The sequence below is a fragment of the Netta rufina genome (assembly GCF_964035555.1).
Source record: "Netta rufina genome assembly, chromosome: 24".
Classification (NCBI taxonomy): domain Eukaryota; kingdom Metazoa; phylum Chordata; class Aves; order Anseriformes; family Anatidae; genus Netta; species Netta rufina.
The window spans coordinates 2,941,012-3,206,267 of NC_140148.1; the positions used below are offsets into that span (position 1 = coordinate 2,941,012).

General features: G+C 52.1%; 12 protein-coding genes across 31 annotated transcripts in view; 5 read left to right on the forward strand and 7 right to left on the reverse strand.

Annotated features, from left to right (window-relative positions):
• SLC4A1 (solute carrier family 4 member 1 (Diego blood group)) overlaps positions 1–3,464 on the reverse strand; it is a 12,690-nt gene extending 9,226 nt beyond the window's left edge. Inside the window, 3 exon segments of the mRNA XM_084301211.1 lie at positions 806–899; positions 983–1,060; positions 3,385–3,464. Of these exon segments, the coding sequence (XP_084157337.1) occupies positions 806–899; positions 983–1,000 (112 nt within the window). The 5' untranslated portion in view covers positions 1,001–1,060; positions 3,385–3,464.
• A 2,140-nt stretch (positions 3,465–5,604) lies between these two features.
• Positions 5,605–11,752, forward strand: RUNDC3A (RUN domain containing 3A; the record flags this gene model as incomplete). The annotated part of the gene is made up of 11 exons (XM_084301194.1): positions 5,605–5,729; positions 7,420–7,535; positions 7,701–7,834; positions 8,482–8,567; positions 8,669–8,758; positions 8,866–8,946; positions 9,038–9,203; positions 9,666–9,823; positions 11,024–11,161; positions 11,276–11,382; positions 11,610–11,752. Exons 1-11 carry the CDS (start codon positions 5,623–5,625, stop codon positions 11,750–11,752), a joined length of 1,326 nt encoding a protein of 441 aa, XP_084157320.1. The 5' UTR covers positions 5,605–5,622.
• Positions 11,753–12,640: 888 nt separating this feature from the next.
• Positions 12,641–17,665, reverse strand: SLC25A39 (solute carrier family 25 member 39). 3 transcript variants are annotated; one of them, XM_084301193.1, is made up of 12 exons: positions 17,567–17,665; positions 15,882–15,990; positions 15,742–15,801; positions 15,259–15,303; positions 14,681–14,796; positions 14,497–14,564; positions 14,280–14,404; positions 14,014–14,187; positions 13,830–13,939; positions 13,627–13,708; positions 13,468–13,548; positions 12,641–13,376 (listed from the first exon to the last, which is right to left on the reverse strand). In XM_084301193.1, the coding sequence occupies exons 2-12, from the start codon at positions 15,976–15,978 to the stop codon at positions 13,258–13,260; spliced, it is 1,077 nt and encodes a 358-aa protein (XP_084157319.1). In that variant the 5' UTR covers positions 15,979–15,990; positions 17,567–17,665; the 3' UTR covers positions 12,641–13,257. The 3 variants fall into 3 exon arrangements, with proteins under 3 accessions (XP_084157319.1, XP_084157317.1, XP_084157318.1); XM_084301191.1 differs by lacking the exon at positions 17,567–17,665 and having other exon boundaries at positions 15,882–17,012; XM_084301192.1 differs by lacking the exons at positions 15,259–15,303; positions 17,567–17,665 and having other exon boundaries at positions 15,882–17,008.
• A 5,866-nt stretch (positions 17,666–23,531) lies between these two features.
• Positions 23,532–67,366, forward strand: MAPT (microtubule associated protein tau). 5 transcript variants are annotated; one of them, XM_084301212.1, is made up of 16 exons: positions 23,532–23,588; positions 39,895–39,983; positions 41,345–41,431; positions 42,672–42,758; positions 44,345–44,410; positions 47,326–48,234; positions 50,489–50,544; positions 51,668–51,847; positions 52,879–53,002; positions 53,605–53,655; positions 53,966–54,231; positions 57,206–57,298; positions 57,445–57,537; positions 61,073–61,154; positions 61,651–61,763; positions 64,312–67,366. In XM_084301212.1, the coding sequence occupies exons 2-16, from the start codon at positions 39,911–39,913 to the stop codon at positions 64,525–64,527; spliced, it is 2,496 nt and encodes an 831-aa protein (XP_084157338.1). In that variant the 5' UTR covers positions 23,532–23,588; positions 39,895–39,910; the 3' UTR covers positions 64,528–67,366. The 5 variants fall into 5 exon arrangements, with proteins under 5 accessions (XP_084157338.1, XP_084157341.1, XP_084157340.1 ...); XM_084301215.1 differs by having other exon boundaries at positions 54,068–54,231; XM_084301213.1 differs by lacking the exon at positions 23,532–23,588 and adding an exon at positions 37,749–37,880.
• Positions 67,367–68,329: 963 nt separating this feature from the next.
• On the reverse strand, positions 68,330–160,300 carry KANSL1 (KAT8 regulatory NSL complex subunit 1). Of its 4 annotated transcripts, none has more exons than XM_084301332.1 (15): positions 151,852–151,998; positions 140,400–141,786; positions 97,917–98,058; positions 93,429–93,533; positions 88,324–88,439; positions 86,704–86,896; positions 84,036–84,201; positions 79,949–80,134; positions 79,393–79,554; positions 78,912–79,063; positions 75,641–75,756; positions 74,611–74,668; positions 73,884–73,996; positions 71,136–71,382; positions 68,330–70,692 (listed from the first exon to the last, which is right to left on the reverse strand). In XM_084301332.1, the coding sequence occupies exons 2-15, from the start codon at positions 141,701–141,703 to the stop codon at positions 70,447–70,449; spliced, it is 3,306 nt and encodes a 1,101-aa protein (XP_084157458.1). In that variant the 5' UTR covers positions 141,704–141,786; positions 151,852–151,998; the 3' UTR covers positions 68,330–70,446. The 4 variants fall into 4 exon arrangements, with proteins under 4 accessions (XP_084157458.1, XP_084157457.1, XP_084157456.1 ...); XM_084301331.1 differs by lacking the exon at positions 151,852–151,998 and adding an exon at positions 160,198–160,300 and having other exon boundaries at positions 68,332–70,692; positions 75,641–75,759; XM_084301330.1 differs by having other exon boundaries at positions 68,332–70,692; positions 75,641–75,759.
• A 4,991-nt stretch (positions 160,301–165,291) lies between these two features.
• On the reverse strand, positions 165,292–197,769 carry CDC27 (cell division cycle 27; the record flags this gene model as incomplete). 5 transcript variants are annotated; one of them, XM_084301375.1, is made up of 19 exons in its annotated part: positions 197,597–197,769; positions 191,829–191,904; positions 188,436–188,583; positions 186,516–186,641; positions 185,400–185,497; positions 184,747–184,901; positions 184,424–184,635; positions 183,683–183,797; positions 180,378–180,493; positions 179,843–179,942; positions 179,018–179,225; positions 178,079–178,248; positions 176,575–176,727; positions 175,126–175,334; positions 174,352–174,469; positions 173,388–173,516; positions 172,321–172,395; positions 170,462–170,642; positions 165,292–168,238 (listed from the first exon to the last, which is right to left on the reverse strand). In XM_084301375.1, the coding sequence occupies exons 1-19, from the start codon at positions 197,621–197,623 to the stop codon at positions 168,156–168,158; spliced, it is 2,499 nt and encodes an 832-aa protein (XP_084157501.1). In that variant the 5' UTR covers positions 197,624–197,769. The 5 variants fall into 5 exon arrangements, with proteins under 5 accessions (XP_084157501.1, XP_084157500.1, XP_084157502.1 ...); XM_084301374.1 differs by having other exon boundaries at positions 178,079–178,251; XM_084301376.1 differs by lacking the exon at positions 165,292–168,238 and adding an exon at positions 169,264–169,544 and having other exon boundaries at positions 178,079–178,251.
• Positions 197,770–202,316: 4,547 nt separating this feature from the next.
• LOC311218346 (myosin light chain, embryonic) lies at positions 202,317–207,030 on the reverse strand (the record flags this gene model as incomplete). Its single annotated transcript, XM_084301006.1, has 6 exons — positions 202,317–202,345; positions 203,018–203,095; positions 203,457–203,630; positions 204,156–204,305; positions 206,104–206,131; positions 206,932–207,030. 6 exons carry the CDS (start codon positions 207,028–207,030, stop codon positions 202,317–202,319), a joined length of 558 nt encoding a protein of 185 aa, XP_084157132.1.
• Positions 207,031–207,364: 334 nt separating this feature from the next.
• Positions 207,365–215,178, forward strand: LOC311218442 (parathyroid hormone/parathyroid hormone-related peptide receptor-like; the record flags this gene model as incomplete). The annotated part of the gene is made up of 13 exons (XM_084301125.1): positions 207,365–207,490; positions 211,151–211,256; positions 211,655–211,765; positions 211,871–211,995; positions 212,147–212,241; positions 212,575–212,752; positions 212,947–213,100; positions 213,255–213,315; positions 213,912–213,978; positions 214,112–214,206; positions 214,355–214,496; positions 214,584–214,625; positions 214,822–215,178. The coding sequence occupies 13 exons, from the start codon at positions 207,365–207,367 to the stop codon at positions 215,176–215,178; spliced, it is 1,659 nt and encodes a 552-aa protein (XP_084157251.1).
• A 2,457-nt stretch (positions 215,179–217,635) lies between these two features.
• On the reverse strand, positions 217,636–234,824 carry DDX42 (DEAD-box helicase 42). Of its 2 annotated transcripts, XM_084300987.1 has the most exons (20): positions 234,776–234,792; positions 234,029–234,234; positions 233,706–233,903; positions 232,992–233,228; positions 232,160–232,310; positions 231,486–231,547; positions 230,699–230,735; positions 229,040–229,189; positions 228,672–228,776; positions 227,909–228,028; positions 227,272–227,448; positions 226,662–226,790; positions 225,738–225,837; positions 224,992–225,039; positions 224,340–224,437; positions 223,101–223,377; positions 222,255–222,481; positions 220,837–220,947; positions 220,339–220,440; positions 217,636–219,689 (listed from the first exon to the last, which is right to left on the reverse strand). In XM_084300987.1, exons 4-20 carry the CDS (start codon positions 233,210–233,212, stop codon positions 218,976–218,978), a joined length of 2,829 nt encoding a protein of 942 aa, XP_084157113.1. In that variant the 5' UTR covers positions 233,213–233,228; positions 233,706–233,903; positions 234,029–234,234; positions 234,776–234,792; the 3' UTR covers positions 217,636–218,975. The 2 variants fall into 2 exon arrangements, with proteins under 2 accessions (XP_084157113.1, XP_084157112.1); XM_084300986.1 differs by lacking the exons at positions 233,706–233,903; positions 234,029–234,234 and having other exon boundaries at positions 234,776–234,824.
• A 168-nt stretch (positions 234,825–234,992) lies between these two features.
• On the forward strand, positions 234,993–245,723 carry CCDC47 (coiled-coil domain containing 47). Of its 3 annotated transcripts, none has more exons than XM_084301293.1 (13): positions 234,993–235,093; positions 237,153–237,418; positions 237,548–237,655; positions 239,125–239,299; positions 239,616–239,737; positions 240,062–240,127; positions 241,092–241,193; positions 242,059–242,169; positions 242,732–242,817; positions 243,779–243,837; positions 244,512–244,621; positions 244,792–244,959; positions 245,278–245,723. In XM_084301293.1, exons 2-13 carry the CDS (start codon positions 237,158–237,160, stop codon positions 245,356–245,358), a joined length of 1,449 nt encoding a protein of 482 aa, XP_084157419.1. In that variant the 5' UTR covers positions 234,993–235,093; positions 237,153–237,157; the 3' UTR covers positions 245,359–245,723. The 3 variants fall into 3 exon arrangements, with proteins under 3 accessions (XP_084157419.1, XP_084157417.1, XP_084157418.1); XM_084301291.1 differs by lacking the exon at positions 234,993–235,093 and adding an exon at positions 235,169–235,325; XM_084301292.1 differs by lacking the exon at positions 234,993–235,093 and adding an exon at positions 235,173–235,514.
• Positions 245,724–247,166: 1,443 nt separating this feature from the next.
• STRADA (STE20 related adaptor alpha) lies at positions 247,167–258,271 on the forward strand. 4 transcript variants are annotated; one of them, XM_084301002.1, is made up of 13 exons: positions 247,167–247,195; positions 247,293–247,368; positions 248,649–248,706; positions 249,294–249,322; positions 252,803–252,905; positions 253,429–253,550; positions 253,678–253,786; positions 253,913–254,036; positions 254,716–254,887; positions 255,205–255,309; positions 255,560–255,801; positions 256,314–256,356; positions 256,674–258,271. In XM_084301002.1, the coding sequence occupies exons 2-13, from the start codon at positions 247,333–247,335 to the stop codon at positions 256,824–256,826; spliced, it is 1,296 nt and encodes a 431-aa protein (XP_084157128.1). In that variant the 5' UTR covers positions 247,167–247,195; positions 247,293–247,332; the 3' UTR covers positions 256,827–258,271. The 4 variants fall into 4 exon arrangements, with proteins under 4 accessions (XP_084157128.1, XP_084157129.1, XP_084157130.1 ...); XM_084301003.1 differs by having other exon boundaries at positions 247,169–247,195; positions 247,293–247,344; XM_084301004.1 differs by lacking the exons at positions 247,167–247,195; positions 249,294–249,322 and having other exon boundaries at positions 247,296–247,344.
• A 522-nt stretch (positions 258,272–258,793) lies between these two features.
• Positions 258,794–264,761, reverse strand: LOC311218312 (E3 ubiquitin-protein ligase RNF113A-like). The gene is made up of 10 exons (XM_084300961.1): positions 264,625–264,761; positions 264,385–264,461; positions 264,163–264,267; positions 262,669–262,776; positions 262,280–262,389; positions 261,969–262,075; positions 261,389–261,478; positions 260,467–260,560; positions 259,652–259,758; positions 258,794–259,149 (listed from the first exon to the last, which is right to left on the reverse strand). The coding sequence occupies exons 1-10, from the start codon at positions 264,722–264,724 to the stop codon at positions 259,064–259,066; spliced, it is 984 nt and encodes a 327-aa protein (XP_084157087.1). The 5' UTR covers positions 264,725–264,761; the 3' UTR covers positions 258,794–259,063.
• Positions 264,762–265,256: the final 495 nt, after the last annotated feature.

The following is a 265,256-nucleotide window of genomic DNA, read 5'->3' on the forward strand; positions in this document are numbered from 1 at the left end:
ACCCGGCTGCGGGCAAGGAAGAGGGGCAACGAGACCCCTCTGAACACCCCTTGCCGCCCACCCAAGGACCTTGGTGTCCCCAGGCTTGGCCATGTCTCCTGCACCCGCCGGCAACCTCCAGGGTTTCAGCAAGCCACGCTGGCACCCATGCAGTGCTGGTGCCCGTGCAACACGCCTGTGCAACGCCAGCACCCATGCAATGCTGGCATTCGTGCAACGTCGGCACCCATGCAGCGCTGGTGCCCATGCAACGCAGCCGTGCAACACTGCCCCCATGCAACTCCAGTGCCCATGCAATGCTGGCACCCATGCAACGCCTGCACCCTTGCAACGCTGGTGCCCGTGCAGTGCTGGCACCCGTGCAACACCACTGCCATGCAACGCTGGCACCCTTGCCATGCACCCGTACAACTCGAGTGCCCGTGCAACGCGCCCGCACAATGCTAGCACCCATGCTGTGACGGTGCTCATGCAACACCAGTGCCCGTGCAACACTGGCACCCGCAGAACCCCGTGCAACATGCACCCTTGAACCTGCAGTGCCCACGCCGTGCCAGCGCCCACAGGGTGCCGGTCCCCGTGCAGCCCAGGTGCCCGTGCAGCACCACTGCTCGTGCAACACCCTTCTGTGCAACGCTGCCACCTCTGCAACGCTGGTGCCCATCTGACACCGGTGCCCATGCGGTGCCACCAGCCATGCAATGCCAGTGCCGGTCCCATCGCCCCCGCCCCGCTGGCCCCCACGTAGCCCCCCCGCCAACCCCCGCGCCCCCAGCTCCCCCCTCCGCCCGTGGGTGCCACTCACTGCTCGTCTCCTCCAGCGACATCCTCGAGCCCTTGATCCCCGGGTCCTCGTAGCCCTCGGGGTCCAGGTTTCTCCGCATCAACTCTTCGGCGTCCTGCGGGGCAGAGAGCGGTGGGGGGGGCTCAGTGGGGCTGGGGAGGGGGCCGGGGCGCAGCGGCGGGGCCGGGGTCTCCCTACCTGGCCGGGCCCCTCCATGGCTCCGCGCTGCGTCCCAGCGGTCGGCCCGGCGGCGCATTAACGCCCGGGGCCGGCGCCCTGCGGGCGGTGCGGGGAGAGGAGACAGAGCGTTAGGGAGCGGAGATCGGGCCCCCCCCGTGTCCGCTTCGGGAGGTGCTGGGGGCCGGAGGGGGTCCCATGGGAGCCGGGCCCTGCCCTGCTGGTGGGAACCGATGGCAGAGCTCCGGCTGCTGCCCGCCGGGACGTGGCATCGCGCCCCGCTCCCACCCGTGCCCACGCACGAGGGACGTCCCGTGAGTGGGGTCAGGCTCCCCGGGGGGCTGTGAGCAGGGATTAGGGGCCCCGTGGGGCTGTGAGCAGGGGTCAGGGTCCCCGTGGGGCCGTGCACGTGGGTTGGGACCCACAGCCCTTCACACGTGGGGCAGGTCCCGTGTGGATGCCTGCATTTAGTGGGGACCCCAAATAGAGCCGTGGACGTGAGTGGGGGGCCCATAAGAACCCCCACCCGTGGGCGAGGCCCCCAAGGGGAGCCGTGCGTGTGGGTCGGGCCCCCCAAATCTTCATGCGTGGGGCGGGCCCCACAAGGACCCACGGGCACACGTGGATCCCCACGCAGGGGTCGGGTCCTTTATGCACCCCTGCGTGTGGCTCCGGTCCCGCGTGGGTGCCCACGCCCAGGTGGGGGTCCTGCAGGGCCCCACGCCCACGGGGGGGTGCAGCTCAGGTCCCACCCCGACCCACGCCCACGGGGGGGGTCCCGGCCCCCCCCCCGCCACCCCAGGGGACATCCGCCAGGGGGCGCCTTTCCCCACGCGCGTGGGGCACCCCCAGCCCCGGGGCACCCCCGGGAGCTCCCCCCACTTCTTCCCCCCCCACCCCACCCCAGGAGCCGCGTGGGGAGCTGGGGGGGTCCTGTCCTGGCCCCAGCACCCCCCACCCGTGGGGTACCCACGCAGGGGGACCCCTCACGCCCTCTGCTGCCCCAGCCCAGGGACCCCTCGTGGGGGGGGCGGGAGGTTGGGGGGGGTCAAGGTCAAGGTGGGGGGGTTGGGGTGGGGACAGCGGGCCCCCCAGCTCTCACCAGGGTGATGCAGGACCTCGCTCCCAGGCTGGCAGCAGCGGGGACCCCAATGGGGACACGGGGACACCGGCAGGGTCACGGGGATCCCGATGGGGACTCAGGAGCCCCAGGGGGGGACCGGGGGGGGACGGGACGGGACACACACGGAGGAGCCACCGTGGGGCTGTGGGAGCCACCCGTGGGGACACGGGAGCGGTGACGGGGTCACGGGAACCATGGCTGGCTCCGGACCCGGCCTCCTCCTTCCTGCCCCGCCTGGCCCCGCTTTGGCAGCGGCCCTGGCCCCCCAGGCCAGCCCTGGGCCCTGGGCCCCGGCCCCGCTGCCCCCCCCAGCCCCACTGCGGCCCCGAAGCCTCTTGCGTCAGCCCCGCTGCGCCCCACTGATAATGCGGCTCCGGCCCCCGCCCCGCTCCCCCCGCTGCCCCCCTGCTCCTGCGCATGGCCCCCGGGGGCCAGGCAGCGCCCCGAGACCGGGGTGAGGGGCTGGGGGGTGCCGGGCAGCCTGGTCACCCCCCCCCGGGGGTCTGCACCTGCTGTGGGGTGCTTGGCAAGGAGGCAACCCATGTCTCCTGCTTGGGTGTGCAATGGGGAGCCCATGAGTTCTATATGGGTGTGCAAAAGGAAGCCCATACATCCTATATGGGTGAGCAATGGGGATCCCATACATCCTGCATGGGTTTGCAATGGGGAGCCCATATATCCTGCATGGGTGTGCAACAGGGCACCCATCTAGCCTGCATGGGTGTGCAATGGGGTGCCCATATATCCTATATGGGTGTGCAATGGGGAGCCCATACATCCTATATGGGTGTGCAATGGGACACCCATACCTCCTGCATGGGTGTGCAACGGGGTGCGCACACCTCAACCACGAGCACTGGTGCTGGGTACAGCCCCCTACACCCCACACCCTGTGCTCAGCACGGAGCCCCCGCCAGGCACCCCACTGCACGCTGTAGAGCCCAAATCTGCCGCCCCGCAGAGCTGGCGTGCCCAGCATGGAGCCCGTACCTCCCGAAGGACACCCCACACACCCATCTTGGTGCCCACACCATAATTCCCAAAGCACTCACCCCATGCACCCAACGAGGCCCCCATAGGTCCTGAAGCACAAACCCCATGCACCCATCACAGCGCGGGACCTATGGACCCCATACACCCCGCCACCCCACTGCCAAACCCTCCTGACCCTACCCCGCACCCTACAGGGCTGTATGCCCCCACATGGGCATCCTTGGGTGCTCCCACCCGCCCCATCCCCACCACCCCCCTTACATCCAGGGACCCCGCGGTGCCCCCCGCCCCGAGACCCCACACCGACCTTTGGGGTGGTTCGGGGACGCCGCTGCCGTCGCCGCCAGCCCCCGGCTCTACGGTGGAAGAGCCGCGCGCCGCCGGGGCAGGCACCCAAATGCCCTGAGTCACGCTCACCTCCTAATCTGCCCCCCACCGCTACCCCCCCCGGCTCGCCCGGCCCCCCCCGGCCCCGTAAACAAGGTTATCGGGGTGCAACATCTTGCGCCTCGGCGGCTGCGCCCGGCCCCAACCCGCGGTGCTGCCCCACGCTGCCCGGCCCCGCTCCGGCCACCCCGCAATCCCACAGCTGCTATCGGGGTTTTGGGCTCCGGGTTTCCCTCGGGGAATCCCCGGGAATCCTCTCCCCTCCTTGGGCTTGGGGTTTTCTCTTTTTTTTATTTATTTTTTTTTAATTATTTAAAAAAAAATGGGGTTCCCCCAAGCTGGGGAGGCACGAGGCGCTGCGGGGCCCACGGGTGGCGGGGGGATGCACCCATCCTGGGGTGTCCTGGAGGCTGGGTGCACCCTGTGTGTGTGTGTGCACGCCTGTGTGCACCTCGTGTGCGTGCAAACGGGTGCAGAGGTCTGCGTGTGCACGCACGAACCTTTGCACTCGTGTGTGCACACAAAGGCGTGCATGCACCTGTGCACGAGCGCGTGAATGCGTGCAGGTTTCTAAGTGCCCGTGTGCGTGCACGTGTTAGTGCAGGTGTGTCTGCACGCGTGTGCACACGTACACACGTGTGTGTGCATGCACACGTGGGGCTGCACGCTGAGAGGCCAGGCTGCTCCCTCACGCAGGGTGCAGGGAAGGGGAGAAAGGTGAGCCGGGCGCGCCTTGCACGCGCACACGCACACACACACGTGAGCACACGCATGCACACACACATGCACACGCATGCACACGCGTGCACATGTGTTCACGCACTCATCCCAGCTCGGGGACCCTCACGGGGCCATGGGGACGGCACCCGGGGGGCTGCTGGCCCCGCTGGGGCTCGGTGCCGGGAGGGGCGCAGCCTGGGTGCGCTGATAACAGCCCCCACCTTATCAGGGTGACACCGAGGGTTCCCCCCCCACTTCCCCCCCCCCGCAGGTTTTGGGGTCCCAGGAACCCCACTGAGAGCTGTGTGGGGGATGAGGAGTTTTTGCCACCCCCCCCGGTGTCTGGGGGGGGCACATCCCCAGGGACACCCCCTTGGGGTGACGCTGATTTATTTGGGTGCTTTTTTTTGGGGGGGGGGGAATGGGTGCAGCACCCCCCTTGCTTTCCCTGTTGTACCCCTGGGGAAACTGAGGCATGGGGCAAGGGGGGGGGGCAAAGGGGTGTCGTCCCCCCCCCCACTGCCCATTTGGGGGTGGGGCATGCGGGGAGGGTGATGATGGGGGGGGATGAAGTTCATGGGGTGGTTTGGGGGGGGGGATGTTTGTGGGGTGGTGACGCTTATGGGGTGGGGCATGGGAGGGGGTGTTCATGGGGGGGGATGCTCGTGGGGGGGGGTGAATATTATGGGGGGGAGCATAATGGGGGGGTCACCACGGGGGCAGAGCATCATGGGGGGGGGTGAGAATGATGGGGGGGGCATCGCTGGGGGGGGAGCACCATCAAGGGGGGGCAGCATGGGGGGGGGGCACGTTCATGGCAGGGCATGGTGGGGGGGGGATGCTTAACGGGGGGGGATGCTTAATTGTGGGGGTGCTCATGGGGGGAATATTTACGGGGGGTGCTCGTGGGGGTGCTCACGGGGAGGATGCTCGGGGGGGGATTCTTATGGGAGGGGGATGCTCAGGGGGGAGATGCTCTTGGGGGGGGGATGCTCATGGGGGGGGTTGCTTATGGGGGGGTGCTTAATTGGGGATGATGCTCATGGGGGGGGGATGCTTATAGGGGGGTGCTCATGGGGGGGGTGCTTATGGGGGGGTACTCATGGGGGGATGCTGATGGGGGGGGGATGCTCATGGGGGGGTGATCTTGGGGGGGGATGCTTAATTGCGGAGGATGCTCCTGGGGGGGCATGCTTCTGGGGGGGGGCGATGCAGACGAGGTGGTGCCCCCCCCCATATAACACCCCCCCCATTCCCCCCCCTTCTTCCCCCCAATCCCCACGGGGGCTGATTTCGGGGAGGCCCCATCCCGGCTCGTGGTGGGGGGGTGGGAAAAAAAAAAAAGGGGGGGGTGTCAGGAGAGAGGAGGGGGGGGCCGCGGCGGCGCGGGGGCCGCGGGGAGGGGGCCGCGGGCCCTGGCGGCTTCGCCCCGCTCTGGATGGCAGCGAGCTGCGTCCAGGCTGCCATGGCTCTGGGGCTCTCCTCCAAGAAGGCGTCCTCCAGAAACATCGCCGTGGAGAGGAAAAACCTCATCACCGTCTGCAGGTGGGGGCCTTTTGGGGTGGGGGGGCAGGGGCACAAATCCCCGGGGTGGGGGGGACCCCGAAATATAGCCGGGGAGGGGGGGGGGATGGTGATGGATGGAGGGATGGAGGGATGGATGGAGGACCCCCGGTGGAGGGGATGGAGGGGAAGGAAGGGGGGTGAAGGGGGTGGGGGGGTGGGTTGAGCCCCCCCCCCCCGCAGCCCCTTAAAGACGGGGGGGGGATTTTTTTTCTCATTGCCGGTGTTGGTTTTATACTGGGGGGGGTTGGGGAAGGGTTGGGGATGGGGAGAGGGGGAAGGATGAGGCTGGGATGGAGCCCGGGGGGGCTGGGGGGGGCACATGGGGGGTGTGGGGGGGGCACACAGAAGGCCGGAGGCTTCTGGGGGGGGTAACGTGGGGGGCGGATGGGGGGGGCACAACAACAAGACGGGGGCTGCAGGCGGCGGGGGCGGCAATGGGGAGGCCGCAGAGGCTGGGGATGGGGGGGGAGGCCCTGGGGGGGGGGTGAGGGATGGGGGGGGGGCACCGGGGACCCCCCCCCCGTGTGGTGTGGGGCCGAGGAAGTGACGTCAGGCCGCGGGCCAGGCGGGATGCGGGGCTGGGGGAGCGGGGATGGAGGATGCGGGTTGCCATGGCGACGCCGGCTGGATGGGGGGGGGGGAGATGGGGATGGGGTCTGGGGACCTTGGGGAGGGGGCACAGAGATGGGGGGGCCCTGCAGGTGGTGGGGATGGTTGGGGGGGGGGCACCCGGGTTTGGGGTCACCCTGCCCCGTGCCCCCCTGGTGCTGATGTTGGGGGCTGGGGAGCCCCCAAAACCCCTCACAACACCGGGGGGGGCACCTCCATCCCCCCCCATACCACGGAGACCCCCTGCACCCCCCCAGGTCACACAGGACACCCCCCCACACCATGACACCCAGACGAGGGGGGGGGGTCTCCACCTTGATGGCCACACCACGGGTTCCCCACATCCCCCTATCCATCCCCCTCCATCCCCCTCCATCCCCCCATCCACCCCCCCCAGGCTCTCCCACCCCCTGCCCCCCCCCGGCGTTGCCCCCCCTGCATCCTCCCCATTCCCCGGCCTTTACGGGCCCGATCCTGCGGCCAAGCGGCCGGCGGAAGGGGAAGCCATCACCGCCCGCGCGCGGCCGGGGAGGAAGGGGGCCTTTGTTCGCCCTTCCTGGCCGCTCGCGCCCAGGGGCAGCGGCGGCCGCCCCGCGGGGTCCCCGGGGACCTGGGGACGAGGAGATGGAGCCCGCGCGTCCTGCAGGGCTTGGCAGGGATGGGACGGGGCCGTCCGACCCCCCCCCCGGGTGTCCCCTCCCCGCTGCAGGTGGATGTGGTGCGGGGATTGGGGTGAATGTGGTGTGCCCAGAGCCATCGGTTGGGTTTTGGGTGCCGTCGGTTGGGTTTTGGGTGCCATCAGTTGGGTTTTGGGTGCTATTGGTTGGGTTTTGGGTGCCATCAGTTAGGTTTTGTGTGCTTGAACCAAAACAGAGACAGCCAGCACCGCACCTGTGCCCACGCAGAGATGTGAGCCCCGTTTTGGGGAGGAATCATTGGAATAAAGGGCTTTTTGGGGCTGAAAACGCGTGGCCTGGCAGGGCACCGGGGGAGTTTTAGTCCCGCTGCAGCCCCGTCCCCCTCCCGCCCCGTGACACCCCCTTTGTGCCCCCCCCGCCAGGTTCTCGGTGAAGACCCTGCTGGAGAAGTACACGGCGGAGCCCATCGACGACTCCTCCGAGGAGTTCGTCAACTTCGCCGCCATCCTCGAGCAGATCCTCAGCCACCGCTTTAAAGGTAGCGCGGGGACCCCCGCACAGCCCCGGCCCCGGCCTCGTCCCCGTGCCAAGCGCCGGGTGGGGACAGGGGACACGCGGCCGTCGTGTGCTGGGTTTGGGGCTCGGGGTCGCTGGGGCCGGGTGTGTGGGTGCAGCAGCCCCGAATCGTCCCCGTGCCCCCCAGGCCCCGTCAGCTGGTTCAGCTCGGATGGGCAGCGCGGCTTCTGGGACTACATCCGGCTGGCCTGCAGCAAGGTCCCCAACAACTGCGTCAGCAGCATCGAGAACATGGAGAACATCAGCACCTCCAGGGCCAAGGTCAGCACCGGGACAGCCCCAGCCCTGGCCCTGTCCCCAACTCAATTCCTATCCCCATCCCATCCCATCCCATCCCATCCCATCCCATCCCATCCCATCCCATCCCCACCCTATTCCCATCTCTGCCTCCATCCCTTCCCTGGCCCCATTCCCAGTTCTGATCTTTGGCCCCATTTCTATCCACGTCCTGGCCATGGCCCCATCCCTATCTCCTGTCTCTGTCCCCATCTTTGTTGCCATCCTCTCTGTCCCCATCCCTATCCCCATCCCCATCCCCATCCCCAACCCATCCCATCCCCATCCCTATCCCTATCCCTATCCCATCCCCATCCCATCACCACCCCTGTCCTCATCCTATTCCTGTCTTCATCCCATCCCATCCCATCCCATCCCATCCCATCCCATCCCATCCCATCCCCATGCCCAACCCATCCCCATCCCCATCCCCATCCCCATCCCCATCCCCATCCCCTCTCCCTGCCCTCCCGCAGCCCCATCTCCCCCCCAGCACGAATTCACCAGGAGGGCCTCCCTGGGCTGAAAGCAGAGCGGGGACCACCTCTGCCCCCCAGGACGAGGTGGGGGGGGGCACGGAGCAGGGTTTGGGGGCACGGTGCAGCAGCACCCCGCTCAGGGCTGCCTTGCAGGGCCGGGCGTGGATCCGCGTGGCGCTGATGGAGAAGCGCATGTCCGAGTACATCTCCACCGCCCTGCGCGACACGCGGACCACCAGGTGAGCGCCGCACCTGGGGTGGGCACAACGAGGAATTTTTGGGGTTCCCCCCCCCTTTTTTTCCTCCCCCCACTTACCCTCCCATCCTCTGGTCCCCGCAGGCGCTTTTACGACGACGGGGCCATCATGCTGCGGGAGGAGTCCACGGTGCTCACCGGGATGCTCATCGGGCTCGGCGCCATCGACTTCAGGTAGGACACAGGCAGGAGGCCACGATGCCCCCCCCCAGTGCCCCTGCGCCCCCCCCCAGGGCTCCCCTCACCCTCTGCTTTCCCCCCACGCCCCCCTCCTGGCCCAGCTTCTGCCTGAAGGGCGAAGTGATGGACGGCAAGACGCCGGTGGTCATCGACTACACGCCCTACCTGAAGTTCACGCAGAGGTAAGAGCAGCCCCTGCCCCTCTCCGTGGTCCCCCTGCCCCGTGCCCACCCCCCTGAGCCCCCCGTGTGTCGTGTCCCCCCCCCCTCCCAGCTACGACTACCTGAGTGAGGAAGAGGAGCGGGGCAGCGTGGAGAGCAGCACGAGCGAGGACAGCTCCCCCGACCACCCCTACCTGCCGCTGGTCACCGACGAGGACAGCTGGTACAACAAGTGGCGCAAGATGGAGCAGAAATTCCGCATCGTTTACGCCCAAAAGGTACCGGGGAGGAGGAGAGGGGATGGGGACGGGGGGGGATGGGGGTCACGGATGGGGTCGGATGGGTCCCGATCCTTGTGGGACGCTCTGAGATGGATGGGTCCTGATCCATGCGGGATGCTCTGAGCACCCCTGGCATGGCACTGGGAGGGTCCCGGTCCTTATGGGATCTGAGCACCCCCGGCACAGCACTGGGTGGGTCCCAATCCTTATGGGACACTCTGAGGTGGATGGGTCCTGATCCATGCAGGATGCTCTGAGCACCCCTGGCATGGCACTGGGTGGGTCCTGATCCTTATGGGGTCTGAGCACCTCCAGCACAGTGCTGGGTGGGGTCCCGATCCTTATGGGGTCCAAGCACCCCTGGCATGGCGCTGGGTGGGTCCTGATCCTTATGGGGTCTGAGCACCCCCGGCACGGTGCTGGGGGCCTCACAGCGCCACTGACGGTGGCCTCGCGCAGGGGTACCTGGAGGAGCTGGTGCGGCTGCGGGAGTCGCAACTGAAGGACCTGGAGGCGGAGAACAAGCGGCTGAAGCTGCGGCTGGAGGAGGTGATGGTGCAGAACCAGCTGGAGAAGAGGGAGCTGGAGGGCGTCATCCTGGAGCTGCAGGAGCAGCTGTGAGTGCGGCCCCATACCGGCCCCATACTGGCCCCATACTGGCCCCATACCGGCCCCATACTGGACCCCAAGCTGCTGCTGGGTCTGGCCCCACGGGATCTGGGTGGGTGGTGGGGACTTGGCATCCTGTATGATGCCAGACACTGGGTGCTCCACGAGCCCTGGGGGATGTGGTGGGTCCCCAGTGCCCTATATGTTCTGTAGGACATGGTGAGTGCACTGTGTTCATATGTTCTGTAGGACATGGGGGGTTCCCAGTACCCTATGTGTGCTGTAGGACATGGTGGGTCCCCAGTGTCCCATATGCCCCATAGGACATGGTGAGTCCACAGTGCTCCATATGTTCTATAGGACGAGGTGTGTCCCTAGTGCCCTATATGTCCTGTGGGACGTGGGGAGTGCACTGTGCTGCATGTGTCCTGTAGGATGTGGTGGGTTCTCAGTGCTCCATATGTCCTGTAGGACACGGTGGGTCCTTAATGCCCTATATGTCCTGTACGACATGGTAGACCCCCAGTGTCCCATACATCCTATAGGAAGTGCTAGGTCCCTAGTGCCCTATATGTCCTCTAGGACATGATAGATCCCTGGTGTCCCATACGTCCTGTAGGACATGGTAGATCCCCAGCATCCCATACATCCTGTAGGACATGGTTGGTCTGTAGTGCTCCATACATCCTGTAGGATGCGGTAGATCTCCAGTGTCCCATATACATCTTATAGGACATGGTGGGTACCCAGTGCTCCATGTATCCTGTAGGACATGGTGGCTCCCCAGTGCTCCCTACATTTTGTAGGATGTAGTGGGTCCCTAGTGCTCTGTATGTCCTGTAGGACATGGTAGGTCTCCAGTGCCCCATACACCCTGTAGGACATGGAGGGTCCCTAGTGCCCCATACAGCTTATAGGACATGGAGTGTCCCTAGTCCCCCATACATCCTGTAGGATGTGGTGAGTCCACAGTGCCCTATATGTCTTGTAGGGCATGGAGTGTCCCTAGTGCTCCATACACCCTGTAGGACGTGGTGAGTCCACAGTGCCCTATATACCCTGTAGGACATGGAGAGTCCCTAGTGCCCCATACAGCTTATAGGACACGGTGTGCCCCCAGTGCCCCGTATACCCCATGGGACCCGATGGGTGGTGGGTGCCCGGCGCCTGCAGCTGCCCCGTGCGCTGAGCGCCCGCGTGTGCCGCAGGACGGGGCTGATCCCCTGCGAGAACACGCAGCTGGCGCAGCTCTCCAAGGAGATGGTGACCCCCCTGGTCAACCAGTGGCCCTCGCTGGGGACGCTCAACGGCAACGAGAGCGGCTCGGACGGCAAGCTCTACAGGAGGTAACCCCCGGGGGGGGTGTAGGGAGGGGGGGGGGGGGCAGAGCCGCCCGACCCGCGCCCCAAAACGGCCCCGGGGAGGGGGGGGGACGGGGGCTGAGCGCCGTCCCTCCGCAGGCACAGCTTCGTGAGCACCGACCAGCTCTCGGCCGAGAACAGCCTCAGCTCCGACTCCCAGCGCCTGGGCGAGGGCAAGCGCGAAGGCGAGCCCTGGGGGCCCTTGGGTAAGACCCCCCCCCCCCCCGCCCTTCGCCCACCCCCATGGGGTGCTGCACGGGGCCCCTCCTGCCCTTCACACCCCCCCCAAGCTAGGGACGTTGCCCACACAGCCCCGGGGTCCCCAGGCCATCCGCGGCGCAGCCCGGCGATCCCAAAGGGGTGCTCCCCGTCCCCGTCCCCATCCCCGTCGCCACCCGCAGCCCCCCGCGACGCCCGCTCTGTGCCCCCCCAGGGAAGGACCCCACGCCCTCCATGCTGGGGCTCTGCGGCTCCCTGGCCTCCCTGCCCAGCTGCAAGTCCCTGGCCAGCCTCAAGTCCAACGAGTGCCTGGTGAGCGACAGCAACGAAGCCAGCCCGACCCGCAGCCCCAGCTGAGACCCCCGGCCCCCTCGCCCAGCGCCGCCGCCGCCGCCGAGGACTGACCTCGTCCCCCTCCACCCTGGGACCGACGGAGGACCGAGGGACTCGCCCAACCCATCGGGGAGGCCGGGGACGGCGTCCTCCCCCCCCCTCTTCTCTGCACCCCACCCCGGCTGCGTGTTGGACCCCCAGCCCGGACCCCGGCTGGAGACGTGGACCCGTTGGGATGGGGATGCTGGAACGGGACCGGGATGTGTCTGTGTGTGTCCCCCCCCCCTTCCTCCTGTCCATCCAGGCTGGGGAGGAGGTGACGAACTGCGGGGACACCGGGGTTGTGCTGCGGGGTGCAGGAGGGGGGCTTGGGGTGAGCCCCCCTGCAGGGGTGAGGGTCCGGGCACGGCCCCGTTGCCATCCCAAGGGCTCGGGGCGCAGCTCTTCCAGCAGCCCCCCGCCTCAGCACCCATGGGACCACCCGTCCCTCCTTGCAGCCGCATGCCCACAACGGCGATCGGACCCCCCCCCCTCCTTGCCTCCCCATTCCCCCCCCCGGGTTTTGGGTTGTTTGGGGTGTTTTTGGGTTTTGGTTCAGCCCCAGCTTGCCTTGTTGGAGCGAAAGGAATCAATAAACGCAGCGATACGAGCTGGCCCCCCCGTGAGCACCCAGCCAGCTGGGAGGGGGAAAACAGCCTTGTGTGTCCCCCCCACCCCATAAAGAGATATGGGGGGTGCTGGGAGCCCCCGTGCCCCAAACAAGCCCCCCCAGCGCTGCCCTGGTGGGTGACAGCACTGTCCCCCGGCAGCAGGGACACGACTGCCAGCCCCAGGGACACCTCCCACGCCCCCCCCCCCGCACACAACCAGGCAGCCCTGCAGGGACCAGGGGCAGGGCTCCGCGCCCTAAGACACAAATTCCATTTTGTTTTATTTAAGAAAATAAAAGAAACTCCCCCCAGGCCCCCAGGGGGACCGGGAGGGGGTCGGGCACAGGGCAGGTCCTCGCGGTGAAGGGAGGGGGCACAGGACAGAGCCCGGCCCCCCCCCAGAGCAGCAGCGAGGTTTGTCCCCACGCAGGGTCTGAGCAGGTCCTGAGGGGGCTGGGGGGGGTCCAGAGGCAGGGCTGTGAGGCTGAGGTGCCCCCACCCCACGCGGGGGCAGGAGGGGAGGCTGTGCGTAACTGGGGGCAGGCGGGGGGGGGCAGCCCCCGGGGTTTGGTCCACGCTGGAGCCCCCACTCCTACCCCCGAGCCTGGTGGTGGGAGGCTGGGGGCACCCAACCTCGCCAAAGTCCGTGAGTCAGTCCAGCAGCATCTGTCCAGCCTCGAGGGAGGGCCGGGGGGGGGCCACGTCCCCAGTGTCACAGCAGGCAGCGTGCCCCCAGCACGGCAGGGCCGGGGTGGCCCCCGGGACCGTGTCCACACCACGGGGCCGGCGGGGAGCAGAGCGCACGGGAAGGCACTTGGGGTCAGTCCGGGGGGTGTCCCTGTCCCACGGGCCACGGTCCCCATCGGTGTCCCCCCCCCCTTACAATCCCCGCAGCCGCCGCTCCTGGTTCAGCTTCTGGAAGAAGGTTTTGCCGAACTCGTAGGTGCTGATCATGATGGCACAGGCGGGGGCCACCTTAATGACACGGGGCAGGAACCCTGCAAGGACAGCGCCGTCAGCCCCACGATGACACCGGGGCGCCCCAAAACTCCCCCCGGGACAGGGTGTGTGGGGGGGTCACAGCCTCACCTGCAAACAGCCCGCGGGTGCCCGACTCGGCGCGGATGCGGCGCATGAGCAGCCAGGTGGACGAGGGCTTGGAGGCTGCGACTGCGGGAGGAGAGGGGGGTTAGGGGGTGCTGGGGGGGCTCCCCGCTGTCCCCCCCGCCCCACAGCAAGCCCCCTCACCCGGGTGCATCTCGCTGCCTCCCAGCTCGATCTGCCGCTGGGTCTTCACCACGTCGAAGGGCAGCGTCAGCACCGCGGCCACCTGCGGGGTGAGCGCGCGGGGCTGAGCTCCCCGACCCCACGGCCACAGCACAGCCCCAGCCCTTTGCACCCCCGTTTCCCCTTGGGGGGGGGGGCTACAGACCCCAAGACCCCTTTCTCACCGTGCCTGAGATGGCCCCGGAGGCGAAGCTGATCATGAAGGTGGCCTCATCCAGCCGGGCTTGGGCGCACAGCCACTCGCGCACCAGCTCGTAGTTGAACCAGTAGAGAGCTGGGAGGAGAGGTGAAGCCCCTACACTGCCCGGTGACCCCCCCCCCGTGCCACCCCCTGCCCCCCAGCCTTACCGGAGAAGGGGACGTCCCGCAGCACGGTGGGTCCCCAGCCCCTCCAGAGGGACAGCCAGCCGTCCTGAGCCACCGCCGACTGGATGCAGACGCGCAGCTCCCGGTAGCTCAGCTGCCGCGACTGCATCTTGGTGCGGATCAGCTCCAGGGGGCTGATCACAGTCACAGCACCCACTGCCCGGGGGGGGAAAAACGGTGGTGTCAGCCTCACTGGGGGGCACAGCCGGGCCCCTCCTTGCGGGCTGGGGGTGCTCGGGGGTACTCACGGCGAGCGAGGGCCCCCGCCAGCAAGGGGATGTGGTGGCCGCGGCTCCCGGTGCGAGCGTGCAGGTAGTCCCGGAGCTGGTCGTAGGCGGTGAAGTAAATGACGGTGGCCGGCACTGCCATCACCCTGCCGGGGAGGAGGGAGGTGAGGGCACCCCGGCGTGAGGCTCAGGGTCAGTGCGCCCCCCCCCAGACCCCAAAAATTGGGGTACAACTCACAGCGTCGGGGGGAGGCCGCTCCACAGGGACCTGATGCCCTCGTAGCGCGTGATCTTCACGAAGGCGTCCTGCGGGGAGAGCGCAGCGCCCGGGGGAAGGGTGGGAGGGGGGCAGAGGGGTGAGCACCCCCCACACACCCCCAGGAACACCCGACCCCGCACGGGGAGACCCCCGCAGCCCCTACCAGGGTGCCGGTGAAGCGTGTGGGGGGGGGAGCCTTGTACCAGGCGGTGCAGCCGGGGCCGTTCTGGCAGACGTAGAGGTGGTCCATGAGCCCATTGCAGTAGAGGAAGCACTTCCCTGGGGCAGGAGGGAACGGCGGCACCATGAGAGCCCAGCCCGGACCCCTCCGGCCCTAAATCAGCCCTGCCTGTCCCAGGAGAGCACCGAACCCGAGCTCCCGAGCCCCAAACCAGAGCCAGGAGCCTCGCTGGCCGCGACCCCACAGGGCAGGGGGTACCCTGGGGGAGGCAGGGGGTACCCTGGGGGAGGCAGCGAGGCCATGGGTGATGCCCCCAAGGCTGGGGGAGCTCCCCTGGCCATGAGCATCCTGCCCCTTGGCCTGGCATCGCTCTTAGCAAGGCCAGAAGAAACGAGCAGGAGATCCCAGGAGGCTTTGGCACAGCGGGGCAGAGCGACAGCGCAAGGCCAGGGGCTGCAGGCACGCTTCTGCCACAGGGCAGGACCAAGGACAGCCAGGCAAAAAGAAAAACACCAGGACCAGGACGTCCCCGCAGCCACCAGCAGCAGCTCGGTACTCACACGTGGCCTGCCGAGAGCCCCAGGGCGCCGAGCGCACCGAGCACGCTGAAACACAACGGGGACAGGCTGAGCGGGGCGCCGGGGACCGGCCACCCTCCGGCTCCCAGCAAAAAGGGGCTGGGAACAGAGCCCTGCCGGCACCAAACCAGGGCTGCGGGGAGCCCAGAGGCTGTTCCCGATGTCCTCCATGGGGCAAAGCCCCCACGGTGGAGGGGTCGGCAAATTTCTGGCACCCGGAGGAGCACGGAGCAGCCCTGCAGCTCGGGCAGCAGCACGAAAGGCAGCAGGTCCAGGGGATGGGGAGCCTCTGGAGCATGCTGAGCCCCCCACCCAGCCCCGCAGTGCTGGCCCAGCTCCAGTATGGGGCCATAATGAGGGGAAGGAGGACGGGGGGGGGGGCACGGCAGCAGCACCCCCACCACGGCCCCGTGCGCCCAGGCACGAGTGGAGACATCCCCAGCGCTGGCAGCCCCAGTGGGGTACCTTTGGAGAAGGGGGTCCTCTGTGCCTGCAGCCGGATCTTCACCACGTCCAGCGGCGTCACTGCAACGACAGCCCCCCCGTCAGCCTCTTCCCGGGGTGTCCCCCACCCCGGGACCCCCCCATAGCCCCACAACCCTCACCGAAGAGCGAGGTGAGGATGGCGCCCGTGCCGGAGGCCAGCATCTGCTGCAGGGGCGTGATGCCCCCCCCGGGGCCCGGCGACGTCTTCTCGGCCATGGCGCTGCCCTCCTGAAACGTAAAAATGGGTCGGGGGGGTCCGCCCGAGCCCACCGGGGGGGCCGGGCACGGCTCGGACCCGAGCATCCCCGGTGTGAGGCTGCTCCGCGCGCCGCTATCGGCAGGGCGCAGGGGGCAGGCGCGGCCCCCACCCCGCTGCTGCCCCCGTAATCGTGCTGCCCCCATCAGGGACCCCTCCTGGGGCCGGCTCGGCCCCGATAACGCCCGGTGACGGTGCTGGCAGCCGGCCTGGACACCCCATGGTGCTGCTCCCACAGGGCCCGGGGGGGGGAGATGTTGTGTGTCCCCCCCCCTCCCAGTGCTGGTTAAGGGACAAGGTCCAAAGAGCAGGAGCCCCGTGCTGGGGACGGCCCCCTCCTGGTCCTGGCTCCGAGGGCAGCCCCATGGGCACGTGGGGGGAGACCCCTTCCTCGCAGACCCCCCCCCAAAAAGCGGCTGCACGCCCCAAATCCTGCAGTGCAGCACCAACAGCGTGCCCATCCTGCGGGATGCAGCCCCCGAACCCCACACAGCACCCCCGCTATGGGGCTGGCCAGCAGGGATCCCCTCCTGGGGGGGGCAGCGGGGGGTTTTCTGCTCTCCCCCACCCCCCCCAGGGATAAATCACGGCCGCTGAGCGCAGACGGAGGCAGCGGGGCCAAAAAAACCCCAAACGCCTTCGGGGCCTGACTCAGCACCTCCCCAAGGTCGCCGCGGCCCCTCGGGGCTGGGCGCAGGGCTCCGGGTGCCACCCATGGGTGCTGCATGGGGTGAGGCTGTCACGCTCCGGGGGGGGTCACAAATGCGGGGCCGGATCCTTCCCACAGCCCCCCCAGTGGGGAGGAAAGAGCCCGGGGGGGGGCACGGAGCTGGGGGCTGATATAGGGAAAGGGGGTGTGAGGGGGGGGGCGTGTGGGCACCCCCAAGGGAGGGGGAACCCCAAAAATGCAGCCGGGGAGGGGACGAAGGGTGAGGAAGGCTGGAAATGAGGGGTGAGGAAGATGAGGGTGAGGAAGGTGGGCAGTGAAGGGGGAGGAAGGCAGGGATTAAGGGCGAAGGTGAGGGTGAGGAAGGCGGGAGATTGGGGGTGAGGGTGAGGAAGATGAGGGGGAGGAAGGCTGGCAATGAGGGGTGAGGATGGTGGGCAATGAAGGGTGAGGAAGGCCGCCAGTTAATCCCCAGGGGGAGGAAGATGAGGGGGAGGAAGATGAGGGGGAGGAAGATGAGGGGCGCAGCAGCCGGGCCAAACCCTGGGGACCCGGGGGGGAGGACGGGACACCCAGGGGGCTTCAGGCACCACGGGCAGGGGTCCAAGGGGGGGATATGGGGGGGGGGGCTCCCCCACCTTGCCCCCCCCATGGGGGTCTCACCCTTCCAGCCCCCCCCTCCGCAGCCCCCCCAAGCCCTCAGTGCCCCCCCAGCCCCTTACACCCCCCCCCACCCCCCCCGCCCCTCCCCCCAGCCCCCCCCATTCCCTCCAGGGAAACTGAGGCAGCGCCCCCACGTGCCCGCCCTCCCCCCCCCCGGGGGTCTCTTTTTTGGGGGTGGTGATGGGGGCGGGGGGGGGGTGTCCCGGGGGGGCCCCCACCTGCTCATTCCGGCCCCGCGCGGCGCTGCCGTCCCCGGGCACGCGGAGGGGGGGGGGTGGGGGGGGGAGGAGGGGGGGGGGCGGCGGCGCCTTTAAGGAGCCCCACGGGCGCCGAGCGCGCCCCCGCCGCCGCGCGCCGCTTCCGCCTCCTGCCCGCGCGCGCGCAGCGCGCCCCCCCCGCCCCGCCCCTCCCCTTCCCCGCGAGCGCGCGCGCGCGCCCCCTGCCGGGCCGGGGGACGCTGGGGGGGGGGCGTGGGAAGGGTCGTGCAAGGGGGAGCTTTGCACGCGCACCGGGCTGGCGGGAGCGCGCTTTGCACGATTGCACGCGCACCGTGCTGGCAGAAGCATCCTCTGCACAAATGCACGCGCACTGTGCTGGCGGGGGGGCGCTTTGCACGCTCACCGTGCTTGCAGGAGCACCCCCTGCATGGTTGCACACTCCCCGTGCTGGCAGAGGGGCACCCCGCGTGGTTGCACACTCACTGTGCTGGCAGGAGCACGCCCCGCGTGACTGCACGCTCGCCGCGCCAGCAGAGCGGCACCCTGCATGATTGCACACCGAGCTGGCACAGGGGCACTTCACGTGCTTGTCTTGCTGGCGTAAGCACACTCTGCATGATTGCACGCTCACCGTGCTGGCAGAAGCATGCCCTGCACGATTGCACGCTCACCGTGCTGGTGGAGGGGCACCGTGCACACTCACCAGCCTTGCAGAAGACACCCTGCACGGCTGCACACTCCCCGTGCCAGCCGTGCAGCACCCTGCATGATTGCACACCGTGCCAGCAGAGGGGCACTTTGCACACCCATCACGCTGGCAGAAGCACACCCTGCACAATTGCACACTCACTGTGCCAGCAGAGTGGCACCCTGCACCATTGCACACCGTGCCGGCAGAGGGACACTTTGCACGCCCATCACGCTGGCAGAAGCACACCCTACATGCCTGCACACTCACCGTGCTGGAAGCATTAGCACGCTCACTATTGTGGTGCTACCAAGGCATGCACAGGGCAGCAGGGCTTGCACACTCAGACAGAGGTGAGCACACTCACACTGCCCCCGTGCTTCCTTTATGGGGTGTAGGGGAGGAGGCGGGGGCCAGCTGGGGCCTTTTAACCCCAAATAGGGGTGGGGGTGGCTCTGGGGGCTGCGTGATGCTGGCTGGGTGAGGGTTGGTGGGTGCTTTGGGTTTGGGGTCTGGGGGAGGGAAGTGGGGGGCAGTAAGAGGCAATTTTAGGGCTTTATTAGATGTGCACCAGGCAGGTGGTGGATCTTTTGTGCTTCAGGTTGTCTCTTTTAGCTGTGGGATCACCTGGGGGGCTGGGGTTCCCTCCCTGCTTAACGCAGCTGCTTGGCTTTGCTCTCTGCACCGTGCTGAAAGCCCCAGCATTTTGGGGGGGGGGAGCCCTGAGTCCTGCCCAAGATGTGAGCTCTTTGGGGTGACGCTATTTCTGCTGCTGTTTCAGTCTCTCAAGGATGCGTTCTGCTTCCCTGCGGGTGGGAGGTGAGGGCGCTGCTGTGGGGCTCCTGAGCCTCCTGAAAATTTGGGAAATTGTGCAGCGGGGCCACCAGTGGTGCTGGTGCCTGCTCCCAAAAAAAGGGACTTGTAATGCCCGGAGCAGCGCCCGCTGGTTGTGCAGAGGCTGTGGATGTGCCGGGCTGTGCTCAAGGCTGGGGCTGCTGGCACGGGTGCACAGCCGGGAACGGCCCTGATTTGTCTGCAGGCACTCGCTGCCTTGACACCAAGTGAGGCGAGGTGAGGCTGCAAACCCCATAAAATTCCCCCAAGGTCATGTAACAAGTCGGTGCATCCTGTGCCTCCCCAGCTAGCAACTCTGCCTCTTAAACACAGCGTTTAAACCATCTGGAAAGCTGCTGTAGTAGAGCTTAGAAGCAGAACAATCATTAATTACAAAAATAAACCCAACACCTTAGGGTCTTATATATTTTTTGGTGTTGGGCTTTGCATGCCTTCCACGTTACCCAACTGAGAAGAAAAAGGAATAAGCTTTTTCCAGCTGGGGTGGGGGCATGAGGGAAGCACGTGAGGCGGCGTGAGGGCCTTAATCTCAAGGCGTCAGGGCTCTCCGACCCGGGGAAGGTGCTGGGGCAGCACCAGGCGGCGAGGAGCCGGCCGGCTCTTTCTGCTGAGTCACGGGGCGTGCGTGTCCGACCCGTGGCCCCGCAGTCCCTCTGGGGCTGTGCCGTGTTCCTGGAGCCTGCCCATGCAATTGACACGTAAGCTGACGGTGGAGAACCGTGCCCAAATCACAAATCCGTGCGTTTGGTCTCAACTTGTGGGAAACGGAGCCAGCTGAGCTCTAATCCCCTCCCGAGCCGCGGGCTCGCACGCAGAGGCTGAGCTGCTGGGAAGGGCGGGTGGGAGGCTCCGGGCTGCTCGGGGCAGGAATGCCGCTCTCCTGCTGCTCCCAGCGGCGTGCGAGCATGGCTGGGAAACTGTGCAAAGCCCGGCTCCCTGCTGCCATCTCCATGGAGAGGCCTCAAAGCACGGCGAGATGTCACAGCCCAGCCGGTTCCCTGCTCCGGCACTGTCTGTGCTGGTGGCCGTGCCCTGGGGGCGAGTCTGGGGGCTGCATCTGCCCGGGCTGCCCCCGGGAAGGGGTTGTCTTGGGGTCTGCCAGCCCACCATAGCGTCTGGAATTGGTTCAGGAGGAGCAGTCCTGTCCCCTGGCTGGAAATCATTTCACAAGCCATTCCCCGTTTCCTTTTCTAGGTGAAGTTTTTAACGGCTAGGTTGCGGAAAGGATCTGGGTAGTGCTGTAATGGAATTATGCTAGTGCAGAATTTGAGTATTTATTTCAACTAGGATCACTGTGGTTTTGCAAAAGCCAGCCTTAATCTGAATTAAGTGACTGAAATGAAGCAGCTTGCAGGCAGATAAGGCCTTGGGGACATCAGGCTTAAAACCACTGTAAACCAGAACCCATCACTCAGTTGCAGTTCTGCAGCTCCCGTTGCAGGCTGGACCTGAGAAATCACGGGTTACCTTCCAGAGCGCCTGCTGGGGAAAACCTTGCTGCGGTGCAATACACCTGTGGGGAAAATGAGCCCCGTTTTACAGAGGAGGAAGCAGATTTGGAAGCTTAAAGCCTTCCTCCTTAAAGGTTGCCTTTATAATTTGTTAAAAAATAGTCTTTTTTTTTTCTTTTTTCTTTCTAGTAGCAGGACAAAAGGGATGGAGGGGAAGGAATAGCCTGGAGTGAGCTATCGAGTGTCTTGTTGCACGGTGGTTTCACATCAAGGAGGTGGTTTTGCAGCAAACCAGCAGTGGCTGCGTGGTATGTGGGCACAGGAATCTTCTGCCACTTGCTGCCCCTCTGACGCAGCCATTCAGCCCCTGGTTTTGGCCCTGCAGGGTAAAAAAGAAGAGAAGCTGGGTGTGGATTTGAGTATTTATCTGTAGGAACCTTGTTTACCAGGAATACCCATGTGGTTCTGTCCCTATGAACACAGAGGGAATTGGGCAGCAAGACGCTGGGCCTTTGCTCTTTCTAGATATGAAACTCTTAGCATCTTTTTGTTTTCAAGTGCAGTGCCACCAGGATTGCATGGCTGGGTCTTGGGCCAGGGCAGGAGGTGTGGTGCAGCCTTGCAGGATTTTGGGGAGGCACTGCTGCTTTACTACAGTCCCGGGTCCATCAGCTGATGCAGTTTATTCCTGACTCGCCTTAACCAGCAGATCTTCTAGATGGTCAGGCTGTGGTAAGAGTGGCAGTGCTTGAACACCCTCGGGACTGGTTAATACTTCCCAGCCTGTGATTTCCTGGATACTGAAGGGACTCAGTGCCTGGTGACCTGAGAACATTCAGGCAGGCAAAGCTGAACACCAGCAGATGGCTTCAGAAAGCCAGGTGTCACTCTCCCTAATAATTCCTGCTAGGAAACAAAAAGCAGGGAGGTCCCTTCTGGTTTTGTCCCTGTTGGATGATGAAACAGTCCCGTTAGAGGGTGCTCAGCTGCTCTGCAGTCACTCCCGTGTTCCTGCTGCATCTCTGCCGCCTGTAGGAAGAGCTGCTGGTCCAGGATCGGGCTCTCGCTGCTTGCGCTGCGAGTTCAAATTCATTCCTTGTCACAAGGATGGATCCCCTCGTAGCATGAGTATTCATTTTACAATTCCCAAAGCAGTGAGATTTTGCACAGATGTGCTTACCCTGGGGAAATTCTCCAATCAATTTATATCAGGCACTTCTTAAATTCTTTAAGAGCCACTCCCTTAGCTTTTTTTTTTTTTTTTTTTTTTTTTTTTTTTTTTTTCAGGTCAATATAAACAAGTGATGCACGTAAGCCTATCTCATGGTGTTGTGTGTTCATAAAGCAAAATTTTTGCCCTCAAATGACTATTTCTACTTCATACTAATTTGACTGTACCTTGTACTTATGTAGTTACTTATACCCTAGTAAGAGAAGGGCTTTCACCCTCAAAGCCGTAAGGCACCTTGTTCCAGCCTAGGGTGGACCATCTCAAACCAACACTTGTCCAGCCTGCTTTTTAGGATATCTGGTGCTGCAGGTTCCACTTCTGTTTCTCTCCTTATTGAGTTTCCCCCTTCACAACCTCTGTCAGAGGAGCCTGTTCTTAAATTGGCTGTTTGCCCTTGATGTACACCGGAATGCTTCCCAGATTAAAAAAAAATAAATAAAATAAATCTGAGCTTGTCTGCCAGAAGATCCCTCCTGCAGTTTCTCTGCTAAATCCAATTAGCAGGGACAGAAGCCCGGTGGGGCAGCAGCTCTTCGCAGTGCTCTCTGCTGCTGGCACGAGGCACCCGAGCACCGCGCTGTGCTCCCAGGTGATGTGGGCAGGTGGAAGGGCTGAGGCTGGTGCCTTCAGCCTCCCATTTCCTTCAGTTCTTCTGATTTCCAGGGCTTGAGGCAAGGCTCTCCGGGATGAGGAGGGAGCCCGGTGCTCCTGTGCTGTCACTTGGTCACTTGTCACCTCCTTCCCATGTGTCAGCTGCCCCAGATCCTCACGGGTCCCCTCCAAGGCGGGATATTCTGATTTTATGATCCCTCCAAGCACGCTGACACCCACCGAGTGTGTGTGTCCCTACAGCCCGAGATGTGCACATAACTTGGTGGGGCTGCCAGCCTTGGGAGGGGGGAGGCTGCTTTTCCCTTCCTTAGCTTAAAACTTAAATTTGGGTGAAATTAAACATTGGTGGCTGCCTGCAGGTGAGGGGATGCTGGTGTGCAGGGATGGTGAGGGTGGCAGCCAGGCAGAAGAAGCCTTCAGCCCCTGGACAGCCCCATGTGCTCTTCCTTCTCAAAGCGTGCTTAGTGACATAGTGTTTAACCACCACCCAGCTGGGACAAATAAATATATTTGTAACCGTCCTGAACCAGCAGGGATGCAGCTCTCCCTGAAAGCCCCAAGGGAAGCAGATCTGCGCTCGTTCCCTTCAGAGAAGCCTCCTCAGAGGTTAAAAAAAAAAAAAAAAAAAAAAAAAAAAAAAAAAAAAAAAAAAAAAAAAAAAAAAAAAAAAAAAAAAAAAAAAAAAAAAAAAGAGGGAAAAGAGGCGGCGGGGCAAAGAAAAAAAAATATAAATAAATAAAAGAGGCGGGAGGGCGGGACGGGGCCGAGCACAAAATGGCGGCCGCGGGGGGGGGGGGGAGGAGGAGGGCGGGCAGCCCGCGAGCGCTCCCTGCTGGGCGGGGCCCCGCAGACAAAAGCCCCCCCCCCCCCCAGCACCGCGCATGCGCACCCGCGGGGAGAGGAGGGGAGGGGGGGGAGCGCAGGGAAGGGAGGGGGGACAGGGAAAGGAGGGGGGAGAGGCGAGCAGCGCGGCGCATGCGCACTCCCCTCCCTTGCTGCCCCCCCCCTCAGGGCGGCTCGGCGAAGGTTCCGGAGCTCGCGCGCGCCCCCCCCCCCCCCCCTCCCGACCCGCCCCCCCCCCCCCCCCCTCCGCGCGCCGCCGCCGCCGCCCCCCCCCCCGCCCCCCCCCCCCCGCCGCTGTCGCTTCCTCAGCGCGGCTCCGGTGCGGACACCCGGCGGCGGCAGGTAGGGGGGCACCGGGGGGGGGGTTATTTTTTGGGGGTGGGGGCACCCCTAAACCCACCGATACAGCTTGGGGGGGGGCTGCGTAACCCCCCTCTTCCCGGTCTGCCAAAAAAAAAAGCGTGAAAAGGGCGGAAAAAGGGAAAAATAAAATAAAAGAAGCAGCGGGGAGATGGGGGGGGGGGGGGCACTGAGGTGCCGGTTTGTGCCCCCCCCCCTCCCCCGTGGTGGTGCCGGTTGGAGGTTTTGGGTGCCCCCCCACAAAAAAATGGGGTGGATTTTTATTTATTTATTTATCATTTATTTATTTATTGGCCGTTTTGGCAGGTTTTTGCCCCAATTTCCTGCGGCAGGTGGGGCCCCGGGGGGGGGGGGGGGCTGCGGCAAGGAGGGGTGGGCTGCGCCTCCCAGCCCCGCTGCCATCTTCTGCAGCCTGGGCGTGGGGGGGGGGGGGGGGTCGGGAAAAATGGGGGGGAATCGGTTAAAATGGGCGAAATGATACAAATCCAGGCGTTTTGGAGGAGGGGGGGGGGGACGCAGGGAGCTGTCCACGCCCGGCTCTAAAATTTAGGGGGGGATCCGGGGGGTGTGTGGGTTTTTTTTGGGGGGAGGGGGGGGGGGGTTGAGGTGCTTTGTTGGGATTTGGGGTGAAATTTGGGGAGGGGGGGACAAAAAGGGGGGGGCAGCCCCGAAAGCTGTTGGGTTTTGGGGTGCTGGGGCCAGCCCTGGGGGGGCTGGGCTGGGGTCTCGGTGCCACCCTCTGCTTGCCCCCGTTATCCCCCCTCCTCCCCTCGCTGTGCCCCCAAATCCCGTTATCCCGTCCCAAAATCCCCTTATCTCACCCCAAAAGGGGGGCAGCGCACACCCCCCACGCCCCGTGCTTCTCCGCTGCCTTTTTCTTTGTGTTTTTTATTTATTTTATTTTATTTTATTTTATTTTTTTATTCCCATCTGGGGGGAACTTCGCTCCCCGTGCGGGGCGGGAGCTGATTTTTGGGGTGAGGGATGGGGATCGGCCCCACACGCAGGTTTTGGGTGGGAAAAGTGGGATTTTAGCACCTGGCCGCGCAGCCCGATGGCGCTGCCGCCGCGGTACGGGGGATTTCTCCTCCCAGCTGAGGGTCCCTGAGCCGTGCCCATGCACCCAGCGAGGGTTTCCTCGGTTTTTATCATCCCTTTCTGCCTCGTTTTAGGGTTTCCCTTCTGCAGCGTGATTTTTTTCCCATTTTTTTCCATCAAAATCGTGCTCGGCTGGGCGTTCACGGGCCAGCAAAGCGCCGTGATGAAACGAGAAACGACCCAACCTGTTCCTAGCCTCACCCCTTTTTTTTCTTTTTTACCCTTGATACGCCAAATATTTGGGATTTTTTATTTCTGAGGGGCCGTCCCGCTCACCCGCAGCACGTGGGGGCTTTTTGGGGCGGATAACTCACACCTGATTAAAAAAAATAGTGTTTTTTTTTTTTTTTCTCTTGTTATTGGGTGGATCGGTGGTGTTTGGGGGACGCCCTGGAGAATGGGTTGGGTTGGAGCCTTTGGGGTTTGGCGTGGGCAGGGTTTGGGGTTTGACGCCCAGGGGCTGTCCTTTGCCTCGCTGTGTGTAAAACAAGAGGATTTGGGGACGGTGGGACACGGAGCTTTCCCTTGGAGCCCCTTTTCATGTGATTTAGGGGTTTTTAGGGTGTCGGTGTGTCCCTGCAGCCCAGTGCTGTTGTCTCAGGATGGTTGGGGTCGGCCCCGGGCTAGGGCAGCTCTGTAGGATTTAATGGGGCTGCTCCTTTGGGATGCTCTGAAGCCTTCACACCCAGATCTGCTCCCCCCGGGGGCGTTTGCCCGGCCCTGCTCTGACAGCCCCCAGCTTCCAGGTGAGCCCGGGGGGGACACACGCAGGTGACGAAGGCACCGCTGGGGCCGTGACCCTACTGGGCTCTGCCTCTCGTTCCCCCCCCCCTTATTAAAACACCTCTTGAAGTGCTTCCAGCCCCAGCCTCCAGCTTGGCCTCGCCGCCCTCTGCTGCCAGCCTCCTCCTGCCCCATCCGTCTTTTTAACTGTCCCGAACCACCAGGGCTGCGATTTCCGTTCCCCGAGAGCCACGGGGAAGCAAATTTGTGCTCGTTTCCCCAAAAGGAGCCTGCTGAGAGGTGAGAAATGGGGGAAACGAGGTGGCACCGCCTTGTCCCTGCGGGGCTCGGTGCCTCTCACCGGGGATGCTCGATGCGCGCTGGCGAGGTGGGTGCCTCAGTCTGCTTTTGGTGCTCCTTTTCCTTAAAAAATACCTTGAATTTTGCATCATCTGAGCTTGTCCCGAGCAGAACGAGCTGCTTCTGGCAGCCCGGCTCCGTGCGGCGACCCGGCGGCGCTCTGATGGATCGGTTGAGAGAGGACTGGGGCTGGCTCCCAGTGTTTTCCAGTCCCCTTCCCCTGCTGGTGGTGGGGTGGGGTGGCCGGCAGGTTGGCCGCAGGTAGGTGTGGGGCTGGGATGGGGGCTGGAAGCTCGTGGTGGACCCGTGACGGACCTGTGATGCTCGTGGCTGCGTGGTCTGGGTGATGCTGAGAGCGCGTGCGGGAGCTGCTGGGGCTCGGTGCCGGCGTGGGAGGGCTGTGGCTGTCCCGCTGCCTGGGTTTGTGGCTTCCACGGCACCTTCGAGGTCTGGAGAAGCGCTGCCAGCCCTTCCTGGGAGAGCAAAGAGCGCTTCTGGCTGCACGGGAACACAGCAGGCTGAGGATCGAACCCAGGGTTGGTGGCTTGTGTCTGCCCCACAGCCGAATGCCGTGAAAAGGAGGTGATGGGAGCACTGATCCTCGAGGAGCTGAGCTCCTGCTCAGCTTTGGGGCACGAGCAGCCCTCGGTCCCAAGGATTTTCCCCAGGACGTGGCAGGAATAGCAGATCGTGGCCCTGTAGGTGACCTCTTCTTTTTTTTTAAGATGGGCGCAGCTCAGCCTTGAGGGACCGAGTGGATCTCAGCCTTTTCTCGTGGCAGGATGGGGCCCCTCCATCTGCGAGGTGGAGCTTTGTTTCACGCTGAAATCTGCTGCTCGTGGGCTGGGTTTTATTTTAAGTGCCTGCGGAAAGCATATGCGGTTTACCCCAGAGTCTGGAGGAGATGGATTTGCGCCTTTAGACTGGAGTGGATTTTCTCTGCAAGTCTAATGAGCCCTGGGTGCTGTCGGAGCATCAAGCCACTGATTTTTTTTCCCTTTTTCCCTTCCAAGAAGTCCGATGAGCAGAGGCAGTCGTTCTGTGCCGCCTGGCTCCTGTTTCCAGTGCCTGCTCTTTAAATACCCAAGGAAAAGCAGCGCCAGGGGATACCTCCCGTTGAGCTGACGGGATCGGTGCTGCAGCTGGGCTGGTGATTTCCATCCCTGCAGCCTCCCCGCTGTACCTGCCCTGACTCCTTGCAGAGCAGCTCCGTGTTGCTGCCTGCCTGCCTCTGTGCTTGTCCCATCAAAAACAAGGAGCTGGGCTGCTAAAATCACTCGTATTGGGGTTTTTGAATAACGTTTGGGGCTCTGAGCCCCCGCGGTGCTGAGCTGCAGGGCTCTCTGCTGCTCCTGAGCATCTCAGGGCACGGCTCCTCACCAGCTCCTGCCCGCCTGGAGGTGCCCGATGGCATCCCCACGGATCTCATCGCTGCGTGAAGTCGCTTTTTGCCTAAATAAATTCCTCGAGGTGTTTGTAAACTGCTCGCATCTCGGGAAACCTCTCCCGTGATCCTTGAGCAGTGCCCTGCTCAGTAACGCGCACGTTTGCGCTGGCCTGGAGCTCATTTCGCTCATTTTTGCTGTCTTGTATCGGACAGAAGCGCTTGGGATGTGCTTTTGGGGCTGAAACTGTGCAAGGACACATCTGGCCAGCTGGGCACCTCCTCGGCTGAGGAGTTAAGAGGAGAGGCAGCAGACAAAGCGCTGGGCGAGGATTTGGTTTGGTGGCTGGCTGTGGCAGCGGGGCTGAAAGGGAAGGTCCCAGCGGTGCTGAGACACGAGGTGGGTGGAAGGGGGGCGAGAAGAGGGCCGAGGAGACGGAGTGAAGTGAAATAGGGACCGAGGAGCAATGAGCAGCTTCATCCTGGGTGCCCCTGCTGGCTCTGAGGTGACAAAACGGCCCCGTCCTGGTGTGTGGGGCTCGCGGGACGAGCTTGAAGAGGTCAGTTTGTAGCTTTGCAGGTTGGCAGGAGGAACCTTTGGTGTAAACCAAAAACGTGACCTTTACCTGAAAACATCCCTCACGGTGCTGCGGGCAGGGGTGAAGGAAACTCAATGGAGAGGTGTGGAAGGGGCTCGTGCTCCTCTCCCACCTCGTGCAAACCAGTGCTTCGTTACCATCCCACTGCAGGTCCCGTGTGCGATGGGATGAGTGGCTGGCACCGAATTCCCTTTGGGGTTTGAGGGCAAGGACTGTGACGGGGCTGGGTTCGCATGGCTGCGTTGCAGAATTCCTGTGCCTGAAGCTGTGTCTTGTGGTGCTGGGGAGCCCGGGGCTGGGAGGTGCTCCCGGGGCAGAATTTGGTGGTTTCAGCCTGGAATTCAGGGGCAGGCTTTACCCCAAGTGGGCTCTGCCCTCTGAAGTCCCCTCTTTTAGTGTGGTTTCACCACTGCCTCGTTGCTGCTCTTTTGGGAACGGATGTCTCCAAACGGGACAGAAATCCCCGTGCTCTCCCGTGCCTTCTGCTGGGCAGGCAGAAGCAGCGGGCGATGCTGGGGGGCGCAGATGGGAGCACACAAAGCTCCCAGGACCAGAACCCAGCACATGGGGGCGTTGAGGATGGATGGGGACAGCACCGGGTTGTTGGACCTGTCCTGTGCCAACGGCCCTGCGAGGAGGTGGTGTGCGGGGATGGCAGCGGCGGTCGGGACATCCGAACGGGGTGACCGGGAGCTGGGGCTGGAACCAGCAGGAACCAGCCCTCCTCCCATCACAAACCTCACCCGGCAGACCCAGACCCGGACTCTGCAGCGCTCGGGGAGCCTCTGGTGCTCGGGCAGGAGCTGTGGGGCTGCAAGCGCCCCGTGCCCGGCTCCCTGCAGGGTGCTGACGCTCTGGGCTGGGCTCCCAGCGCCGGCTGGTGCCGGAATCTCAGCTGCAGCAGTGCTGCTGGCAGCGCATCCTCCTCCTGCGGGTGGTTTCGGGAGCCTGCTTTGGGTGTGTTTTTGCCTTTTCCCTGCTTTAGTGGCAGCTGAATTGCCGTGCCTCTTGCCTGGAGGAACCTGGGGGTAGAGGGGAAGAGAGTTAGGAACGCTGGTTGATGTGAAAGCGCTTCTTAAAGCCTCATCTCCCCGATATGTCGGTGCTTTTATGGTGCCTAATAATAGGGCTCATTGTCACGGCTGTCTGAGGTCCCTGCGCAGCTCCGAAGCCGGTTTCCTTAGTGACTCTGCTCAGGCACTCCTCTGACGGAGGGGCTGCTCGCTCCCGGGGCTTGTTTGCTCTTCCAGCACCCCGGAGCCTCGTGGTGCTTGCTTCGAGCCCTGAAATGGCAGAATCCAATCCTCTGTGCCCCGACCATCTCCCCTCGCTGGTGCTCGTTGCCAAATTTCTAACGAGATGCAGCCAGCGGGAGCGAGCTGGGCGTGCCAGGCGATGCCGAGGAGCGATCAGCGAGCATCAGAAGGGTTTGGGGACCCAGCAAGGGCCACCAGGCACTGCAGGCAGGCACCATGCAGAGGGGGAACACCACGGACCCTCACCTCGTGTGCGCACAGGTTTGGCTTTGCTGCAGCTCAAGCCTGCCGTGGGAGCAAACCCAGCATCGTCCGCCGCAGCCAAGTGCTCCCTGCCTCCCCCGGGGGGCTCCGGGTGTGCCCAGAGCCTCCTGCAGCACCCGGTCTCTGCTCCGTGCCGTGATATTTTTATAGAAGCACGACTGCAGCACCCGCACCCCGCTCCTTCCTGCCTTTGTATTAGCGATCCGGGGAGCCGTGACCTTAGGGAGCGTGAATGGATCCTCGTAACCCGAGACCAGCAGCAATATTATTTTAGGCAAGAGGTGAGGCTCCCGAGCAGGCTGTCCTGTCGTGCGTGTCAGACGTGTGACAGCAGAGCTGCATTTAGATGAAGGGGGACGAAGCCCGTGAGGACGCTGACAGCACCTCGCTGATTTTTTACCCAACGTGCTGGGGAGGACGGAGCCCAAATCCTAGACCTTAAAGGTGGACAGCTCCAACTGCTCGTCCCCTGGGCCTCTAGGTGACTGCCACAGGATGAAACGAACACGGGTGCTGGCTTTTGAACCTCTCATCCCGCAGCCTTTGGGTTGGGAAGGGGAATAACGGGGCTACCGCTCGGGCTGCGTTTAGGGCCTGGATTTATGGCACTATCACCGTTGGTGCTGCCCGCGCCTGCTGCTGTTGTAAATGTGTTCATCGGCTCAACAAAACTAGAATCAAGGTGAGATGAGATGGGTACCTGGTTATTGTCCTGAGTGGCCCTCATGGGGTGAAGATGAGCTGGAGGGAGACTCCCGAGCACTCGATTTTTACGTGCTGTTGTTCGTCCTTCCACACTTAAAGATCCTCGTCTGCTCCGTGCCTCAGCACGGTTCCAGCTGAGCTCCCTCACTACAAAAAATCAAGGCACAACTCTCCACCTCTTGGTGTAGAGGATTTAGGGGAGCAATTTGTTTCTGCTGCTCTGCACCAACGTGACAGCGGCAACACAAGCACAGGGAAGCGCTGGATGAAGATCCTATTGCATCTTTGGGCTTGGAAGAAGAAAGGCTGAAGCACGCTCACTTTGGACTTCAACTGAAATGTTTCCTGGTAGGGGAGAGCAAAATGATGCAGAAAATTCGGGCAGAAGCTAAAATCTTCCTCTGGATGCCCTGCGATTGCTGATGTGAGAGTCCCGAAGAGCTGAGGGCTCTGCCGTGCTCCTTTCTTCTAGGGTGAGGCAGCAGCGTGTTAAGAGATCTGACTTCCTTTCCCCTATATTTATAGGATCGGCCACAATAAGGCGTCCCGCTGCCTTCCAGTGCTGCCAGTCCCCAGTGGGGTGCTGGAGCTGGGGCCGCAGGGTGTTTGGTGCCCGGTTTGGGTATCAGGAGGCTCACGGTGACGTCCTGGTGAGATGAGCACCGGTGCTGCTCTGTCACAGGACCGCGTGGGCCACAGCAGAGGAAAGGGGGGATTTTTCAGGCCAGCTGTGCCCTGGGCTGTGGCGGCAGCTGGAGCAGATGGTGCTGTTGTCATCGTTTTCATTTCTAGCTATGTGCTGAAACAGCTCAACATAACAGAAAGGCCAGCCCGAGGAGATGGCCTGAATGTTTTCCTTGCCCTGAGAAAATCTCCCACACCCTTGTGGTGTCCCCAGCACTCTCAATGGCTCTTCCTGGCTCCTTCCCATCCCTGCTGGCTGGGATCATGTGTTTGTAGGCTAGGGCTGTGGCCCGGAGCATCTTTGATACTCAGTGTCCTCGTTCCTGAGCTGAACGTTCGCCGAACTTCTGCTCAGGCTGTGCTGTCGGGGCTCAGCAAGTGTTGGCGCCGCGAAATCAAAGCGGGAGGAGCGGCTGAGATCAAAGCGAGCGAGCAGCACGCACACCTTGTGTCTCGACAGCATCTTTCCCAAAATCTGCAGCTCAGGGTGTGGCTGGATGGTGAGATCCCTGCTTCCCCCTCCGGAGCTGCAAACGCAGGGCGAGGAGATGACAGAATCACACAGATGGCAGTGCTCAGTGCCACGCACGAATCCTTGTGCAGGGCATGCACGTGCGTGATGGTGGCCAAGGTGGAAGGTGACGGCACCTACCCGCATCTCCAAACCCATTTACAGGTGCAAACGAGGCTTCCTGCTCGTTAAATTGCAGTCTGGCTGCACGCTGATCCCCTCGGCATGGAGCGAGGCCGGGGAAGGGGCTGGTGCTCAGCCTGCTCGGTGCTTGCCCTGAGGCTGCTCCAGCACTGCAGGATGTGGCCCTGCCTGGCTCCGAGCACCGCAGCAAAGGCAGGATTCCTGCTGCAGCAAAGAAAGAAGAGACTGCTGGGGCTGGCAGGGAGGTGGCCGGGTGCTGCAGGGAGAGCCCTGCCTGCTCTCCTCGCTGGGGGCTCGGCACGTTTTTGCTGCTAAATGCAGAACATTTGGAGCATTTGACACGAACGCTCCGGTGCCCCTGCTCTGTGCCCTGTGCGGGTGACCCCCCCCTGGTGCTTGCTCCTGCGTTCCCCCCGGGCTGCAGACATTTCTCCAGCCGGTGGCTCTGGCGCTGCAAATGGATGCTGCTGTACGTGTGCCGCTACAAAAAGCCTGCGGAGAGACCGAATTAGCAGGAGCTGTGGCTCTCAGACCGGCAGTCGGCTCTGCTGGGTCCTACGGCACGCGGCTGCGCTGCCGAGCGGTTGTAAAATGGAGACGGTGCTCGGGAGCCTGCACGGAGGTGAAGAGCGGAGCTGCTGTCACGGAGCTGCTGTCACGGAGCTGCTGCTGGTGGCCAGAAGCACCCCGAGCACCCCGACCTGGTGCTGTGCAGCGCCGTGCACCTCCCCGAGCACCCAGCTCTGCGCGACCCCGCTGGCTCAGCACCAGCCTCGGGTTTGAGCCCTCGGTCCGCCAGCCTTTCCCAGCCCTGGGACGTGTCCTGGTACCAGTGGAGCGTGAAATCAGTCCTGTCACTTTGTTCCTGACCTCATATTAAGGAAGAAAATGGTGATAGCCACAAGGAACCTCTGGCCATGCCACCGGTCCTGCTCATGGTAGATTGCAAGCGTCCCCGAGCAGATGAGCCCCGCCGGGCTCGTTTTGCCACCGACGGCTGTGAGAAAGGGATCTCCCTGGGCTGCCATCGCAGGAGCAGCCTTTATAATTGTTCCACGGGAGCGACAGAGAAGAGGGCAGCAGCTGCTGGGCAGTGGGATGATGTCTGCTTTCCTTCCTTGTCCTCGGGAAAGCCATTTCTTCCTCCCCACGGTGCAACCTGCAGCCAGGAGACAGGAGGCTCGGTGGGGCAGGTCCTAACTCATAAACACTCCAGCAGCATTTTGGGGCACTTTGGCACTGCCACCTTTATTTGTTGGTTAACACCGACTGGTGCTGGCCTGTGAGCCTGCAGCAGCAGGGATGCTCTGATTTCCAGCCGGTCGGGCTGAGCCCGGGATGGGAAGAGTCAAAGGGAATTAGCTGGTAAATAAGATCTTCTGCCTTCCCTTTGATCCGCTCTACGCGTTCAAACTGCTTAAAGGCTTCCTAAGGAAGCAGGATTTTGGGGGAGGAAGAACTGAGCTACCCACGGCCCATCTCATGGCTCTGAAACGCAAAATACTCCAGCAGGGGGCTGGGGCGAAATCCGAAGGCGGCCTCGTAAATCCCTGCAAAGAGGCTTCCCCTCCTCCTATCCTCCCGGAGCCCGCTGAACAGCAAGGGCAGGCTCCAAAACTCCTCTGGCTTCTCTTTCCCTGCCGTGTAAGCCCCTCTGATCGGAGCCCTAATCTAGCTCGAGCCAGCGGGCTCGGAGGCAGCCTGAGCTTCGCATCACAGTGCGGAATGAGAGGGGGGATCCGGGGCACTGATGCCCTTCAGCCACCCCCCGTGTGGGCGTGCAGGGCTCGAGGGGGGCTGCACGAGGCTGCTTTTGGCTGTGTCAAGTGAGGCAGGAGGAGAAGAGAAAAAGAAAGGTGGGAAGGGGTGGTGGCAGCCCGACACGGAGGTGTGCGGCTCCGGGCGAGGCGAAAGGTGGGTCCTGACGTCCTGGGGGTGTCCCTTGGGGGGAAATCAGGGAAGGTGGCATCCTGGGGGTGTCTGCCAGGGAAATCGGGGACAATGACATCCTGGTGGTGTCCACCAGGAGCTTCCTGATGGGATCTGGGGATGGCGCTAGGTCTGCAGCAGTCTGCACCTCTGGCAGTTATGCAAGGCGCAGGGTGGGTGTTCCTGCGATGCAAAATACTCACGTGTGCTCCTCAGGCGATTCCCAGCAGGGGCTGTGTTTGCGGTGTCCTTTTCTTGGCAGGTAACACGTTTCCCATCTCCCAAGTCTCACTGCTCGGGCTGGGGCTGGAGCTGGGGCCGGCTAATCTGCTCTCCTGATTGCCACCCTGTGTGGAGCCAGCTGCCAAAGCGAGCCTAAGCTGATTCGGGATGGCAAATGGTGTTAGTGTCATTCTCAGAAATGCCGAGGAACTGGCCAGCACGAGTGGCCCTTGGCTTTTCTCTGGCCACCGGCGTGCCCTGGGGACCTTCGCCAGCTGCTGAGAGCTTGGTGGCCCTGGACGAGCGGTCAGATTCCTAAGGGAGGGTTTCTGAGGGTTCCCCGAGCTCGTGTGTCTTTGAACCCAGCTTTTTTATTCCCTTTTGACCCAAAGGGGTGTGCGTGAAGCTGGGATGAGGTCCTGAGCCTCAAAGCTGCTCTGCCACGAGCCCAAACCCACCTCACGACTGCATCCAGGGAAAGTGTCGAACGTCCCAGACCTCCAAGCAGACACCTACACCAAAACATGGAAAAAACATGAAAAAAAATGTAGAAAAATGCATTTCTGAAACCACTCCTATTGCAGCTCCCTGCTGCTTCTCTAAGAGGCATTTTTCTTGTCTTTGAACCTGGAGGAACTTTTTGAGCCTCTTGTCAGAGAACTCAAAACTCTGTTTAATTCCTCAGCTTGCTGCGTATCAGACAAATAATGAGATTGCCGTCTGTATTCCTTCATCTGTCGGCTTCTTGGAAAAAACAGCACTTGGAAAAGTACACAAAGGAGATGAAAAGGGAGTTACTTATGAATTATGAAGCGCCTTTCAGGCTGGTGGTGTTTCACGGGGCTGTCACTCCGTTTTAATTGAGTAATCCAGGCGGAAGCCTGCTTTGTGAACCCCCCTGCTTGCGTTTGATCACCTTTCAGAGGTAACGCTGATCAGATAGCTGATGTTTGGTGAGTTTTCATTTTTGAGCAGCACAAGTGGGTGCCAGCTGCCCTTGCAGGTAAGCCCCTGGCAGCAGAAGGGCTGCGGGGCCGTGGTTCCGTGCCCCTTTGTGACCGTGCTGGCGACGTTGGCTGGAACACACCGCGCAAACCCGGCGCCGCCAAAGCGCAGCTGCGTGGTCCCCGGCACCTGCTTCCCTCCCCGGGCCGCTCTCCGTGGGGTAGGTGTTCTCCAGCCCTGCTTTTCTTCACCTCTCAGGGCGAGGAAACCTTTTGCTGAGGGATTGAGGCTCGGGGCTGCCGGACCTGAGTGGGGCGTGAAGCTTCCCAGGCTTGGTCCCAGGGGAGCAGGGTGAGCGCTGCGTGTGCTGTGTGTGCTGTGTGTGCTGTGCCTTCGCTGCTGGCCCTGCAGGAATCACAGCACCAGACCCTGCAGCCTTCAGCCCTGTGGCACAGGAGGCGTGGGGCAGGAGGAGGAAGGTGCTGCAGCACCAAGGAGTTTCTTACCGACACCTGGGGCTGGTTTGTGCCCCGTACACAAGGCTTTGGTGTGCTCTAATGGAGAATTTATTGCGCATTTTGGTCATTTATTGGTTTTTCTTTAGTAATCCTGGTTTGCACAGGCTGTTCTCCCCTCTTTGTGAAACAGTGCTTGCTGCTGGAGCCCTCGTGGAGGGAGGAGGTGCTGCTGTGCTGCCTGGCCCCGTTCTCACGCGTGCGGGTGGTGCTGGGGAGGTGCCAGGAGCCCAGCACTCGGCTCCGCTCAGGCAGTGCCACCCCGGCTCTGTTTGAGCTCCCCGCGGCTCAGACCACACCAAACCATTTTCCTGACACCTCTAGGAAATACATTTTGGACCAGGCGATGGGAGAGGAGCGCTGCTTTAATTTCTGAATCACATCAGGGCGCAGGACGATGCCAGGGCTGTGGCTCTGGCACCCCAGCTCCCGAGCACTGCGTCCTGCAGAGGAATTGAGGTCGGGCTGGTGCCGAAAGCTCAGTGTGAGCCACACAGACGGCGGTACGGGAGCTGCCACGCCGAGCAGAGAGACCCCACGGCCAGGTCTGTGCAGCCTCCTGGGGGAGTGCTGGTGGCGCTTTCAGCATCCTTGCCAAATCCCACAAGGAAAACCATTTTTTTCCTGTTTTCAATGCCTTCTGGACCTTGAGCTGACTCTGACAGCTCTCACGTCCTGACCCCAACCCCAGTGATGTCGGTGGCTGTTAAAGCTCTGCCTCGCTTCGCTCCAGACTTTTCCTGGTCCTGCAGGCTTTGGGCTCTTTTGGGCTGGAAACTGCTTTTTTAGCCATGTCCACTTAGGCTTTTAGCCCCCACCATTTTGCACAAGAGTCCCGCAGGGACCACCCTGGGCCTGAGCCACACAACGCCACCATTTAAACCCAGCAGGAGCTGCTCCTGGTTTCGGCAGCTCTGGGCTTAGCCCCCAGCCTCCCAAACCTCCTCCCAACCCAGCTGGGAGCCCAGCACCACTGCTCCGTCCTCCAAACCACCTCCGGGGCTGCGCGCCGTCATGCAACACCAATTGCTCCTCCTGCACTGGTGCAGAAGGCAAAAAACAGCCAAACCTGAAAAATCGGATTTAGGATGAGGGACCTGACCAGTTTGCACCAGCAGAGGTGCTGGTGGGAGAGCTGGCACTGCCAGAAAGCGGCCGCCTTCTCCTGCCCTGGCCCCGCGGTGCCTCCTCGTGTGCCTTGCTGCACAGCTGGGAAGGGCCCCAAAATAAAGGCGCCTCCTCCCTCACAAGGCGGGCTGCGGGTTTGAAAAATGCGAGGTTTGGAGGAGCTGTTCGTAACGGGGCGGGCTGGAGGGTTGCAGATAGTGGCCCCGAGAACGACAATGGTTCTGCTGGAAACGGATAAGGTGCTCAGGGGGGCTTGTGCCTGATCTGCCAAGCAGAAGGTGCTGCCAAAGTTTATCTCCGGGCAGCTCTCGTTGGTGTAATTATACATTACCAAGCCACTGCTTCAAGGTGGGGCTGTTATTACAGGCGTTTTGGAGCGTTTCTCCCCTTTCTTTCCCTGAGAGGGATTTCGCCATCCCCCACTGGAGAAACAGATCGTCATTACAGGCGTTGTCCAGAACTCGAAGCAGCTCCTCACATGTGCGATTCCCAGACCCTCTTTCTTCAAAAAGAAAAACCTGAATCCAAAACAGGCACTTTCTCAGGGCTTCAATTCCATTTATTACTCAAGAACCCGAAGCCAAGCCAAGCTATTCCCCTGGAATAAGAGGGGCTTTGCAGGCAGGACAGATCCATCCCCACCCCATGTGCATCACCAGCGCGGTCCCGAGCTTGCTGTGTCCAACGGGTGAGAAAGAAAGGAGAGAGAATGAAGCTGAGCATCCATCGGAGAGGCATGAAGTGTCTTTATGAGGCCGTTCCTGCTGAATACGGCTGTATGATTTTTCCGTGGCCTGCGTGTTTCGAATTCAGCTGGGAGAGCTTCTCAGCGTAGAGATAATGGTGCTGCTGGCTCCTTCCTGCTCACCCACCGGCTCACTCTGCGTGCCCGCCCTTATTTATTTACTTCTCTGTTCCCGGTGAAATTCCATCAGCCTTGCTGTGATGGGTTTCAATCTCAGCCTCGGAGGGCGAGCCGCAGGAAACGCGTCCGGGGCGGTGCAGGAGGCGTCTGGTGAGCGGGCATTTCTCCTGCTAAAAGCATGATGCCACGGGAGCCTTGTGGGAGCCGGGTCCCTGTCTGTGCCCCTTGGCTCGTGCTGGTTCAAGGAGCTCCTCGTCTCCTCCTCTGCCCACGGGAGGATGACCTGCTTCGTGTGGGAGATGCTTCTGCTCCACACAGCAAACCGTGCCCCCATGCTGGCCAAATAAATGAACATCCAGGGCTTCTCCTCAGCTGCAGCCAGGTTTCTCAGGCTCTCAGGGTATCGTTGAGTGTTTTTCTGATCCATCTTTGTGGCTTCTGGTGGTGCCTTTTTCCTTGTAGCCGAGCAGGCAGCTCTTCCTTTCATCTCTGCAAAATTAATGGCTGTATCCTCCCGGGCACATCTCCACTCCTTTAGCTCCGGCTGAATCGTGCTGTATGCACGGAGCTCAGGGGGAACAGAGCCTGCCTCTGCCTGGCCGTGAGCATTGCAGCGTTAAAGCCCTTTCTGCAGTGCTCAGAGAGACGGCGAAACCAGCAGCTTCTCTAAAAAACACCCAGCCCTTTCCTGGCTCTGAAAACCCCCAGCACAGCAGGTCAGCGGCACATCCACCGGCCTCTGCTGAATCATCGCTCGCTGCTGTCGTGCCAGGCTTGCACAGATGCTCGATGCTGTGCTCGGGGGAAAAGCAGGACGGCTTTGGCTGAGACGGGAGCCGTGCACAGCACCAGCAGATGAGCCTCCGGCGCGGTGCGTGAGCTCAGTGGCTGTCGAGCCAGGAGTCCTCTCTGGATGGTGTCCCAGGAAATTCTTGTCCGGAGGCAAGAAAGCACAAAACGTGTCTTTCTGGGGAGACTGGGAGAGAGGCTAAGTGCTCCTCTCCAAAAATCAGGTGGGAGGAAGGAGAGAAGGAGGCAGGAGGAGGAAGCCTCAGTGAAATCCAGCAGTGTGTTTGTGGGCGGTTCGCCTCGGGGTCAGCAGTTTGGAAGCAGAGCTGTTGGTACCTGCAGGGGTTTAGTGAGCTGAGCTGGGCTGGGGGGGGGCCACCAGTAGGGAGTGGGACAGGGACCCTCTTATGTCCTCTGTATGCGAGGTTAACAACATATTTTTGTATTTCAGTGCTAACTAGACCTGTAAATAGGATCAAGTCCCAGCCAAACGGGACCGGGATAGCGTCAGTGCAATCCTTGGAGCCCTGGGAGGAGGGCGGCCATATGCCCAAATAATTAGGGATGTTCATTTTTGATGGGCAGCCCCCCAAAATTTTGGCAAACGATGGATACTTTATTCCTTCCCATTTTATACCTCCATTTTTGTGAACCGTTTTCTTTCAGGGCAAGTTCTCGAACTTCCTCGGTACAGCTAGGTCGGGTGGCTTCATAGCTGTCAAAGGCAGAAATTCAGTTGCATAGTCATCTTCCCAAGGCTTAAAAAAAAACGGGGTAAGATCTGGTTACTGGCATTTGAGCTTCCCTCTTGCTTAGTTCCATATATCCAGAGAATTTATTGCCAGCAAACAAACCCACGTGAGCTTGCTTCCTTGCTGCTGGTAACCGGAGCCCCGCTGCTGGATCCATGCGCTCCTGGCGGTCGTGGCAAACTCGCCATTTCCCTTAATAGCTGGTTATTAATCACTGCCCCTGGCTGTAATTATATCAGCTATTAGGAAGTCAGCTAAACCCACTGTCTGTCCAGCTAGCACAGAGGATAAGGAGAAACACGGTCCATGCTTTGCCGGAGCGGATGTTTGTTGGCGGCTTCGTTTCCTTGAGCAGCTCGATGCTCGCTGGAAAAAATAACTGAATTTTAGCATTTTTCTGCGTCAAGACCCAGTGCTGGTCCCGCTCAGGCCCTGTGGGAGGTGATCCTGGCTTTGGTTTCTTTGTGGGGCATGTGGCTCGGCTGGGAATTTCGGATTCGCCCTCTGAAGCCAACCCACAGGAACGTGAGGGTTTGGAATGGTGTTGAACGGCAAGCGGGATGAAATAAAGACGTTCTTGTTGCTTTGTGCTTCCCTGGCACCTTCTGCACCGTTTCCCAGCAGGCTGAACATGAGGTTTGTCGGCTCTGCATAGTTTTTCAGTCCTTCTCCCCTTCGGAAATCCCAACCACAGCCCTGCTGAGGGATGTCGGCGTTTCAGGCATCCCTGCCCTGCTGCCAGCCAAGGCTCCGGTGGCAGAGCAGAGGCTGAGCAGTGCCCAGGGTCACCAAGATGGGCGTTTTGCTCTGGAAATCCTAAACACCTGGGTCGTTTTGGTGTTGCAACTGGGCAGAATTCACCCATACCCTTATGCAGAGGGGTGCATCGACCAGAACATGCTGGTGCTTGTGCAGGAATCATTAGACCTTCCCTCTGTGCACAAAGAAAATCCATTCCTTTACATGCCTTTTATGAAAAATGGGTGCTCTGTTGGCTCGTTTCTGTAGATACATTTTCAGCACCTTAGTGCTCCTTTTCCACTGCCCTCCACTCAGCGACTGCGGATAAAATCTGCTCCTGGTGGACTTGGAGGCGCCTGCATTGGATGCTCCGGGGAATATTGGTGCACAGGTGTGAAACCCAATAGGCAGCGTGTATCTTGAGCCCTGACCTTCCCCGAGCACAGGGATGGGGTTTCAGGGCTCATCAGAACAGGGAACAAAGCAGACACCTCGCGGTGTCTGAAGAGATGGCTGGAAGTTGGTCGATTGCTTGCAGGTGGGTATTTAGTGCTCCTGAAGTTGGCTGGTGAACCAAAATCGCTGCGTGGAGCAGGAGGAGGGAACGCACCAGGTGAGGGTGTGCGGTGCCAGCATTTTCCTGATGCACGATGATTTTTTGTCCTCTTCCCCAGGTAACTGTGCTGAGAGATGGCGGAGCAGCGTCAGGACGTCACCACGATGGAGGATCACGCAGCTGGCCAGGAGAAGCACATCCCCTCAGGTGAGCACCTCCAGGAGGAGGTGATGTAAAGGACCTGCCCTGGCCGCTGCTGGGAGAAGAAAGAGCTAAAACCGGGGAGAGCAGGGCCAGCGAGGGGGCCTTGGGGACGGCCAGGAGGAGACCTTGAAGGTCACCGTGCACCAGCGGGCTGCAGCCAGGGGACATGGGTGGCCCACAAGGTGCTGTGGTATTCACAGCCGTAGGAAAATGCTGCTGTTTGATACCATTGCCCAGCAGGAGCAGAAATCGCTCTGGTGTCTAGCCTGGGGTGATCTTAGTGCTGCAGCTTGGCACGTGTTTCTGTGTTCACTCCTCAGTTTGCTATCAAAGTAGAGCACTGCTTTTATTTTGAGACACGGCTCAAGGCTGCTGCTTGCTGCCTGCTTTTCTCACCTGCACAGGGAGAGGGGAGGACTGAGCAGAGAGCTCTGCAAGTGGGAGCCATGCAAGGGTCTTCTGTCCCACATTTCAGACCTGCATTTCTCGAGAAGCCTTTCCTTTCTCATTCCACCATGCTCCACAGTTGAGCTTGGAAGCCCACACAACACCAGCAGACGTGGTGGGACTCACTCCTGGCTATGCTCCATGTAAACATCATCTTGGTTTTCTTTTCTTGAGGTGCTTTGGCCACAGCTTACACCAGATAAGTGGGTTTGTCTCTCTCTTCTGAAGAGAATCCATAGCATCCATTCCTCATGGGTTGTATAACACATTTCAGTCAGAGCTTCTCGCAGCTTGTAGTCCCATCTTTGCACATCACAGCTTCCCAGGGATTTCACTTACATTAGTTTGAATCTTCTTTTCCAAGCCATTTTCTCCAGTTCTCATTATATTATTTTATTTGCCCAGACTCCTTGCAAAGAGGAGACTTGTGCTTCTTGCCCTGCTCTTCCAAAAGATGACTTTTGCAACCAAGCCTTCACATTGTACGTTACGTGCTGCACCGAGCCCTTTACAGAGACTTGCTGGTTTGCAGTGACGAGAATTAACACATCGTGGAAATGTTCGGGAGCCTGCTCTGGGAGGGAGGCTAACGGCTCTAGGGATGGCAGAGAGGACAACAACCCCTCAAATATTGCACATCTTTTCTGCTTATGTTGCTAAGATCTCTTTTCCTGCTTGTGCCGTGCTTTCTAGCTCTCTGGTTCACTGGGTTTTTCTTTTGCTGGTGGGCTCCTGCTTGTTCTTTTTGGCGATGGCACCGGTGCTTTTGGTTGGCATTTTCACGCTTTGCTTGCTCACTGAGGTATTTTACACTCTCCAATTCCTTGCTGCTGTGGATCTGGGCTGGTAGAGGTTCGTAACACGTAGGCCGTGACTCGTAGCCAAGGACTTGTTCTAAGCATTTGAATGTTTTCCAGGCTATCCCCTTCAGATACCAGTCGATGATGGATCGGATGAGCCTGTTTCTGAAACATCTGACGCTAAGAGCACCCCAACTACGGAAGGTGGGAGCTCTTTGACTTACTGCTTTGAAACCATGATGGATGGGGTCGTGGTAAACCTTGCCAAAAAACTCACTGTGCCTTGTTCTGCTGGGGTTTCTCAGCAGGAGTATTCAAGCTCTTGGACAAGTGCTCTTCACGAGTCTCATCAAAAGTGAGGTTTGCCACTGCAGAACGAGATAATTCATTTAAAGGTGGACACTGGGTTGGAAAGCCTACGGCTGAGAGTGTGAAATGTTGCTCGTAGTTGAGCGAGTTGCTTGTGGGTTGTTTCCTGAAGGCTTTTTACGTGGTGACCACAGGATCCCATCAGCTCAGCATAGCCAGGAGCAATCCCACATTGCTCCCAGGGGCAGAGGTGTGCACATGGCGCACCACCAAGATACTCACAGCACTCTCAGAGCTAGCTGTGCCTCACAGCTCTTTTTTGATCCGTCTGTATTTATATGTTCACCAGTCCAACACCATTCATGCTGGAATGATGAGATGGACAGAGTCTATACACAGAACAAAACTTTGTGCTGGTGTAAAGGTCCTATGGGTAGGACTCAGTGCCACTGAATGCCACGTTGTGGAAGAAATCTCATTTGGAAGTAGTCTAGGGACTTGTTCACTGTTTTAATTAACTGCACTTTTTGTGTTCCTTTAGCCAGGAAGAGGCAGAATCTGAGGCAGAATCCTGGGTGTCTGCCTCTTGGATAGATAAAGGCATTATCTGCACAAATTATCAGAAAGAAAGACGTGCAGAGATGCTGACTAGTCCCAGCTCTGGCTTGTTAGAGGTGTGGGCTGGCAGTGAGCTGTAGCACAGCTCTGTTCTGTGCGTGTGGCTCGGGAAATCAGGACATAAAAGAAGGGATGTTGAACCTCTTTCCAGTCGGATGAGGGCTGTCACGACGAGCAGATTGCCCTCTGGCAGGGCACAGATAGTTCAGGAAGGGATTGAAGGGAGCTGCAGGCCCAGTGGCTGGCCTCAGCTCTGTATTTTCAGACAGAGATTATAGCAAAGCCTCCAGCTGCCTTAGGAGATGCAGACGTGTGGTTTGTGTGGCAGAGGGGACAGCTCATGGTGTCCCCGAGGGACTGGCTTTGCTGTGTCGTGCTCGGCTGTCACCCCCCACAACGCCTGGCTCGAGGGAGGGAGCCGGGTGCTTTTCTGAGCAAAACCATCTCCAGAAACGTCCCTGCCTCCCCCCAGGGCCTTGCCGCTCACCGGCTATGTGAAAGCTGCGTTGTTTTTCAGATGCCACAGCACCTTTAGTGGAGGAAGGAGACCAAGAGGATCAGGGTGGTGTCGAACAGCACGGAGAGATCCCAGAAGGAACCACAGGTGAGGGAGACCAAGGCGCAGCTTCATCTCTTGATGCAGACAGGGCAGAGAGCTGCACTGGTTGGTGCTTCAAAACGACCAAACCTTTCGCAGGCTTGCTTTGCTCCTGACGCTTCCTTCTTCCTTCTCCATGGCCTGCAGAAATCCTTCCTAGCTTACAGCTTCCTTCTTGCCTTCCCCAGCCTGGGGGAAACTCGCAGCTTTTCCTTCTCTCTTTCTCAGCTCCTCATCTGGCAATCTTTCTAAATCTTTCTAAATCTTTCTATCTGGTGTCTCTTTGTGGCTTCGCCTCCCATCTCCAGGCTAAGCGCGGTCCCTTCCCAAGCCATCTGTGACCTGCAGACCCCGGTCATCCCTGCCCCTCTGCCGGTGGCCACCGGGCCTTGCTGCTCGTCTCGTGGCCCCCTGCCTCGGCCCAGCTCCTCCGGCTCTCTCAGGAATGGTGGCTGGAAACCAGGCTGCTGCGGCGTGTTTTAGGGATAACGCAGAGGAAGGGAAGGGGCTAATTCAGCCCAAATGCTCTGTGGGGACTCCCTGCACCCGGGCCTGGTTTGGCAAGGAGCAATGGGGGTCTCTCAGAGGAAAAACTGTGTATATTGGGGTCTCTCAGAGGTAGAGCTGTGTGTACAGCCCAGCAGGACCCCATGAGAGGACCAGGCCTGTCTGTGGAAAACGAGTGTCTGGCCCCTGTGTGGTAGCTGCTGGGTTCCCCAGGAAATTCAGGCAGGTTCTGAGGAAGGCCGTGGGTAGAAATGGGCTTCTGCCAGTGCCCAAACACCAGCACAGCCCCACAGCTCAGCCCCACAGGTGAACTGCCTGTCCTGCATCCATCCCAGGCTGCTGGAGGAGCCCTGGAAGGGGGCAGCTTGCTGGCCGGGAGGGACGTGCAGTGTCTGCACAGCACCAGGGAGCCAGGAGGAAGCAGTTTCTCCAGAACTCTTTGGGAAAAAAAGGAGGAAAGTGGAGAAATTCCTAGTTTGACTCTAGAACTGTGGCGTACAAGTGTAATTGATTAGGTTGGTTTGAAGGTGTTTATATAATACTTGGAAATAATTCTGGTAGAGACAAATTATCACTGCCATGAAGAAAATTATGCTTCTCTATTGTACCCGTATTCCTGAAGCAGCAGATTCATACCAGACAGAGATTAGTTGGCATCAAATAGCCTGGGCAGAGTTGGTTGCAGTAAGCTAGGTGGAAGACATCGGGGAGGCAGGGTGCAGATCGGAGGCAGGCTTCATGTGAGTGCCACCGGCAGTGTAACTGCTAGGTGGGGATGAAAATCCACAGGTTTCCCTGCTCCTTTACAGCTTGTTTTCTCCACCTCTGCCTGAAGGAGCCTGTGCTAAGCTGCCACCCAGGACTTGGTGAAATGCTCCTCCAGCCTGGTACAGCACATGCTGAATAAATCTGGCTAGGTTGATCGTCGGCACGGGTCGATTCCCTTTCTGATGCTGCCCTGCTCGTAGTACAGCAGTGATGGGCAGAATCAGCAAGGAGGTAAATACATTCTCCAGACATGCTCAAACTTAATTCTTGTGGTTTTGATCGTGTTTTTTCCCCTTCTTCCTCTGACCTGGGACCAGCTGAAGAGGCGGGCGTAGGAGCCACCCCCAACCTGGAGGACCACGCTGCAGGAGACGCCGCTCAAGGTTAGTCCAGCTTCTCTTACTGGGTCCAGTTAGTGCTGCTGGTGGCTTGGGGTTTTCTTCTGCGATGAAGTTCTCCCTGTTCCTGTCGGGAGGGTCACACACGCTGGGAATGTCCCCACACAGTCATTTCAGGGAACTGCAGCTTTTCACGCGCCAGCTTTGTCTCTCAGATGGCTGAAACCATCTGGTGCTTGGTTACAAAGCACCAGGTTGCAAAAGAGAGCATCCTCCAGGCTAGGAGAAGTACTGAACAGAGCCGGGATGGTGCAGGTAGCTGGGGGCACTGCTCGATACCAAGCAGGGTCAATTTGGGGCCCTGCATGTGAAAGGAGTGAATTATTTGACTCCTATCAACTTAAAAGTCGATCTCAAACCTACTCACTGATACCCTTGATATAGCATTAAGGGCATTGTTTTCTCATCCCAGCCTCCAGGAACAGGACTGACAAAGGCACGATGGGCCGTGAGCATTTCTAGAGCATTAATTGTGCATCTGCTCAGATGAGCCAAGTAATTATCCGGGGCCCTCCTGGCTATCTGGAAGCCTGCCTTGACTCTGCTCAATTCAGACTCGAGTGAAAACTTGAGGATGGGATTCTTCCAAAGCACCCAGTGCTAGCTGAATTCTGTGCCCAGTGAGGCAGACTTAGGGGTTTGAAATCCCTTTGACATAGCCAACTTGCTCACACTCATATATTACAGCTCTAATTCTGTGTGCTGTTTACAAAGCCAGTTAAATACTATTTTGTAAGGTAGTTTTGTTACATGCTACAAATTCCTCAAGCTGCTTGGTCAGTGTCTTTCCTCCATGACTGAATTAGTGCATTTACAAACATCCATCTCTTTTCAAGAAGTAGCTAGGTCTCTGCTTTCTCAGGGAATAACTGAGGTCTTTGCTTTCCACACAGCACAGTTACTCATTCTGCTCCTTGCAATTAAAATACAGCATTTGCTTACCTGTCCAGCGGGTCTCAGGTTAGCAACTCTTCTGTATTTAAAGTAGTGGCGCCGCTAAAAAATAAATCAAGATTGTTAGCAGGAGGGGGTAAAGCTATGTCTTCTGCCTGCCCTGTTTAGTCTGGTTCTAGCTGCTGTTCATCACCAGATTTTTAATAGGACCTTTCTGTATTGTCCTGGGATCTTTCAGCTGTCAGATTTGGGGACATGCAGCTAGCTGGAGCTCTGATATGACCAATACAACGTTTCTAAGTTCTTATGTAAACTGTTACTTCTCTGAAAATGGACTTTTAATAATGTGCTGCTTCCTTTTAATGATGACGTGATTGTCTTTGATTCGGAGGAAAATACGATTATCAATGCATGCACACAGCCGTGGATATCTCATTACTATCTACCTTCGTTTTTTGTGTTGTGGGATTTGAAACAATGATCTCCGGAGTGAAGATGGAGCGTGCTAAAATGCCTTTGGAGTCTCAGGTGGAAAAGCATCTTCTGATTCACGGTGCCGTGAATTTTTGCCGTGCTGGTGTTCTGCCAGCTCCCGACCTGGTGCTGCACATTTTGCCACAGCTAATGAATTGTCTGTCCACATCCCTGCACCAGCAGCCCTTAATGGTCCTCTTGGCAGCAGAAATGAGCCAGGACGGTGTGCTGGCTCCTGTAGAAATACTCTTCAAACAATGTGGTTGCAAAAGGAGTTTCTTGATGCCATGTTTCAAATACTCCCTTGCCAATAGATGCCACTTTAAGATTTCTCTTAAACCACAGTTCCGGAGGTCTTTGTGTGGTAGTTTCATTTAACCATTATGTTCTCTTAAAATGGGGAGACCATTGCTAAAAGACTGAGTCAGTCTTGACTCCTTCTTGTCCTCTTTTAATCTCTCTCACCTAAGAAAGAAAGAGCTGGAATCTTGGTACTGAAGTGCTCTAATCGAGGCTCTTCAGTACTCAAAAAGACCAAAGAGAATTTGAAGGCAGACAAATTCAGAATATAAGGTGCACGTTCTTCCAGGAGCAGTTGACTCAGAGCAATTTACCTGTGCTCGGGGTGAATTCTCCATGCCTCAGTACATCTCTGCTTCAGTCGGATGAGTTCCTAGCAGAAATGCTCCAGCTCAACCAGAATATATGGCTTAATGCAGCAATTGTTGGGTGAAATTGTGAAGTTCTGTGTCATGCATGAGATCAGCGATAGAACATAATTGTCTCTTTTACTCTAAAAAAAAAAAAGATCTGTGTCTCTGTGACCTTAAGTTTTGGGTTTTAAATGTCACCATGTCTGAATGGTGGCAGCGCTGCTGGAACACTGACGAGTGGATGCGTGGTCCAAAACTGCTGTGGCTGTGTAGTTACAGCCACCTTTTACTTGCAGTCCTTTTCACTGAGGCTCTTTCCTCCACTGGCTGTCGAAATACACAGCGTAAGAGAGGGGACATTGGGGTGCTCTTTTCCAAGCTCATTAGAAATGACCTAGAGAGGAAAGCAGAGAAGGTTTGAGCTCTGGGAGGTTATAACTGGGCTTGTGATGTCTGCATGAGCATCTCCTGGAAGGGAAAAGAGGCCTCCAGGGTTTTGTAAGCCCACGAAGGAGGGGAGGGTGCCTGGCCTGATTTGTTCAGGCCTTTTGCTTGCCAGCTGGTGGTCCGATGGCGATGGTGGATGAGAAGCTGGATGTGTTCATGGCCAGCTCGCAGCACAGGTGAGGCAGTGTTGGCACACTGGGGTACGTCAGCCTCCCCTGAGACTCCAGGGAGCCTTCGTCCCGCTGTGCCTGTCACTATTTCCAATCCCCCCGGGGTCAGGGTCCCACATTTTGCTGAACAGGGCAGGGTGGACTCGCTCTTACCCTCTAGATCAATAGTACAACTCCTCAGTCTCCCTGCCGCGTTCCGTGACTGCCTGTTTGCCGTGCCTGTGCTAATTGTTTGCCCACACTTCATACTCTGCGTCTTCAGCTCCAGGGGAGCCGGGCTCTCCAGAGCTACAGCCTGGCCCTAAAGAGCCCGTGGGAGATGCGATCAAAAGAGAAAGCCAGCACACAAAGCAGGTGGCCGGGGCTCTCCGGGAGCCTCCTCCGTCACAAGAACCGAAGGCTGCTCCCACCAGGATCGAGGTCACGATCCCAATCCCGCTGGACATGTACCAGGACTCCAGACCACCTGAAGACGACGAGGTGTGGGATCATCGAGGCAGGGAAGGCATCGGCGTGGATGCAGAGCTGGGAGCAGAGCTGGGTGCTGATGTGAGCGCTGCAGGGCTGGCAGGAGCAGGAGGCACGGCTGACCCCCGCAGTAAGGAAGGGCCATCTCCTTTGGATACCAGAGCCCCACTAAAAGAAGATGCCAGCAGCCGGGAAGGAGATGAGGACCGTGATATTGATGAGACTTCTGAGCAGGATTTGCCTTCCCTGCTGGGACAGCGCGTTTCTCCAGGACCTGAAGCGGGGTTCTGTGCAGCAGCAACCAAGGAAGCCCTTGAAGAATCTGCCTTTGGAGAAAAGAAGTCCCACGATGGCCTCGGAGACACGCCGAGAGAGGCGCTTCCTGGTGAAACCGAAGCACAAAAAGCAGAAGAGGACCAAGAGGAGAGGAGACAGCCAGAGAGGGGGGAAGAATACACAGACACCGCCCCACCAGAGCCTGCTGCAGCCACCTCCCAGGCAGAAGCTGAGCCCGGCGAGGGAGAGGATGCCGGACCCTTGCTGGAAACACCCAGCCTCCCTGCTCGGTCGGAAGACGACACAAAAGACCAAGATGCTGCTCTGGAAGAGGCTGTGCCGGAGGCAGGAGGACGCCGGACGCCCAGGAAGAAGCCGAGTGCCCCCGCTGCAGACAAAGCAGGCAGCCGCGTGCCCCTCCTGAAAGGTGCGTGCGCACCGCCTGCCCGCTCCCCACAAGGCTGCCCCGGCCTCCTCCAGCTTGCTGCCACCTCTTGAATCCTGCTGCTTTGGAAATGGCCTGGACCCGTGCTGCCGACTGATCTACAGAGCACCGCTGCTTCTCCCTCCCCTTCCTCCCCCCTGTGATTTAATCCCGGACATCCTGGCGTCCCTGCCGGACCCTCACGCTTTGGTTCTGCGCCCCCCTTTGCATGGTGCTGGGCTGTCCCGATGGTGCTTGGTTCTCCTGGGTTTGTTTCGGTCTCCTCGGATTTGGGGGGTGGGCTCCTCACCTCACCCCCGGCGCTTTCCCAGAGGAGGAACACCGGCTGGCGCTGTCCTGGCATGGTGTGCGGGGCTAACCCGGCGCACGCTGTGGCTTCTTCCTAGACCCGTGTCCGCTGACCACCCCAATAACTCCTCGTGTCGCCTTTCCTCACCAGGAGTGAGAAGGAAAAGCACAACTGAGATAGGTCAGACCCGGGAAAAGGCCCTGCCTTGGTCCTTTTTCCCGTAGTTTTCCCTTAAAACCGCTGACTGCCGTTGGAGGCAAGGTCTGGACCTTCTGCAGGGCATTTCCAGCGCTCTCACACAGCACCCGCTTCCATCCCAGCGTGGGATGGCGTGTCTGGGACGGCCGCTGTGACGGCTGCGTTTGGGGTGTCCGGCAGGGTGGACACTTCCAATGGGGGCTGCGTGTCTCTGGGCTGGGCATCCTCCACCGCGAGCACCTGGGGGGCAGTGGGAGGCCGGAGCTGCTGCAGTCTCAGCTTCAGCTGGGTGAAGGGCTGAGTTCACCCCTCAAAGCATGAGGATCCCTGCCCGCAGGGCAGCTCTCAGACCTTTCCTTTCTCCAAGAGCAATTTTCTGCTTTTTCTGGGGGTTGGGGGTGTCGCAGAGGAGCCTGCTCGGTGCAGAAGTGCAGATTTTGCAGCGAGTTGTGGTGAGAAGCTGGGGCAGCGGGACACATCAAAACCCGATGGTCACTTCACCATCTCACGCCTCCCCTCTGGCTTTTGGGGTCTGGCTGTGGGGAAGCTCTGCCTTTCACTCCAGCGCCACGTCCCCGAAGCTGTCCTGGCTGCCTCCCTATCCCCCAAATCCTGCTCCCCGCCTCTCTCTCTGGTTTGCAGCAGAGAGAAGCGTGCTCTTTGCTGCGTGGGGTCGACAACGAAATTGTTGATGTAGCTTTTCCTCGTGGAGCTAAAGCTCAGGACATATTTCTCATCGCATCGCTCCCAATACGCCAGCAGAAAGCTTTGCACATGGGCTGCAGGGTGCCAGCATGGCTTGCTCGCGCTGTCATCAGAGCCTGGAACCAGTGGTGGGTTGCAGATGCATCGCCCAGCGTCAGCCAGTTTCTGATTCAACAGGAGGAATTTCCTTAATTAATTAATGAGCTTTTCCTTCAAACTCAGAGGTATTTTGTGGCTGTTCAGCCTCTGCAGCACTCTGGGAGTGGCTGCTGGGATGGGGTCAGGGTCTCGGCGCTGCATTAACAGCGTTGGTCGAGGGCTGACCCACCAGGGCTATTTCCAAATGCTGGGGCGAGGATCAGCAGCTTTTCCTCCCAGATTAGGGAGGAATTAGCTGAAGACGGAGAAAAGGGGCTTTGTTACAAGTGCCCTGTGGTACAAACGTTACTTCCTCCCCGCTTGTAATCTCCTAATGACTGCAGTCCTGCGCTGTTTTGCTCGTGGACTAACGGGACAAAGCAGTGAAACGCTGTGAGAGTCACCAAACGCTTGGTGTGAACCAAACAGGACAGCAGCTGAAATGCTCAGACCCTGCAGGGCCTGACCCAAATGGAGGCACGCAGTTCTAGTCTGCAGTTTTAGTCTGCGTCTGTGTGGTTGTTAGAGCCAACTGGGTGTTTGTTTTAATGAGGGAGACTCGCATTTAGGGACGAAGAGGGCTGTTCTGTCCTAAATTAAATGGGTGTTACTGGAACCGACTGCAAATCTGGGCAAAACACAGAGCTTGTGTGTGTCTGATGCTCCAGCGATGACTAACGCATCACTGCCTGAGAACAGGATAATCTGCTAACCCAGACACAACGTGCTTACGATATAACATTTATAACTTGCTCATACTTCTAGGAATGGGATTTAATTTAAGCGAGAGCAGCAAGGTGTAACACCACCCCAGCATGCGTGTTACCCTAGCACAGACGTGCTCAGCTGGCTGGAGCTTACCTCCCAGTCCCAAGAAGTGTAATTGTCTGTGTTTCCCTTTGTCAGCTCGTATTGACAGCAAAGACAAGGAAGGGGCTGAAGCTGAGGAAAAGAAACCGAAGGTAAGCTAAAAAATAAACCCGCCACGATATCAGCCCACCTGTGTGGGTTGTGCATGTTCCTGTCCTCCTCTCCTGCTCTCCTGGACTGGGCTGTGCCAATCCCTGCCATTATCTTCCATCCTTCAGTCTTTCTTCCAAGAACATTTTTATTTTTGTCTTCCCTTGCCCTGGTTTGGATGGTGCAATCCGTGGTGATCTTGGAGGGCAAGGAGACAGGGCAACTGAAAACAAAGATGTGGCTCATGGGGTTGTGCAGGCAGTTAGGAAAATCATTTTCTCAGCCCAAAACCAGGGAGCAGCAGGCTGGGTTTGCTGGGCCAAACTGGTGCAAAAGCAAATTCCGTGCTGCATTGGGTTGTATCAGGGATGAGCGCCGTAACAACGCAAAGAGCAAGACGTCTAATTAAAAAATGAAATTATATAATCTAGTTCTTGCAGATGCCATGTTCTTCAGGAGGAACAGAGTTTAATAGTTTGGAAGGTACCTGTCACAGCGCTGATGTGGAGGATGTTCAGCTCAGTCTGGCCAGTGTCTGGGCAAGATAATGGGCAAGCTGATAGACAGTAGTGGGTGAAGAGTTAAAGCGAGACATGTAATTCCTTCCAAACAGTAGGAAATGGAGTCTTTTTTCTAGGGAAGTTTGGCATGGTTGACAAGGAACTTAATAGCAAGCTGTTATTGATAAAGCAGGTGTGATGGGGCTGAGGGACCTGGGAGCAGCTGTCTGCATCTCCTAGAAGTGCTGGTGGTGGTGCTGTGCCTGGTGTCTGCGTGGCGATCCTGCAGCATCTCTGCCAGTGGTCTGGGAGAAAATGGAGCAGTTTGGGTGCTAAAATGGTGTGGAGGGTGGTGGCAAGGACACACTGCAGGTGATGCATCCCCTGGGAGGGGGCTCGGCTGTCACCGTGTCCTGGTGCAGCCGTGGGACCTCAGCAGTGCCCCAGGACCTGCGCCTTTGCCTAATTCTGTGCCTCAAGGACAGGGCAGTGCCAGCTGTCTCCTGTCCCACGCCTGCTTCTGCATTGCACCTTCTAATCCTATTTAATGTCAGCCATCCCTTTCTGTTCCCCTCCCATACTGATTTTTTTTTTGTTCCAATTTGATTTTGTTTCCATGTTTAAGAAATCCTCACCTTCCACCGCCAACCCCCCAGGCGATAGACCCTCCATCCCCCCCCATCGACACACCTCCTCTAGCACAACCCCTCCGAAAACACCCTCCAGCCCTGCTTCCACCTCTAAACGAGTCTCTTCTGTCACCTCCCGACCTGCCAGTACAGGAACACAAGAAACGAAAGCCAAGGTAAGGAGATGGGATGCGAGAGAGGCAAAAGCTGCCTCGGAGAGCACCGTAAAGCATTTCTGACAGTGCTTACGGGGCTGCACCATGTCTCAGAAGTATCTCACGTGCTGGTCTCCCCGAGGCATTTCTGGGTCCCTTTGTGGCTTTTTGATTTTTTTTTTTGGGCAGCTTTTTGCTGTGCTTTATGGCAGATGTATTTGAAACATGCCAGAGCCAGATCTGCCAGGTGCTGCACGGAGAGCAGGAAACACACATCTGTGGCTTTTGTAAAAACTAGCTCGAAGTTTGCCTTTATGGTGTGTGGTCACACAAACACACCCGTGCTGAGGGAGGGAGCAGAGGCTGCGGGTCTCAGGTAATGGGATGCTGAGTTTCCGTGACAGGGGTTGTGATGGCTCTGCTCTGCTTCCCTGCTGCCTTGGGAGCAGCCGGCTTTTAAGTTCTCCCTTGCTGTTTTGCATCAGCTTGTGTACACAGACCAGCATCAGAAAGTTGCTAGAAAGAGGATGCGCAGATCTGGGAGGGCTTTCCTGCAGGATCAGAAGACAGGAAAGAGCATCTTGCTATTTACACACCCCCACAGGCTATTTGCACATTACCTGAGTGCGTTACAGCTGGGGACCAAGGAAAAACTTACCTGTGCTCGGAGCCTGGCTCTGTGCTGAGCAGAGCCACTGATCTAAAGTCTGAGGCTGGATTGGTTTATCTTCAGCACACGAATTTAGCAGGATGAGGGGAATAAAAGGGGAAATGCAGAGGACAGACAGAGCAGCTGGGCACACCTTTTGACCTGAGTGTGTGGGGAGCGCTGTGGCTGCAGCTGGGAGCTCATGTACCCATGGCAGTTGTGGCAGGCACTGCGATGGCAAGCAGGGTAGGAGCAGGCACATCACGGATGCCTGCACCTGGGGAAATGTGGGGAGCCCTGCAGGCTGCCAGGGCGGGCAGCAGGGGGGTCCTGCCTGGCTCCGATCCATGAAAAGCGATGGCAGATCCCCCCTGCATCAACCTTCTCCCCCTTGCGTCCCCAGGGCCCGGGTGGCACGAAGGCGGCCACGCCACGCTCCGCAGCCGGGCAGGCTCAGAGGAACTCGGCCAACGCCACGCGCATCCCGGCAAAGACACCCACGGCCCCCAAGACCCCTCCCAGCTCCGGTAGGTGGTGGCGAGAGCGGCGTGCGGCCGCCTTCCCTCGGGGCTGCGGCCCCCAGGCTCTCCGTGCAAGGATTTTGGGGCAGGGAGCCCCTCGCGCAGGCTGGGGTTGTGCACGGAGCTGAGCAAGGGCAGGGCCAGCAGGATGAGATCCGTGCGGTGCCTCGGAGCCGCTCAGCATCGTCACGGGGCTGAGGAGGGTTCCCCTGAAGGGAGCCTTGCTGCACGCTGCTTCATCTGCTCGCTTCCTCTAGCTGCCAGTGTGTAGGAGAGGGCACTCGCTTTATCCCCGTGGGATTTCCTCCAATTTGGAAGATTTAGACGGCTCCGTTTTTTTTTTTTAATCCGTCTATTCCTTTTCTCTTGATGATATTTCACAAAGACCTGGGAGAAGAGGATCAATTCTTCGATTGCAGGAATGGAGCTTAGCCCATTATTCTCAGAAGAAAACCCCAGAAAGCATCAGGCATTGTGAATTTCCATTAAAACGGTGCATTTCACTGAATATATATATTTTCCATACTTACCCAGAGCTGCATAAATTCTTAAATCAATTAATTTTCCAGCTTTATTAGGTTTAACCATATTTCTCATTCATTAAACAGGCAGAAAGGAGCAGAAAAAACCACCTCCTGCAGCAGCAAAGTCTGAGAAAGGTGATGTTTGAGGATTTTCTTTTCTTTTTTTTTGATGGGGCACAGTTCCGAGCTGCTCAGTGATCTGAGCTGTATTTAATTACATGATTTTATAAAAATGCTTCCAAATTCCTTATAGAAAAGTAGTTTTGTTTCAGTGCCTTTTGTCAGGTTTTTCATGCATGCTAATGCCACACGCTAGCGGGGCATGATCCGGACAATAAAAAGAATGTCTTTCTTCTGAGATAGTGGGGAATGTTGTTTTTAATTTGAGCTCTCACTTGAAAATGAAGTGCATCTGTCTGCTTACCCTGTGCTCTGTAAACTTCAGGTGAGCAGCCCAAGTCTGGAGACAGAAGCGGTTACAGCAGTCCCGGCTCCCCCGGGACTCCAGGCAGCCGTTCCCGCACTCCTTCTCTGCCCACCCCACCAGCCAGGGAGCCCAAGAAGGTGGCAGTGGTTCGCACCCCCCCGAAATCTCCTGCGTCTGCCAAGAGCCGCATCCAGCCCTCAGCTGCGCCCATGCCTGACCTGAAAAACGTCAAGTCCAAAATCGGCTCCACCGAGAACCTGAAGCACCAGCCCGGAGGTGGCAAGGTAAACGTGGGCTCTGCCTTCCTGCGGGGACAGCGGGCACCCAGCGCTGCCTCTGGGAGCAGCAGTCCTGGGGGGGCAGCTGTGGCAGCTGTGCTGTGGCTGATCTCCGGCCCCGTTCTGGTTTTGGGGTGTTTTGGGTTGGGGGCTTGTCCTGAAATCTCCTGCCTGCCTTAGAGCAGCAGTCCCGCAGAGGGCTGCCGGCAGCTCGTGGCTTCCACGGGGTGCTACAGCCGAGTGCAGACCGGTTGCTGGGGAGTGATATTCCCCTTGGGCATCCAGTTAGGGAGAGCAGCTTGTGCCCTGCAGCCCTAAAGAGTCGCAGGATCGGGGTTGTGTTTCTGGATCCTACCTGGAGCAGTCGCCCCGACGCTGCCTCCGTTTCTTCGAGACGATGGCCGCGTCCTGCGAGGGTCTCGGGTTAGGTCAACCACCCCCAGGAGAACTGCAGCCTCTGCCAGGTCGTGGTTGTGCTCCCTGAGGGCAGAGAGCTTTGCGCTCGCTGGGTCGGCCCCAAAACACGGCCAGCGCTGAGACCGCAGGGCTCTGGGGTCCGACGGGGGGTTCCTGCTGGGTGCTTTCCTCCTGGGGCCAGCCGGGGGCTCTGGGGGCGATCCCAGCCCTGCTGGGATGGGGCTGGGACTGAGCTGGAGCTGCTGCTGTGGCCAGGATTTGTCGGCTCAGGTCTGGTGAGGGAAGCAGTGCAGGAGCTGAGCGGTTTTCCTAAAGCACTGGGGTTTGGGATCTTGGTTCTGCTGGCAGGGCTGTGGGCTGCACGCTGCAGTCAGCTGCTGGTGCAGTGTGGCACGGCCAGAAGTGGTGGCAGTGTTTTACCCTCCAGCCCCTGCTGCTTTTCACTCCCAGAGGGAGCAGCAAAACGAACGCTGGGCTCCGAGCGCTCGGGAACGAGGGTGGCACGTTGAATTTTGCAAGCCCAGTGGCAGAGACTTTTGCAAAGCCCTGGCACAGACCTGGCTGAGGGCCTGGTGGCTCTTACGGGGACGTTACACGGCACAACCACACGCCTGGTGCCTGCTGCAGCCAGGATTTGCTGCGTGCTCGTGCCTGCAGCTGCCGAAGCAGCAGGACCACGACACGTCCGAGCGGTGCCTGCTGCTTCGTGCCACCCGGTGGCTCCGTGCCTCTGAGCCTTTGGCACGGGGGGAGGCTGTGAGATGGCTCCTCTCTATCGCAGAGAGCAGCGGGCTTTTGCATTTCTGGAGGTGCATGGGCTGGCGGTTTGCTGGACAATGCACATTTTGCTCTCTGCTGCAGTCCGGGGATCAGTTATGGTCTCTGGACCCTGGCTGTTAGCAGGGCAGAGCAGCATGTGTCCCATCAGCTGCCCGTGTCCCAGGTCTCATCCCTCCTGCCTGCGTAGCACCACGCTTATATTTTTCTGCCACCCCTCAAAACACCGCTCCTCTGGGAGTTTAGGAGCCCTCCCGCTTGCTGTAAACGGGTCAAACTGTTTGCTTGTTCTTTTTAATCCAGCTTTTGCTATTTTTTTTTTTTTCCCTTTGTTGGCTTCTCTCTCGGGCAACATGCTGAATTCGGGACGATTCATTGCTCCTTGCAGGGGAGCGTGGCTGGGTGCTCTGCTGGGGGATCTGTAGGGCACAAGGCAGCTCTGAGCTCAGTGGCTGCTGCTGGAGTGGAAGGGGCCGACCCCACAAGTCTGGGATTAGGCTGGCAGAAGGTGGCCCTGCAGCCTCCTCTCTCCACCCAAATTTCTGCCCCCCAGCCTAGGGAACGTGGAGCACGTGAGCCAGAAGTCAGCCAGACCAAATCCTTCCCAGTGCTCCTGCACCGAGCACTTGGGTAGGTGGTTCTCTGAGTACTGCCCTCGGTAAGCCCGGACGAGCCGAGCTGTGCCCTGATCTGCAGGATTCATTGATCTGGACTTGAAAAACAGCACAGGGGGCTTCTGTCAGGGGGCTTGGTGCTCCTCGTGCTGGAGAACCGCGGTTCAGCGAGGAGCAATCCTTGCTGCAGCAGGCTGGGGAAACGGAGAGTGAGGTTTGTGCCCAGCCAGAGCCCTGGTTTAGGTCAGGAAACAAACCCAGCCCGAGCAGGGGAAGGAGCAGGGACTGTACCTCCATCGGTGTCTCTTCTGGCACAGCTCCTCCTATATGTGGGGTCACTCCAGCATCGCTGGCCTTATAAAAGACACAAAAAGCAAAACAAAACTAAGTGGAAACAGCTTCTGTAGTACAAAAAATCAGGGAGAGGGCAGGCAGGCCTTGGGACTGGAGGGTGATGTTAGCAGGGCGTGTGGTTCCCGGGGTACCGAGCCATTTCCCACCCCAGGTGGTGTCAGGAATATGGGGCAGAGCCTTTGGGGTTGGCCTGGGCTGTCCGATCATCTTATCTGCACGGGGGTTAAGAAAACTGCCGGCGTGGGACCGTGTCCCTGGCAGCCACGGCGTTTTCTCCTCAGAACTGCAGAGGGAGTTGGAGCCCTGCGCAGTGCAGAGCTCTCAGTCCCCTCCGGGCTGCTCTCCAGGATGCTCTGGGCATCCATCGCAGTTTGCTCTGCATCTCCGTGCAAGGGAGGGGAGATGTGGGCTGGCCCAGGACGGGGTGCTGAGCCCCGGGGTTTTCCTCAGCCCCATCCCTCCTCCCAGCCCGCCCGATGCAGGTGCTGAGTCACTGAGCACTGCCGCTCCGCAGCGCGTTTGCTGCCCAGCAGCTCCCTCCTTTTGTTCGGGGAAAGCAAAGGGGGGTCGCTGGCTTTTCTGCTGGTGTTCTGCCTCGGAAACCGGGGCTGCCTTGCCAGCCAGACATCAGTAATCCCTGGCTAAAGCTCGCCCACCTCCGTCTTCGGTTTCCAACCCGTGAGCAGAGCCGTGCAGCCAGCCAGAGCTCCTCCTCTGCTCCTGACGCTGGAAGGCAGGCTCCTGGTTTTAGTGCTATTTCGCATGGTCAAGCTGCAGATGATCATGTTGTTTCTCACGCTCTTTTCTGGCTACCAAAGGTGCAGATTATTAATAAGAAGCTGGACTTTAGCAGCGTTCAATCCAAGTGTGGCTCAAAGGATAATATCAAACACATCCCAGGAGGAGGCAGTGTGAGTACCTTCACACTTTCATGCACTATAATGGTTCTTATACTAAGTGGCATGTTGTGTACACTGAACTGCCAATGCTATCTGCAGCGACCGTGCCGTCAGATAGCTATTGGTGACGTGCAATGACTCTTTTCTGGCTACCAAAGGTGCAGATTGTTAATAAGAAGTTGGACTATAGCAGCGTTCAATCCAGGTGTGGCTCAAAGGATAATATCAAACACGTCCCGGGAGGAGGCAGTGTGAGTACCTTCACACTTGGAATGCTCTGTGATCATCCTGACCAGTAGTGGCATGTTCTAGACACCGAATCCCCAATGCTATCTGCAGCGGCCCCGCCGTCAGATAGCCATTGGTGGCGTGCTGTCCTTTAACCCATTAACCCAGAAGACGTGGGTAGAAGAACCCTAACAAGTCCTGGATGTGGACAGAACTAACTGACCCGTGTCTGAAACGAACCGTCCCGTTAACCCCGAGGTTTTACACTACCTGGAAGGCTCAAAGCCTCATTGCCTGCAGGACGGGTGGCCTCTAGCAGGCAGTGACGCAGCTGCTGAGGCAGTGGACGGATAGATTTATGAGCAAACACAGCCCTTACTGCTCATTGCCCTGCTAAATTGCACCTGACCCCGCACAACATGTAAAAGCCCAGGTTCCTCATCGTTCCCATCAGGCAAGTACGATCTGTGTGAACATCCACCGTGCTAATGAATGTGCCCAGCGTGTGCCAGTGCCCGTGGAGGCTGAGCCTGAAGTAGCACTGCATTAATTGAGCTGAACCCAGGCATTTCCAGCCATTCCCAGAGGAGCAGCCAGCCTCAGCCTTCAGTTAGCATGCCAGAAACCTGCAGAAACTCCCCAGAGGTTGGTGGATTTGCACCGGTCTCTCTGGAGGCAGAGCTGGGGGCCAGGAAGGATGATGGGCCAAGGAGAGAGCCTCACCGAGACCCCAAATGGTGCAGCACACGGTCTGTGGCCACCTGAGGCAGCCATCGGGTGCCCCTCAGACGTTCCCAATGGCTTTTTGTCGTGCTGTTTTTGGTCTCTGGGGGTGCCCTCCCTGGGAAACAGAGCGTTGCAGAGGGCTTGGCACGTAAGCATTGGGACATGCCTGGGTTTGCAACCTTGGTCTTAAATTAGCTGGCATTCTCCTTTTATTTTTGGGCCGGAGGAGCTGCTTTGCAGAGCTGGGTCTCTGTGCAGCAGGTCCCCTGCTCTATTTGCCATTTCTCAAAGCCGGGTCCTGCACTGGCTGGCCTGCCTGCTGCATTACGCCAGGAGGGGGTGTCTGGCCATCACATCACATCACATCATGTGCGTGGCTGCAGCACGAGGTGCTGAGCTCATCCTTCCCTCCACTGAGCGCTCGCACCGTGGGCAAGCACTTGCCTCTGCAGTGGCTTACGAATCCTCTGGATTTTTGGCTAGAGATCTCCATCCCTCCCCAGGCTCTGCCAGCACCGAACGTGGTGTGGTTGCTGACACCGAAAGCAGCAGCTTCGCTCGGGGCACGGGTGCTCAGGGCAAAGTTTTGTGCTGATTTGGCTCGAGCGTGAGCACACGGGCTGGCCTGGTGGCAGAGCTGTGCCTGGGGGCTCCTCCAATCGAGGGGCAATGAGAAGCCCCCGGGGCACGATGGCAGCCGTGTCTTAATCCTCTGCAATGCTGCCAGCAGCGACGCCTGCCCAGCCTCTGCCGCTTCGAGGGAAGCGAGCCGCTGCTGCTGCTGCCTGGGGTCGATACCTTTTTTATTTATTTTTATTTTTTTAATGCCAGGGGATGCTCTGGCAGGGTGATGCAGTAGGCAAAAACTGCCGTAAGAGTTGTGGATGCTAAGAGATGGGGTCCCAAGGTTGCTGGTTTCCCGGGCAAGCAGCTCTGTGCCCCTTTCCCTTTCTTGCTGCACTGGGAGGCCCCTGCTCTGCTCCCAGCAGTTCATTGAGTCCCTCCTGTGAAAAAAAAGGAGCTGGGAGGAGAGCAGAAAGGGATTGGGGTGCAGGTTGCTTGCTCTGGAAATGGGGGGGGTCTTCCAGACCCAGGTCCCAGCAGTGCCCCAAGGTGCTCCCAGGCCCTGGGATCAGAAAGGCTCTGCCCTTCTGCGGGCTGTCTGCTGCCTCCCAAGTGAATTCAGCTCTCCTCCTACCCAGTGCGTTAACTGTGTGAGCTCCCCCCCACCCTGTCTCCATGTCTGTCTCTGCAGTGTGCTCCCAGCCCCTGGGGTTGCTTTTCTCCCCTCTCCCTGTCCCCCCCCCTCTCATTTACCTGTGCCTTTTGGCGTGCGTGAGCATCGGGACGAGCCTGGCCTGCGGGCACGGGGCACGGGGCGGTGGCACCGAGCCTGTGGCCCTGCAGGAGCCAGGCCCTGCACCTCCCTGAAGATTTTTGCTCATCCCAAGCACCAGGGACGCTGCGTCCCCCCGTGTTTTCCTGGTGAAGGGGGGGACGTTCCTTAGCAGTGTGCACAGCCACGTCCCCACCCGGCTCTGAGGATGGTGGCCAGGGGGCTGCCAAGAGAGCTGGGGCTCTCGAATCAGCGCAGGGTGCGGGGTGCTATAGAGAAGGGCAACCAAGCCTTCGGCCACGCTGCTTCGGGGGCTGCCTGGCTGCTCGGAGGGGTCCCCTCCTCTGCAAGGGTCCCTTTGGTGCTTTCTGAGAGCTCGGTGAGCGTGCAGAGAGCAGCACCCGCTCCCCCGAAATCCCAGCCTGCTCCCGAGAGCCGGCTGCTCCCCAGCAGGATGGGACCAACCCGGAGGTGTCCGTGAGCTGGTTTCTCCTGCACAGGCTCACTACCTGCAGCCAGAGCCGATTCGCACGCAGGTGTGAGTCCAAAACCAGGCTCCAAAGCAACTTTGGGGGATAGGGGACGTGCCCTCGCCCCGCTGTCTCCCAGTCCTGGTGTCGGTGGTGTGCACGTGCTGTGTTTGCCGCTGCTCCCAGACTTCCAGATGTTGGCGTTTTCCAGCGTGGTGTCTAACCTCTAACGCAGCCACTAAAAGCTCCCCGTTAACCGTCCCCGTGTGTGTGTCTCGTGTCACCCCGTGGCTCCCGGCACGGCGCCGCGGCCGCTCCTCGGATGGGGCGGCAGAGGTGGAGGTGCCGGAGCCCTGTTCAGGGACAATAACGTGTGAAACAACCAAAAAAGCAGCATAAAACCAGGAAATGCTGCAGTACTGCTGCAGTTCAGTCTGTTATAATTGCCATTTTAATTTATATATTATGTGAACTCCTGCCAAATATTTAGACTTTGCTTTTGCTTTTTAGTTATTTATTTTTTTGTTAACCATTATTTCCATTGCAGCGTTTTTCAGAAATGCATATTTTGGTCACTCTTTTAAAATTTCTGTGCACATTGATCATTTCTGTTCTTTCAGTTTTTGTGGACATAAGCTTTATGTTTTACACCAGCAAAGGTATTTAATTTTTTACGTTTTCTCTCTGGTATATATCTCCTCCTTTTGGATGATGTGTATGCAAATCTTAATTAATCACCACTCCACTTTCTTTCTCACTTAAGCACTTTAAAATTGCCTCTACTCCCCCCCTCTGTGGAGAGGTGATCTTGTGCATGCTGACATGATAAGAGAGGCTCCTGCACACGGGCATTAATGATCTCCCGTTTCCGATGCCGGTTTCTTTTGTACTGTTAATCTCACCGGGGCTGGAGCTGTCCTTTCCCTCCAATCCAGCTCAGGTGCTGCTGTGTGTTGTGCCTCCCCCTCCCCGGGCACCCTGGTGCTGGCAGCGGGCTCATCGCCTTCTCCTTTCTCGCACGGACAGGTCCAAATCGTCTACAAGCCGGTGGACCTGAGCCACGTGACGTCCAAATGTGGGTCCCTGGGCAACATCCATCACAAACCAGGTACCCGAGGTGGCCGGGCACTGGTCCCTGGGGGCTCCCAGGGTGGTGGGGGTGATGCAGGGGGTGCGGGGAGATGCCTGGGCAGCGACTGGAGGGAGCATCAGCGTGGTGCTGGGCGCTGTTCCCAGCTCTGACACCGTAAAACTGCTCTGCCTGACCCCTCAGGGGCTGGCGAGGGATCTGCTCTGGTCCATGGACATCCTTGGTTGTCCCAACACACCGCTGCCCTTTAGGATTAATTTGAGGTGTAGAGAGGAGTAAGGGTAATAATGCCCTGCCTGTGGCTCTTTGAATCATTGGGATGCCCACCAGCTCTGCACAGCATCCTCTGGAAAGTCTCTTTACCCCACTTCACTGGGTTTCCAAAACTCTTGCTACCATTTTTGTGATCCTTGCCCTCTGCACAGCCCCAGCAGCGCTCGGCTTGGCCCGGAGCTCTTCCTCTCCTGGCTGCCTCAGGGGCTGACTCTGCCCTCCTGGTGCTCTTCTCTTCCAGGCGGTGGCCAGGTGGAGGTGAAATCTGAGAAACTGGACTTCAAAGATAAGGTGCAGTCGAAAATCGGGTCCTTAGATAACATCAGCCACGTTCCTGGAGGAGGAAATAAAAAGGTAAAGGGGAGCGTGGTGGGAGCGGGGCTGCTCTGCTGCTGCGTGTGTCCGTGTGCCCTGAGAGTGCCTGGAGGCTGGGCTCAGAGGAGGACCCGCTGGCCAGGCTCATCTTTAGCCCACACGACCTGAAACCACTTGCTGCCCAAATTCTGGTGGGGGGCAGTCAGTAAAAGCACCCTGCCCGTGGAAGGAGGCAGAGCTGAAGGCTCCCGGGCTGCGTTTTCCAGCCCCGGGGACGTCGGAGCCTGGCGGTGGTGGAGCTGTGGGGCTTGCAGCCTGTCCTCCTCCTGCCCACGGCTGCCTGAGTGAGTGTGAACGTGCGATGTCCCCTCCTGTGGTTTCCTGCTCTTCCTGCTGTTCTCTGAAGGCTGTGCACCACAGGTTTGTGTCTGGAACCTTTCACGGGTGCTGTCAGCATCTGCGCCGCGTGCTGCCGATGAATCTCAGCGGCGTGGCACGGAGCTGGCGGTCAGGGCACTGCGTGGGCATCACTTCCCCAGTGAAAGTGGAGCATTAAAGGCTTAGCTTTATTTAGAAGAGGTGGCTGTGCAGGAGGCTGCCATTTCCGAAGAAAGGTGATGTCTTCCTTCAGATCTCAGGCTCCCAAACGAGGCTGGCCAAGGGCTGTGTCGGGAGTGGCGCGCGTCTGGGGGAGTTAAATTGAGAGGGAAAAGCCAGGCAAGTTGGGTGAAATCCTGAACCTGGAGGGAGCTGGTTGTGCCAGAGGCTTTGATGGTGCCTTCCCGGTAAGGGTCAGCAAGAAAAACCCCTCTGCAGCCACACCTGAAGGACAGACGAGCCCCTTGCAGGCAGGGCAGCCGGGAGATGGGGGAAGCACAGCATTGGGACCCCAGCCTGGTGACACACATGGATGAATTTCCCTAGGGAACGGGGCTTTTTCTCTTGCTTGTTTTTCAAACACTGTTTTTCTCGATGGGAGGGGAAGGCTCTATTTCGGCTCCTGTGTTTTGGCACTCTGTTCTTGGCCATGTTTTCTCTGTGCACCTCCCAGCTCTTCATCTCCCAGCGGTGTGCTGGCCTCTGCCGGAGGGACCGCTTGACTTCCTTACCCTTCTCTCACTGCTGCTACGCATCAGACTGCCCTGTGCTTCACTGAGCCCATTTTCATCATTTTTATTATTACGACGCTGACGATTCTTTCATACCCGGGCACATTCACTGGGCCATAGCTTGAAGAACTTGCCCTTTGGAGGGGGAGTTTATTTGCAGGGGGCTGAGCTGGCAGCGGGATCACCTGCCTCCGCCTCCTTGCATGGCAGCTGCCCAAATCCTGCCTAAATCCACACCTGGAGGAGGCTGCCAGTCTGGAGTTCGTCTGCTTCCCTTCCCCAGCCCATTCCCCTTCACACCTTAGCACCGGGACCATCCTCAGGTGCTCCGAGGTGGGATGCTGTGGCCACAGGGTGGGCACAGGACACAGCCGTGCCCGGTCAGCCCCGCAAACACAGCGGCTTGGGTCGGCTCTGCTGCCCTTTTCCCAGCCTTTCCCTCGTCCTCATTCCCCTTCTTGCTGAAGGATCCATTTGGACACGTCCCCAGCTCTCCTGGCCCCAATACCTCGGAGCTGGGCTGGCTGCAGTGCAGGCACTGGGGTGCTCCGTGCTCTGCCCCATACCTGCACTGGCAGGGGAAGCCTGGCTCCTGTCTCCCAAGGTGATGCTGTTCTTCCTATGAGTCAGTGAATGGCCTGGTTTTTCAGATCTTTTTCCACCAATTTTCTCTTTCTTTTCTTTTTTTGGTCTTTTTCCTTCTGGTTGACATTTATTGGATCTTGCTTTTTTTTTTGTTGCTGATGCGTTTTTTGCACCCCACCGCCTTGGGCGGGTTTCTTCACCTGTAGAGAGAGAAAGGCAAGGAAGACAAGACCTGTCCCCAGGCTGCTCGGACCCCGAGCCCAGACCCTGCTGGGCTCCAGTCCCTGGTGCTGGAGCCGCCCACCCCCCCGGAGAGCCAGCCCCCAGCCTTGCACTCGGCTGGGGAGGGCACCAGTAAGTAGCAAACCTCATAAACCTCATCCGCTTCACCTCCCCTCGCGCTCGCCAGGAGAGAGGGGTTTGGCTCGTGGGAGCAGCTGGGCCGTGGGGTAAGGGGCAGCCGAGCCGTGCGCGTCCCCCCCACCGCATAAACCCCAGCCAGGGGAGCAGGAGCAGCCCTGGGCGTGCCAGCTGAGTCCTGTGCCCGGGACCCAGCCCTGCGCTGGGGCTGGGCGCTTGGGAAGGAGTCGGCAGCATCCCGAGGTGCCCCAGTCCTGCCACCCCCTTCCAGTTGCGCCCATTCCCAGTGTGTGCGACTGGAAGGGATGTGCCTGAGGACTGGGGGCACTGGGAGGGATCAGGCCAATGACCCGAGCAGGCAGCCCAGGGGAGGGGGCTGTCCCCAGCGCCACGCTCGGCTCTCGGCTGCCTCCTCACCGCTTTCCTCCCAGCTGCACCGTGGCAGTGGCCCAGTGGATGGCCTGCAGGTAAAAACGGCCTCTCCAGACCGCGCTCCCCGTCCTCTATCTCACCGACCTCTCCTCTCATTGCAGATTGAGACTCATAAGCTGACCTTCCGCGAGAACGCCAAAGCCAAGACTGACCACGGCGCCGAAATCGTCTACAAGTCCCCCACCATCTCCGGAGATGCCTCCCCGCGCCGCCTTAGCAATGTCTCCTCCACCGGCAGCATCAATATGGTGGACTCCCCCCAGCTCGCCACGCTAGCTGACGAAGTGTCCGCTTCGCTGGCCAAGCAGGGCTTGTGATCGGGGCACGGCGGGCAACGATGAGAGAAGACAAGGAAAAAAAAAGAAAAGAAAAGAAACAAAAATAATAATCTGGCCTTCTTCCTCTGTTCCTTTTACAGCTGCTTCCCCATCCCCTAACTGGTTAATGATTTAACCTGCTTTTACTGTTCATTCAGCTCTAGCTCCAGGACTTCAAAATCAGACACTATGAGGTACAAAACCTCCTCTCCCCTTGCTCCTCGGAGTGCACAGCCCGTGCCCGTCCCCACTCCCTCCCCTCATCCCCTCGTCCCTTCGCTGTCCCGGCGGGAAGGAGCCAGGGGGTGGAGGGGGCAGCCCCAGCACGACGCTGACCCCAGCACCCCAAGGGCCTTGCGGGGAGCGGGGGTGACAGCCCCGGGGCTCCCCACGCTCGTTACCCTAACGATGCCCGGGCTGGAGGCCTGGCCTGCACTCAGCGCAGGTAGTGGGTGCTGCAGCCAGGGACTGCAGGCAGGCGCCCTCCCTTTCTGCATTAAATTTGCCTGCTGATTTGGAAGAAACCTTTTGTTTTTCCCTCTGAAAGCCGAGATGTGTATGAAGGTAACTGCCAGGTATCCCCTAATCCCGCTCTCAGCTCCGGCAGCTGGAGTACCGGCGACACCAGGGTGTCCCGTTGCAGAAGGGGCCCCGGCCGGCCGGCCCCCTCTCCGAGGCTGTGCTGGAACCGCTGAGTGGATGAGTAGAGGCTTTTCCCCGTTCCTTTGGCAGCCCCTCGTGTCGTAGAGTAGATTTGTCTGTATATGCTTGGACCGTGCCAGGGTGATTGTTTTCATAAACGAGCATGTGTTTGAAAACGCTGTAAGTAGTTGTGCGCTGCCCCGCGCTGGCTCCGCTGCAGCCCAGCGAGGAGGGCAGGCGTGGGGAGCCCCTGCCGAGCTCCGGGTTGTGCCCAGACCCGGCACCGCATGCCTGCCGGGTGCGTGGGCGCACGCAGCGCCGCTTCCCCACTCCCTGGGGGGGCCTGGGGGCCGCGCAGGGTGTCCCGGTGCTGCGCCCCCGTGGCTGTGCGCCTCCCGGGGCCCGGGGACGCGGCACGAGGGGCACTCACAGCTCCAGGGCTGGGATGGCTCCTGGATTTGGGTGCAGCTTGTAACAGTTTGGGGTTGATTTGTTGTTTTTTTTTCTTCCCTGCAAGGTCAGCTAAGAGGTCACGGAAGTGGCAGCTCCATGGCTCTGCTGGTCTCGTGCCGTTGGCAGCGGTAGGAGACAAATGGGAGAACGCGAGGGGAAGGCGCGAGGGAGGTGTTAGTGGTGCGTGGCGGCAGCGCCCCTGGCCCTGTCCCGAGTCCAGCGGCTGCTCGGTGGCACTGCCCGCCCCTTTCCAAGGTGCCCTCCCGGTTTCAGCACGATTGCACCCACCCGGTGTCCCGGTCACACAGCACTACCCGTCCCCCCCACACACCACGCAGGGGAGAGGAGCTGCCTGCTTGCTTTCACCGCTTTTGTTCCTGTGGCAACCTAGGGCTCGTGAGGGGGTGGCCGGGGGCTGTGCTGCACCCACCGCCGTCCCCGTGCGCCCCTTCCTTCTACAACCAAAGAGGCTGAGATGCGATCGGTGCAGCTCAGCGCGCATCCTCCCTCCCCGTCTCCCCCAGGAGGCATGAGCCGAGGGGCTGGGGCAGAGCTGGAAGCGGGGCTGAGGGCGGGGGGATGCCCCACAGGACTGGCACAGGGCCCAAAGGGCCGTGCTGCAGGGAAAGCCGAGCTTTCCCAGCAAGGGGCACGCAGTGCTGGGGCCAAAATCCCGGTCTGACTGGGGCAGCAGGGGGGAGGCCTCGGGGTGGGGACTGGGAGCCGCCGAGGCTGTTTGAGCTGCTGCTACTTGGGGCAATGCCGCGTTCACTCCCTGCTCCCGTCCTTAGCAGGAGGTGAGGAAGCTGCCGTGGCCTTCGCACGGGTGCACACCACTGGGCTCTGCAGGGCGCTGGGGCCAAGGGGGAGGCCTGGGGAGGGCGCCTGCTCCAGGCTGGAGCGCTGCTGGTGGGGTGGAGGTGGTGGTGGTGGGGTCCAGCCCTTGTCTCTGCAGCCCCTGGGGCGAGAGCCCACGTCCGGCGTGTCGCTAGCTCCGTTTCAGTTGACTCGATGATTGTAAGCCTCTGTATTTAAGTCTGTGACCCCCTTTGTATCGCTGTGGGATGTAGGCGCCGCTGTGGCTTTTTTGTCCTATGTAAAAGCGAGCGAGTGGGAGACATCCCCACCCCCACGCCGTCACCCCTTCCACCCCCCTGGCTGCAGCGCGGCAGCTCAGCTCGCCCAGCCCCGTCCCCACAGCCCCCTCCATGCTGCTCCCGAGGGACACCAGTGCTGGGAGCCGGCCTTCACCTGCGGCTCCAGCGAGCGGCCCCTGCCCTGGGTCCACCGGGGCATGGGGGGCCTGGACAGCCTCATTCCCCCCCCCCAAGCACCTCCCGCTGCCCCCTCCCAGCAGCCCGAGCCACGGCCCCAGCCCCGACCCGCCTTCAGACCCGGGCCTGGGGGTTTCCGCGAGCAGCTGGCCAGACCGACCCACGGCTTTCCCTTTACTCCACACACATCTTGGTCTGAAAAGGGTTGAAACCGGCACTGATTCCAAAACCATGTTTTCTGCACTCAAAATTATGCTTGTTAAGTGAACTGCCAGTGTCAGACTGCCGTGGCGGTGGCAGTCCCGCGTCCCCTTCGTGCGCTGGGGAGGGGAGGGCAGGTTTGATCTCAGTGTATCATTCTAGCTTAGCTTCCTGTCTGTGAATGTCCATAGTGTATTGTGCGTTTTAACAACTGGTTTACACTGTTGCCGTAAAAGTGAATTTGGAAATAAAGTCATTACTACAAGAAACGCCGCCTCTGTCGCGTGGAGCGGGAGCATGGAAACGCCTGGGGAGCAGCAGGGAGCTGGTGGTGGGCACGTGGGGGCTCCGCAAACACCGGGGCTGGGTTTTGGCTGCACTGTGGGGTTGGAGGGGGGGCAAGGAGGGCAAGCGCATGTTGTCTGTGGTCCATGACAAACCCCCCACCATGGCCAGCAGCATCCCCAGGGGTGCCATGGATGGGGACTGTAGACAGCTCTGCCCACGGGTAGCAGTGAGCACTGGGGGTTTTTCAGAGCCCACTTCAAATCCACGGTGACGCCTTTGTCCCCTTCACCAGTTCCAGCCCCCATCCAAGCCCTTGCTCATCGTGGTTGTAGCTTTTGCAGCTCAGGACCCTCCAGGTGCCAGCACTTTGGGGGCCACAAAGCAGCCCCAAAAGGCCTTCAACCACTGCAAACCTTCCCAAGGTCACCGCCTCTTCTTGTGGGTCAGAAACCCCGAGTTTAATGCCCGCAACCAGCGCAGCTGCCAGTGCGACCGCTGGCTGCCACCATTTGCTTTTCAGATTGGATTTTTCCTCCTCGTTGTAAATAAACTGGTGATGCACAGGTCGCTGCCTCCCACTCCTTTGATCATGGGGCGAACACTCACCCCGCAGCTGCCCGTTTCCCAGCCGCACGGGTTACCAGGAACAAAGAATGGTCTCAGCTTGGAAATTTAAGAGCAGACAAGGAAGTCGCCTCCCACTCTTGCAGACATTCGAGTGTCGCAGTAACAGCCTCATTTCCACAAACCCCACCTGGGCATGACTTAACCCTAAACACAAAATAAATGCCTCACCCAGCCCCAGGCATTTACTGGTGGCCACAGGGCAGACCTCGGCTCTCCTGGGCTCTCTCAGGGAAGCGCCACCAAGCCCTGGTCGTGCTTGATCTGATACCACAGAACAACGCCTAAATCCAGAGATCCCGCGGAACAATTCCTCTTTTCACTCCTCGACAATAACTGCTGGGAAATAATGGTATAAAAGAAAAAAGAGGCCATTCACCCAGGCGGTGGGAGGGAAGCGGCTGATCGGCCGGGACCGGGCTGAGCACACCGAAGGCTCCCTTGCACCACCCCAAGCCAGCGTTTCACAAACACACATTGCATGGAATATTCTGTTTTAATTTTTTTTTTAATCTTTTTTTTTCTTTTTTTTTTTTTTTTTTTATAAGCACATTTGTGCTTTGCCAACAGAATCAAGACATTAACAAAGATCAGCTTCTCGGAAGAAAAGCATTTCTATATAACAAGGACATTACACAGCTCAAAGCAGGAAAAGAAAATATTTACAAAATACAAGGTGTTTTTTGTGGTTTTTATAATGCTAAAAGGGTTATTCAGAATTTTCAACCTTATAAATAGAAAAGCACTTATGCGGAGGGATATGGTAGCATTGTTTTTTGTTTTTTTTTTTTTTTTTTTTTTAAAGAAACGATGACATATCCTTTAAACTAGAACAGAACCAAAAACACTAGATAATGTTGAAAATTGTGAAAACCCCAACCATTAAGCAGTTTAGCTACTATTTCTTTACGATTACAAAATGGAAAAAAAAATATGTCCTTTGTATTTTTTTTCCTTTTTTGGTGATGTGATTATACGTAAGACAGGCACAATGCTAGCAACAGGACAGGGACCAATAGCCACACCGTCGGGATCAGAAAGCGTTACAGATGGGAACGGTGTGCGGGATCCGGGAGTCGCTGCGGGTGCAAAGGGCCGGGGGAGGGAGGGACGGGAGGAACAACAGCGAAGTCGGTTCCAAAATAAAATACCTGTCAGGAGGTGGCGTGTCAGACCAGACTTGGAAATGAAACAGAATTGACACCTTTCTCGGACCGTGCGTGGAAGTGGAGCGAAGCAGTGGTGATGGATCCCCATCCCTCCCAGCACGTCGGCGCCGGCAGGAGCTGCCCACCCACCCGGCAAAGCGCCGCTCTTCCCTCGCTTTTTTCCCCTTCTCTCTGAGACCAAACCCACCGAAAGGAGCCACCCCAGCGCCTCGGCCTTGCAACCCAGACTTGCCCAGCCCCGCTCCTGCCATGGGACGCTCCCTCGACCCGCAGCTCTCGGCGACTCCTTGGAGCCGCAGCCCAGAGCTGCCCTGACCCAACCTTCCCAGCCCTGCAGGGGACACAAAGGCCGAGCTCGAAGCCACAGCCACAGCCCCGCATCTCCCAGCCGAGAGCTGCTGCTGGCCTCGGACAACGATCACATCCCCAAAGGGTCCGTAAGTGCACGGCGCGTCCTGCCTCCGCTCGCAGCGCGCGGGGGGCTCTCCCCTCCCCACCTTCCACCCAGGGTAACAATGTGAGGTGTGAACGGGGCTGCGCCCGAAATCCCTCTCCTCCCACGCGGAGCTGTGCGTCAAGCGGCTAAAAGGGTCCTTTCCTTCCTTTTCCCCGGCTGAGGCAGTGGCCAGGGCTCGGCACAGCCGGCGGCTGCTCCGGGACAAGGAGAAGGAAGGAGGCGGCGGCAGGCGGCTGGGGGCAGAGGGGAGGGGGGTCGGGAGGTGTCACCCCCCCCCCCGGGACACCTGGAACCAGAAGCTGCGGGAGGGCAGCGCCGGAGGGTGGTGGTGCAAGGTGGGCACGCTGCACGTGAGGACAGACAGACAGCTAGTGAAGGTTGCAATCCCAAGACATCACTTTTTCACCACTAATTTCACTCCACTAAAACCTTTCAGGGAGGGGGAGCGGGTTAAGAGAAAAAGACACCCTTTTGCTTGAGAAAAACTATCCCCGAAGTCCGCTAGTCAGCTAAATCCTGTGCTCTAGTTTTATACACCTAAGAGGGGAGGGGAGAAAAGAGGGAGGGGGACTGGTGGGCTGCTCCCCTCCCGAGGCTTCACTCTGCTGGGAGGAATCTGGGGGCTCTCATTTGTGTGACAAGGAAACATGGAAAAAAACAAAAACAAAAAACAGTTTCTAAACTCCTTAAATTCACTAAAAACTGTGAAAATTCCCGGCAGGATGTTTGAATATCAAACGCAGATTTTGGAAGCTTTAATGCCAAGAGTTAGTTCTGTGTGTTGGTTTTGCTCATGTCTTCCCGTATGTCTCTATCTGTGCGCTGGCCGCTGAACTGCTGCGGAGGAAGAGGAGGAGGGTGTCGCCAGGGGGGGTCGGCTCTTGAGGCTGGCCAGGTTGGGCAAAGCAGAAGTGCCATCGGTCTCCCGGGAGGATTTACTGCCCGACGTGCGCCGGGTGCAGCGCGACGACCGGTCTTGGGGGTCGGATTGGTCCTCGCACTCTGTCCTGGGATCGTACGACAGTGGGAAGGTGCGCCGCTCCCAGGGCAGCACGGCCTAAAGGGAAGAGACACCAGGCTATGGAAAAGCCTCCGGACAAACTCTTCTGCTCCCCCTCCGTGCATGACTCCGGCTGCCCGCAGCGGTGGTTGAGGTGGGCAGCTCTCTGGGGCGGGCTCAGTCTCGCCCCGTTAGCGCGGCACGGAGAGCAGGACCTTCAGCACCCCTGGCGAGGACGCAGCGGCCGCCAAACCGAACCCACTGCCGGTGGGCAGCGGGATGTGTTCCAGCACGGGACGGGATTCTACCTCCCGTCCAGCCGAGCTTTGGGGCCGAATTCCCCACATGCAGCTTTCCAAGCTGTTGCCCCCCAGCGAGGGGAATTAACCAGCCAAGTCTGAGCACCGGATTTAGCTCCACGCCTCTGCAGCGGTCGCTGCAGCGACGCCGTGAGCAGCGCGGCGCTAGCGCCAGCAGCCACAGCCGGGACCTGCACCCACCTGCTCGTCGAGGCCGGCCTCGGGCGTGGAGCAGCGCGTGTCCTCGCTGGACAGAAGCCGCATGGAGTCGCGGGACAGGGGCGTGAGGGGGGCTGAGAGCAGTTCGGGGCTGATGGGGCTGCGCGGGGAGTGGGTGTGGGACAGCTCCGAGTGGGAGTGGCAGCTGCCCACGTCGGGGGATGGCGGCTGGGGAGTCGAGGGGTTCCCCAGCTGGGGGGTCGTCCGTCCGTCTGTCGATCTGTAGGACCTGAGGGAGGAACAGATCCCAGAGTCTGATTTCGGTCCTGTTACAAGCGCCCAGACCGCTCTCTGCCACCCGATGCCACCCTTTGATCCCTTCCACCATCCCCGCGCCTCGGGAGGGCCCATGCAATGGGGAGTGCTGCAGGAATTCAGTGTGTGCACTGAGAGGGAACGTCACAGCCCCGAGGTTGACTCCTCCAGGCCCACCCGTGCCCATCTCCACTGCCTCAATGCGGCACTGCAGCGCTGACGCTGCTCCGCCAAGGAAACTTGTCCCACACGGCTCCTACTTCATGAGTGCTGCTTAAATGCCACCATGAGAAGGTCCCTATGAAATCAGATTTCTTTTAGCAGCCCCTCCAAGTGTTCCCAACATCATCCATACGCCACCTGACACCTCACAGATAGTCCAAGAAGCAACTGTAGTGAATCGGTAACACTGAACCCGCACCAAATTCAACATTCAGCACGGTGGGAGCACAGTGAAAGCCCTCGACTTCAGAAGATTTAAACCAAGAATTAAGGAAGCTCGAGCAGCCACACAGATTGCCTGATAAGAGACCCAAAGGCTGCAAGCAGAAAAGCCCATCTCACACCTCCCTATCTGTGGGTATCTTATCAAGATGAATTCCAGCAGCAAGTGGATGAATCAAGGATGGCCAAGGATCACACTCCAAAATGTACCTGGGCTATGATGTTCATCAGAACACAGAAACCCAGCCCAAACTGCACTAACTACACCTGCAGCAGGCTATATGGAGCACGATGTGCTGAGTCAAGATGCCATTAGAAGCTGCTACACGAAGAAAACAAAACAGTCTGTTATGTACACGAGGCAGGAAGACCACAAGATGCTCAGCAGATCTGCTAGGGCAGGTCACTTCAGAGAACGACATTTCAGAGAAACCGACTTCACCCCAATCTGTACTGCTGTCACCTGGCCCAGGAGGCCACAGGTGAGGGGCAAGGACTGGCCGAAGCACAGCAGCAGTTCCTGGGCCGTGAGGAGGAGGCCCCCAGCAGTTTCTCAGGACCAAAGCAGCTGCAGCAAACAGCCCCAGCATCAGCCCAGGCTGGCCACGGAGGACCAGGCAAGGATCCTGCCGAGGAGCAGCTCGGGATGTGGTGAACGCCAAGCTGAGCTCAGCACAACTCAACACAAACACAGCAAACCACATCCTCGGCTGCACCGAGGAACGTGGCCAGTGGAGCAGAGGCACCAACATCCCCATCCCACCCTGCAGGGTCCCAGGATGGGCACGGGAAGCAGAGGGGGGTTCATGAGAAGCAGAGGGCGCTGGGCTGGCTCGATCCGGCAGAGAGGTGAAAGCAGGATCCAACTGCTGCCTCCTGTAGCAGCAGCAAAACCTGCTTCCCAAGTGAGCACAGCCCTGCTCCAGCCACCACGGAGGTGGAGGAACTTCCATCCTCAGAAGCATTCACGCCGTGTTAGCCAAAGCCACGGCCAACCTGATCTTCAGCCCTGCTTCAAGCTGGAGGCTGGACCAGAGACCTCCAGAGGTCCCTTTTCACCAGCATTTCTACACCCACACCATGAATTTATGTCAGTGACCCAGTCAGGACACCATCTTGCACCAACATCCTTACAAGGGGTTTTCAGAGAAGAGGAAAGGTAGGGTGAAGTACTAACAGATGTGAGAAACTGACTGAAGAAGCTTGCAGACAAACACCAAAATGTCCCACGCTCAACCAGCGCCAGGAAATGCAGCTGCAGATGAAGCGCAGTAGCAGCAGAAATGGAGCTTGACAGATGCAACCTTTGGTGAAGTCCTGCACGACCACACCCCCCCGACAGGGCTGATCTGAAACCACAACTAGACCAAGGAGGCCAGTGTGTCTTGCAGTTGCACTTCGGCAAGAATTTCTGCCCAAGAGCAGAGTGGTTCGAGGCCAAGGCACCAGAAACCAAACGGAAAGGAGCAAATCTCATCATGAAGCTGTGTAAGAAGGGAGCCACAGCTGCAAACTGCATGCAGCTTTAGACACCCACTCACAAAAAGAGGCTGCAGCACAGGAACGAAGTGTCAAGTGATCAGAGGAACGGAAGGACACGTATAAATGGAACACCAAAGCAACACTGCTGAAGCTAGCGAGCAGCGATGTGATCCGCAGCACAACGCTCAGCACAACTGCTCCGTGTTCCTGTTTAAGGATGCCCAGCTCAGCCCTTTTGTTTTTCTCAGGATCCAAACCCAGAGTGCAAGAGTTGCTCGTCTGCAACTTCACCGGTGGGTAAGTTACCCCCGGGCTGAGCCAGACCCTGTCCCACTCCTGCAGGGGCTCCTCAAGCTGCTCTTGTAGATGGAAGCAACCTTCCCAATGCCAGCACAAACATCCAACCATTTTTATCCACCAGCCAGCTTAACAAAGCCAGATCTGTTGTGAACAACGCCTGGGCCAAGGGAAGCACACTGTGCCCTCTGCCCGAGCGCTGCTGACCCCGGGACACCCGTGCCCTGCAGGGACATGGAGCCGACAGCGTACCTGCTGCCCCGCCGCTGCGGGGGCATGCTCGTGCTCCAAAGCCACCGGGCCCGCTCCATCTCCTCGCACTTGCCGTGCCGAGCAGCGAAGGCCGAATCAGACAAGTCCTCGATCTGGAAAGGGAATGGTACAGGGCTTGGTCAGGGCTTTTCTTACATTAAACGCACAGCTACGTGCAGTTCTTCCAGTGTTAGCTACAGCATGGGTTTAAGTAAATGTTCATGTCTGGAGGGAGGCAGGTGCCTCAGTGAGCAAGCAAGCACCTTGTTAAACTCAGTCTGCATTGCTAAGGAAGGGATTAAGAACTAAAAACCAAAGGAAAGCCATTCATCCCAGAGCGAGTGCACTCACACAGAGGTTTAAGGAAACGTCGTCATAGCAGTTTAGCTAAAATAATAACTAGAGCAGCATGACTGGTCATGATTTCTTGATTAGTCTATCTCTATAAAAGATTGCTGCCCAGAAAGGTCTCCTGACAGCAATCAGACCTCAAATTGAGCTGTGCCCAGTCAGCTAATCCAAGTTCTGCCCTATCACGCTGTTTCCGAAAAGAAACCAACACCAGAATGGCTCCTGCAAAGCTAGTTGTGCCCTTTTGTTGCCAAAAAGGAAAAGATTGCACCTCTGCTGAGGTCCCTGTGTCTGTGCCCTTCCAGTATCCACCACTGACACCGTTAGCTGCCATCAACCCCGTCCCGAGCTACGGGGGACATAAAGCAGCTCTCACCTCCTCGTTGTCTTCATCAGGGCTCGCCTTCAGAGCGCCGATATCCACTTCACGCCAGCTGCAACACACCAAGTCAGACCGTCAGACCCCAGTAAGGCACGGGCACGGCCGAGCATGTGCCCAGCACACCCCCCCCCCACCTTCTGTGGGAGAAGAAACACAACCCTGGCACAACGAGAAACACTTTAAATGTGGCTCAGCTTTAGCCACATTTATCTACCCGAATCCACCCCCCGTGGTACCAGACAACAGTTTCTCCATTTCCTGCCTTCGCCTGACCCATTCTGAGCAAGTTTTTCCATAGGAAGGGGGCGGTTTGCGCACACTGAGTGCCCACGCAGGAGATTTGTCCTTCCTCAGTGGGCTGAGCCATGGGCAACGCTGCTCCTGGCGTGCTCCTGCTGCAGCCCCTCCTCGCTGCCCCTGCCCAGCTCCTGGCGCTGCTCTGGCAGCGTGGCTGGAGCCTGTGGGGGCAGAGGAAGCAGAGCAGATGCTGCAGTGTTTCCTCCTCTTCCTCTGGCCCAGCAACAGGCTTCATTCAAGATCATCTGAGCAAGGGCTGACAGCTCACCTCCTCGCACTCAGCTCGGGCACAGACTCCCAGTTCCCACGGCTGCCTCTGCTCCTGGCCACAGCCACTCTCGGCATCAGCCCCCCCAAGCCCAGGGGGCCTGGGCACACCCGGGTGCATGGAAAGCACCAGGAAGCACCCGGACCTTCAGCTCACTGCAATCAGGAGCTTTGTAGAGGCGCAGAAAACAACCAGAATGACTTCAGGTTGTTCGGGGAGACGTGAGCAGCGCAGGTGGCTTTCCTGCACCATGGACGCTGAGACAACGCAGCCCTACCTCAGCCCAAAGTCTGCCTCAGTGATATGAGCCAAAGTTTTCCAAATTTTCTCTTACTCTCGAGGAGGAAGGAAGCTCCTTTCCTCACCAGCCACAGGAGCAAGCCCTAGGCTTAATTTGAGGCCTGAGAGCTGCGTGGTGAAAGCAGGCAGACCCCTTCGAGCCGGGGCTGGGGCACGTACCTGGGTGTGAGGATCTCTTTGTACTGCAGCTTCTCCACGCGCGTTGTTGCAGCGACAGACATCGGGATGACGATGTTGTTAATATCGAAGGAGCTCTCCCCTCTCCTCCTCCTTGGCTGCTGGAACGAAAGGACAAGAACAACGTGAGAAAGGGCTGCAGGTTTCGCCGCGTTAAACCATTGACACAAAAAGGACGTGGCCTCACGGGACGTAGTCTCGTGCGACTGAAAGACCCCAAAGCCAACAGCAATTTGTGTGGGAACAGAATTTGCCTACTGCCTGCTGGAAGCCCTCCTTCCCCATGGGCACAGGGCGACCAAAGCCCTTGGTTTGGAAGGCACGAACAAGGACGAGGCTGCGGTGGCCCCGCGGGCACTGCAGCGAGGTGAGCAGGGGCTGCTGAGCTCCTGCCACCATCTCCACCCTGCTGCCACCACGACATGGATCCGGCTGAAAAGCCAAGCCAGCAAAAGATGAAGCAAGGTCTCCTTTACTACGATCTTACTGCTTTAATACGATCCTATTCCCTCCTGCCTGTGCGAAGGGGGCGGTGAGACCACGGGGGCAGAGGGAAGGACCACGCGTCTGGACCACAGCCCCGTTCCTCGGGGCACTGCAGGGACCTGCCAGGAGATGCTGTGGCAAAGCAGGAATGGGAAGCAGCCAGACAGCAGCAGTTCATCTCGGGTTTTGACAGCTGTACCGAGAACCTAACAGCTTCCATCTGCATCGTACTTCTGACTGGAATAGCTTTTCCAAGACAGAAATAAGCTACACACTTAGCTATTTAAACCGGGCTGAACGCTGGGTGCCCTCCTACCATCTGTCTATCCCAAAACCTCCCCCAGACCTGTGACAGCAGCGCTGCCGGCACGGCGACACGAACCTTCCCCATCAGCTTGGGGTGCTGCCTCCTTGACAAAGCCACCTGCACCTTACCTATGCCCCCTCTGATCCCCGTGGCTTTTTGGGCAAAACCAAGCAGGAGCTGAAGCGCAAGGGACCCGCTGCGGGTGCTGGATGAGGATGTGAGCGGGTGGGCAGCTGCCATCGCCCCGGTTCAGGTTCCTCGCCCTGTTTTTCAGCACGTTCCTGGTGTTTGGGTGGTATTTGGGGGTGCTCTGAGCTGTGTGCGCAGCCCCTGGGAGCCAAAGCCCAAAGCTGGGTGCACCCCAGCAGGCCGGGCAGGCTGTGCTGCACGGGGGGGCTCTGGTAGGGTCACAGCACACCCAGATGGGGTGAGGACGTCCTTTTTTACATCTGTTCCCTGATCCAAGAAGAACAGCAGCCCTTCCCCATGCGGAATCCTATTACCAGATGCCTTTGTGTCCCCAAGCAGCAGTGTTCCTGTATTACGCTCGGAGCTCAACCCACACTCGCTGACAGCACTTCGCTCAGTTGCCTCAACCAAATTTGTATCGGATTTGGTAAAACACAACAAGGAGCAGCATTTCTGAAGCAGAATCTGCTGGGGAACCACAGAAGAAAATGAAGACTGCGGGCAAGACTGCACAGCCCCGCTGCCCCACGGAGAGTTAGGGTGCAGCACACTGCACCTCCCCTCACACACACTGCTCTCCGTTCAATCCTGCTCATTCCACCTCCCCTAAGGAACAACTCTGGGGGCACTGATTTCATGCAAGGTTCTGCGTGCTGGTAGTTACTGCAAAACCACTAAGCCAGACCCAAACCCAGGCCTGCCTTACAGTAACTCATGCATACACCGATAGCTTCGGGCTTTTGGAAGAGCACAGGAGGCTTTCTGGGACTGGGGAGAGTTGCTGGACTTTGGTGATCAGCAGATTTGTTGGATTTGTCATCTGTTTTCAGAATCGACACTCCACTGAGATTGAATGGGGAAGCCTGTAAGTCAAAGCTGCAGCCTCAGCTTGTCTGCAGGCTGCAAGAGACAGACTTTATAAATCCTAATTTCAACACGAACAGGCACAGCCATGAATGCAAAAAAAACCACCCACCAACAACCATTTCTCCAAAACAAATATAGATTCTGCTTACCACATTTGTTTAATTCTCCAATCTATACTACAGAGTCAAAATCTGCCAGTGCTACGAACCGAGAAGAGTCTCGGCAAGGAAGGAAAGGAGTTTTAGGAACCAGCTGCCAGGATGCACCGTTAACGGCCCACCCAGTCCGCTCGGGCAGTGAGGGGTGGCGCAGGGATACCCGGCAGGGCTTCCCCTCGCCCTTCAGTGGACATTTCTGAGGGCATCATTTCAGCTGTGAGGCTGTCAGCACCGCTCAGCAACCTCGCTTTTCAGAAGGGGTTTATGAAAAAGCAGCAAGAGAAGCGGAAAAGCAAGCCCAAGAGAAGCACACGAAGCAGAGAGAGATGGCATCCTGAGACACTACAGCTGCTGGGAAGAGCTGTCCCCTTCCCCACAACACCTAGAGCCTTCTAGCAAAAGCTACCATTGCTGGCTGGGTTCTTCGGCCACCCTGAGCTGGCATCATTGATGACACAGCTGATGACGCAACAGCAAACGTGTGTTGGGCAGGAACCCAGCTGGGAGCTGGCGGAGCTCGGAGCAAGGACCAGGGCACGCGGCGGACTCTGAGCCAGCAGGGACAGATGCCTCCCACCCGCCCTACATCCAGCCTGGGCTGCGCCACAGAGAGGGGCCAGGGGCTTCCCTGGGCCATCTTCAGAGCAGGCACTGCTCCATAAAGGTCCCAAATCCCGTTATCCTTCTGGGAGGCTGAGCAGATCTCGGAGGGCAATACGAGTTAAGCAACTGCTGAAACCCGTGTCCAAGTGCAAGTTGAGGTCCCAGCCAGCACTGCTCTGCCCCAGCCCCATTTCCAACCCAGCACACACCGAACAGGCCGTGAAGGGGAAGACATCGCAGTGGAAGCACTGCTGGAGCAGCAGCAACACGCTGCTGGTGCTCAGCTCTTCTACTCTTTTTTTCCTGGCATCCACAGACAACTTCAGAAAGCAAAATCCGGATGTGGAGCAAAGCCAGGGGACTACTGGGAACAGGAACATTTACCAGCAGCTACTGAACTAGCAGTGAACCTCTAATTGCAGCTGACTGGCTCTCTGCACAGCCAAAGTCAATCCAGAAACGCAGCAAACCCAAAGGCAGAGCAGAAAAAGGGCCGGCGATCCCACCATCAGCTGAAGCAGCGGGTCCAGCGAGGTAAGAGGAACACCGAGCCCTCAAGTCTAGGTGGAACAGCTCGAAGGCTGAGCCACGCCATGGTGGAGAGGAGCTCAGAAGCCCCTCCAGATGGGCAGCAGATACTTACGGCTGAGTTGGAGGTGCCCTGTGAGCTCGTGCTGGCAGGGGCAGAGCCTTCCGAGGAGGTGGACAGTTGCCGTGCGATAGGGCTGTGAGGGGCAGGGGTCGCAGCCGCCGACAAGTAGCTCGGGCCACCGACGTCTGCATGATGCTTCAACACTGCACGGGGAGGGAAGGAGAAAACAGAGAGAGAGAGAGAGACGTTAGCCACAAAAGGCCGGGGGGCTGGGGGCAGAGAGAAGGACCGTCTGCACCAGAAATGGCCGGTGCTGAGGAGCACTGCAGGAAAGAGAAGCGTCTTCTGACCGCAGCTGCCAGCTCGCCAGGCCCTGCGGGATGAAGCAGTTAGAGCACACGAGGCGTCGCTGCGGTGGTGACAAGGCCCAGAAGCAGTGCGTTCCCCCCTTCTCCGAGGCCGAAGGGGGAGAGAGGCTGGGTATGCAGCAAAGCCCAAGCTCCCCCCGAGAGACCTGGCCGTGGGAGCCTACCTTCACTCCTCTCAGATGAGCAGTCTCGCAATCGCTTTTTGTCATAGGCAGGAGGCTGGACAAGCGAGCGCTCTGGCGCTCTCTCGGCCTTGGACACGGCCGTAAAATCGTCTAAAGCCGGCCTGTGTGCCTTGTCTGGTTGGATTTTTTGATGTGAGCGCTCTGAGGAGGGGAACAGAGAAAGAGCTATGAAACGCCAGTTTTCACCTCTCTTTCTGTCGGCACAGGAGGCTCGGGCAGGACGGAGCAGCTCCCTGAATCCAGCCAGGTCGGGCTCAGCACCATCCCGGCCCCGGGCAGCCACGCTGAGCTGAGCGTTGGTGCTGCCCGTGCTGGGAGAGCTGCGTGAGCACAGCCTGTGGCTGGGCGAGGAGGGGTCCCTACGAGCCGAGACCACCTCAGCATCCTGCACACGATTCACCTTCAGCCCTGGCCTCATCCCCAAGGGCTCCGTTTGCAGGGCATCCTCCTCTCTCCTCCCAAACTGCACTGCTTTTGGGTACGAGACCGGGGCGGTGTTTGTGCACGCGGCGGGGACGAGGAGGGGGCCACTTACTGGCTGCAGTGAAGAAGGAGTTCACCAGCTTGTGGCGGTCCTTGCGAATAGGGTCGGACAGGCTGCTGGTAGGCATGGGGGCTCTGTGCTTGAGCGAGAGCTTTTTGGGAGCTTTGATTTTCTCGTAGGGTTTGTTCTGCCACTGGGATTTCAACATGCTCTGGAAGTGCAGGCTCGTCGGCACGTCTGCAGGAGGACACGAAACACAAAACACGGCGCTCACGTTAGCCGAACGATGCCCCAGAAACACCACGACTGCCCCCCAGTCCCCAACAAACACAGCAGGCTTTCGCTGCACGGCCCGGGTCTGCCTTCCTCGTGCTCACGGAGGACCTGCAATGTTAGGAGCCAGCTTTTCCAACCTGCAGCTCTTGGAGAGAAGCACGTTATTGCAGCCTTCACAGCCCAAGTACATCCTGGCAGGGGAACGAGACCTTTGTCAGGAAAGCCACGTGTCTCCACCACTAGCAGGCACCTCGTGTGCCCACGTTTTGTTCTGCTATCTCAGATCTGACTTCCAAGAAGCCCAGTTATCTCAGCACATCAAACCTAGAGAGGTACAGGCTGGAAGAGAGAAATTCAGCTGAAATCCTCTATTTCAGGTCAGCCCCAAAGCCAACCGAGCGCTGTGTGAAGTTAATTTGCCTGATGGGGCATCTGAACCACCTAACGAAGGCTGCGCTACGCCAGGACACTCCGGAGGCTCCGGGTGAAGGCAGCTACGCCGGGGCTCTCCCCAGGCAGGGGCTGGGTCACTCAGCCACCCACGAGCACGGCAGGCTCCACTCATCCTCAGCACACCCCCACGGCCCCCTCTTTGCCCCTAATCCTCTTCCCCAGCACCCCGAGCACCTGGCTCCACGTCGTCCTGCCTGCTCACAGCCAGCACGTGCTGTGCAGCCGGCAGACGCTGCTTCTGCCCACATTTCTCAGGCTTCGTTTCACCCCAATCCCACGCACATGTGCGCCGCTGACCTTAGCTGAAGGATGGGAGCTAATGAGATTATTCAGTGCTGTGCTTGGGCGGATAGCCTGAGCCGTACGGTAGTCTACAAACACCACTAGGTGGACCAGGAGGCTCCCTCAGTCTCAGGAGTGCCACAAATAAGCCTTCCTTTCACACCCAGAGCTTCAAACCTCCCATCTGGTCACCAAACGCTGGTGCTGTGCATCCCTCTGCCGAGCCCCAGCTCTCCTCTGAGAGCCCAGGGGTCAAAATCCCAGCCTGGAAAAGCATTAAAACCTTGCAGGTTAACAAATTCACGTCTCGGTAGTTCTCTTATCTTCTCCAACCACCCCTAAGATCTCTGTATATCAGCATGAGGTTTGGCATCACACCCATCGCTCTCCTTCCGAGCTGTCCTGACAGCTCAGTGCTGGCTCCGGCTGCTGAAACCAGGAGCGAGAAGCACGAAGATGAGCATGAGCAGTACAAACATCCCTCCCCTAGGTCTCACACGACATTTTTTCAGGGATTTTGAAGCAACCCTGCTCGGAGATGAACCTTCCCGGGCCCCGCAGCAGGAATAAAGCTCCCTGCGAGGCCTGCAGAGGGGACACGGAGCTGCCCTGCGATTTGGGAACTCCATCTCGATAGCCTCAGAGGGCAACCTGAAGGGATTGAAGCCCTGCTGATAGGCTCGATGGCTGATATTTGAACCCCTTCACAATTTCCCAATAGGTCCAGGGACTGGAAAGCCCCAGCAGAGCTGGGACAGGCAAACAGGACAGCGGGAGAGCTGGCAGAGCTCGGGCTGGAGCCCGCTGTTATTAATAGGGGGAACCTGACCCTCAGGAAAAAGCCAGGACAGCTGCGTTTAACAGGCTTTGACAGCTAAAGCTCTGGTTTGGCCCCATCTGTTTGGGAAGGAGAGGTGATCACGGTGCGACGGCAGCTCTTTGGCCACCACTGCTGTGTGCAGAGACACGTCCCAAAGAGAAGAGAAGAGAGGGCTCAAACCCTCTGATTATGCAGCCAGCGAGGTTCAAGGGCAGGATGCTGCAGCCTCTGGGAAAATGGCCTCTTTGCCAACCTTCTGCTTTCTCCTGGAAATTCACTCCCTCCACAGCAGCTCACACGTCTGTGGCAGGACGGGCCAGGTTGGGAGGGAGGAGAAAAAGGAAGGCAAACCGTGGCGAGCAGAAAAACGAGTAATGTGCTGTGTTTTTTTCTCTGCCCTGCCGCCAGCGCTGGTTGCAGCGGAGCCCGCACAGTGCCGGCGCCGCTCCTCCTGCAGCGCGCTGCAGCCTGCCCAAGGACCGGCAGATGGCAACCGCGCCGAGCCCGCGCGCCGCGGCTCCCATCCTTCCCACCAAGGTTATTACATCATCTGAAAATTCCCAGCTAGAAATCAGCCGAAGCAGAGAGAAAAAAAAAAAAAAAAAAAAAGAAAGCAAAGGGAAGGGGAAAAAGCGCTCGCAGAGCGGGTTAAAAGGCACCGGGCCTCCCCGCCCGCCTTCCTGCCAGGAGAATGAAAGGAGCTTTTTCCTCCTGCAGTGCTCCCGGAGGTTTTGCCCTTGGCAAACTGCACCGGAGAGCCCCGGCTGCTGGAGGAGCCCCAGGGACGGGGGCTCAAAGCGAAAGGCAGCACGTGCTCCTGGCTCGTCGGACCGATCGCTCTCCGGGTGAGCCCCCAAAATCTGCAGGCGGGAGCGCCGGCAGCAAACGGTGCTGCCACTCGGCGGGGAGACAACTTCAGGCTGAGCGCTTCCCCTGCCTTGCTGTATGCCTCGCTGGGAAGGTACCCCAGCCCCCAAAAGCAACCCTAGCAAAACTCTACAAGGCACTAGGGAATAATCCAAGTGACTCCGTCCCCGGCTCTGGGAGGGAGGCAGAGGAGGTGCTTCTGTGCAGACCCTTGAAGCTTTAAACACCCTTGTTTTAAACACAAAGTTTTTAATCTCCTGCAGCCAGAAAAGATCTTTCATCACGTGAGCTGGCTGCGGCTGACCCTAATAAAATGGATGAGGCTCTGCTGGTGGCCGTGATGCAATGGTTTGTAACAGGGCTGCTCGCCGCCCCGCAGGGTGTCACATCCAGCACTCCAGGCAGAGGATTACCGGTGCTGCGCCGCAGGAGGTCAGCACATTCAATTCCTGTAGCATTCCTTAACACAGGGATGTTTCTTAGGGATGGGTGGGGTTCTAGTTTTTAAAAATAGCCCAAATTTGTTTTTTTAAGTCTGCTTTAAACACAGGGCTCCTGAAAGATGCCAGATTAATTGTTCCCAGACATGCCATGCATTTCCTACTGTTGCACAAAGTTTGCACAAAGCTGGAATTTAGCTCTGCGCACACCAGCCCCATGTCTTAACCCAGACCATGCACTTCTCATCACCAGCAGCAGGAGCGTGCAGCTCCCTCCGTGCGGTGCCAGCGGTGTCTTACACCCTGGGCAGCCAGCCTCTCCTAGCAAGCAAAGCAACTGCTGTTATGTTTAATTCCTGGCTCTCCTGATAGAAGTGCCAGTTTGCAGCCCAGTATTCTGGGATCAGAGGGAAAAGATGACAGGAGGACACCAATTTCCTGCAGGGCAGTTGTTTTTGGTCAAAGCAGCAGCTTGTTTTTAAGTCAGGAGCTTAGGAAGCAGAAGACCCTGGAAACTACAACTACCACAGTGCTGGGAGAAGTCCCTGCGCACCGAGTGTGAATGCCCCACAGCCAGGGGTGGTGAAATTACTCCTCTTAACGATGACTAACCTTGAAACCAGAACGCAGGGAAATGAGCATCCTAATGGGAACATCCCTTCTTGTACCCTCTGACCCAGCTCAGCTCATTTACAATTCCATACAAGGTCAAAGAAGTTTTCTGTGACTTCAACCAATCCACAAGTAATTTTACACAGATGAATAAATTCTGCAGAAGCCAATATTTCTCAACTGGTTTGTAATGACACCAGCCTGAGGGCCAGGTCCCAGCGTGGACTCGCAGGCTCCAGTAAGCGCTCTGCTCCTAAAACCACTTGCAGACGAAGGAGCTCGGTCTTAACAACAGCGCCCAGCAGCTCTGCAATTCCTCGGGGTGAAGCCCTGCACGTCCCACGTCTCCCATTTCGGGCCCCGGTTGTCCTGTGGGTGCCGTGCTTACCATCTGGGAATGATAGAACAGGATGGATGCAGGAGTCCAGCTGGGAGAGGCGCTCCAGCAGAGGGGCATCGTACTGGATTTCCAGAGTCGTCGAGCTCCGGGTGCCGCACAGAGCGCACGAGGGGTTCACGTCGCAGCTACATCGCACCAGGCTGTTACGGTGGACCTGGGAAGGGGACAGGGAATTCAGCAATTCAGAGGTCATGTTTCTGTTCACATGTTCCCCTTTGACAGCTCATGAAAAAAGTCCTCAAGGCTCAGGTTTTTTGTAACAGCCTGCAGAAAACCCACTGGCTTAGCCCAGACTTGGACGGACACTTTTACAAACCTGAGAATTGCAACTCTCCTGCACAGCTGAACATCTAGTAGGTTTGACTAAAAGAGTTTATCTAGGTTGAAAAACTCATTTAGAAAACCATGAGGCAGCACAATTTCATTGTCAGAGAGGAAAAACGCCTTTTTCTAGTTCAGACAAGTCAGAGAGCCATCGTTACGCCAAGAGCTGGCACCTACAGGGATGTCTTTACAGAGTGAAGAGTTTTTCCTCTTGTTTTTTAACCAGGACAGACTTCCAATTCAGATTTATAGACCTCAGACTTCCTTTACATGAAACCACCGTGGCACGGATGCACAACTGGATGTAAAACCCATACAGAGACAGTAACCAATGAGTCCCTGTCAGAATGTGAGGATGCTTCAAATTGGATCCTGTAAAAGCCCGGTCTGAGCCTAGCATTATTCAAATAATTTCCACTAATGACTTGAATGATGGAAGAGAGAATATCCTGAAGGCTCAGAAGGGCTGCGAGCACCTTGAAGGAAAGAGCTGCAATCCCAGGCACGGTTACAAATTAGAGAAGTGATCTCAAATAAATCAAACCCAACTCACTACGGGCAAAAGCACCAGGCAGGCACTGCAGCGACCCGTGACGAGGAAGAAGAGCCAAGTGAGCAGCAGCTCTGCCCAGAGGAGCTCGTGGTGGTTATGGATCAGAAAACGAGCATGAATCAGCAGTGTCGTACCATTACTGAGAATTAACACCCCACGGGGCTTTACAAACAGGATGGCTCTGCGAGTGAGGTAATCCTGCCTCTGCTCGGCGTTACTCATGGGCGAGCTGGAGGGCTGCGCCCAGTTCTGGGTGCACATTTGACAAAATGCATGCACCAAATGGAGGGAAACCAGAAGAAAAACAACAACAAAAAGACAAAAAGATCCAAGAGCCACGTCCTATGTGGAGGAACAGAGTGGCCTGGGTTTGTGTAGTGCACAGATGACAACATTAAGAATTACCACAATAATTTGCAAACTATCAGGAAAACTGCTGGAACGAGGCGTGGAGCTGACCAGTTTACACCAGGATTTGGACTACTGGTAATATCTTTATTCAGTCCTGTTCCACAAGACCGATCCCGTTCCCAATCCATGCAGGCTACCGAGCCTCTCCCCTTTAAGCCTCTCTTCTTTTCTACAAGCCATCTCCTCACTTGAAGAATATCTTCTCTTGAATATCTGGAAGAGCCCACACAAATCCTTTGCTACCTAGCACTTCTTCCACTCCCTGGAGTTGCTTTTCTGAACCAGCTCTGATTATCAAATGTAGTAGATGAATGCGGTCAAGAGCTAACTCAGAATTAACAGACCTTCCTTGAACAGCAAGTGCACAGTCAGCACTACCTATGGGATGGTAGATAGCTTGTCAGCTTCAAAACACTGAAAATCTCACAAGCAATCACTGCAGAGGTCCACCAGAAATACCCCAGGTTAACTGGTTAATCTTTTGCTGTTTTAAGCTAACTCAGCTGGCCAAGAATCTGTTTTGCTCAGCAGAAGGGTGTTTTTTGGGCTTTCTCTTTTTAAACTCTAGCTCCTGCAGAGTGAACCCCCCTGAAACCTCGTGGTAATGAAGTTTGACTTGAAACACTGACTCAAAGGTAAGTGAATTTGAGCCATCTATGGTTCTGCAATCATAAGAGCACAAATGCACAGAAAAATGTCCTTATTCCCTCAATTTCTTACCATCTATCCTCCAACTGACAGTTTATGGCATTCCTAGGGGAGGTCAAAAATGAATGAAGCATGGCCTTGCCTCACACAGGGTGCTCAGGGAATAAACTGTATTTCCACTGAACTGAATCCTGCATATGGGCAAGGGAGGACTATGCAGAGAAGAGTACAAAATTAAAAAAAAAAAAAAAGGAAAGGAACAGAATCACAACATTCAGTGATTTCCAAACGTAAGTAGCAGAAGGGAGCAGGGTCACTTCTGCAGGCCTTTTGCAAGACATCCCCCGTACACCTGGGCAGACAGCTGCAGTTTTCCTCGAAGCAAGCAGCAGCAAGTTCTTGGTCTGTGTTAATTCCTGTGCTCAGGGTGAAGGTTTCCTGATACCTGACTTTCCAAAGGTTCACTTCACTGCTGAGGCTTTACCACATTAAACTCCCCAGCCTGAAGTTTACCTTAGGCTGGTTGGTTTTAGAAAAGAAGGCCTCATGTCAGAATTCAGCATCTCCCCTCCACAGTGACAGCTAAAAGAAGTCTCCATCAATTAAGAGCTTCTCCTCTTTGTGTAAATGGTAAAAGCAGTGGGCCAACACATCAGGAGCTTACCAGGACCCTGTTCTACATGCAGCAAAAGAGAAAAAGAAAAAAAGGACAGTACTAACCTTTTTGGAAAGGGGCATAATGCTGCTAGGTCGAACAAGCCGCCGCTTCTTACAGCTTAGTACTGGGCGAGTGCGAGCTGCTACACACGTTCCATCAGATGAAGAAACCATGTTCAGTCGTTGCTTTTTATGCAAGAGCTCCTCAGCTTCCTGGCCATCTCCCTGAGCGTGTTCTGCCAGGCCAGGCTGAAGACTGCCCAAGAAGAGAGGAGAGGCAGAAAGACGAGCGTTATTCATTCAGCCATCCCCCATGACCCAGCAGTACCAGACAGGGTCGAGATGCAGACCTTAGCAGGGTTAAAAGCACTGCAGTTTCACAAGGCAGTAGTTTTATTAAGCCAGCTCAAATTTCTGCTTTTGCTTTGGTCACTTTCCACATTCTCTCCCACCTCTCAACCTTTGACCAAAAAGCTTTGGAAGTTCTGAACAAAAAGCAGTTCTTAAAGCCAGGCATGGAACAAGCTCCCCAAAAGCCACTCTCGCCACAAACAGCTTTAATCCTAGAATTCATCCTGCCCCAGAATTACAGTTCAGGGTATCTTAAGCCTAGAGGTCCTAGTGAGTTTAGGTGCTAGAGAGCGCAAGGCAGAGACCTTGCAATTTTCTAGTGAAAATAATAAGCCTAGATGTAAACTTGATTCTGATGCGTACTCGGGAACTGTACCTCTAACAACTCTCTGCACCTTTCTGGTGTCACTGCTGTGCTGCTCCTCACCTTTCTGTTTCACACACAAAGGAGTTTCCTGTCCGCGTGCAGTAACCCTACCCTGCCGTGGCATCAATACACCACGCCACGCACGAAATACCAGAGCAGCTCCCCAGCTTTTCATGTGTATTTCACAAGTGCTTCATTTCTAAAAATGCAAAACATGAAAGCCCTGCAGTCTAATGCTCTGTAGTTCAAAGGCTACGGGCATATAAAGGGCCCTGTCGTAGCCTGCAGCGTTTCAGCTGTAGCGATGAGTTGGTCAATCCGTATTTCTGCGCTGGCTCACGCTGCAGCATCCTGCCCAAGGTACTAAGCAAGGGCAAAGGTGCTGGCAGCGCTTCTCTAGCCACTACAGAACTTAGGGTTCAACCCTGAAATCATCCTGTAGCACAGGAGAACTTCTGTTGCTTGTTTGCATTTATGCACTTAAAAGATTTTCTTAACAAAAACAACCTGGAGAAACAAAGGATTTAGAGAATCCCATTCCCAAGGAAATCGATGGGATTTGGGTTCCTCTGCATCTTCAGAAAAGCAGGCCAATGGTTTACAGATTTCTGCAAGCTAATTGCAAGCAGGCCTCGAGTATCTTTGAATCACCCAATTTGCAAGTGTATTAAAAATACCCATAAAGGAACAGTTTTGAACATGCTCACTGCACAGTTGCCTGCAGGGCTTGCTCATGTAAACACAGCTCAGTTCAATACCATTTTCAGAAAAACAATGCAGCATAAAACCTCAAGCAAGAGATCTCCTCCAACGCTGTTTCCGAGCACGATCTAGTACCAAACATTATTTTTTTCAAAAAGAAACCATTCATACCATTACCCACCCAATTACTACCAACCGGCACGTTACAGGCTGCTTTGCAATCATAAAAATCAGACTCCATCTGTAACACACGGGCAGCTTACGTGTTAATAACTCCATTGACGGGTCTCGGTGCTCCACAGGGCTTGGCGGGATGGGATTCAGGAGTACTTGAAGCAGAAATCCCCAAGTTCTCTAGTGGCTGGGATCCAGAAACACTCTACAGAAGGATGAGAAAAAAAATGACAAATTAATGTTTAGAAATATTCTTAAGTAGCTACAGCTCTTATTGCTAGTTTCGAGCTGAGGTTTCTGCACTGTAGCTACGGGCTTCTGAGCAGGACTTCAAACCAGGGATTTAGGAGTCAGTGTGAACAGGAGACCAGGGCTGTAAGGACTTTGTGGGGAGCAGCTCTGGCAAGAGGATGGATCCACAACGGCGCTTTCCAGGTGAGAAGCAAAGGCTCCAAATTCCCCTCGGGCGACCGCTATAGAGCATGGAAGACTTGGGCTGAGGCTTTTCAGGAGATTTTAGCATTTTGTGTCGAGGTGCAGAGAAGTTCCTGACCACCTGCACAGCTCGCAGGCTGCTTCTCGCGTCGGACGGAGTGCTGCAAGCCACGGAGCTGCAAGATCCTGCCTCAGCATTTTGGGGGAAAACGGGCAGCAAAGAGAGCGGACTCGGACAAGTCAATTTGCATTTTAACTCAATACCTGTGCCAGCACGGTCCAAAGAGCACTCTGCAAGATCTTTTAAATTAAAATGCACCCAGGCTGTGGTTTTGGGGTGTAAGCGGGCCAACTCTTTCAAAGTGCCGGATACACACAAAGCTGGAAACACCTCTGTGGAGAGGAAAGCAAGTACGGGCTAAGCTGAAGACCTCCTCTCCCTCCTGCCTTGGGTGTGAGAAGCAGACAAACCCTCTCAAGCTACAACGAGCTGCAGCTACTGCATGGCTCCAGCACGGAAATATCGAATATGGCAAAGCTCGTGCTGGCCTAAAAGTGGCAAAAGAGGGGGGGCTGTCGCTGTCACCTCCCTGCACATGCTGGCTTTGTGCCTCCTGCCGTAGCATCCCCGCTCTCCATCGGTGCCGGTGAGGCCTGGCACATCCTTGCCCTGCCACGAGGCTCCCCCAAACCCATCCTCGCAGCCCTGTCTTTTACTTTCAGCCACGCTCCTCCTCTTTCCTGGGGTTAACCCTGCTTTCTTCCCTTGTGCAGCACTTCCCAAACTCGCTGCCAATGTCTCCCTAGCTGGGCTTCCCCCTTTGTGCACCCAAGGGCGGTGGTGCATTTCAAGCACTAATAAAAAAGACAAAAGACAAAGGGCTGATTTATCTCTCCGGGTGTCCAGGCAGCCACCCTGCCCATCCCATGTTCCTTCTCAGAAGCATTGGTACCGGCCTCGATTCAATAAACCTTCCCTGCAATCACTCCTCAACCCCTCCAACAACCCCCATCGGGTTACAGCGGCGCTGGGCCACGTGGAGCCCAGCAGAGACCTGGCTCAGCCGGGGCAGAGCCATTTCTGACGAGGCACAGAACTTCTGCCCGCTGCCTATTTGAGGAACTTGGCTGGCTTTTCTGCACTTCTGCTAAAAAAACACACACCACATTTCTCCTGTCCGGGCTGATGGGCTCGTCTACTATTCGGTTGCCCCAGGCACGGGGCGGACGGGGCTGGGAGCTTTACGCAAGCTGAAGGCTGCACCCTGAGGAGGTGAAGCGAGGAGGTGAAGCGGGGCGAGAGCCGTTCCCCTCGGCTCGCAGAGCCTTGGCCAGCCCGTGCCATCACCCGACACCTCCGCCGGAGGCAGGGCCGGCGCGCGGGAGGGCGGGTGCACATGACTCATGAGCTCTTTTGAAACAGGGCTATTTATTTTCTCCTCCAGGAAGGGCCTTAAAGGAGGAAGCTCTTCTCCAGAGCGGTCTCTGGCTTGGTTATTTGAGATAGGAATATGGGGCGAGCCGCCTCCTGCAGAGGAGCTGCAAAGTGTCAGGGCAAAGTCCCTTTTATCAGTCACACCGCAGGCTCTCCCTATCGCACTGGACATGGGCGTTCCCTAACCGGGCTCTTGCACGACCAGCTCCAAGCACGGAGATCTCCAGCCTTCAGACTCTGTCCCCAGCTATCCCCGGCCGCACCTCCCCGTGCCGCGCGCTTCTGCAGGGCTGGCAGGGCAGCCAGGCTGGGATCTTCGCAGCAGGACCACGGCGATGCTCCACGCTGAGCTTTTCTCCAGGTTCTGGAGCTGGAAGTCCAGGTCCTGGGGATGCCTGGAGCTTTTAGGATGGTCAGATACAGCTTTATGCTGCTGCTGGCTGCACGTGAAACCAGGAGCCTGCAGAGCACCTCTCCCAGCAGCACAGGATCCACTCCATGAGCATGTGCTGGGAGGGGGGTAGCCATGACCCAGGACCAGAAATGTCCCTCACATTCCCAAAAACACAGGTTCAGACCCTCACCCATTACTAGACACAGCCCCCAGGGCACGGCAAAGTCCTAACAAGTCATCCATCAGTATCTTCTCTCATGTATTATTAAAATTTCAACTGCGTCCCCTCACTAGCAAGTCCGGCAACGAACAGGTATCAGCGCTGAGTTATTTCTTCAGGGCTTCACGTTATTCCCATCTTCAGGCAAAAACATTTAATGACCCTGGGCTTCCAGTTCTAAAGTGGAAGTTGGCAACGGACCTTTCCAAGCCTGCTCTGTAAAGCCTTTCCCTCACTGCTGCTATGATTAATTCCTCTAGGGATTATCAGCCACGTCCTACAGACCGAGCTGATGCCCAAGGACACACATCCTGGATTCAGGTTGGCCAAAGGAGGTCCCAGGGGTGGATGAGACCCAAAGGTGAAGAGCTGGGCATGAGATGGGAGGTATTCCCTCCCCTAACCCTGCACTGCAGACCTCTTCCGCTCTCCGAGCCTGAACAAAAGAAAAATCTAACTGTAAGCAGCCCGAGGAGTGCCAAAACGATAAGCAGCTCTCCAGCAGAGGCCTGAGCTACCCTTCCAGTGAGTGTCCTCATGCACCAGGAATGGTCTCTGGGCTAATCGCTGGCTCTGAGCAGATCAAGGCTGTGACTCAACACCCCACCCTTATGAGCAAGTCTCATTAGGCACAAACCCTCCTGCAGGAGGGCGTAAAAGCTGGGTGCCTGCAGGCAGCCTTTCTGCTGGCTGACGCCTCCAGCCCCGCTGGAGAAGCGGGCAGCCGGGTGCCACGCACACCCACCAGCAGCCACGTGTGCAGGGGGAGGAAGAGCCCATTTCGGGAGCAGGCATCCTCCGAGGAGCAAGGACGGCTGCAGAAGTTGCTGCAAGAAGGTGCCAGGCGTTAGCTACTACTGCTTTACTTCGTAGTAACTAAGCCTGCTTCACGCAGGTGTTCTGCGCTGCTCTTGGTACCTGTTCCTCGTGTCACTGCTACCTCCAAGATCTGCAGGAGATCAGATCTCCGTAGTGCTACTGCTCCAGCAATAAAAATCCCTGTCTGAAGAGCTTCTGTCCCAGGGAAAGGGATGAGAAAGGGGACAAAGCAGGGAATGAGCGAATGGCAATAGTGAGGCGGCTGAGCACCAAAAGTGCTGCCTGAGCAAGCATTTTCTTTCCTCTATACCAAATCCGTGGATGTTTTCTATTCTGCACACACAGAGATGTACATCTCTGGACATTTTCTATTCTATCCATATAGAGATGCCTAAAACAACCTGAAAAAGGGCAGCGTGGTGATTTTAAGTATATGGACAATGTCTTGAATCTGTAGGGACAAAGTCAGAAGGGACACAGTGCTTCCATCTACAGATTCCAGGTTGAAAATATACCCGTATCATTGGATAAACATCCTGATTTAGACAGATAAGAAAGAAAATTTTCTTCCTTATCATTGTTAAATTTGATTATTTGTCTCTGTTATCAGCCTATTTACAGGTCAGCTCCCAACCAGCAACCAATCCAGCAGCGCAGGAGCCTGCTATTTCCGAGGAGAACCGGAGCACGCTGTCCCAGCCTTTGTTTATTATTCCCTGAGTGCTTTTTGGGTTAAAGCGTGGACGGGGGGGGGGGATGACAGACGGACATCACTGTTCAAAACCAGACGCTGCGTAATGCTTCTGCTTCAATCATGATCTGTGGCGGCCCTGCCATCGCCGCTCTGCAGCCTCCTGTTGCTCTTGCGGCGTGGCTCCGTTTCCATCTGAAGCGCCATCGGTCCTGAGCACAACCTGCTCGCTGCACCAATTACACCGCGGAGTTTTGGGGCTGAGCTAATCTGCTAATTAAAGCCTTAAATTCCAAACGCACAGCTGAAAGGCAACGTTAAGCAAGGGGACATTTCATTACAGTCCCTTGTCAGAACCGCTCGCGGTGCGCTGTTAATCAAAAATTTCACAGCATTTCGTGCTATCGCTCGCTATCAGAACAACCCCGACAAAGTCTCACCAGCGACAGGAGGAAATAGTTGAAGTACAATTTTACGGTCGCTTTCAGTTAATTTTTTTCTCTCTATCAACCACATTGAATATTGGGCTGCGAAGCCCAAGCACTCCCACTGCAGTGAAGTTTTGCTTCTCCCCATCAGGACAGGGAAGCGGCAGCTCTGCAGCCTGGCAGCAGGAGCTGGAGCCAGGCAGGGACCACCCTTCTCCTCGTACTACACCACGACTTCAAAACCCTCCGTTTTAATACGCCGATGCGTCCCGCAGGATCAAAAGTAATCACAGCCAGAGCGAGCGGTACGATCAAGCCTTTACTCTGTGGCCTACATTTCTGCATTAAATAATAAATACCTGGCACTCCACATAGTTTCCAGTGCATCTCCCTGAAATCATTAGTTCCCTTTCTGAGGGGTAAAGCTCCGGCAGATTATTAATAGTCACATCTTCAGAAGCCTTTGCTAATTGTGCTGCTCTCAGTTTGAGGTACTGTTGCTAGAGGGAAAGGATTAGTTAGGATTTTTAAGCTTCATAACATGCTAATGGCATATTGCACAGGTACCCAAGGAACTCTGGGCTAAAAGGTGTTTAAATCGTATCGTTCATTAACCCCAAAATAACCCGGGAGGGGGCAGGACCAATAGCGGGGCCATGGCCACGTGAAGCCCTGCAGGGGCTCCTGCAGAGCCCTGTGGTTCGAGCATCCCTCCCAGCTCCAGGATCACGGAGCACCTGGCCCCCAGCATCACCCTGCTGCTGGCACTCACCAGCCGCTCAGCCCCGGGCTCCAGCTTCCCCTCAGCGCTGACGGCACGGGACGCATCATCTACCGCAGGATCAGGGGGTGCTGCTTCACCGAGAACTATCAGCCCCTGAAAAAGAGGGAAGGGAACAGGAATTAACCACGGATCCTTCGGGTTCAGCAGGGAAACCGCACATCCTTCTCCCTCAAATAAAAACCCCATAACCTGAACCCACTGCAAAGCGAGGCTTGCATCCCCCCGTTTTCCAGACGTGATGCCAAACCGAGTCCCCCGCTGGATTTTCCTGACATCGGAGCTGGACTTGGATGGGGAAGGATGGTGGCAGAGGACAGACCACACACCTCCAGCCCTTTGGGAGCAGACCCCCAGCTCCCTTTTCATCCTTCCCCTCCTCCTGCACGCTCGCTGGCTGCAGCGCAGAGCAGGAAGCGGCTGCTTTAACAGCACCGAGTGCAGCCGAGCAAACCAGCTCCAGCGGGTGCCAGAAATCTGCAGTCAGACTCCTAACTCTGAGCAGATTTTTTCAAAGAAGTGATATTCACAAAATTCAATAAGGGAAGAACAACACTGATAAACAAGCCCCTGCCGTAGAGCTAGCGGGACCAAGCGCGGTGGCTCAGCGCTGTTTTATCAGCCGTCGCATGCGCTGTCCTGTTGGTGTTTCTCTCCAAGCGAAGCTCACTCCGGCGGCAGGAGGACTGCTTGCTCACTCCATGGCACAAAGTAAAATAAAATCATTGCATTTATGCCTATTCCCAGCTATACCATACCAAAGCAGGCTAAAATGTGCGAGGGATGACAGCCAGAACCTAAAGGCCATGAATACGGCTGGGATAAGCCATGTCAGAGCAAGTTGGATGGAGAGGTCATTCGGGAACAACCTCAGAGTTTGCTCCATGTGTCCCAGGGCAGTCAGCCTGAGAGCGGACCTGGATGCATTATCTGGAGAGGAAAGAGCTGCAAGGCATCCCTCAAAGTCCTCAAAACCAGATTTCACACGTAACAGTGTCACTGACCGAAGCCACGGCACGTGGCCACTCAAATCTCTCGTAAGGTTGATCCTACACCTTGACACCATCTTCTGTACAACACGGCTGTGGCTTTCCAGAGAAACAGTGGTAGCTCGTCGTTCAGGGATCACTTATTTAAAAATAGCTCATTCATAAACTAAATACAACTCTACATGGCCTCAGCAATCAGGAAGCAGCCAGCTTCTAGATAAACACGACAACAATTTTCTATAGTTTTCTGAGATCCCAGAAGGCTGTTTAGCAGATGAGAGAGGCTGGAAGCCTAAAATCAATTAAATGCTGCTGTGCTGTTCTTGTATTCCTGGAAAAATCCCTCTCGGAAGCACCCATCATGTTCTGCTGCCGCTTCTCGAACCATCCCCGGGCGTGCTGCAGAGGAGGTCGCTCGTCCCCGCGTGTCCAGTGTAGGAGACAAGGGACACAAAAAGGGGAGGAACCGGGACTAAATGCAAACTTGGCAGTGAGGGAACCGCTTCCCTTTGACGCTCCGGAAAGCGCTCAGGCTGTGTTTGCTCAGAGAGAGAATGAGATGGGGAAGCGTGCGCATCGGGAACAGGAACAGCCACCGGGGACTTCTGCCTTCAGCTGAAGGCAAGAGGACGAAGCGAGGCGCCCGGTGGCTCAGGATAATCCAGGTGGATGTTGAGAGGCACGTCCCTGTGCTGGGGATTTGGCTGCACTCTCCTGCGCGATGCCTGCGGTGTGCACAGCTCTGCTCCCCATCCAGCCCATCCGCAGGCTGGACGGGCTCTCCGCTTTGAAGATATTTGATCTCCGTTATTTGCACCCGTCTGAATAACAGACAGGAGTCAGAAGGGCAACATCACCCTTTCAACTCCCTTCCAGGCCAGGGAAAGCCATGGTGCTTGGCGAGTTATTCCGAGCTCACCCAACACTTGCTTTTTACCAGCATCCTCCAAAATAAACACGAATGATGAACTCCTTCGCGCAGCTCTCGGACGCAGGTTCAGCTGAGGCTGGCAGCTTCTGCCAAGGGACCAGGGGGAAGGAAGGGGCTGAATGCAGCAGGAGCCTTTGGAAGAGATGGGGAGTCCCCAGCGGTGTTGCTCATCGTGCTCTGAGCCCGGCACCACCGCACCGATGTGTCCTGGCCATCGTTTTCCAGCCAAGTCACCACTACACAAAACTCCCCCAAGAGCCCTTCATCTTCATTTACCTCATCTATGGGGGAAACTCAGGAGAAAAGAGACACAGGAGAGGGAAATTGCTCTCCGTTCCTCCTCCAACAGCGAGCACTTGCCGCCCACACGCAGGGAGGTGCGCAGACTCGATGGGGGGAACTGGCATCATCTTGCACCCCCTCTAAAAACAGCTCAAGGAAGCAGAGCAGTGAAAGGAGACAAAAACACCCCGTTACCTTCATGGACATCCAGTCCCTTCAATCAACCGCACGCAGGCTTCAAAACCAACACAAAATCGAAGCCCGACAGCCAGAAACTCAGCAGTTGACGCCGAGCTGTGCACACATGCCTCTGATTTCTTGTTTTCCTCCACATCTTGCCAGGCTCCGACCAAAGCGCTCCCAATGTGCTGAAAACACAATTAGAGCCCAGACGCCGGGCAGCGATGTACCCTCAAAGCCTAAGGTTGTTTTCCCCTGCCCTGTCCTTCCCTTCATTTGCCTTGACAAAGCAACTTGCCCTGCTTGCAAGGGTACGCCAGGATGGAAATTTTAACGTACAAGTGCAATAAAACCAGAAAAGGAATAAAAATATAAAGGAATAGTGGCTGTGAATGCCTCCAGAGCCTACACCTTAACCTCCTTATGTTTTAGGCCAAAAAAAGCCAGAGTTAAGTTATGCTGACCAAAAAAAAGACGGTGTCTCCAAATTCTTTAACTCTTGCCCTTGTACAGTTTGAAGTCAAGCCCATTCGAAGTCTCCTGCGTTATGTGTGTTTATTTCCTCGTCTTCTCTGCTTGCTGCAAGTTGATTTAGAAGTCTTTCTCCGAGCTCCTCGTTGACAAAACCCAAACACATTTGCCAAGGCATCCGTGAGCTCCATGACACCGACACGACAGCTGGGTGCAAGCGGTGACCTCCATGAATCCGTCAGAAGGACAGGGGCTGTGACTGCTGCTTTCCTGTGCAGCCACCCTCAGATCCCGAGTATCCCAACTCTTTTGCCACGGTAACTGGCAGGCTTCATCTTGAATTCACCCATCAGGTTACCGCAGTAGAGGAGTTTTTGTTTGAGCAAACGAAAAAAAAAAGGTGACAAGCTGTTTCCCAAACCCTCAGATGTACTTTTCAACTCTGACACAATGCTGTGATGTTCTCCTTTCAGACCCAGAGACTGCAGCCTTAGATGCAAACACATGGGATGCTTGTAGCCATTATGAGGCCACTTCACGAGTCTGACAAGTTGTCAGAACCTGGGGGAAGCACCGCATCTTCTACTTCATGAGATGAGCTTCCCCATCTCCTTCCTTTATTAGCTCATAAATGTTTAGCCATTTTCTATTTGATACTTCAAAACCACCTTGCAAGATCTGCTTTATTAAGGCAGAAGGGATAAGGGTTCCTCTCCTCTCCTCTCCCTGATGTATTTATTCCCTTTCAGCCAGCCGGGCTCATCCACCTACTCATTTCCAGCCCTCACTCACCCCATCAGCCTGTTCTTCTGCATAGCTGCATAAAAGACCACAGTCTTCCTCTCCTGCCCGTGCCTCTCTGCCCCTCTGGAAGTCTCCCTCCCGGCCATCCCCATTCCACCGTAAATCTTGGGAAAAAGAGTTCACTGGACACTGAATTCCTGAGGATTTCTAAGTTGATGCAATCCCAAGATCCTTCTTGCCACAAACTCCAGACATTCCTCCCTGCAAGGCCTGACATTTAGATGTGCACGCCTGGACAAGTCTCGATAACGATTCCTTCCTCATCCTTCTCCGCTCTCCCCTGTTCTCCTGCCATCTGAGAGCAAGTCTGAAAAAAAATAAATTCCTTCCACAAAGAAAGGTCAGCACCTACAGTTTTTTCTTTTTTTTTTTTTTTGACTCAATTTTAAGCCTGTGCTCTGTGATAGCATCTGAAGCTAACTTCCTCCAGAGTCCCCTCCCTTCCCCAGCAAGCCTCTGGTGGAGCTGTTCCTTATCCCCGACAAAGAGAAAGAAAGGTTAAACAAATCAAATAAAAAACCAAGCCTGGAGTGGTGGGCGAGTGCAACACGCGTGCAAAAGCAGTAGTTTTGTTTGGCACCCAAAGACTGGCTTCTAGGTGAGGGATTGCTCTCTTCTCGTTACCGTATTGAAGCAGGGAAAAGAATTGCACTCAGCCCATGCCAAATTGCATCACCATTAGTCAGCGCCGTGCAATGTGCTTTCTGAGATGCAGGGGGGAAAAACTGCATCACGCTCTGCACACACACTCCCCGCTGAAGCGGAAGGGAGAGAGCCATTAGGAGGCAGGGCAAAAACCCCACGTAGCCAAACAGTCCTCACCTTGTTGGCTCTAATCTGCTTGTAAATATCCGTTTGCTGCCGGATTCGGTATTCCAGGTCCGAGACGTGGGCTTGGAGCCAATTCCAGCGACTGACGATGGCTGCACGGTCTGCTGCCCATCTCCACTCTGCCCTTCGTCTCCTGCAAAAACAGACAGGGGAAGGGGGGATGATTTTGAGTGAGATTTTACTTACACAGCCCACGGAGAACCCGGCAGAACTGACAGCCAGATCAAAAGCTCCAAGCTGAATGGCACGACCGATACCATCTAGCCACCACCAATAATTATCGGCCCAACTACAGGCGTGCTGGAAAAGCCATGCCTCCGCAGAGCGATATTAAACCAACTTCTGGTACCCAGTGATTGAAGTTCTGCCTATGCAAGCGTCAAGGTTTTACTCCACGCTTAGCTGAACCAGCAGCTCCAGTCCTACCTGGCTGCATCAGCCGGAGCCACTTCGCCAAGTCTCGAAGAAATAACACCCACCTGCCCGCCCTCCCTCAGCTTATCCCCTTTCAAAGCACCTCTGGCATCCTTCACAGAATAGGCTCGAACACCAGCACAAACCACACGCCCACAATTAAGGCGCTGTGGCCACTCTCACAACGCATCATCGTTGGGTTTTCAGAGAGCATCTACTGTTCGGAGGCGAGCAGCAGAGCTGACAGCGCCCTGCACAAGCTGCTGCCCTGCACGGAGGTGTTGCAAAGGAAAGGGGGCAACGGCAAACTCGATTTCTGCCTCTGATGGCTTGATCGAGCAAAGAAAGCCAGGAAAAAAGAGCAGAAATTACCAAACGAGATGCACCCCCCGATCTCACAGCTGCACGGGGGGAACCCACATGCTTTGCAACCCTTGGCTGATTTCCCACCTTCTTTATCTCTGCTGCGACCACAAAATACGGTTCAGCAGGAGCATAAATACGCTTTTGCTAGCACGTGGACAACAGCGTCGCATTTTAGAGCCAACTGCTACAAAAACGCCCTGCTCCCCGCCACCGAGCTCCAGGCAGGAATAAACAAAGAGGTAAGGGACACACAAATCCACGGCTCCGCTCTCCTACGTTAGAAGCCGTAATACCATGGGAATGGATCACAAGGATCCTGATTCCGGTGGGTAAATACTAAAACTACCCAGAAAGAAAGAAAAGCACAACATGATGCAGAAACAAGGCACACAGAAGCGCACGCACGAATCCAGTGTCGCCGCACAACGCCTTTGCCACATCTGGATGTCTGAGAATAAGGAATTGGTGACAAAATAATTCCCTCTTCCCCCCATCCCTTCCTCCTACAGCATTTTTGGCACCGAGCACCTTGTTTAGGCTGGAGCACAGCCACCCCACCGCCCTCCCGCCAGGCAGAGGAGCCCCGTCGAGGTCCAGGTTTTTCTTCCCCAACTACCCCAAGTCCCCTGCTGCTGAGATTGACCCGGTTGGAAGCTGAAACCAGCCACGAGAGCGAAAGCAATACGTGGTACACGAGATTTATTACCGAAGCACTGCAGAGACTGCGCGCCACAGCCATAAGCAAGTTCTTAGAAAAATCTGCACCTCTGACGCATCTGCCCTCGTTCAGGCCTCCTGCTGCCAAACGTGGCCCTAAGAAAAGCACCGGGGTGACTACGGGTTTCACATCAGCTAAGCAAAATACCCTGAAACTAAGGAGTTGGCTCCTTCGACCTGCAAGCGAAACCCACAAATTCAGAGCGAGACGCGTTCTGCATGCTCGTGCCGGGCTGGTGGAGCATGCGGGGGGCTCAGCGGTTGCTGGCATCACCCCATCACCGAGCTCGAATCCAGATCTCCACCCCAGCCAGGCTTTATTCTGTTCCACGAGGGATAACACCGCAGGAAAGGGGTGGCCGGGCACCAGACCTTCTCCCTCCTCCTGCCAGGAGCTTTCTCTGAGCATCGCTGGGAAGGCAGCGCTGCTCCGACTCCGTCACCCACGAGACCGATGGCATTTTTGGAGCATCGTTTCCCACAAGGCTTTCCAGAGCACATTACTTCTCCACCAGCGATGTTTCAGTGAAGTTCTACCACACTCTCATTTCAGAAGCAGAGGACAATTTCACTGGAGAAGAGTTCTGTTTTTTACAAAAGGCACCCTCAGCATCTGCAGGTAATCCCGACTTTGGGAACATCCCCAGAGTTTGGGATTCTAAGCCAGATCTCTGCAGGACTGTGCTGGTTTGCTGGGGATCCACCTTGGGAATGTTTTTAAAAAAATCAGGTAGAAGAAAGGTTGAAAGCTGCTGAGAGCACCTCTGAACTGCTTCCTCCTCTGGCTTTCCTCTGCAAGGCCATAAAGCACCTGTACAATGTACAAAGCCCCCGTGCCTGCTGCAACAACGCTGTCCTGCTCCGTGAAGCCTCACTCTTATTTCCATTACACAGAAATCAAGATTAAGGGTAAAAAAAAACACCCAACGCCCATTTCGATTCCGAGGCAGCACGGCGGTGTGAGCGGCGGCACAGCCATTCCTTGTTTCACCTTAAAATCAGGGCACATCCTGCCCCGGAAAAACCCATTGGATTTAAACCCAAAATAAACCGAGAAAGCGAAACGCGGGAACGTCTGCTTCATCCTCTGCCCCCCCGCAGCACAGGGGGAGGAGGGGAGGACAGGCAGCGATGGCTCAGCCACACTTTCCAAAACAGCGCCGGGCGCAGCGCGCTCCCTCTATATTTAGAGCCGAGGCTTTTCAGAGCCGGCTCCATTCCCCCCCCTCTGCTGCAGTGTAGAGCTTTTCCTCCCGTAGATCAGCTTTTGGACACTTGGTGCGGAGCTTCTTTAGTTTTAATCTCTACACGAACACCTTGCAAAGCAGTATTTTCACTAGAAAGTGGCAACCGAGCACAAAACAGAGCGCTGGAAGAAGTCACGGGCACCCCCAACCTCAGGCGGACACCCAGCTGCTGGGGGCAGGGACACCCACTTCCTTTCTTTCTAAACATCAGGGGCTTGGAAATGATGATTTGTAGACCGGTTCGCTCCACCTGCCCCAAAACGGGGCTGATTGAAGCTGGAAATGAAGGGTGGGGAGAGGCAGATGGCTGTGACCGTGCCGCGTGGCTCGTCCCACGGGCAGACGGTGCCGGTGAAGGTGGCACGGGCAGCGCCGTGAGCAGCTCCTGCATCCACCCTCCAGGACAAACTCCTCCTCGTGCTGCTGCGTGGGCACCGCTTTGGGCAAGAGCACACACAAAGCAGGCTGTGGAGGACAACACAGGACAGCCGTGCAGCCTCTCCAGCTCAGGACACGGCCACAGGACAGAAAAATGATTTAGGGGCTCAACTCTTTAAAAATAAATGCACTCCCAGGTAGGCTCGATCCCCTGGTGGAGGCGGTGACGTGTGCGGGGCTGCAGGCGTCGGGCGGCGCGCACGCAGCTGGCGTGGCACTCAGCTTGAGCGACAAGGACAGCGCGCGGTGAGCCCGAGCAGATGGTGCCGCCGGTAAATCGCGCACCGAGCTGGCAGCCGGGAGCCGACACGGGCCCGGGTGGTGCAGGAAGAGGTGGAGGAGGAGGAAAAACAGAGGAGGAGAAGTGGAGGAGGAGGAGGAGCGGAGGAGGAGGAGGAAGAATGGCAGAGGACGAGGAAGAGCGGTGGAGGAGGAGGAAGAGCGGCGGAGCCAAGCTAGAGAAATGCTCAGCAATGCAACGCCGTGCCCATGGGAGGTTGGGGGCCTTCACCCATGGAAAAAGGCCTCTAATCCTAGGGTAAAATTGAGTTAAAGCCTTGACAAGGTGGCAGCAGCCCCCTCCTGGCTGGCACCGTGCTGGTGGATGTGCGGGGATGGGCACGGCCTCTGCCTTCCCCGCAGAAACGCTTTGGAGAGCTGCAGGAAGCAACTTCATCAACGTGCCGAGTCCTCAGGTTGCTCTGATTAAAGCACAGGGAGCAGCTGAGAGATGGAGGGAGGCAAACATTTCATCAAAAAAAAACAACACAGCAGTTAAACATGACTGAAGAAAGGCAGGGGGAAAAAAAATCCCGTGTTACATCAGCGCAAGTCCTTGGGACAGGCTCCAGTCCTTCCCCAGGCACACGACAGGCAGCTGGGGGTTCGATTCAGTGTCCTGAACAGCGAAAGAAAAGCTCCCGAAAGCAAACACCCCCCCAACACCCCTGGGGCAGGTGCTGCTGCCCTGTGTTAGGGTCCCCAGACGCAGACCACGGTGCTCACGGCCGGCCCCGCTCGCTGCCGCACGGGGTTTTGGGCATTTCAGCCCGGGGCGTGCGCCCTGCTCTGTTTGGTTATAAATCAGGCAGGATAAATACAGCCCTGCCAACAAACACAGCCCACACCTAGGTCAAGGCGCTGCCGTCGGTACGACCTGTGCTAGGTTCAGTTGTCTCAGCAGCTGCGGTGCCGTAAGAGCCGGACGAGCCCCGTGGAGATAAGCGCCGCGGAGCGCAGCCTCTGCAGGGCTAAAACCAAGCGAAGCCACACAAACCGAGCTGCAGCCGTGCACGAGGCAGTTCTGGGTGAATTGGCACAGGGATCTCCCCGACAGAAGGCACACCCATGCCCTCTTTCCCCAAGCAGGAGGCTTTGCCCACTGCCTAAGAGGAAATTAAAGCCCCGTGAGAGCTCCCTGGTTCCCCACAGGTCTGATGAGCTGCGTTTGCTCGGCTCCTCCTAGACCCAGGAGAAGCTGTGCTGCTCCCAGCCCCCAGCCATCCACCAGTCCGGCTCTCCTTCGGACGGACCCACGCTGCCAAATGCCACTGGAGTGTAGGGAGAAAGCCCTGCAAAGCTCAGGAATTGGGGATGAGCAGAATTTTCTTCACCAGGAGATGCCCTGCGAAAGGCCCGGCTGTGAAGTGACCTGAGCAGAGCCGCCAGCTGCTGCTAAACCGTCCTGGTAATGACACAAAAAAATGAAGTGAAAGGATTTGGGATGGAAAAGTTTCCTTCACCTCGAGCCTAGATCATCCCAGGGCATTGTGAGGAGCAACAGGGAACGATGGAAGCAAGAAGACACCACCAGGAGAGAGAAATGGGACCTGTGGAAACGCTGAAAAACCCTTTACACAGCCCGGGGGGGTGAACCAGCCCCGGTGGGACTGAGGGCAGACTGGGGAGAGCTTTCTGCCAGCAGGCACCAGGCCTGTGCCGTGGGCATGTGGTGGGTTGGGTCAGGTTGTGCCGTGCCGTGCCGTGCCGTGCCGGCCCCCCCCTGCAGCTCCCCGTGCGGCTGCTCCCCTCCTCCACTTCCCCTGGCAAACCCCCAGTGGTTTTCTGTCCCGAGCTGCAGTTGTTCCCAAAGTGGAGGCCACGCTGTATTTGCTCTCCCCCTTCCCACGCAGCTTTCGGTGGAAAAAATTCGCCCAAGACGAGGCCGAGGGCAGAGCCCCGGAGTCCGAGGCCTTCTCCCCACACCGGCGCAGCCTCTTCCTCCTCCTCCTCCTCCTCCTTTTCCTAGCACAGTGGCAGAGGTGCGAGCTGCTTTCACAAACGCTCGTAGGACGAGCATTTCCTGAGCGAGACGGTGCAATATCTGCCCACCGATGAGGCCTCGGTGCCAGGAATCGAGACCTTTGTGAGACATTTGCCAGACCCACGCTGGGGGCCCCGCTCTGCCGGCCCTGAAGGTGCCCTGGCACGGCCCTTGCCCACATCCCGCTGCCAAAATGCTCCAAGGAGCTCTCGGTGCCTCCCCGAGCACCGGCAGCTGATGCAATTCCCTGCTCCTAACCGAGGCCGGGCCCTGCTGCCAGCCACGACGACGGCACGGAGGCAGGGCACGCACCAGGACCACGCTCCTATTTCCACCTGGGCTCGTCGGCGAGGCCAAACCCTGCCAGCAGACCACAAAAAACAGCTTCAGCTATGGCAGCTGAAGACACTCAGCTGTCAGCTCTGTTAAAGGGCAAATTATCCACATTAATCCCGCGTGCTTTCCCTGCGTTACCTGCCACGAGGCAGCAGCCCCGGGGCAGGACTCGGCCTCGTGTCCGTCCTGGTGCAACGTCAGCTCCAGAAACCTCGTGGTTCCATCAGCTCCTTGCTTCACAGCATTGCAATCTGGTTAAGAACAGTATTTTATCATCCGCTTTTTTTCATTTTTTTTGAGAGGCTCAGCTGCCAGTACTGACTGGAAGTAAAATATGGGGACATTTGTGGTAGGGCTCCGTGCTGCGGACACCGTTACTGGCATCAAACGACAGGACAAGGCCAGGCAGAAAGGCCAGCGCTCTGCTCACGGACGTTGCAGCCAGCAGCCATCCAAGCACCGTCCTCCAAGCACTGTAAACAACTTCTTCACGTGCTCTGCTGCTCTTTATTTGTGCCTCACTGAAGGGAAAAGATTCACACCCAACTCAAGAGCTGTTTTCCAGCTTGCTCCTGTCCCCATATACTCCCCACGTCCACTCCATCCCCCTAACAGACCACCAGGCTTTTACACCTTCCTAGACTGACACGAAATGAGATCTACGGGTGGAGCAAGGGTTAAGGGGAGGAAAAGAAACCACCCCAGCACTCCCAACAACCTCCTGAGCCCACCCCAACGTCTCTGCCCTCGAAGGAGCCAAAGCGCCCCATTTGTTCAGCTCAGCGCCCGCCCCCACCCCGCGGACAGTGAAGGGCTTGTGAAGGGCTCCTCTGTTCACAGCTAAATCCAGCTCAACCCTCGGCCCGCTTCATTCAGCCCCGGACTCTGAAAAACCCAAGAGGCTGGGAGAAAAGAGTTATAAAATTCCACCGGTCCTCCCCGAAAAAAACCCCGCTGCTCGGAGGACGTTGGCGAGCGCAAATCCTACAGCATTTTGCGCAGGGATGCCAGGCTGCTGCCCCAGGGAGAGGGCAGCCCTGGGCGGCCGCCAGCACCCGGGGCCGTGCGTTATTTGCATTCGAGCACAGCCGATCCCAGCGCCCCGCTTTCTGGTGCCGAGGAACCATGCGAAGCGCCCCAGCGGCCGCAGCATGCGAGGCTTGGTCTGCAGGGCAACCAGCGCTCCGGGCAGGATATGAAAGGTTTGGTTTGGCATCTCCGGTCCGGTTCTATGAAAAAGAGGAGGGAAAAAAATAAAAACAAACTGGCCCAGGCCATGCATTAAAGGATGCCTGAACTCCTGCATAGGAGTTACAGCGGGACAAGCACAGCAGAATCTGGATTTCAACACCCTGCTTGAGGTCTCCGGCAACACCAGGCTGGAGCTGGTGCCCCGTGCTGGAGTTGCAAGCCCAAGCCTTTGCCCCGGGCCACTCTCTCCTGTCACTTTGTCTCCCCCATATCCCTCCCTAGCAGAAGGGTGCAGCCCGCGGATCTCAGAAAACCCTCGGACGGCACAAAACTCAATCCACCGCCAGCTCTGCAGAGGGGAGAACAAAGGAGGGAAATTAAAAATACCAGAGTGAAGCAGCTGCCGGGGGGGGGGAGGACAACCCTCCCAGCCCTTCCTGCTGCCTGCTAGCAGGTTTTACTGAGATTCAGGACAATTTTAACTGCTTTAGAAGCCGTGGAGCAGAAATACGCTCAAATCCACTCTTCAGGAGTTAAGTTTTCCCTAGCATAAAAAGTCACGGGATTATTTATCTTGCCGAACATCGTAACCGTCTGCATTCCTCAGTATCACGCTTACCTTAACAAGTTTTATACCTCTGAAGTGCAAATGGCTTCAAAAAAAAGAAGCAAAAAAAGCACCTATTGAACTATCCTTCCCTTAAAGGTAAGGTTTGGAGAACAGAGCACGCCGTGTAGGAGCCATCCCAGCGAGCGGGCAGGGAACGAGCCAGCAAATTTGATGGAGATGCACGCACACGGAACGAACACCGCACTCAGTTTCTCTCCAAGAACCTGAAAATCATCACTTTTTTACCTCCTGGTCAGAGCAATGCTGCTGGCTGGTGAGATTTTCATTTCAGCTCACGCACACCTGTGCCGCAGGAAATGCAGTGAACACCAGAAGCCATCACAGCCCAAGGACATCGCTGCTCCTGGCATCACGGGGACATCACCTCGTGTGCTGCTGCTCGTCTCAGCCTCACGTGGAGCCCACAGCATCCCGGATCCGAGGCCAGCATGGTGACAGGGCGCAGGGTTGGTGGTGCCAAATCGCTGCCACGTCTGCGTGAGCCCCTCTCTTGGCCCCATGAACAATCCCGACGGGAAGCACGAACCCAGCGGGGAGCACACGGAGCCTTTTGCTGAAGCCTGGGTGCCTCCAAAAGGCAGAGCGCATCCCTCAGCAGGGCTTGGTGTGAAGAGCTGGAAGGATGCAATAAACTCTTCTGTTTGGGTGGTGACTCTAATTTTAGGATCATTAAAGCCACGCTGGCAGAAGGATCTGTGGGATTCCAGACGCCAGCTCCCGAGGTGGGTCCGTGCGTGGTGTCAACACATTTTGGTGACACCACAGCAGCTCCATCGCACCCAGCTCGCCTACAGCCGAGCCAACAGGAACCAAACCACGGCCGGGCACTGGTGGGTAAGAGAAGGGACCGGGTCCCAAGGCAAGAAATATTACAACAGCCCTGTCCCCCCCCTGCCATCCCTGCAGCGTGACCAGCACACAACAGGGTGCCCCAAGGAGGACACCTCCCAAACACAGATACGGGAGCCTGGTGCCGGTGCTCCTCTTAGCACCCCTACCTCATCCCTTCCTGAAGATCACCGCAGAGAGCATCTTCCCAAAGTCCTCGACCCCCCAAACCACTGCACACACAGGTGTGACCCCAACAAGCTCCTTCTGGTTCCTCGGAAGCTCCTTCTGCTCCATCACCCCGCAGCCTGCTCAACTTCTTCAGCTGCCTCAAGCTGTCACCTGCTTAAAATTAGAAATAATGCCCTAATGCTCACTTAAGAAAATCCCAGTAAGGCCCCTAATCATAAAGGGCTCTGACGTAGCATATTGGGTAAACTATAAAAAGATTTCAACAAAACAACCTTCATGATTTTATTTTCCGTCGGGTTCACGACCGAGGCACCAGTTTGGCAGCGCGCCGATCAGCAGGGAAACAGCACGGCCCAGCAGAAGGCTCTGCTTAGACTCAGAAGCGGAGTTCAGATTTTTTTTTTGCTCTGTCTCAGTCTCCCGAATGCTTGAAGATCTTTGCTGGAATTCCTCACGCCGGTTGCCAGGGCTAGGTTTGAACTTCGGCGATATTTCCAATCCGAGCGCCCCAGATCTTTACGCTCTGACATTTATGTAATGCCCCAAGCATTTGTTCAGCTGACTGTCTGAAAAACATCCACTGCAAGCTTTAGCTGCTCTTCAGCCCTTAGTAGCAACAATTGTTCTGTGACAATAGCCTCAAATTCCCAGTTTATTCGTCTAGGCCAATGCAAGGACTTGGGCTCCTGGCTGAAAGCTGCTTCGGCTCCTTATCGCTACGGGGCAAGACGAGGGGGGGAGAAGGGGAAGGTGGTAGGGGACGGGGGGGACAGCCAGAAAAGCGTGGACGTGAAGAGCTGGCTGGGCTCACCAGCAAAAACCGCCTCTCCAGCTGCACAGCAGAGCAGCCAGCTGGAAAATACCACGTTTATAGGAGAATTTATTGGAGCGCTTTTCCAATGTAGCTCTCCCCACGCTCACGGGCAGCCCCGCAGGCACAGCGGCCAGCAGAACAGAACAGGCAGCCCAGAATTTGCCTGATCATCCTCGCAGCAGAAAACGCAAGGCAGCTCGTTACCCCCGGCGGCTAAAGCCAGGAACGAGGAGGTAAGAACAGACCACGCGTGGCAGTTTGGGTTGGTTTCTTTTTTTAATAACTGGAGAAGTTTCCTCCGACTGCAGCGCGCTGCGAAGTTCATCGGTAATTTTCCCCTTTAGCTCTAATTAATACGCCGTTCCCAGTCATACCGACTAAGCACCACGATGCATAAATACCTAACGTAACAGGATGAGCAAGCTCCCAACGTGCTTCTTCCAGGAACGTGTGCTCCGTTTTGGTAAGCGTGGCCCTTTATCAGCGCTCTCATTTTGCTTACAGCAGCTTCCCAGCAGGTCCGGGTCGCGCAGGAAAGCACAATCGTTACCTTTTTAGACCCGTATTTTAGTTATATTCCTTCCATTAGAAAGCAGAGTGACAAAAGCTCTGTCCTCAAGCAAATCTGGCCCTTGTTTTTCCTCCTTCAGGTTCAGAGTGGGGTTTCACTCCGAGATTCCCAACCTGCCTTTTGGGAGGCACCGGCAGCTCCTGCTCCTGGAGCAGAGGATACAGCAAGGGATACCAGAAGCACTTTTACCACCTTTGCTGATGTATCACGAGCACAACCAGCAACAAGTGCAAAAATTCAAGAGAACGGTTAGGTTGCTTTCAAGTAAGAGGTCCTGAACTGCTCGGCCAACTGCAAGGATTGCAGTTCCAGCCCAAAACTGCTCGCTGCCGAGGAGCAGCAGCGCAGCACGCGCAGGCAGACGGACCGGCAAAGAGCACAAGCCAAGCATCCCCAACACATCCCCGGACAAAACCAGTGAAGAAACGAAAGCTGCACAGGATGGATCTGACTTTTCGGACCGCTGTCAGCTAAAGTTCCTATAAATTAACACAGTTACAACTCCGAAGAGAAGGAAGGGGGTGCTCAGCGCCTGAAATTCTCCGAATGAGAGTAAGCGCACAACAGAGAGGAGACAATTGCAGCCCGGAGTAAAGCGTTTGAAAAGTTATTACACTTGTTCAACAGCACAGCCCTTTGTGTGTGTGCAAATAGAGGAGTTTGGTGTCAAAGTGGGGGAGCGCTCGCGATAGACCATTAGTGGCACAATCCCTGGGGAAAGGAGAATAGAGACTATGCAAATCAGGAGCTATTGTTAAAAGGGAAAATTTATTTCACATTCCTGAGCAGCAGTGTTCCTGGAGCATAACAATTGGTGAGGCCCTTCTGCTGAGTACTGCACATTTTTATGCTCCACAGTAAATCAATATTCCATAATACAGAAACTATGTTAAATGATTGCCAGTGCGAGGCCGGCAGCTCCGAGCTCCAGTTGGTGAACAGCATTAATGCAACGCTCTGTCAAACCAGGACTTATTTGGGACATGCTTTTCATTGATGAGAAGAGTTTACTCAAGGCAGAAGTGACGGAATTGATCTCCAGGATGCTCAACCCTTCCAGCGCATCGCGGTGAGAACAGCACGGGCAGACACAACTCGATCCGAGCACGTGGCGCTGCCTGCAGTCACCTCGGGGTTGCAAAGCCTTCCAGTCGGGCAGCACCAGCACGACTATTTTGCAATAAGGCACCGAGGAAGAACTCTAATCTTGATGTGGGAGCTCCCTGGACGCCCACACCCCAGCTCTCCTTGCAAGACGAGGGGACGGCTCCTCCAGCAGCGGCCACAAAGGATGCCCCAGCACCGGCCGCAGCCACCTGCCCAAACTGCTTCCAAGGAAGCAACTTCTGATCCTTATCTTTCCAAGGAAGCATTTTCTGATCCCTACCCTTCTAAAAATGACTGTTGGGAGCAGTCCAACCGAAACGTGTTTGTGTTTTCCTCTTGGCAGAGCCAGCAGACGGCGGCACCAGGTCTTCCTCTTCTCCTCCTGTCCCCCATCCACGGCACTTTGCAAAAAACAGAGAGTGATGGAGGGAAGGGAACCCATGTAGGAGTGCACACCGCTTCCAGCTCTTCCCTTTTTATTATGCAGCTGTAGGACCAAAGGTCAAAGGGTGTTTTGTCATGGGTTGAGGGGAGGGGGGTGTCTTTGTTCAGCTCCGCAGGTTGTGGCCCGAGATCAAAACGGGACTTAGAAATAAATGCCGGCCTCTGCTGCCGGCCTGGGAAACTCCTGCACTCCTGGGATGAGCAGGAGGAAAAGGAGAGGGCTTGGCAAGCAAGTCTCAAAATGCAGAAGCCTAACGTGAAGCCTGAGTTCACAAACCTGGCTCCGAGCACCACAGAAGCAAGCTCTGCTCTGTACCTGAAGCACAAAAGCCCCGAACCCTTTTCCCAACAGCCTGTTTTTAAGACGCCTTCCCGGTCCTTCCTCGTTGCCCATTAAAGCAAGCAGGCTTTGAAATTCAGCAGCAGCAATCTAGAAAAGGTTTGTTTGGAGCAGGCAGCGACATTAGAACAATACAGGTAGAAGCCAAGAAGGATTTCCAGCCAAAGCAGCTGCTGTGAGCCACAGGGCGGCTGGGCAGGGACCAACAGCAAACCGGGAAGGAGGTTTGGGGGCACGTGGGAGCAGCGAACAGAGGCAGCCCCGCTGTGTAACAGCCTCAGGGGGGGATTTACATGTGGGGTGCAGTCCCCAGGCCCCCCACTTTCACCAGGGGCGATGCACGAGGCAATCTGCTCAGCACCCGCAGCTCGTGCCCGCTCACTCGGGGGCTTGCCCTGATTTCCAGGCCTTCAACCTAAGCAACAAGACTCAAAATACGTGTTTCTGGCTCAAAGCTCAGAAAGGTCGTCCCTCTAAAGCAAGAGAAATAGCAGGCCTGGTAGGAGCAGGGGACACCCACTGATTGCAGCTCCTGGCACCCCGCGGTAGCGGCTGCGCTCTGCCCCCACCGAAGCAGGCACGGCCAGAGGAGGCCCCCAGCACCAAGACAGCCTCTGGTGTGAAACAGAGCAAGGGGACAGCCACACGTCAATGTCAAATCTGAAGGTCGTTTAGCCCAGGGAAGGGGCAGACGTGCTATTTCTGGCACAAAACCAAGAGAAGTTTCCTCCCTCAACCCCTCTGCGATAACGCGGGAATAACACAACGCTTCTGGCCCCCCCCTCCTTTACCTTAGGAACAGAGTAAAAAAATCCTGGCTGAAGGTTTATTGTACAGTACGGGAGCACGAAAAAGTCCGGAGAGAAATGGAAAGAGAAAAAAGAGAGGGAAGGAGGGGAGGCTGATGTGAATGATGCTGCGTTGGGTTTGGCCTGAGCCACAGGGAGAGGTGGCACCGAGCATTTAGGGGTAGGGGCAGGGGGGGCTGCTGCTGGCCTCGGCCCCGTGGCAACCAGCACTAGAAAAGGAACATCAGGAGGCATGAATTAAGGAATTATGAATTAAGGAATTAGCAATTATGGCCCACAGAGAGGTTTTGAGGCACCGGATCAAATCCGAGAGCGATGACGCGGGGGCAGGTGCTGGGGCAGGGACTGGGGACGGGGAGCTTTGTGCAGGGCCGCCTGGCCCGGGGTAACTGGGGACGGCCAAACTGCAGCACGCCCAGGCTGTGAAAATCGCGTTTTATTCCCATCAGGAGAAGAAAGGCACAGCCTGCATTGTTCGACCATGTTAAACGCCTTTTGTAGCAGATGCTGCGGCGTACAAAGAGCCGAAGGAACAGGATTCGCACATCGGGCGGGGGACACAAAGAGCATCTCCGCTTCCCAAGGAAGGACTGAGCTCCAACCAGGTCCAAGAACCTTCCAGAATGGCAACTGGCCACTAACGAAGGTCACTAATGAAGGGTTTTCAGGGAACTTCCCAGCTCAGCTCCATACAGACCGACACATCACGCCAGTTCCCTCCGCTAGCACTCGTCCCCCTTTTCACACCAGCAGACGTCTGCCAACACCTCTGCATTTCTCAGGCACTCCTGGCTCCTTTTTTGCAGTTTTTCCACCCAAGAGCTCACTTAACGAAGCTGCAAGTCACCCTGCACGGTCCCATGAAGCTCAGCACAAAAATCTGCCCTGTGCTGGACCCAAAATCAGGAGCTCCCTGGAGCTGTCCTGCGCCTCCCACGCCGGGCGCCCTACCCGGGGACGAGGCGTCACCGCTGAGCTGTGACCGGCCTTTTCCCCGTAACACCTACAACACAGATTCATCACCGGCTTCCGTGGAAGTTGGCGAGTCCAGGAGGACAAGCTATGCAGTAACGTCTGTGCTGTGCTGGGGCAGCCTCGGTTTTGGCCTGTGAAGGCGTTTGGGATGTCCTCGCTCAGCCAGGCAGCGGGGAGAGCGGGTACGGCGCTGCCTGCAGCCCCGAGCAGGGGATCAGAGCCCTCCTCCTGCCCGTCCTTGGGGAGCAGCGAGGCTCAGCGGTGATGGATGCAGCTGAAAAAGCCTGCGTGAGCTGCTAGGAAGGAACTGAGACAAAAAGGGCCGAATGCTCCACTTGGCGAGCGAGCTGAAGGCCAACATCGTCTCCTCCACCCCTGCCGTACGCGCTGCCCTTTGGTACAAGGACAAAACACGCTTGGCACAAGGGGTTTGGAAGGAAAAGGGTGAGGGGAAGACTCGGTGCCTGTGCTCCACCTGTCCCCCGGACAGAGGACTTCAGTCTCGGGGCTGTCAGGGCTCCGTCCTTCAACAGGACTCAATGCACTGTAAAACGAGTTCCTCCCCCCCAAACATAGTTCTATCCACAGGAGGCCTCTGCTCCTCGCTGCGGGCTGACAAAGGCCTTAATGTTTAAACTTACAGATACCCTATTTATTTTCCTGAAAAGAGTACGGGGTAATTCAAACCCTGGGAGAGCGTGCATGCCTTGGAGGGGGAAGGAAGCGGGAGCTGAATGAGCCCGCAGAACTCTTTTTCTGTGGCGCTGAGAGCTGGCGATGCTAACAAACGCTGGAATTCCCATGCACGCCGTCCAAACTGCAAATCCCTCTGTGCCCAGCGAGGCCAGGGCTCGCACCAAGAGCCTGGAGAGCCACAGGCTGGAGCCCTGTCACGGCTCCACGGTGCCGCCTTCCCCAGGGCTCGGTGGCACGGGCTCCGGCGGTGGCAGCTCGCCGGTGTGCTGCTGGCGGCCACCATCGGGTCCCCCAAATGAAAGGGGCAGAATTGGGGTGTGCTGAGCGCCTGCAGCCACGAGGGAGCAGTGGGCACGGCCGTGGCAGGGCAGCCCAGCGAGCCCGGGTTGCTCTTTAACCAGGTTGCTATTTAGATTGCTGCGATAACGAGCTTCAAAAGTAACATCCAGCTGAAAGCCGCCCGAGGACGGGCAGTTTGCACATCACGAGGTTCCCGTTTCTGCTTGCCGGCAGATTTCCCCCCGAGGTGTGTCTTCCTTTAAGGTTCCAGATGTGAAATTTCCTTTGGGTGTCCCTCTAAGGGCCGACCTGGTGGGCGCTCCTCTGCTCACAGCAAGTTCCCGACACCAGAGCTTCTCCTGAGCGCAATAAATCCTTAACTGCGGCATTCCTGCAATCAGCCTTTACAGCCTGTTTGCATCTTCAACACAGCAACAAGCACTCTGCAAAGCTGATAAAGAACTGGCTGCACTAGTTCCCAGGTGTCCAAGTCCACTCCGAGTGTCCCCAAGCGGGATGTGGGCACTAGGCAGCTTATACAGGTGTGCCACCGCCTGCTGCCTCCCCGAACTTTCCTGTCTCAGGGGTCAGAAAACCCGCTCAGCTTCAGCCCCAAAGTTCAGCCAAAGGAACCCCAGCTTCAGATGGACAACTAGCACAGAAATTCCCTCTGTCCTACCATTCAGACCGTCCAGAGGGCTAGGCAGCCAGACTGAAGCAGACCACCAGCACATCTCAACCCCCCAATACAACAGCAGAGCCCCCGTACGTTTCTCCTAACCCTGCTACAGCTTTTCCTAAGACAACGCTGCCAAAAAAAAGCCTATAGAGGTTTTAGTTTAGTACATCACAAAAGTTTATAAGGTTTTTTATTTCAGCAGCTCGCACACATCCTGCTCTGCACGTAACAAATCTTTGCCTTATTTCATTCTGGACTGCTCTGAACGGTGCAGGAATAAGCGAAGTGATTTCATTGAGAACTTCTCCGGCTGGAGAAGCAACTCCTGCGTTTCCTCCGCAGCTCTTCTGGTAAGGCATCAACATCCCCCGGTGTCCCGCTAAATGCCAGCTGGATTTGTGCTGCCACCTCCTTCGCAGCTCCTCCTGTGCCGGGCAAGACGCTGCCGCCCTCCCCTCTCCCTATCCCCAGACCACGACCCACTACTCCGCTTACACCACCGAGTACAAATCCCTTGCTGCCTCGTTCCCTCCATCTGCGACCTATTTACATCCCTAAAGCACATTTTTTTATGCTGAATGGTTATCAGGTCCCAGCAATGCCCGGATTTGGGGCACTGCTTCGAATGGGACGGGCTTCGCAGGGTGAAGTTGGTGTAGCGCAGAGCCCAGCTACGTGAAGTCACAACGGTGCGGCCGCTCTGCAGAGCCAAAAGGCACCAGCCCAGAAGGTTTGGGGAGAGAACAGTGAGGAGAGATCCAGAATTAACTCCAGGCAGGAGCAGATCCACATCTGAGCAGGAATAAAAGCACAAAATCAGGGCGAGAAGCTGGCTGCTGCGCGTGCAGCTGTAGGTCCACGGTGAATTATGAGGGTCCCTGTATTATGGGGTCCTTCTATTGAACCTTTTACCATTTCCCACAGGAAAGCTGTTCCTTACGGAGCAGGACACTACTGGTGTCCCACCACAGAATCCTGACCGAGGAGGTGGGGAGGAACCCATGGACACACTTCGTTCAGTGTTCTTTTTGTCTCCTTGCGCTCCATTTTCTTTCCTCAATGTCTCAAAAAAAAAAAAGAAAAGAAAAAAAAAAGCTACAAAACTATCCCTCTCCTTTAGTAATCTTGGATATATTTATTAGCACTAATGCTGTACAAGAGGAAATGTACGATTCGACCTCCAGCAGCCTACACCCAGCCTTTTTTGCCTTTTTTTTTTTTTTAAATACAACTCTCCCTTCCCCCAGAGCTCTCATTCCACAGCGACCTTGCCAGCGCCTGCATCAGAGACTGGCCAGCAATTAGGGTCAGAGGAAGTGGCAGCATTTCATGGATGCGTTTACTGAGAAAGCCCCCAGGCAGCGGGGCAAGGAAGCCCGGGAAGTTCTCAAAACCCTGCCATCCCTTCCCAGCCAACCTCTGCCCGCTTAACATTCAATTATGGGGAAAACGAAGTGAAACGACACAATTTGGAAGGAAGGAAATGGAGATCCTGAACCCCAGATCACGTGCAGGGCAGATCTCTTCCCCACTGCAGACAGGATGCTGGAAGCTCTGAGCCCTCCTCCCTCTTCTTTTTTTTTTTTTTTTCTTTTTCCTTTTCTACCCCAAGGAGGAAAGCGTGTAAGACAGCACGTGCTTTCCTGAACAAATCCAACCACGCTGCATTTTTCCCCTATGTGCACGTCACCGTCCAGCCCTGATTGCATTGAGCACTTTCCAACGATTCAGACAAGGCATGGGATTATTTCAGCTCAGCAGCACTCTCTCCCTGCTGGATGGGATGCTCGCTGGGACCTACGGTCCTGTACCAGAGCACACCGCCTGTGCCAAGCTCCCTCCTTCACACTTGTAGGGAAATTTGGGGAATTTAGGGCTATTTACCATTTATTGGATACAAGAGGATGGTGGCACTGTCGTGTGCTCAAAGCTTACTGCTCCTGGGGGCTGCTGCTGGGTTTCTGCAGAGCTCGATGCCAACTGCGGCAGATGCAAGCCCTAATCCCGACGTGAGAAAGGCGAGAGCCCGGCGGCACGGGGCTGGCTGCTGCGGCCGGCCGACAGGTGTGGATTCGGGAACCTGGCCTGGTGACAGCGCCTCAATGCTCCCCTTCATGCCGGGCACTTCTGGGACAATGAAGTCCCTTGTCCGCCGCTGCGTAAATCAAGTTCCTCTTTGTGAAAGTTCAGCTCCAGCCACAGCCCCAACCCCACCCCAGGACTCAGAGGGACAAACCCAAGCTCCAGCGCCTCCGCTGCCCTCAGATCCCGTCTTGTTGCTGCTGGGAAATTCTCCGTACGGCCCTGGTTTAACCAAATCCTTGCAAATTCAGAGCTTTATACCAGATCCAAGAGCCCCGGCGATCCTCAAGGGCGGTTGCCAGGCCTGGCAAAGCGGGCAAAAAAGGCAGAGGAAATGAGTCTGGGCGCAATACAAACACTCGTGCGCAGCCATCGCATGGAGAGGTTGTGCAAACGCGTTTCAGAAATAGGTCAGGGAAACGGGAAAGCAAATGAAAGACAGATGGCACCGCGAAAGGGGAGACAGGAGGAAGAGGGCAACAGCACCACAGCCAAGAGAGAAGCAACCGAAGAATTCCTCAATGAAATCCCTGTTCGGTTTCACAGCCCCGTGCTCGGGAGCTGACAAGTAGTGGAGATGGAGCAGGAAGCCCATTTGACTTTATGCTTGGGGAGGGGACAGGAAAAAAAAAAGAAAACAGCATCTCTGAGCACAAGGCACTGTTCACCTCCCAGAATCTCAACCTCGGAGGTGTCAACGTCTTCCCGGGAACGGAGCCAAAGCGTGCTCGTAATTACGGACTAAAGGACGGCGTGGATTTAGGGCACGCCACCCTCCATCTCCAGCAGAATCCCGCCGGTGTCAATACCACCTTTGTGCAAACTTCACGAGCCAACTGCGACCTGCGTGCGCCGCAGGAAATTAGGAGGGAAATTAGGAGGGCGGCGTCTTCAGCTCTCTGTCAGGGAGGGAGGCCTCGGCGCTTAATCTCATCTTCTGCCCTAATCCAAATCTATCCCTGTGCCACCGCGGCGCTGAGCGTGGCACAACTGCGACACCGTTTCAGTAATTTAGCTCTTTTGTTCTTCCGTAAAGAGTTGTTTTTACAAGTCTAAAGCTGCGTGTATATAAAAAAATATAGATCTCTTTTTAAATGTTTAATTGTTTAAAGGTAACTCTTGCTAAGCTATCAGAAGGGTTCGTACACACAGGAGACAAACCACATCCCGGCTGATTAGCAACCGAAAGGGAAGACTGAGAACAGGAGGCATTTTGAGTAATTTCTGCAGAAACACGAATCTAAATAAACCTTGATTGAAGGAACAAAAAGGGGTAGGACGCGGCGCTGACAGAAGATGGCTTACTGCACCAGCAGCGGGGGACGGCTGAGCACGCTTAGCGCTCCTGTCCTGATTTAGCAGAAACAAAGGAACATAAACCAGAATTACAGAAATGTGTTTTTTTAAAACAAGGGGAAAAACACGCTTTTGAAAGAGTTTCTGATCATTCAGGATGAAGACCGCTCTGTTAAAAGAAATAACCAGCCATCCACCCACGAGCAAGAGCGAGTCGAGTCTCGGTGGTAACAGAAACTGTCAAAAGCCACCGCATCTTGATTACAACTCTCAGCTCTGCTCAGAGGGCACAGGACAAGATCCCATCCACGAGCACTTCAGCTTGCCATGAGGCTTCCCAACCCAACAGGCAGGGAAGGAAACAAGAACCGATGGCCAAGAGATCAACCCAAGCAAGGTCAAGCCAGGAGACACGAGTAGATCCCCATCCTACAACGATTCCTTCTTTCTCTATGTGATGTGAGCGATCCCATTGGGCCTTGAAGTTCAAGTATACAGGGAGAAAATACTAAATAATACTAAAAAACACGTTTATGACATCATTTTGCTGAGCTTGCTTTCCTATACCACTGCTCTCTCCCAATCCTTTTGTCTCCCTGCAGCAGCTCCTGTCCCGACGCACGGCACCGCTGGGTTCGTCTCAGCCTCGTCTGCTCCTGGGACACGGCGCTGCTCTGCCTTTTCAGACCAGTCATTGGAATATCAAGCAGCACTGTCCATACTGTGTGCTCACAGAAGGAGCAGCCAAGCTGAAAGTATTTTCAGTCCTAGCAGTGTGTCCCAGCAAGTACAAGAAGTATTAAAACATTTGGCCGCGCTCGCTTTGATGTGGTATTCCTGGGAGAGCGAGCCAAGTGTTTGGATCATTTCATGGAATCATCTTTGTCGTGGAGGCTTTAATCCAAGGATTTTGTTCTAGTTTCCATTAAATTCTGCCCCCAAAGGTGCAGAGCGCAGCTCGGCAGTCACCATGCATGCATCTGGCTGCTACCGAAATAACCACTCTAAGCAAGAGATGGTCAGGAGCAAACAGCCCTGCAGCAGCTGATTGCTTAACAAGATCTTCCTGGAAACATCTCTTAGGAGACCGAGGGCACGTAACCTGGGGGTATCCAAACTGTTCCAGGTGGTCTCAGCAGGGAGATTTCACCATGCAGCCAGAGAATTGGGAGGCGCAGAGGTGGAGAAGCATTTCCTCCTGCAGCCGCTTCGAACAAATAATCCCGGTGCTGCCCCAGAGTAGCAGGCATCCTCCCCAAGTTGCAGTCAAAACTAAATGAATCATGAACCAAGAGAAGGAGCAAACAACTGAAAAAGTGTCCCAGCCCTGACTCACCAGAGGATCTGATTCCTCCGTGTCCGTGGTTAGAGGCAGGACGGCCGCGGTGTGCCAGAGGGCTGCTGCTGCTCACTTCCTACACCCAGCTGGACCCACGCACACGCAGCAGCCACCACCAGCACCACGCAGATCCCTCACCCCAGGCTGAAGAAATCAGCCAAGAGCAGAAATCCACTGCCTCCTCCTGGGAGTCGGCTTTAGGGGGACAGCTTCGCTGGGAAGAGCTTCTTGAGGCAGTCCCAGCTTCCACAGGATATCCCCCAGGAGAGGAAGGAGATGACACGGTTTGAACTTTTAAGACACGAGTAAACAGGCTGGAAACGTAACCCAAGACGATTTTGGAAAGCAGAACAAACAACCAGTACCCGAGGCAGAGGTCACTCGCATCCTGCCTGGGGCTCAGCCGAGACGGGCAGCGAGGGACGAGCACCAGCTGGGAACGGCCCCCGCTCCCTCCTGCCCCTTCCCCTCCCAACAGGGAGCTTTTTCCTTTAAAAAAACACTAAAATTAAGCACCTCTCTCATTATTTCACAGAGCAGGAAAAGAACAGGCTGCGCCCATTTTCAGCTGTTGTTACAGAAAACACAGAAAACCAGAAAAAGCGTTATCTGTTTCGGCAGCGAACCTCCCTGCATCCGCTCCCCAGGCACTTCGGGCCAGGCTTGGCTCAAAGGTACAGAAAAAGGAGGACAAAAAGGAAGGTGGAGGGGGAAGGAGAGGGTTAACAACTGTCAAACTTCATTATGCAGCGGTTCTGCTCAGCCACCTACTACTCTGAGATGGAGAGTGCTGACCCTGGTTATTTTCATCCTTCCAGGCCTTCACAAGCTCCTGCAAAACCTCTGCATGTCTTGAGACAAAGTGGGCAAATCCCGGGGCAGCGAATAAAGCCCCCGATCCTCCTTTCTCCATTTCAATGCTTCTCCTCGCCGCATTCTTCTTTTGTAGGCCAACGTCCCCCGCTTCAAGATCGAGGAACCATAATTGCTTCAAAGCAGCCAAGAATCCTGGAGGAACTATTCCAGGCTTCACGACGCTGGTGGGAATAGGGTCCGCGGTGAATGAGGCTTCAAAAAGCGCCCCGTGCCCTCTTCCTCTTTCAACTCCCTGAAATAAGGCTTCAGAGGAAATCTGCCAAGACACCGAAGAATAAGGCCACCTGTTCTGCTACGAGAACGAAAGGAAGCAACAATAACTCGCTCGCAAAAGCACAAAGACGAAGGTTTTTCAAGCCCTGCTGCAATGCCGAGGGAGCCAGGAATGTTTCAAGGACTTGCATCCATGTCGGGTCCTCCCTCCCCGGGGAAGCGTCCTGACACCGTCCCCTTCCCCACGCACAGAGGAGCGGGGCAGCCCCCGGAGCTGTCCCCAGAGCTGCTTTTGGGGTAATTATGTGCTTATTTTGCTTAGCACCCAGGTGAAGACGCGCAGACTTTCCAGATGAACCAATTTGGTGCTCCCCCAAAACGAGGCTGCGATGTGGTCGCTGGGTTTCTGCTCGCATCAGTAACGCGGGTCAGAGCCAAAAGCGTCTCAAGTTCTCCTACACTACCCAGAACCATCAAACCCTCAACTGGGATTTTTGGCCCCCCTCGGCAGCCCCTCCTGCAACTTGCTCGCAGTCAACGTAATGCTACAGCCGGCCAGGAGCCTGCCCTCAAACCTCAGCAAACGCTAGCTAGGAGAAAGTTTAAGGCTTCACTGCTAGAGATCATTCTGAATTTGCCTCTCTGCTCGCTGGTACATGGCTACACAGATATCTGCTTTTTGTAGACGTGGTACAGGAATCCTGGAAGCCAAGTTCCAACCCTTAAACTAGATAAGTAACACCAAAAATATTCTTGAATGGCAGGAAACCATCCTGAAAGGCCATTTCTTCCTGTAGGATACCTGCAGATCTCGAAGAGCCTCAACTTCACGGCCTATGAAGTTTCTCTGACCTCCACGCTCAGACACCACACACCAACCACGAGAAACTTCAGGGGAAAAAAAATGCCCTATAGAAGACTGGAAAAGCTCTAGAAGGTTTAAGCAGGAATAGAATATATAAATATTTAATATTTATATAAATATTTATACGTGTAACAAGTTTTAAAATGAGATTCAGACAAGGAATTTCCAAGCTTGGCCAAACAGCACTGCCGCTTGATGGAGAGCTACAGTAAGGAGGTTTTCTTTAATGGCACATCTGAGCCCAGGTCTCCCTCCCTGTACCTGAAAAAGCTTTTAGGGAATTTCTGGAATTGAGTTTACTCTTTAATCAAAATAATATTTTCTTTCAGCTCTCGTAGCACATCACGTGGTACTCGCATGTCAGAAGTGAAGACAAAGCTCCTAGGACTTCACATTCCTCTTCCTCTTAACGCAAAGCACGTGGCTGGGTTACACCTCTTGTCCCTCCTGCTGCTGTTTCTTGGTCTCCAGACTCTGACGCACTGCTCTGAGCACCTCGGGGCGATGGAGCACAGGCCACTTGTGCAGAGACACCTCCCTGCCCTCCTCCTGCACGTTTTGTGGCAGGGAGCAATGCCAGTGCTACCCCGGGTGCAGGTGGAGAAGGCAGCAAGCACCGTGGGGGGCTGAGCTCACCCTGCAACACGCATGGTGGCTACAGAGCTCCCCGAATACCAGATGGCACCGGCCACCCTATAACTCACCTTGGTCTACCAGTACAGCAGTCAGAGCACGAATCCTAAGAGCGACACGCTAAAACAGGCCAAGGAAATCCTGCATCCTTGTCGGATGGAAACCTGGAGCAGAGGAACGTGACCCCAGAGGGAAAATTTCTGCAGTCCATCCGTCAGAGCGCGCCTTCAGTTTAAGTACTCCAACAAGAGGGGACACTGTCCAGTGGCCTCCCTTCAGCTCTCACACCACATTATAATGTACATTACATATACTAGAACAAGGTCTGCTAGCTTTGCCGGTGCGCATCGACATTCCCAACACAACAGTCCCTGAAGTTTCAGCTTAAAACACCCTAGCACAGAAGACATAAGCCTGATTTTAGCTGACAAGCATTTTGCTGGTTACAGAACCTCTGAGCGTACACCCAGTTCTCAGACAGCGCCCAGGAAGGCAGCTCGGAGCCCTTCCAGCCCTCACACTGCAAAAGGAGGAATCGTGCACTGCAGGCACCTCCCGAGCAGAAGCTGAGCTTTCTTGGAACAGCAGAGGACAAAATCCACCAGCAGGATTTATCTGTGCCAGGAAGACAAGAGGCAGATGTGTGCGATTGCCCAATGCCTTTATTTATTAATCCGTTCAAGAGAAGGATTATATTTAACAGAAGAAAACAGCAGTACCTGCACATCACCACCTCGACTTGAAAGTCTGAAATCCCGTGGCACGGGCTGGAGCCAGGACAGCTCACACCCTCCAACAAGTCAGCACAGATCGAGCAGGGCAGAGCACGAACGGCGTTCCCTGACGCACGGTGCCTGCCTCCTGCCCTCTCCCATCCCAAAGCAGAGAGTTAATAAACTTCATCCTGAAATCAAAAACGCACCAGGGCACAAACACGCACGGCTACTGCAGAGCGGCTGGCAGGCTGCAAGCTCGGGGTGAGATAAATCAGATCACGAACGTTTCACGTCTGAATCCCAAGCCCGTAATTCAAGCCTTTACTACTGACAGAGGGAGTCATCCTTAGCCTAATGAGAACAAGAAGATGCTCAAATATTTACAATTACAACAAAAATAAGCAGGCTCTGAGGCTATAAACCATAGCTGCAATTGTTACCAAGACACTAACACCAATTTTCCTGGAAAGGAGGAAAGGGTGTGCACTAGTAAAAAACACAACAGCTTGTATACGTTTCCATACGTCCTTCACTACAAAAAGCAGGCTTAATCCAGGTGCTCACAAGGCTGGTCAAGAACAATTCCCTACAAAACAGCTTCAGGAGACCGCTGGTTTAGAGAGGAGAAGCTGTGAAGCCAAGTCTTTTCCCAACGGGACCAACACAGATATCATCAAGTCTCTTCCCCACCGAGGTTCTCAGAGGTCTAATAAGGGAATGAAAAGACTCCCACGAACGTTTTCCTTCCACCGCACGCTGGCAGCCTCTTTCCCCCGAGTTGCTGAGTTGTTGTTTTGATTTGTTTTGTTTTTAAAATCTATTTACTCCGCTTTTGGAAGCCCCCGTGCGCACGGAGTAACCGCGGCAGAACGAGCAGGGGGCTGGCTCTGCCCAACAGGTCCCAGTCCCGCTGCAGAAAGCGAACGCATCGCTTTAGGGGATTTTGGCAAGGCGCAAGCAGGAAATAAAAAGCAATTTTAAGAATGATCACAAGCACTTTCAGCCATATGAAATCATCTTCCCAATGGCAGCGTCCAAATCACGTGCTCTGCGCTTCCTGCAGAAGACAAATTCACGCCGTATGCCCGAGCACGCTCTTCCCCCCCAGAAATCACACGCTACAAGTTTAAGGGGTGTTTTAAATTAGCCACGTACGCTTGATTTAAGACTCACTCGAGAGATTTTCCTACAAGAGCGCAAACCACGGAGTTCACGACACTCAGAAAGCAGCACGAGCACCAGAGAAGAGGAGGAGCACCGGGACGGGCTCGCTGCTGCTCTACAATTCCCTGCTCTTTGCATGTAATTGGGCTCCGAGGGCCTCCAGCCCCAAATTCGGGGAGGAAACTCACAACTTATCAACCCCAGCATTAACCCCACACACATCTCCTCATCCACAGGCTTTCCTTTCTGACACTGGCTCAAGGAAATGTCTTTTGGTCCGTTCAGCTGGGCCCTGTGCAGCACACAAGAGCCATCACGATGGGAAAGGAAGGGCAAAAGCAGCTAAAATTTGACAAAGATTTCATACATGTACCCAAGTTGTTTCAATGACCAAACAGTCCGAGAATTTGGACTGCAAGGTGGTAAATGAATGCAAAAGGTGTCACCTGAAAGCACAACGGGAAAGCTGAATGCTCAGCTGTGTGAGGAGCTGGCAGCAAGAATGTGTTTGGACCGAGCATCCTCAGCTGTGGCGACCTCCCCGTCTTTCTTCTTCAAGAGAGAAACCAGAGACAACCACTGGCATCAAGGAGCCTACTCCATGCTGTGAATTCTTTGGAGGTTTGGGTTTTGGGGACGGGGCTGTTGAAACTAAAGGCATTGCCACTGAAATGCAGCAGCCCAGCGCACCGCACGCTTCCCAGCTGCGTGGGAAACTCCCGCTGTGAAGGAGGGAGCTGGGGAGGATCCACATGCACAAACCCCCCCATGGAAACCCAACTGCTGCGGAGGGACCGGGTGTTTTGTTACACCTTCCAGGAATTCTGTCTCCAAGGACCTGTAATAAAAACTTCACGAAATGCTCCGCTGCCAGCCTCCTCCCACAGCTTCCCACGCGCAGCACACCCTGCGCTTTCGCAACCACCGACTGCAGCAGATTCGGTGATTCCCAGGCACAGCAATGGGTAAATCATCAACCTTCCAGAAAACACCAGCCGTGCAGCAGTTTTATTAACTCCCATTTTGACAAGGAACATTTATTCTCGTTGACATCTTTGCTTTGGTCTCCCGGGAATTTAGGAAAGGTCCGGTCTCCAAGCACCTTTTTCCCCGAAGTTCAGGCACGGATATTTGGCAGAGGTGGCACCTGAGACTGAGAAGAGCGATGACCGCATCATTTTTTGATTGGTATGACTCCCAAAAGGACACAGAAAACAAACAAAGAAGCCTAGTTCCATCTCAAGCATCAGAGAAGTGATAGAAAAGGGATTCAGAAAGCAGACAATTTTAGCAGGACACGTTACCGAGTGGCACGCAGCTCGGTGATCGCAATAAAAAAGCTCAGAGCTGCAGTTTGGGTGAGCTGTTTTAAAGCGTACACAGCTTCTGAGCAAGGAGGGATGTGGTGCCGTGTAGCAGGACTCAATTTGGCTGGCCTCCCTTCTCCAAAGAGCACCGAAGGAACACTGCTCCTCACCAGAGGACGGAAAACACCGGCACGTATTTTCGGAGACACCTGCTACGACCGGAGGAACTGGCACCGAGGGCAGCAGAGGTGGCCACGCGAGCCTCACCCAGCATCACGAGGCCAAAGGAAGGTGACAACACCGTGACTGATGCTCCAGAGGCCACCACGCTCGCTGCTTTCTCACCTGCTATAAGCACAGGTACACAACCAGCAGAGATGCTCTGTGTTCGCCGGGGACGAGCTACAAGAGGATCTTCAGCAACATTTTGTATGTGAAGTCCACCTCCCAGGGCAGCATTTTCCCTTTATTTCTCCATGGAACGAATAAAACACTGCAAAGTCTATTTGGGCTTTGGTCAGGAGTTCTCAATACTTATTTTACTTTACCACGCCAACTATTCCTGCTAATTGGCTGCAAAAGCCTCACCCTGGAGGAGCTCGGGCAACTGGCACACTTGTTACAGCTGCAGCTGGAGACACACAGGCTATGGACCCTCCTCTGTTTCGATGTACACCCCCAAATACTTCAGGCTCCAATCTGGAGGGGAGGAGGTGGGGAAAAAAATAAAGAATAAGGCCCACAATATGGGGAAAAAGCAGTAGTTGGAGGCTTTGAGAAAAGCTTTCCCCTCTGAGCCTGCCAGACTGATACAGAGTGCTCCAGACTTCTTTGACCTTCACAAGAAGACAAAGAACTCGTGATTTACGTCCCTCGAGATACAACCAGAATTCACTAAGGAGCTGCAAGAAGTGTTCTGTGTTATAAATGAAGTCCTCGACAAGCTGCTAACTGCAGGCAGTTTGGTTTAATAAGAATCTGCAACCCCTTAATTCCACTCGAAGCGGAGCTGATAGGCTGTCCTCTGCTTATTGAGGAGCTTCAGATTTCAAATCTTCCTGGAGAAGATTGCAAGTTCCCAAACATTTCTCAGACCCGGGCAAACGATCTCCAGGCCTGTGTGCAAAATGCTGCAAAAACCAAATTGACGCAGATGCACCGCTTGCTAGGCAAGTTATGCTGCATGGTTTTTTGTGTTTTGTTTTTTTTCCCCTATTTTGAGGGGTGGGGGCTCTCGGGTCTGTCTTCGACTCCAGTTAGAGGCGAGGTGAAGGGGAAGGAGGCTCAGGTGAGATGCCAACAGACCGAGCTACGGCAGGGCTGCGCTTTGCACCGCGCCGGATCTGCCAGCAGCACTTACCAGAAGTGACGGTGAAGGAAAACCTCTAAATTTCTGAAAGCTGCGAGTTACAAATAAGGAATGCTTGCCAGAACTTCACAAGAGACAACCTAACTCCTCCAGCAGGCTCCCAAACAAACCGAGAAGTCAGCCACATTTACGTGTTTTGCTTACTCTTACCCACAAAGTTCTAACAAGTTTGAGCCGAGATGTGAAACCTCTAGTTTGAAAATTTAAACCAGCCCCTAACAAACAGGAATGAAACCTACCACGAAGAGCACAGCTTCCTCATCAGCTTTCCTCTGGTCTTCTAAAGCACAAGGAAGGCTACAGGAACACGGCCACAGTCCAACATAACCCCCTCCTCTGAGCAATGGACACGAAGAGAAAGAACAAGACCAGATTGGGGATGTGAAGGAATAAAACAGGAGATGTTTTTGTGGCTGTACTATGAGGAAGTATCCATGCACACAAAGATTTGGTGCTCAAATCCTCAAAATACTCCTGCTTTCACCTATTACAAACACCTCGCTTCCTGCCCTTCCCCAAAGCTGCGTTAATGAGGTTATATTCTCCTGGAATTAGAAGGGACTTCGGATCCCTCCTTTCTGGCACTGAACCATTTCTGTAGGTAAGGAGATCGGGGCAAGGGCCTCAAGAGGAAACTGCTGGGATAACAGTAAACACAGAAACTTCTGTAAAACCTTTCTGCTATGCCACACGCACACTGTAAGATGCTTAGACGTCTTTCAAGGCTTTCATAGGTCCCTATAAATCCCATACAAGTCGTTCAGAATTCCCTATAGTTGAAAAAAAACAACACAAACAGCTAAAAAAAAGGATTTTATGTAAACACGTGCAGAGGAAAACAGGACTATTTTTACTTTCCAGCAGCCCGACTCAACTGCTGCTCAGTAAACTTACTGCCAGGTGCATTTTTTCCTGCAGCTCCGGGTTCCTGCAGCCCATTCCTGACCCCAGCGCTACCTGAATCCTCTTTGTGGGTCTGTTTACACATCTCCATGTGGCTACAGCACTTCAACTCATTAAGCTGCTAACGATTAACACAATCCTGCAAAAAGGCAGAAGGCTTCTGATACTACATAAAAAAATACACAGAAGTATTAATTTCTTCTCATTTAGACACAAAGATTCAGCGTTTCGCTCAGCACACGCAAGATGCTTCCCACTGCATCCAGGCAGCCAGAAAGAGCCCGAAATAATGAGTTCCCAGCCACATCTCTGGTTTTCAAGTAGACAAATTCCACAGCCTGAAAGAATAAATTGCCGTCTTAAGCAATTAAGCAGCACTTCCCATCCGCAAAGTGCATTCTCCTCTGGCGTCACTGAACTGTGCGCTGCTTTCAAACAACTCAGCTGCTCCTAAAAAAAAAAAAAAGAAAAAGAAAAAAAGAAAACTGCTTTCTTGCTGGCAAGGTGAACGGCTGGAAGGATCCTCCCTCGTCAAGGACAATGCGGGTCGCTATCCCGCAGACGTGGCAGGTTTGCTGCTGCTCCCTGTTGTTAATGCAAACAGGGGAGGCCCTGCCTCCAGCGCCGGAGCGAGGGCAGCCCAGAGGAGGGCAGGGAGCTGCGGCCACGGCACCAAACCTGGGGAGGACAGAACACGCCGAGGCCCAGCTTCTGGCCTAAAATAATTCAGTCCTTCCTTATCTGTAACGGTTCAAAGACGAGAGGCTGTTATCCTGCCATTCCACCCGCGTTGCTCGGAGCCACCCTGGGAAATGAGCGGCTACAGGCACAACGTATTTCCACCCCCTGTCATTCTCCCTCCCCAAAAAGTGGTTGAAGTCACACACGCCGTTGGCAGCTCCACCAGAAATTTGTTTTGCTTGGATAGCCCGTGCCCAACCCTTTCAACCAGGTTCAGCCAAGACACACTCCCTACTTCGGGACTCTAGAAAAAAGACGAGATAATGTTTAGTCCATGCCAAAACACCAGGCACCAAGCAAACGTTTTGGCACAGAAAAAGTCTGGTTCCACCTCCTGAGAGGACCCCCTTGCAGCCCGAGCTTGCAGTCCAAGTCCTTGCTGAGTTTTTTGAAGGATCTCAAGTTCAGGCTGATTTTATTTGTATCCTGTGTAAAGGCTGTAGGAAATACCCAGCGATTTAATAGTTAGGAGTAAAAGCAAGCCGTGCATTCACACGCACCTACGTTAGCCCTGAGCACTGGCCTGTTGCTTTAACGTGGATGCCCTGCAATCAACACAACGTTATTTAATATCAGGCTCCGATTTGCAAGAAGAGATTCTTCTCGAAGACGGGATATTTTTAGACGATGTTGTGATTGGCAGCACTGAAACACCTCGTACGAGAGGCAGAGCTCCCATCATTACCCCGACCCTCCCCAGTTAATAAATAAAAAAAAAAGCCAGACCCATCTGTCAGAAGAGTTTGGAAGTGTTTGGGTCAGGAGGGCTTTTTCCAGGCTTTTGGGGAAGAAGGAGCGAATGGAGCCCTACGTACCTTACAGAGGCGACCTTACAAGAGTTGCACTTTTCAGTAAGAGCGAAGGCTCAATGCTTTTTAATTTCTTTCCAAGCAAAAGCAAAGCATGTCACACTCACATGCCTGGAAGCCAGGACAGGAGCCAAAAAATTAAGCTGCGGCAACATTCAGCCGAGCAATCTACGAGCAAAGGCAGCACATGAAAATAGTTTGCATTACTGTCATCCTCCAGACCTTAACGCTAGACAAAAATCTAAAGAGGTTCACACAAAACAGAAGAGAATACAGACTCTCCTTCTACTGAGGCTTCCAAAATCTGCTGCAAACAATGCTGATGGCAAATTCAGTCCCAGGCCCGGTGCCCAAGAGGCTCTCGTTGGCCATCAGGGCGAGTTACGGGGCCGAACCTGGGCCTCGCTGCTCCAGGACCCCGCTCCCCTGCCTCACATCAGCGTTGTTTGGACGTGTCAGAAGGAAGCCTGACACACATGGTCCTTTTTCAAACGCATTCAAGAAGCCCGAAGCCAAGCATTTCCCAACAAAAGCCAAGACAAAACGAATTGTGTCAGAAACAAAGAGCGATGGCTGCAAGATGACTACACAGCCTCCAAGGGTCCAAAGGGTCTGAAAGCCAAACTATTACCCAAACTATTACACGTTTTCCCCTCCCCAGACCTCGAGGACTCCCGGCTCTGGAGGACACACGACGATGTTTTATTGTGGCTGTATCTGGAGCAGACCGGAGCAGGACCCAGAGCGGCCGTGCAGCCGCTGTGCCCCAGCGCCCCGGTCAAGGGCTGCGGTGCTACAGCAAACGCTAGCGGCAGCGGGGTGTTTTAACCTAAAAAGAGCCAGATCTGGGCACAAAGGGACATTTTCCCTCCGAAATTGTCATCTGATCTCCTGCCATAAACGTAAGGAGTTTAAAACTGGTCTCAGCCAGCGCTAAGCTCACAGGCAGCTACAAGATGTGCTCCTTTTTTTTTAATCAAAGTGAGATCGTTACTTGGTTTTCTTACATTCTCTAAGACGTTTTTGGGAGGAGAGAGGAGACCCTTCTCTGCACAGCTCTCTGTCCCCATGCGTGTCAAAAACCGATCATAGGTACGACAGAGACGCTAATCCTGGAGGAAATCAGGCAGCTGCTGCTGTTCGCGGTGGCAGAGGAGGGGTGCTGCCCGCTTGCTCCACTGCACCGGGGAAAATAACAACACCAGCGTAAGCCCTGCTAAGTCGATAATCGCCAATTCTCAGAACCTCCTTTATCTAGGCGGGCATCAGCCGGAGAAGCAGAGCGAGGTGCTTTGGGGCGAGTTATGCTCCGAACTGAAGCGAGAGGCACGGGAGCTCTGTTACTGCAGGGAGCGCTCCCGTTTGTACCCGGTCAGCACTTCTCAAGGGCAGCCCGCACAGGCACGGGCACGTCCCCGTATTTCCCGTCCGACCAAAATCCCCAATCTCCAGACAATAAGCAGCAAACTCACTTTACGGCTCCGGGCAATCTCTTACACTGCCAAAAAAAAAAAAATTAATAAAATAAAGCTTATGGGAAGGAAGGCTCCACCAGGGTTGGATATTCTTAGAAATTTTTTATTTTCAGTCTCTCAAAAGGGGAGGGAGATTAGACAATTTCCTCCCAAGCCTAATAAACTTCAGCAAAAACAAATATTTTTCCAGTAAGCAAGCCCCAGAATGGGAAAATTCCTTTATACGCCAGTTTGACAAGTTGAGAGAGTCAAACACCTACATCAGAGCAGGAAAAACTCCTCCTAGAAAGCTCCAAAGGGAGGGGGGCAAAAAGTTTCAGTTATATAAGGCAAGCATTTGACACAGCCAAGTGCTCTGGGTGCAGAAGGCTGGAAACGAGCAGACAAGAACGAGATGAAAGTGATTTTGAGGAATGCTGCAACATCAGAGCAAGGCAGCAATGAGAGGATTCCTGGGGTGGATTCACCGAGTAGCTGGGCAGCAGCACACTCATTACTGGGAGCACTTTGTTGGTGCTATGAGATTTGAGATTTGGTGCTACACGACTGCAGAGGTGACCTTCCCGGTGCTGAAGCCTTGCAGCCGTTCCTCGACGCGCCCATCACCACTAAAAGCTTCGGGGAATTTATACCGGAGCCTTTGCACGCACGGCAGCACTCAAGAAACTCAAGTCTTGCACGCATTTTATCATCTCTAGGAGCTGGGTCGCTGAGGAGTTGTCGGATCCCATCGCTCCGAGCTGTGGGAAGGATGGGAAGAGGAGGGAACCCCGAGGGCTGTGCGGCTTCCATCACTCGGTCACCAGGTCCTGCAGGGGGGACACCAGCCCCGATGAAGCGGCTGCAGGGGCTACCCAAGAGTGAAGAGGAGGAGGCAGCAAACACGCAGCTGCTGCCCACAGGGAGAATGAGAGAAGGCCAGAGACACTCGGTGTGCCAGCAAGAACTGAGCACTTTCAGTGGTTCTTCATACAGCCACCGGAAGGTTTAACCAAGCCCTTTTCTTTGAATTCATCACCCGAGAGTGCCGCAGCCCTAGCGCACAGCTCACTCGCTCTAGCACACGAAGGCAGGCAGAGTAAGCGAGTCCATTTGCAGAGCAGCTTAATCTGCTCGGGGCTTACCTGTTCCCAGCCTGGCGTTCGGTTTCAGACATTTAACATAACCAGAGCACGGCTGGGAACAGCGGGGAAAAATACGGCAGGTCTGTGCCATGACAACTCGGGCGGGTTACGAAAGCTTTCCTTTCCCCCCGCAGAGGTCACGATTCTGAAAAGCAATGCTGCTTCGGCAGCCACGCCACGGGAGGATTACCTGCATGGATAACCAGAAGGCCTTTACCTCGGGGAGCTGGATGGTAATGCAAGAGGACAGCTCGCTCAGGAGAGAGAGGAGAGCCACGAGGGCGCGTTTGGCAAGTCAGATATTCCCCCAGAAGAGCAGCCACGTACCTCAGTGCTGCAGCTGGAGACATCTCCCTGCAGCCCATAAGGGGTGGGAGAAGTGGGAATGTTCACAAAAAAAAAAGCAGCTTGAAAGAAAGTGGAGTGACATACCTGGTAAGCCAGTTTAAGATCCAACACGCAAGGCGGTGTCAGTCAAGGCTTTCAGGTAAGATTTTCGACAAGAATCACTCAATGAAAATAGGTTTAAGTAACAAGGAGTTAAGTTGGTTTGGGCTCCCTGCCCATTTCCAGAGGCAGGGAGAGGGGGGTGGTGCAGGGAAGCGAGCTGGAGGGCTGGATATGGAAAGCTGTCCTCAGGCTCAATATGAATCATCACACCGAAGGATTTTCTTTAAGTGGCTGGCTACAACTCAAACAGATTGAGTTATTTCATTTAAAAGGCAGGGCTTTGACCGACGCCTGAATGACAAACCTCTGGAAAAAATCAAAAAGACGACAGTCACGTGCGTGCACTGGAATAATACTCAAAAATTACCCTGTATTGGGTTTATCTGCCCTGAAATAGAAAAAGCAGCTAACGCCTCGAAAGACTTCCTAACGATGCTGTAGTTTCTTCAAATTATTTTCTGCTGTGTCAGGAGAAGCAGCATCTTCCCTCTGACATTCAGCAAACCCTGCAAATGGCAGAGGAGCTGCCCACAGCAGAGCAGGAGCGGGGAGAATTCTTTTCTTGTTTTCGTCTGACACAGTCAAGAGCCAACGCCACAAAATGTTGCATACATGGAGCAAGAGCCCCGCAAGTGTTCTGCATTCAAAATGCACACCCACAGAAGGCTAATTGTCTCTTTTTTCTTTTTTTTTTTTTTTTTTTTCTTTTTCTGAAATAGCCAGCGCTGGAATAGCAGAAGTCACATGGAGCAGGGCTCCAATTCACACAAAAATAGGCAGACTTCGCTGCTGCCGTTTTTATTTACGCTGCTGTCCCAGCCTGGAAATGGGAAGGGCTGCTAAAAATGAACAAATATTCTCCCCCTGGATGCAGGATGTGAGGCTCTAGCAGAGCTGCAAGCCAGGCACATAATCCATCCCCTCAGACACCCAACACACGAGCACCCTGAGCGAGGCCAGAGGCTGGAAGACTTAATGCCTAACTTAATGGAAAGGTTCAATATCTAACCCGATAACAGAAAGCCACAGATAAGACACACGGAAGTGAGACGGTTGCGCGCTGGTGTTTCAGCCGACCCGGACGGCAGGAATTGCTTCTTGCTGGGTTCCTACAGGTGATTTCACTGCAAGGTCACCTGAACCGCAGCGCCTTTGGCTGCCCTCCGCTGCTGCTGCTTGCCAAAAAGTGGGCAGAAACGCTGGGCTGGGACGGCTGCTGGGGCTGCAACGCACAGCTCGCATCCACAGCCCCTCAAACGTCTGCACAGGCACCCCTCTCTGAACCCTTTTTCCTCCAAAAACCATTTTTTTCCATTTTTGTGACTTCTATCTATTAAATCTACATAAAAAAGCAGCACTTCTTACCCGAGAGTGGATTGGATTTGAAAATGCAGTGTAACAGCAGCAGCCCTGAAGCAGCAAAAGCTCAATATCGGTCATTAAGTGGGAGCCACTGGGGAATTTGCTAAATGAAGATTGCCTGGAAAGCCACATGAGCTCCCCTGCCACAAAGCCTTCCAAACGGAGCCGTCCCATTTTTAACCCAAACGAGCTCAAAGAAAAATCCAGGCACACAAAGGGGCCAACAGCTCCCAATATTTAACCAAGTATCATAAAAAGAAAACGAGTTCCAACCGCACACGGGCTGGGTTCAGAACTACTCGTGAGATAAGATAGTTTTTGCCCGGGCTTGGAAAATGATTGATAGCAGAACACCTCCAGAGCTTCACCTCCGGTACCAGAGAGGAAGGACTTCATGGCAAACACTCCCAAGAAAACTGAAGCTCTTATTTTCTGTTCTCTAGCCCGGGAAAGTTTGATCTACACAAGGCTGATGGCTCAGGACCTAAGTTAAACCACCGGCTCCCACCTAGCCTCGTTTTTCCTGCTCCCACCAGAAAACACCACCCGACTTCCCTCCGATTCACGCCGCCTCCCATTAATATTTTACAGTCCTGCCTTATAGAAATAAAAACCCTGCAACACTCCTCACAACATCATTGTGTTACTATGGCAACTGCGAAAATGTCACAAATCCGAGCCCAAATCCCTGCTGCATGAGGAATACCTTGCTCCTCCTCACCTCCCCCTTTGTGAAGTCGAGGACCGAATGTTTCGAGCCTCGTTTAAAAGCCACCATCGGAGCACCAACGGGTGCTGCTGCTTTTGCACCACTTTCAGTTAGTGAATATTTCATTAAGCAGGCAGCCGAGTGATGTGACGTTTCACAGGTCACCCCCGGCGTCTGCTGGGGGCACTTTTTAAGTTCATCGAGTCCCAAAAGCATCTGAGAACTGGACAGGGACACCTGGAGCCACAGGGCCGTCCTCGGCTAGGTGCCAAGGGCTGCTCCCTGCCTGCCCCTCCGTGTCAGCGAGGGGCGACACAAATCCTGTAGTTACACTGCCATGTCACTAGTAGTGACAGCATACAGAAGTCTGGGGTTTTGTTCATATATATTTCTCTTTACATTCCACATATGCTTGCTCAGAAGTAACTATTACTGATAATTGTGTCAAATCAAGAATAAGACTTAGATTTAACATCAGTTATTCTCCTGTTCCAAACTTGCTGGTAAATTTGATCCGATTTTGTATGATCAGAAATTCTGGCACCATTCAGTTTCCATCCTTTACTGGAGGAGGGTGTTCAAATCAGTAAGGGAAGCATAACTGGACACGTATCTCTGGAAGTATCGTTATACTGGTTAAAAGACACAAGATTTTTACTGGCCTGACAGCACAAAGTCTTAGGATTCCCCTGGATGTGCGTAGGCCTGAGCTGGATTTACCTTTTTTCAGCTGTGATACCAATTGCCTCCTTCGCAGGGCAGCACGAATTACTCCGTGCCGCCAGCAGAAGCATCACGAGGTGTTCCCAGCCCCACTCCACCACCACGAGCCAGGAACAGCTCGCCCTGCAGCTAAAGCTGCACCAGTACAGGGGAAAAAAACCACTGCCGAGCTGCTCCTCTTCATCAGCTATCCTTCAGCAGGATCACAGCTACCAGCCTGCACCCTCCCAGGGGCACGAGGGGTTTGGCACAAAGCTGGGGGGCTACAGGTTATAGGCACCTGCAGCGGGACCAGTTTGCAGCAGAGGTTGATGCCTGTTTTTTTTGGGGAAGCTGGGGGGCAACCTAAGCTCTCAGCATCACAGGTTTTCAGCAGCTCCTTTTCAAGTGTTTCTTTTCCACCAGGCCATCCCTTCTGCTGCTCCTGAGGTGCTGTGCATGCTCTGCAAACACATCCCAGGCACCAAAAGCCTCAGCTCTGCGTGGCCGTGCCAGGTACCCTGCCCAGAAGGAGCTTGTTCAGCGCAGGGGCAGAGCAAAAAGCAGCCTCACCACAGGGAAGGTTGGGGGAAAGAGAAGTTGGATGTGACTCGAGCAAACCATTTGATTTCATCAGCAGCCAGTGCATCAGCAAGTCTTCCAAACACCCAGAGCTGTGAGCAGAGGGCATTGGGGACAGCTCTGGGCGCAGCAGTGACCCAGCTCCAGCTCAGGACCCACCTGGCTCTGGGGACGGAAAGGGCAACTCCAGCACTCGACTGCAATTCAAGATCGCTTCTGCTTCCCGGCTGAATTCCAGGTATAGTGCAGGTGCCTTCATCCATTTGTATTTTTAAGTCCTTTCTTTCATTCAGCAGCTAATACCTAAGTCATTTTTTTTTTATTTTTTTTTTTTTGTTAAGTTCCCTTTCGCCTCCAGGGGTTTCTCCCGCGGATGGCCCAGCAAAGCCATCCAGTTCTCCGAGCCTTTGAAACGAGACACTTGCAAAACGCACCACGGCCAGGGTGTGCCCAAAACACGCTCTGTGGAAAAAGCTGTTGGGGTAGTGCCAGTGCAGCAAGGAAAACATTTTTCCCCCAGCTGGAAGCCGAGCGCAGCGCTGCTGCCGAGCGAGCGCAACCAGAACGTATCTGCTGGAACGGAGAACAAAGGAGGGGGGAAAAAAAAAAAAAAAAGGCAACGTTACAGCATAATGAAAACCAAAATCCTGCAGGAAGAGAAGCACATCTGCGAGGCGCACCTTTCCAGGCTCTGTAAGGAAGCCCACGTTCGCTGCTCCTCCACTTCTTGTGTCAGGCAGAGTCACTTTGCAGCTTGTATCGGCAGCGGCAGAACAAAAACGCGGCTCTGAGCCGCTTCCAGATGCCGGGGTAACAACATGGGAACCTTTTTCCCATCCCCCAGACCGGTGTGTAAGGCTTCAGTACCAGGGATCAGCTCTAAGCAGGGCCCCTTTCCTTGCTAAAACGCTAACTGCAATTGGGTGTGAGGCTGCGGGGCAGCAGGCAAGCCACCGCACCCGTCCCGAAATGCCAGCCCACATCCACAGACGTTTTGCTGCTATTCGGATGCTGTGACAAACTTTTCCCAACGCAAAGTAAAGTGAATGTTTATCCAAACCTCTCCAAAGCATCACCCACAAGTCCTGAAATACCTGAGCGAGAGCCCATTCGTTCCTCCTGGCTGCCCCCCTGGGGCAGGGCTGTAAGGACAAGGTGCGACTTCCAGGTAGCGCCAGACCCCAAATCATCCCCAGCCCTCCACCTTACTTCAAACACGAGCCCAGCACAGCCCCACAGCCTAAAATCCGGCAGAGATGTGACCCAGCAAGGGGAAAAGAGCTGAAGGAGATGGGTGACGTAGCAGACGGGTGATGCACACCCACGTGCTGCTGCTCCGCGCAGCCACCCAGCAGCACCCAGGGCAGGCACCCATGGGAGAGGCAGGGGAGGGTTTGTAGGGCAGGCGGCAGCACCAGCCCTGGAGGAAGCAGCTCTGTCGGCGCTCAGCCACCTGGATGGGAAGGTTTTCCTGCAGCACAGAACCCTGACTGTGACCCAGCACCGATACCCTCCTGCTTGGGTCCCCTCTGACACAGCCGCGACTTCAGCCCACGGAGATGGAGTGAAACAAACCCACTGCGGGGTGAAAGCCCACACAACCTTAACGAAGCTCTGCAGATGGCAACAGGAGGACCTGGTAGGACACCCAAGCTCCCGTGCATACTCCAGGGAGGTCTGCGTGGGGACCAGGCTGGAACAAGAAGCCCAGAGCAGCTCGCTGGGCATCCCCTGCACCTCGGCACGGCGTGCTCTGACCGTGTTTCCAGCAGCAGCAGCAGCACTCCCTTTCCTTAAGATCATTTTCAAGCAGCGTTCTCATTTGCCCTCTTTTCTTAAAAGCAAGAGGGACTCGCACAGTGTCCTACTTACTGGGGATACCTGATTAAGCAGTTTTGAACAATGAACTGCTCCCTGCTATTCTGCTTTCACACGCAGAGCGAGCACGTGCTCAGGATTTGCTCTTTCGCTCCCTTCCCAAGCAAAAGATGTTTGAGGGGCATCACCCTTGGCCAGCAGCAGACGGGTCACAAGCAATTTGGGTGTGATGTGTACAGATGTTCATACACTGCTGAGAACCAGAAGGTCAGGAACTGTGCTGCAGTCCGTACCTACGAACACAATGAGGTCAAGAACAAGAAAAACACCACAAAAACACGAGCCGGTAACTGAAAAAAAAAATCATAGAGAGTAGAGAGAGTTTTATGATTGCTCTGCATAGATCAGAGCAAGTGAAACATGCTGGAGACCAGCAGGAAAAGCGTCCTTGGTCTCTGCAGAGGGGGATCTGCCACCCAAATTGCTGCTCCATGAAGTCACCGCCATGAGAAACGTTCTTTAATAGCCCTCGAGGCTACCTTCTCACGCTCTCACTTGAAAAATAAAATCAAGGGAGAAAAATCTGAATTTCTAAATTCTAATTCCTCAGCCCACTGATGCACCGACTGCACCTGCCCCTCCAACGACCCCTAATGCAAGCACCACAGGCATTCCTCTCCAACACGGGGCTTTGAAATCGGTGCTGACAAAAAGCATTTATTAGCGAAAAACCTTCAGCACTACTCCGGGTCCAGCAATCCCGAGCTGCAGGCAGGGTGACGCGACACAGCACGAGGGAGGAGCCAGCACACAAGCTCCCAGGCTGGGGAATGATTCACTGCAACACTGCAGTGCAGAAGGTGCTCGGATTTCCCACCAGCACAGGGGATAATTACAAAGCGTGCTACGGCATCGCGGCCAGAGGCGTCGGAACAGCCCCGACCCAAGGCACGGCACTGCCTGGCCCCTGGAGGAGGTGGCGTTGAGAAGCCAGTCCCTAAAACTTGGCCTCCCTCCCAGCAGACACTCCAGGTAAGAAATCCGAACTAAAAAAAAAGCCAAGTTGCCATTAAATATTTGTTTCCAGTACCTTTTCAGAATGTTCCTGCGATTCTCAGGCCGAATTTGGGGAGCAGAGGCTGCCTCCCACATCGCTTCCCGGCTGATGACCGCATCGTGCTCGGCGCAGGTAACTCATCAGCCAGAAATAGCTGTCGGCTCCTGAGGAAACCACCCCACAGCCAAACGCAAGGCAGTCAAAGAAACCAGCCAGACCGAGGAAGGCAGCTCCTACGGATACACGTGCACGTGAAACATTTCCCACTCTTACAGCCACGAGCACAGGGCGGCAGAAATACCAGGGCTTGGGCAACTCGCTAAACCCTCGCTCGATTGCACAAGCCAGAGCCCCCACCAGCGGCCCTCCAGCGCCGGGGGGAATCCGTGCGCCTGGCTCCAAGGCACCTTTCACAATCAGCAGCCCCCGATCCTATCGCTCTGACAGCAGTTTGGGCCCTTTCAAAGCCCCACAGGTTTCGAAGAGGCAGGAGGCTGCTGCCTACGGTCAAAAATCAGAGCAGTTGTCGACAGGGGAGGCTCCAACCTGGCTGTGCCACCACGAAGCGAGGCACTGAGCCCGCTGCTCCCATCCCTGCCACCAAGCACGCTTCTGAAGCAACACCTCTGAGGCTCTTAGCTGTGAAGCAAATCGCTGCTTATGGCTAATCTGAGGGCAAATGAAGGCAGCGGGGGGGGTCCTTGAGCCAGGGAAGTCTGCAGCTGCGCACCAAGAGCCGGCCCAGCCCGCGCGCACTTGGTTCCGCGTTAGCCGCATGGGAGCCAAGAGCAGCTCATTAAACCAAGCCCATAGCTGGCAGGGCTTCCCAAAAAAGAAGGTGTAACGAATACCTCCCTGCTTTGTTTATGCATTACACGCTGGCCTGGTTATCTGCTCCAATGGCAGCGCCTTCCCAGGCAGCTTTAGGAGGACCCAGCGAGTCCTGGTGCGCGCCTACTGCTACGGGGAGCTGCGATCCCCGCCGAGACGCTGCCTCTACAGCCAAGACCAGGCCTGAGCAGCGCGAATGCTTCAAGTCTGTCCTTGACCAGATAGTGATTCTGGAATGCCACCGTGCCAGAAAAACTCAAAGGTCAGCTCTTATCTCAGCATGATGTAAACAGGTCTTTGTTTCTTTCGCATGCTTCTACTTCGGTCCCAGAGGCGGGCGGTGACTTGGCCGCTCGCTGCCAGCCAGACGCAGGATTTGAAGAGTCAGGATTTGAAGAGTCACTCTCGCCAGGGAGCGAGAAGGCAGCAAGCGAGTCCTTGGGAGAAGGAAAGAGCAGCCAGAAACAATACCCAACCACGGGAACCCGGCTGGGGGATCAGGCAAAGTTTTCGCACCCATTACCATACTGTCTCCCTGCTGAAATTATGAATACAATAAAAATCTTCTCAATAATAAATAAATTCTTCAAGCTGCAAAACCCAGCTGTACTTGAGCAAGCCTGCGACAAGCCTCTGCCCTTCTGCGCTCACACAAACCCCGAACAACGCCTCTGTACAAGCAGCTGGCCCAAGGCAGCTCTTCCCCCTCCTGCCACCGCGCTGCTCGTGGACGTTCAGCCGCGTGCACCAGCTCCCGAGCTCGACTCCAGGAGTTTGGGTAAGGAGCACAAACGCGCATTCAGCCTCAGCAGCACCAGAGCTCATGAGACCCAACGTCAAAGCGCTCGCACCAACAGGACGGTCGATGCTGGAAAGAGCAATTAGTGAATCCCCAGAGGCGTAAACTTTAAACTAGGCTTGGTGGGCCTGGCCTAGATGCCACTGCGCGTACACAGCGGCTTCTGAAACAGCAGACAACAGAAGGATCATTCTTTTTATTGGCTTTACAAATCTTTGGCTTTTAACGAGTACTCGGGAGGCCGGGGAATGGCAAGGCATGACTAACAGAAAGGGCAGAAAAGTCAGCAAAGAATTTCACGCGTCGTGTCTCTGAATACTGCACTTCCTCTGGGGATTGCGACGAGCGGCACAGGGACTTCACTTTGCTCGACGACACGGGAACCTACGAAACCCGCAACGTGGAAAACTTAATATTGCTTTGGACAGACAATAGTGTCGAGTGCCACCTCCAATAAGAGCTACAATGCTTCTGAATTCAACTTCACTACTAATCCCAACAGAGTAAGTTTGGGGATGTTATACAACGGGAATGAAGTTACCCAACTCTTTGCTACCAGCACCAGGGCCAAAAGCCTGTGCCCAACCAGCACAGATCACATGCCCAGCTGCTAGCTCCGCGCTGAACTCATCTAGAGTTAAAGACTTCACATACAGAAATTCACCTAATGCTAACATCCCAAAAACAATGTGAAATTCAGCTGGAATTTAATGCCTGAGAGCCGCAATATACATGTTTATTAGCTCTTATCATGTGAGCGTGTTTTCTGTGGGACGCTCCAAGGTACCAAGTACGCACGCTGTCCGTGTCCACCTGCCTACTTCAGTGAGATTTATGTCACGGCACTTGACCGGCCATAAACGTGACTTTGGACAACAGGAATCAAAATACATCCAGCCAGTTCTCCACGGCTACCTGCACAAACCCAGAACAGCGCGGGTATGCCAACAGCGTCCCCAGCCAGAGAGGAGCACCGTGGCCGTGCAGAGCTTTCCGTCTGTGCTTCAGCCCGAGGGTCAACCGGGATGGAACCGATCTGCTGAGGCAAGCAACATTTCACACAGCCCAAACACACAACGCAGCCTTTAAGAGATTTGTTCAAAACTACCCTGATAAGCAATCCCAGGACAGATGCTTTTCTTTGGGAGAAAAGCTTCCCTTGTTCCTTGACCTGTCTCAAGACCGTTTTCCTTGATGCGGGTTTTCCTCCTCCACACACAGGTTGACAGCTAAGACTTTGGCAAACAGGATCCAGTTAGCAACCTATTAGCCGCTGTCATCATCTAATGCAACTCATCACAAATAATAAGAAAATTCCCAACAGTGACTTCCCAGAGGTTAAGGAAGACGACACACTCACTTTACACTTCTACTGCCACTCAGCCCAAATCCTTTAAGATTTTTTTTTTTTTTTTTTACCCCAAGGCAGTTTAACCAAAAAATATAAGAAATAAATAAAAAACCATCACCAGTCTGCAGTCAGTGAAGATTCAGGCTGGCCTTACTTTACATAACTGGTTTACAACAAAGATCCCCATTGTAAAAAGACAAATATTTCATTTTGGGGACAGGGCCAACACATAAGCAAGAGAGCAGAGAGAACTGCTCATAGTATTTCAGGTTTGTACCTGCAGCATGCCTGAGCTGCTCCAGCCAGCCTCTTTCCAGGACTTGCTGCTCTGAAGGAACACCAAGGACTGCAGGACGCATGGAGGATTTTAATTTCAGCGCACCATGCGCTGCCTGAGCTAGAAGTGTGCCACAGATCACGCCACACTGATTTTAACAATTATTTCTTTGATCTAAGCCCATCAGAAGAGAAAGGTGTTCCTACAAAATCCAGATTCTCCATCTGCCACCTTTCCCCTTGCTCTCCCCCCTGCCAGCGGTAAGGCAAAGCACGACTGCTACTTACAGCGGTACGTGGGGTTGTTCTGGGTCTGCTTTGGTCAGTTCCTCCTCTTCGACGTCAGACTCTCCTCCCGAGCTGCTGTCAGTGACATCCGAGTCAAACGCTTGTTCGCTGGATCTCAAGTTGGCCATACCACTGGCCGTGAATCTCTCCAGTTCTTCCGATATCGAATCGCTCTTCAAGAAGCTGCTTAGGCCTTCTGAAGTAACTGTCTCGCTCGCAGCTTTCCTCAAAGCTGCTTCTGCCTTTCTGGTCAACATCAACTGGCTCCGATGCCTCAGGGGGTCCAAGGTCGGGAGCTTGCTCAGAGTTTTCTCCAAGAAGCCACCCAACTGCTGCTGGATGTGCCTCTCCACCTGCTTCGCCTGCACCACTTGCAAGCGCTTCTGCAGCCTGCGAGCCCGGTTCTCGATGTCTGCCTGCCGTCGCAGCAATGCCCTCGTCCTCATCTCGGAGTCGAGAGCACTGTGGTAACCGGCCAGCAGAGAAGGTTTCTGCTCCTCCGACTTACCGCTCCCGAAGTCTGAGTGGCCAGCAGCACCGGGCAACCTGCTCTCCCCACTGCCACCCTCGAGCACCCGCTGCTGCTCCATGGAATTAAGGGAAGATTTGTTTGCAGTGCTATTATTGCTAAACGGAGTCGTGTGCTCGGCATCAAGGCTTCGGTGTGGAAGAGTGCAATTGGTCAACCCGGTCTTCAAATCCCCTGATTCGGAACCCCCTGCGTTATAGTCAACGCCCTGGAGGGCAGCGGCAGGAGGAGCACACTTCCCACCATTCAGAGCACTCGAGTTTTCATGGTCTGAATTGGTACTTTTGGCCAATTTCTTGGCCAAGCCGTTCACAGGCGCTTGCGGGAGAGGTGGCTGGCTATTAGTACTCATTGTTTTTAGATTCTCCAAAGTAAATTCCAACACCGGTTGCCTCCCCAACAGATCGCTTGTTTTCAAGAAGGACTGAGATAATAGAGAGTGAGATTTAAGGACTGTCTGCTTGTTGAAGACTCCTTGCAGCTTCAGAGGCTCTTTTGAAGGAACAGATGTAACATCCGAGCAGAGATAAGAGGCCACTAGCGGCTGCAGCTTGCCCAGCTCTTCCTTCGTGGGGTTGTTTCGGAAATCTAAACTGGGATCCTCCGGAGCAATGGCTTTCCTTTTGGTGCCGTTGGCAGCCAGGAGGATGTTGTTGGCGTTGCCGTTGCTCTCGGCACTGCCAGGCGACAAGGTGGAGGACGGGGGAGCCAGCTTGAATCGGATGTGGTGAGCTTCAGCTGCTGCGTCAGTGAGAGCGGGCGCCATCGCAGCCATTCAGCACAGAGAGACGGGAAGTCCAGCCTCTCCCGGTGCCGAGGCCAGCTCCACTGCCTCCCACTGCCTCTCCTGAGGACAGCCTGCAAAAGAGAAGGAGAAGGAGACAGTGAGGCACTGCACTTACATCGGATGCCATAAGCAAGACAACAGCAACCAGAGGTACCGACTCAACGGGCGCGCCATCCTCCCCCTGCCACCACCAGCCCCGTGCCGAGCGGAGCCACCCAGGTGCCAGCAGGGTTAGGACAGAAGCAGCAACACGCGAGCTGGCCCCGAGGATCTTCCCAAGCTGGTGCTTCTAACGACTTGCCCTCATCTCACAGACCATCCACCGAGCACACCCGCATCCTTCCAGGCCTTTGTGAAAGGTTTGGCTCTGGGTACCCTCAGCCCACTGCTCAGTGCCACCGGCTCGCCAACTTTCTCTTGAAAATCCTTGAGCTGTGCCTATAGAAAAACTTTTCACTACTTCTGCTGCCAACTCAGGTGTAAGAAGTGACAATGCAGAACTGGAACGTGCAACAGAGACAGGGTCCGAGGGGAAGAAATCTCCATATGCTCCAAATCCCAGTAGCTAAAGAAACCCCGCAATCCCACAGGGGCTGGGAACCCCATCGCTTCCCTGAGAGCAAGCCCTGGACTTCAAGGAAGCCGGTTCCCTGCTGTGTATGAAGCCTACTTTCCCAGAAGTTCATTTCCGAATAAGCCAGGTGATTTCCAGCGTTAGCTGTTTCCATTTCTCTTTCAAAAACATGGATAAAGATTAACTCACACGCACCATGACGGAGCACTTCTACACTGGCCATAATAGTGAGCCGCTGGCTTAACTCAACTAGATCAAACAAGAAAAATAACCAAAGGCATTTCATTCATATCCACTGCAACCTTTTTTTTTTTCTCCCTAGACATCAAGTTTCTAATAATTTACCTACTTCCTTTACCATTAAGCATCAGCAATTTTAATGCCTTTTTTTGTTCCAACTGCCTTCACAGAGCCCCCAGGACAGGCTGTGCTAACAGAACGAGTTACTTTACCCTCCTTGCGCTGCAGAAGTTGTGCAGCTCCTTCACAAGCTGTTTCAATGTCAAGCTAATAACACGGAATCGCCCTGATGTCTTGCCTGATAATGCCAATCCTCTAATTTCACATAAATTTGCATAAGCTTGTTGTAGCTGTTCATTAACGCACCCCAATGACCAAATTAATACACCATTAGATAGTCCTCGCTTATCCTGTGACAAGTTTGAAGATGTTGAACGAGCAAAATTCAGCAGGCAGCTTTGGTTTGGGCCTTGTTCGGCTGCACCGACGTTGCTCCCCCGTGTCAGACCAAGCACCTAAGGCAACCTACAGAGCCGCCTTTAATTCCCACTCGTGTCTGCTCTCAGAGCTCTGCCCTCCTCCTCGTGGACCTTCAAGCACTGCAAGATGAGCATCTCGACCTCTTTCTCCAACTGGGAATCGAGCAGGGTGCTCAGGTCAGACTACGAGAAACCCGAGAGCAACCCCAGCTCTCCCCCATGCAGGTTGGGGCTCTACTTCCCAAAAATAAAGCAGAGCAAGACCAGTAGAGATGAAACATTTTCCAAACAGATCGCTGATACTCTCGCCAGGTCCACAACTCACCACCTCCAGTCCTGCTCACGCTTGCCCAGCACGCAGAAGGGTGACACAGAGGAAGACAATAGGGAAAAAGGAGACACTCGTGGGGGAACTGGTTAAAAAACAAGCACAGAGCTACTAGGGATGAGTTCAGACTTCAGAAGTCCCCTGCTGACAGAACTTAACCTCTTTTGTAATCAGCTATACTTTGTCCCCACTGAAAAGAAAGTACGCTGCACACCTAAAAATTTAATGTACATCGCACTGAAAATAGTTTTGAAGTCATCATTTGGGTCCATAAATAATGACGATGACTCTTCGGGGCAGAAACAAAAAAAAAAAAGGAACCTGCAGGGAACTTTCCACTTGTAGCTAAGATGCCCTTGGGAGAGGAGGGAGGAAGAGTGCCGGAATAAAGGACTTCCCCCACTCCAGCCTCCTACCAAGACCTCCAACCAGACATGAATACCAGGAGGGAATGAAGAAGGCAGCAGGATCACGCTGGCCTGCCTTGCAAAGGGAGGCTCTGGATCAGTGCTCTTCACCACGACTGCCACCGTAACATCACAAGGGAATGAGAGCAGCTTTGTGAACGCCCTCACTGCAAAAGAGCAGAAAAATCCACGCCTGGTGCAGAGGGCAGCGATTCACTGCGGACACGTCCGCACCGCGCTGCAGCCGTTGAAGTTTACCAGGGCTGAAAAGGATTTCGGAGTAAATTTGTAGGTCATCAACTTCAGTTAAATTAAGAGAAGTAAGAAAAGGGAAGCAAAACTTTCATGCTGCCTCTTCCTCCAGGTTAGCAAACTCGCTTTAAAGAGAAAACCCTCCTCCCAAGCTAGAGCAACCCCCCCGCCTTCACTCTGAGTTGGGTGCACAACATTTCAACCCTTCTGAAGCCCAGGAAGACACCCTTAAGAGTAAGGCTTTGCTCTGGTAGCTTACAGATGACCTCCAGAAGTATTGGGTGCATGGCTTTTTATTTAAATCCTTAAAAACCGTGTTTCCCTAACACTGACTTAGCTCCCTACTGCTCTGAGCAGCCTTGGGAAGAAGCGCTCCGAACATCTGTGAGCGTGCTTCCCCCTTGGCTCTGCTCGTGGGTTTTGCTTGTTATTACAGCCCCATCACAGCATCTCTACCTCCTTCCTCCAAAACTGGGGGGAGAGGGCAGGAGGCACCTCGGAGGTGGGTGTGGGGATGAGGAGCAGGGGTCAGGGACACACGGACACAGCCCGAGGAGCTCTGAGCGGCTCTGGGAGCGATCTGGCAGTAACTCTAACAACCCACCCCACCAGCCTGAACCTTGCCTGCCCCTGGGACTCAAACCATGCTGCAAAGTTCTCCCTGAGCTGCTGTCACCCACCAAGATCAATGCCAGCGCCCACAGGTCCCATTTTTTGGTATTCCTCCACCAAGGGCCTGCGACTCCTGGCACCAGAGCTGGCAGGCTCATAGCCCTCAGGAGAAGCCCGCTCCAAGCCCTGTTGTGGACATTGGAGAGCACCACAAACTCCACACCTGCCCTCAGCAGCCACAGCACCACCCTCACGCACGCCTCGGCCTGGATTTTGCTTCAAAACCCCCCAAAAAGGAGCTTCTTCTGGAAGGGCGACGCACAGCCAGCCTGAGAGCAGCGCTCTGAATCCACAAGCACATCCTTGATTTTTCACTTCAAAACTAGAGCACTGGCAAAGCAGTTAGCGTTAATTAACAGAGGAAAGATGAAAGGCTGTAGCACAGCAGTTAAAAACAGGGTAACCGTAGCTCGCCCAAGCTTCCTGAGGAGCACGAGCCAGGCCACCGAGGGAGGCGAGTCACCGGGCCGACTCGGTCAGGTGGCTCCAGCCACAGCCCCACGTGCACGGCGCTCGCATTCAAATCCTCACCCGCCTCCCAAAAATCAGAGCAAAGGGAAAAGAGTCAGCAAGGCCGAGGAAACGACGGGAGGGTAGGAGAAGCACGAGGACGGGGGCCGGTCACGCTACCGCCGCAGCGGCCATCGGGTTGCAACGCCCCCGAAAACGATCTTCCTGCAGCACGCCGACTTCGCCAGGTTTGGAAACTCGATTTTAGAGCCGGCCCTTGAAAGGAGAACTGGCTTTCCAAGCACACCGGGTTTGTGCAACGCCTCATGATATAAGCCCTGAACGGACACGGGGAGTTTTTGTTCTCTGAGAAGTTGTGACAGGAGTTTCGGGAGGGGGGAGAAACCAAGCACCTGTGCTCGCAGGAAGGCTCACAAGAAGCGGAGGGCTCCAAGCACCAAGGGCCTTGCCACCCGGCTGTCCCCAGGCCTTGGCCACCCCACACACACCTCCAGCCCCACAGGCGGCCTTGCCACCCGCTGGCACCGCTCACAGCCACCTCCTGTCAGTCTGAATTCCCCAAATCGCCGTTTGAACCCTCACACGGAGGGAATTCCGCGTGTGAACGTCACCATCTCCCCTTTCACCACGCGCCCAAGCAGGCCGGGGCTGCTCTGTGAGGGCTTCGAGGCCCCCTCGCTGCCCCAGATCTCCTCCAAACCCACTTCGGGACATTCCCTTTTCCTACTCCTTGCGTTAGAAATGGGGACAGAGGAGGTTATGGGAACCCACACCGAGCTCAATGCGTGCACAAAGGGCCAGGCATCAAAGTCTCTTCATACCTGGCACCGCGACCACCTTCCAGCCCCCCCAGCTCCACGTCCTGGCAGCGGGGCCCACACGTGGGGGCTCAGCACCTCACACCGGGTCCTGAGGGAGGGTCCCTCCGAGCCGAAGGCCGTGCAGATAAAGAGACCCCAAGGGAAGCAAGCACCAGGCCAGCTCCCACTTCCCCCCTCACCTCCTCCATGCCCAGGCAGCTCCGCAGCCTGCGGGGTCACAACCAGCTTTGAGAAGAAACTTTGTGAGGATGAAATCCCCTCATACCCCATTCTGCGGCCGAAAGGCTGCACCTGAGCTCCTAACCCCACAGAGCAACGTAAAATGCAGGCACTCGACACGAAGCCAACCCCCTGACCCCAGAAATACTGTTTAATAACAATACTGCACAACACGCACAGCGGATCCCCTCCACACCTCTTGTATCACCCCTCAACATTTTATGGTTGTCAGACAGATGTCTACCAATTTAGGGAGAGATTCACAGAAGTAACTCTCAAAGCTTTAAGAAAACGTGACAGGCAAGTACAGGACGATGAAGTTATCGATAACCCAGTGGTCACATGCAGTTTGGCAGCCAGCGTGCCTGTAATGACCTACATTTGGGAAACGGGCCCCTTTTTCCTCTTCTCTTTTTTTTACAGAAAGAATGAAAAAGGTGAAGAACGTACTGGAGAACTGCAGATTTTTAAAATATATCCCTAAGTATCTTCTGTGTATATTAACGCAACAGACCAGCTCCTAGTCAACCAGGGAAAAATAACTATTTTAACATTAACTTCCCAGGGAATTGTACTTCTGCTCTACAGCAAAGAAGAAGGAATTACTAAGCTCCAATTTTATAGCCTTTGTTTCCAAGCAGAAGCCCTCAAGATTAAAATAGAAGCTGGTCCACAGAAGTGGCAGGGTCTTCCTTCGACTTCAAAACCAGCAACCTGAGGTCTCCTTCTTCAAGTGCAGTTCTCTGTTATGTCTGAATTCCTACCAGATATAAATAAAACTCCCCATGCTTTGCATAATTTAAGGTAGAAGAGTTCTTATCAATACAACGTCAGAAAAAGAAAAAAAAAAAACATCCACAAAGCCAAATTAACTGTCATCTCCCTAATCAAAAGTATGGAAAGTCAAATAATTTGAAGCAAGAATGACTTCACCGGGTAAACGAAGCGTCTGGAGATAAAAATACCCCTTGCTTTTAGGTTACTCTTCAGAGCAAAGTTGTTTTCTACAGCCAAATATAAAGCAGCATGGTTTAAAAAACAATAGTGGGACATTTGCAGAAAGCAGCAGTCTGACAGAGTACTAACAAAGACAAAAAACAAGCTTTAATTATTAAATCCAGGTCTCCCCCCTCATCCAGTATCAGAGAGATTTTGTTTTTCTTTCGCATAATCTGGGCAAGTTGCCCAGGAAATATGAAAACCTGAACTCAGGACTCAGAGAGCAAGTTAAACAAAAAACAGAATTGCCTCTTCAGTTTAAAGACACATTTCCATTCAGTAGGTGCTGTTATATCCACCTCTGTGCAAAAGCATACATGGATTTTTATTTTTTTTATTTTTTATTTTTTAACCAAAACTCAAAACCCCTGCCCTGTAAACGGTACCACCTTGATCCTTGGTGTTTTAAATGCTGCCCAAGGACTGTCACTAGAAGCCTTGTGTTAACTGCTGTCGTGTTAACTGCTCTCCACCACGAAGCAACAGGCCAGAGGAGCAGAATTAAGCATCCCAACCACTCGATCCCTGCCCAATCTGGCAGGCCAGCCTCCTGCTGGGTTTAAATACCTTACATTGAATGGAGTTCATGAGAGCTCTCCGGATACGTATGCTCAGCTAACTGCAGATCTCAGCTTTTATTACTCTTCAGATCTCACAGCAGAGAGAACAAATCCAGCAGGACTGCCATGGCAGCAACTAAAGCCAAGCCGACACGAACTCCAGAACAGAGATGCTCACTGAATGGAAGATGATGCCCGATCACACAGCACAGGTTTCTTTTTATGGGCCACAACTACAGCCTGAACTCACTTTTTTGCTGTTTCTCATTCAGCGTAAGGCAACTCGCTGGTAACCCTTCCCATGGTATCCTGTCACTGCAGACCTCGACAGGAAGTTATGAAGATTTCAGAGAGGAGAATCGTGAGGTCTGACAGAGCTGAAAATGAGAAGTCTTTAAGGTCCATCTTCTGCTAACATCTCCAAGGTCCAAAAATCCAGAAAAGCTCTCCACATCACACCAGATTATCTCAATTATTATTTTTTTAATAGCTAGTTTTTTTAAACACTTGGCTATCCACTAAAAAAAAAAAGTTTGCAGCCAAAGATTAAGTAACAGATGAAGATGTGGCCTGTTGAGGCTGACAGCTACTCCCATTTCCTCTCTTCAGATGCAATTGTTATCCTTTTTCCTTGTTCTGTTAGATAAACAGCACAGCTCCACCACTAAATTCAGACAGTGTGCTCTCAAAACTCTGTCCCCTGGAATTAAGTCTCCACGCCTATTAGCATATCCCATTTTGCTGCAGTCATCTGCTAACAAGAGTTCAAAATATGGGGGCTGGGGGGGGAACCAACTTATTTCCCTTATTTTCTGCCTTTCTTTGAAACCTGACCAGAAACTTATCCACAGCCCTCTTCCAAAAGCAGCGGCCTGAACTCAGGCTGGAAGGACACGCACGGGGTTTAAAGGAATTGTGTTTACCAAACCCCACAGCACCAGGACTCTCGCAGATTTGACTGCGACAACCCTGTGCCTGGTGAGAAGAAACAGAAAGCTTTTTCTTCCAGCTTCAACTATTTGTTACGGAAAGCTGCAGCCTTGAAGATGCGGCTGAACCGCTACTTACAGGGCAGGGAAGGATTCTCAAAGCAAGCGGCATTCTGGAGCTGGCTCCGCTCCTCAGTCCCGACAGACACTGTATTCCTGCAAGTTTGGAGCTGGGACGTGGTATTTAGAAAATGCAGCAGCGGAAACGGTGCTCCTCCTGTCACCTGCCATGCCGGCTGTCCCGATACCAAGCAGCTCCTTGTAACGAAGCTACAACCACTCCGAACACACGTGCAAAGTCACATATCACAGGGTCTCAGCACAACGTGATCCAACCGAGCCACTTCCACTGAATTAAACTCCCATTTTTGTTTAAGCTGGCCCACCTGTTTCCCGCACAGCCCAGTAAAAAGCAAACGAGAAAGACAAAATCGGCTGCTGATAAACGGGACAGGCAGGGATATCACCGACTGACACTCGCAAAAAAAAAAAAAAAAAAAAGTAGTTCCAGAGAAATATTAAGACCCTCCCATCGGAAGGGGAAAAATAGATGAAGTTTTGTGGGCGGGGTGGAGGGCACCACGCTGCTCGTCCTTTCTCCCCCGTCCCAAACCTTTACCCCTGCCCTCAGGCCGTGTCTTTGCCCCGCTATAGGTTTAGTCCTCCCCTGCCTGGAAAAGCCTTTTGAGGCTCCTGAGGACACGTACCGCTCGCTGCCTGAGCAGGAGGAGGGTGGAGTGCTGAAACTCCAGAGACATTCTTTGTTCGGAGCGTTCATTAGATAATGGCAGTTGCGCTCTCACACACACACACACGCACAAAAAAAAAAAAAAAAACAGTTATAAACAGGGCAAAAGGAAGTGACTTTGGTCGAATAAGTGCTCAGCTTTCCCCCCTGGCTTTTGTGATGTCAGAATTTCACCACGTCTCCGGTTACCGAATGAGCTCCGAGGGCAGACGAGACTCGAATTCGGCAGTACAAAAAATTAAAAAAAACAAAACAACAAAAACAAAAAACCACACAAGGAATCAACCCAGCCGCATCTGCCTGCTCATCCGCTGCTTTATCATGCCTGAAGAGGGAACGACTGCTGCCGAAGCACCGCGGCTCGGCCCCGGTGCTGTCGTGGGACCCGGCTGGGGGCCGTGCCACCCTGGCAGCGCGGTGGCACCCGGCCCTCCCGCGCCAAAAGCACGCCGCCCCGAGCTCGGCCCGACGGTGGCCGGCAGCGGACAGCCGGAGCCACGCGCCCGGGGCTTTCCCCACACCTCCTCCGACCCCTCTCCGTCTCCCCCCCCTCTTCGTTAATCGAGGCTTCTTAATTAAAGAAATGACCGCGGCTCCAAGCCAGCCCGCCGCCCCGCTCTTACCCGCGCGCCAGCGAGCGTTCGGGGAGGAGGAAGAGGCTGAAGCAAGGGGGAGAGAAGCGGAGGTTCCTCCATGAAAACAAAGGCTATAAAAAGGACAAATGTGGTTTAAAGGGAAGGCGCTTCCCACGTTCGGGACGGGCCCTGCCGAGCTCCTAACGCCCTGGAGGACCCCCCCGGAGGGATCCGGGGACCCCCCCACCCCGACAGCCGGACCCCCCTGGAGCCCTCGGCGGCGCGGCTTTTACCTCGCCTTATTTTTAGAGGCACAAATCACACCGCACGCAACACATGACATGATGTAACCGCTAACACCGAAACGGCCCAAAGCGGCGCAAAAACGCACCGGTCAGCCCCAACAAACCCAAAAAAAAAAAAGGGAAAAAAAAAAAAAAAAGCTGCAGTTCCTCCCAGAGCCTGACCGCTTTTTATGGAAAACTACAGTTTTGTCATCCGAGGGCATTTTACGTAACAGGCGGCGGAGAGCCCGCGCTCGGATCCACCTGTACACAAATTTAATTAGCAGGGAGATCGCAGCTCGGGTCGCCTTGATTTTTGGAGCAAATACCCTTCGTTTTTCAGGAATTTCGGCCGCCGCATTTTGCCTTTTTCCAAGACCTTCGGCGCCGGTCCAAAGGAGGGGAATTTCTCTCGGTGAGCACGCACCGGGAGATGCTAATCCCGTGATGAAAGTAAACAGCCGGGCCGCTCACCGAGAGCCTTTCGGGAGAGCCGCGCTCTCTGCTTTTTGAGAAAAAAAAAAAAAAATGCATTTTGGGTTGGCGGGGCCGCTCCGGAGAGGGCAAAAAAAAAAAAAAAAAAGAGAGAAAGAAAAAAAAATAAAAAAAGAAAGAAGCAGCCGGAAAGTAAATACAGGAAAATGGCTTAGCAGATCAAACCCAGATGAAAAATTACGCTATTGTACAGCCCGGGAGCGGGGGCAGGAGCCCCGTGCCACAGCCCCGGCCCCGCTGACAGCCCCGGAGCCCCCCCCGGCGGCGCTGGGAGCCCCCCCCCCGGGCTCCTTTTCCACGCGGGGCCGGGGCGAGCGTGCCCGCGTGTTGCAAGCTGGAGGTTATGCAATTTTTTTCTCCCATTTTTTTTTTTTTTTTTTAAAAACCTTATTTTCTGTTTACTTTGAAAACTTCGCTTGGCCCCCCCCCCCCCACCCCCCTTTCGGCCCCCCGTTAACCCCCCCCTAGGGCTAAAAACAGCTCCCACCCCCCCCCCCTTCCCCCAACCACCCCCCCCCACCCCGCTCCCGGGGCTCCACGCGGTGCCCCCTCCCCGGTACCCCCCCCGTTTTCCCGTCCCACCCCTCAAATTCCCGGTGCCCCCCCCCTTTTCCCCGCTTCCCCCGCCACCACCGCAGCCCCCCCGGTAATACTTTACCGAGCGGCGGCACCGGGAAAACGGAGGGGGGGGGGGGGGAATAGAAAGGGAGGGGGGCGAAACGGAGAACGGGGGGGGCGAAACGGGAAAAAGGAGGGGGTGAAACGGGAAAAGGGGGGGTTAAATAGACCGGGGGGGGGGGTTAAATGGACCGGGGGGGGGGCCGCCTCCCGCCGGGTGGAGAAGTTGGGGCGGGGGCGGCCGCCGGTGCCCGTCGGGGCGCGGCGGCGCTAACAAAGGGGCAGCGGCGGCGGCGGGAGGGGAGGGGGGGGGGGGGGGGGGGAAAGAACCGGGAGGGGAGGGGGGGGGGTTGGCGGGAGGGGGGGGGGTGAGGGGGGGGGGGGGAGGCGCGGAGCGGCACCTACCACGTGATCGGGCGGCGAGCGCGGTCCGCCGGGGGAGGCCCCGCACAAAATGGGCCCGGAGGAGGAGGAGGAGGAGGAGGAGGAGGAGGAGGAAGGCGGCGGTGCCGCAGCCGGCGCCGCTGCCCTGCCCCCCCCCCTCCGCCCCCCCCCCCCGCGTTTCCCCCCCTTCGGTGGGCGCGGAGCCGGGGAGGGGGGGGGGGCCAAAAAAAAAAAAAAAAAAAAAAAAAAAAGAGGAGGAAAAAAAAAGGGGGGTGAAAATAAAAAATATAAAAAAATATAAAGAGGGAGGGGGGGCACACACACGCACACACGGCCCCCCCCCCCCAGCCCCGGGTCGGAGCTGCGGGCGGGGCGGAGCGGAGCGGGGCTGCGGTGCTGCCCCCCCCCCTCCTCCTCCTCCTCCTCCCCGCCCCCCCCCCCTTCCCCTCCTCCCAGCGCGGTTTTGGCCGCCGCCCCCCCCCCCCGCCCCCCCCCCCCGTGGCCCCCCCCCCAAAAAAAGGCTCCGGGTGAGCGCGGCGGCGGGCGGCGCGGCTGCGAAAATGGCGGCCGGGCTCCTTGTCGGCCCTCCCCCTCCCTTCAACCGGAGAATGCACGGAGGGAGGGAGGGAGGAGGGAGGGAGGAGGGAAAAAAAAAAAAAAAAAAAAAAGTGCCGGGGGGGGGGGGGTGAAAAAAAAAAAAAAAAAAAAAAAAAGAGGGAGGGAGGGGGGTGGGGTGTGGGGGGGGGGGGGGGCACCGCAGCGCCCCCGCCGGTCGCCGTGCGTACCGCGCCCGGCCGCCCGCAGCCAGGGGGCCCCGCCGAGCTCCCGCCGCCGTCGTGCCGAGGAGCTGCAGTGCGGGAGGGGGGGGGGGGGGGGGGAAATTAAAAAATAAAATAAAATGGGGGGGGGGCAAAGCGGGGAGGAGGGGGGGGGAGGGGAGGGGAAGGGGCGGGGCCCGCCGCCTATTGTCCGCCCGCCGCCCCGCCGCCGCCCGCTAGGGGGCGCCCGCCCCGCCCCGCCCGCGGGGAGCGGGGCGCATGCGCCGTGGCGCGCCTGTTTGCCTCCCCCCCCCCCCCCCCCCCTCCTCTCCCTCCTCCCCTCCGCCCTTCCCGCTCAGGGCATGTGGGCGGCGAGGGGGGTGATGGGAAATGTAGTCCGCATGAGGTGCCCCCCCCCTCCCCTCACGGCTCGACACGTGCGGAGGGGAGGGGAAGGGAGAAAGGAGGGGAGGGGAGGGGGAAGGGAGGAACCATCCCGGCCCCGCCGCAGGAACTTTCAGCGTTTTAAGCGTTTTCACCCAAAACACCGCTCCTCAGCCCCCCCTGACCACCGCACTCCCACCCCCCACACACCACCAGGCGTTATTTCCAAAAATTCCGCCCCTGCTGCTGCTCCTCAGGGTCCCCAAAGCCTGAGGGGCACCAACTGACCCCAAAACATCAACCCACACCTCATGGGGGGCCACACCGGCCTCCCCAGGCCGTCCTGCACAGGGGGTCCCACAGCCCCCACTGGGGGTCCCGCAGCCCCTGATGCCGAGGGTCGGGGCCTGACCCCACAGCCAACCCCACAAACACTCAGCACGGACAGAAAGCCTGGCGAGCCCTTTCCACAGCCAGCATAAAACAAATTTTCCACACATGACGATACAGATCCCTCCCCTCACACTTCATCCCAGCACACCCAGTCCCCCCGGGACCAGCCGGCTGCCAGGGCCCACCCGGCGGTGCCCAAACGGGCAGGACCGGGCGCTGCGCACGCCTCACGCCTCTTTGACCTTCAGCTTTGCCACAGCACGAGGGTGACGCCAACCCATGTCCCACACAGCCAGAACTAATGAAAACTCGCTCATCTGACACCCTCTGAGGGCCCCCAAGCTGAATATTGCTGCTGGACAAGGCCACTGTCCCCCTCCAGGCGGGTCTGCGCGCTGGGTTTGATCCCATAGCCGTTTAGGCTAACACACGACCTTCCCCTCGCTCCTGCTATGCTGCCCCTACAGTAGGATTGCAGTTATGCCAGCAGAAAGGTGCTTTGTATCCTCACCGTCTGCCTGCAAAGGGAACGAGCCACAGCAGGGCATGCTGCTGTACGCCGGCAGAGAGGTGTCCTCACCCTAAGGAGTCATCTTAAAACAAAAAAATAAAATAAAACCTCAAAGTGACACTGTTTTGACTGCAGAATTAGGTAAGACCTGCAAATATTGTATCCACAGCCAGTGTGGGCAACTGGACCAGAGCCAGACCTGCAAGCAGCAGCTCACCCAGACAAGTTTATTGCCCCCTCTTTGCTTCAAATCCACCACCAGACAAGGGGAAATGCGGCCAGATGCTGTCTGCTGCCCAACACAAACCCACAAAGCTTATCACGTGTCTCAGTGTTTCTCAGGAAGATTGTTCATTGTAGGACAGCGCAGACCAGTGCTGGTTTTGATGCCCAGACAACTCGCCCTGCTCCTGTGGGTGCTCCATCCCTCACTGTCCTCTCTCCCTGGCTGACCTCAATGGCCCTGTCCTAACGGAGCAGCTCTCCTATCTCAGCAATTCCACACAGAACCTTGAAAAATTACTCCAGAGATCTCGACCTGGTCTCTAAGTGAATGGTGAAACACTGCCAAGAAGGACATGGGGACCGTGTGTTAGCAGCAGCCCCATGGCAGTGCAGAAGCAGAGCACGCAGAATGAGCTCCCTTCTGACAGGTTCCCGAAGTGCTATTTTTGAAAGGCTGCCACATGGTGAACTCAGCAGCTTCTTGCTTCCTCCTGGCCTGTTTCTCCCCACCACATTTGGGCAACTCTTTAAGAAGCCAAGATACCAGCCCCTTACAAGAGCAAAACTCTCTCTTATTTTTTAGAAGTCTACCTAGAACTCAGTTCAGCAGAAAAACAGTAGCAACATGTGCACCTATATACCAGAAGAGAAGAGGGAGAGGAAGGCTTTAGCAATCAGTTGTGGAGGAAGTTTAAAATGTAAGAAGCCTGTGCAATGAGGTTTTTCATATTTTACTCATTCTGCATTGACGAATTCTGCTAATTGAGGCAAGAACAACCACAAGCTGACCCCAGCCTGGCAGGCTGCTGCAGATCTGGGCTCTCTTGCAGCACAGCCATACCCACGGCTTTCACCAGTCACCCTGAGCTGGAGATGATGAAGCAAAAATTTCTGTGCAGTCCAAAATAACACGACTCTGGCCTTTGCCACGTACCTTTTTATAGCCTTCCCATTCAGAAGAGCACTGCAGCCTCCTCCCTGTCACCCAGCTGCTCCCGTCGGGCACGAGCCCACACCTCAAGTCACAGCTCAGCTGGCAACGTCCCCAAAGGGCTCTCAGCCAACAGCCCCATCCCTGCTCTACCAGCAGAGCCAACTGCTCTGTCCACGAGTCCCCCAGACAGGCTCACTGCTCCTGCTGACACCCCACACATCACAAGGTGCTCTCAGTGCTGAACCCACAGCTTTTACAGCATCAGCCTGGAAACCTTTCTTTGAAGCCCTCCTCTCCTACAAAGCACCAAGAACACAGAAGCCACAGGGCTCCATACCTGGTGTACCCAATTGCTACCTTATTTCCCCACACACATACATCCTTTACCTATTAATCCTCGTGATTTGCTTTGACTGTTAGATTTCTAAGGCAGGTACAAGCTCGGTGTGCATATACAACTATTAATTCAACAAAACATACTAACAAATAAGCTAAGGCACATGGAGGGAGACTTCAGAGCATGCAAAGACACCAGATCAGCTTGAGAAGCATCTTATCACAGCAGGGAAAGCAGTGACCACCAAGGGACACAGTGACATGACTCCCTACAGACACTGCCCCAGATATAACTGCATTTTTTGCACATGCTGGTTTGCAACTTTGCCATTTTTTGTTAAAACATCTAACGATCTCAGACATCAGCAGCCACTGAGGCTTCAGGAGATGCAAGACCCATCTATATTTAGCTTCAAACCTGACGAGCTGCAGCAACAACAACAAGAAGAGACCTTTGCAGCGGTCTCTGCACTTCCAGTACCCTTCTGTAACATCAGAGAAAGTGTCCAGTCACGGCACCAAAGGCACTCAGCTGTGACACACAGCACTCCCCGGCTGGCTCTTCTGAAAACACTCACCAGAAAGGACAGAAAGAGAGCAGAGCCCTTAAAGAGAGACACGTGCAGATGGAGCAGAGGCTGGGGGGGCTCGGGGGGTTATCGGTCCTGCTGAAATACCCCGAGGTTGAGCTACAGACCTGCACCCTCGTCAGAGGTCAGCGGCTATTCTGATTTGCTTGGTATGAACAAGAAAAGCACACAGTACTCCCTTAACAAGCTGGCAGACCCATGGAAGTGACATTCCTGGTTTGAAAGCCACATTAGTGATCCGGATCGAGTCATTTGATGCAGACACCCCTCACTGAGAGGGCGACACGTGCTGTTTGTTCCCACAGCGGAGAGCCTGCTCTGCAAAGCACCACGACTCGAGGTCGCAGTCCTATTGCCACCCAGGCCAGGGGGTTGTTTTAACCTGTTGTGAAGGTGAGGAGCACTCAGGGGTAGTGATGTGGTAAGAAACTATCTTAAATCAATTACTGTTGCAACTGCAAAATGTGTTTATATGGTTTCCATAAGGAGGAGAGGCTGGGAACGTACGGCTCCTTACTGAAGGTAACAAACTAACTTCGCCACTGTATTTCTGAGTCCCTGCCAAGGATGTTGGTTTCTCCCTGCCAAAAACTGCTCAAATACTCCACACTGTTGCATCAGACCAATGCATGTCGTACTGAAAAGCCTCGCTTCTTAAAGTCCTCACGGGAAGCTCTATTTTTTTTTTACCAGTTTGGGGAAAACAGTGGAGGATCTTCCACAGAACAGCAGGCCGAGTACTCACAGAAGAGCACCCCGAATTTGTCAGTCCAGCTGGGGTCCGATAGCCAGGTTTTATCAGCTTGCAGAGGGTAAAGCAGCCAGTTCTACATTTAGTTGTAACCCTGTATCATTTATGTCCCTGTAAGTTACCAACAGTATTATCAGGTTGGCTTAGATCCATTCAAAACACGCACGTGGAACTGCACAAAAGGGGCAAGAACAACCCTCAGATCTCATCAGATTTCTCAGATATTTAAGAAGCACAACGATGGCAGGAGTTCAGGTGATGCTTCATTATGGGAATCGTGATGTTTTGTGCAGCATGCAGCACACGATCCCAGGCATTTCATGATATCATTCCGCTGTTTATCTGTAAGTAAGGCAATGGCACACTTCGAACAAGTTGCATCCCTTCCATTTCAGTTTACACGTACTTTATATCACGGGAGAGAAAAAGGAGGAAATAAAAGGACAAGGAAATGTGATCCTGCTCTACCCACGGAGAAGCCCATGCCTTATCAAACCAGGAGACAAATGCTAACAGCGTGGGGACAGCACATTGCAAATCCCAATACTCACATTTGTGTCCCCATAACTAGGGGCAACATTCTGCTCCACTGGATGATGGGCAAAGACTCGGGAGGCTTCATGTAGAAGCTCAGAAGAACCAGCGAGGTCTGGTTAGGAATTCCAGCAACTCGTAGCAAGAAGTCTGGGCTGAGGGGAAGGCCAGATCTGTACCTGCTGTGCAGCTCAGCCCTTCTTCCTTCCACTTGCAAAGTCTCGATGTATTTCCCTTGATCCTGGGTGAGGAAATCCACAAGCCACACCTACGGCTCACAGAAGGCCTTCACCGCCTTGTCCTGCACCAAGCCCTGCACTCACACGTCCTCCTGTGAGTCAACAGCTGATCGGAGAACCAAGCCAGCCTCTAGCCACGGACACTGCTGGAAGCTGGACAGGGAAGTTTGAAGTCTCCATTTGTATTTCTCGGCCTCTTCCCCTCCACCACATCACCTTTCCCAGCCTTTTTACCAGCAGAATCAGTTTCTGTTTCTATTACTGTTTAGATTGCCAGACTCAGGGAAAAGCACACCTTGCTATTGACCCACACCTGCTGCAGCTGTTTAACCAGACTGAAACAGAACCAAATATGCTGGTTATTGACTATTTACTGCTCTGGTCATACTCAAGTCTCACCTAGCTATGCTCTGAGCACTTCTGTTCCGGAGATAACAGTCTTCCAGTCTTCAAGCCCTAGGTTTTGGTGCTTCACACAATTTCCTCAGTCTCCGCCAAATCCACCTGCCTCCAAACCCGCAGTAATGCAGGAAAACACCAGGCATTATCGGTGGGAAGAGTCAAGTCCCTACACGCTTTCCTTGTTCAGGATACTTCCTACAGCAAGGCAGGCACAGCAGAACTGCAGGAGAACAGCAGCGAGACCAAGGCAGCGAGTCCCCCAGTTCTGCCACCACCACACGAAGGCAGAACACACGGTGCTCCTGCTCCTCTGCTCCAAAACATCCTCCCTCCCCTCCGAGGAGCAGCAGGTGAAGAGCTTTGTAAGACTTAAGGGCTGTAATGGAGCTGCTTTCCTTATGACTATAAAAAAAACAAACGCAGGCTGTGACAGCAATATCAGGTGCCACGGTTTGAGCCCAAGTCAGGAGCGCAGGACACAAAAGGATTCAAATACTCAGTAGCCAAAGGTTTAAAGCTATTGGCACAGGAACAGAAGACATACTCAAGCGCTCAAAAAAAAATAAAGCAAGGTCCACCTAGCTCCTCCTGAATGCCTCCAAGCAAAAGTGCCGAGCGGACGTGAGAGCCCGACACAGCGGCTGGCTGCACACCCTCCTCGGGACGCCCTCCAGCAGGCTCCTACGTGACCTGCCACGGGCACACCTCCTTCCCCTTGGCTCCTGCCACAGATTGTGGAGAGCATCCAACCTTATCCTCCCGTGTGCCTGCTCCTGAGCTGCTCTGCGGGAAGAAGCGGGTGCCTCCTGCACCCCTCCGGCACCCGGAGCCGAGGTTCTCCCCGGGGCCACCGGGCACGGGTCCAGGCTGTGCGGTGCGGGCGCTACCTGCAGCGTTTGCGGCCACCAGCACGAGATGGATGCTGCCTCTCGGGCTCACCGTGGCTTAAGGACTCCTCAATTTCACTTGGCTGCCCCCCATGCGCCTTTTCCAGGCTGGAGCATGAGGGTAACGAGCTCACGTTTGGAATCCTGACATTTCATTACACGAATCAGCACCACCTCCAGCTGCCACAGACCCTCACCCACTGACAGGCACACGAAAATCCCCGGGCTGACAACATCCCAAGGCCATGCAGGCACCAAAGCCCCCACAGCCACACGATGAACCCCTGCAGAAGTGAGGACTGATTTCCAGAGAAGCCACTTCCTGGCTTCCCATCGCTCCAGCAGGAGCTGTAGGCACTGCGATTTCTGGGAAACTGAGCGATAACCTCCAGAACTTGTATCAGAGCCTTAGTTTCCTTTTTAAAGCCCACACAACAATTTGCTGTTATTATGTACACACAGAATAAGAGCCTCTGCTTGTTTCGTCAGCCAACTGGAAATCAGATAGCAGAGCAGATTTGTCTAATGTTAGTGTGAAAGGACTGAGTAAAGATTTTGGGTTTTCCCATTCCAAAAGAATTTGTCTAAGTTCAGCCCTTCGTAACTGGGCTAAAGTCAGGCTGTTTTGGCTTACAGAATTACGTGAGGAGGAAAACGTCCTCCCCTTCAGCATTCCACTTTAGGCTTTACCCAGATCCGCATAACTCGATTGCTGCACCTAAGTGTTTACCCCGTAATAAGAGTTGCAAGATAACAGGTGACTTTTCAAAGCAAGCATCAGCAAGTCCTCACGGCCCTCCGCTCCAGACCCAGAAGCTCTTCGGTCACTTTGCAGAGGCACGGAAAGGCGATCAGACTTGTCCATGGAAAAAATAAAAGCCAAGTTAAGACCCTCAGTTTTCATGGGGGAAAGCCAAATCCCTTAGACTGCTCTGACAGGTGCACACAGAACTCTGATAAACCAGGCTACGGCAGCAAACAAGGAGGATCTGCCAGCTGTGAGCCTGGGTTTTAGGGATGCACATAGTACGACGAGCAGAAGATTTTCCTTTTTCTAGGCAAGTCCCACCTCGGTGCCCTGGTGCTGCTGTGCACGCGGACAGGCAGTACCAGGACACACAGACAGGTTCCCAAGAGGAGGCTGCACATCTCCTCCCTACGTGTGGGGGCACGGGTCCAGGCAGCACAAACCACTTTTGAGGGAAACACCCCTCAGACACAGAACACGGCCCTGTTTTGTCCTGCCCCCGCATCTTAAACTTCAGCATTCACCAGGAAACCGCTGCGGGGGGCCAGACGGGCCCCACACCACCAGAAACCAAACGGGAGCCCAAAAGCCCAGCGCAGCCCACCCAGCTCAGGTCGCTTTGCAGGCGGTGAGACCGAAATTCCTGCGGTCGGGTGGGATCGGGGGGGGCCCTACCTGGCTGGCCATGCCGGCGAGCCCCATCCTCACCACCTGCGGCCAGGGGGTGACCAGCAGCGTTCAAGGCGGGGATCCCAAATTCCAGGGGGTCGCTGAGCAGCGTTGGCGGGGGGGGGATCCCCAATTCCTGGGGGCGAGCAGCAGCGCGGGTGGGGGGGGTCCCAAACGCCCCCAGCCCAGGCGGCTCCGCAAGTTTCTGATTCCTCCGGAGGCGGCGAAGATCCGGGACCTGCGGGAAGAAGAGGCTGCGGTGAGAGACAGTGGGGGGGGGGGGCGCCCAGCACCACTTCCACCCCCCCCCCCCAAAACCGTGAAACCGGGGGGGGGGGCACCCCAGGATCCCCGCCCCCCCCCCCCCAGCTCCTTCCACCCCCCCCCCACCCCGGGCCCGGGATGCGCCGGGGCTAAAATGGAGGCCCGGGATGGGCTGGGGAGGGGGGGGGGAGGTTCCTGAGGGGGGGTCCCCGCCCCGCACGGAGCCCCCCCGAGGGGCTCAGCCCCCCCTCCGGTACCGCGCCCCCCCCCGCCCCGCCGCGGCCCGGCCCGCTCCCCGCAGCCAAGTTGCGGGAGGCCGGTGGGGAGAAGGGGCAGGGGGAGGGGGGGCGAGGCCGGGAGCCCCCCCCTCACAGGAGCCCGACCCCCTGAGGGGGGTGTGGGGGGGTCCCGCATCCCGGCCCCCCCCCCCCGCCCCGCACCGCCTCGCCCCGCACCTACCTGCGCCGCTCAACCAGCCTTGAAGTGGGGACCTTCCGCCCTCCCCCGCCCCCATTGGCTGAGCGCGGGGCATGCGCCCACCCCATTGGCCGCCGCCGCGTCAATCAGCCCCCTTGGGGGCGGGGCCCGGCCGGTGATTGATGCGGGGCCGCCGCTCGCCCCCCGCCCGCGGGGGCCGGGACCCCCCCCCCTCCCTCAACGCCCCCCCCCCCCTCCCCTCCACGCTCCTCCGGTGCCCCCCCCCCCCCCCCCCACTTCGCTCCGTGCGCGCCCCCGAGGCGCGCCCCCGAGGGATGGGGAGCGCGGGGGGGGGGGCCGCAGAGCGGGTCCCGGCCTGGCCCCGCCGAGGGGGAGGCCCGGGGGGGTCGCCACGCGCGGCCCCCAGCCCCGTCCCGCAGCCCCCGGGGGGGGCGCCAGGCCCCTGTGCCCTGGGTGAGCGGTGACACCAGGCCCCGGGGGGACACCGCGCCGGGTGGCCTGGGTGGCAGCAGGGCCCTGTGCCACGGGTGACATGGCCCCATATCCCACAAGTGACACCAGGCCCCTGTCCTGTCGGTGACACGGCTTCCTAGGTGACCAGTGACACCAGGTCCCTGTCCCACGGGTGACACGGTTCCTGTCTGAACAGTGACTCCAGGCCCTTCTCCCACGGGTGACACCAGGCTGATGTCCCACAGGTGACAGAAGGCCCCTGTCCCACAAGTGACACCAGGCCCTTGTCCTGTCGGTGACACCGCTTCCTAGATGACCAGTGACACCAGGTCCATGTCCCACGGGTGACACAGTCAGGAAGTCTGAACAGTGACTCCAGGCCTTTGTCCTATGGGTGACACAAAGCTGACATCCCACAGGTGACACGAGGCTGATGTACCACAGGTGACAACAGGCCCCTGTCCCACAGGTGACATGGTTTCCTATCTGGCCAGTGACTCCAGGGCCTTGTCCCACAAGTGACACCAGGCCCATGTCCTGTAGGTGACATGGCTTCCTGGCTGAGCAGTGACACCAGGTCCCTGTCCCACAGGTGACATCTTTTCCCGCCTGATCAGCGACACCAGGCCCACATCCCACAGGTGACACCAGGCCGCTGTCCCCTTGGTGCCCGTGCCCTGCACCCAGGGGATGCAGGAGGGGTGAAGCAGGGAGGGAAGAGCCAAGAAAGGGACAGAGCGGGGACACAAAGGTGTGACAAAGCCACGTGGAGCAGACATCACTGGGGCCTCCACCCCGAGCAGCCCCCCAGGACCAGCAGCCCCTGCACCTCCTGGCCAGGACAGCCCGGCCACTGCGTGCAGGTGGCACAACTCACCTGGGTCACCTCTGCTCTTTCTTTTTGCTTTTATCCATGAGCGGGGCTGGGGTTAACCCCACCAAACGGACGCCACATCCAGCAGGCTGAGGACGAGGGGAGCTCCTCGGCTTTTATCTGACGGAGCGGGGATCCCTAGGGCAGCGAGAGGACACCTGGATCATCCATGGCTTCTCGGGGACCTGTAGGTCTCAAACCGTTTGTCAGGAGACACAAGCTGCTATACCCACACGCCAGACGCCTTTCAGGAATATCACAATGCAGATATAAAAAGGGGGCAGGCAGCAGTGGGGTGCCACACTCTGTGCCTGGTGCAATAACTCTCAAATTGCTTTATGCCGCACAGGGAGGCTCCAAACGACAGCAGTCACAACCCCACCGCTCTGCCGAGCCACGGGCAGAGCCTCCGGTCCCCTGCGAGAAGAATTCCTGCTTGTTTGGGGCAGCAGCAACACAGCCACGGCACGTTTTAAAGCCAGCATCCTTCCAGAAAACAGAGCAGGGGATGCGCTCCCACCCAGCTCGGGGCAGAGAAGCTGCTGTCAGACCCCAGCGGGTTCCATTTCTAAATCCGTGTAGACACACACGAGAAACCAAAAGAGGCAGAAATTAGCAGGCTGAGCCTCTTGTCTCATTAAGGTTGCTTTCCGAATGTCCCAACAACAAGAAATTTCTGTTGTTCATCATGTATGAACCATGGGATTTTTTTAAAAAAGGAGATTTTAACCAATAAATCATCTGAACGGGAAGACTGGCAGAAGGGAACTTGGGGCTCCTTCTTGGACTTGGCTTTCCGAGGTAGTATTTTATAGACCTTTGAGTGTTTTTTGTTTGGTTTACTTTTTTTTTTTTTTTATGATCTGAGAGGCGTTTCTGAGACCTCTCTTACTGGTCCTGTTAGGGTTCTTGAAAACCTCCTCGTTCTTTAAGGCCCAATAAGACTGTCTGGGCCAGGAGAGCAGGTCCCATATGGGAAGGGGTCAAAGCATCACGAGAGCAGGGGCCAGGACGCCCAGACCCCGATGGAGCAATAAGGATCACAGTCAGAGCCACAGGTGGGATGCCCCCATTCTGTGAGTTGTGCACCAGCAGGCGTGGGGTGCTGAGCATTGTGCTTGAGAAACCCAGAAAATCCCCAAACCAACCCAACCCTGCTGAACACAGCCGGCGCTGCGGGGCTGAGCTGTCCCTGAGCGGGCAGGGCTGGTGCAGGGGCTGTTGGTTCAAGCAGGGATTGCCAGTTTCCACTGGAGCTGTGACATTTGGGTGGCCTGTTACCCCGTGTGAGTTTTGGGGGGACCCTTTGGTCTCCCCATGGAGCAGGGGCCGCGGTCGGGTTTACCTTTCTCACAGAGGGGCTCCAGCAGGGGCGATGCCGAGGCGAGGCGCAGGATCTGGTCCCACTCTGCGCCAGGGCAGCATCCACAGGGCTGGGAGGTGCCAGCCCTCCCCAGCTGGGGCCTTGGGACTTCTCCTGGGTCCATCTGGGTACAGCCCCAGCCTTGCCCATGCCCAGCCGGCCACACTCTCCTCGTCCCAAGCCATCCAGGCCGGGCTCACTGGAAACTTCCACAGCCAACTGCCACAGAACCCACCGCCTGCTCCCAGCAGCGCAGGGCCCGTGGGTGCCACACTGACAGCCCCGCGTGCCCCAACCCTGCCTGGGGCACCCCACCGGTGGCACTGCCACCCCAAACAAGGGACCGGGTCCCCCCGCTGTCCCCATTCCCCAGGCTGCCACTGCAGGCAAGGAACAGCTCCCCGAGCTCATGCAACAGCAGGAGCCAAACTGAGACATCACAGGCCGCACAAACACAGTTTTGAGAAGCTGATAGAGAAAGCAAGCGGAGGAAGCCTGATTCTCTGCATTAATACAATTTTAAGCCCTGCTCCTCTGAGGATCAGGAACTCTTCCTGCCTTAGAAACCCAGTTCTTCACACCATGCACAGCCGAGTCTTACAACCCCTCTCAAAGCAGCTCAGCTCAGTTAGGAAACGAACAACACATTTCAAGCAATATGGAAAATACCAAATTTCAAGCAAAATGAAAAATACCAAAAATTGGGCTCCTCTACCAAGTCTCGCTCAAATCAAGTCCCTAACACTGACCGAGGGGCAGGAAACAGGGAGATGCTGCAGCAGCAAAGAACCACAGAGCAAAGCCCAACGTACCCGTACGAAGCTGTACACACTGAATGCCAAAAACATTCCCAAGCTGCAAAGTCCTGAGATGTTTCCAAGCCCTAACACGCGCTGCGTTGCTACCATTCAGTATCGCAGCTGAGTCAAATCTCATTTAAAAAAGGAAAAGCTTTGCTTTTCTCCGGAGGCACCTAAAGCTCAGCCAGCCATCGACAAAGCTTCGCTTTGCCGCTAGGAAGCGTGCAGCCCGACGCACCCTGACTCGCCCAGAAGAGCGGCACAGGAAGAGCGACTCGGCTCTCGCTGCTGCGCGCAACGCGGGGCGGGAGGTCGGCTGCAGGAGCCGGTGTGGCCATGCCCGGTGCGCAGCCATGGAAGGCTGGGTGGAAAGGCACGGAAGCAAAAAGGGAGGTGTAGGAGAGGGTTAATTTCAGTGCAACTTTTACAGCCAAACCCGGCTCTCAAAAAGTCACCGGATTAGGCTGACACAAGACCCAGTGCTAAAAGCTTTAATCCAAGGGTACCGTGCTTGCAGCAGGAGGGATTCCCCTGGAGCCTGCAGCTTTCCGCACATACTGACAAGCACACCTTCCTGGCAAGCCAAGGCTGTGACCATTTCTCTGGTGTACAGCGCTGTAGTTTCCTTCACCAAAGAGGAATAAGCTCTTGTTGGAGTAATTAATACAAAATGGTGTCAGCTGTGAATCCGGATGGCAGGTTTCCAGCAAAGGGGGCTGCAGGAAGAGCCCCGGGACACACGAGGTGGCACGGGGCAGAAAAGAGCCCCGGGCACCCAGCGGCTGCATCGCTGCGCCCGCAGAGCTCTCCCCCTCACGCTCTGAAGGCTGCATCCCAACACCCAGCCAAAGCACCTGCTGCTGAGCCTGCTTTTAAAAGTAGTTTATTTGGATTTTCCACATCCTTTAATGAATCGCAAATATATTAACAGAAAAGACTTTTTTCCCCCTAAGACTGTACAATTTCTGAAATAAAAAGTCAGGAAAGCAAAAAAAAAAAAAAAAAAAAAAGACAAATTACATTGTTTCAATGCAAATAGTACACACCACACCCACACTTTGCATTTTTCCATATTTTTGTTGTAAGAAAATGACAGTTCCCTAATTCTTTTCAGTGAACACCCTTGCCCAAACCTGGCTGCCAGAGTGCCAGAGTGCCCACCGCCCTTCTCCTCGCCCCTCTTCAAAGAGTAGCAAAACTTTGATTCAATACTAATTTTGTGCATCTATTTAGAAGGTAAAATAGCAGCGTGGTCCAAATGTTACTTGATATTCTTGGAGAGAAAAAAAAAAGCAACCATTTAAGATATGATGTAGATATGATGTACATATAAAACAACAGGACAGTTTTTAAGTATTAAATCTTCAAGGTAGAATGAGTATCCTTTTAATACCCCAGCTGAATTAGGAACTCTTGCCAGGGTGTTGGAAATCTTAGTACAGTTGTTCACAATTTTCAGAGAAGGGAAAAAGCCACCTAGTTGCCTAAACCTCTGGTCCCCAGTTAAACAAGCAGCACGTCCTTTGGAAAAGTCACAAGAGCAGCACCTGTTTTTTTTTTTTCAGATCTGAAAAGGATGGAAAAAAAGAAGTGTGCAATTTTGGGAGCTAGAAGCACTCAGCTTTTCTTTAGATCTAAAGACAAAAGGCCCCCTGGCTTCAGCCGAGAGTCTTCTAGCTCCAAGGGAGAGGGAAGAAACTCCTGCTTTTTGCTTAGAAAACATCGGGAACCAAAAGGAAGGCAATTCACACATCAAGTGGTGGCACTCACACAAGTACTGCCTCCAGACCTTCTGCTGAGGTGTGGGGTGCTCTCAGACTCCTTGAGGAAACCTCACGGGGAACGCACGCCAAAGCTGTGGGCGCAGTGCATCTGGATGGAAAAACAATGTCATGACAGAGCAGGGGAACCCAAGAGCCCCACGAGAGCTTCACCGTTGGCACAGAACAGCCCTTGGGAAATGCAAACCCTGTGTTTTCCTCAGAGAGGATGCACAAGGAAGGGAATCGCACCAGAACATTGATCACCACGGGAAGCCGTGCAGGATTCAGCACACTCAAGTCAGCCGAAACACGTCGCGGCTTCAGTTCATCCCCCATCCAGACACACATCGGGCTGAAGTGCATGGCCGAGGCACAAGGCTCCTTTCATATACTACCATTCCTCATTTTTTTCAAGTTTAATTTCACACTATTAGGGGAGTTCGGGCCTATTTCTCTCCGCTTGTCCTCCTGCTTCCAAAAAAAAAATCAGAGTACTTCTGCACAGCACTTGTGGATTATTTCGTATTTGATAAAGGCGTCCCGGTGGCTCACAGCCAGAGAGGAGCCGTGACAGAACACGGGCCTGCTGTCAGACAAGGCTGCAGTTTTGGCTGCAATGTTAAAAGCTGAAGTTCTAAAGGTAACTACACAACCCCTAAAAGAGATATTTAAAAAAAATAAGATTGATGACAAATAGGTTGCTATGAAATTTGTATCACTCCCAATTTATTATGCATAAATTGCTCTTTAAAACTGCTTGTATCATACACTTTCTCTATCGCCACTGCATAAAGGGCACCAAGTGTTGCTGCAAAACGCTACAGAGAAAGATCCTTTTGGACTGGTTACTGTGGCATAGTTTTCTTCCCACAGCAGCAGCCTCAGTGGAAGAGGAAAGGGGTCTATGTTCCGACAGTGAGAAAGTACTCTAAGAGGCTTAAAGAACAGCTTAAAAAAGAAAGAATTGCACATTTTTGCACACTGCTTGGACCACACTTTAGAAAAGTTTTTAAAAGGACACTATCATAGCAATTACTTGATGCGTTTGACTGTAAGGTTCTGATTATATTAAGGCTTCCACGGTCTTCCCAGTTTATTTGTTCAGAAAGACACAGGCGCTGTTGGTTAAGGGTTTGATGTTTCCACATTGAGTTGTATCTACATTGCTCTTTGATTTCGCCCTTTATTAATTTTTATTCTCACACTGGGAAGAACAAGTCATGGGGTAGATGAAAAAAATGAAGCAATGTGTTGCCAACTTGTTTCTCTGACGTACAAAGTAAAACACTGACATTTTAGAAACTAGGTGAATAAATTAATTCTTGGTTAGAACATGAAAGCATTCTGTGAAAGCTACGATTCTGCAATGTGATTCTCCTGCTACGTTTCCACTCCTGCAAGTTTGCACTCTAAGTAGGGACACTGGGCATTGTACGTAGTCTGACACGCTCCCAGTCCTGAGCACGTGCATTGTATTTGTTCACGGGAAACACTGCAGCTTTAAGGTCATATACATTCCCTGGCATTTAAGTTACACTACAATATGCGAAAGTCTTTAACAGCCTGCATTTGTCAACACTGTCCTTGAAGAACTTGGAAATGAAGTTCAGCACTCTGCTTACCAAGAAAGAACCAAACTAAGACACATTTCTGGAAAAAGAACAAGACACTGCTTCATTAGTACTATCCCCGCATCTACTGGCTTCGTTACAGCAAACCACAAGTCTTTCTTCCGCGATATTTTTCCAGCAAAGGGGAGTCCAAAAACAGTATTTCCTCCTCAGTCATTTTCATAAACGTGTAAGAGCCAACTAGTCAGACTCAGTAGCAGCTGAATATTGCACTGCCATTAATTCTGGGTACAGTTTAAGTCTGAGTGGTGTACTCATGGTGTCAGTGGAGAATAATGACAATGCTGGCTCAGTGATGTGAAGACCCAGGATGCGAAGGAAGGGGAGAACACAACAGTACCAGTCACACACTCAAGCCCAGATACTGGCTTTTGGAGGTTAAAATTCATCGCTTTCAACTGCATGGAGCTGTGTGTCATCTGCATCCGTCATGCTGCTCTCTTGGGATTCATCTGTGCCAACTTTGAAAGAAAAACAGAACAAAACACAGAGTAGTCAAACAGTACTAGGCTGCTTCACTACAAAAATTCTTATACAACCAACTCCAGCATGTTAAAAACACAACAGCAGTGTGCTTGTACTTCATTAACAATGTGGAGCTGAGTTCCTGCCTTTGTCCCCTTCCCCCAAAATGCTTTTAGGCCATATGGCTTCTTCCTTGCAATAAGTCAACCCCTGTCAACTTAATGAAGGCTAAATAAATGCATTTAGAAAGGAATTAACATAATTCACTATGAAAACATACAGCCTAATTAAATGTCTTTTTAGATACCTTCTGTTAAATATCTGGAATTCCCGATGCCTGGCTAGGTAGGGATGGGTATGGAAGGTTCCAGAACTGCTTTAGAATTTTAACCCTACCAACTCTTTTGAATCACACCAACTACTTAAAACGCTCACATTAGTTACCCACTGCATCAGTGCATCATGCCCACTCAATTCACAATCAATTAACATTAAATTAGAAGCATTAGACAGTCTCTAGTTGCTCTCTGCTTTCGTGACAAAAGCTACTGCATAAAACATCGGGGAAAAAATTGCTTTGAGTAAATGCATACAGAAGTTTCTCACACTCAATTACTCTGCTCACTCAAGCTCAGATGATGGCTGGCCTACAGCTTCCAGGAAAACTACTCAAAAACAGCAGAAATCTAAAGACAGCATGCTATGCACAGCATAAAGGAAAAATACATATATGAGAAGCTACCCTTAAATATTTAAACTTCTATACTAGTTTAAATTAGTACCAAGGTAAATATCTAATCATGGTTGTTCTTGACACACAGGAGTGCAACTGGGGTCTTTCTATAGTACAATTCAGCATATTATCATTTCCCAAATGACTAAGAGGCTTCATGTAGAGAAACACAGATTTTGCTGCTTTAAGGCAAACACTTCACAGGTTTCCTGCACAATAGGCTCATCAAGTTTCATGCTACAGAATTTAATAGCACAAAATATACTAGCCAACATGTTGTAAAGCAACTCTCCATTTATCTCACGTATCCTAAAAATGTTATTTAGCCGACACTGTGAAACTCATCTACATTATCTGAAGAGCCAAGGAAACTGAACTGTCTACACACAACTTAAACATGGACATTGTTTTATTTCAGTTATGTTTATTGGACAATTTTTATTTATTTATTATTTTTTTTTTACTGCTCTGTGACTTAAGTGTTGCTCAGAAGTTCAAGTACTCTGTCTCCATCTTCTGGTCAGAAACACACTCAGCCCCCAGTAAGCCAGCGTTCTAGGTTAGTCCAACTACAACAGCAGGGAGAAGAAAAGTCTGATACTTCAGGAAACACAGCGCAGGATAGTTCCCATTATTAAAAAGCACACTGTACACAGGATCAGTAAAAAATATTATGATATACAGTCACCATAACAACTTTTTCAGATGAAGATTTTGGATTGTAGAACATAGTATACATGTGTTTTGCTTTTTTTTTTTTTTTTTCTGTCTGCTTTTTCTTCTTCTTTGGAGGGAAAGAACTAAATGGCTTATTAGTATTTATTCACCACCATTTCAGTTTGTATCAGAGAGTTCAATATTTATGGCTATCCACTTAACATTACTCTGGCTTCACTGGAACTTAAGCTCACAACAGCTTTGAAAGAAGGGAGACATCTGGGCCATCCTTTTCTGTGGATTATTCCAAAGTAGTTCATTTGGGAACATTTTATTTACTCTTGGTTCAAGTGAAACTCTTTCACTGACTTCCTTTTTCAAAAGCTACCTTTGATATTTTCCAGACGATCAAAGATGTTTACCTAACATCCAGTTTATTTAATTTCTCCCAAAGCATCTATAGATAATTTTAGTTACCATTCACTTACATCGCATGATTTGATGCTTCTATGGGGGAAGAGTGGAGGCTGTAGGAACGTTTTGTTCTTTCCTAAGATGGTATTAAGCAACCATGAGTTGTGTGACTTTACAGCATTATTTTTGTCCTATTCCATCTACGTATCCTAAAGAAAAGTCAATCCTTTCTCATAGGAAATCTGAAATAAGACATACCTTCTTCTGAATCAAGAACTGAAGTTTTTACCTGCTGAGCAGCAATGCTGAGTAGTGTGCTTTACTTATTAAGTCTGGAATTCTTCCTACTTACAGACACTAGATGACTTCTAAGCAGAAATACCTTATTGAATGACAAATGGTTGGAAATACAAACCTGATTCATAGGGATAACATTCATTTATTTGCTCTTCTTGAGTTATTGGTTCCTCATCATCTGGAAGGTAACGCTTATCAATAGCCTCTTTAATCTGGTTATTGGCTCCTTTGGGATCTAAGTCCATCGCCCATGAGAAATTCATTAGGGCCAAATGTGTTTGACCCAGTTTTTTATAAACCTGAAATAAAAGCATAAGATGTTACATTTACAAGAAGTTGCTACTTGAAAGTGTGGACAAACATGAAGCCAGTTAACTAAGATTTTATGAAAAGCAATGGAGAGTACACGTAAGATTTATTATACAAGCCAAAAGGTAAAGAGAAAAGATGTGCAGAAAGAGCGTGCAAGTGTTCCTACTTAAATGGCCAAAAGGATTAAAGGATTAAAAGAAATTAGCAGCTGACAGATTCAAGAACATAAGAAAGTGGCTCTTCAGATATAATTTATGCTTTGCAACTCTGGCAGCAAGGTGGTATAAGAGCTTTTAGCATGTGTTTTGTGTTGCCTCCCTCCTCTTCTCCAATTTCTACAGTCATTGTAATCCCAGATCTACTACTTGCTCAGGAAAAGCCCGAAGTCTCAGCCTTCTATTGTGAGAGACAGAGAGAAGTCTGGTGAAGCAATCACCACACGCATACAGTGACATACAGGAGGTTGGGGGGTGGACACCAATATTAAGCATCACCTAGCTTGTCCTGCTAAACTGAATGGGAACATTTTCACAACAGTACGTTACCAAATCCAGTATATATTTTAATATATTTTAACTTCAGAGCAAGTTTACCATGACAAAGAATCGCTCTTTACCATTAAGGATAGGCAAACACAAATCTTAATACAGATAAATTAAGCAGCAGAAGTTCAAGTTTGTCAAGACGTGGCAACTAATACCAATTTAGAGGTCCAGCTACTCCTACACCAGTCACCAAATTTCAGCACAAATCCTTTTACTCCTCTCTAGTTCAAAAGAAGTCTTGTTGATTAAGAGTTACCCAGTACTGTGAAAGAGACCAACTTGCCTTGTTGCTTCCTAATGACCACCCACAGAAGAAAAAATTGCAAAACTTAAAGCACATTAGCCAAAGGAGATTGGCGAGGAAGAACTTGTACCAGATTACTTTTCTCTGGCATTAAACAAAAAAAGTTGGAATGTGAATACAGTTGATGGACTAGTAGCATCTTTTCCTGTGTTAGCCCTGTCCTGAATAAAGACTTCTTGCTTTCCAAGCTGATAGCTTTCTACAATTCTTTTGGGAAAGCCATCAACTGAATGAGACACTGAAACTACTAATGGAGACTTAAATGCTCCAAAAATACTAATTCAACATTTCTGATATGACATACTGGAGTGTGATTCAATATTTTAATAGCTTCATGTCCAAAAAACCAACATGTCTGGCTGATAGAAATTCTTCATTTTGAGGGATAGACCATTTCCATTGCTGCTATAATACTGGATCAACTCTTTATGGAGTTCCATTTTCAAGGAAAAATACACAACTATGCATAACCAGTACATCTTTTTTCCAGTGAATTATCTCAAAGATCTATTTCTCAGTTTCTAAAACAAATTTTCAGGTTGACAGTAGTGAATCAAAGAAGGCTCAGAACAACAGGGGACAGTTATTTTTTCTTGGTTTTAAAAATACCTTGAGGCTGCTCCTGTCTTCTGCATTTAAAAGCTGATAAAGCTGTGAGTTTATATGCAGTAAGTCTTATTTAAAGCTTTGGGAATTTTTAGAATACTGCCCCAAATGGAAGCAGCTTAGTGACAGGCATCAAATTTTCTCATTAAGCATACATTTCTGCAATGAAGGAAAGCAAAGTACTTACAAACACAGTTAAGTTCCGCCTACCTTTCCTATTAAAAAGTAAACAAGAGACTCTTTGGGAACAATCTGTTTCAGTTCTTCAAGTTCTTGTAAAGCAGACTGAAAAGGAAGAGAAAATGATTAAGTACAAGCTAGCAGTCTGCAACCAGTTACAGCATCACTAAAGTGCATTTTAATGCTGACAAGAACCCTGGCATTTACATACAGTATACTCCACCAAGAACAACAGTACAGGAATCTAAGGCTTCTTTTACATTAGTTCCTCATGTAAATAATGTAGAATATTATAGCAACAGAGAAAGTCCGTTGGGCTTTGGTCTCCTAGAAAAATATTCAATATTCTTCTGCTCCCGTATTTATCCTCTGCTTTTAATTTTTAAAAATCAATCTACAAATAGCACTTCAGTAAGTCCTTAGCCTTAATACTTCTTATGTTTAACTGGTCACATTACGAATTTTCAAAACAAGTTCTAAGTAAAGTTTTCCCTTTACATATGTACACACATTTCTGAAGCAAGGTTTCAGAAGCCAGACTGCAGCTTGTATTCTGTGGCCAAGAAAAACAGGCCAGAGGACAAGAGTCACTGGAAAGACAGACTGTGGGAAGATCGTCTCCACTCATAAATAGGGTACAAGTCAGCAAGGGATCAGACAAATTATTTGGTTTCCTATTTTTTACTTGATAATACAGCCTTTCAAATGACTAGTTCTCATTGCTATAATCTGTTGTGGGGCTGTTTGCTGAGCCAGTTTTTAGTAGTTTAATAGAGATTCATGATAGCACAGCCCCATCTTGGTGACAGCTGCAATAACATCCCCTTTTTTTTTCACAGGGAGACTAAGATATTAATTAAAAAGGTACCTGTTGGCTTCAGATTTTATGACAATCAAAAAATTTAACATATTGCAAAGGTGGCACTTGCCAAAGCAGGTGCTTTATGTTAGACTCCACAGGGTAGGTCAATTTTCCTGCTCTTGCTGCAAGCCTTGATGTTACCAGTGCTTACCAGTTCACATTCAGCCACCAGTGTATCCCCATTCATAGCAATTTCAAGATAATTTAAGGTTGTATGCATAGTACCGAATCTTACCTTGTACTTTTCATTTGCAAATAATACAGAAGCTCTATGGAATTTGCATAGCGGGTTCTTGGGGTCAATGTTAATAGCTTTGTTTAGGGTATCCAAAGCCTTTTCAGATTTTTTCAGTGCATGCTGGACCTATTACAGAAAGGAATGAAAAACCTTAAAAAGGGAAAATGGCTAAACAGACTTGTTTGGCAGATAAGCTGCTATATTTGCTTACAATATGTTTCAAAAAAAAAGAAAAGAAGTCCAATTCCAGACCATGTCTTAAGCAAGCAAGCTTTCTTACTGAAAGAAAGCTTCACCTCTCCCTGTCACCACTTCAGAACACCCTCCATCCACTGGCCGATAGAAGTCATCTAGCCTTCGGCCAGGAGTAAGCTCAATGCCATTCTCAGTGCTTAAGTGGTAAGAATCCTATTGTTCCTACAGACCCTGACAACTTTGCTGCTGCATAACAGGTGAGTGAATGCCAGCAGGTTACCTGTTCATGTTTGCACAGCCTTTTGTTGCCATCACTAACATCTGAGAACCGCTTTATCACATTTGCTGGAGTGAGGCTTATGGCTGAGGTACTGCTTTATGTACCACAGTGGCAGATGGACAAACGACCAGCTTTCCAGATCGCCCTGCAAATTCAATATGCTGTTCCCATGAGTAACTGCACATGGGCTTGACTTTCATACCACCAGTAACTTGGCTTATTCATATAAACAACCTGATAGTATATTTCATTACTGGCTAAAAACAACTGGGGGTGAGGAGAGAGGAGTGTGTATTTCCCTGACACATGAATCCCATGGCTATTGATCCATATGGCACTTAAGATCCTGTAAGAGCTACTCTGAGCTTTTACTTTTGTGCTTAAAACAGGTTTAGTAGGACTAAACCTGTTAGTAGGACTACTGCAAGCAAAGTACAGAGGCAGATTAAAACCTAACAAGGAGAAAGCTGAGTACAGACTACTTACTACTCCAATGTGGCACAGTAAGACTGAGCTCTGAGGATTGATATCAAGTGCTTTCTGAAAATGCATTTCTGCTAGACTGAATTTTTCCTGTTTGTAATAAATCATTCCCAACCCATACCTGCAAACAGAAAAAATAATTTTGTTACGTAAGACTGCATTCTGAGCACACTGATACTATAATCACTGACAAAAGTTAGTTAATATAGACTTGCCACTCCACCAAGGGTAAGAAGTGACTCTTTATAGGAGAAAGCTATGACTAAAGCTACTTTTCTCGATTGCATAGGTTGAAGAATTGATATCCAATACACAAAAAAACTAGCTGAAGAGCAAAGGTAGAAAGCATACGAAGTTGTTTAAAAGATTAGGTGACTTACATTAGCAAATCTGAGTTTTACTACTACTTTTTTTCCCCTCAAAAAAAAGCTACAAGAAACAGATTACATCCTAAGGTATAAGAGGACAGATCTCATCTGTCCAGCTGCAAGTGAAGAACAAATAACTAGATGCACAAGGAGTGCTGCACAGAACAAAACAGTCAGCATAACACAGCCCAAAAGATCAATAGAAGCCAGAAAAGCTCTGATTTCTTGCACTCCCTGTGTAGAGTAAGTGTTTAACAAAAATGAGGTCCACATCTTCTGCAGGAACAGCTTTACTCTCTTCTTAGTGAGAATAGTGCTAAGAAAACATTGCCAGTGGCAGCACGTTTAATTTTTCTCAAAAAGGTGTTCCACATCACATGCAACACAAAAGGGTTGAAGCATGACTTACCATGCATTATAGTGTCTAGGGTTGACTCTGATTGCATTCCTAAAACAAGCTAATGCTTTGTCTAGTTCTTCTGTCAACACAAATTCATGTCCCAAAAGGGTGTAGGCATAAGCATAGTTTGGATCAACTTGAATGGCTCTCTGGAAGAACTTGATTGCAATGTCATGCTCTCGTTGCAAGCTGAAACAGTTTCCTGCAGCACACCACGCCTAGTGAAAACAGCATTCCACAGTTAGCAGTTTCTTTTTACAACCAGTTTGAGATGAACAGATTTTCCAATACTGACTTAGTTTTCACTTCCAACTAGATTATAAATAGTCCTAATAATAATAATATAAGAGTTATTTAAGCCTCTAAGAAAGAGAAGGCTAAATATCCCTTTGAGCTAGACAAGCTGAAGTACAGAAATCAAGCATCTAGACAGCCATCAAATCTGTGCCAATTAGATACTTTGATGACTAAAGCTTCTGAAGCTGTTGAAAGGCTAGAAATAAAACATCTTGGATATCCAAGAATGATGGAGTACATCCACACTCTTCTCACATTCCAAGATTCTGGAAGCTGCAGAGTAACAATTTCAGCAGCAACCTCCTCTCCCCCTCCTGCTCAGCAGCCATCACCAAGATAGTGAAATATCATAGACAAGGTCCCTTGCTTTCCCAAACTGCTAGCTAGCATCACTGCCAAATTCCCTAACTGTTCTCCATTACTTGCATTAGAGTCATTATCTGTTATTTTTAATCTGCATTTTCTCCTTTCCAGGATATCTTACTACTACTTACTGACCTGCCACTTCATTATTTTTTTCCCCTCTGCCGTTAGACAAGCTACTAGGAAGACACAAACAAGATTCTCTCCTCCAACACTAAGAAAAAACTCTACAGCTTTCTCAACTCTGTTAAGAGCACATTTATAAACACATATGTATTACTTGCAGTGTGGCAAGTATTAAGAGGTCTGTCTTTTCTTTTTTTGCATATCATGGCTGTACTGCTGTACACTCTGCAGGTTCAATAGACCTTAGAACACAAGTGTGCAATATTCTGTTGGGAAATAAGCTCTAGAGCAAATACGTTTTGTGTGTCAGTGAATTAGTTAGAGCAATTAAGAGGTGGTACAGGAAAAGCCATTCTTTATCTTCACATACTGGCATTAACAGGCACGACTGACTAATCCATGATCTTCCTGGATGAACGGTGCCAATGCAAATTTAAATAACCATTAACAGATAAAAGGTTTCAACCTGTTTCATGTGAGTTTATATTCTAATGCCAAGAAGCCATTTCAGGGATCATCAGTTCAAAAGCCAATCCCTGCCATGTCCCTCTCCAGTTTCCCCATGTAGTTCTCACGTGAGAATACACTCGAGCTAGATTGAATTCAGAGTTTTGTTCTAAATCACTGATTTTGCCAGTTACTCTTCTCATTTAACACCACAGCATTTTATACCTCTGGTGAGTTTTTATCCATGTCTGTTAAATCCTTTGAAAGAACAGAGAGCGCAACATCTTTCTGCAGATGCCACAGCGTAGTCGAATAGATCTCCATGCCTTCTACTCTGTAGTTTTCAATCCTCCTTACTTCTGAAAATATCCTCTCAGCCTGAGAAAAGAAATCAGAAGTCAAACTTAAAACAAGATTCCACCCACCAAAGCAGAGCACATAGGAGGCTTCTAACCTTGACCTATGTCCAGATTGAGAATCCTCTTTGCTTTGTAAGTGTATTATGCAGAGCTACAAGTCCTGTTGTATTTTTAACATCACCTCCAAGTGAAGGAAATAACTATATCTCAACATAAGTAGACTAAGCAGAAACCCAGCTAGCCCTCCCTGCTGCTGTCTCGGATTACTGGACTGTTATATCGCGGTGCAAGAGAAGCAAACATCATCAGCAAAAGATTTGTCAGTCCTGATTATTAGCTGTTCTAACAGATGGCAGGTATTGCACTCATACTGAGAACTATACCCCTCCAAACACTGTGTGTATTAATTATGGGGCAAAAGGCAACATGTGAATTCCTGCACTGAACATGGCTGATGCAGGGATGGGGTGTAAGTAAGAGTGTGACAGCACATACATGCACTTCATTTTCATTTGAAACTGGTGCAATTCTTATGAACAGTTGACTAACGAAGTCTTTCTGATGTAGACTCCTATTTCAGAAATGCAATTTCCAAGTTGTAACACAAAGTAGCAACAAGGGAAGAACACTAATTCCAGGAAATTCACCAAGGTCTGTAGCCTCAGCTTTCAAAATTAACTATTAAGTAGTACAGTAACATACAGCCTGATTAGCACAATCTAGAAACTGCTTCTGAAACCTGTTTGTCTCCTGCACACAGCATATCAGAAGTGTTTGAAAAGCTTCTCCTAAGGAAATGAGCACGTCAACTATCAGGACAACAGTGATAAGCAGAGTTTTACTGCTGGATTACCCTTAGCTGCTCACTTCTGTTTCTGAAGCAGTTTGGCATCACCTCAGCTGTACAAATACAGTCATTTCTGAGGCTGCAAAGGAAACTAGGTCACTGATGTGATCTGCATTAACTAAAAAGGGGGCGAGACGTCTGGTTTTAGAACCCAAATAGTTTCAGTGATCTTATTTACAACACCGCAGTACAAACAGTTACATCGGCACAGCTGTGGGTAAAGACAGGGAGAGGCAGGGGAGACCCCAGTGACTGGATGCAAGAGAAAATAACTCAAGCATTAAAATAAGTCTAAAGCATTCTCAGAGTCTTCAGGAATCACTCAGCCTCTTCCAGAAGGCTGAAGGTGATGCAGCTTCAAGATCTAAATCCACTTTAGATATAACTTTACCGTTCATACCTTGTTTATACAGCTATATCAACTGTAAACTTCCCATAGCTTTCACAGGAAGTCTGCAGGTTTTCTGCAAAGCTTTCAAAACAGAAGTGAAAAGAGTAAGAACCGACCACACACAGTTCCTACCTGCATGTATTCCGCCAGCTCAAAGTAAGCTCTCCCAATTTGGCACAGCACCCAACCAGTGTTGTAGTGGTGAGATGGTAAATGGCTTAAAATATTTATCGCTTCTTTGCAGTTGTATGAACACAAGGCTAAATAACCTTTCCCCATGTCCCGAAGAAGGCTCATCAAACCTTCTAGGAGAAAAATACAATAAATAAAAATGGAAAAAGGATTGCTGAAACTACTAATCCCTTAAGCTCTTCAATTGTGGCAGGCATTGCTCCTGATTTTACTTATTAAAACCTCCCAAGAGTTTCTAAACAGGCCTATACACTCTTAATTCAGGCATAACATTCTGAACAGCAACTCTTGTAATGGAAGTCAGATACCAACAACTTCTTAAGTCAGCAGAGAAACTGAAGTTCAGGACAAGTGGATTTTTTTGCATTTACAGCAGCAATTCAAACATTTTTTCAGGTCTGAAGCAGAGTTTCCACGTCTGGTATCCATGGATACCTCTGCTTACTGCCCAGAAACTCTATCGAGCCAAAAGAGTAATTCAACAGTTTGTCAGAAAATCCTAGACAATCTGGATAAAGACAAGCTTTTAAACAAATGGGAAATAAGGAGGGAGAATAACTACATAAACCCAATTATGAGGGAAAATGATTTGATTACTTACAGTTCCTTTGAATAAGTTTCAAACAGCCTTGTCTGAAAATATTTTAATCCCTAGTAAGGACCAGAGCTGATGAATAGATTTGCTTACAGATAGACACTTTTTTACTACTACTTTACCTGTTCTCTTTAAGTTAACTAGAATATACTGAATTCAATCAATCTTTATAATTATACAAAGGTCATAGGTGCAGGCTAAGAACAGAAAACAAAACTGGAGCATTCTTCCCCACTAAACCATAAAAAGGTAGATTTACTAAGTTGGACAGCATTCAAACAGACCTGCTGCTGCTTTTTGTAGCGTAAAAGCCTGGATCTGTGGTGCAACAGTAGAAATCTTCCCTTCTGAAATGATGGAAGAGTCTAGTTTGGTAATTTCCAAACTATCATTTATGTTTGGTTGAGTTATTCCTCCCTTATTTGTTTTACTTTTTGTTTTTCTGTTTGGAATCTTAGGTGGAAACTTCATTTTCAATTTTTTGCTATTTTCCTGTAAGTAAGAACAAGAGTTACAGGTATAAAAAACTTCTGAAATCAGATTACTAAACCTGCAAGTGAACTGTGTAAGAAGGTACATATGCCCAGCCATTTTACTTTCAAACTTAAATATACAGACACCTTGTAGCTTCATTAAATGTTTAACTATCCTTTTCTTGGTAACTACAGTTCAAGAGTATTTGCGTTTTGGTGTCCTGCTCCACTGTTTATAGAGTAGAAAACCAGTATGAAACATATAGCTTGCTTTTCAAAAAGCAAAGCATCCACCCAAAATGAATTTTTCAATAAATATGAAGAACACAGTGCCTTATCAAATAGGCTGACAGCTAACAGGACCACTTCATTTGTCATCTGAGCACACATCTTTGGCTTTTTCTTCATGATATTCTTGTTCTCAGTCTTAGTTAAGCATTCTCAAGACTGACAATTTACATATTACAGCATCATGACGTGTTTCACAGTCAAGATATTTTGTAAGTTCCACTCATTACAGAACCTGTTCTTAAGCTGCTACAATTGCTATGTATACGGGGAAATTATTAGTCAGTGCAGTGGCATGTGTAAGGGAAAAACCCCACAAGTTTGAAAAAACTGCAGGAAGTTTGTTACCTTTGTTGTAGAGCTATCACTAGTAAATAGGCGAGAGCTTCTTCGAGGCAGTGCATTTGGTGGAGCAGCAATTGTTGGGCTCAATACCTGAGGTGTTGTACTGAAAACAAACAACACATTATAGTAAAGTTCTTAGTTCCATTCTGAGCAAGTTTTAACACAAATTTATTGTTGTGTTAAAGAAAACTGCTCAGGTATAACAGTGCAGGTATTCCATCTCAAAGGGATGGGAAAAACAGATCTACCTATCCCACGTTAAGAAAGTGAGCAGGTTTTCTTTTCAACTACATAACGTTTATTGAAGAAACTGTTTACTGCCCAATGAAATTTAGAACAAGACTACCCACCACATGCAAGCTTCCTATCCAATGAAGTTCTTTTCCCCCTAACAAAAAAATAAGCTTCTTCCTTATCTAAACAAAACTCTGCAGGAATCACCAAACAGGCTGTGGAAAATTAATTTTAAAATCCCCAAAACTTTCAGAAAGGAGAAGCAAAAAGATAGTTCCAAGTTGGTTTATTTTTATTTTCCTACCTTGTCTGTGGGCCAGAGCTCTGTGTTTGTGCAACAAGAATTGGAGTGACTTCTCGGCTATTTCCGCTCTGAGAGAAGACAGATTTTGTTCCAGCTTGGCTTATCCTGGTGACAGCCTGCATAACACAAAGTTTCTACAGGTTTGTTATTATGTCACTAAGAAGCCTCAATCTGTTATATCAGACCAAATCCCTTCTGCCTATTGAAAGCTGCACTAAGGAAGAGAAATATAAGTTACTTCCACAAAGGCTTCCCCCAACCACATGAGGAGCACCCAAAGCATTTCTCAAGCTACCTGAAAAAAATGCAAGTAGCACCGAGTTTACTAAAGAGTCATGCACAGTATTTGAAAGATTTGAAAACTCCATCTAGTGGCAAGAAACTGTTAAAACTTTGTGCAAGAACAAAAGGGAATTAACAAATGCCGTATTTTAAGTTCCTTCTCCACATGGAGAAAGTTGTTCAAAAACTCCCAAACAACCAGGGAATGAAAAAAAAAATCTTGAATTCTCACACCACATTCACATCCAGAATCCACTCAGCATTAACATCTCATTGTGGTGCTTACTGTACAATATCTGAGCCTGCCACTCCCCTGAAGATCCTACAGTAGTTTCAGTGCCTGTTTAGCAAACCTGTTCCCAGCATGAATCAATTACACCACTGTGTGAGCCTTTGGGGCAGATGCAGAAGAAACCTTTTTGATCAAAGGGGGAATCTGCACGATGCCACGTAAAAGACAGACTTGCAAGGTACTGCATATCAGCTCAGTGATGCTTAGTATCTACATGCACGTATTTGTACTCTTATGTGCTGCAGATCATAAGCAAGGAGCACTGCACAGCACTAAAACATTGTATTATATTTTCTTACATCTTATGCAAACCAAAATGGGCACTTTGATGCCTACCCTGGCACAGCTAACGTATAGGAACTTAGAGTTGCGATGACTTGACTGAGAATTCTAAGGAACAAGGTCAGATAGAAATTCATTGTCTGATGTATAGGGTTCCTTCTAAAGAAAGCCTAAATTGTATTTTTCTGCCCCCTTCCAAGGGGGCTAACGTTCAAGTCAGTGATAATTAGAAAAGATGCTCTTTGCAACACCAAAAATCTGCAGTAGGACTAATGACAGCACAAGCAACAGCAGCTTACGGATTATCAGACTTGTAAACATTCTACTCTTCCCTTCCTTCTCAATTTGTTATCAGAGGACAGTTTAGGCAGCCAGCAAGCACGCTTGCCCACTCAGATAGGAAGCCTCTGGATCCATCCTAATGTTTCATTCATTTACGTAAGCGTCTCCAAGGCAACTACCTCCGTTAAGTCATGCACATTCTAGCCACAGCTACACTAAGCGTTTTCAAACTTGGTAATTTGAAGAGCAGAAGTGAGACTGGCCAAGTAATTATTTACATTGGACAAAGCAGGCATCAGAATTCTAAAATATTTATTAAAATTTATTAAGTGTTTGTGTTTAGGCACTAGCACAGATGCTTCTGGGCAGAAAGCATATCCATGAATTAGTGATATTTACACCATGAAGCTGTTGTGCCATACCTAGCAAAACAACAACGAATGAACAAGTAGGACTTGATTTCCTGAAGCTTTACATCCATCATGTAGCACACGTGTGAGATCAATCACAGATGAGTATTGCAGTCAGTGAAGTGCAGCTCTTTGCTATTTCAGTTGTTCAGACTTGTGACAGCTTACCTTCCTACGCACACACGATCCACCACAAAGCAGTGCTTTCAGCTATACTGGGGAAAACTGGTTGCTCCTCAGCAACTAAGGGCAAGAATTGGACTCTCCATACAAAGCATGCTTCTAGCAGACTGTTTGAGCACAGCCCACCCCAACAGAAGAAAGGCAAAAAAGGGCAGGACTAAGACAACTGATAGAAAAGGTTGCAGTAAGGAGTTGTCTAAAGACAAGATACCATAATGGCTTGTGCAAAAAAGAATCTGGAGTTCCCAGTAATGGGTTTCAGAAGAACATCCAGAGAAGAAGAAAAAAACATACATACGTAGTTACCTGCTTACTGCATTTTATTCTTATAGGGATTAGGCTATTGAGAGAAGAGAAACGCAGCTTCTAAGAGTTTTCAAATTTCTGTCACAGAAGAGCACAGCAAGCTAGGCATCACCTGATTTGTCCAGACTATCAGATGCAGAAATTTAAGTGTTACTTTTTTTTTTTTTAAGGAGATTAAAACTTTTGCACTGAACTTTTCTTTTAAAAGGTGACCATCTATAAAACACTAGCATCCCTCATGCAACTTCTAGATTTACTAAAAATACCAGGAAATATCCTCAGGATTTTGTTTTTAGAGAGGAACAAATGGTTCTTCAACTGTCATCAACATTCCACCTCTCGTTTATCACTATGGCAACTGTGGCAATTTCTTACTGAGTAAAGAAAAGAATTTTTAGCTTCTTCTACACAAGATCTAGCCAAGTGAAACACCACTGTTCAGTCAGACCTCCACAGACCACCAGCAGCATTTTGGTTTGACCTGCCTGTAAACTAGTATTCAAGAAATGCTTGCAAGAAAGCAGTATTTTCAGCTGACTTGAAGCTTCCAGAATTATTTGAAGTTACTCCTGAAAACACCTGAGTTAAACAAAATTAACATGAAGACTCCAAGTTCTGGCTGTTCTCAGACTCTGGCTTGCACACAAGTTTTGAATTCTTCACAATTTAGAGTCATTGTTTGTACATTCCTCTCTAATTGCAGGTGGACAGGAGTTACAGCATCTGCCCCAGGTTGCCTCTTAAGCCTGCCAAGCAATGCCAGTGAGGCAGCTTGCACGTGCCTGGGCATTTGGGGGGCAGGAGAGAAGGTTTATTTTTATTTGAAAGAAAAAAAAAAAAAAAAAAAACAAAAAACTATTGCCCATCTTTATAAAACTTGAGAAAACAAAGTCTGTTTCACTGTCCAACACAAGTGACATAAGCTGAGAACATTTACAACAAACATCATTGCTTGATATTAGACAGTAAAGAAAAAAAGTTGTATTTGCTTAGCTGAAGATTTTCAGAACAAAATGCTTTTTGTTGAGGCTTTAGAAGCTGTTGTTACATTGAAACAGACTATTCCAGAGCAGATTTCATTTCAGTTGATACTTTCTAGAAGTCCAAAAGATTTTGTGCAGAGAGATAACTGACCAGTTGTAGTCAAACTGAAAATGAACTCCTCCTCCACAATGCCTTTAAAAAAACAAAGGCAATACACAGATTTCAAGTACACTGGAATGTAAAACACATACAGAACAGCAATTCCATTCTAGAATGCGAAGTACCTTCTTTGAAGGTGCTCCTGTGGATGGCACATCAATTACAGAAGAGGAGTTAGTGTAGTTCTGTAAATAGGATCCATCTCCAGGGCTGGGGGTTTCTAGTGGCAAAATTCCAAAGCTGAGAATAAAATGAAGAGAAAGTGTCTAAGTCCAAATATTAGACCACAAGTATCAGACCAGTTCTGTGAATAAAGCACAGACCCAGTTTACCTGCTTTATTTCAGAAATACTTCAGATTTATGTTAACCCTAAAAAAAACACCTTACTATCCATTCTCATCTGTAAAAGATGCCTCAGAACGCATTCTTGTTCCTGAGGTTTAAGAACACAGAACTTTCTTTGCCTCCTGCAGAACTAATAGACACAGACTGCTCAAGTATTAATGGCTTGTAACATAGTGCTGGAACATTTCTTTAACCAAGATGGCACAAAGGAAGGACTATTTACACACTCTTTAGAAGAGAGATTTTTCAATGCAAGTGCTTAAGAATAGCTTTTCATAACAGTTTATTCGAGTAGAAGCATATTCCTTTAAAAACTTTTCTAGTGTGAATACAGCAATAGGCAACATGGTGAATCAAGAGCTCCTCTCTTCTAAACAAGAACACCAGCTGCTTGTTTAAAAAACAGAAGAGATGAACACTAGGACCAAGAGCAGTTACTGAAGTTGTTTAGTTTGTTTCTGTATGCATCATAATCCACTATCAGCAAGGCTTGTGCTGCACAACACACAAAAAGACTTACCTTGGAGTTAGTGGGCTCAAAGCCGCAGGTCCCCCTAGTAAACTCCGCCCAGTTTTTGGTTTATTTTGAGCCTGTTTAGACAATATGGCAGATCCCGACCCAAGAGGGACAGCATCTGGTGAAATTACGGCCGAGTCAATGTAAGACATAGATGAATCCGTGTTCAAGGAATATTTTGAATTGGAGGATTCTAGGTTGAGCCTGTTCAACTCCTGAAAAACAGAAGGCTGCTTTTAGTAACCCATGCAGTGTAGTTTCTAGTTAGTATTTTTCAGTCAAGCTGGAAAGACTTCTTCAAATACAACACTTTTAGCAAAACTTACAATTGTGTCTTGCGGAGTTTCCATCAGGACAGAGTCAGGCTGTCTATGGGATATGTTGTGATTAGATACCAATGTTGTGCAAGTGTTAGGCAGACAGCTGCTGAAGTTCTGTAAAGATGTTAATTTAAATGTTTGGTCAGGGTCTGGTTTTTCACCTGTAAGATTGGAAGGAGATTTAAACAGTTATTCCTGAGTCTGTATACTGAAGATTCAGACTGAAACAAGGAGGGCAAGGGGCAGTATTTTAGAGGGGTGCATTCTTATTATTTTAAAACCTCTTACACTAAATTGGAAGTGTTCTTCCCATGCAAAACCCTGGACAATCAGTTTTATTGTTTTATGTAACTTGCTTAAGTTATTCTCAGAAGCATGGTTTTCTAAGGGTCTCCTCAGAAAACACATGGTATTGCTAAATCCAGAATGTAGGAGTAGTGAAAAATAAGAAAATGCGAAAAGCTCTGAACACTGGTAAAGTATTTTAAATCCATTATTACTCACAAAAACACTTGCGAAGAATTCTGCTGGCATTTTACTCACAATGTTTTGGACACAACGTAAAAAAGTTACCACATGGGGATGGCAAATGGGAAAACTTGACATAACCAAAAAATGTAGAAAATATCTTCACTGGGAAGACAGTTCTGCAGACCTACCTATTTCACAGAGCGATTCAAAAGGGGACCAGAGGAAAGGATTTAAACTAAGGCTCTTTTGGTAACATTCTGATCCTTTGGCAAGCCGATCTGTCTTGCTGCAAAAAGAATGCAACAGTTTAGAGGGAAACTTAAGAACAGTGCTTTTGTTCAAGATAGCTTTCCAGGAGAGGAGTTGAAAAACAAAAACATGTTGAGAACCACATCAACATTCCTCAGTTTTCAATGAGGAACAGAAACATAGCAATATGGAGTTATTTGGCATATTTATACACAGAAGAAAGTTACTTAAAGTTCTTAAAGAAGAAAGCCCCAAGCACCAAAGTTTTCATGTTTAGAGAGATGCTGTTCTCAGCAACAGTTCATTTCATTTTCTGAGCTGATTGCTCGCCTTTCCGCTATTTAAAATATCTACGGATAATATTTTTGCATATAAATTAGAGGTAAGCAGAATACTTAAATGGACACAAAACCAATCTGATTCTGCTTTTTTTTTTTTTTTTTTTTTGAGAACAGGTATATTAGCGAAAAATCCAAGAACTCCACTATTCCCATTTGTTCATTTCTTCACATTTACTAAAGTGTTTCTTTTATCTCAGCAAAAGCTAAACACTTAAGTTTGCAGTTATTCTGAAAGGTATTCCTTACCGCTTTCATTTGAAGATTACAGCTATACCTCTACAAACCAGACAAAAAAATGACATGGTAACACTGAGAACAGGTTTCATCTGTATTCAGAAAGATATCAGATGAAACCCTAAGTTACAAGAATATGACTCCTAGGTACATGCTTAACCTGGAAGAGGAATTAAGGTGTTTTCAGGCAGTCAAAAGCTCTGGGTAAAAGAAATCACGCTCACGTTCTTAAGCTTGATGGTTTCCACAACTATCTATCTGGATCTAGCATATTCTTTTGCACAGACCACATGGCCTGGCCATAGAATCCAGAGACAGGTAAATAAATAAAAAATCACCAAAAGATCAATTTTTTCTTTTTGGCTAAAATTTGGTTTGGTCAAAAATAAAACATGCACATGAAAAACTCACCTGCCAAAAAACAAAATCCAACAACAACCCCCCCAAGCTTTAAAAGGTAAAATCAAAAAGCAACATTACCAGTAGACATGTCCTAGTAAGGAGAGTGTAAAGCATGCAGAGTCACCAAACTCCGTAACAATGTCATCATGGCTTTTCTGTTTATTCAACACTCCACCAGATAAGATCTGCTCTCCTTCTGCAAGCCTTTTTAAAAAACAAGAGGTTTAAAGGGGTTACAAGGCTCACAGTATTGGTAGTCCAGTGTTCTCACCCTGCTGCAAACAAAAACAGAAATGCACTGTCACTGTCAAGTTTCAAGTCCCATACGTACTAGCTCCTGCAAATGAATGTTAAATAAATGATTCCTTTAGCAACATAGAGGTACAAAATACTTTGAACATCTCTACTGTGAAAAGAAGGTATTAACGAAAAAAACAAAAACAAACCCATGCCACTCCAAAACCAGAAATAGATACTACAGCACGATTTTTCCAGAAAGGGCCTGATCTTGGGTAGAATACAAAGGGGAGAGCAGTCTTTCAAGCACTTTGTTTTGAAGGTGTTCAAAACACGTCTTCTAAAATACCACTTCAGTTTGGCTTCGTTTCCCAGCTATGAGAAACAACCTGTAAGGCTCCATGCACTGAGTTCGAGATCCAGTACTGGGATGTGGTAGACTCTGCATTTTAATGCCTTTGCTTCTTTCATAATCTCCTCTTGCTTCCACATGACGTTACGCTTCTATGTAGATGCTCCTATCAGTACAGACCATTCCCACAAGCAAACAAGGTACATCTCTATAAAAGAGCTCATGTAAATGTAACAGTGCCAATGACAGTTAAATTTAACAACTTCTGAAGAACGTTTAAGGAATCCCACCTACCTAACCGAAATCAACTCAGAAGCCAATGTATCACACATACACCAGACTTTGTAAAAGCACAGGAGAAAACAATCAGCTTCAAATTTATTCTACTGGGACCTTTCCAAGTAGAGCATTAACATGATTTCCCTTTCAGAGGACGTGGTAAAGAAACTGGTATCCTAATAGCTCCCGAAGCACTAAAATAGCGTCAAAAGAAACGCAACAAGTCAAGACTTCGCTAGTACTCTGAAGATGTCAGAAGATTTGCCTACTGAAAAGAGCATCAAAGAAAGAGCTTCGCCAAGAGACCTACATTCTGGTTCCATGTTGTGGGCAGGATCATGAATACTGCAACACAATCGCATCACACCACATCAAACTACAAACTTCACTTCCTATTGTCTATTTTATTCTTTCCATTCAGCATCTCCACCAGATATTGTTTCCTACATTTGAGTTCTAACAATCTGAAAGATCTACACAAAAGCAAAATACCCTCATTAACATCTCTGGGCACTGGTTAGGCTACAGTCCCTGGTCTCATTCAGGTGCTCTTGCAATGAAACTCCAGCAAACTACCACGATAGCTTGATATTACTATGTCCCTGTTAAGGTTAATTTTGATGTCAAAGCCAGCATTTGTCGGTGTGGACTCAAGGTAGTTTGTTTTCTAAACAGATGTGTGTCTGACATCTTTTTCCCTCATCCACCCATAGCACTAACTGGGTGAGTGGAGCAAGCTTACTGTTTGAGGGAAGGGGCCTGTCCATGAAATCCATACTGGAAACACTTAATGAAATAAGCAAGAGTATCAGAGAAATGCAAGAGCGAAACAAACACTTCCCAGCCTGGTCTCCTTGAGTCATCTCAGCAGTCAATGCTCTTTCTCTCCCTATGCATTTTGACAACTCCTTTGCAAGTTATTCAATACCTTTTAGAGGTTTCTGCAATATGGGCTAATGTTCATTAGGTCCATATCTGAAAGCAACATGAATTGAACTTACAGTAATCTTTAGAGTTGAAGGGCCAATGAATCATTAGTTTACGCAATATGACAGCTTTCAAGGAAAACTTCCAACAAAAAAAAAAAACGCATTTGTAACCCTGGAACAGAACATAGAGGGTTCACTTACTTGCTGAGGTCAACACAACATTTTGCAAGCAGGTATTTACATTGTGGGGTAGTACAGCTGTGTCCCTTTAGGAGCCTGTATGCTTTATATGCCTTTCCTGAGCGGTAGTAACACGTTGCCAGTAAAAACAGTGCTTCTTCTGAATGTACTACAAGAAATCAAACAAAAGCCATCAGTTGGTTGCTTACCATTTTGATGCAAGAAACTGGTGGGAGAAGACAGTTAAAACAAGATACAAGAAAACAAGTACTGATATTAGAGACAGTCATCACCCATTGAGGTGTATTTCTTCATTCATTGTCACACAACTAGCTTTAATGTGCTGCTTGCTTGTACAGTCAGAGCAATTCTTAACATCTACTGTCAGAAGAGATCTTTGATCCTTCTGGCTACCCAACATAAATAGGCAATTAGCCAGCTTCTTGTTAAAATACCAGCAAGTCAAGCAATGCAGTCATTCCTAGCAGAACTGAACCACTTGAACAACTTGCTGGCAATACCATCGGCTCAGGGTGTTAACGGGGAACACCTGCAAGTAACACTCCACATAGGTTTCAGCTGTGCATAAGCACAACAGCTTATGTAAAAGAACTTCTAGTAGAAAAAACCAATTTCAGCCTAATTAACACTTTTCATGCTAACTTCAAATGTTTTTTTCCCCATTTGCAATTTTATTTGTTATTTTTCTAAAGCACTTGATTCTGTATCTTCACATGACTTAGCAAAGCAGGTTTTCTGATTTTAGTGGCTGTTAACGCAGATCAGTTACCAGTCACCTCTACCCCAACATTAATTCTTGTCCTTCTTGCTGCCTACGGTTATTTACTTCATCAGGAACATGGCTTAAAATTATTCAGATGCTTTATTTATTTTATGGTAGGAAGTAATAACAGGGACAAGCTCTCCTGCAAATCTTCCCAAGCAGAGTTGTCACAGGTTTCCAAATTCTGAATTAATTAGCCAAGCTTCAGGAAAAATAACCCATCTGAACAGAAAGCTAAATTAATTGAGACAAAAAAATCCAACACTCTTTCTTTCACAAAAACTAGATGTTTTTAGCCTGAATCATGTCTGCTTCACCACTTTCACCGCCAAGCTGTATTATGGACTGCGCTGAGAACTCTCTATTCAAACAACTGGAGTTGGCATCCAGATTTGAGACTGAGGTCAGACTTGCTGATTTTACTTGCGATTACAGTGTAATGGACAGGGCACCTAATCCCTAAAGTAACTTTAGAACCTTACTGTGTAATTGTCAGCTGAAACTTGAAATGCCAGAGAACACACATTTGAAAGGCAACAGTGAGCATTACCATGCTGTGATGTTAATTCCAGTGTTAAGCTATGATTGTGTCTTCATTTTTCACTCCTTTTACCGGTTTCTAAGCCAGAGCAGAGATCTCAGATACACTTCTGAATTATTTAGCCTTATTCTTTGTACTTCCCCCAAAGTTTCACTCAAGCCACCACTAAGTAAAGCATTTTACCTCAAAGAAGGCTGGCTGTAATGGCAAGCCTCTCAAACCTCCGAACAATTAGAAAAACAATACTACTTTAGACTTTTCAGAACACACTAGCAAGCAGATGGAAGTCAGCACTAAAAGAAAAAACAGTTATGATGTTTCTTTGTCTGCCTACATGGAACTCTTCAGAAAAATCAATACAGGCATCGTACAAAAACCTCTTTGGGCAACTTACTCAAATCCTTTGCTGCACTGAACACTATTTTAAGCTTGTGTCATCACTCAGATGATGGCAATGGGAACTGAAGACCCAAAGAGAGGACATTTTATTATCCTTCTGCTAAAAACTCCAGAAGATCTTTTTGAAAGTTAAAGTTACATCAATTATTTTATCCACTAATTTAACACATTTCAAGCATCCTGGGAAACTGTCACATCACAGATGTCCCCACAAAGACAGTAACTGCAGGTGGACTTAGAATTCTTCTTGGGATAAGATTCTTACTGTCATTATGAAATCTGAGTATTTGAGCTCAGCAGCTTCTACCCTGCAATATAACTGCTTATTTTAACCAGAAGTGAGATGTTTTATCAACAGTTAACTGTTTAAACCAAGGGACAGCATGCTGTTCTCTCAACACTGTTAGTCACTGAAAAAAAAAACTGTCTGAAATATTCTTGTAGAGTGTTATTCTGCAGAGATAGCATCATTACATTATCGTACATTTTCTCCTGGCTGCTGCAAAGGTTGGATTCTCCCCATTTCTACAATATCCTTGGCAATTACTTTCAATCTAGCATGTTCCTGCATCTCAGAATGTGCTGTGTTCAGGGGAGATGAGCCATCCCTAAGAACTTTCCTTCACGTACACCTTTATTATAATCTGCAGGTTCCCACAATATTCTGTACAATGCTTGTCATTTCAACACTAGATGGGAGACTCCAGATTTCATGGGTAACCCCAACAAAAGGAAAAACCCTCTAAAGTTCAGTTTGTGCTTCCAGTGATAAGTACATGGTAGGCACATCAAGCAGAACATCAAAAGCAAAAACATTTCATTACAAAACCTGGATCATGAAATAGATTACCCAGTTTAATTCGTGTCAGAAACTTGCATTTTGCTTAGCCTGAAATTAAAACTTTTTTTTTTGCTTAATGGTGGTGGTTTTATTTTCGTTTTCATGTTAGCAATTAAGGGACAATATGTTTCAAAACAGAGAAAAAGTGAACACCAGTGTCAAGGAGAAAGAAACAGAGGAGAACAAAAAGCTCGTCTGGCATCATATAGTTAAAGATAAGGAAGAAAAGGGACTACAGTACAAGGAAATGGTCTTTGAAGGACCCAGTTGTACAGATCTGTGTTACTGCTGCCTGTTGAGTGCACAAAGCAGGCTAGAATTAATGGCACTGCAATGAATTAACAGCTAACAAGGAGATGCATGTTCCGTATGTTCTGATGCTCACTGCCTCAATTTCTCTCTGTTCTTCTCTTTATTACAAAATTACTTCTTTCAGCTAAGACACCAATCAACGTATCTGACCAGGATTCTTAGCAACGACAGCTTTCAATAGAGACAATTTGTAGAACGCATCTCTCCAAGTCAACCTGAAGAACTGCATGTCTTCCGAGGGATTCAAAACCTCCCTCCCATTTGACACCATGCAAGATACCACTGGAAACATCACACTTAAAGACCCAACTCTGAATTTAATTTTAAGGAGGTTTTACTGTACAACAACAACAAAAAACATTGCTGTTGCATTATTTGATTTCCCAACTTAACTGCAAAGTATTCTCCTGCTTTCCCCAAGCAGAAAGTTAAGCTTTATTATCACAACGACTACAGAAAGACAAAACAGGACCAGAGGCTCAAAATCCTACATCAGAATTGAGAAGACCATCAATTTTATGTTTGCAAAGTACGTACCTTCTGCATATAACCTTTCTGCGAGGAACACTGCATCACGGTAAGCGTAGTGGTTAAGTGCTTGCCATATAGCAGCCTACAAGACAGGAAAATAGTCTGGGTTTAGAGAGAAGCTTTAAAAATACAGAACTCGTTAGGCTCTTGCTATCAAAAAGCAAAGCTCTGCTTTGTTGTCCTGGAGTGACAAGAAGAAAGCACATGAATAAATATGAAGTTTCAGTTGTTTCTACTATTAGTAAGGAGCTTAGAAGCAAAGCTATCTTTGCACTGATACCACAAACCAATCTAAGACTACAACTGCTTCTCACGAGTTACCATACACAGCCATCTATAAACCTCAGCCTGCACATGCTTCCACTCCTTACAGTGTTTTAGCCTTGTGCCCGAGCATGGATTATCACCAACTACCAAATAATTAGGCATTTTATTACCTACTATCAAATAATAATGCAATAAGAATATAAACATCCCCAACTGTTTAGCAGAGTGGCATTTTGCTCTTGGCTCTTTGCAGTGCTTAAGGAAGAAAAGAAAAAAAAAAATCAAGCTTGCCCAATGTATTTTAATTCATTTCCCATTTGAAGCATTTAACCTCGAGACAGGACAAACTGAAAACCAACAAGATCAGGAATCACATCTGGGTCTGAGGTTGTTAGTGCTGCTTATTAAGCATACGAAATACCCAGCATTTTCCTTGATGAGGCATCAGCATCCCTTTAAGAACCAAGATTAAAGGGATCCACTGCTTTTTGTCATGGTTTTGTTCATTCAGGTCTTTGCTCACCAGCCACTGGTTTACCATGGTGGATTAGGGCTGGGAGGTCTCACAAGAATATATGCGATGCAGTAGGATGGACAAACAGATCCCTGCACACATACCAAGGTTACCTTTTGCTCATACACCCACAATCGGCCAAAAACAGCTACCTGCTTGAGGGCACCAATCTTCCTTTTTCAAAGTTCAGTGTTTGGGGCTGTCAGTATTCAAGCAACCTCTCAGGATGGCATTACTCCAGAGAAATGCAAATCCATGCACATCTAGGTGTATAAACCTCATGCACATTGGAGTAGCTGTTGTAATTACCTGCCCGGTGTCCTTATTAGCGGAGTTAAAAGCAAGAGCTGTCCAGCAAAAGGAAGAACAGGGCTGGGGGGTGCAAGTTACGTTACACTACGCAGCTGATTTTCTTTGGATCCAATTAAAATATCTCTAAGTCAAGGAGTGGGAGGGAAAAAAAGAATCCCTTTTAACATCTGCTTGGTCCTTCCTTCCCATTCATTCGAAGTTGTGGTATGCATGCTTATCAGGGGTTGTTTTCTGAGGTTTGATGGGCTGGGGTGAGGACGGCAGTTCCTTCCCATCTGGCAGCCTCGCTCCAATTCCAGAGCTGTTTCCCACAGGCCAGCACACAGCCATTTTGCAGGAGCTGTGCTATAACTGATCCAAACAGGGTCTGAACTCATGAACTCAAGGCTCTGTGCTCTAATACTTCTCCAATATTTACAAGCAAAGGAAAACACGAACAGAACCTAGCTTCTGATTCCCCATCAGACGCTGCAAAAGCTAAACCGAGACTTCCAGAACTGAAGCAGCGAGCACCCTGCAATGCCATCTCCAGCAGGAAAAGCAAGTGCCAATTCCAATTAAAAACCCCAAACGTCACAGGCAGTTACACGGACCATATGCTACTTCTTCCAACACAAACTTGACAAAGTCAGGGTGTGAAAAATGTGCGAGTTCTCTTCACAGGAAGCCTACACAGCCCTTATGAAGGGTACACACCAGAGCTTTCAGTTACTACATGGAATATTTTATGCACCATCTCTCCAGAGATGCTGTTTTCCTCTACCAGTAGGCCCCAGCAGTAGATTTAAAAAAATCAACAGGTACTTTTAAGCCTGTGTGAGAAGTATTTAACCACGGATTCTCTCGGTTTGATTATAATAATGTAAACACATTATTTCTCCCTGGTTGTATTCCACACTTCAGATAACTTCAGCCACAGCATCTGCCTGAGGCGATTACTCTGCTTTTACCTTGAAAAGCTCCAAGGCTGTTTATTGTTCTGTACCACACTGTCCGAGGGGCACAAGAAGAACAAAACAGAAGGAAGGTGTTAAAATCTTTCGGGCTAAATCCAGGTTAGAGCAGCCTAACATCTCCTTTTTCTCCTGCTCTCAGAAACAGCTCTTCCTTTACCAAGCCACAAGTGCCATTCAGATGAATATATTCGAGTTGTGCTGTCTTAAGGTTAAAAACATTGTCTTCACTGGGACATAACTCGCCATGCTTACAAAACAGAAGGGTATGGGGGTGGTGGTGGTGAAACCAATGCCATTTGACTTCTCAAACAAGAGCAAATTGCCAGAAACAGCCTTGCCAAAGGCCAAGAGGGGACACAAGTCGTTTTTGGCTACATCACAGCCACACGATAAAAGACACACTACAGACTGGCTCAAGTGACGATCCTTGCTGAGCCGAGTCCTGGAGCAAGCAAAAAGCCAGCTGGTAATATGTAATAATTACCATTTTGCAACTGAAATGGTGCAAGTTGGAACCCTGCCTCCAACTGATGAAGTCTGAAGGCTGGATCCTTGCACGTGCTGTCCTGCAAGAGCAGGATGAGGGGAAGAAGCAGAGCAGCAGCTCGGTTTGCTGCATCTCCCCAGCGTTAGCAGCACAAGACAACTGCTGACCCCCACCAGGGTGGTTTGGAGCAGGAAACTTCAGAGGCATTTATCCAGTAAAAGCTATTTAATCCCAAAGGACTTCGGAGGAGGACAATCCAGTACAGCCACACACACAATCCAAACGCAGTCTTAGTTTCTTCCCCGTGGTTGTGATTGAGGTTTAGATGGAACCTGCCAGCTTAGATCCAAAAAGCCACCTCCTCGGGGGTGTGCAAGGCAGTTAAGACACTTCGGTTGTCATATCTGTTCTCAGGGCTACAAGCAAATATGGACTGCAGGGAAGCATTTCAGAGTTTTATCATGCTTTCATGATACAAATATCCAGGTCCTGGTCAGATGTCCTACCAATTCTATGCATTAATTCGCAAAGAAAGTGAACAGAGAATTCCCAAACTACCACACCAACTACAGCTGCATGGCAAAGTATCCTCAAAAATGAGAGCAGGAAAACAAAAGCTGGCTCACACACATTCCTCTTTGATCCAGAAAATCCTGTAGGGTGATATTTGGACAACACACATCTAATCCTCAAATCTCTTAAAGGGTAAGGGGACACCTCTGACAGTTACGTGGCCCTGGAAATTATTTTCAAAGCTTTACAGCCTATTGTCACATTAATCAATCAGTTTCTATCATGTTTTAAGATTTGTTCAGGGTGAGCAGAAATTTTTCAGAGACAAACTTTGCTACATTTACTAGCTACGAAAACTTACTCCATTAACTAATCAGACACGTATTGGTGCTGCGCGCTTTCAGCCATGACAGCAGCCTTGGAGTTCAAGCATTATCCGAGTGGGTCACAGCAGACGATCACCTTGAAAAGCCGAATTCCAAGGAAAGCATTCATCTGTTTCCAAGATGTTTTTCAGAAATATTTGGAAGGCATCCAAACGTGCATGGGATACAAGGCTTTATGTCTGAGCTGAAGAGTTTTAAGTTGACCACGTCAGGAAGTACAATAACGGTCTGTTGTCTATGTAAAATGAGTAAAAGTAACAGAGTTTGAAGAATTAAAAGAAGACCTAACCATCAAAGTGGATGCCTTTAGCGACATTAATTTTATATAATCAAGGTGTTACACTTATAGGAAAAGATACACATTATTTATCTGTCATACTTTGTACATCATGACTGTAAAGATGACAGTTTTTCTCTAGAATACCAAGCCCTGTAAATGTCTGAAAGGAGAAAACAGACAGATAGAAGAAATTCCTGCAATGACAAAAAACGAGAAGCAGTGTCAACTTTTTCAGACATACTGCCAATAAATAAATAAATAGAAAGGCAGAGACAAATACGTGGACTCCAGCTAAAGTCAACTTCATCGAAACGTGTGCTGCAAGATGGAGACTGATTGTTGGACCAGACACTAGTGAGAAAACAAGCGTGAGCTGCTTTGGAAAGCCTCTGCAGTACAGATCCAAGCCCTACATCACTACTCACAGCCATGGCACAAAGAGGACTCCAGCTTGCAACAGCAGATCCAGGCAAAACTCAAATGTCAGCTTTGTTTTGGATGGTGCACTGGCAACTTTGTCTTTAAAATCAAGGGTATGACCAAGATCACACAAATAACAAATCCTAAACTTACCAGCATTGCTGTCAGCAAGGAACAGCAGCGAACAGCAGTTGAAGCACTGACTAGAAGTGATGTGGCATTTGAAGCAGACAGAATCTAAATAGATATACTCAATGTAGCGAAGCCCCATCAAAACTTCCAAGCTCATAAGAGCTTGAGAATTGCGCTAGATAGGTCATTATCTCTCTGAAAAATTAAAATCATACTCTGCATTTCTATTGGGGAACTCTCAGAATAGCAAGTATTTTCCACTTGGTTAATCTAATTAGCACAGTACTGGAAACATTAAATATTGTTTCCTGTCATTCACTCTGAAACGCGTTCTTGCTTCCTTTTCGACTGTAACCCCATGTTTTCCTAGAATACCCAAGTGCTGCAAGACACCAGCCCAGCTCCAAGGATAACAGCAGAGGCTTTGGTACAGCCACTGCAGAAGATGGAAGCCAAAAGCATTTCCAGGAGCACATTGACCCTTGCTCTCCAGGTGGACCAGCAGAACAGTGGCACCGAGAACACAAACCCCTGGTCTATGAGGATGCCATCATTGCCACCATCTTGCACAGGTGGGGTCAAGTCAGCAGGGTGGTCTTCCAGGCAAGAAGTCCCTCTTTCCTCTCCCCATCCTCTTCTCCTTAAAAGGAGAGCGGAGAGCCAAACCCGAGGATTTTCACAATGCTCATTATAGAGCACAATTCCTGTACAACCAAGATATGTTTAGTAAGATGTTTCCAACAGAACTAGAAAAAAAAATCTGTTAAGATGTAAAAATAATAAAAAAAGGAATGTGAATGAGATCATGGTATCATCAACAGAAAATTACAGAATAGTTAGAGTACAGAGGAAAGGTGGAAAGAAGCAGCCAACTTATCCCATGAATCATGTCTTTTGGAGGGGAAGACCGAGAAAAAGAGCAGGAAGCCCATCAGGGCAACTGCAGCAAGACTGAAATACGGCAGAAATGCACAATTTACGTTATTTTCTCCCCTAGCTCTCCTGCGGCTCTGGAAATAGGAACTCCTCGGGAATAAGGCACGTCCTCCGCCGGCACGGCTCGCGGAGCTGCGAGCTCCCCAAAGGCAGGAAGGTGAGCACGGAGAGGCATCAACAGGTCTCCCGAGGGGCAGCACGAGCGGCCTGCTCCACACGCAGCCCGCCACCTCCCGAGGGGAGGCAGCCCGCCCGGGACCGGGGCAGCCGAAAAAGAGGCGGAGAGGCCGGAGGAAGCTCGTCCCGGCCGCTCGGGGCACGGCGAAGGGACGCCCGGAGGCCAGCCGCAGCCCGGCAGCCCCCCGGGACGGCCGGAGGAGCCGGCGAGGAGCTGCCGGAGCGCCCCGAGGCCCGGCCGAGGCCCTTGAGGCCCGAGCGGCTCCCCCCGGGGCCTCGGGACAGGCCCCGGCTCCCCCCCCCGCTAGGCCCGGCCGGGCCTCGGGGCCTGGAGCGCGGCGGCGAAGCCCGAGCCGGAGCTCGGCCCTCAGGGGGAGGGGGGGGGGGTCGGTACCTGGACGGGTTCCTGCAGCACCGTCATCCTGCTCCCCCTGCCTCCTCCGCCACCGCCTCCTCGTCGTCGCCAAGCCCGGAGCGGGGCGGCCCCGGCCCCGCCTCAGTGCGCGGCCCGGCGCGGCGCGGCCCGGCCCCTGCTCATTTAAACTCCCAGCGACCGTTACCGGGAACGAGGTGGGCCGAGGCCGCCCGAAGCTGGTGGCGGAAACAGCCGAAGCTGCTGGCGGAAATAGCCGAAGCTGCTGGAGGAGCACCCGAAGCGCCTCGGCGGAAAGAGCCGAAGCTGCTGGCGGAACACACGAAGTCGCGCCGCGGAAAGAGCCGAAGCGCCTCGGCGGAAACAGCCGAAGCGCTCCGCGGAAAGAGCCGAGCGGTGACGGAAAAGAACACAGCTGGGAAAGCCCCCTCGGCGCCGTGGCGGAACGGCCGCGCTCGGCGGAGCCGCCCGAGTGGTTCCGGAGATTGCCGAACGCTGTGGGGGGCGCTGAGGGCGGGGATCCCCTCAGGGCCGGGCGCCTTTTGCCCCTCACAGCCAGTAAGTCGGCGGCTGCCTCGGGCCCTCGTCCCTCGAAACGCCCCCACAGGAGATTAAAACTTTCGTTTTGTACCAAAAGATGGGGTTCTTGGGGTGTCTTGTCTGTCAGGAAGCCTTGGCAGCCCTCACCAGCGGCTTGGGGTCTCCCTCACACCGTGTCCACAGGGGCAAGGGGGGTAACTTGGCAATGGCCATTTCAATCTGTGAAGGTGCCGGTTTGCCTCCCATCGCCAGGTACAGAGAGGGCTCTCTTCCTTTCCCAAAATAACAGAATAAAGATGCACAACTACACTTCAGTTTATTAAAAACATTCACCTATCTGTAGCCACCTGCAGCTGACAGAGACCGTTCTCCAACCCCCCTCACAGGCTTCCCGTAATAAAACAGCCACACACCACCGACGTACACACCCCACTGCTCACAGGCTCTCTGCTCCTTCCTTCCTCTTACACTCCCTCTCCACTCCTTGAAGGACGGATCCTGGCACCCGCCGATGTGCTGCCGAGCACGGCGGAGCAGCCGTGGGAGCAGGAGGTTGCACCCTTACATGAGAATAAAGCTCTGAGCATGTTGCTTATGTTGAAAAGTTGTGTGGAGAGCAGGGAGCCTTGGCCCGCCGGCTTCCCCAGTCCCTTTGCAGGTCTCTGCGCTTCTGAAAAGTGTATTTACAGGCTTGCTATCGCTCCAGCAGATCTGCAGGTGTTTGCTTTCAGGGTGTGGGCAGGCTGGCACGGAAAGGCAAAGCTTGCTTCAGTTCCTGACCTAGAACAAATACAACGAAGCAGTGCTCTCCCCAAGGACAGATACCTGGCTCCCAGCTGGGTTGATTTGAGCCATTTTGCCCCAAACACGGTGAAGTGTTTGCCTCCCCGAAGGGCCTTTGGCCTCACCCGCCGTGATGATGGTGATGGTGGTGTGTGCGTACGTGGGTGTGCGTGTGCAAGGCTGTGTTTGGAGGCACGCAGTCCATCCTCATCGCCCTTATCGCAATCTCTGCCCTGCCATGTGCAGCTGATAACTCCCCAGGATGAAAGCTGGCTCCCTCTGTCTCTCCCGTTTCACGTAGGCAGCGCTGACTTTCCTGACATCCAGACCATCTTTGGTATGAGTCTGCCTTATCACAGGCTGAGGAGATAGAGCCACAGTCTCCCCTTTGAGTGGGGGAGTATTTTTACTTCTTGGAGTCTCCTGGACTCCAAGTAAAGCATCTGAAATACGGAAGAGCACAGCACGTGACCATTGTCTTGGGACATCTCAATTTATAGGGATGCCTCTAGCCCTGAAGTGCAGTTCTGCATATGGGGTCACTCGCTGGTGTCAGCAGATGCTTTGTGTAAATGTCCATGGGACTAAAACCACCCGTTCCTTGGCATCCTCAGCTTTTCCAAAGGAGGCAGGGCACAAAGGCACATGTCGAGGTACACAGCCATACAGATACAGAGCTAGATGCTGCGCCTGTTCAAGTGCATCGTTCCAACCTGCTTCAGTACAAATCAGCTTTGTTTCACCCTAGAGAGACAGAACAGGTCCGCAGAGGGAATGGGGCTGACTTACCCCAGGAGTGCTTCAAAGGCTGGATTTCTCAGCCCTTGCATTTTTATCTAGTTCTTCCCATCATTTTCCACTGCTCTCTTTCTGCCTGTCTGTCTGCCGAAGTCTCTGCTTTTCATTTACAGCGTCATCCCTGTCTGAACAGACGCTGGGGGCTCGAATGCAAGGCATGCACTCTGCATACGGGAACAAGAGCATGGCCTTCTGCCTTGCCAGGGCAGGCACATCGCAGCCAGCGGGGCCCCCGGCCTCTGTTGTGCATTTCCCCTGCAGGTTGGGGCAGGTCCCTCGCCTCTGCTCCGTTCCCGTCTGTAACAGCACGTTCCTCTGCAGGAGCCAACGCCACGGTGGTGGCAAGGGCCCATATGACCCCGGAGTAAGTGCAGCAAGCAGTGTCCCCTCTCGCCCTGTCACCATGTCCTTTACCAGGTTAGAACACAGGTAGTACGCTAAAGGCATGAAATGCCCCGATTCTCTCTAGTGGGAGCTGTAGAAATACCACAGGCAGAAGCTAAAAATCTAATCTCGCATCCATAAACAGCTTATGTTGCTTTTTACGAGCATTTCTATCAAACAGTGGGAATTGAAAGCGGCTGTTACTCAGTCACTGCACAGAAATGAGCAAGTGGCAGCTGCAGGCAGCCACGGCGAAGCAAAACGCCTTCAGTTTCTAGTCCAAGCCATGGCATGGATCCATGGAGGATAGGGGAATATGGAGCAAATCAAAGGAAAGCATTATCTGCTCCCAGGTGCTCTGCTGATGGGGGGCTGAGTTATCTGTCATGAATTATTCACCACTTCTAAGGATGCTAGGATGATTTTCTGCAGGTAGGAAAGGAGCTGGCAGCTCACGTCACACAGCCCCCAGAGAGCTTATGGCTGCGGACATGCTGTCTGCCTGTACAGGACCATACAGAAAAGAAATAATGTTGTTAATGCTTTCTCTGTTTTTTAAAAATAAATAAAGAAATAAATTAAAAAGAGTCTCTGGGCTCCTCTGTCCCTTTTCTGGCTGGGACAGGCAGATCAAGGAGAAGGTGCCCATTGCTCTCTCCTTTGGTGGGGACAGCAGCAGGACCAAGCAGGTCCCTCCTCTCTTCGTGGCATGGTTCAGCCTGGACCTAGACAGAGTGCTCATGGAGCACCGTGCTGTAGGGTGGATGGGCTACAGGTCCAAAAAAAGGCCTGGTTTTAACACAGAGAGATGTGTCCTAAGAACAGAGGGTCATTGCATGCAACCTGCCCCTTACTCTCACTTTGCTCCCAGCCTTCCAACCCCTACCAGCAAGCCATGGCCAGCTCCTGGCCCCACATTGAGGGTGGGTGATGAGCAAAGACCCTTACACCCAGTCTGAATTCCTCCCCTCACATCTAGAGGTCATGAAGCCCTCCCTTGCGGCGAGAACATCCCACCAGCTTTGACCACGGGTAGCCCCAGTCTCCCCATCCACCGCTCGCTCCACTGACCACGCCAAAGCCACAGGTAAGGAAGGATGGAATGAGATTTAATGAGATAAATGTCACAGGAAAAACCTGACAAGAATAATTTAGAGTTTAAAACCAAGTCGTGGGTTTATCCCATTATATACCGAGGCTTGGGCAGATGCACGGAGGGTAAATCTGCGCTGAGGCTCTCATGGAATGTTCTGCTGATTGGGGACATCTGGGGAAGAGGGGACACGGACGCAGGAATCTCACAGTTCGTGGTGCTCAGGTGGGGTCCAACATTTCCAAGAACCTGGGAGACAACCATGAGACGGCTTAATGCAGCGAATCCATGCTTCCCAGATAAACCCCAAATGTCAATAACCGTAATTCCATATCATAAAAAAAAAAAAAGTGTTTCATGCAAATAGTTTTGGGTAGAACTGCATCTCCCTGGCAGCATTTGCCACCCAACCGCCTGTATTGCTGAGCTGATGAACATGAGCCAGAGAGAAAGGGATTGAAAACAAGATAAAATGGGCACCGAACATTCAAAGTTCAGACTTCTGTCTGCCTTGGCTTTAACCTTCTGATGCTTAAAGAGATTAGCAGAGGGAAGAAATGAAAGAGATTTCTAAATGTTTAATTTGTGTATTTAGCAGTATCTGAAGGTTTTTTTTTTTTTTTTTTTTGTTTTTTTTTTTTTGTTTTTTTTCCCTGCTGCCCTCTGCACAGCCGAGGAGAGGAAAAATGCTTAAGAAAAAAAAAAAAAAAAAGCGAGATAAAAAAAGCAAGATAACAAAAGCATAAGAAACTGGCAGGGGTGAGTGGGGCCAGCTCTCAGTAATCTGGATTTTCTTTTAAACTGAATACATTTCAGAGGAAAAGTTCAACCTAAAAGTCACTTGTTTATCTGTTTTCCTCAGGCCTTAGAGGGATGCAAAAACTTAACGAGCAGCAAGGGTACGTTTTCCGTATTCTTTCTAATGTTAATGGGAACGTTGGTATTTTTTTTAAGCATTAACAAGGAAACTTCTGAACTACTGTGCTAAGTAGTTAATATTTTAATATTTTCTTGGCATCTAGTCAGTCACGGTTTTTAAAATATTTATGTCCACCAGCAGGAGTTACACGTGCAGGTTTTTTAGGCAGAGCTTCCAATCTGAGCAAAGAGGGGAGACGCTGATGGACTCACCTGAAGTTGGACTCAGCCAGACATGATGTGCTTGACAAAAGCTGAGGAGGAAAGGAGAAGTGAAAGCACAACCGTGCTGGGAGCCGAGGGCAGAGGTCCCCAGGGCACCCAGGGACAAAGGGGACTTGCCTTGGCAGAGATGCTCTGCCAAGACCACGATATCTCCTTCTGTTCCCACTTCCCACCCCAAACCCATTTGGAGAGATACCAAACCCTCTTGGAGACATCCAGTCCCACTATTCCCAGATTTCTGAGGCCATGGGGAATGGGTGCCCTCTTTTCCTCAATTCTCTCCCATTTTAGGGGTTCCCAGACTTCATGCCAGATTTTCACCCTCTTGGAGCCACGAGCAACCTGCATCTCCAAACGTTCCCAATTAGCTTCTGCTGTGAAAGATGCTGGCTTTGTTGTTTTTTTGTTTTTTTTTTTTTTTTCTTTTTGATGGCTTGCAGCAAAACAGTGCCAGCACTGGGGATAAATCTGTCCCGAAACCCTTGGAAACACGCTGTCTTCAGCAGCCTTTGCTGGAAATCACTGGCACAGCTGCTGTGTTCCCACCCCAGCTGGGGTCCCATCTCACATCTCTGCTCGGAGGGGCTTTCGAGGATGGTCCACACCTTCATCTCAGTGATCCCCAACAATCCACACATTGTGTGCCCTAGGACAAGACCGCTGTGTCTGGGACAACCCCAACAGGAACCTCTTGCTCCTACCTTCGTAGTTGATGCAGCCGTTGGCATCCTCTTGCCCTGCCATGAGCTGCTCCACCTCGCTTTCTGTCATCTTCTCCCCTGGAGGAGGAGGATGGAGAGGTGAGGGGACGGCTGTGGCCCTGCTGTGACCCTCCTGACCTTCTTCCAGAGAGCCAAAGCCACCAGGAAAGGAAAAGGGGGTTAAATAGGTGGGGATTGTGAGGAGAAGACCAAGGTGTGGCTGTTGTCTGACAGTCGAGGATGATGTGGGCTCTCAGCTCACTTGGCTCACGCATGAAGCTACAGCTTCAGATGGAAAAGCCACAACTTTGGGAGCCATCAACTCCTAGAGAAGCCTACAAGCAGCGGGGTCTCTCCAGCCAACAAACCCAAGCTATTTTTCCCCAAAAGAGCTCCCGGGTGGCCCGTGGCCTGCTCCCCTTCCCCGGGCAGCCCGTACCCAGCGTGACCAGCACGTGGCGCAGCTCTGCCCCCATCACCATCCCGTTGCCCTCCTTGTCGAAGACGCGCAGCCCTTCCACAAAGTCCTCGAAGGTGCCCTGCTCCCTGTTGCGGGTGAAGTGCTGCAGGATGGGGAGGAAGGTCTCGAAGTCCAGCACCTTTGTGTTCATTTCTGAAAGGGGAGGAGGAGAAGGGGTCAGAGATGAACCCAGTTAGGCTGAACTCGCCCTCTGAGGACCTCCTGCTTACCCTTCCTGGGTCTCATTTCCATCTGAGAAGACCCACAAGGTGATGGGACTGTTAGGACGTTATACTCAAGGTAGGAAGATCCATACAGGGACTAACTATCAGCTGGGGACTGCGCACAGGTTGCTGGTATTAGCCCAAAATTCAAACCAGCAGTAGGTCCTGTGCCACCAAAGCAGCGTGGCTGCAGTGGCAGTGGCTGGGTTGCACTGCTTTGCAGTTCTCCAGCTCAGGATCCAGTCTGCTGGCATCAGCTGCCACCGTCCCCACTGGGGACAACCTTAGGTCAGTCGTGGGACGGGGCTGGGTGGGAAGGAATTACGCAGGAATAAAGCCTCTCCGTGTCATTTTCTTTCTAATTTCTTCGTCTTGCAGGGCTCCAGGGGCTATGTCCCTCCACTGACTGGCTTTGTGTATCCCGCCCTGTCCCACAGCCCCGCTGTGCTGTTACCTTCTGGTCTGGGCTTGCCCAGCACCTTCAGCACCTCCGCGTTGGTGGGGTTGTGGCCCAGCGCCCGCAGGACGTCCCCGCACTGCGCGTAGCTGATCTGCATGGCTCCCGTGGGCGTGCGGTCGAACAGGCTGAAGGCTTCCTTGAACTCTGCGGGGAGGAAGAGCTCGGCTGCCCCCTGCCCGTGCCGGCCCCGTGTCCCACCCCACCTCCCAGGGTGGCCAGGAGAAGGTGGGACACGTGGGAGTCCCGATAAGGAGCTGGCTGGATGAATCCCGCCGGGGTTCCTGCACCACCTTGTGCTGGCAGCACCAGCTGCAGGCTGCTGTCCCCGCTGCAGATCACCCCCTTTGCTCTTCCCCTTCTCGACACAGGCCTCCTGGGGACCCCACAACCCTCCCTCCGCACCCCCACCATGCCCGCAGTGCCCCATCTCCTCCAGACCCAGCCAGGCGGGCACCACGCAGCTCTGCTCGTGTTCAGGTAGGGTCACCACATCCACCCAGCCCTGCTTGGGAAGACCCAGGAGATCCATTTCCAAGCTCAAATCATCACCCCTTTGAGTGTTACCTTTTACCTGCAAGAAGGAAGCCTAAATTAGGAAGAATTCGGGTCTCTCTCCTCCTTTACATGACACTTTTTAGCTTCCTAACCTACTGCTGGATTCTCTCTTTGGTCCCCACGTTGCCTACACGGCCACCAGATGCTGACTGCATGGCCAACCACGCTCCTCTGCTGCTCATGGCCTCATTGCTGCTTCCTCCAGGAGGCTTCTCCCCTCCAGCAGGCTCCTTGCTGGCGTTGAGGTGCAAAATGTGGAGAACCCAACTCTCCAGCAACCCCCCAGCTCCTTACCCTCCTGGGGCAAGCCAAGGGTCCCGAGCCTGGCGGCTGGTTCCTGCCTCTCCTCGTGGGCAGCGAGATGCTGGTTCTCCTGCACCAGATGCTCCACCAGCTCCTGGCTCTCGTCCTGCTGCCTCCAGACCCGTGAGCCCACCTGAGCAGCTGACTCACCCATGTGGGCAATCAGCCTTTCCAGCCGGTCCACGTGGATGCTCAGAGCTGTGAGTTTAACGTCCATGGCTCTGAGGAGCTGCAGGTTCTGGTCCATCTTCCTCATGATGCCCAGCATGAGCTCGCTGGAAGCGGAGCAGCCGCTCCTCATGCCAGTGCATGGGACGAGACGGTCGTGGTCTCCATGTGGGGCTGGAGATGTGATGTTTTGGGATATATTGCTTTGGGTTTGGTGGGAATCCTTGCCTGGGGCTTTGAGTTTGCTGCTTGGCATCTTTGTATCTTCTGCTGAACTTCACCGTCCCCTGGCGGTGTCCATGGCATGGATCTGTGTCCCCGCAGGGCTGCCCGGCACCTCGGGGTGCTGCTGTTTGCCCATTTGACCTCACAATGGCTCTGCCTCTGCGGGTGGCATCTGGGGGGACCCAGGGAGGGGCAACACCACCTGCAAGCCCCTGGACCAAGAGGACGCTCGGTGATGTCCCCTCTTGCCCCAACACCAAGGCCTGATAACCTCGAGCACATCACACGCTTGGGGACAAGGCTGCAGCTTAAATCCAGATATCTTCCAAATTTTTCTCTTTTCTCTTTACAATACCCGGCCTGGGGGCTGAGCCTGCACAGCACTCATCTGCTCCTCCCAGTGATCCCAGCAGGACGTGCCCTCAAATCTCATCCCTCCCTGCCCTGCACCTTTTTCCTTGCCAGGCTGTGAAGCGGGGATTATCCCCTTCATCTGGGGCACACTCAGTGCTGAGCAAGGAGCCCAGGGCTGCTCCCTGCTCCCTGCTGTCTCCACCCCAGCCACATCCCTGCGCCGGCTCCTGGTCACCTCCTCTCCTGCCTCCTTTCCCATCTCCTGCTGCCGAAAAATCTGGAGGAGGGGCTCCCCGTGTCTAATGCCATCTGAGGGCGAGGTGGTGCCCGCTCTTACCTTCGATCTGCTCGGCCGTGAATTCGATCTGCCGGGAGAAGAGAACAAGCAGGGCATGAGGATGGTGCTGGGGACAGTGAAGGGGCTCAGCCCTGCCTTTGGGCATCTCCCCGAGCTCTGCAGCCTGCTCAGGGCGGTGGCCATGCCCGTGCCATGCCCGTGCCATGCCCATGCCGTGCCCGTGCCATGCCCAGGAATGCTCCCACCTTCATCACAGAACCAAAATCCCCATGGAAAGCACAGCCAGCAGCGGTGCAGCGGGCACAGGGAGGAGGCTCAGACCACGGCAGGGTAGGACGGATGTCATTTTGAGGCTTGACCCCGAGTTCAAGTGATTAAGCAGCCTCTGTGCTGAGCCTGCTCTTAACAACCCCCCTCCTGCAGCTGGGGCTCAGAAATGTAACCGTAACCTGGGGAATTGCGGCAAAAATGAGCTCCTGTTGCGGGGACTTGGATGAACGGTGCCATCCCACGGAGGAGGCGACGAGGGGGCAAAGTGCTTTCGGATGCAGGCAGCGGGTGGCAGAAATGCTTTTAGAGCTGTGGGGGCCCCGGAGCTGCTGCGGGGCGTTTGGCTCCGCAGCCCGAGCCAGCGCGATTTCCTCGGCTCCGCGGCACGCGGGGCTGGATGGGGGAGGATTAAACCCCCCCACAGCAAGGAGAGCATCGCTGCCAGCTCTCTGCATCAACACAGCGGGATCGTTTTCCCCTCCCAACCCCTGCTCCTAGATGGCAGGGCTGATGCCAAGTCGCGTGCTGCCTTGCATTGCCCGCAACAGGCGGGTGACAGCAGGATGGAGGCACGCGATGCCTTCATCCCTCGCTCACCTTCACGCTCCTGGGATCGAAGGCGAGCTCCCTGGGCACCTCCGGGGCTGCAGCCGCTTTGGCTGCCTCCTTTTTGGGGTCGGGTTTTTTGAGCGGCATCTCGCTGGGAGCTTTGCAGAGGTTCAAGGCTGAATCCTCCGGGCCGGCGAAGCGACGGAGCGGAGGGCTGAGAGGCAGGGGCTGCTCCTTCCCTTATAAACCCAGCCCTGTCCTCACCCCGCAGGGGCAGGCCAGCTGCTGGAGCAACTGCTACTTACTATAAAAGGAAGAAAACTCAAACGAGAGGGGCCCCAACTCGACAATTGCCCATTGTCATCGGCTCCCGCGCGGCGAAGCCACCAGCCGCGAGAGGGGGGATGTCCCCCCCAGCACCTGCGCCGGGTGGGCTGCATGGGGGCCGCTCACTAAAACAGCTCCAGAAACCTAAAAGCTGATGGCCCTGGGTGCCTGGCAAGGAAAAAGCAACGTGGAGAAGGTGCTGGAGGGGCTGCGTGGCCATGCTGTGGAAGAGGACACGCTCGCCTGCAGCAGGGTGGCTAACGAGGGCGATGCAAACAGTGTGAGCCTTAATTCATCAGCTCGGGGTCTTCCCACCTGCACGCCTCCTGCACATCCCCATAACAGCCCATGGTGCTGGATGTGCTGCTTTGGGCACTACCTGGACAGGGGAGGTTTCCAAAAGTGGCCTTGTTTTTTTTTGGAGCAGAATAAAAATAAAAAGTTCCACCCCCCCCCACAGTGAGGGATAATTCTGGCAGCTGGGAAATTCCTGAAAAAAAAAGCCAGAAGAAACCATCGAGGTTCAGGAAAATGGTGCTGGAGGGGCAAACCAAAAGATCCTAAACCATCACCTCAAACGCAGCCAGGCTGCAGCAGAGAGCGGGGTTGCACCGAGAGCCAACCAAGCCCTGGTGTTTGGGTAACAGAAATGGGGAAAAGCCATTTACAGGAGATGCTTGGGAGATGCTGCATGGCCTCGTGGCTCCTGCGCCTGCCTGGGCTGGGCTGCAGGGACAGCTGCGAGCCGCTGGGTGGAACAGGATCCTGCGGGATGGGTCCTGAGGGATGCGTGCAGGGTGTGAGCCGTGGCACTGACACACAAACCCATGAGTTGTGTGTGTATGTGGGTATGCAGAAGGCAGATTTGTGCGGGCTCTCGTTGTTTTTTTCCAGGATCGAGGATCTGTCTCACTGCCAGGCTGTGCCGGAGCTGGGCAGCTCCTCCGCTTTGTGCCATCCCCCTGCTCCCTGCGGAAACTGAAGGGCTCAGGGAAGATGCACACATGAGCAGGGAGGTCTCCGGCTGTAAATACTGAACCCCTTTGTCCCATAAGGCAGAAAATTACCCTAGAAATTAAATTTTGAGCATGGCAGCTTTCCAAGCCGCTTTAATTCCTAGGGTAATTTTCCATCTTCTGAAAAGAGGAGGGGAGGGTGTCCTCCCCCTGCACCCAGAGCCCTCACTTTGGCCTCTTTTTTGCCAAAATGCTGCTCAATGCTGAGCTGCCGCCAGCCGGGTCACGGGGGTCTTTTGGCAGGAGGGAGCAGCTGAAAACTGCTGGGCAATTTGCTGCCTGCCCTCGTCTCACGGCTGCTGGAACGGAGCTGGGGTCTGGCGGGGCTGCGTGCTGGGGCTGGGTGGGTGTCATTTGCCTTGATTGCTTTCCCCATCTCTGCATAATAGAGCAGGCAATTTAGCAGAAAACAACATGTTTTGCTCGCTGCAAACTCGGAGTCTGGGTCAGGTTTCGACTGGGGGGGGGGGAATCAAATCGCCCCGGAGCTTTGCTGCCTCCCCTTCAGGCAGCACCCGTTCCCAAATAACCCCACCCGAACCCCATCTGCACCCCTTGGGAGCTCCTCATCCAGAAATCGGCACCCAGAAGAGCCTCCAGAAAATATTGATCCTGCAATTTAGCTACTTAGCCCTTTTCTTGCCCTAAAAGTCCAGGCAACGTCCTGATTGAGCCCAAGCTGGGGTCAGCACCCACGCAACGCTCAGGCTGGGGGCTAAATAGGGCCGAGGTGATGGGCAGCTGCCAATCCTGCCCCAATCCCTCCTTTACAGCTCAATGAGGCAGGGGAAGTGACTTAGAGGCTCGCTTTCCTCTCTGATTTAATCCGAGCCAGCAGCACCTCCTGGGCACTCTCTCCAGGATCTGCTTTGCTCTCACAACTCTGCTCTGTTTCTGCTCGCTGCAGGAGCTGGCGAGGCCTGACCTCCTCCCTGCAGCGGGGAGGCTCCCGGTTAGGACCAGAGCGAGCCCCCCCTGCCTGGAAAACCCAAAGGGAGGCCCCAGGGGGCTCTGCCCCGTGCAGGATTTTGCCATTTACGGAGGCAGCGAAAGCTGCACCCAGCCACGGATTGAATGGGTGCAGCACCAGGCTGGGATCTTGAAATTCCCAGGGTTTTGCAGTGGGGGTTTTGAATTTCAGCCTCATCCCACTGCGGGCAACCTGCTCAGGGAGGGAGGACGCCCTGCTTTGTGCCCCTATTTCCCCAGGGGGATGCTGGGGGGACACGAGGTGCCCAAACCAGTGGGGTGGTGGGAACAAGCCGGGTGTATGCACGATCCCAAAACGCAGGGGCCACCCTGGGGGCTACAGGTGATGAGGGAGCTGCAGCTCCTCCACCCCACATCCCCTCTGGGCATGGCCCCACAGCGAGGTCCTGCACAAGCACCGTGGGTGCGTGTCCTTTGGGGCGCGGGGCCGACCCCAATGCACCTCCCCAGCGTACGCCCCAGCACCAGGAGAAGGAAAAGGGTTAAAACGGCGTCTGCCTCAAAGACATCCCAGCTCCAGCAGCGAAGCAGTGAGGATGCTCACGTGTGGCACCCTCTGCCTGCCCACCTCCAGCCACTCTTACTGGGATTTCTCCCAGCCTGCCGACTCCTCAGGACCAGCCTGCAGCTGGGGGCGGCAGGGGGATGCCGTGACAGCTGACAAATGAAGCCACCGGGCAGCGAGAGGAGTTCTGAGAGGAGGAATCTGCCTTGACTGAGGAGGATTTTAGCACCTAGGGCTAAGCCAATAAAGCTCTGCTGTCCCCATCCCCACGGGAATTGTTTGCTCTCGCTCCGGGAGCTGCTTAAAGCAGACGCGGGGAGCGAAGAGGAGCACGCAAGGCGGGGGGAGACCCTCACGTGTGGCAAGCCCACGAGCATCCCATAGCTCTGCCGGGACTGGGGCTCACCCCGAGCCCCCAGGGACACGCTGTGCCCCTGCTGCCACCTCACCTTGATGGGGACTGTGACCAGGAAGGCGCTCGCAGAAGATGCTCGGCCTCGCAGAACGCGCCAGCTCGCTTTGTAGCCCGTGGGCTGGAGGAGATTCCCGGTGCCTGGACGGCTGCACCCAGGTGAAGTCTTTGCTCTCTGCATCCCTCCGTCCCTGAGGATCCCAGCGGGACCATGGTGGCATTGGGCTCCGGGGGAGGCGTTGTGGTGGCCCTGCTCTGCTGCTGCCTCCTGAGCTCTGCCTGGGCTCTGGTAAGTCTGCGTGGCCCCGGGCTCCTCCGGGCCCTCAGCTCTGCTGCCTTCAGGTATCGCTGATCACCTCTGGGCAGCCCACACCTCCTGCCTCTGCATTCCCCTAAAAGCTTCTCAGCAGAAGGACACCGTGATGGGATTTGGTTTGATTTGATTTTTTCCATTTCTTGCACGTGCCCCGGGCAGGGCTCGCAAGGGGCTGGAGGGACCCAGGTGAGTTCTGGCTGTGGGGCTGGCAGTAAGGACAGAGCTGGGGGCACCCACGGCAGCGCCTCTCCCAAAGCACCCCCCCTTGCTGATCCATGCCTCCCCAGCCCCACTGTGTGAGCACCCAGCATCCTGGCTCCTTTTCCTTTCCACAGCTGCTGGTTTGCCCATCCCGGCTCCGAATCGCTTCCCTTATCTCTCTCTCTTCCCATATCACTTAACTCTACCCCCAGTCACCCACACCCAGCTCACCCGGGACAGCATGGTGCTGCGAGGCTGCGGCGCCTTCGTTTCCAGCCTGGCTGCCCCGTTGTCTCTGCCCACCTCCTCCAGACGCGCTCTGGGCCTCTCTGCTTGTTTCTTGCTCCAGCTTTGGCTCATTTCTTACCCGAGGATGCTCCTGCTCCATGCAGGAGGGTGCGAAGAGCTCACAGAGCAGACCTGAACCGAGCTGACATCAGAGACCAGTGGCCAAAGCCCTCCTGTGATGGGGGGTCCTCACCTCGCTTTTGTCTGGGCAGGTGGACCCCGACGATGTGCTCACGAAAGAAGAGCAGATTTACCTCCTGGTGGAAGCCAAGGAGAAATGCCAGAGGGACATAAAAGCCCAGCTGGAGAAGATCAAAGGTAGCGTCCTGACCCTGCGCATCGGGGGGCAATCCCGGGTCTATGTCATGGAGAACGCTGTCCCCTCCGATGGCAGCAGGACAGGGCCAGGGGTACACAAAGCTCCTGGGGACCACAGGGTCCTGGAATGGGTTTCTGCAGCTCCTGGGTGTAATTAGGGGCTAATCAAATCCTTGCACTGATGAGCCAGCGCTGGCTGCACTGGGCAGCCCCATTTGCAGCACAAACGAGCTCTGGGATGGGATGGGATGGGATGGGGATGGGATTGATCCCCCTGCTCTGCAGGGTGATGGCATGGTTGTGCAATTCCTCGCCTTGGACTGGGGCCCAGGGAGGCCAGAGGCAGGACGAGGCGCTGCTTGGACACGGGGTGCGATGTGCCTTTGCTCCCTGGCCAGATACCAGCTGCCTTCCAGAGTGGGATGGGATTATCTGCTGGCCGGAGGGCTCCCCCAGCCAGGAGGTGGCCGTGCCCTGCCCCGACTACATCTACGACTTCAACCACAAAGGTGAGCGCTCGCAGCTGCACCTCGGGGAGCCGCCTGCACCCAGCGGGGGTGCAGATGGGGCTCCCCTGGGTTCTGCCGCTGTCACAGCACCCACCGCGTTCCCAGGTCATGCCTACAGGTACTGCAGCGCCTACGGGACGTGGGAGATGGCTCTCAGCCTCAACAAGACCTGGGCCAATTACACCGAATGCGCTGTGCTCTTCTCCTCCGAGAGCCGGAGCCGCGAGAAGGTGACCTTGCTGGGGGTGGGCTGGGGAACAGGGGAATGGCTGGGGCTGGGGGCTCCCCAGAACAAGTTCTGCTCCTCCTGTGCTCTCAGCCTGGAGGCTGAAAGGGACCTGGGCCGTGGGGTAGGCATGGAGCAGAGCCCTTCTCTTCCAGGAGGTGTTTGACCGCCTGCACCTGATGTACACCATTGGCTACTCCATCTCCCTGGCCTCCCTCATCGTGGCTGTCTGCATCCTCTCCTACTTCAAGTAAGGAGGAGCTGAACCCCATCCCCGCGGGGGGGATGACCATGTCCCCATCTCCTGCACGCAGCCCCATGGGGCACCGGCACCACCCCTACCCCAGCACAAACCTCAGGGCATTTCCCAGAGCCTCCCAACACGTACTGGTGACCAGTACAACCAGCTCCTTGCTCCTGGAGGGGGGTGAAACCCCACTCGCCCCCAGAGCTGCCCTATGTGCCCACGGGGGGCTGGCACTTTGGGGCTGACTTTCTCCAGGTCCCCCCTTGCCTGGTAGCCCCCACGCGCTGAGCTTTTTGGGCAGCCAGGGCCGGGCTGGTGTCGCACCCCTCTCCGTAGGCGCCTGCACTGCACCCGCAACTACATCCACGTGCACCTCTTCACCTCCTTCATCTGCCGGGCGGTGAGCATCTTCGTGAAGGACATGGTGCTCTACTCGGCCAGCGAGACGGAGAAGCTGCGGGAGGACGACTTCAAGGCAGAAATGGGCTCCTCGCCGGGCCAACGGAGCCACCTGGCAAGTGCTGCACGGAGACCAGGGGCAGGAGCAGAGGGAAGGGGGATTTAGGAGCCCTGGTGTAAGGAGATGTAGGGCTGAGACACTCGGGGTGATGCTACCAGGGAGGGGAAGGAAAAACCTCAAGGAGATGCAGCTCTGGTGGCCCGCAGCTTTCAGGGGAGGGTCTGATGTGGGCACCTCTCTGCCCGCAGGTCGGCTGCAAGGTGGTGGTGACGCTCTTCCTCTATTTTCTGGCCACCAACCACTACTGGATCCTGGTGGAAGGTCTCTACCTGCACAGCCTGATCTTCATGGCCTTCCTCTCCAACAAGAGCTACCTGTGGGTCCTCATCATCATCGGCTGGGGTAAGCTTGGACCCCAACCCAACCCCACGAGGTGCTGGGGCGCTGAGCAGCACCGAGTGCCAAGATGAGGGCAATGGGACATAGCTAGGAACCAATTCTGGCTGCAAACCTGGTGTCTCAGCTCTACTCCTCACCCCGGTTCCTGTCCCTCCAGGTCTCCCTGCTGTCTTTGTGTCTGTCTGGGCCAGCGTCAGGGCCTCCCTGGCGGATACGCAGTACGTAGCTCCTCCTTTGCCAGCAGTCCTCTGGGGAGGGAAAGGTTGGTTGCAAATGCTAGCAAGAAATCTGTGGGCACCTGAGCTTCTGGAAATGCAAAAATTCTGAAAAGAACAAGAGGAGTCAACACGCATACAAGGCTTGTTCATAAAATTTTCGGTCATCTAGACCAGTAATATCTTTGTTCTGCACGTGGAAGGAAGCTGGATGCAGCTTTACATCAAAAATTGATCAATAAATGGTGCCAAGATGAATACTAAAGGGTATGTCCTAAAGTTAAGCATTTTAAAAAAAGAAAGACCACAGGACTTTGAGCAGGAGGTTTAGACAAGGAGCTCTCAGGAGGGTTCAAGTTAATTTAAAACTGATTTGCCACAGAAAGATGTCTGGAGGTGGCTGTAACAGGGCTGCTGCTGGGTCAGGATTTACCCAAACTCCGGATTTCTCCCAGCCAGGCTCACTCGGAGGTGGCAAAGAGGTGAAGGGTGGGAGGACAGGAGATGGGGACGGTGGCTGGGGGGGACAGGGACCATCAGCCAGCAGTTCTCACCAGTGACTGCAGGCATCTCCAAAGGTTCTTCACTGCTCTCTTCAGGTGCTGGGACCTCAGCGCGGGGAACATGAAGTGGATTTATCAGGTCCCCATCTTGGCTGCTGTCGTGGTGAGAACCCCACGGCTCCACTTCCCCACCCTTTCCAGGGAAAAGGGACTGGGAGCCACCCAGGGCTGCTTGCTTGCGGTTGCTGGGCCGGGTTCCTGCAGGCGACAAACCCACGGTGGGCATCTGTTGGCAGGTGAACTTCTTCCTCTTCCTCAACATCGTCCGCGTGCTGGCCTCCAAGCTCTGGGAGACCAACACGGGGAAGCTGGACCCCCGGCAGCAATACAGGTGAGTGCTGGCAGCAGCAAGACCATGCCCCAGCCCCGGGGGCTGAAGCTGGAGCTTCTGCAGCAGCAGCTCCAGCACCTGCCCTTCGCCGGGGCACTCGGGGCTGGCTGGCAGGTCCCAGCTCCCCGCCCCGTGTTTCTCCTCTCAGGAAGCTGCTCAAGTCCACGCTGGTGCTGATGCCTCTTTTCGGAGTCCACTACGTGGTGTTCATGGCCATGCCCTACACCGACGTCTCCGGGGTGCTGTGGCAGATCCAGATGCATTACGAGATGCTCTTCAACTCCTCTCAGGTGCGTTGCCCTGGGGCTGCCTGCCCTGCTCCGAGCGATGCCCATCCCGGCTCAGGACTCAAAGCCCACCTCTGTCTCTTTTGGCAGGGTTTCTTTGTGGCTTTCATCTACTGCTTTTGCAACGGGGAGGTAAGTGAGAAATGGGAGCAGCTGAGCTCTGGGTCAAGCCCCTTTAGGGTCAGTGACTTTAAGCCACAGCCCCCAGCTTGGGATAACTGGAGGGAAACTGATTCATCACTGTGGGAAAGGAAGGAGAAGGGAAGGAGAAGGGAAGGGAGTTTTGCTGGCTCTGAGCACCAGCAGCTGTCTCTGATCCCTCCCTTAGGTGCAGGCAGAGATTAAGAAAGCCCATTTTCGGAGAAGCCTGGCGCTGGACTTCAAGCAGAAGGCACGTGCCACCAGTGCCGGGGGGAGCTGCTACTACGGCGGGCTGGCCTCCCATGCCACCACCAGCTTCAGCATGAGCCTCGCAGGGCGAGGGGCGGGGAGCACACAGCAGCGCGGGCTGCTGCTCCCACCCCGTACCAGCCTGCCAGGCTCCATCCCCGGCTCCTTTCCCTCGGACTTTTTGCCCTGTCCGACCCAGGAGATGAGCCAGAAAGCCTGCGGGGAAACCACCGGGGACTTAGACGTGGATCGGAGTCACCCCAGCCTGAACAAAGAGCTGGAGACGATGCTGTGAAGTTAGTGGTGCGTCTCCCAGCTGGACTGGTCCTTGTGCTCTGGGCTCCCTTTGTGCTCGTGTGTGGAGCTGGGGCAGGGATCAGCAGCTGAATCAACACAATTCCCTCTGCCTCGCAGCCAGCACGCAAAGGGCCCGCAAGCTCCTGTTCCTTCTTGGACCTACCTGGCCTAAAAACGAGCTGGTTTGAAACCTCCTCTCCTTCCACGCGCAGATGAGTGGTGTAAGCGATGCCGGTGCATGCGCAGCCTTGAATGACCACCAGGACACAGCCCTCCAGGCCCCATCTGACAGCCTGGAAGGCTACTTCAGCTCCAGCGTGTACAAAGCTGAGCCAAGGACAGTGCAGCCCTGAAGTCTGCCTCCCCTCCTTGGCAGTAATTCCTGCATTGCGCAGCCCGGGGCTGGCAGCGAGCAGTGCCCGCAGGGCTGCTCACCCTGCCCTCACCTGCACCCCTGCGTAGCTCAGCAGTGCTGTGACTGCTCCCAGGCGCTGCTCAGACACAAAAAGGGGGCATGGAGGCACCGGGACACCACGGGCTGAGGGAGGCAGACCGCGTGTTACAGCCTGGGGAGGGCGCAGCAAAAAGCCTCGGTCCCCTGTGATCGTGTGGAAATGCGGAGACCACAGCACGCCCGAGCCTTGGCCCTGGGGTCTTTTTGCAAGCTAGTTAATAAAGAGACGTTCTGCAAGGCTTGCTTCCATCCTCAAACTTCTTTACGGTCTCAAATGGTTACGGGAGGAAGCAGAGGGGGTGAAGGGCTGGAAACCCAGCCAGGTTCACGGCCAGCCAGCTCTACCCTCACTGCTCATCCCTCCCAGCTCCCTCCTGCCCCTTCTGTGGCACACACAGTGCCTGGAAAACCTCAGCACCCAGCTGGGAAAAGGCATTCCCGGGGATATTGCGATGCCCTGCGCAGACAATTCACTCAGGTGGTGAGGGAGTGGGGTGGGGGTGGCGATTACAGTGTTGTTGGGAGAGGGGGTACATACACCAGGTGAAGTTACAGGGCACGTTGGTGTTTTTTTCCTGCTTGAGACACCTTCCAAGGCAGCAATTTCATAATAAAGCTAGTGACAGAGAACTCATAACTAATCCTGTGCATGTGCAGGGCTTTCTGGTGAAAGTCTCAGGTGCAAACTGAGCCACAAGGATTAGAAATCACTACAGGAACCTGCAGCCAGAGGGCCAGGAGACATCAGGGCAGGGACAAGGTTTCCTGCTCTGGAAGATGGCACATCTGATCACCCCCAGACAAGGCAGCAAGTGCCCCACTCTGGGGGACGGGAGGCAGAGGGGGCGAGCAATGCTCGAGCAGAGGAAGGAGCAGGGTTGTACTTCCCAAACCTGAGCTTCCTGTAACTGATTTGCTCAGCGGGGTTGTGCTCCTGCCTGTTCAGAAGAAAGCACAGCCAGCCCCTGCAAGGAGAGGTTCCCAGTCAGGGTAGTTGGCATGCAGCTCACACTGCTACCTTGTTCTGCGGAAAAGGAACCAACCCCCTCCTGTATCTAACGGGGACCTGTGAACTGACATTTATGGCTCTCTGTCACCGATCAATATTTACTCACTCCATTCTCCGGGGGCTCCTGGTAGCTGAGAGAGGGGTGAGGAATTTCAATCATCCTATCAGAACAGCAGAGGGATGCATTAAAAAGAAGGGGAGAAACCCACGTACAGAACAGTTCCTGGTGGCAGCGACCTGAGACCAAGAAAGGGAGGGAGCAGAGGGCAGCTTTAGACCACCAAGCTACTTTTTGGTTTTAAAACTCAAATCTTTAATTGTGCTGAGTGGTAGACACTACGTGTGATAAGGAAAAAGGAACCCAGCAGTGGCTCCTAACCCTCTGCTGCATCTGCCCTGGAACAAGACATCATCCTCATCTTAACACTAAATATGCTGAAGTCTCCAGTTTTACAGAGCTCAAATCAGTGCAAAGAGGTTTCTGCCTAGACTGTGATTAGATAATTCAAGTGGAAGCCATTCTAAAACCTGTGTTACAATTAGACAGTGAGGGGGCCCAAATAATCAAATTATTATTTATTAAATTATCAATTTATTCAATTATCAAATTATTATTTTTTTAAAAAGTTTATGTCTTAACTGAAACCAGGACACATGCAAGTCAGCTGACAGGACTGGGGCTGAGCCCTCTTTCCAGCTCTACAGTGACCCCAGGAAAGGCTGGGAGAAGCAACGTGTCCTGGACTGCACACCTCCACGCTGGTAAAATGGAGAGAAATCTATTCCCCAGCAGGCTTTGAAGTTAAAATACGGTTTTCAAAAGTATGGAGTGAACGACGCTGAGAAAAACCACAGGAATTATTTTCTAAACTACAGTCCAAAACTTCTGTTCAAAGAAAGGGAGGCAGTCAGATCTCCGGCCAGATAAATCGCTATCCAAATGCCAGACCAGCCAAAGGAAGAAGTAGAGAACAAAAAGCACATGCTAGGTATTTTGTCCCAGTAATAAAACATTTACTAGAGCAAGCAGAAAGTAAATGCACAGCTGATAAAGAAAACATCACAATGTCACAAAAAACTGACAGTTTCTGATACTTCTCTCAGTAGAAACAAGACAGAGGTGGGTGCTGACATGTTTCAACAAAAGAGTTCTTCCTTACCTTTATGGTGCAAAAAAAAAAAAAGTTAAAAAACAGGTAATACACACAATGAGTTAAAAACAGTCAAGCAAGATTTTACAGTTTTAACTACATGTGTCCAATATGGGGCGAGATATTTGAGCTGTTCCACTCCATCAATTGCTTTTCAGGTTCTCCCTAAAGGCTTCTGAGCAGCAGGTCCCTGAATTTCTGAATGAAGCCTCTTCATTTAGCTTCACTTCATGGGGGGGAGGTGCCAGCCTTTGATTGCTGTGGCATATCTACATTTTTTTTTCCCTTTTCTGTTTTTACTTTGAAGAAAGCAATCAGCCCTCTCATAACAGAGGGTGCATAGGCACAGCAGAGAGACAAGATTGCTATGCAGGCTTCCACCAAAATGAAGGTTATTAGGAAAGAAGTTTTTTTTTTCTTTTTACAAGGAAATAAAATACTTGGGGCAATGGGATTGGTGTACTGACCACAAAAAAAACAGGGAGTTCATCCTTCACTATGTGTGACGTCGTGGTTAACTGGGCTGGAGAAGGATCCCTTGAACAGCTTCATAAGAAATTAAAGAAAAATCAACTTGCTCCATCCCCCCTTCAGCAACGTCAATTAATACATTCTTAATTGATGGGGAGAGACAGATGGGCCAATCTGGAGGCCAAATTATTTGGGGACAGAAGAATATGGGAAAAGAAGAGACTGGAGAAGAACTCACCACACTGAACAAACTGCTGAAAGATTAAAGTTAAACAGGTGGGTCCTGAGCATCTCCAGATGAACTTTTTTTTTTGTTTGCTTTTTTTTTTTTTTTTTTTTTTTAAATGTGAATGCTGGTTAAGAAAAGACTACCTTCAACAGTTTCTTAATGTTCCAAGGACATGAAACAGCTTCTTTCTTGTCAAGAAGATCTGTTTAAATCCAGCAGAGTCACTTGAGCACTGAATGTTTAAAAGCAGAACCCAGGGAGCTTTATCAAAATGATTTCTCTTTGACTAAGCATTGCATGTACACATCATTATATTGAATCTGTCCGCAGATGTACCGGCGCAGACTTCCACGGGGAGTTCTCACGGTTTCCTTCTCCTCCCCCAGCTGCTCAACAACCAGTTACCAAAAAACCCAAGAAATCCTCTGGAAAAAGACAACACTACCTGCACTGATTCCACCAGGCTGCGAAGCACCAGCCTTTAACTGTCCCATCGACTCTTCTTACGTTTTGGGGGCTCCGGGACAGCAAAACCATCTGTCTTGTTGTCCCGGCTGTTGGCATCCTTCCTGTTCTCACCATTCCTGTTCTCGTTGTTCCTACCCTCGCCGATATTCCTGCTCTCACCATTATTGCGATTGCCACCGCTCCCGTCAGTGAAATGCCGGCTTTCAGCGTGGCGATGGTTGTCGCCGTGCCGGCCCTCCCCGTGCCGGTAAGCGTCACTGTGGCGGCCCCCTCCTTCCCCGTGGCGCTGCACGTCGTTGTAGCGACCGCCACCGCCCTCTCCCCGGCGTGGGACCTCGTTGTGCCGACTGTTCCTGCTGTCGTTGTATCGTTCTCTAACAACGCCGCCGCCGCCGCCACCACCGCCACCAGGAGCGACGCCGGTGCTGATGATGCCTTCTCGATTATTGGTGCTGGCATTCGTGGTGTTGTTGTTGTAGCCCTGTACTCCGACGCTTGGGAAAGTGGGAACGCTACTCAGATTCCCAGTGCTGGTGAAACCTGGAACACCCTTGGCTGCTGCGGCAGCTGCAATCGGGCTGTCGGGATTTGCAGAATTTTGCTGTGCTGAACTTGTTGGTACTGAGTTCAAGCTCCCAGCACTAGTCCAGCCACTAGCACCAGCAGCAGAGCTTCCAGTCTTTTGATTATTTAAGCTTGCAGCAACAAAGTGGCTCTTATACTGAGACTGCCAGAAAGAGATGGAAAGAAAAAAAAGAGCATGTTTGCCTCTACACTGCACCACAAAACACACAGTCATCATGCATATACAAGCCTGTCTTGAACTCTGGGGAACCCCTAGTAAAAAGAGTTCCTATAAAAAGTCAGTCTTGGAGCAATTACATTCCTGCCGTGCTTATGAACACAGAATTAGTAACGGACATCTGCTACCAGACCACAGAAACAACGGAACTCCTATACTGCGGGGTTAATTTTCACACTCAAGAGAAAGGGTTTCTCTGTTCCCTGCTTCTTTTGTCTGCAATTACACTATTGCTGCTAAGCAACTTAAGTAGGATCAAGCCTAGGAGCAGAATCCAAAAGGGAAAAAGAGCAAACAGGCAGCAGAAAACAAAATAAGTTTGGCACATTCATGTTGTGCAGATCTGTTCAGTGCAGCCTGTGGGCTATTCTTCCACTTTGAACTGCAATGCTGAGTGTTCCAGTTGGACGAGACATGGCTGCAACTACCAAACTTAACTTCCCTGAAGTCAGCAGGGTTCCTGCACTCTTGAGGGAGGAAATAAAAAACATTTTGAACCATCAGTAGTAAAATTTTTCCACGTTATTTCCTTTTCTCGTGAGGTAGAATTTGGGATACAAGTGACTGAACCAACCTGAAAAGCTGCTTTCATTGCTGTAAGTCTGTCGCCCATTGCCCCAGAGGATGGCTTATATGCTTCGTAGTTGCTCATCACACTGTTGTTGTTTCCACGGTCCTAAGCAGAAAGACAAAGGACAACTGGAGAGATTTATCCAACCCAGACACTTTCAATTCAACACTTCTCCAAACTTATCTCTACTCTGCACTCAGGGAATATGCCCACTAAGGATCACAAAACTCCAGGAGCACTGAGCACTAGCACAGCTTTGCTCATGATCTTGAGGATGACAGAAAGGTAAAGGTGCAGGAGGTCTAAGCAACGCACTATTCAGCAGTATTACTCCATTTCCCAGCTCCCTGCAGTACAAGCAAAACCAAAGTGCAATCAGGTGATAAAACCAAGGTGAAATCAGATAGTTCACAAAAAAAAAAAAAAAAGCCACAAACTGGCCAATCCTGAGTTTAAAAGTTCCAAGAACCTGTAAAGAACTGCTTCAGCATCTCTACTTACAGAGCTTTCTGATCCCAGACCAGGACGCTCGCGATATCCTAAGCCACCACCACCAATATTCAGCTTCTTGCCTTTTCCTCCTTTGAAACGGGATTTCCGGAACCATGGATTCTGTGCAAAAGAAAACCAAATGCTTCTCAACACAGGGAATAAAAAGTTTGGTAAACACTGGTAATGAGGCTCAGAAAAGAAGGACTTTGAGCATTTCAAAAAAAACCCCACCCCAAAACAATACAGTTTCCCAATCCACAACACAGCCATTGCAAGGGGATGGGACATGGCAGACTACACTGCTTTATAGTTAAGTTGTAGACAGTCCTGTCACGTGGGTCTGAAGCTTTTCCTACAAACGCGCCTTATAACAACTAGTTCTACGTCCTGAGTTCACATACATATTAAAGTTTTGGGGGTTTGCATTCTGATAAACCCGGGAATAAATGCAATCTCTTATGCCGTTCATTTGAGAGCTCTGAATTTGTTCATGTTTGGGTTTTATTGATTTAGTCCATCGCCTGGCTAAGAAGAAATGAAGTTCTGTCAGCAAAACTTACTGCAACAAGCAGTGGCTAGGAAAGGGCAGTGCAACCAGACCTCCTGTTACCAGGATTTTAAATAATAGCTAGCTGCACCTCTCTTTATATCCTGTAGTTTGTTCAAACCTGAAGAAGCCTTTAAGCCAAGCCATTCAGCTTCTGTTCTCTCATACACAGCCTTGGAGCTGTGCCTCACAAACTTTGTCACTTCTGAAACTGCTGCCTCTGTGCATCAGAAAAAATATTTACTTCTAGCAGCTCGTGTCTAAGCTGCTGGGTGAAGTCACAAGCTTGCTAATCCATACTTGAAATGGAAAATTACCAAAAAGCCTTTGCTCCTTTGCAGCTACATGGGCAGCAAAAGACAAGAACTTAATGAGCTGACAAGTACAGAGGCATAAACACAATTGTTTGAGCAATCCATCAGACCTATATATAGTAAGCCTGCCAGAGAGCACTGCCAAGCAGGTAAAATGATCAAGCCACAACCAGTTCACGAAGTGAAAGTTCCCTGTAATCAGCTTCTAGTTCAGCTTACAACTAAGCTGCATCTTCTAGGTACCTGCTCTTAATGCGTATCAAAAATCTGACTGTAATGAGATAGCAGAGTTGGAGTGGTTTGCTGACACCAGACAGTTCTTAATTTCCTAGTCAATGTTTTACCCCTGAATAGATTACTTGTTGCAGTCCAAAATCATCTTGTATTCTGCGTTCTTTCAAAGGCCATAAAAAGACCACTAGAAAGCCTACTTAAAAACAATATAGATTCCCAAAAGTTCACTGAGAATGTATGATGGAGCCAGAAACAAGCTCCGAACTCCTTATTTTCTCACTCTGCTACTCATGGAAGTAACCTTCCTCTACTCAAAAAGTTTTGCTTTGTACCTGCATTGCTAGATCCAACAGCTCTTTGGAAACATGTTGATTAGCACCTTCCAGATTTCGGACGAGATCACCAGCGAAGTTACTGTCTTTGGGAGTCAACAGAGTGTAGGCAACTCCCTTCTCGCCTGCTCTGCCAGTACGACCAATTCTGTGGGTGTGCGTGTCTATGTCCCGAGCCACATCGTAATTGATCACAGTCTTAATGGAAGGAATATCTAACCCACGAGCTGTAATGAAGAGCAATACAGTGGTAAGTGTGATTGGCCTGGAGGAACTCAAAGCAACCCCATCCCTACCAGCACATCATTCTGTTCCAGCATAGGAAAGGAGTTCTCACAGGAACAGATCCCTGTTAAGACACTCTTCATACACCACAACTCTTTGCTACCTTAAGTACAGCAACATCACTCATCTCCAAGCTCATAGCATTGGAGATGGAAGATCTCTCTTCAAATGACTTTTATTTCAAGTGAGAAAGATACAATGAAATCCATTCTTTGTTCAGCTAAACATCTGGGTACAAAAGGTTTTCTAGAGAAGGCTTCAAGTGCATCCATCTCCTCATATAAGCACACAATTTGGCAGCTGACTGACGAATAGCAACTACTTCCTTAAGAAGCAGTTTATTTTCTTTTTGTATATTAAATAATATACCTGTCACCATAACTCGAATATCTCTATAAGACTTTAAAAATGTAACCCTTTGCTAACACTACTTCTGAAAAACATCTGGAAAACTGTGTCCAGCAGGTGTAGAAGCCAACCTTGCTGCCTTCCAAAGTGTATTAACCTTTCTGCTAACATCTACAATTTGTGGCTTTCTAAGAAACAACAGCTCATACATACCTGCTACATCAGTAGCTACCAGTATCGGGATCCCTTTTTTCTTAAATTCTGAAATGACTTTATTCCTCTCACTCTGGTCCATGTCGCCATGAAGCAGCCCTAGATTATGATCCTCCTGCTTGAGGTTATTAGCCAGCTCTTCTGCATTTGCCTTCTTGGTGACAAACAGGAGAACGCTCCCAGAAGACGTGAACTCCACGAGGCGTCGAGTCAGCCAGTTCCATTTGCTAGGGCCAGAAGGGAAAATCTCCACAATTTGAGTAACATCTTCATTTGCCTGAGGAGAGAAATTAGACAAGCCACAATGCAGTACACAAAAGACAGTATTGCAAACAAACACAGACAGCAGAATTAAATCAGGAATTTAAACTAAGCGTGAGAATAAAATATACAGAAGAGCAGGGGACCGGCATCCTCCTTTGAATGAGGTTTCAGTTATCCCCTGCTTGACTAATTGCTGACCGCTTTATCTTCACTACACAGAAAAGGCAGGGGTTAAGTGAGCTACTCTTTGATAAATCTGAGAGGCAAACTGCAGTCTTTGACACAAACAGAAACTGACTGAGCAAGGACAGCTGCTTTTTTCCTTAAGCAAAGTTTAGAAGAAAGAGCCTCCTAGAAAGGCAAGGCCTCAGATAGCCATCCATTTTGTTATGGGATACCTCACAACCCTGATGGAAAAAAAATAAATGCAGAGAACTGGTTGAAAGAAGAATGTTCTGAAGTCATTTTGTGAAACTTCTCAACAGTTTGCATATATTCTGTGCAAAGTTTCTTCACAGCAAACATACATCTGCCCGCTTCATTGACTTACTACCAAAGCATGCTGCTAGTTCACCTGCTACTGTCAAGCAAGTAGAGATCAACATTCCCACAGAAGCCAGCTGAGAGACATTACAGTCTAAGTTGCAAATCCTCCATTGCAAAAGCTGTAATTGCCCTATTTATATTTTTGAGACAAAGCAAAAGGATACACCTATTGATTCAGCCTAATAAACAAATCAATCACTGCCTTAATGTTGTTTCACTCCTAGGTGAAACCCTCCCATCACTACAAGATTATTTCCTGGCAGAAAGCTCAATAAAATAAAATGAAATCAAAACAAACCCCCCAAACTATTTTTTTAAACACCAAGTATTTACTCTTAAATATATGTGATGAACACTGCAGCTTAACATAAATTTCAGACAACAGAATGATTCATTTCTGTGATTGTGTCAGAAGTAAGGTGGAATTACCTCTCCAATGTCTCCCTGCACAACTCGAATTGGGTCAATCAGAATATCTCGGGCCAATTTCTCAATCTTCTTACGGAAAGTGGCACTGAACAAGAGGGCTGAGAGAAAAAGAAAGTGTCTGAGCTCCACGAAAAATAAATCTTTTTCAGAATTATGAGAACACTGCACAGATATTGTGAACCTGTATGACTGTGCTGTATGTCAGGGATCTAAAGCTACAGTCTGTTTTAGCAGTTCTAATGAAAATTATCAATCACAGTGACTATTAGAATACCTCAAAGTAGAAATATGTTTTATGGTATTTGAAATAGGGTATGAATAATAGGTGGCACTGCTGTGAGCCTTCTTTTCTGCCAGTTTAGAACACAGGATCTCAGAGCATATGAATATTAATTCAGCTAATCATCTTTTCTCCGAGTAAAGTCTGTGGAGGGATTACAGAGTGATGAACAGCCTGGTTAAATGCTCACACTTCACGAGCAATCCCTCCCACCAGCCCACAGAGAACACCACCACTGGAGTCCTGAGGAAGTCAGGCACAGCTGTGTCAAGAACAAGAAATCCAAGCTCTGCTTCAGATTCTTAACTGGCAGCCCACCATATAGCCTCCTTCATCTCCCAGTACTGTATTTTGAAACTTGCTTATACTCACTCTGTCTGTCAGGACGTACATGGCTTGCAATTGATCTGACCTGATATTCTGGAAAAGAGAGAAAATGCTCTAATCAACACTGTTTGCTCATTAGTTAGTGGACTAACTCAGAAATGCAACTACACTGCTTTATTTAACAAATAGCCACAGAATGAATGAGTGTCTCTCACTTGATATTTAATTTTACTGGGACTTCCTGGTGCTCTTTGCTGCACAATGAAAGTTCATTGAAATTTCCTTAAGGAACTTTCTTAAGGTTCCTTGAACTTCAGCAAAAGTTCCTTTAAGCAAAGATCCTAGCTGACTCTGTGCACACTCTGTACATCTCACAAGTGTCTCTCACTTTGGGGTATTACAGCACTGCCAAATTTTTACTGTGTCCCATGATTCCTGGACACACATTCAAAGTCATATAGATCCGAATGACTAAACCTGATCCAAGAAAGCAGAAAGTTCTTCTAACAACACTAGTTTGTACACACAGAATCAAAGCACAGAAGTGACTTACCCAAAAGGTGTTCACCAATTCTAAGATGAAAATCAGGCTTTTGGGAGTTTGTTCATCAACAGGGCTTTGCTAATCTCTTTATACCAACAGATAATAGACCTTTAAATATGAGCTTTGTATAGAAAGAATTTCCATAATGTACTAAGTAGAGGAAGCTACTGGAGCTATAAGCCGTCATATTAAGCTGGGAATCACACACTGCCGCTTTCCAAAGCTTTGACCTTTGGTCAGTACATACCAAAACCCATATCAAACATTCTGTCTGCTTCATCAAACACGAGGTAAGTGACTCTTTGAAGGTTTGTAGCTTTCTTTTTCACATGATCAATCAAACGACCCTGTGGAGAAAAAAAAAAAAAAAATCATCTAACTGCTTTTTATCCTCACTTACCAGAAACAGAACAAAAAACATGTCAGGGCTTCGGTCTAGAAGTGTTAATATTCAAGTCATAGAAATAGATTCCTAAACCTCTCATGAAGTATACATGACTAGATTAATTTTATGACTAGTTTTTGAAGGATATCAGTGCTGAGACCCTAAAATTGCCCATTCTTCATTTTGACTTAACTTTAATTGCGAATTATTTAATCCAAAATTGTTGGTGCAGGAGTTCTTCACGCTTTGCTTTTTTTGCCCAATACCCCAATAAATAGCCACAATAAAAATTCCTCCAACCATTAATTGCTCAGTTTTGCCTAAATTTGTAACTAGTTTTTGCAGTAAGCAAAAAATGAGTTGAGAATAACGCTGATTTAAATCACTGGCTCAGCATCAACACCCAGTCAATGCCTCAGCTCTTCAATATAACTGTTACAGGCTCTACACTGATTCAGGAAGATGTCACTCAAGTTCAAAACATTCTGGGAATTTTCCTCATAAATTTCAGACTCAGCAATCAGAAGCTGGTGTTGCACACAACTGACACTGATTAAAGCAGGTCTTGCTTGCTACTCTGTTTCCTCTTGTAAGATCATACCTAATCTCTTTCAATTTCTCCTGGGACAGAAATCATCCCAGTTTATTTAACATCTGGTAACCTGTGAAGAACCTGGATTTTCACGATCAGAGAACAAATTCTGCATCACCAATGATATTGAGAGATCTGTCTCAGCTTCAGTTACACAATAACAAAGCATGTATTATGAGCAGACAGGTACTTACCGGTGTGCAAACAACTATCTCTGCCCCCTCCTGGAGGGCTTTGGCTTGTTCCCACATGCTTCCTCCTCCATACACAGCTACTGAGCGCAGATTATACGCCTTACCAAAGCGCTTACATTCAGAATGGATCTGAGAATTTTAAAAAGGACACAGTTCAGGTTAGAAGGATCTGAGAAGATACACCTACCACGGTAATGGAGCCCAGCTCCTGCAATCCACTTTTCAGCTATCAGCTTCATTAAATTATTCAGAAATCCTCAAGACTGAACGCTCTAATACTTGTGGATAACTTCCATTCACTTACCTGGGAAAGCTATTTAGGCATTCAACTGCAATTTAAGCTATTCTTTCATACATACGATTTGTGGTAATGGATCCACAGTACTCTCAATACTTAAGAGTAACATGGGAGAACTGTATAAAAGTGATGATTTAAAGTTTGTCATGATCCTTAGACTAAAATTAGTGTGAGGATTGTGAGCTTACAATGAAGGCAGGTGCAGAGTAATTTTTTCAAACAGGTTACTGAGGTTCTCTGGTAACTTCTGCACAGAATTCTGCCTTCTTCTGTAGAAACACTGTATGGTACACATATTTTCTAGACACTCACCTGTTGGCAAAGCTCTCTGGTTGGGCATACAATCACTGCAATGGGACCGTCCCCTGGTTCAAGCTCTTTTTGATCCATGATGTGAATCAACATAGGCCAGATGAAGGCTGCTGTTTTTCCACTTCCAGTCTTAGCTATCCCAATCATATCTCTGCCACTCAGTGCAACTGGAACACCCTAAAAATAAGGAGATTCTAAACCCATATTATGCCCAACTTAGCATATTACTGTCCTAGATAGTAAATGAAAACCCAGATAAAAAAGGAATGCATGTTGCAGGGGTCTCAGAGCAGCATACGTAGATTCATACACATCTTTATTGCCAAGTCAGATCTGAATTAGTTTGGTTTAAGGGCTGGAAGTCATTGCTGTATTATGTTCTATACAAAGTCAGTGTTTGGGCATGGTACAACATTCCCAGGATATATTTACATGGCCATAAATGCATCCTGTCCAGCTGTAAGAATGCTAAAACCAAGAAAAATAACAAAGCTATTTACCTAGAAAAATCCAAATTATTCTTCTCTGTGACAGGTCTATATAGGAAACTAGAATTGTATACACCCTCATGCGCACCAGGGACCTTTGCATGCATTCTGTTAGCTTCGTTTAGATGTAAGAGAGTGACAACACTCACCTGGCACTGTATAGGAGTGGGCTGCGTATACTCGGATTTCCTAATTTGATGCATAAGTTGCTCATCAAATCCAAAATGAGCAAAGCTACTGCCAGGTCTTGGAGGAGCAGCACCGGAGACCTTAGAAATAAAAACATATCTTTGTTCATGGAAAGCAGTAAGAGAAAACTGAAGAGATCTATAAAAAAAATGAACAAAGCTATCTCTACCTCAAAAAACTGCTTTTTATTTTTTTAACAGACCTAAGTATAACTTAGTGCAAACTCCATATGTGCCGTGTAACTAGGTCTTTCAGATATAAAAAAAATTACATAAGTTGTCAATCAACACAAGCTACTAAAAATTATACCTACTTCCTTGTAAAATTTATCTCCTTCCTCCCCCAAATAGTTCCCTTCACAGGAAGTCACCACACTAACATGTCTCAAATGGCAAAAAAAAAAAAAAAAAAAATCTTGAATATAGTATTTCCAGTTTCAGTTCTTAGCTCTGTGGTTCTTTAGTACAATTGCAACTATACAACTGGCAATTTTGGGTGCCCAATTTGAAAAGCCCAGAGATGACTTTCAAAAACTGTAAAACTGTTGAGGAAAATCAACCTCCTTTAAATCAAAGTCACTAAAAGTGTCCAAGAGGCTTGGTATTCAAAACTTGCAATTCCCTGTCAAAATCTTCATTAAAACTGCTAAGACAATTAGAAAGAATGGGAGTAATAAATAAATAAATAAAAAATACCACGAAGATAGTTCTGTGACCTGCTTACCCGGAGATTTAGCTTATGACGTAACTCCACCACTTGCTGTGGGGTGAGACTGGTGATCTCCTCATGCTCATCATAGAAATTTTTCTCAAAAGGTGGATATTCAATCTGCAAGGGTAATTGCTCAGTTAGTCCAAGACTCAAGATTCTCTCTGTACGTCTAATTTTGGAAGGAAAGTTTTCAGAAAAAAAGTTCTTAGCTGTCTGCGATAACGTTAACTTAATAGGGAGCAATGCTAAGGATCTTCAGTATGACCCAAGTGGCACAGCAGTGAAATATTACAACACTGCTTCATAGGGAAGGAAGCATATTTCAATCCACTTCCTAGCTACAGTTCCTTAGAAAGAATAGAATAGAGTAAGCTTCCTACCTCTGAATGGTCAATAGGTGGAAGGGGATCAATGATTTTTTTGGACGGTGCAATTGGGTTCCCATCACTGTCATACTCGAGGTTATCCTCTTCCTCTTCTTGTACCACACCAGCAGTAGGGTTTTCAGCCATGTAGCGAAAATAAGCTTCCTGCAGCAAAACATATCAGTAAAATTGCATACAATAGGATGCAAGAATAGTGCCACATTTGTTTAAATGATGTACAAAGCTAGATGGTTTTTGCTTTCACACACATCATTGAGAAACAGAACATTCACTAGAACTAGTTCTTCTAACAAATACCAACAGTTATGCCCAGAGAAAGGACAGTAAGAAGACATGAAGAAAACAACTACAATGTTCAGGTAGACCACAAATGCTTTTTTTTTTTAAAAAAAAAAAAACAAAAAACAACGAACACTAACTTTTCCTCTTACAGATCTGCTTAAGAAATCCTTCCCTCAAGACTTGTAATGCTTTAACAATATAAAATTCTATTCTTATTTCCACACAAACACAATACAAACACTGCAGGTTTTTAAACACAGAACACAATGTTACTCAGCATATGCTGTTCTTTTTTTGTTAAACAAACTATGCCAAAGATAGTTTCTCCACTTCTAACTACACTCGAGAAATGAAAGTCAACAGCAAATGGGAAAGAAAATATTTCAAGAGTCCTTCAACACAACCCCAAGTTAGCAATCACTGTCACATGCTATCCTTACAGCTCACAAGGAAGTATGCATCTCACAGAATCCCATTTAGGTCTCACTGGCACATCACGACATTCTCATGCAGAAACACCAGTCTCAATTGATTTTTAAGCAAAGATTTAAGACCAGATTTTTAAAGCAAGGTTCAATTACAAAGAAGTGTGTATACCCATCTGTTTTTTTTTGTTTTTGTTTTTCATTCACATGGCCAATCATTGCTCAGTCATTTAGATATGCATGCAACATACTTTCTGAACAACCGTCTGCAAGCATAAGTTAACTGTGCTCAGACTTCAGCATGGCTACACTCACCAAACTGGAAGCAAAGACCTACAAGCCAGAGAACCCTTCCATGCTCTGCTTAACTACAAGTATCACGATAATTGTTAATTAGAGAGACATTTTGAAATTAAGCCTTTCCTCTTTGCTTAATATTTCATTATGATGATGCCTACAATCCTCAGTCAAAACTGGAGCTCCTCTGAATACTAAGAGCAAAAAGTCAGACTCTTGCCCTAAGCAGACAAACTGTGGAGGCTATTTGCAGTGAAAATTCAACAGCCTCTCAGTGGTGTTCCATATTAGTTGATTCAGTTAATCTCAAATTTGATGAGACCCTCAGATACTGAAAAACCTGTAGTACAGGAAGTTGAAATTCAAATTGACAAAAAAATCTTCTCAAATGGTAAAAAAAATAAAAAAAATAAAAAAAATAATAAAGAAATTGTCTCCTAATATTCTTTTCTTTTCTTTTTTTTTTTTTTTTGGTGAAACACCTAGAGCGGTGGAGACAGGAGGGTAACCACTAGAGCTTCCTGCTGAATTGTCCGGGTACTGTGCATGACACTGGAGTTTTGTTTGTACCTAGTAGTTACACATTTGGGGAGGGAAGATTAAAAAAACAAACAAAAAAAGAAGATAGAAAGACTGCATAAGAACTCACTTGGTCATCTTCCTCTTCAATGTCATCTCGAATACCCCTGGAAAAACAAGCGGAGAAAAAAAAAACTTCCCTGCAAGTGTTCCACATACTCAGCTCCACACTTTGATTTGATTAGTGCTGATACTTTGTGGAAGATACAACGCTAACAACTCAGTAACATTCATAATCCCAACCCATGGATTTTTCACATTTGGTGCCAACCATAACAGCGACCCTGCAAAGACTTCATTTTACTTCTATTAATGAGACTGAAAGATTAGGATTCCGTCTTCCCAGTAGAAGCCACATCAAAGATCATCCTGGTCTAAGCTCTCGATGCTACCAGATGTCCCATAAGTGAGGAGCAATATGAGCCAGGAAGTGCAAATCCAGTTCAGGACTTCCCCAGGTGGTCATTTGGATCCGGTGTTCTGTTTCAGGACCATGTATAATCTGATCAACCCCATGCAATGCAATGCAAGTTCTATCAATGTTTCTGATGCTTATTTCAAGAATCACAATTATTTCCCTTGGTCAAAACAGATAGACAAGTTGCAAAAGCATAAATTGCTTGAATTCTGAATTTAGTAATCCCAATTGTCACCCACTACCTAATGTGTCAGCTTTACAGGGAATGTCTTAAAACTTAGTTCAAGTTTGAAAAAGCCTCCAGCATCTCTACTACTACAGGTGCAGCAGCACTGTTTCATATTATCTACAGAGCAATGAACATGAACAAAATACATCGGAATTTTCTTAGCACCATACAAGACACAGGTAGGAATGGGAATTACAAGAAAGAACTTACTTAGCATTCTTTTTTTCCTTGTCTTTATCTTCAAGTCTCTTCATGTCTCGAGCAGCTTGATCCTAGCAGGTCATAAAATTGTGGCACGTTAAAAAACATAACAAGGCGATAAAATGTGGAAAGGAAAAATTGTTCCTATGTAACTAGACCATCATGCTACAGTGATGGTACTTTCTGGACTAAACTTTTCCTCGTTCCATACACTAGTAACATTAAACAAATTCTAATTCCTTTGAAATTTATATATTGTAACTTTGTGGCAGTGCTGTTGAAAAAGTATATTCTCTGCATTCTTCTATCAAATGCTGTGATAGAATCCAGCTAACTACAGAACTGCAGCTAAGGAACTGCTCCTGATAAACCTAAAAGATTTCCATTCAGGTCGTGAAAAACACACAAAATGTTAGCTTTGTATTCAGAGAGACACAAAGCTCTTTGTGGCATTGCCTTGGCAAACCCAAAACACTTCAACAGTTAAGCTACTGTAAAGTGTATCCGCTACATCCCCATTTAATTCACATTTAAGTTCTAATTAAAACATCGTCTTAAATAAAAATCAAAAGCTAAGGGACATTCTGAACGTGACTGCCAAAGCCACGAGGGGCTTTGCTGCTCCCAGCAGGAGAGGAGCACTGCCACAGAACTTAACAAACATTTCACAAGCCGGGTCTTGCCTCCACTTCAGCCATGAATGCCTCCAGAGGATCATCGTCGCTGTCAGAGTCTGCCGATTTGGAATGAAACTGCTGGCGAGTGGGGGAATTCTCCGCTGGAATGTATGGCAAGTCGACATTGCTGTTATCTTCCTCTTCGTCCTCAAAGTACCTGAAAAGAAACAAACATTGGCCCAGTCAGGACGAAGCCTACAACAGCACACTCTCCTTCACTGTTTTTGAGTTGAGTCAAGCTTCCCATGCAGAGATGGATAATAAAAGTCAGTGCGTGTACAGGACCTGTCACTAAAACGCTTCCCTTGTGAAAGGCACACAGATTTACCCTAATTGGCCCCAATTCCAAACACAACACCTCATGCAAAGTCTCGGTCGTACCAGAACATGAGATTTGAGCGGTCTGAGGCTCAGCTGAAGGATGCTCTTAGGGAGAAGGAAAGCTAGAGGAGGAAGGGAGCTCTCCAAGAGCTTCTGTAGCATCTCACTGTCTTTTACATGTATTTAAAGGCAATGAAGTATTGCTGTTCTTATTTTATAGGTGATAGGCTGAGACAGAGAAAGTGTAAATAAGTCCAGGGACACGCCAAACATCTACCCAGGGACGGGTAGCAGGGACGGGCATTCCCGCAGGCGACCAGCTCAATATTTTTGATACTATTTCAGTAAAGCCACCGGGGTTCTGTTACACCACCACGCAGCATTAAGGTATTTACCCCTGAGCACGCTGTTCTAAATAACTGAACCGCACAAACATCACGGGTACTTTCCCTGACCTTGGGAAGTAAAAAACACCACAATCTAGAACTAGAGAGACACAAGAAATAACCCTACTTACGCATTCTCTTCATCAAAATTTGCTCGCTTTGACCCAATTTTGTAGAACGAAGGCAGCTGTGGAGGTCCCGATTTCGCAAATGCAGCAGAGGAACCGGCTGTTCCAAAAGCACTATGAGACTGTTGAGAAAGCTTGGGCTCCTCTTTCTTTCCAGGCGTTATGGCAAATCCACCAAAACCAAAGCCTCTCTTTGTACCAGGTCCACCTTTATTCCAATTCATGGTGCCCTCAATATACCTGTTAAAACCAGAACAGAGACATTAATGCCCTTCCTGCTTCAGGCAGGAATAAACAATCGTGATCTTTCTTGAAAGTGGGTTGTTTTACTCATGATAAAGAGACTTGGGAAACGTAACCACAAAATTTTGATCCATTTCCCCAAAAGGATTTGCAAGTACAAGCGAACCCACAACTTGGAAAAAGAATAAATCAAAGAAGTTGTCTTCTAAAATAGATCCCATCCCTCAAACCCTACTTATGCATAGGTTGACAGGCTTGTTTGTTTTACATTTTACATTTTTACAATGTAAGACAAACAAACCCAAAGTCAGAACCTGGCACAGCAGGAGGAACAAGAGATGAAAAGTCAGCTCAGTAAATATTTCTGCATGCCCATGCAGTGTTTCCCATCCCTGAGTGTTTCACAGCTCTGTAAATACCACACTACAGTCCAGACATTTCTAGAAAAACAGGCCCAAAGAGCACACAGCTCACCACTTTGTTGTGAGACAAGACGCACTTCTGCCAAAAAGTTAGCTCCCTCTTCTTCTCAAGCAAGTGTCTCTAGCCATCTATTCGTGTTCTCCACTCGTCTTCTGTTAGTTGAAGACCCAACTGATATACTAAGATTTCAAATTTTTATTCCAAGTAATGTAATTATTTCATCTTCATGGTCAAGTCAAACCTTTAAAGCTGCCAAAAAGAACACGACCCACACTGCTTCCAAATGTTTTGTAATTTGACAGCCCAATGGCTACAAGACTTATTGAAGGAATCCTCGCATTCAGCGAGAGCCCTCCAACGAGATCAGAACTCACTGGCAAGAGGAACTACTTCAAAACAACCTCACAGCCAGCGCTGCTGCTGTGCCCTGGGCAGGACGTTTACCAGCCTGGGGCTTGCTCTGTAGGGCTCAAGGCTGGAGCTCATGAGGAGGCTCTGAGGAAGTGTTTTTTGGTTCTCCGTGGCAGAGGCTGGCTGCGACACACTGTTCCTGCACAGGCACCCGGTGCAGCTTTCACACCTGACATGGATACGAGGCCAAAACGCATGAGGAACGGATAAAAAAGGGGAAACTTCGCAGCCCTGGTGCTGACAGCACAGCGGGCACCCCTCCGAGTGACAACACCCGCGTCTAAGGATCCATCCCCACACACTCAGCGCCTTCCTTTCCCCCAGGACCAAAAAAGAAACATTCCCTTGTTCCATTTTGTGCCTAAACCCCCCCAAAACCGCGTCAACTCGCCCACGGAGCGGTGACGGGCGGCGGAGCGAGGCTCTGAGGCCGCTGGGGGGGAGGCAGCGACGGGGCTCGGAGCCCCCTCACAACTCCCCGGGCTCGGGGCCCCCCCCTCAGGGCGCTTCGGGGCCCCCCTCACGGCGCTTCCCGCCCGCCGCGGGCCCTTTGTGCGGGCCGGGCCGGGCCGAGGCCTCCCTCAGCGGCGCTGGGCGGCGGCCCCGCGGCTCCCTCGGCTCCCTCAGCGCCTTCCCGTGAGGGGAAGCCGGGCGGGAGCCGCCCCCATCCCCGCCGGCCCCACTCCCCCCCCTCCCCGCCCCCCGCTCACCGCCCGGCCCCGCGGCCGCCGCTCCCCCGGTTACCGGGCCGGGGGCGTGGAGACGGGACGCGACGTGCCCACGTACGTGCGTGGCGCGCTGACGTCAGCGCGCCCTGCCGGGCATGCGCGGTGGTGGAGGTGAAGCCGCCGAGGGGAGGAGGGAAGGGTTTGGGCACAGGGGGCCTGTGGGGTCTGAGCTGGCAGCAGCGGGGCTGTGTGAGGAGGAGACGGGCTCCGGCTGCTGGGCTGGGCTCCGGCTGCTTGCTCGGGCTCTGGCTGCTGTCCCCGGCTCGAGGCGGGGGCTGTCGGGCCCGCTGCCCCCCTCAGGTCCGTGTGTGGGCAGCCCGCAGTGAGCATGCTCCCCTCGCGCTACGCAAAGTACGCAGGCAGCGCCGAGCACACGGGCTGCGCCAAACACGTAGGCTCCGCAAAGCGCGCAGGTTCCGCAAAGCGCGCAGGCTCCGCTGAGCGCTCGGGCTACGTAAAGTATGTAGGCTGCGCCGTTTGCGGCCGCTGGGTGCGGGCCGGGCCGAAGCGGTGGCGGCGCCGCGTGCCTCAGGTAACGCGGCCGGGCCGGGCCCCGCGGCCACCGCGCTGCTCCCCACGGGCTGCCGGGGCCGGGCCTCGGCCCTCTCCTTGCCCCCGACCCCGTTACCGGCAGCCCTCGGCCCCGCGGTGCCCCCCGGGAGGGGCGGCTCGGCTCTGAGGGCTGCGGGGCCGGGAGCTGCGGGCTCCCCGGGGGGCTGAGGTGAGGGGCCGGGGGCTGAGGGGCAGGGGATAAGGGTGAGGGGGGCATGGGGGGGCAGAGCAGGGGGATAGGGGTGAGGGGGGGCACGGTCTGCAGCCAGTTTTAGCCTGGCTCACCTTGACTCGTGTCCCTGCCAGCAGCCCCCGGGCGCTGTCAGGGGTCTGTTGGTTTCTACACGTTTCATTTTGTATAAGGCTGGATGGAGTGTGTAGGGTTTTTTTTTTGTTGTTGTTGTTTCTTTTTTGGAACTGGATGTGCTTAGGGTTTCAAAATTCATCCTGTGAAAGCCTTGTGGGTTTGTAGAGCAGGTGGCTCCGTTGTCCAGGTGTTTCATGCAAATCCTGTGGCATGTAAATGCTGTTTTCGTGTTTGAATTCACCTAAAGCTGTGATATAAGCCAGCAAGCAGCACGCTGAAATCCTGGGGTCTGCCTTGCTGTACTTCCCGTCTGGATTCATGCTCACGTGAATGTGATCTGTTCGGGTTTTTGCTAGAACGAGAAGTCTTGAACATAAGCGTTTATTTTAGCTGTCCTTGTCACTCATAGCAGTGAGTTCCCTGCATGCATTACTCAGAGGAGTGCTGGTCGAATTTAGAAACAAATTGCTTCTATTTCAAGTTCTTAAGAGAACGGTCTCATTAACATTGAAGTTCCCACTCAGATCTGGGTGTGAGAGGGAGTAAAGGGAGTACTGCCAAGTCTTCTGCAGCTGATCATCCCCAGACGTTTGTGAAATGCACAAATGCATTTTACATTATTACTGCTGTCTGAAACCATGGTTTGGACCTCAGTAATCTGCAGTTGTCGGTGATGGACAGTCTGAGTGACAGACCGTGACTGCGGCAATATTAAAAAAAAGTCATAAGAAGCCGAGGGGAAAAAAAAGTGAAGTATCAGATCATCTCTGCAGGTTCCTGGGAGATCTGGGAAGGGCTCATGAGCCAGCTTACTCTGTTATTTTGAGGATTAGTGCAATATCCATCCTCTTTGTGTTTGTTTTTTTTTTTTTTTTTTGTAGACCTTTAGTTATAAGGTCGCCATCTCTGAACAGAAATAGTGGAGGGATGCTGTAGGACCTGATTGTGAGAATTGATCTAGAAAGATCAAATATGATCAGTTTTAAAGAAGCGGAGGCTATCAGAGCATTTCTGTTTAAAGTAAATGAATTAAGCACATTATAAGATTTACTGCTTTTGTAACGCATTCCTGGATCTGACTGTGTCTAATTGCTAATTAATGAGAACTGTAGGCACCATGTGTGCTGAAATGAGTTGGCAACTCTGACTGAGAGTTGCTGCTGAAGAGTCATTTTTAGAGCAGGACATCACTGTTTCTAGAAATTGGTCACCTGAACAGTTTGGCCAGATGTGAACTTGCTGCTGCCTCAGCTGCTCCTGCTACCAGCAGAAAATCTACTATCTTGCTATTCAAATTAGTTTTTTTCTTGTTAGAGTGTTCACTTTATACAGAAGATGGCAAGATGAGGCAGAACTTTTTCTCTCGTGCTGACCTGACTCCAATAATGTTTTGAAATTGTTCATGGAAGTTGGGCAGAACTGGAGGTGTGATGGAACAGGCTTTGTATCTCCTAACGTAAGGATTTGTTGCAATGTTTTGGATTTATTTTATTTTTCCAGTGAAAATGAAGAATTTATATGTTTTCGTTGCTGTCCTGTTCATCCCGTGGAATTTGTCTTTGGCAAAGTACGATGAATTTGAGGACGGAGATGACATTATGGAATATGATGATAATGACTTTGCTGAATTTGAAGATGTCAGTGAAGATGCAGTCACAGAGTCTCCTCAGAGGATCATCACGACAGAAGATGATGAAGAAGAAGCCACTGTAGAGCTTGAAGGTCAGGATGAGAATCAGGAAGACTTTGATGACACAGACACACAGGTAATGCCTCATCTCCTCCCCCTGTGTGTTTCCTAATGGTGTCTCTGAACCTTACCTTCTCACCCTGTCTTTTTGGATTTTGATTGTCCAGCTTTGGATTTTTATGCTCTGTGTGATTTTGTCCTTTAGGAAGGTGATACTGAGAGTGAGCCGTACGATGATGAGGAGTTTGAAGGCTATGAAGAGAAACCAGATGCGTCACCTAGCAAAAATAAAGACCCCATAACAATAGTTAACGTAGGTATAAATTTTGATCCTTTTTTTATTTGTTACTTCATCAGTTATTTATGGCACTATTTTGTTGTACAAAGAGAGAATCTGTCCTAAAGAATTTGCTATTTGAATTAACAAGATTCAGAGAAGAAATAGGAAGAAGCTTGGAGACGAGAAACACCTAAAATAATACAATAGGATAGCAGCAGAATAGGATCCATCAGCTCTCAATTCCATGCTCTTGGAATTCTTCATGCATTGTTTTATGTTACTTCAGATAGCAACTCACGAAGTAAAACTTCCAGGGCAGGTATGTTTGGTCTGTCGATGTCTTTTAAGATGGTAGAACTGCTGTCCTTGGGTCTGTGCTGGATTCAAGCTGAGAACTGCAGTTGGAATATAGATGAGTAAATTCTTCATTAAAACACATGGTTTGATGCATAGGTTTGGCCAACGCATTTTATGACTTAGGTTCTGTTACCTATATGAAAAATGTGGAGAGATGGCAGAGCTATAGAGATAAACTTCATTTAATCCAGAGAAAAAACATACATCCCAGAAATGTCTGGGTGCTCTCTTAACACAAGGAGGAAGTTACAGTGATGATAGGCTTGCGGTAAATGTAGTGTACTTTTAGCTTGTCTGTGGCTAAAGGTTCAGGTTGGATGGGGTTTGGAGCAACCTAATCTAGTGGAAGATATCCCTGCACATGGCAGTGGGGTTGGAACCTAGATCATCTTTAAAAATCCCTTCTAATCCAAACCACTCTGTGATTCTGACACTTGACTTCTCAGATGGTTTTTGAAACCGATGTCTGTCCACACTGCTTCACCTGCTTGTTGCCTCCCAGAAGGGTCTTTTACAGAATGATCAGGTGCTTAAGGCCTATGCTTTTATTATCTTTAAGATCTCTTTTCAAATATGGTGGCTGACCTTGGCAGTGAAAATGAAGGTTTGGATTGTTTTATGACTGAAGGGTGACATGATGATAAGCAGAACTGCTGATTATTCTCTGAAATGGAAAGGCAGGCAGGCTTCCATGCTTCCTCCGCAGTCCATGGCTCTTGGTGCCATCCTGAAAATGTTCCTGGACATTTAGATTTCAGCAAAAGGTAAATGATGATCGAATAATGCTGTGAGGGGCAGGGCATCGAGCCCAGATAATCATTGGGTTGAAATGCCTGGGCTGTTGACTACTCTGGAGGATAAATGTTAGCATCAGCTCACTTGGAAGAGATATTTTTTTGTGTGTGTGTGTGTGGTAGCCAGGTATTTTGGCAATGCTGTTTTCAGTTGTTTCCCGTAGGACTTCTGTGTCCCAGGAGAGCTAAATGCGTTATGTGTAGGCTTAGTTGTGTCCTGTTGCCATTGTGACGCTTGCTGCTGGATTTGGGAGGAAAACTCTCCAGTACTCTTCATTTTTTTCAAATTGCATATACCTAATCCACTCGGTAAGGGAGAAAAACAAAACGATTTCTGTTCACTTTCCATAGGTCCCTGCTCACCTTCAAAACAGCTGGGAGAGTTATTACATGGAGATCCTGATGGTAACAGGTCTTCTTGCTTACATCATGAATTACATCATTGGGAAGAACAAAAACAACCGTCTGGCTCATGCGTGGTTCAATACCCACAGGGAACTGCTAGAAAGCAACTTTGCTCTTGTTGGTAAGTCCTGTGATGATTAGGATGTGTTTTCAGTTTGAGTAGAGATTGTTTTAGACCTGCCTGTAGGCTCTAGAGAAGGGAAACCTTTTCTATGCGTATGTGTGACAGCGCTGAGGGCAGCTCTGGGGGTAGATAAATAGTGCGCTAGTCTTTAAGTGTTGAAATTAGATTATGGTGTGGTATAAATTATTCAAAAACATCAAGGTGAGTCTGAAGTAATCCAGGGACAACAGATTTATAAACCTACTGATGCTACTCTGGCGTATAAATTTGTGCTTTCTAGACTGCAGTTCTTTTTCATTGTCATTTTCTCCAGGGGACGATGGCACCAGTAAAGAAGCCACAAGCACTGGGAAACTAAATCAAGAAAATGAGCACATATATAACTTGTGGTGCTCTGGAAGGGTGTGCTGTGAAGGAATGCTTATCCAGCTAAAGGTAAGGATGAGCGAGTTTGTAGCACTGCTCACCTACTGCCAGTGTTCAGGAAGTCCTGCACCTGGGATGGACAGTCTCACGTGTTAGTTCAGCTCATAACTTGAGGGAGCAAGTTATGAAAAACTCGATCAAACGCAGAAAGTCAACCTGCTTTTGAGCAGTGTAGGTGACTTTTAAAGGGCTCTTCAAAGTTAAACTATTCAATGAAAAACATCTACTTACATCTGCCGTGTTTTTCCTTAAGTTCCACAGCTATCTGCCTATGAAGCCCAGCATCCTAGGTATATTTATCAACGTTCTGTGTTTACAATCTTGTGTTTTTAGTTTCTCAAGAGACAAGACCTACTGAATGTTCTTGCGCGCATGATGAGGCCAGCTTGTGACCAAGTGGTATGTCCTCAACCCTTTAGATTGGCTGTGATAAGTTGTTGCATTCCTTTTGCGCTGCTCTGCTGCTTTGGGCTGTATTTATAACCCACACATGAAGTGCTGGTTATCATTTTGTGGTGTTTAGTATCTGTTGAAATAATCTGCAAGAATCATTCATATTTCTTTTGTGTGTGTGAAATGCAAACTGATGACTAGGAAATGTTTTATCTCTAGGGGTTTTATTATTTGAGTGGTTTTGTGAACAGTTCGTTGTGCTTCAAGACCTCATCTTGATTAAAACGTATTTTTACAGTCTAAATTTAATCTTTATTATTAAAGAACATATAAAGAACATATAAAGAATAATCTTTAATTATTGTTCTTCTATCTATACAGTCAGACTGAACAGAGCTGCTTAATGCATATGCTGGCCTGCATGTTCTTTCTTGTAATGTCACTATTTGCCCAGCCACTTTCTCGTAGAGGTGAGGGGAATCTTTAATCACATAAATGTCAAGAGAGGTTATATTTTGGAAGAATGGTGGCTTAGAAAATGTATTCACAATACACAATGTGACTATAATTGCATTTATAATATTAATTAAAATACTTAAATTAGATGTGGGCAGATAATCTTATCAATAGATATCTGCACAGCAAAGGCTTATAGCTCTTCTGTTGAGGAGTCGCTGTCATTACACGGTAGCATTATACCAGAATGCTGAATTGAGTGCTCCAGGAAAGGCGCTTTTTAATTTTAAGACACACTGAGAAGCTTTAATTTAACAACCTTTATCTCAGCTGTGTACAGCCTTGCTTAGGCTTTGTTCTTTGAGGTTATGAAGGATGAATCAAAATGTCAGATAAGCACTGAGGCAGCAGAAACTGTTCTTCACAGAAGATACAGGTCTCAGTTTGGCTGGTAGTCTGAAGATGGAGTGCATCGTAGAAATCTGATCAATGCTAATAACTTTCTGTCCCACAGCAAATAAAAGTAACAATGAATGATGAAGATATGGACACCTATGTGTTTGCTGTCGGAACGAGAAAAGCATTGGTGCGACTTCAGAAAGAGATGCAGGACCTGGTATGTGTGCTCACAAGGGAATAATAACAAGATAAAGCCAGTGGGATGTAAGAACCTCTGATCAATAGATCGCTTATTTTCTTGGGAACAGCTGAACACTCATGACTGACCTGTTGGAATTACTGTGGGGGAAAAGATATTTTCACCTAATAGATGGACATTTAATGCCATCAGCAATCCGCAGCACTATCCTGCTGCTGTCAGAACTGTAAGAGAAGAGGCAACTGAAAGCAGCCTGCCTCCTTTTTTTGATGTATAGTTAGCTTAGGAGGAGGTTGAAGTAGTACATTTGGGATACACGCAAGTCTCATTTTCTCCTAATCTAATTTGCACAAATGACTTTGTAAAGGATTGAAAAATGAACTTAAGCGATGTGGAAAATTTGCGGTCATGTTTTTACCTAGTGTGAAATAAAGAAAATTTCCCATACATTCAAGCCCTGAATTTTGCAAAGAATACAGTGATAACGAGCAGTGATTTGCAGATCTTTTCTCTCACAACATTTCAAACAGCACTCAAACATGGTTGGCAGGATGCCAGTTGGTTTTGTTGATTTAGCAAACAAAATAAGCAAAATATATTAAACTTTATCAGGTGTGCTGGCATGGATGTATTATATCTTTTTCTTTAAAGTACTTACTATTGAGGGGAAATGCTGACTTAAAGGCTACAGGCATTTATATTACATGCTTTACTTTATGCTTGAACTGTCCCCAGCCAGACTGAGTGACTGAGTTAATGCATTTTTATTGTTTCTTATCTGGTACTTTTAGGGGTGCCATTGTACTGAAACAGTTCAGTTGATAAGCTATTTGCATACTTGTGCTATTTTTAATTTTTTTTCCCCTTCCTCTCTTTGTAACAGAGTGAGTTCTGCAGCGATAAACCTAAGTCTGGTGCAAAATATGGGCTTCCAGATTCGCTGGCTATCTTGTCGGAGATGGGGGAGGTCACAGAGGGAATGATGGACGCAAAGGTGATCTTGAGTGAATGAGTACAAATACTCCTCGGTGTCCCTGGTACTTGCAGCCTGTGCAAATGTTCTAATCTTTGTCTCCTGTAAAAATCACAAGAGAGCTAAATGGCCCTTGTGAGATCTGGGAGAATCAAGAAAAATATAAGGGCTAGCGGAAGGGAGTAATTGCCACTTCTTTATTTCTTTTATGTGGCAACTGTTAGTCTAACATATGATCTGAGGACTTAGAACTGCCTTTCAAAGCCTCAAAGTTAGCTCCAGCACCTGGCTTGAAGGAAGGTGTTGGTCTCTCTGCAGATCCTCAATGCTGATGTTTGTTATTAAATGAAATAGCAAATCCCAAATGAGAGCAACTTGAGTTATTAGATGCGTTAATTCCATGCATTGAGGCCCCTTCTAGCAAAAGCTAAAAATTTCAGCAGTTTAAATTGTGGTGTTACTGTGGCAAGCTGAGCACAAAATTTTTCTGAGTGATGTGTGGCCGAGCTGCAAACTAATACGGAGTGTGTAGGCTGATGTCGCTCTTGGTGGTAGGAGAAACTAACCCCTGTTTCTCTTTTAGATGATACATTTCCTCACGCACTACGCTGACAAGATCGAGTCCGTCCAATTCTCGGACCAGTTCTCCGGTCCAAAACTTATGCAAGAGTACGTACATATAGAGCTAGATCTCTCCTTGCAGTAGCAGCTCTAACAGTATGCAAAGTAAAGGCTGACAAACCTGTTTGCAGTGTGGAGCTGGCTGGAATGCACATAAAGAGAAATTGGGAGCAAAGGTGAAACAGCTGAATAAATACGCTCCCAACGCTTACAAATGCTGCATCAGTGTAGATGATCAAGGTGCTGTATTGCCTTAATGTTTATTTTTGAGTGCTGGTTACTCTCTAGTTTGGGCAACTCCAAATCTCAGATAGCACCTGGCTGCTACAGTGTACACAGCTCGTGGAAAACAAGTGAGTAATCCCACTAAGAGGATACAACAGGGTAGAGTTAAACAGCCAAGAAATAACGCTGCAAGAGTGGTTGAAAAAACACGTTAATACGTTCCAGTAGCATCTGAATTAAGAACTAGGTTTGAGCGAAGTCTGAAGTGTTTAAAAGAAGTGCTTTTAGCTGCTGCCTCAGAATTGCCAAGTAGTGGGTGCTTTATCTTATCATCTGAGCTACTATGTAGGCTTTTGCAAGGGTGTATTATGCTTGCAGGCATATAAAAAAATGATCTGTATCAAAACTTGAAACTGCCCTCCAAAAGGATCGTGCTTTCTTATAATTAAAAAACAGCAGCATGTGATCTTTGTACTGAAATTGCAAGGCTTTGGAGGCTCAGTGGAATGTAGGTCTGACTTCGTTGCATGAGCCTGTGGTTTTTTTTGAGTAGTCAAGTCTTGAATTCTTAAGAATTTTTTTTTTTCTTTCTTACTGATGCTTATATAAGCTTTATGTCTCAAGTAGTAGTATAAACTTCAGGGTATATGTAAAAGTGAATGCCTTTAAAAATATACAAGCTTATCTAGGGGTCAGATGACTTCTGACAATCAGCTTGGATGATGTTATTTGTATGCCCACATTTTTTTTCACCGATTCCAGCCCCTTTTTTTCTTTCTTACAGGGAGGGTCAGCTTACAAAACTGCCCGAAACTAAAAAGACACTTTTGTTTACATTTAATGGTAAGAGAACTGGTGTATGTGTGTAAATGTATCTGGGGGGTGTTGTGTTTTACCTGTGCAAGGTATGCTCAAGTTATGTCACCTATGGAAGATAACATTATTAGGAATGACTGGTGCATGTAAACAGGATCGCTGACTGATGAACCTGTAAGCAGAAGGCAGTAATAACAAGGAGGACTCAGCAGCATATTGTGATTATAAAAGGAAACTGAACCTTGCTATTGCGGGTCTTAATTCACAATCATATCTCTGCTGGTGGTTGTATTAGGTTTCAGTTGGAAGATGACTTGTTTTAAGCCACACTGTTTGCAGTGTGAGCTTGCACAGAGTTCCTTGGTTATCCCTGTTTTGGAAGAAAAGCAGTCTATTCCAGAAAAAGACCACAGTTCTCTTAAGAATTCACAGCCATAGCTCCAAGTAAAGTTAATGTCAGAGCCAGAACTCTGTTTACTTTTTGTTAGTACAGAATGAAAAAAAAAAAAAGAAGGATCATGTGGAGGAAATGTGACTGAAGAATCTATGTGCAATCTCCAAAGCAAAATCCGTCTGTTAGTAAAGTCATTTCCAAAGAGGATGATAATATCTTCCTTGAATGGTGTGAGCAATAAGGAAGGAGCGTTGCAGCTAATAGGAAAATCTTGCCAACCTAATTAACAAGGAGCTCTCTGTTTCAGTGCCTGGTTCAGGCAATACTTCCCCAAAGGATATGGAGTCTTTGCTGCCTCTGATGAGCATGGTTATCTACTCTATAGACAAAGCAAAGAAGTTCCGTCTGAACAGAGAAGTAAGTTGTCTGTGTTTAGTGCCTTCTGAATATTGTATGAAATCGCAAACGTTAACCTTTGATCCTTAATCCTAAGGCTGGGAGCCTTTCGTTTCCAGTATAACTACTACAGATACTCCATCCTGCTCGTAGGGAATCTGTATTAACTGCCTTTGCTTTTATCTCAAAAGGGCAAACAAAAAGCTGATAAGAACAGGGCTCGTGTGGAAGAGAACTTCCTTAAGCTGACTCATGTGCAAAGACAGGAGGCTGCCCAGTCCCGTCGAGAGGAGAAAAAACGGGCAGAGAAGGAGCGAATCATGAATGAGGAGGATCCAGAAAAACAGCGACGGCTGGAGGTGAGATGGATTTTCAGCTTGTTACAAGCTACAGGCGAATTTCTGTGACGTGTCTCCAGGGCTGCTTGTAGGCATACAAGCAGCAGCAGCCAGCTTTGATTTCTTACTTTGCCAGAAGGCAGCACACGCTTCCTGTGTATACTCTCTTGCTTTCCCAAACATGTAAGGGCTCTCAGTGGGGAGCCAGCTCACGTGGTTAGGGATGCGAACCCAAGTACAGTACTGGGGGTTGCCGCCTTTGTTCTTTTTTGAAACGATCAGCTTGTTCTTTGAAGGGATTGCTGATGTTCATTTAGCTCTCTGTATTCTTTCCTACAGGAAGCTGCTTTGCGGCGTGAGCAGAAGAAACTTGAGAAGAAGCAGATGAAGATGAAGCAAATCAAAGTGAAAGCTATGTGACTCCATTGTGAGACGCCTGTCTCAGTGCCACCTGCAGAATTTTAATTCACAGGGTACAAAGACGTACTGAACTCCATAATCCTACACTTTTTTGAACACTACTAGCCATTAAGGGAAATGCTCCTTGCATCGGTGTTACTTATTTAAGTATTACAGCAACATTGCAGGTGTATGTAGAGAGCTTTGTCTCAGCAGTTTTATTCCAGGTGGTATAAATTTTTGCTACTTGTCTGTTTAAAAAAAAATTGCAATATTCTTGAATGCTCATTGTCATTTGTTCTTCAAAAACATATGATTGTAAACCTGTCCACGTGTGCTGGTAACATATTAATGCTTTGGTTTTAAACTTTGGTTTTAGTTTTTGGGAGGGAAGGGGGAAATTCTTAATTTAAGGGGAGGAGAACTGCACAATAAGCATTTACCATGCGTTTATTTGCATCAAGCTTTTAAAGGCACAAAACTTAGCCTTCCATACACAGTATGGATACTTCAGGGATTTTAAGTCCAGTAGAACAGAAGTGTTTTTTTTTTTTTTTTTTTATAACAGACAAGGGTCTGAAACAGTATTAGGTTACCTGTAGGCATGATTGGCATACGTGTAAAACATGTAGATGGGTTAGATACCAGGGAATGGAATACATGAGCATTACTTCTTACCTGTGGTTTTGAGTGCTGCAAGCTTAATATGATGTCAAGTCTGTCACGTCAGCGTGGTGTTTCTTCAGGAGTTGAGTGCATGGTGAGTTAGCAGCTTCAGCTAGTTTTTCCTTGAATATTTTAACTGTACAAATTTGCCTCAAAAACATTTCTCCTAGTCTTAGCAGCTGCTGCCTAATTCACTCCAGCAAGAAGCTAGATTCAGTGAAGTATCTGCTATTGCCAATTTCCCCAAGAAAGTAAAACTGCTTCAGAGGCTGTGTATCCTCTTCCACTGATAAGTGGTCACTTCAGGTTTTTGAGTATATCGGGGAAGGAAGTGAGCGTCCTTGTGCAAACACTTGGCTAACTGAGAGCTCTGCATTTTATAAATGCTTCCTGTCTCGCAGGTGTTATATTGTTGCTGTAACAGACTTTTTACAGATTTGTGGGGAAACAATGTCTTGCATTTTTCTTGTTCAATAATATGTGCAAATTTTGTTCTGAGGCAATAAGGGCGAGCTGCTGTTGAAACAGCAATTGCTTAAAATTCTTGTTCCAGCATGGGGTACTTCAAGCTGACTTAAATGCAGAAGTCTGTAACCTGATACATGCAAATACATTAATTTTATAATGGTTGGTAAAATTAATTTAAAACCAAAACTAATGTAGATCATGTGAAATTTTAGCACTATTTAGCTTTAAAGATTAACGTGGTCTTGTTTCACGAAGTTCTTGGAAAGGAAATAGTAGTTTGTGCTCTTTTTTTGAATAAGTCGACAGTGTTCCTGAAGTCCTATGGCAGCTAATTTTGTAATATGAACATTCAAATGAACTACCTAATGAAGAGTAAAATATGATTGAAACACTCCGCCTGCCTAGTTTGCTGGACTCTGTGTTCCTTTCAGCTACTCCCCTTGCCTACTGTAACATTCCTCTCAGCACCTCAACACCTTATTTGTCCCGTTTAGGGTATAAAAGTGTATTTTTTGTGAGGGAGGCGGATGCCGTACCCGTAGGAGGGCCGTTTTGAGGCACCCTGACAGGAGCCAACATGGCGCCCGCCTCCCCCCCCTTCAGGTGCGCGGGCCCGCGAGCCGCCATTAGGCGCGGCAGTAGCGGCGCGCTGACGTCACGCGCAGCGCCGTGCTGGCGTCACACGCGGCGTCTCCTGCCGGTGCGCGGTGGCCGCGGCGCTGAGGTGAGGCCGGGCCGGGGCCGGGGCTGAGGGGACCGGGGGGGGGCGCGGAGGGGCCGGGAGGGGCCGGGGCCGGAGCTGAGCCGCTCTCGTCCCCCAGGTTGCCTTCCGCAGCGTGTGGCGACGCACCCGCGGCCTCCATGTCTTTCCTTGTAAGTAAACCCGAGCGCCTGAGGGTGAGTGTTACCCCCCGCCGGGAGCGCCACGGCCCCTTCGGGAACCGCGCTTGGGCGCTGCCTGCTTGCAGTCCTTGCACACCTTGCACACTTGCTCCTTTGTACGCTTGCTGCTTGTACCTTTGCTCCTTGCACGCTTGCTGTTGCACACTTGCACCCGGAACACTTGCTCCTTGCACACTCACTCCCTTGCTCCTTGCACACTTGCTCCTTGTACACTCGCTCCCCGCACGCGTGCACCCCCTCCGCGTGCAGCACCCGGCATTTACAATAAATATTATATTTAAGGGAAAGCCGAGTCTCTCCGGCCTCTCCTCACGAAGCGCCTGCCCTCATTGCACCGCGTACAGCTCTTCTTTTCCTGAACCTGGCTGAGTTTGGGAAGTTAAACATCAGCGTTGCTTAATTCTGTATTTTTGAGTGTCAAAGTGATTGGTTTTACACAACAGAAGCACTTCTAGTGACTCAAACCGACAGGGTTGTGCTGCACTGTGCGTTTTGAGTCACTGACACCAAAGACAGGCGCTTTCCAAGACTGGCCTCGCTCACACCAAGCGACATAACCCCTTTCCTCACTGCTTTCACTGAGCTGACAGGCTCTAATGTGCTGCTGTTCCTGACTGTTTAATTTAATGCTAACTTAATCAATGCTCTGCAAGCCTAAAATTGTATGTTTTATTCCCTATTATATATGCAGGCCTGTTTTTTTCAAATCACAAAGCCAATTGGAATGGTAGAAACTTTTCTCTGCACAAGCTAATGCTTAATGCTTGCTCTGAATTTTAAGCATGAATTCTGGAAGGGAACTACAGCTTTACAATACTTGGGTTTTAATTTTACTTGTAGTTAATGGATATATTGCCAAAATAGTCCTCAGAACTCTAAGACAATGTCTTGTTATAAAAAGCTGAATCTTTTTCACACCTGTTACACCCAAAGGAACTTTTATTTGCCTGTATAAGGGTGCATAGCATGCTTACTATTTTTATGTGCACATATGAAGATTTTTGTCTGAATAATCAAAAATGAACTTTACTGCGAGTGCATGCTATCCAGGAGGGGCGGCAGCACCGAGGTGCTTGCTGGGTGCATGCACAGGTAACGTTCTTGTCCAGAGTAAGGAAGTAGCTCTGATGTCACAGCTTTTAGATCACAGTAAAATCGTAGAAGTGTTAGCATTGTGGTTTAGTTTTTGATTTGGGGGGTGAGGAGGGAAGAGGGAGTAGATTGTCTCTGAAGGAAATAACTAATTTCTTTTTCTTTTTTTTTTTTTCTTTTAGCGGTGGGTGTCGGAAAAGTTCATTGTTGAGGGCTTAAGAGAGTTTGAACTGTTTGGAGGTAAGTTTTCCTCTCGTTGGATGACATTGGGAAGGTTAATTATAATTCACGAGTGAAAATGGGTTTTGAAACTCTGCTGATAGCTCCCCAGTGTGCCCGTAGGAGAGCTGGTTGGTTTCTGGTCTGCTTTGCGTGGAACAAGCAAAATCTTCCACCACGATGCAGAAATCTTGGTCGGTGACTTAGAAAGCAGTCAGAACATAGGAAATCAAGGTCTCGTCTAGATTTTGCTTCTAGAGGGCATGGAGAAACTTTCACTACTTTAAATAAATAACCCTTAGACAGCTTCTTCTGTATTTAGGCTAAGTATGTATGTCACTTGTCAATGTCAGTTTACATTTATGTGCAATATCTGAACAGTAGCACTGTTTGAATCTTTTTAATTCCCATTCTTGTACTACGTTTGATTATTTTTAATGTAATTATCTGTAAATTAAATCTTTGTCTACAATATATTTGTATGTATGTGCTATCAGTAAGTATCACGCAGGGTTATTTACTTAGTTTTCCTCAGTAAGTTCCAACTATATTTTTTAATGGGTGTCTGTTGAACACAATTTGGTGAACAATTAATTTCTTTACTCCAGAGCAGCCTCCGGGTGACTCTCGGAGAAAAGTAAGTGGCTTTTGCAGGCTGTGGTGCTGTGGTTCATTGCATGGAGATTATCCTTGTGAAAGTTTGATTTTTCTTTTTACCTTAGTTTTATATTTCATCTCTATATTTAGCTCTACAAGTGTGGAGACAGGTTTCACCCTGGAGTGGAGGTTTTGGTGTGTGGTATTAAAACTGGACGTGACTAGCCAAAACTAAAGTTAATCTCTCAGATTTGAGGGTCTCCCTTTTGAGGTGATTTGGGTCCGATTCTTCAGAGATGCTGATCTCTTTGAATTCTTTTGGAATTGAGGGAAGAGGTTAGCCTATGAGACTTCTGAAAATGGCCCCCAAATTTTTATTTTGGCCGTTCTAAGCCAGCATTCCCTTCTGGACACGCTGATTCTGGCTTCCTTACTTTTCCCTGCAGAGCAGTCACATCAGAGGCTCCAGCATCAGAACCAAACATCGTGTAATTTGCAGTTTGAGTGACTTTATGTCCTGTTGGCTGCTCTTCCTCAGAGCCAATTCTGGGAGCTCTGCCTCTTAAGAACTAAAGTCACTTACAAATGAGGAGTGTCTGTTCAAAAACATACAGCCAAAATGGGACAGTTGAGAACTTCACCTTTGCTTTTTGTTCTGCAGGCCCTGATTCCGTGGTGCGTGGTGCATTATGCACGATTTATAGCAGAATATATTGGTCTAAATGGTTTCCTACCTGCCCACACCATACTGAAACGTTTCTGTGTGCAGGTGTTGCTTTAGTTTAAGGCAATTACAAACAGGAATTAAGTGTGATTTGTTTATAAGTGTGTCAGCTTAAGCTGTTATAATTGATTTTGTGTCAGTGTCTGTAATTTGCTGGCACAAACAAAGCTGAAAACATGAGATCTATACAGAACGTTTTGTATAAAGTCAAGTGAATTCACACCTTATTTAATTGCTGAGCGTCCAGCATATGCTGTGCTGGAAGCAAATGGAGATCAGCATCTGCATCATTTTTGTTCAAATGTTCCCTTGGTTTTTTGGACACCACAGTGATATTGGTGACTATTTTAATTTTTACAGCTAAATAAAAGCTTACTTTTTCTATCATGGCTATACAAAAAGGCAAATAATTGGGGAAAGGGGCAGGAGGAAAATTTCTGTAGCTCATGCTGAAAGGGAGTGAAGGAGCGAGGAGGTGGTGAGGAAGGCAGCAGAACAAAAACAACTTTCCCTCTTCCTAATTCAGACGGATGTGATTTGGCAGAGGCAGATTCTTGCGAGCATCATATAACTGATTTTCTTACGGCATTTGTAACAGCAGTTATCTTTCAAAGATTAATTTCCTTAAACCTATTTCCAATTAAAATCTGATCAACAAGCCCTACAGCTAGCTCCTAATGAATGTCGGGCCATAAAGCCAGTTGTACGTGACTTCATTTCGCAGCTGCTTTTGCTTTTGACCATACACCAAAAGTTGTCCCGTGTGAAACCACAGAGGAGCTTTTTTGCAGTATTTCATGAGTGACATTTCAGTTTAACTTTTTTTTTTTTTTTTTTTAAACTCTCGTATGATGTTGATAAATTTCTGGTAGAGCTCCTTGTGCATTAACTTAGTTATTGGTCACTGCTAACACGAAGACAGGTGAGTGAAGACCTCTGATGTTCTGGAAAACTTTTAAATAGGGATTTTACAGCCTTTTTCCATTCCTGTTGAAACAGCCTGCACCATTCATAAGATTAAATTTATTTATTTTTTCGCATCTGTTTTGTTGGCTTACGCTGTATTTGGAGTGGAGTTTATTAAAGCAAACCACTTAACGTGCTGCTCCGCGTTTCACCAGCTGTCACTGCTGCACACCGCTGCTTATCAGAGCCTTCTGCTTTCCTTTCCTTGGTGGTGCCTTTCTGCTTCAGAGGTTTCCATCTGCCTGTGTGTCTCTGTGTGAAATTGATGGCAGAAGTAACGAGTGACACAATCCAAGTCAGAATTGACAAGGATCTTTAGCAGAAGTTTGAAAGAGGGAGTGGAAGGTTGCTGCCTGTTTCAGCCAAGCCACAGCACGGTGTAGTGCTAGGACTGGAAGTAAAGGTTTTGAGATCTGAGGGGTGGGTTACCCTGAAATAGGCGCCAGCTGAGTTGCTGTACTAGAGTTGTTTGAGCTGGAGTTGTGTCCTAGCACTGTTCTCAAAGCAAAGTTTCACCTTTTCCTATAACTGAAAACCAAACCTATTTTTAAGGTAGACAGAAGTAAAACGTATGCTGGTCAGAGGCAGTCAAAAAGCTGAACTTAGGAAGCCTGAATAGCAACTTACTCCCCAGTACACTTAGAGATGAAAGCTTCTCAGGAGCTGAACCCTCAAACAGAACCAAAGGTAATTAATTTACGGTGAATTCATGTCTGCTCTTGTTGCACTACATTTACCCTTGGCTGAGCGTAGAACAGTGCCTTGTTTTTCAGCTGCCACTGTGTCATTTCCATCTTTCAGCAATGGAAAAGAGAGTATTCGCTGTCACTGCAGGAAAAGGGACAAGCTTCTTCTACTTCATGAATCATGAGGAAAGGTCTGATAAAGGGCACTTGCAGTTGATGAGGAATGAGTTGGCAAAAATGAGCTGGGGTTCCAAATGTCAGGAGTTAATGTGCTAGAAATTTGACATTACTACGTCTGGACTTAGACACCAAATAAATTTGGATCCCCATTAGGATGCACTCCTTGTGACTTTGGAAACTTAAGTGAGTTGCAAGGTATAAAGGAACTTGCAAGAAGTTCCTGCTCGAAAAGATTTTGTGATTGTAAATCGTTTAGCTTTGTGTCAGATGTGTCAGGGTGGTGTCGTTGGTAGGCTTAGGAGCGCTGCTTCCCTGCGTGGTGTGAGTTTTTTTTTCTATCCTTTTTCTTTTTTCCCTGTAAGCACAAATGCATTGCAGCTAAATTTTTGCTTTCATTTGGAGCTTTTCTTTTCACGTGTGTCTGACCTTCATACTTTTGCTGAGGTGGGTTTATCACTTTGATGTTTGGCTGAGCAGCTTCAGCTGTGCTGCTCTTCTCACAGATGAGCAGCTGAAAACCAGAAGCCCCAACTTCAGGCAGGAATGCTGACTGCCACGGTGCAGGGAGGTGCTGTGAACAAGCTTTCCTTTGGCCTTTGCTCAGGCGAGAGGGTGACACAGAAGTCTGTAAATAATAGGAGGAAGACAGTTACCATAAAGCAATGCTCAGGCTGTCCTGGGGAATAGTAATTGGCTTTATCCAAGTATTTCTAAGTAAATTTTAGCTTAACCTAAGTGAGAATATTGCCTTTTACGGTTACCTGATTAAAACACAGATGTCTGGATCTTCTGAAATGAGGCATCTCCTGGATTTTGATTGATATTTAACTATTAATTGTTTTAACAGCAGTTAAATTGTCTCTTCTATAGTTTTGTCATATTGAGTGTGTATGATAAGGAACAGATGACTTTTCTACCACGTGTAATCTTTATCTCTTTTGACCTGACTTTATTTTTTCCCTAGACAAATGAGGCGAGCTCCGAGTCGATAGCTTCTTCCCCTAAAAGGGACACCATGAGCAACTTCCTCCCAGACAGCAGCTGCTACGAGTTGCTCACTATCATAGGTAAGATTACTTGTGGGCTGGAGGATCGGAAGTCTGCTCTGCAAAGAGAGTAATTTCTGCAGACTTGTTGGCCTTTTCTTGATTATTTATTTATTTTTTGACATCGGATGCCCTTCTTCTTTGATTAAAAAATCACTTTAATAAAAACTGAGATGCTTATCCTAAAGGCTTGCAACCCAAAGAGGCATGTGGCGCGTTAACAATACTGAGTATAAAGTACAAAGTCAGCAGAAGGACCCTGAAACCCTGTCCTTGGAGGGGCTGTGGCCAAATCATTTTACTTCTGGCTCAATTTTGAACTTGAAAGACTGGATAATACTAACTGGCTGGCTAGGATAATTTCTCTCCATGGGATACATGCTAGGGGAAATGGTATCTGATGGAACAATTACTTTCTTTCACAAGGCCATAAATAGTTTGAGTAAATGAGTATAAAGATTATTTAAGGGTCAAGGACTGGAGGAGTTCTTTAGAAGTGTGTGCTCCAGAAATATTGCTGAAGCTTTATTGCCTTTTCTTTCAGGCAGAGGCTTTGAAGACTTGATGGTTGTGAACCTGGCCAGGTATAAACCCTCAGGGGAGTATGTCACTGTCAGAAGAGTTAACTTGGAAGCCTGCACCAACGAAATGGTCACGTTCTTGCAGGTAACAGGAATCCACTAATACAATAGTGCAAGTTTAGGAGAGAATAGATGGCAAGAACAGTGCTTATCAATCCTGTATTCATATTTCTGCATTTACTCGAATCAAAATATCTTTTTTTGTTTTTTAGGGGGAACTTCACGTTTCCAAGCTCTTCAACCACCCTAACATTGTGCCATACAAAGCAACTTTCATAGCTGACAATGAGCTGTGGGTGGTAACATCATTCATGGCCTATGGTAGGTGGGGGGGGAATACCTTGACTGGCCGTCATATCCTGTTAAATCAGGTTTAAGAGGTGTTGCATCTTTGTTGGAGCATCCTTTTTTTTCTGACCACTGAAGAGGTGTTTTGTTTCTTTTTAGGTTCTGCAAAAGATTTGATCTGTACCCATTTTATGGATGGGATGAGTGAATTGGCGATTGCATATATCCTCCAAGGCGTACTGAAAGCACTTGACTACATCCACCATATGGGCTATGTACATAGGTAAAATAATAATAATTTTAAAAAAAATGTCACTATGCAATAAACTTACCTCTGTACCCTGAAGACCAGTGTCTGAAGTCACAACAAACCACATTGGCAGGCAGACATAAGGCTCTGTTCAGGTGCTGTGTAGAGTCTCTGAATTGAGACTGACAGCGAGGGGAAATTTGTCCTGTTGCTGCAGAAGGTCCCGAGTCCATAACCTCTAGTCCCATGCTTCTCCTTGCCACAGAAAGTTTATTTTGGGAAAATGCAAAGTGAGTGAATCAAGTCCTCTTACTGCTTGTATACATAGTTTTGCACAGCATTCAGGATGGCCATCAGGACTCTCAGCCCCCAGCATGCTTTTATCCTTTCCACAGGTGCTTGCCAGGGTTGATTTTCTCTTCAGTGCTGCAGTGTTTTTTAATCTCTTCCTAAATCACCATGTCCATCCTTTAGCATGTTTTTCCTTTCCTCTGATATATCCTGTTGTGAAAGTAAATTTCAAACACAGAATGTCCTAGGTTATTAATGGTCACTACATTTATTGTATGTACTGTAAAAGTTGTTCAGCTCAAGTGTTCCTGCCTTAAATCCTCTGTAGTGCACTTCCGCACTAGCAGGGTTCCTGGGGATGCTGTAAGGAACATAAATCATCCGAGGGCAGAAAACCTGACTTCTTTTGTTGTTGTTCAAGGAGTGTGAAAGCCAGCCATATCCTGATTTCCGTAGATGGGAAGGTGTACCTCTCCGGCCTGCGAAGTAATCTGAGTATGATTAACCATGGGCAGCGACTCAAAGTTGTTCATGACTTCCCCAAATACAGCATCAAAGTCCTACCTTGGCTCAGTCCTGAAGTCTTGCAGCAGGTATGTTATAAAAAACAAAACAAAACAAAAAAACTACGGCTTGTGCTCAGTGATACATAGCATCTCTGTGTAATTTTCTGAGGTTTTAGGGCCTGTTCTGGGAGAAGAAAAACAGCCACAGTGTTGCTTTTTCTCATGATGAGCATCCTGCTTTATACTTTTTAGCTTAAAACTACTACCACCACCACCAAACCATCCTATATGTGGGTTGTGCCATTTCTGCTCTAATCATTTGGGTTTGTTCTTCTGCATGGCGAGTCGTGAGCATTGCCTGTCCACATTGCAAGTCCACAATTTTTAATTTCCTTTTCTTTTAGAATCTCCAGGGTTATGATGCAAAGTCTGACATTTACAGCATAGGGATAACAGCCTGCGAGCTGGCAAATGGACACGTACCATTTAAAGACATGCCTTCCACTCAGGTAAGATTTAAAGGTTCTTCCCTTCTCGTTTTCATCTGAGCATGTGGAATTGCCTTGCAGCACGGGGTTGTGAAAACAGGAGGGTGCTGTGCCTCCCTGAATTCCCTTCTCATTGCTGCTTTTCCTGTAGAACTGCTGTGCTGCTGTATTAAACCTTTGGTGTCCAAACGCTGAGGACATTAAAAATCTACTGAGGAATTTTAACTGTTGAGATGGCATGCATGGGATGTTGATGTCCCTTCATTTCCAGATGCTGTTGGAAAAGCTGAACGGAACTGTTCCCTGCCTGCTAGACACCACCACTATTCCTGCTGATGAGCTGACCATGAAAACCTCGCGTTCAAGCGCTAACTACGGGCTGGGCGAGAGCATGGCCGTCAGCAACGTGAGAGCAGCCAACGGCGAGTCAGCCTTGCACCCTTACCTGCGGACCTTCTCCGCCTGCTTCCACAACTTCGTAGGGCAGTGCCTCCAGCGGAACCCGGACTTCAGGTAAAGCCAGGCCAAAGCTGCTCTTCGCAGCCATGCCACGAGCACCGTTCTAGGGGCTGACTGAACCAGGAGAGCCAGCAAAGGTTGTTTGAAGTTTTTTTCCAAAACTATAGCTGGGCGAGGATGTGATCTGCATTGAGAGGAGTATGTAAAGTATGCAGAACAAAAGCAGTGTTAAAAGCAGGTTAAGATATTCTTTAAGAGAGCCTGAAGACTTTCGGAGTTCATAGCTCTGCTTTGCAACCTTCTTTGGGGAGCTGAGAGGTCCTGCTCTGTCTTTCTGGTGCTCATCAGACCACTCCACGAGGTGTGAAGAGCAGGGGTAGCTTTCTGCTGCGTTAGTGAGTTCAGTCTTCAGAAAGTTTGAGTGCCAGAGCTGGTGTGAGGGAGGGGTTGGGACGAGGTTGTGACAGTGAACTGCCCACAGAACTACACTTGAGCATCTTGAAAGGACAAAATATCACTGACTAATTTTTCTTCTGTGCTTGCTTTATTCTAACTCCCTTCTACAGGCCCAGTGCAGGCGCTCTCCTTAATCATCCCTTTTTCAAACAGGTAAGGAATTCATTTAATATGCAGAGAACAGTGGCTTTTTTGCAGTCATTAGCTTGCTGTGTCACTGAAGCTGAGGGTGGGAGTGTTGAGTTGCTTAATCCTTTCAGATCACAGAAAAATTAAGTTAGTTTGGTGCTGCTTGGTGATTGTCAGCTTCTCCAGGAAGGAGAATGAGGTGCTTGTTCTCTGGGAGTGAGGTAGCTCTGGAAGCAGCTGCCTGTTCTGTGGGGCTGCAACTTCTCTCGATGCAGGCAGGAGGACAGCACTGTCTGTCTGGGGAGGCATTTCAGCACCTGACCTCTCTCCTTTTTGTGCAGATCAAGCGCCGTGCTTCTGAAGCACTCCCTGAACTTCTGCGCCCCGTCACCCCAATCACCAATTTTGAAGGAACGCGGCCCCAGGATCCCAGTGGCATTTTTGGGCTGGTGTCAAACCTGGAGCAGCTAGACGTGGATGACTGGGAGTTCTAGAACAAACAGGGACTATACGTGGTTCTGGAGGAGCTTCCTGGACATTGTAATTTATTGGTCCTGTTCATAAAAGGTGATGAATGTTACATGTAGAAGAGTTTACAGGTCCTTGGGAAGGAACTTCAGCTGCCTGTTTACTTGGAAAGTAGCCTGGAAACAAATGGACAGACCTGAGCTGGAAAAGGCTCAACCCCAAGGAGCTGCGGAGTATTCCAGTTGGTGCAGGGCCCCAAGCCCCAGTCCTTGCAGCTGAGAACATCAGAGTGGGTTGAGCGGATCTGTTTAGTTAGGGTCTCTATTTCTGTTTCTAAAAATCATTCGCTTCCTTGTATCACAGTCAGAGGCTGCATGTCCCCATCCTCTTTTGTTCTTTCTTTTTAAGGGTGCCTTAGAGTTAAGAAGGGGAAGGAGGCAGCTCTTAGCTTTGGGCGTTTTCTTAGAGCTGGTCAGCTTAGTTACTGCGTTGTCACCAGGTAACTTTTAAGTGGGGGAAAAAAAAAAAAAAAAGTGTGTGCTCTTAGTCACTGTTTTGGGATGACCTGATTCTGTTTTGGGCACATTCAGTGTGTTGAATGTTCCTCTGCAGCACTTTTCCAGTTTGGGAGAGCCCTTGGAGAGACTCCTCACTTGATGCTGAGTACTCTGAACTCCAGGTCAGACAGGGCACGGCATTCCAGCCTCTCCTCCCGTGGCTGCCTGGGTCAATGACTGCCGTGTGTAATTCTGTGCAACGTACCAGCATTTTTACTCCCTACAGCATATCTAGTTCAGCCTTCTGTTAGCTGGGCTGGTTTCACAGCATGAAACATTCACACCAGCTTGTTCTCACTGACTTAACTTGGCATAGAGGGGAAGTAATTTGATTTTCATGCAGAATCCTTATTCACAACTCCTCTTTGAACATCACGTACAGAATTAGCTCAAGCCTTCTCTTACCATTGCTGTTCCACCTTCCCTGACTGAATGCCAGGTTAAAAAAAGGCCTCTGCTTGCTTTTCACATGGCTTCCCTCGCTCCATGGCCATGGCATCTCTCCCCCATTCCATGGTATTTGTTTTTGGAGGTGTGTTTAAGGCTTTTAGTTTGACCTTTCCAAGGACCGTGAGTGCTGGAGGTCTTTCTACTCTTCACTGAAGCACTGAGAATCCAGTCCTGTAGGGGTGGTTGATGGGAGTAGTGGTGCTGGCAACAGGTCCTTCTTGTGTTTATAAACTGTACTTGAACCCAGATAAAGTTTGTTACTCTAGTTTTTTGCCAAAAGAAATAAAATATTTCTGAAGTTTTTAAGCCTGCTGTTTCTGCAAGGTGATGGAGTAGATCCCAGCAGTGATGACAAGCTCGTGCTGCAAGCATACGGTCTTCCCAGCTCCTTAAGAGGCTGGATCTTGTACCTCAGCTCATGAAGTCTGCGTCTTGCCAAAATCTATCCCTCTCACCCAACCTTGCACAGGGAGTGGGTTAGTGGTACTTGCAGCAAGAAAAAAATCAAAGCAAAGTGGCACTGGCAGCATAAAACCTTTGGTGTGGCATTAGTGACATGCTTCCTCACAGAGGTATTGCCCACCCAAGTCCTAAAGCCTGTGTGACTTACCTCTTGAATTCCCCCAGGAACCAGGAGGCAAGCAGAAAAGCCAGGAGGAATGCACTCCTCTGAGCTGTAATAAATCACACCTACCTCCAGAAATCCAGCTTGCTTCCTAATGCGTGAGCATTTCTAGGGTGCTGGATGAACCTAGCACAAGCTAATTCTTCTCATTCCTCTCCCTGCTTTCAGCTTACTACACAATTAAAGGTTACAGACCTAAAGCTCAGGGTAGCGATTGCTCCCTGTAACTTAGGGGTAGTTTTATGCTTCCACAGCTAGCAGCGGGACACGAGCAGGATCAGTGCAAAGTTAGGCGTGAACCAGCAGTACCTTGTCAAAAAATTGCTGTTAAGAACTAACTGAACGGTCTTCAATCCTTCCCCAAGCCCGCTGCTACACTCAGGCAGGCCGTCATGCAGTCCTGCTAGCAGCATGGTGGCAGCAGGCAGAACTCAGCCACACCTCAGCTTACCTCTTGTGCCTTCACAAAGCAGTGAACAAAGCCCCTGGCACCAGTCATGCCAGCATTTTAGTAACAGTGGGTTGGACAAACACGCACAGGCTACAGCTGCTGGTCCCAAGGCAACTGCTGCGATCAGTATTTGTTTCCCCCATAAAAACTTTATTCTGCTAAATACAAAACGGTGCTTTGCTACTGTGGATCCTCTCCGTGGTCTGAATGCTCTGATTCCTCCTCCTCCTCCTCCGCCTTGTGTTTTTCCAATTTTGCCATGAGCTCTGAAACACAGGAAGAGGCAGGCTGAGACTCTAGCTATGGGAGATGTCCAGCAGCACAGCTGAGGGCCCAGGACCCATGAACATCCCTCTCCCCAGGAACCAGGGGAGCTGCCAAAAGTCACTCGCCTACGCAGAGGCTGAGCTAGGAGCTGCCACCCTTTGCTGGGCCCAGGGCATCTGATGCTGCAGTCAGGGCAGCACTGACCTGCCAGCGAGAGCCTCAGCCCAGCCTCTGCTCCCCAGCACCCTCCCCCTGCCCTCACCAGGGTCACCTCCCCAAGCTCCTCATCTGGGCAAGCACAAGATGCTGTTTTTACACCCAGAGCCACCCAGGCCATGCCTCGGTGTCTCCAGGCACTAAAGGAAATTGTGCCTGCAGCCAACAGCTGCAAGCCCCAGCTTAGGGCCGGGGCAAACACCACGAACGTGCATCGGGAACTGGCGCCGTGCAGACGCTCCAGCTGAAAGCCCTTCTCCCAGGCTGAAGCCTTTTCCCCCTCACCTTTTGCTGGGTTGAAGACGCCGTTGGTTTGCTTGTCACACACGTAACAGCGCTGGGATTTCCGGTAGTGCTGGAGGGCACAGCTCTCACAGAAGTAGTGCCTACACCTGTAAGGGGAGATGGATGCCACTGCCAGTCCCCAGCCACAGCCACTGTGTCCAGGAGTTAAAAACAATTAATTACTGAGCCCCGAGGGATGCAGAAGCACGCTACATGCAGAGCTTCCTCTGGAGCACTGGCCCATTCCTCCCCTCTACTCAGGAAACGTGTTTCAGCATTGCTTTACTGACACAGAAGTGACTGCAGAGAGCCATCAGCGAGCTCTTCCAGGGTCACCACGGGTTCAAGCGCTGAATTTAGGTTGTGGTGTTGCCTGTGGGGAAGTGTGGAGGTATCAGGCAGCACTGTGGGCGAGGGCTGGCAGTGTGTGATGTCCCCTCTGCACCCCATCCTTGGCCTCTTGCCTTCCTCGTGCTTCTGTTTCTCTGCTCACACAGTGTGGTGTCAGCATTCAGGAGGAAAGAAACAACGAAACCTCAAGGGAAAGATGATGCAAGCACGCAGCATCTTTTGGGAATCTAAAAGGTGCTTGGACAACAGAGGCTTGGGATCCCTACCAAGGAGACGCTTCTGATGTAGTTACAAGGCTCCCTGAATACCTGAGGCTTTCCACAGCCACCAGAAGAGCCATAGCAGACAAGAAGCAGGTTCCACCTCCCAGCCTGCAGGCAGTGACTGGATTTGCCTGCAGTGAATGACTACTGGACTGGATCCGCAACAGACGTTTGGCTCCCCCTGCTAAAATAACCACTTACTTGGTGACCACGGGGTTCTTGAAGGAACTTCTGCAGATGAAGCACTTGAAAGGCATGTCCTCCTCGTCGCTGCTCACCTCGTAGTTTTCTTCGTCTGCAAAAGAGAAAGGTAACCAGACTGGAGCAAGAGCAGAGGCAGCCAGGCCAGCTGATGCGTGGGACACGAAATATTAAACACGGAGAGAGCTCAGCAGGTGGGATTGAATCCCTGCTGGAAACAATGGGGTTCTGGCATCTGGGTGTCACTGATGTCAGTAACATGTGTGGGATTGAGATATAATTAGTCTAATGAGCCAGCGTGCCTGCTGCTCATCTCACAAGAGCAAATTTTTATAGCAGCAAGTGGGCGACGCAGAAGGGACGTATCCTCCAGCCCCCAACTTTTCAGATTTTTTTTTTCCCAAAGCAGCTGCTATCAAACTCAACAGCTCCTACTGAGCAGGGACTGCACCCATCCCCACAACTGCACAGGGGTTCATGAGCAACACTCAGCTGCAGTTTTGGGCCACAGGTATGGACGCTGAGTGAGAAATAATGATGTAGCATGAAAGCATTCCAGTTTCAGGGCATCCGTGGGGCAGGAAATGGTTGCACCTCCCCAGCTCCACAGGGCTGGGACTCATACAATAGCGTGCTATCCTCTGTACAGACAGAGCAGAAACCCACTGACACCAGGGAGTTATCTGAAAGCAGCAGATTAGCTCAGCGCTGTCAGCGATTCCTGGCACTAAGATTATCCCACAGCAGGGAGTTCCACAGCTAGGTGGAACAGTCCTTTCTATCCGGTATTAATTCAAGCCATGGCCTACACAATTTGAGACAACGCAGTCCCTGAGTCATGTTCACTCCAGAGTGAACCAGGACCGTGCGGTACCACCACAATCAGTCTCAGGAGAGGCAGAGGAGCGGGGCGGTGCCGTACCATTGACTCCGTACCGGCCCTCATCCAGCTCCCGTTCGATCTGCCAGCCATGTTTGTAGTCCGAGCGGTCGTGGAGGAATTTGCAGCTGTCTGAGGAGTACAAAGAAAGACAGATTCACATCTTCATCCTGCTGCCTAGCTGCCCACCTGCCCACAGGACACCTCATCCAGGGGCAGCCTGAGCTGTGCCCAGGACAAAGTGAAACTGGATTGTTTCCCCACCCACCCCCGCTCTTCCTCCCTGTGCAGTGCCAAGCAGGCCGGATCTCTCCTCCTCAGGACTGACAGGCCATGAGCACTGTGCCCCGTATGCCACAGTGACAGATCCAGCACTGACCCACGTGGGAAGTGGGATATGGGTCAGGAAATCCCATCCTTCCCACAGCCTCAAGCGAGGTGAACGTTATACAAAACAATTCTGCAACAGCACCACATGCTAGCTCTGCAAACAGGTGCCTGTAAGGTGCTAAGTGCACATCTGCATGCCACAAACATGGGACCACCAGCTGGACTAGATCCTTTTGGATCCCCCTGCAGATCTGGTGCAGCACACGTTCAGCTGCAGGCAGGACCCACTCACCTCCGAAGCCACAGAAGCCCGTTTCTTTGTAATCCTTACAGATGTCAGGCTGGTAGTCCCATCGCACCGTGGCCCGCAAGTGCTCTGGAGCACGGATGGGTCCTTTTCTGAAAGGGTGGGAGAAGGCTCAGGCCAGCTGCACCGCTGCGGTGGAGAAGGCCCCTGGGGGCCTGGTCAGAACCAGACACCGGACTCATTAGACAGGAACAAGTTGGCAGGATCAGCAAAGTTCAAGCCCCGAACAAGTGCCTTTGGGGACAGCGCCTGAACTCCTCTCTGATCCCACTCCTCCAAGGCTCATCCCGACCTACCTGACCATTCCTGAAGAGGCATTTCCCATGGACGTGTCCTTGGGCTTCACATACTTCTGATAGTTGTTAATACCACGGTAGATTTTATCATCTTCCTTTCCTCTCAGTTCCTAGGAAAAAAAAAAAAAAAGTTATTAAGGGTCAGAAGAGCTTCAGGTCCTGGATTAGTTTTTACATCTGTGACAACAGTCTCCCAGCCCAGCCCTGCCTTCCTTAATACCAAGATATCAATAAATCCAGAAAGTTCCTCTATTTATAAGGGCAACACTTTTGTCCTCCTTAAGAGAGGAAAAGACTCCCAACTCTTCTTGGCATGCAGGAGGGGATGAGTAAAACACACGTACTCCTGTAGTATAGCACCTGCTCCTACAGAGCAAGGTCCAACTGACCTCCTGGATCTTCTGGCTGCGCTCAAAGATGGCCTGGGCATCTTTCTCCTTCTCTGTGTCCAGCTCATACACTGCTGTGGCCCCCATGTCTTCTGGGCCGACGGGTTTCTGAAAAGCAAGAACAATTTGTGACCACGGCGAAGTGAAAACCCGCATAAGACAAAGCTCCTTGGCTACTTGGAGGGTGGGTCACAGAGCTAGTACTGAGCACGGCCTGCTTCACCTTCCAGCAGTTTGCATCTTCCTCCACCACATGCCTGAGTGAATCCCCCCCAGGCTGGATGCAGTGCTTGCAGAGGCCAGGATGCTAATTACTGATTGCTCCCAAGTTTTAGCCTGCACGGTCAGGACACGCTTGTCCTCTCTTTACCACTCAAGCTCAGCCTTGGCTTAGCTGGAAATTGAGCTCAGGTCTCCTGTGTTCAACACTCCAGTCATGAGACCGTCCTGCCTACACGCAGGATGTTACATCCAAACTTTTAACCCAGCTGTGGGTGGCTTGCACCCAGTTTTAATACAGAGATCTGGTTTAGATTCCTCTTGAATGCACCAAACAGACACCTATTCCAGCTCTCCAGGAACAGCTGCGTAGAAACTGAAGAATAATTATAACCAGCCTGAACTGAAAACAAATCCAACTTATATGCCAAAAGCTTCTGGAGCCCAAAGGCTGTCACCTCCTCCTTTCCCATTTTCCTGCAGCAAGTAGGGCTAACAATATGCAGCCCCCCCCTTTGCAGCAGCCAAAGTGTTGAATAATTACAGCACGAGTTTTCATATTGGTCTCTAATGTGATAAGGAGACCCAAGTCTGATCCTGCATCTGTGACTGGGGACAGTTGGACATTATTCCCATTTTATACAGAAGAAATGGAGGCACGGAGACTGAGGAAATAAGACTGAAAAGGAATAAAAAGAATCAATACACCAAACATTGGTACTTGCTTTTAATACTACTTATATCCTGGCCAGACTTTTACTAATGAGCACAATTTCTCTGCATAAAGAGGAGAGAGAGAGAAAAATCCAGTAGAAAGAGCTCCAAACCTTCACAACTGACTTCTTTCCACTCCAGCTGTTAAGAGGACCCTCAGGGGCCTCCTGTCAATCCCAAACTGACCTCTCTCCGTAGCTTTTACCCCATCACTAGTCACAAGAATAAAGATGGATGTACTTCCTAAGTTACTCGAATTCCTTGGTGAGAAAGCTGTTCTAAAGCTGTAAACATGAACCTAACAATTAGGTAAACCTGATTCAAGTGCTCCATCTCCCGAAAACTTTGTGTGACGTGGGGCAAGGTTAACTCCCACCTCTAAGAGAGGATGACCAACCTTAGATGGCCTGCCAGTAACGCAGGGGGCAGCAGGAGAATAAACCTAGCACGAGGTGTATGAAGAGAGAAGGGACAGAGCAATGCATCTATAGCTAAAAAGCAGGAATAACTGATCCCACATCCGCAGAGCCTCTCTGGACCATCGCCGCGCTCTGTCCTTACCGCCGACCTGGTGGATTTGTAGGTGACGCCGATCTCCTTGGAGGGATCCTCGTCCTCGCTGCTGCTGGCTGCGTACGCTGGCCTCTCCTTCATGCACCGCCTGGTCTGGGGGGCGAGGAGACAGCGGGGTGAGGGCGGGCAGGACCCAGGGACCCTCAGGGACCCTCAGAGACCCCCGGGGATCCCCCCTGCCCAGAGCAATGCCCCCCCAGCCCCCCTTACCTTCTGTATCATGGGGTTGGGGACCTCCCGCCGCCTCTCCTTGCGCACCACGGTGCTGCCCTCCTCGCCGCTGCTCTCTGGGGAAGGAACCCAGGGGCTGAGGGGGGAGCCAAGGACCGAGCCCCCCTCACCCGCCCTCAGGACGCAACCGCAGGGCGGGCACCGCGCCCCCCTCCCCTCACCCCCCTGAGCTCCCCCCGCGCATTGAGAGCCCGGAGCCGCCCCCCCCGGTGCCCTCACCCCCCTCCTGGTCGCTGCTGGGCCGCTTGCGCCGCCCCCGGCCCGCCGCCGGGCCCCGCTTCTTGAAGACGAAGCCGCAAACCGGGGCCGCGTCCGCCATCTTGCGGCCTCACGGAGGGGGGGGGGGGCCCGCGCCATGGCGCCCCCTGCGGGACGGGAGGGGAGGGGAAGGGAAGGGGGCGGGGCTTGGAAATAGACTACGCCCCCTTTGGGTTGCTGCGGGGCCCGCGCGTCGCCATGGCAACCCGCAGCGCCGCGGGGATGGGGCCCGGCTCGCGCCCCCCCCCCCCCAGGCACCGGGTGTGCAACGGGAGGGGGGGGGAGTGTGCAAGGGGGGCACGGGGGGGGCAAGGGGGTGCAAGGGGGTGTATAGGGGGTGTATGGGGTGTGGGGGGGTGTGCACATGGGGTGTGGGTGTGGGTGTACAAGGGGGTGTGTGTGCATGGGGTGTGTGTGTGCAAGGGGTGTAGTTGTGCAAGGGGTGTGTGTGCATAGCTGTGTGTGTGTGCACACGGGGTGTGTGTGCACAGGTGTGGGTGTGCAAGGGATGTGGGTGTGCATAGCTGTGTGCATGTGTATGTGTGCACATGGGGTGTGTGTGCATGGGTGTGGGTGTGCAAGGGGTGTGTGTG

What these genes read in the sequence shown, in the direction of transcription:
- MAPT (XM_084301212.1), top strand. Translation starts at nt 39,911, where the DNA reads ATGGCGGAGCAGCGTCAGGACGTCACCACGATGGAGGATCACGCAGCT. An exon ending in GGAGAAGCACATCCCCTCAG is followed by an intron (nt 39,984 to 41,344) that starts GTGAGCACCTCC and finishes AATGTTTTCCAG; the next exon opens with GCTATCCCCTTCAGATACCA. An exon ending in CAAGACCCCTCCCAGCTCCG is followed by an intron (nt 53,003 to 53,604) that starts GTAGGTGGTGGC and finishes TTCATTAAACAG; the next exon opens with GCAGAAAGGAGCAGAAAAAA.
- DDX42 (XM_084300986.1), bottom strand. Translation starts at nt 233,212, where the DNA reads ATGAATTGGAATAAAGGTGGACCTGGTACAAAGAGAGGCTTTGGTTTT. An exon ending in CCACTCCTATACAGTGCCAG is followed by an intron (nt 227,449 to 227,908) that starts GTGAGTGTTGTC and finishes CCTTATTTTTAG; the next exon opens with GGTGTTCCAGTTGCACTGAG. An exon ending in GGTAGCTACTGATGTAGCAG is followed by an intron (nt 222,482 to 223,100) that starts GTATGTATGAGC and finishes TCTTCATTACAG; the next exon opens with CTCGTGGGTTAGATATTCCT.
- LOC311218312 (XM_084300961.1), bottom strand. Translation starts at nt 264,724, where the DNA reads ATGGCGGACGCGGCCCCGGTTTGCGGCTTCGTCTTCAAGAAGCGGGGC. An exon ending in CCAACCCCATGATACAGAAG is followed by an intron (nt 264,268 to 264,384) that starts GTAAGGGGGGCT and finishes CTCGCCCCCCAG; the next exon opens with ACCAGGCGGTGCATGAAGGA. An exon ending in AAGAACCCCGTGGTCACCAA is followed by an intron (nt 259,759 to 260,466) that starts GTAAGTGGTTAT and finishes CTCCCCTTACAG; the next exon opens with GTGTAGGCACTACTTCTGTG.
- STRADA (XM_084301002.1), top strand. Translation starts at nt 247,333, where the DNA reads ATGTCTTTCCTTGTAAGTAAACCCGAGCGCCTGAGG. An exon ending in AACATCATTCATGGCCTATG is followed by an intron (nt 253,787 to 253,912) that starts GTAGGTGGGGGG and finishes GTTTCTTTTTAG; the next exon opens with GTTCTGCAAAAGATTTGATC. An exon ending in GTCCTGAAGTCTTGCAGCAG is followed by an intron (nt 254,888 to 255,204) that starts GTATGTTATAAA and finishes CTTTTCTTTTAG; the next exon opens with AATCTCCAGGGTTATGATGC.
- SLC25A39 (XM_084301191.1), bottom strand. Translation starts at nt 16,479, where the DNA reads ATGGGCACGCTGTTGGTGCTGCACTGCAGGATTTGGGGCGTGCAGCCG. An exon ending in GCGGGACGTCCCCTTCTCCG is followed by an intron (nt 13,940 to 14,013) that starts GTAAGGCTGGGG and finishes CTCTCCTCCCAG; the next exon opens with CTCTCTACTGGTTCAACTAC. An exon ending in AGGCAGCGAGATGCACCCGG is followed by an intron (nt 13,549 to 13,626) that starts GTGAGGGGGCTT and finishes CTCCTCCCGCAG; the next exon opens with TCGCAGCCTCCAAGCCCTCG.
- KANSL1 (XM_084301331.1), bottom strand. Translation starts at nt 141,703, where the DNA reads ATGGCTGCGATGGCGCCCGCTCTCACTGACGCAGCAGCTGAAGCTCAC. An exon ending in TTATGCCCCTTTCCAAAAAG is followed by an intron (nt 84,202 to 86,703) that starts GTTAGTACTGTC and finishes TCCCCTTCCCAG; the next exon opens with GTCCACCGTAACAGCCTGGT. An exon ending in AAAGAGATCCTCACACCCAG is followed by an intron (nt 74,669 to 75,640) that starts GTACGTGCCCCA and finishes GGTGTGTTGCAG; the next exon opens with CTGGCGTGAAGTGGATATCG.
- CCDC47 (XM_084301293.1), top strand. Translation starts at nt 237,158, where the DNA reads ATGAAGAATTTATATGTTTTCGTTGCTGTCCTGTTCATCCCGTGGAAT. An exon ending in GGCCAGCTTGTGACCAAGTG is followed by an intron (nt 240,128 to 241,091) that starts GTATGTCCTCAA and finishes TCTGTCCCACAG; the next exon opens with CAAATAAAAGTAACAATGAA. An exon ending in AAAAACAGCGACGGCTGGAG is followed by an intron (nt 244,960 to 245,277) that starts GTGAGATGGATT and finishes TCTTTCCTACAG; the next exon opens with GAAGCTGCTTTGCGGCGTGA.